Below are 239,417 nucleotides of genomic sequence, written 5' to 3'. Positions count from 1 at the left end.
TTAAACAAGGGAGATGTGGTTCTGACTGCAGACACTACGCATGATGACACAGTAGTGATCCGCTAATTATAAGGTAGCTCCACCTTAAAACGTGCTTTGCTTTATCATCTGCTTTACTCCAAATTGAACCATAATTTACTAAATGAGACATCATGCAGTACAGAAGGAGATTTCGATTTAGCGATTGAGACCATAAACTCATTAGGAAAATGTTTCCTGATGTCACAAATTAAGTGAGAAATAGGATAATTCCCTCATAGACTTTTATACAATCAGACCTCTTCTTGCAACCACAGGAGTCGCCCCCTGCTGGCTGTTAGAATAAAAGTTTAGTGCACTTTCACGTTGGTCTCAGTGTTTCAGGCCCAGAGGCTACATCCGTGTCTTAAATACAGGGTATGAGGAAAAGGCAGAAGTGAAGACCACGATGAGATTACATGATGAAACAGCATCCAGTAGTGAAGAATTACAATTTACATTAGCAAATAATGAAATGACCAAAAAACACCTGATACACAGCAAACCGGGGACTCTTGGGACTTTGAGTAGTTATTTAAAATGCCTGGTTGGTGAATACATAATAATTCAATACACTGCCAAAAATGTGTAATTTTACAGAATTTTTCATTTTTATTTTCTGCATTTCAAAAATACCCAAAAATATCAAATCTAAAAAAATACACTGAATTGTGAATTGTTCAGCTTTTTTCCTTTTTAAAAAGTGAATAACCAAAAATACCTTTTTTTTCTTTCGTTTTTTTTTTTTTTTAAAGCAAATACATATTTTTTGGACACAAAATTTCATGAATATTTCCTTTTTATTTAATACATAAAACTGTTCCATCAAGTTTATTGCTGTATATATTTCTAAAATTACATACAATTGGTAAAAATAGCCTTGGTTCTGTAATTCTACATAGATTTGTCTGGTACATTAGTACATTATTTTCACAACAAAAGCATTGAATGAATCTATTTTCATATCTATAAGCACTGGTTATCTGTTAAAAGCATTTTTTATCATTATATCTATCCATCCATCTATATTATAGATATATTTTATGATATAATTTCATTGTTTCCACACACATAAATATCTTTCTTTTAAAAAAAAGTCCCCTTCCCCAAAAATACACGATATAATTAAAATACACATTCTAGCCTTGAGTTTATGTGGTGCAAAATTAAGGCTAGAATGTTTATTTTAATTATGGAAAATAACTATCTTCATGAGATGGTTATATTCTGTTTTCTTTTTTTTGTTGTCTGCATTCATTCTCATTGTTTAACTCCACAAAAGAGGTGTCAACATTGTATGAGATTGATGCATATTTTAGTCTTGCAGCCAAATATTTTAATATTTAGTGCATGTGTGTGACCATCACCAGCACTCCCTGAAAGCTAAGCAGTTAGTTTTCAGTATTTCTTGGCATCCAGCTGCAGGAACATTACTGTTGATTCTACGTTAGTACAGCGTTTTCATAGGAACGGAGTCCAGAGATGCATAAGCATGAAACAGTATAATTTATTTTCAGTTCACAGTGCATACATTGTGTGCAGTTGTACCAAGTTACTCATCAATAGCACATTAGATTGACCTCAGTTGTTTAAGACAGTTGTTTCCTCTGTAATGAGAACATGCAAGTGTGCACAGTATCAGAAAATCAGTAAATGTCATACCAAAGAGTTAATCATCATTACAATACTCAAACAAGAGACTGAGAAAAAGATGCTCACTGTAACATTCAGCGTACTGATCCTGACACAGAGAAAGTCTGTTTTCAGGGGAAGTGATGTTTCTGTCTTTGTAAAGCAGAACCTGTGTTTTTATTTCATACCTCAGTAAAAGCTGCTACATAATCTGCCGCCTCCCTCTCACTACGAATTTGCAATTTCAGGACAGTTATATTAACTATATATTTACTGATAACTTTACACTCTATTGTAAGCAGAGTATCGGTATCCTTAGCTTTCATGAGCCTGCAGACATTGAAATGCAAATCCCCTTACAATTATTTCTTCTTTGTTGTATATCATTAGTGTGAAAGGAAACCAGAGTTACTAAAGCTTTTCAAATCGTCCTCAACAGCAGCTGGCTGTTCAAGTATTTCTCCCCACAATCTTCTACGATTAGATTTACAGTAGCTAGAAACAAAACTGAACAAAAAAGAAATGTTTTTCTTTTCCTACATAAAATGTATTGCAGATACATTTAACTCCACAATACTCAAAGCAAGGCAGAGCGAGTGTACCGATGTTAATGTAAACCATTCTCAATTTGATGGAAGAGCCAAATACTGAAATTATGTTAATACCAAAACAAAACCAACTAAATCATAGCACAAACAGGTACATACATGCAGATACAACAGTTGTACCATGTAGAGCAAGCGTTAGTCTCTGGGTATTTTGATTAGAAGTTGTCAAATGCTTCTGAACATAAATGGCTACATGGGGACATTTGTTAATATTCTCTTTTGTTCTTTTCAAAAATAAAATCTAACACATTCAAATATTAGGTGTCTTTTTTTTTTTTACAACATATAACACCAATCATATATTATCCATGTAAAATATACTCAAGCCAGCAAAAATACACGTCTATTCAATTGAAAATAATTTGTCATCATTATGAAATCAACTAGAGAAACTCCTCTGAGAGATTTTTTAAATACAGTTAGCTCAGAGTAAGTGTTCGAAGTTTAAAATAAAAAAGAAAGGAAAGCAAAAAAGAATAAAAAGAGCACAAACTATACAAGCAATCACCTAACAGTACAATCAAAGGAAGTACCTAATTTACAAAAACAAACCCAGAGATCCTGTCTTAAAGCAGGAAGAACCCACAGACCACCGCAGCAAAGAAAAACACTGAACCATCCAGCTGAGCAGCAGCCCAAACTCACAACCAAACAGCTACAACAACAATGCGAGTTTCTGAGGTCCAAGCAGGGCTTTTGCATCTGTTCATCAAATAAACTCCACTATGATCAGAGTGTTTCTTACTGCGGTGAAAAGTGGTCTGAAAACATTGCATACACCTCCATCCTATAATACTGGACTGTGCTGTGATCATACTGGGTGGTACTCTAACTGTATAAGGCACGCCATACACTCCATCATTACACACCTCAGCACCTCACACACATTATAATAGTCTTTTATTTATTTACTCTCATAGGGACACATGAGGCTCGCTTACATCAGAAAGTCATCTGTGTTTTTATTGAGTAGAATCCTGAATTATAGTTAGTAATTACTGGTAAAGAAAACTGACCTTTTTGAGGATTTTAAATATTTGCATAGTACAAAAGGTTTTTTTTTAAAGTGTTTACAATGAATAAGGCCAGTGCAGAGATTGTTCTGGAGTCAGGTTTTTTTCCTTTCTTTTTGGAATTACTAGGACTGATTTTCGGGCTTTTAGAAGCATGCCAAAGACTTTATGAGCAAATCGTTAACGCAGAGCAGCACTCAAAAAGTGGAGAAATAGCTGCTATTAAACTGCCACACCGACTGGCGTCTGGCATAAATCATAAGAACAACGAACCATAAATGTAATAATCCCAACACAAGCACAAGAAAAAAAGCGTTCCCCTTTTCTCCGGGTTTGTGGCGACGCAGAGAATGATGGGAAGCCACAATCTCTGGACGCAGCGTTTCTCTCCACAGGAGAGTCTGTTATAGAAATACTTTAGACTCTGCACATTACATCCCTGTAGCGACTCTGAGGGGAACTATATTGCTTCATTACAGTACAATCATCAACCACTGCATCATATTACAGTGTGCGACTCTAACCCAGACGGACAGATTGCATTTCCTCATGTGAGACAGAAAGAAACGAAGACAGATGAAAAGATAACGAGTTCTATGATAATCTGATCTTTTGGATCCTGTGGAAAACCCAAAACCAACAATGATTTTATCAGCAGTGAGTTCATCCTTCTTAATAATCTACAGCTGAAACAAACACACTATTTATTCCTGATATTTGTGGTCCATTTTAAAAGTTTCGTGGGAACAAACAGCTGCCACTCTGAGGCTGGGAGCCACAAACCGGCGAGGGAAGTCAGAAACCACTGAGAGATGGAATAATGGGAATAAATCACTGTTAGGTTTGGGTCCTTCCATGGGATTTGTTGATCATAAAAATGTGGAGTATTGCCAGCCATATCCTTTAAAGTTCACCTTTTCCAACTCCATGCCAAACCTCATGAGCTCGGCCATAACTGGCCCCAGTTTTTAAGGTGGACAGTGAGAGTTAGACGTGCTGAAAGTAGCAAAAAGCAGAGAATTTGATTTGATGAGACAACGGGAGGAAAAGAGTGGCGATGGTGGAAAAAGTGAAAGTAAAGGACGTGAGGCATGGACATGGGCTTTTACAGGTCATCTATTTTAAATTTTGACTGTACTTGCATCTTTATAGAGTGATGCAGATCCTGAGGAAGAGGAGGGAGACAGAGGAAGAGGGGTTCCTACATCCTATTACCTGGAATGCAATTAAAACAGCAGCTTAAAGCTCGTCATATATATATTAACTATTCTACTGATCCAGAGAAATACAGTGTGGTTTAGGAACTATGAACTGCTGCTGGATCTGACCGTATCAGTGACTCCGATTACAAAGTACCTGCTGCCGTATCTATCGATTAAGACATCAGAGTATCAAAATTAAATCACATACAATTAAGGTATAGTGACTAAAAAACATCGTATAACACAACATGTAATTAGTTTCAAAGGCCCGAGTGGATTGTCTGTCTGAACAATCCGGTCTTAATGTTTCTGATCAGAACATTTTAGTACCAAGTAGTAATAAGTGAGTAATATTTGTTAATTCACGAGTGCAAACTGATTATGTGAAATGTTTAAAACACCGAGTTAAAGAGCGACATGATGGTTAGTTGAGGAGATATCGTCCCTTCTTAATCAAGACAACGACTCAAACTTTTCTAAATTCCTTTCAGGCAAAGATGAAAAACTCCTCCACTGCCCGCCGCCTACTTATTTACCCAAAATGTAATTCATGCATCTTTTTGGGGGGTTCTGTAATGTGAATATATAATAAAATGAAAAATACAACATATGAAAATAGAAATGTTGTTCAGAAATTTAGAAGATTACAGACAGAAAGACTGAACTGAGTTCAAAACTCACTGCAAAAATGTCTTTCTTGTCAAGTAATTTGTTGTGAGAAAATTGAAATAATAAAACAAGTGAAATATGAATAAAGACTGTAATATGGCCTCTGATTGTGGTTATTGAGCACCACAATCACAGTTCACAAGACAATTCACTTGTTTTTAAAAAATGATGCTGTCATTTCAGCAGAATAACTAATTTACCTCAGCTACGGGCTGAGGAAAAGCACTTAAAAATGTCTAAATGCCTCAAAAATGATTATTTAAGTTTGTTTCCATTTTAAACCAAAATCTTTTAAGCCCCATTTTTTTCCTGATTTTAGGTAAATTACTTTATGTATGATAATTCCGATGTATTTTTCAAGAAAATTCTCCAAACGAGCCGTCTTTCTCACTTATTACATATAAGATCTTTAATCTAGAAACGTGGATATCGATGATAAATGGAGAACACCACAACGCATCATTTCATCCCCTTTTGTTCTCTGTTCTGAAACCATTTGTTAGTGGTGGCCTGCATTTGATTTGTTCAAAAGTTTATCTCATATCTGAGTTTTGAGATTAAAAAAAAAAAAAAAATGTCAGAACGGATCATGTTCTCTGAGACAGTTGTAATAGGAGATTTTATGGCATTTTACAGACACTGAATCCTTGACGCCACTTAGGACTCATCTGTAGCTTTTCCCTGGACCTGGTGGTGACTGTTGTTGCAGTGAACCTGTGAGAGCTGCAGGCTGGTGTGCAGAACTGGGCCGAGGCAACACATGGACTCGATCTCCTCGAGGAGGCCTTGATCCTGCACCACAGCTGCCCCTGAGCCTTTACCCTGACCCATACACAGGCCAAGTCCAAGGAGCCCGTCCTTGGACACGTCTTTCTCCCACTGGACCTGCATAGTTGACCGGCTGTTCCTCGACGGGCTCCTCTGACCCTCATGCTGACCCTTGCTGCCCTGCCTCTGGAGGGCCTTTTCCTGGTAGTTCCTCACCGTCTCCTTGGACAGCACCTTCCTCCTCAGGATGCTGGTGGAGGCAGTCTGGTTCTGAACCTGGCAAGGCTCAGAGCCGGCCTGAGGGTCTGAGATGGTCCGTGACCGGCCGGCTGGTAGAGGAGAATAGTTAGGGTGAAAAACAGGGGAACTGTAGGTGTGTGACAGAGTGGGCGACGGCGGCATGGGGGTGACTCTATGGGACATCGAGGGCGAGTAGGAGAAGCGGTTTTCTGGTTGTCGCCCTGGAGGTGGAGGATGAGGGTCTGGGCCTGACTTGGAGGGTGACGATTGATGCGGGTGTGACTTGGAGACATCAGCGTCCTGTGAAGGGGGCATAGCTGTGATGGTGGGAACGGCAGGAACTGTCGCCGGTGTTTTCGACACCTTCAGGCTGCTCTTGCTGGGCTGTCGGCGGGGGGACGGTGGAAGGTGTTTTCCGTGGACCGCGCTGTCATCCTGACCCATGTTCCACCCGCCCTGATCCCCACCGCTGCTCGCATCTGCAGGTTTAGAATCACTGCTGGGTGGAGGCTTTGCCTGGCAAGACAGGAATGAGGAAATACAATAAGTACCACAGACATCTTTATGAAGAGATGTCTTAAAATATCGGCCGTCTTTGGAGCAGGTTGGCACAAGAACCAATGGGTAAACTTTGCTAAAGGTCAACATATGAAACAAATTAAATCCCTGGTCCTTCAGAGCAAAAAAAATCCAGGGTGTAAACCCTCCTTGTGCTTTGTTATGGCTAACCTAGCAACATGTCAGCAGTCAAATGACTCTTACTCTACTTAAAGGTGGAGTTTATGATTCTGGGGAAAGATATTTATGTGCCAGATTTACTGTTTCTCCCGCTGCTCCCATTCTCTCACAAATTTAGACAAATTCATATGTGCACAGGACATGGTGTGTTCTAGTGTTTTAGGATCAGTCCAAGACACTTCATTACCCGAACATGATAATCTATTATCAGGATAAACAGCTAGCAGATCCAGAGAAAGTATTTGGTAGTGGATTAGAGTCATATACTCCACCTTTAATGGGAGAACAGTCTATAAAATGCTTACTTGATTTTATGTCTTTGTTCTTCATTGGTTATGATGCATTCATAAGTTACTGACGTTCTACAGTAGATGGAGACCTTTGAAGTCAGAGAGGTCAGCTTCAAACCAGAGTTGAATGAATGAAGCTGTTCAAAGCCCTTTGTAAATTTTTCACATCTTATTCTTCCTTTAAAAATGTATTCATGCTATACATCCACATTTGTAGAAGTGAGACTTTCAGGCAGACTTTAGTAGAATAATAGAAAAGCTGTTCACACACAGCAGTGAACACTGTGAATTGGGATTATTTAAATAAAAAGCTCACAATTTCTTTCCTTAGATTTTTAGGTGATTATTAATCTGTGCTCATCTCTTCTAAATACATGACTGTATCCTCTAATAGTTTTTATGTTAGATGTGTCTATTACAAATGACTGGTCCTTCCAAACATTTGGGCTGAATGAATAAATAGTTTCAAATCAAAATCACAACCTAAAAAATGCAATTAGCAAACCGTAACGCCTGCAGTTTAATCTATATTTGTCATGTGTCTGACGCAGAGTTAAATTTGTCATGTCTATGTTTTTACAAATTCATGGTGACCTCGATGTAGGACAGTCACATTTTTGATGGAATCTCATGGTAATGCTCCATCACATCATTTAAATCTACTACACACTGATATGTATGAGAAAAAAATGATATTGCAAAATAAATTGCAACATCTGTCAGAAAAATCATAAGTGGTCTTCCTTTCTTGCATACCGGGGCCGTGTAGTCTAAATCATCCATGGACCTGAAGAAGTCCAGGCTCTTGGCAGCGCTGAGTTTTCCTTGTTCTATTGTTGTGGTGTTCAGAGAGTCCAGGATTTCCTCGAGCAGGTTCATCTGGCCTGAGCGGGAGGAGTCGATGTCCAATTCTAGAGAGTAGGAGTCATCACTGTCCTCGGTGTATGAAGGGACGTCACCGCTGTCCTCTGAGGAGATCCTGCATTTAGAGGAGATACAGCAATGTTTAATCATCCCCATATATGATTAATAGGATTACTCTGAGAAGTGCAAATCTAATATTTAATCTCATTATACAATAATCCACTGTCTGCAATTTGAATCAGTTCATGCTGTTAGTAAATGTGTCCACTTGGGGGCAGTATTATCATGAGGAAAAAGAATGACGCCCTGCTTGGAAGAGCACTTTTCTATATGTAATCAACTTTTAAATTCATCAATACAATGTTTTCATATGTTGACATATATATATTTCAAATCAAATGAGATTAGCTTCAGGGACTTACTTGCTCGCACTGTCCAGCTCATCATCGTCGAGCCCGTAGCCCAGATCTCGAGGGCCCATGCTCATGGGAGACTTGTTGAAGTTCTGCTGTTAATGAGAACAACAAAGCAAGTGGATGCAGTTAGACACTTAGAATAACACAATAAAACAATAAAAGTGGACCCGAGGGGGTTTCAGCATCTCAGCTTAATAATATAAGACTCCTGATAAGCACGGACTCTGGAGGGAATATGGTGTTTTGCTGAGGTGTAGCTTTTCATAAAACTACAACTCAGGATTCAACAGAACAAAAAAAAAAAAAAAAAAGAAAAAGATGTGGGTCTGTGTCTGGTGGGTCCCCATAAGACAGGACTAATAGCTTGTTTTAATGAGCCTGGACCCTGAGGGTGGAGACTGAATTTGTCAAATTTGGGTCTCGGGATAAAAATCTTTAAGATCCCCTGCAGTATTTTATCAAACTCACCATTATTTGGGAACTGCGAGGTACTTGAGAGTTAAAATATGGATACCTACATTAATCATTTGCATACTTTGCACCAGCGCATGTGATTGTATTTGTCACTGCAGAGCGTTGAATGATCAGCGTGTACTGTAGCTGTCTGACACAGTGGGTTTAATAAGCCACCTGTGTACCGTGTTTAATGGGCGGGTTAAGGAAGAGACAGAAGCTTTACAGAGCAGGGCAGGACTCTCCCCATGGGAGCCCAAATCTGCCCCAGGCCACTTATTAACATGCCTTCCACTACCACGCACATGTTCCCCTCACTGTGTGTTCATGTTCACGGATGTTAACACTATCTGTCGTTTTCTAATTTACACTCTTTGCATTTACCTTTTTATATTTTAATGCTAACCTCCCGTGTCTATTTTTTGGGGCAATATCTCTAATTGTACTTCTGTCTCTGTGTTTTTAGACACAAACAAGCATTCGTGGGGCTCAGTAAACATGATCGTACTGCTAACAATCAGTGTGTGCTGCCATTAGTGGGCACTGCAATGTTTCCTCTGATTTTTTAACGCTGGCGTAGCTCCACCTGTTTTCTGCATGTTTCTCTGTAAAGTCACGTTAGCCACATTATCACAGCCGATCACTGGCAAAAAGAATCTTTACAACCTTACAAGGAAGGGAGTTTAATAAGTGAAAACAGTTTTGCGCGGTGGTTTTGGTAGAAAGAAAATACGAAAGGTGCACACAAGACCAAAGAATGAAAGAGGATGGTAATTAATGAAAAAAGGAAGGAAGGAAATGTAGAGAGGTGAGGAAAGATTCCTCAAAGCCCCAAAGAATGATGGGAATGGTGTGTGTGAGAGAGAGAGAGTGTGGTGAGGGGTGGGTTGGAGGGGGTCAGTATTGGAACCGTGAACCAAGCCGGTCTTGATTAGCCGACACAGTGCCAGCCAGACAGGCGGAATGTAACGTGTGGCTGGCCTGGCCTCATTTAGGGCCTGTGTTCGGCCACGAAACACACACACACACACACACCCACACACACTCAAATATACACACCCAGTCACATACGCACCCTATTACAAAAAAACACAAAGAGTTAAAGTGCCATTTTCTCCATAAAAGTCAGTGAAGGAGATGTGTGCAGTAGCCACTTAAGCCTCTCAGCCATCGGGCTAAACACGAACACATGTGGTGGCACTGCTGATTGGCCAAGCCGCTCCCCTTCCATGGTAGCTTGGAGCTATAATGAAAGAGATTTCAGAGGGGCTCAGGCCTGGGATCCCTAAACAGCCTTTAATGGATTCCTGTGTCAGGGTAGTAAATCTGGGGCCAGGCCGACATGCCAGCCAGCCAGAGCGGGCCAGCAGAGCGGAGATGCACCTGTGAGACACTTGGGGAGGGTCGGCTTTGGACAGAAATACTTGCACACAAACACTCAAGCATATGCGGTGTGTGTTCACGGCACATGCGGTTCTTTAGACTGTTCATTTGTGCAGCGGGGCTGTGTTTAGGAAGGCAGGGCCTCTCTCTGCGTCTAGGTGTTTATTAAAGCAAGGTGAACCCAAACACAACCAGACACAGGTCATGAAGCCTGGCCCTCTGATCTCAGTTACAGCTTTGGTGCAGTCTACTCAAAGGAAGTTCCACAGGGAGCAGTAAATGGATGGTACCTCACTTCACGGCTTTATCAATTTGTCATTCCCTCTCTTCACTGTGACCCTTTAGCGCAACAGTTAAGATTAAACTATTTACAACAACCGAGCATTTTACGATAGAAGCGCCAAATTTGGCGCAGGAGTCGGTTTATCGCACTTTTCAAAAACAGCCAACATACTGCATTCATTTTACTGGTAATCTGAGATACAAAGTGCGCCTTTGCCAGTTACTTATCATAATATTACTGCTTCTCCAGAGCTGTCAAAACCAACGACAGCAGTTAAATCTGAGATCTAAAATTAGTTGCACTGTATGTCAATGTAAACAACAACCACCACACAAATATAAAGATATTCACAATGAGATATTCTCAACCAGTGCAAACAGGTCTCCTGTTAAAGCTGTGACAGCTATGTCACCATCCCATATCTCCCCAGGCCTGACAGGACAGTGGAAAGCATGAAATCGGAGAACAACAGATTATCATACTGCTCCTTCATTAGCTTCTCGCTGTCGACTAATGGGAAGCTGAAAGGTGAAAATGAAAAAGTGATTCTCGCTCCATGCCTCCCCGTCTCTCATTTTCTGCCTCCATCAGTCTGCTGTCAGTGACAGATGTCACCATTTCTATCTGTCTGGCTCTCCATTCGTTCCTCTCCACCTCGTCGCCACGACTGAGACTGTTCAGAGTGCAGACAGCGAGAGAGTCGGGAGGAAACAGGAGTCATGAAAATAATAAAAATGGTCACGTTATTCCTGTAAAACTAACTCGATCCAGGATTTTGAAGATGCAGAGAAGCATCTTGTGTTTATTAAAAACAGAAAAGTTTTAACATCTCATGCAAACTGAAGAGGGGAACACATTTCATTATTTTTTATTTTTGGGGTTGTTTTGTTTTTTTATTAGTTTGATTTGTGTCTTTGAGCAGCTGGCTAAAGAAGAAAAAGAATGTTCCTTAATTCAGTTGAAACTTTAGATGTGTAAAAACATCAACTACAAGGGCAAATGATGGTAGAACTGTAAACATGACTAAGCTGTCCTTCACTTGAACCTTTTACACTCTGGCTCTCCTGATGTGAAAAGCAAAGGTGTGAAACATATGTTAGAAAACACATCTTCAGATTAGATTTGTTTTTTAAAAAATCATTGAATTTCTGTGGTTATGAGGGGAAAATAGTGATCACCATCCACTTTAGTAGCTGCATTTGGAGAAACAAACTTTCCGCCCCTCTTGCCTTCCTTCCCTGCATGACCAGTTATGTGGAACAACTATGCCTCTCTGTGACTGGGCCAAACGCTAGTGGACTTTAATAGCTGGTCTTACATTATACATTTCATATGGTATTTCTGAGTGGGCTCTGATCTCACAGCTTGGCAGGGAACGTAAAGAGATGCCGGTAAAATGCAAACAAACCTTGGGGAGAAGCAAAGCCTTTGCAGAAGTACGGCCAAGTCTGTGTCTGCCTGTTTAAGAGCTGCTCACTCAAAAGGAGGGGGAAAGTGTTTGAGGACAGATCTACTGCTCCTCCGTCCAACTGGCTGTTGCTGAAAGCCTGCTTCCTTTCCGCTTAAAACAGGAGCCATATAAAAGAAGGAGAATGTGCATTATGCTCATTCTGTCAGAGGAAACCAAACTCATCCAGGTGTCTTTCTGTGAATGAGTGGGGTGCAGTACTTTCAAGCTGCCAGGAGATGGCACTTTGGTTTCAGCCAAGAGGTCGGTTGATCTCTGAAGAGGGGAGAAACTAAGCGAAGTGGAGAGTACAAATGCATACAAATAACCATGAAAACACTCACGCAGCAATGGACAGAGCCAGCGCACTTAAAGTACCCTGTGATACATGCTAACTATTCACCTAACAACATTTATCCACAATATTATTCTTACTATGAACATTATTAGCATTATGAGCTATATTCTACTTAAATATGCATCAAAAATGTAATTGAGTTATGTCAAACGCACACTCTATAATCTACAGTTCATTGATATACTGTAAATGCTTACTAGCTTTTCGCTTTACCCACAAAGTATCCATATTGTCCATATTAAAGCATTTTAAATAATGTACTGAACATAATGCGCTCACAATGTCTATGTAATTTATTATGAGCAATACTTCAAGTTAAATGTCATCGCATTATAAATACATGTTAGTATAAAAATGTTCAGAGAGAAATGATTCATCTTGAATTTACCACAACATTAATGTGCATTTCTCACAATACACTTAGCAAGTTGTGTCAACAGCGTACATATGTCCGCTGGCCATGAATACATGAACTCCCTCCTACTGTTGCAGCACAAACACTCACCCAAACCGCAGCCTTGACTTAGGTATCCATGTGACTTTGTTCCTCTGTTTCATATCTGTGTTGTCTCCCTGTTTCCCCTCAACCCTGAGCTGTTTTCCAGGCTGGCAACTCTCCTGCCTCACCAGGTGAAGAGTCCAGAGCCTGGGGCTGAGCCTGCTGGCTGTCATTGTCCATAACACTGTCCCAACCTCTGCTCTCCTCTGTGCTCTTAACAGCTGTCATTCTGTTGCCTCCAACCTGAGGCAAACCGCTAAATGCATGCATGTTTGCGTGCACACTGAGTGCACACTCAAATCCACCTTTATGCACTAAAGGGCCGAGGTACAGACTTTCTTTTCTATTTTGCAGATGCTTACAGCACAATAACACAGAAAAACACACACACACACACACACACACACACACACACACACACACACACACACACACCAAAATGCTAAATCTTAAACAGAATCTGGTGCTCACACACAAAACCATACAGGAGCCAGAACAATGGTTGTTTGTCGTATCAGACAAGAAGTCAGCAGTCCAATTCAGTCTTGTTTTTGTCAAACGAAAGGATTACTCCTACATTCTTAATCAACACGCTCACCAAACACTACAAATCACCCACATCGCCGGATACAGCTGAAATATGAATGCATATGACAGCAGCATCTCCACTTTGGTACATGTGTTGGCTGATCAAATAGAATGTGAATTTCAAAACTCTGATTATTTTGCTATGATTAATTAAAGGAGCTTCTCCAGGATCATTCATTTCATTTCAAGGACAGACATAGAGATGTTTGCTTAAAAAAAAAAAAAAGGGATGAATGATAAAAATGTATCAGGCTTTTTCTTTCATACAGGAGTGTGGAATGTCTCTAATCAAATCACATTCTTGGAGTGTCTGATGACAGCATTTCTGGATTCATCCAGCAGATAAATGAGACTGTTGGTCACTTGGTTAAAGGTATTGACACAGGTAAAGATCTACATATTTCTATAGCTGAAGATACAATTAAAAATATGTAATTCAGTGGAGGTGCAAGTCTGATAAATAACTTAACAATACTACCTACATGATGAGTTTTTGTTGATCTTTTTCAGTGGCATGCTGATTCCACTTGTTGGTCAAAAAAGTAAATTAATGACATTGAGTGTAGCTGTTTCACAAAATCTACATGACCTTAAAAAATCTTCATTTGATTATATAGTTGCTAGATTTTTAGATTTCCATTATCAACAAAAAGCATCCTTCCTGAACCAAAAGTTTCTTTTTCTGTTGAATTTAGCTTCCTTTTTTTGAGTTTCTGAATACAACTGCCAGATTATCAGGTACATCAAACTAAAATTAATGCAGCACATCCCAACTTCATGATAGTCATAATGTTCATTTTTAAATGAAAAATATTTTAAAGCAGTTAAATCTGCTTATTGTGCTGCTGTGTGGAATTTTACTGCCTAACAATGAGAGGTGTCTCCAATATTTACTCTAGCCCAGCTGATTTAATTGGTGTGCAATATCAGCTCAAGAAAAGCAATACTCCCTTTCTTATTGTAGGCGAATTAGGTGAATAATATTTTTAATATTAAAAATTCAAGACTGTCATTGCAAGGTTGAGGCAAGTTTTGTACCTGTGGACTGAGACCAGATCTTGCAGGTTCGTCCACAGAGACAGAGGCTGGGACGTTTTATTTAAAAATGATGAGTTAAGAATAAGGTAGGGCAGCCAAGCAATAGGAAGCTGTGTGTGGGTGTAGGGGAGGTATGTGGATAAAGGTGCCTTTTGTATTTTTTTTTTCATTTTACTTAACCTTTACTTAACCGGTTAAGTCCCATTGAGATCAATTTCTCGTGCAAGGAACACCTGGTCAAGACAGTTGTAGGCAGAACAACAGTATCAACATTTTATAGGAAACAGGCTCAAAAAAAGGCACAAAGAATGAAAAGAGTAAAAACAACAGGTATGTTTTTCTCCAACTGAAATGTAAATGTGCTGTACAATAAGCAATCAGGTGAAAGTAAATATAGTGCTAGCATACAGAGCAGCTACTTCAAAAAACATCAGGAAGGAGTCGTTATTTCATTATGTATTTGCTAAATAGTCTTGCTGTGGTATTTTATAAACAAAAACATTCTTCCTGAAACAAGAATGCATATTTTGTGTGTGTCTGAATGATTTTTTTCCTCCTGTTTTGAGTTTCTAAGTCATTTCCCTTGGTTTGTGGGAGATTAAAAAAAAAGTTAACATGACTATCCTGAAAACCAAAAAAAACCACTGCAAGCATTTACAATTTCCGACACAATTTCCAAACGAATGTTTTGAAGAGCTTCAATCTTTTAGGGGCTGCTGCACACTGACAGGCCATACATTATCAAGACTTTCTTGGCTTCTGCATTTTCAGTCTCGGTTGTAGTTGACAGAGAAGAATCTTGGGTCATCAAACTTTAGACACTAAACCCAAGAGACTCTGCAAAGGGTTTCAATATGTACGGTTTAGAGTAATATACTGATAGGGTACTATGTGCTATGGCATAATTATATAATAAACTATCTCGGTCTGAATTATGAGCAATAATGAAAAACCAGAACAATGGCTAAAGAGAAGCTGATTGACTCTATATAAACACAAACACACACAAAAGCAGTGCTGTGGGACATGCTATCCTGTGTCCTGTGTGTCCCTCCTTCAGTGGTCTCCAGGGACCTGTTACTGTGGCAATGAGCAGGCCTCAATGGCATGAGCAGGGGTGTGAGTGTATGTATATCCTGCATAAAGTGTGTGTGTGTGTGTGTGTGTGCGCGGTGCACACCAGCTGCATGTTAACTGTTAATCTGTGTGTGCGCTGGCCCGTCTTTGTGTGTGCGCTGGGGGGAGGGTGTCCGAGGAGGCCTTTAGAAAAGCCCTAATTGCCGTTCCTCTCCTCTCCCCGGCCGTCACACCTTCCTCTGCGAGGAAGACTTTCCAGCCTCATCACACACACAGGGAACACAATGCTAATTAGAGACAGCACAACCTCTCCTAATCACACTCTTACATGACTGGGACCAAAATGTCACTGTGTGCATGCCGGCATGTATTTGTGTGTGTGTTTTTTTTTTTCTTATGCAGAATTGGAAGTCCACTTGCCATATATTCATTTTAGCAAGAGGTGGAAAGGCTCCAGCTGGGGCTGCAGAGGTTTACTGTATGTATGAGGTGGGAGATATAACTAGGAACCCTGAGGCTGTATGCATTTCCATTTACGCTACACAATGGTGTCTTATAATTAAACTAAAAAAACATTCTGAACTCTCCACAAATATTATTGATGAATGTGTATTTTATGAGCTTGCACATCACATGCCAGCTCTGCACACAACAAAGAAAAAGCCTGCTATCCACTTATGGTGCACAAGCAAATTCTTCAGAGGAAATGCTGACCAGCAGATGAGTTGCTTCGACTGTCCGTGCTGTTCAGAGGAAAACACTGAATGTACAACATGAGTGCGTTGAAAAGAAAAAATGCTTATCATTACATTTGGCACCCTGACAAACTACTGTACTTCCAAGAGCTTTTACAAGAGAAGAGAGAGGGAGAGAGATAGGGAGAGGTGGGGGAGAAAGAGGAGATGGGATGGAGATAAAAAGATCTGGGGATAGAAAAAGGAGGGGGGGAAAGAAGCAATGAGAACAAAAAGTGGACAGAAAAGAGTACAGAAGTGGAAGACTGAATCAGTGAATCAGTGTCGGTCAAGTGAAAAGTAGGCTCTGGTATGATCAGTCAGTGTAAATGTAGTTAACTCATTTACTGATGTGCATCTGTGGGTGTGTATCATACCCGTCTCATCTTCTGCAGTCTCCTTGGAGACAAGCTCTTGGTGCTGGTGGGAGACCCTGCACAGACCGTCATCCCCTCCTCCTCTTCTTCCTGAGAGAGAAGACGAACAGAAATCTTTGAGTTTCTGTGTTATAAATGACTCAACCTGACTAAAATATGTGTTATCTGAAGGATAACATTTATATCTACATTCATGGAAAAGAAACATACCACACATTCAATAACTTATACCAACGTCAAGGTTTTTGTCCAGTTTGTTGCCATTTTTCACGAACACATAACTACAGGGTAAAAGATCAGTCTCCTATAGGTCCATATTTTTTGTATTTTCAACAAATCTCATTATACTCTCTTATTTGTTCAGTCATAGCAGCTTATTCCTCAGTGTCATAGAGCTCCATTGTTAAAATGGTTCATAAAAGTGAGCCACACAGTTTGATGTGGTGACACTTTCATTAAAATGGAACATGGCTGCTGCAGTTAATCAGGAGTCAAACCTCCTACAGCAGAAAAAAATCACTAACCAAACCAGTAGCACAAAATAGTCACCAACAAATGCAGTATAGGTACCTATTTAAATACATTTGGATAAAAACTACAGCACACAGTGGCTTTTTTTTGTCCTCACCTCGCATCTCAGAGGCAAAAATGTGCTATTGAAGTTTGAACATACCCAGAGACAAAATATTGCATTCTGAGTTTTGTGAGATTTTTCAACAGTAAAATATATAGATACACCTTTAAAACATTTTTTCTATCAAGTTATGACAAAAGGAACCATGCTAGTCATCTCTGATCAGTTTGATTTCAATATTTTTGTGCCTTTATGTTTCTCAATTTATTAGTCTGCAGCTGGCAGCAACAAAAACGCACTGCAGATCGTGAGCTATCAGAGAATGATCTCTCATTTGAATGAACAGGAAATCTGTTTAACTTGAAAATCAAATAGATTTCTGCACCTCTGTTTGCCTCCTGTGTGTGTGTGTGTGTGTGTGTGTGTGTGTGTGTGTGTGTGTGTGTGTTTGTGCGCGGATACACAGTGCGTAACAGAGTGCATGCTTCTTGTTCATCATCAGTGCCCTCTCTGCTCAGTTTCCCACTGACAGATCAAACTGCTATTGCCTTTTCAAATCCATCAGGCTTATGGAAACATACACCTAGTTACATTAGCTTTGAGGAAATCACAGGCTCACTGATGAAATATGCAGACAATAAAAGAGAAAGAAGGGTCGGGGCTCGGATGACATGACAGGCCATAGCCAGAGGGGCGCTGGTTAAAAATGTACAGCCCTGAACAAAGCGCTAAGCAGGCTTCAACAGTCATTAAAAGGCCCCTACGTCAGAATCACACGCTACATGTAAAGCAGCCTTCCTGTCTGTTTCTATGAGGGAGGCATGTGTCTGTCTGTGAGCCTCAGAACCGAATTGTGTGTGTGTGTGTGTGTGTGTGTGTGTGTGTGTGTGTGTGTGTGTGTGTGTGTGTGTGTGTGTGTGTGTGTGTGTGTGTGTTTGCAAGCCTCTAAGAGCACGAGAGTCAGAGAGGTGTGAAGGTTCATGCAGCTCACCCTTGCTTTAAGTCTGCCCTTAATGTCCCGGATGCCCCTCTTGGCGTGAACCTTGGCCTAGGAGGGAAAATAACACACACAGACACACACACACAGACACACACACACACACACACACACACACACACACAGATTACTAATCAAAACATGTTGCATTAACATTCTGTTCTGGCTTCATGTAACATCAAGAAATGCTTTGATCCCTGTGGCAAAAACACGGAGACAAAAGGCTGGATAAGAGAGCCTTGCACACTAGCAGGAGGCGATAACATGAAAGGGCACCCTGACCACCTATTGTACGGCACATAACCACACGGCACTGCTCATCAAACATTCACTAGTCAGGAACAATCTCCCATTAGCTCAGCAGCCAATTACAACAGACAAGTTTTTAGGGGTAATTTTCATATATTCAATAAATTCAAGCAAAAATGATTAGCATTCTCCAAAGAAGCCACTAAATGTCATCTGAGGTCTACTTCTACATATTTTCTTTTTTTACCTCGAAAGAAAACAATGCATTAGGCTTTAAGCATTTTAAGGAGTTCTGTAATAGAAAATACCTTTGTCACAGCTGTGTTGAAGAGGGCTCCTCCTCTCTGGAACAGACACAGAACACTATTTGTTAGTCACTTAGAGGCATTTTGGGAAAGTACATTTCTTTGTAAACGTATTTTTGGGGCTTTTTGCCCTTTTTTTTTGATAGAACAATGGGTGGTCCGGTCAGTTGGGTTTCGGATTATGAATCCACTGCTCAGGAAGTAAGTGTCTTAAGCATTAAGCTACCGGGTTCCCCAAAGTTTCGACTAATATGCAAACATTCAAACAAATCTTTCTTCTAGGTTAAGTATTGCTTTACAGAAGAAAACAGCGCTGGGTAACGATGCTATTGTTACTGACATTTACTGCAATGCTCTCTTCAAATTGCCCTATTAACAGTTCAGAGCAAGCTAAAACTAAAATCTAACAAAAAGTGACATTTAACAGCATTTGAACAGACTGTTGTCTCATTTAAAGCATAGCAGGTGAGCACATGTATTGCTTTCCTGATCAGATTTTGCACCCATTTACACAACGATGTACAGAATCTTTATCGATACTTCATCAATCCCCACAGGAATCATTTTCAAAACACAACCACAGCTCTGCAGCTTGCTAATGGTTTTATAACACAATTTCAGTAAAAAGTGGTGACACCAGACAAAGTATCACATCACCAAGTCGTGATGAATTGCGCGATTCATAGCATTCAGGTTTTTATTTAGAAGCAGCCTAAAACAGTGATGGAAGGGAATGTATGTGATTGATTTCTACTTTGAGCTGTGCAGACTGACATTAAGGTGCCCAATATCTCTCTGTGCCTTTCTTCTTTTCTCTCTCCGAGTTGCCGCTTCTCTCCTTTGGCGTCTCACTCCTTTTCTCTCTGTTTGGTCTTTAGTGTAAGCACAAAGCATCAGCTAAACGGCTAAACAGAGTAAATGGCAGACAGCGTTTCAGAAGTTGGCAGAGGGAGAGGAGGAGAGGGGCCGAGGTGAAGGCCCCTCTTATAGATCCCTGTCAGTCAGGAAATGTGAACTTTAACAAACCTTTGAAGAGCACTCTAGAGAACTAATTCAGCCTTAGCTGACGGCGTGGGGAGAGAGGGGGGTGAGGGAGAGATACTCAGTGAGAGAGAGAGAGAGAGAGAGAGCGGTGGGGGCTGTGACAGAGATGAAGAAAAGGGAGAAAGATAAAGACAGATAGATAAGAGAAGAAAAGGAGAGGAGGAAAGAGCCGGAAAGAGATGAAGGAGGGAGAGACGTATGTTCTTGGGTTGGTTCACGCCTGTGTTTGCTGCCAGATCAACATGTCATGTCGGAGGACGTCTTGTCACGTCAAATCACTTCTGTCTCCCTCCCTGTCTGTCTCCACTGTCCTGCTGCACGCGCCGCTTCACACCAAACTGCACTCGAGCCGGATCTGTACATCCAGGCAGCGCCTTCATTCCAAAGGCAACACCAAGACTTCAAACACTGAGTCGTGTCAATCATGCTTTCAATTAAATATAACCCAAGAAAAAAAATGACTGGTAAATAAAACAAAAAAAAAAAGACCATTGATAAAAGCTGTGATAAACAAGACATCCTGTGAATACCTTTACAGTGTGCATCCATTGCTGGTAGGACCTTGAATTACCTGAAGGGATGTAGAAAAGATAGGAAATATGAATTAATCATTTTGCACTCAGTAGCTCAGTATTAACAATGTGATGCCAAGACAACTAAATATTACACTGTGATATTATATAGTCTCAGAACAAGACACACATTTGCACATTATTGCATTTATTTCAAGTTTTATGTTTTTATATATATATATATATATATATATATATATATATATATATATATATATATATATATATATATATATATATATATATATATAAAAGCTCAAATATAGTGACGATACAGACTGACTGAACTGTGGTTGATTTGAAGTATAAAACAGATAAAAATAAAGACCTACAATACTCATTGTCTTTGATATTATTTCCTCTCCAGCTACTTTTTAGCAAAAAGCTGCAAAGTACAATATGTTGCATTTTTATCCCCAGTGTCCTCAATAAGAGTATTTTACTGTTTGTGGTAAAATGTAATTCAAAGAAATGGATTTGTGAGGACAGATTGGAGGATTGTTTTACAGTGGAGATTTTTTTTGGGATTGCTATTAAATGTTTAAAGTTCAGGATGAACAAGCAAAATGATATGGTGGATATTTAGCTGCAACACTGGGATGACATCGCTTGTTTTCTTGCCAACTAAAACCTGAGGTGTTATGATCAAAACAACCTAATTTGTCTGAGCTCTCCTGTGGGATTCACACTTAAACTTCTGATGTCTCGTTTAGAAGAAGCTCAATTCCTTTGTCAAGTTTCTTTTGCTAAAATCAATCAGATTTACATCTGAAATAAGTTCCAATAAGGATTTGTGCTACAAATACCACGCAATATATTAACAGGATGCAGGTCAAATATGACAAATTTACTAACTGAACCGAAGAGGTTGAGCTTTACACTGATTTATGCAACTTTAAGTCATAGGAATAATCTTATTCATATAAATATGAACTAAATTCTACATACAATTTATTATATTAATATTTCAAGGTCTTTATGTTTATTGCAGCTGTGTGCTCAAACAGCATCCTTCAAGTCTTACTATAAAAATTAGTTAAAGAGAGAATTTTTTTTTTTAGTTGTTCAAGATCGCTGCAGTACACTAGAAAATCTAGAACCCGTTTAATCAATTTCTCATCAGTTTTGCACATTTACTGTTTTACAAGTTTAAGACAGAGCTGTATTTTATGGGGCCATTGAAGGGGCTTTAAAATCTCCTCTTTTTATTTTAACAACTTCAAAAGTTTCTCCTTGGTCTGTTCACTGTTTTTCACATTTATCACAGCACAACAGCTTCTGTGTGTTGCATTAAATATGCCAAGTAAATATAATGCAACTAATTGATAGACAAGACTAGCACTACTCACTTCCACAGAAGCCCCCCTCTGTGATCTCTTCTTCAAACACGTCGGTGAAGCCGCGGCCTGCGTTCAATTTGGCCAGCCGTCCGTCGATGAACTACAACCATAAATTACAACATGCTTATTAAAGAAGGGAGGAGGTGGGGGATGTGGACACACAGATACACGTACATACACACAGATTCAAACAGTCCAGCCGCAGAGGGGTGTTATTAATCCTACCTGACGGAAACTACATCCCAAGATTAGGTGGGCTGCAGGTAATAGGGATTTGGTAATGTGGAGCAGGTGAGGGATTAGAGCAGCAGACTACATGCTGCACACTGTCTGAGACATGAGGAAGTTTCATTTCCTCCCTTTATAACATGGAGCGCGTAAAACTCCGTCTCATAAATATGGACTTAACAGCCAAGACAGCTACACATTTCATGAGTGCAGTCACAAATGCACATAAATATGTTACGCAACCATAAGCAAGCACAAACATTGACAAACGCATAACTCAACATGTGAGATTAACAGAGAAAAAGTAACGGCATTCTTCAGATAAAAAGCGTGAGAAATAGCTTTTGACATGAGCGAATAAAAGCAGGGGCAAGATGGGGGGAAAAATTAAATTACATTTGTAATCAAAGGCCTTTGTTCTCATAGTTTTACTCAGAGCAGTTTACATGGTTTACATGTGACCCTTGTTTGTCATTTTTAGAGAGAAAAAAGCCATCTTTCTAAAACACTGATTATTAAGAAAATCCTTGAATTTCACCAAAACAATTATGGCATTGTAGATTACTCAGTCACACACATGGAGCACTGTTTTCCATTAAGGAAATCCAACCACAATGACCCCAAGCTGCTGTTAGTTTCCTGTCCCATTGCTTATAATATCAGCAAATCTCTCCATTGTGACATTATCAGGTTAATTTTGGTGAGTTTCTCCCTCTGTGCAACTGTAATAACCAAGTTTTGCAAAGGGCATAAAAGCTGACATTCTACAGGTTTGATTTTTCTTCCTTTTTTTTTTTGGTCTGGCAGTTTCTAATCATTTTCAGCCTTAGACTAAGATATTTTCAACACATTGAAAGTTTTTTTGTGTGAACTTAGGAGGAAAAAGTAGGCAACAATCTGCACTTGTGTAATTCAAAATAATTAGTGTCAATACATGGACATTTATTGACTGATGATTCCGTTAATTAGCGATCAACACCTCCTACTGTTCAAGCACTCTTTTACATTTTCTAACAGCAACAACAAAGCCAAACTATTTATTTGAATGCAAATACTTCAGTGCAACATACTGTCCGATATTTGTTTTTAAACTGCAACAGTCCTACTCACACCCCTGCAAGTGTGTCCAAAGTGTAACAACAATATATGTTGCTCTTGGGTGCAGGTCCTCGGGGACAGCCTGCTAACTAGCGACCGACACGGCCACTCGCTCCTCTGGTCAGAAGAGCTGGAAACTCATCATTAGATCATTTTAATGAGAGGTGAGACTGCAGGTTCCAGCCACTGCTCAGCTCCATGGCTGGCCCAATTAGTGCAGATAATCAACCCAAATCATCACCTAGCCAAAGCCTCCACTTATGCCCCCCTCAGCCCTCCCCCAGCTCCAGCCAGATTACCTGCCTCACTGTGGGCCTTAATTAGACATTACTCAACAATGGCAGACTGTGATCACCACACTCTGACACACACACAAACCAACCCTCAAAAAAAAAAATAAAAAAAGCTCACTCGGGTACACATGCGAGCTCATGAGCACGTACACAAACACATGAACAAAAGACAAGGGCTCATTTTCTTTGTTTTGAGAGTGAGACCACAAAAAATAAGGGAAAAAAAACTCCAAATCAGGGAAGCGTCATTTAAATGGAAAACTGGACAGAAATAAAAGAATGAAAAAGCATTAAAATTTTGTTGAAATTTGTAAATATAGTCATAGTATAGCTACTTATATCACTGTTAACTTTGACCAACAAACCCAAGCTAATCTACATTTGTGAACACTGCCAAGCCACACTTGGAGGTAATCCTGTTCTATTATTTTTGCATCTACATGTCTTCTTGTTTCTTGTTGTCAATGCAGCCAGTAGGGAGCAAGATTTTCCCCTTCTGGCCGCCAGCAGACTGACTCAAAGGTTGATCACAGTGGTTCAGGTTTAAACTCAGCAACTGTGGAGTCAGAAATTATTATATATATATATTAGGATTCTACTCATTTACTGACATATAGATGGAGAGGTCACAGGAAGTGCAATTAAATCCTTATTTGTGACTTCTACTCAACACACTTCTTATCTTCCTGCAGGGAGGCTTTCAAGGTTGGATTTAGGTTTAAAGCTTGCCACCATCTTTGAAGGTTACTCAAGCAAGGAAATCCAGATTTGGGTTGAATGTTGGGGCAACAATTATCACTGATTTACATGCTGGGATACATGTCAATCATGCACATGAAACACTATTCTCAAAATGTCCACAAAGACACATGTTGTGCTGTACAGTTAGAGCTTTTAACATCTAGTATCCATTTGTAGTGCAACATGTTCATCTATTACTCTTTATTGCTGCTACAACAACATTTAGATTCCAGTTTACTTCAAAAAGAATGGCGGATGGTTATTTATCAAATGGATGCATATATATATATATATATATATATATATATATATATATATATATATATATATATATATATATATATATATATATATTTTTTTTTTTTTTTTTTTTTTTAATTTATTTATTTATTTATTTATTTTTTTAATCTGGCAGTAAATAAAAGCATATAGCTTAGTTTTGTCAGTAAATGGAAGAGGGCTCCATTACCCAGTCTGTGCTAACAAGATCCACGCACGACAATGTGAGTGTACTTGTGAGTATGCACGAGTGTAGGAGCTGAGGATGGTTGATAAGAAGCAGGTTAATGTTGACAGACTTTCCCCCGCATTCTTTCAGGAGATTTCTCCCACTTGTTCTGTTCTGAACAGAGACAGGCTGCTGGACTGAGCAGAGAGGAAAAAGTCTGGGAACAGAAGCAAGTTAGAGGGTGAAACTGTGACATTTAAAAAGGTATGTAGCCTATGTGTCTATATATTATAGGGTTGGCTTAGTATCCGTTACTCATTGAGAGACACATTTGTTTCTGCTTTTGGTCACGTCACTCAAATACACTCATCTGGTTAGATATGTGTGGATTAGACAAATGCAAAAATTGAGCATCATCTATTAAAGGCCCTTTTATATTTAAGCAATTTAGTAGGTGTGATTATCCAAAACCGTAACTGTAAGATATTTCTTGTAATATAGTTATTAGAAGCCACTGTTGGCCCTGAATGTCATGTAACAGCACAAGGGTCTTTCTGTCCACTCAACCATTTAGCTGCTGTAGTTTTAATAATGTGCTGGTGAATTTGCATGAACAACTTCATGTTGCGCAACTTATGAACCTGTCAGTTGTGGCTGACTATGGAAAAAAAGAGGTGCTTTACTGGGAATGAAAACACCCAAATCACAAAATAAAGTGCATGTAGAAAAGCAATTTCCTGCTGAGATGGTAACACCTCAAACTCAGGTAACACCTTCACATTATGCACATGTGGTTCAGCACGTGTGCAGTATGTGTTGTGGTCTACAAAGTCTAATAATATGGTTTACATTTTGGACGTTTAACCTGGTATTGTTGACATAAAGCTGGCAGTGTAAAATCACACACTTTGGCCATTGTTTTCAAATGATTAAATACTATAGGCCTGATTTAAATATGTTCTATCATACTGTTTCATTCTAGCTGAGCACTGAGGACTGTTCCTTGATAATTGAGCAACCCAACCTGTTTGTTTACTCTAACCGAGCTCAAAAACGGTAGCTCTGATGCCCCGTGGTTCCCCTCTGTCAACAATCCCACTGGGACTTAAACATAAACTGTTCATTTCAACTGGAGAATAGGGAAAACAAACAAGAAAGGAAAATAATTAATTAAATTAAAGTTTTAAAAAGATTGTAATCCCTGCTCAATGCAACATTTGTGGATTTTATCTATTTTTTGGATAAGAACATATATAGCAGACCCAGTTGTAACCCTCAGCATATGTGGCTGTTTATGTTTTTTTAATTAGAGGAAATGCTAAGAAGTCATCATACACCTGATCAAGGTTTAATCATGTGACAAAATACACATATTGGATTAAGATGAGTAACGGGGCAAAGGTTTTAAATATAATAACAGTTGGTATATAAAACATTCAAAACAATGAGCAGCAGTACTGGAAAAAATCCAAGCCATCTCCAGTCCCAGGGCGCGTACTTATCCATATAAAAATTAATGTGTGCGTGTGTGTGGCCATGCAAGCCGAGCAGTGTTTGCGTGTTTGTGAGCGGATGTGGGTCATGGCCGGAGCAGCACTCGGGCGAACCACTGGCCTCGCTCACTTTAGTAGAGAGAGGAGTGGAGGAGATAAGCTCACCCCATCCCCTGTGCTGGAGAGGAGGAGGAGATAAGGGCCTGTTTCCCAATGCTACCACTGAGGCAGGAGCCAGCCGGGAGGATGCTTTGAACTGCTGCTCGCTATCTGCTCTTGCCTGGGAAAATTATAAACGGAGTGTCCAGAGAAACAAAAGGCTGATTGAGGGGCTGCTGTGTTGTACTCTCGGGGGTAAATCACACCACTATCATGGGTCAGAGAGCACAAAGAAAAATTCAAGGGGTGAGAGGAAATTTTCTTCGGAGCCAGAGGTGTCTCTCCACTCCGCTCTGGCTCTGCTAAGTTTAGTATTACTGAAGGGATTTGGGGGGGAAAACATATTAAGAATACATGAGTGATTTTTAAGGGAAACCACGCATGAATAAAGGATACCTGCTCGCGCTCAGACACAAACACACAGCACATAAATACACATATCACCGCAGCAGAGTTTACAATATCTGCTAGCGGTGAATATTCAATTTTTGCAGGAGCAAGTTAAAATTCTGGCTCCATTTTTTGCTTACAGATATGTTGAAGACAGAATCTAAAATTGATGTGGTCTTGCACAGTCAATAGAGAGTCAACATTTCTGACTTATCACAGTTTTGTTTGTAACCCAGATAAAATTGAACAAACAGAGAAAAATTAAGTTGTTCATTCAGAGATAAGCACAGTAAACTGTTTCTCGGGGTCAGTAACCATCTATAATCCCAGGCCCCTCGCTTCCACATTCCTCTGCACTCTGAACAACCACACTGTTGATACTAAATGCTAACTTTACCCCGATGACAGTTCACTGAGCGCAAGTGAAGCTGAGACAACTTTCATCTGTACAAAAAAAAAGAAGACTTTCACACTTCTGAATAAAAAACAGCTTTAAAAAAATCAACTGATGCTGATGGAAGAGCACTCAGGCAGCTTTTTCTGTTTGTGTTTGCCTCTAGTTTACCAATTAGAACTGTGCGTCAGTCAGGATGCTGATATGTGCCATATGGGCTGATGATTGTGGATCCTCTTTTTATATAGAAGACATAAACTTAATGTAATGTCAACAAGCATTTTTTACTGGTTATAACATGTAACATCAGTACTGGGTAACAGAAACACACATGCAGCTGTTTGTACCTGTTTGAAGAGCTGCAGGTTGACAGCCATGGACAAGAAGTTCTTCATGGTGCTCGAGCGATGGTTCACAAAGCTCTCTTCACAGAATGTGATCGGCTCTCCCTGTGGAGTCCACGGAGACATTATTGGCAAAAGAAAGAAAGTAAACAATTAATACAATTTCATTTTGGCTCACTTTAGCTCAGATATGAGTCACAGGAAGAAAGGCAGGTGCCTTGACATGCAGGGGGTCTACAGTAAACAATGTTGTTTATAAATTGATTCATGGGGCTGAGATCGTTACACACTGTAAAAAGTCTTCTCTAACCAAGGAGTATTTCATCTGATTTCTTCATTAGTGAGCAAAGACAAACAGAAAACGAGTCTAAAAGTGAGGCAGGAAGGAGAGAGGAAGGAAGAAGATATAAATGAGAAAAAAACTGAAAACAGTCTCGGTTAAAACAGATCCCCTGGCAGCGTGCACATGATCTCCCCCGGACCAGAAGACAGTGTCCCAGTAAACTCCCCGCTACTCCACATGAACGCATTATCACATTATTACTATTTCTTACATCATGTCTGTTGGCCTGTGAGCTATAGACATGGAGGATGGCAACAGAAACACTGCAGGCCAATCACACGCTGCCCCACGGTCATTTCCAATTCATGTTTTCTCATAATTAACATAATTCTCACATATTTCAATGATGCTCCAAATTCTTCTGAAGTAAAACAATGTGCTTTGTCTGTTCCAGGCCATGAGCGCAGTGTGGCACATAAAAACAACTTAACAACACTGGAGACTAACCCCATTTTTTCAGGGATGGGCGGATGATACCGGTGGCCCAAATTACATCACAGCAATGCAGCTCCACTTACATCACTAAAAGTTTTTAAGGCACATTCTCTTGTATAAAGTTGAGTTGAAAGCAGCCTCACTTGTTTAATCAGCTTTGGCTGCTCCAGCCTCGGACCACTCTGAGGCTAACAAAACCGAATAGCATACCGAATAGCTAACTGCTACTGAATAAACTTTCCAAGTATACAGTACTCTGTATCCTGCAAAATCCTTTGGTTCACACAGGCCTGCACTGAATGACAAACACAACTGCTAGGGGATCCTCACTACTATACTACTGAACAAAGTCTAAAGTGTATATAGACAAATAAAGCTGGCTGAAAACGTCGTATTTAGAGAAAAAAAAAACACTGGGCTGGACTGGTACTGTAACTGCATGAAAGGAAAAGGCCATCTTATTTCTCCACAGTATAAACATCTTATTATATTTTTTTTAAAAATGTAATAAGGGTTTAAGGATGAGTCATTTTACAGTAAATGCAGAACGATGAATGATGCGCTGCTTGTTAACGTCCTCCAAGGTTGCTGCAATTCATGTGGTTAAGTTCATTCATACATTCAGCACTAAAAATGTGTTTTTAAGGACTTCATTTTATCACATTATTTACACATGACACACACTGGACCATCCTCCATATACGGCATGTAAGCTGGAAACCAATCTTGTAGCAGATTGAACCACTTGTTGGGTTTAATAATTAAACTGAATATTACTGTTAGTTGTTTTTTTATTTAAATGGCAAGGATTGGTGTCTTTACATTCAAGAGTAGCTTTCATCGTGTGTCACGCTTAAATGCTTTACTTATATAGGATAATTGTTTCATGTGTCTGTATTTGGTGCTTGTGCACACTCTTGTTTCATGGTGGATTAAATCTGCTTTATTGTTGTTGGTAAAAATTTAGGTCACTTCCACAAAACAAACTGTACCTTTACATAGACCCAAAGATTCTTTGAAAAAACTGAATCTTTCTGCAATTAGAATTTGTACCGATAAAGGTTTTCGTGTCTAAAATAGTCTTTGCTACTTTGAAATCTGTGATGACACCTCAGCCACACTCACCCAGCGTTTTCACATCTGCTTGTATGGCCTGAACTGGTTTCAAGTCTACTAGGTAGAACTTTAGCTTCTAATTCTGCTCTCACATAGTTGAGAGCACAGAGCCATGAAATGAGCACACGCACCTATCCAACTTGGCTCCATCAGTGGTGGTAAAAATTAATTTGAAATGTTATTTCAGGTTCTTTTGTCAGACATGTGTCATATACTGAGCTGTTGAGAAACACCTGGGGGGAAAATCGAAGTGAGCCGAAACTGATGACCTAAGAAATGCCGGTATAATCAGCTGATTGCTTTTCAACTCATTATCATTTTCCAGTTTTGTTTCATTTACAACTCAGCAAGACTCCCTCTCAGTATCCACACCCCTCCTTCTGTCGAGGCATATGGGTCTGTGAACCACAGAGCGCAGCTCAGCTCTGTCGAGGAACATCTTTTCTTCAGCTTAGAACAATGAGTAGCTCAGTCATATTCCACAAACACTAGAACGCAGGGAATATCATCAGTATCTTCATTAAATCCCAAGCGCAGCTCGCGTATGTTTGTGTGTTAGCATGTATGTTAACTCCAAGGCTTTTATACAGACTCTGTCTAAGAGAAAACACGGTGAGAGCGTGAGTGAACTGAGAAATTACTGCGTGTTGTGCTCACACACACAAACACACCAAGTCTCAGTGCTTGTGTCAGAGGGGAGGCAGTTTGTTCATATACTGTCTGTATACAGAGAAAAGAGAGACAGCATCAATAATGTAGCATCTTGACTCCGGGAGTCCACAAAGTCCAATTAATCTCAAAGCCAAAGGAACAAAGGCTTCGCTATTTGACAAACAGGACATGGTGTAGTTTGCTCTGCTCTGACTCAGACTTGATAAGCAGAAAAGATCTAGAAATGAAATGTTAGGGGGGCTTAGTAAAGGAGAGTTAAACACCAAAGGTGGCTAAAAGGGATCTTCAAAGGGTACGTCCTGACTCTTTTCAGCTCCTCTGACATTTCACTGCCTCAGACAGGCCCACCTTAGCTCTGCGCTCCGACTCAAAACACACCTTTTACCTTCAGTCAAAACTGCCCCAGTCTAAACACACGCTCCATTCATCCAAACTAAGACTGCTACAATGTGCTGCACATTCAGAGGAGAAAATGCATGATATTAACAGCCGTGAATACTTCTGCTTACGAATACAGTCTGTGGCCTTACAGGTTTTAATAGAGGTTTTGTTGTTATTTATGCACAGTCAAAACAACTATAAGTCCATTTGGGACTTTTCCACTGTAATTACAAAAATTACCGATAACAAAACTTCTACAAGAAAATATACCCATTTGATGTGGCTCAATTGGAAACAAAGCTTCATCTCAGCTTTAATTTACATTAAAATGAATTCTTCCACAGGAAAGGGGCTGCAGTTTGGAACCCACTATGTCTGACAGTGAAGAACCTCTTCATGGTCAGTACTTGCTTATGTGAATTATGAGTGCCTTATTTTGGCACGCTATTGTTTTATATTATGAACTTCAACCTCAATTTTATAGCACCATGTATGTTTTATATATGTGAGCATGAAATCGATCATGCAGCACATGCGTAGAAAGAAACAGAACAGAAACAGTTTCTCCAAGGATGAATGTTCTGACCTAGAAGCAAATGAAGTATCAGCAAGTGAATATTTATTAATATAGCGTTATAATTATTGTACAGCTGTACACTGTACAATTTAATGGGCATGTGAACTCTGCAAGAACTACATACTATAATTACTTTAAACATTTGGCAAAGATATTCATTTTCTTTGGAATATCCAGTGAGTATTGTTGATTTTTAAAGATTCCCTTTGAACATCATTTGAATCCACTTCTCTTAAGGACTGAAAACAAATTTAGAGGAGAAGTTGAGCCTGGCTATAGTATATAAAAATAAATAATGAGTAATAATTTGCTATTTTTACCTGAGAAATTAATGCCAATAACTCAACCCTAAAGCAGGTGAAACTGAGACCTGTGGATATCTCAGAGATACATTTTAGAAGTTTAAATGCTCTAAGTAGCATGGCCAAAATTTCTTTCACCTCTTTTGTATTGACATGGTGATGATGGGAATTCTAGAGATTGGTATGTGAAGAAGAGAACATATAAAACCAAAACTACCTGGAAACTAGTAACTAAAGGAAAGTTATCAAAATGAATTATACTTTTAAAAATGAGTAGCCTAAACATTGTGCCTTACTCTGTTTTTGATTTTCAACAAGTTTATATTCCAAAAAATATCTTTTACAGTAACAAAGCTCTAATAGGACGATGATTGTTAGAGATTATTGGCACTGGATCCTTACAGGTTTGTATCTGAGGGCATCTCGGTAGGAACCAAACAGAGCGGCCTGCGCTCTCAGGAAGGCCCTGGCCACGCCACTCCCTGTTGCCGTTGACTGCTTCTTCAGCTTGCTCTTCAGAGAGGACACCTGGTGGAAAGCATAAAGAGAGAAAGAGATGGAGAGCAGAGAGGTGGGAAGGGGGGGGAAAGGGAGATATGGAGGGGTAAAAGTTAAATTATCACCTCTGAAATTGGTGGAGGAAACAGCTAGCCCATTCTGGGTGTGAAGTATCACATTTGCAGGTCATCTCAAAAATGGAAAGAAAAGAAAGGGAAAAGCTTCAGCCTTTCCTTCAAGCTTAACTGTTGTGCTGCTGGGAACACCTGCTGCTTTGCTAATTGAGCAGAGCACGGGGGCGGCAAGAGGGAGGGGACAGCAGAGAGGAAATAGAAACTCGCATCTTTGCTCTTCCTCTCTCACCCTCTCTCCTCTCCATGCTGCCCCCCCATCACCTTCATGCTTTTTTCATTTCTCTATCCATGCCGTGTTCTCCTTCTCCTTCTTTCCAGCCCTCCTGTTTTCCCCTCCCCTCTTGGCTCTCCCGGACTCCCTCTAGAAAGGGATTCTTGACATAAAACGTCTTTAATTATTTTCCCCTCTCCTGGCTCTGTCTCCAGGACTCCAGGCGAGACTGGAGGAGCAGCAGGCCCAAGCTTGTTTTAGGATGACAAAAGATTCACCCTGGCCACCGGGCCCTGGGGAGCCTGGGAAGGAAGTTGTCAAGAGGCTCTCCTCACCTGCTCAGCAGTAGTCTGACTGTGTTGTGGCAGCGCGAGGAGGAGGCAGCGATGGTGAGGGACTGCTGCTCTCTGTGTGGGCTGTGCCAGCTTTGCACAAAAGCAGAACATTTGATTGGGTTGCACAGCAAGTCGAGATAACTATAATGCAGCTTGGTGTGGGCTGTTGGCAGTAGCATGAGCTCGAATCACAGTCTTAAAAGAAAATAAGTTTAACTTTCAACTTTAATTAGTGAAAAATTTATCAATTGCAATTCCTAACTTTATACCGTTTCATTCCATATTATATACCGCATAAAAAATAAACTCAGAATCATATAAAAATTCTACAATCAGTGCTTAATCTCTCTCCATGTACTACTCTGTAGTTGAATTCAATGTTAACAGGACAAATGGAAGCAAAACTCTCCTTCTTTCTTCACCAGTCTGCTGCCTGAACATGGGGCAAGAACAGTGCCAGCACAGCTGACGTGTGAAAAGTGTGTGTAAAACAACCCCCGAACAGAGCAAATTAAGATTTCCGGTTAGCAGGTTAGCCCTCTTCGATACTAACACTGCATTGCATATTTCACCAGTTCGTTCAATCAGCTCCTAACACACTGCAACATGTGGACTGTGCGTTTTGAGTGTCTCAGGTGTTCGACTGTTAATTGTCTGACTTGTCCACCTCTTTAAAGCAACATTAAATATTTATCACATTCTTCTGTATTATTAGGATTTGCAATTGGTACTAGCAGTATTTTCAAGCTGGAAGATAATGATGAAGTGATGAAAGCAGCAAAAAAAAAAAAGTGAGCTTGAGTCTACCATTTAAATGACCCCCGTTCTTCTGCGATGTGATAAAATTTTGATGGGGTCTATTTCGATCAGAGGGGGCCAGATATGTCATGCTGTGAAGCTGCAGTGTTGGAGCGATATTGCGGTCTGGCATGTGCAATTAGCCTATGCGGAAAACTTCAGGGAGGAGAAGCCAAGTGTTAGCACAGCTCATACAGAGGACAGGCAGAGAGGAACAGAGAGGCAGAGAGAGAAAGAAAGAAGGCGAGACAGAGAGAGTGGCAGTCTTAAACTGGGACAAAGACAAAACGAACAGTGTTGATTCCTGTCCCCTGGGCTTTCTCACTCTCCACAACGTCCCCGTGCTGCCATTGCAAATGCTCCCAGGCATCAAACAGAAAGTTTATCACGGTTAAATTAACAAGTGTCATCTCCATATTCACTCATTGTGCTAAATGCTTTTATGTTTATGTAAAGCCCTTTCTGGAATTAATATTTCATGTTTATGTGCATTTTCACAGATTTTTTTCATCCTTGCAAATCATTAAATTGTCTTTTTTTTTGGTGGTGGGGTGGTGGAGAGAATCAAAGCGAACACAATGTCAGTCTAAGAGGGGGAGGCATACCCCAAAGACTGTCAGAGAAGATGGGATAGTGGAGTTTACTCTGCACACAGCTGAGTTCTGTACAACAGCTTTGAATGGGTGAGAGCACTGCAGTGGCAAACACTTTTTAATGAGGTGGGGACACAATCACTTGTGTTTTTCTTCCCTGTGTTAGAAAAATGGGTGATAAAGCGATAAGTCCAAAGTCTCACCTATATTTATGAGAGGGATAAAAAGTGAAGAAATGTGGTGATTAATTAAATTGTCACATATAAGAAATCAAATATAGTCGTAATGCATGAGGACAAATATAATTTTTGCTAATAGAAATCAAAGCACACGCCACAGTGTGTTCGTTCACATACCCGACACAAAAAATAAATGTGTATTTAGTAATTGGATTTTGAATATGGCGCCTACGCTACAATCACCAGGTATGCCTCCACGGTAATGGCTCTGTCAAACTAATTAACTTCTACAGTTTGAGTGAAGCTAACGAGATGCGTACAGGCATCAGAGGAAGGCCAGGCTCTACAGGTGATAACCCTATTTGGCAGTGACATTTTTTAGTGTAAAGTCACAGTGGCGGTGATGAGATCAAAGGCAGAGAGTCCCCCATTGGGTCCAATTAGAACTATAGCATTGTACAGGGAAGGGGTGGCAGGGGGGAAGAGAGGGGAGTGGGTGGTTGGGGGAGAGGAGGGAAAAAAAATGTTGAGTTATGATATTCATAATCTATGCAGAGAGGCCTTTCCAGTACAGGTCTTCTCCCCATAGCTGTGATCTTTTCAATTTACATCAAGGGAAGATGGTCGGGGATGAAAGCAGGGCATCCAAGGCGCACAGCCCACAGAGGGCAGACATGGGGCCTCATTAAGGCCCAGCCCAGCCAGCCCCAAACAGGGTTTGAAGTGCGTCACATAAAGAGCATGGGGTCAAAGGTCAGACATAGAACAGATCTCCATTTAACTCTCCAGCTGGAGATGGTAATTAGCAGGTGCAATGATGATCCCTGCCTGACTGTAAGGGATGATACCACTATAGGTGACACCAGGCATCTGTGTGAATGTGTGTGGGCACCCGTGAACGTCTTCGCACACATGCTGCCTCGACACGTCCATATATAACATCTATGAAGGATACCAACTCATTTCATGCATCCATGCATGTTTATACAAAATATGCTGGTAGCATTGTGTGTTTACTACATTTACACCTACACAAGCATTTAGAGAATATATATTCAAAAAAACTAAATTGTGAAGCGAGGTTGCTGCTACTGCTCTATTCTTATGCTCAAGCCCATGAACTGATCTTAGTTCTATCACTTCACATTGAGCAAGAACATACGTAATATTTCTAGAAAGTAATAATACAATCAGACCACAAGACATAAGAAACCTACAAACTCCCACTTTTAATTCACAAAAAAACCCAAAACAAAACAATGCATGATAAAATGTGGGAGCCTGGCTGACAATTTTATATTTACTGTTAACGAAATTCAAAAAATAAAAACAGCAAATAAAGGAAAAAGTTACTCATAAATTCTGAATATATATTTAGAATTTTACTCAAAATTTTCACTACAGCATAAAAAAAACTCTCCCAAATAATGACCCTGACGCTTGTCTGTTGTTTCTTTTTTAAAAAATGAATAAAAAGTTGGGTTTTCTTCTCACAAAAAAAGAGAATGTTTTGTTTAAGATTCTGTCCAGGGAAAGAAAGCCATGGGGATGCAATTAAAGAACTACAAAGAAAAAAAATAGTTATGAAAATCTCCCACTTTCTTTTGATGTGCTGCAGTCTGAACTGTACATACACACACACACACACACACAAATCTGAACAAAGACACACAAAGAACCGACATATACTCACACATGCACACACATACAAGTACACAAAGAGCATGCAACTTGGAATCTATGAAATTCATTCACTCAATTAAAAATAAATATTAGATAGCTTGTGATTTTTTTTTTAAATTAACCTCTATTTTCTAACCATGAAACTGCACAATGATAGGAATTATTACTTAAGCTGGTGGGGTGGAGTCGACTACAATTACTTATAACTAACCAAATAAGACTACTAGTCTTTAGGTGTTATTTCAAAAATAACTTCACTGAATATTAAAATAGCAATACAATGAGATGAAATAAATATGTAAAAATGAGGATTAACTAGAACAGATAGACTATTAAAGCACAAAGTGTATAATTCTTAGTCATTCGGTATGTTGATCTGTTGTTAAGTACATGCAATGCAACAATTTAGTCAGGCAAAATGAAAAAAGTGAGAAAGCAAAGGGTAGAAAAAAAGGGTGTGTGTGTGTTTTAATAGGGCTATCTCACTGCCATGAGATTCTCCCTGGTGTGGGGTTACTTTGTCAAGCTGACCTCTTATAGCAGCTGAGCGGCTGAGTTTTGCATACATAATTAACTACAGCTAAATGTCATCTCTCACTTCAATAACTAACGCAGTGGGTGATGCTGCTCTCCCTTTTTGACTTCTACTCCAGAGTGAACCGCCGGCACAACGACTATGTGAAAATGAAGTGCAGCTTTTAAACTCCACATGAGTAAATGAAGGGCTGCTAACACCGCAGAGAGCGTGTATGCACAGTTCAGCACCATTTAAAACAATCGTAACCTGTAAAATAAAGCTTCAAATGAGCAGATACTGACTTTTGCAGCTGCTAAAATACAGACGCAACAACAACAGCAACAGCAACAAAATCCAATACTTTGCTTGGAGCTTGTTATTTTATGGTGTAGATGCCAAGACCGTTTCTGGTAAAGTACAGTATGTAACTAAGGTGGAGCAACCGCCTTCCCAGCACTGAGCGACCATGTACTTAGTAAAGCATACGAGGGGCTTTACTGTAGGTGGCTCCGTTGCACTGGGAAGACATCAGTAAATTGAAACACAGTTGGCTTTATCTAAACAGAACAATTGGGGGAATCTGGTGGACAAACCAAAATATCTGTGAGTAGCAAAAGTTTCCTCCTGAACTAGATCTGAATGTCACTGACGAGCATTCCTGGCCGACGACGTGTAGGTGTCTCTGTGTGTGTCTGTGCATCTGTGTGTGAGTGTTGCCTGCTGTCGACTGTACTCTGCTGTAGATGATGATGTAGATGTTGTTTTCTGGAAGCGTCGGAAACTGAACACCAAATTAAAGCCGCGATGTTTGATTAAGTGTGCCAGGTGATCTCAGGAGAGGCATGCAGACACAACCTCAACCCCCTCATTCATTTGTAAACCTCCAAATGCAGGCTTGAAATACAGGAAGTAGGAGTGTATGCTGTAAATTCCCCCCTTGATTGGGAATACAAATGATCAAATGTACGAGGGCTAGGAATGTATGGGTACACGGTGTCAGCAAAGTAGCGAGCGGCAGAGAGGAGGAGAATAGAAGGAATTAGGCTGTGATGTGAGAGAGAGCATCTGAAAATAAAGATGTAAGCTGCATTGTAGCACCTCACCTTGAATATGTGGCACAGAAAGAATAATACATGAAAAAAATTCCTCTGTCATTGGTTTGAGATCAATTGCCAGGATCAAATAAAAGACCGATTCAGTCATACACTGTTTGTTTTCAGAATTAACAGAAGCCTAATTTGCTATTCTTGGATACTTTTAATGACTAGCGAGGTAAACAGCTTCACCAACCAAAAGCCAATTATAACTTTATCAGCACAATCGCTGTGTGGAAGAAGAACTGTGGATCTCAGAAAAGGAAACAAAAATACCTTGATCTTTCAGGGAAAAACTACCGTTTTTTTTTCCAATTTTTTTTTATTAAATCAAATATTCCTTTTCAGCGTGCTTGTCAACACATTGATTTTACTGACACAAGCATAGTCTCTCGGAGATTAACATTAATGTGTAAAACTATTGAAACTTTCACTTTAACTTGAGCAATCCTAAAATATGCGAATCCCTGCTAAGACACAATATGCAAAATTTAAAAAAAGGTTTTGTTTGTCTAACAATATCACTGTGTTTATTTAAAATAACAGCCAAAACAAAGTTTAAAAAAATAACTCCAATATAGCAACAAAAAAGTTTCTTGATCTGCACTGTTGTTCATACAAAGATACCAAGATATACTGAATAAAATACGATATATTTAAACTGACATTTAATAAATAATATATATGGTATAAATATAAAATGAATTAATTAAAAACAGTGATGGTATTAATTTATTTTCAATGTCAATGTATTTAGAAAGACAAATCCCGAACAAAACACAGTTAATTTTGGACCTTTGATTCATTTGACATTTCCAATTTAAAAAATGTCAAAAGTGACGCTGAAAAGATTGTGGCATCCTTTTGTGACCCGTTACTAATTACTCTCTTATACAGATCTATCCTTCTTTTGCGAAACGGAACCGCTACTGGCGTGGTAGCATTTGTAATTGTCAATAAATCTAAAATATTATGTGTGAAATTGCAGGCAGAGACTGTTAAGGGGCGGGCACTAGTGCAGTTGGAGTAGGGGTCCTGTCTGGAAGAGGACGGCTAATTCAGGACAACTGTGAACTCTGAACCTGCTAAAAGCACGGCCACTGGTCAGCCGAGCCCCGTAATAGAGTCCACATGTGCTCACAGTCTGCATTGCCATAATTAGATGGATCTCTAAAGGTTTGCTTAAATCAACATCAGAGTGCTTTGTTTTCCCTCTTAGTCAGACTTGAAATACGCACAAAAATTGCCTGTGGCCTTTACCTTTTAATCCACTTCATGCCTTATATATTCACACAAAGTGATGCTTGGCTTTTTAAGTGAGAATAATCACTACTTCATGGGTCTCAGGGCTTTGGTTTCACACTGAATAAAGCCTGAGTGTTAAGTATCCAGTGTTACAGCGAGAATTAGAGAGAAATGAAGAGTGGTTTTAATATCTCAGAAACAATGTGCGGCAGCTCAGCCCAGGCAGAGAATTGCTCAGCATTAATCAAGATTTCAGATCTCAGTTCGACAAACGGCACAATGCCTCAAACATCTTCTTGTGTGTAAACACAAACATCAAATGCCATGTGGCATGTCCTCATCACTAACAAGCAAACTAACAAGAGACCTGGAATTCCACTCAATTAGTACCTGCATGCTTTGTTATTAATCTGTTAGCCTCTGTGAAAAGATAAGAGGAGACAGGAGGGAAAAAATGAATAGGAATAAAAACAACAACAATTTGTTACAATAAATATATTAATGCCAGTGAAGTTTCTGTTTCAGGTGGTGTAATTTGACATGATATGCAGGCTATGTTCTGTCATTAGTCAGGAAAATGGTGAGTAGGGGATCAAAGCAAGAAGGCTCTGAGCCTGCCACTTAATTTATCACATAGCAAAGACAAAGGCTTTTCTCTCTACTTCTGTCGCTTTTCAAAAGCCCTGACTCTTTTTTATGACAAACTCCGTTTGCAATTTAATTTAGGGCTTCAGTCCCTAGGTGCAGAAAAGCAAGCAGGCAGGAAGTGAGAAGAAGGTACTGTAGCCAGACAGGCACGCAGGCAAAGCATGAGAAGCAAACAGCGGGTGCAAGAAACGTCCAGGCTGGTGGGAAGTGCTGCGAGAGAGAGACAAGAAGGCAGACAGGTGCCATGAAACTCGAGCAGTCAGGCAAGCAATGAGGCAGGCAGGCGGCAAACAGGCTAGAAAGTTGGCAGGAAATGGTATAAACTGTAGAAAGGATCGTACTATCGCACATAGTAAAGAGGCATTCATATACGCTTGCAGTCATCGCAGGATGATCAGCGCTAAATCAGGAGAACCAGAGAAGTGTGGGAGTGTGAGCAGGTCGGGAGTCTGCTGGGCAGTGGATTGAATTATGTACTGCTGGCGGGGCAGGAGTCCGGTAGGCGGTGGAACCTGAGTATATAGTGTTAGCAGTGTGGGTAATAGTGCGTCCACAGCCTCAGCGGGGCCTCGGTGCCTCACAGAGGAGCTTTAATACACACACCGTGAAGAATAGCTAAACAAACAGATTCCTGCTTCGACAAAGACAGGGAAGACAACCATGTGTGTTGTTCTCTATGTTTGTGGGGGTGTGTGTGCGAATGTGTGTAAATGTGTGAGTGACCCTGACGCCATGGTGATGCTTCCCGTAGCACTGACCGGCGTCAGTGCTCCATTAATTAAAGAGACGATGTGCTGGCAGGTGGCTTCACTGCCCACACTGGTAATTGGCCCCTTTCTTCCCACTCTCTCCCCCTACAAAATCACCCATCTCTGCCTTTTCTTTTCTTTTCTCTGCCTTGTTCCCTCCTCCTATCTCTCATCTCAGAAACGTGCCAGTGGGCAGGCAGAAATGCAAGACTTTGTGAAATAATGATTAGAATGGATGGAGATGAAGGGAAGGGAGTTTCACATTTTCCCACAAGCCTCTGATGGTCGGGGAATGCTGTTTGCCTTCAAGCGTCATACGACGCGACGGGAGTTTACTTTAGACAGCCACAATCTGAGGAGCCAGTACTGCAGTCATTAATGATGTGGGGAGGGGACAGAGCTATACTTTGACAAGTTTCTGGATGTGTATGTGCTTTTTTTCTCTCTCTCTCTCTGTGTGTGTGTGTGTGTGTGTGTGTGTGTGTGTGTGTGTGTGTGTGTGTGTGTGTGTGTGTGTGTGTGTGTGTGTGTGTGGGTGTGTGTGTGTGTGCACGTGTGTTGGTGCACGCATATGTGTGCTCAAATGTGAGTGTGAGATTATGTTGGAGGACAAGACTGAGAAAAAAGAAAAATTAACCTTGTGTGTGTTATGTGTAATGAGGAAAAAAAGGCTTAGAAGCTCTGAAAAGTGTGTGCGTGTGTCTCACCACATCACTGGGCAGGTTGTGCAGGTCATCAAAAGGACTCTCCAGGGTGTTTGTGTCCACATTCAGAATGACCACATCCTCCAGCGATCGACTGCGCACTCTCTAAAAGAGAAATTGTAAAGCCTTATTAAAAGCTGCACAGACACAGTCACTGAAATTCAAAACAATTCTGATCGCTACCTTAAAATACCGGAGAACTATGAATATGCCCAACGCAGATGAAGTTCTTATCATAAAAAAAAAAAAACAATTTTAAAAAAGTATTTTTGCATTATCAATTTATTCTTAATTAAATGTAAACAGGACCGATTTTATATAATTGCTTGTGACACCACAAAGCAATTCATTATTTTACTGTTTTATAATCATTATTGCACTGGTAATTTTTTCTGTATTTGATGTTTTTAAATATAATGAAGACTCAAGACACATCACTTGGTTTATTATTAAATCATGAAATCAAGATTTTAGAACCATGGTTTGGCCCAGGTGTGTTTCCTTGGAGACAAAGTCATTTCTTTCCTGAAGCTCCAGGAACAAGAAAATACAGCAGCCACATTTAAAGCCACACTGTTATCACATGCCTTTACGATTAAGGATGAAAAATGGCGCGTAGAAAAAAAAATTAGAACATCTTTACTGTAACACACACAGACACGCGCTCATAAAATGAAGAATGGCACTGAGAGGAAACATTTGGACTGCGCAAACATTTTCCACAGTACCAAAACCTCATGCATCAACAACAACACAGTGATGCTGTGCTGTGCTGTGTGCATCCTGATGGCGACAAATTCAACAATTATTTCAGTGTGCTGCAGGATGCAGGCAGGTGTGGGGGGGTGGGGGCAGCATAGTGTGTGAATTTCTAGTTTGTCACTTTTGTGACAGCCTGTGCAGTGGAGGCTCACATGCTGATCTGGACTAATTATGTAGTGGCGGAAAGAAGGTCTGTCACGGATGCAGAGTGTGATAAATACTGCCACTGCCGCAACTGTCAGACAAATATCACACACACACACACACACAAACACATATGTGCATTACAACATATGCATTTGCACAACTACACACACACACACAAACACTTACATACTAACACTTACACACAAGTGTAAATGTGTGCGTTCTTGTGACATGCATTCACACACAACAGCAGTGCTGGTGATGGGTTGCCCCCCAACCAACACAAGGTTTAACAAGGAAGTAGAAAAGCTCTTTGTCTGCAGATGCTTTTCCTGGCTTTCTCTGTGTCTTTTGTACTTCTGGTTAAGTATGCACACAGGCAATAGATGGAGTTAAAGAGGAAAAAGATTACACTCATTTTTGTGTCTGTTGCCTGTGTCAAAAAATTACTGAAATTCTTTTTTTTTGGTTTGTTTGTTTTAATTAAGAGCATAATTCACCAAACCGGGTGCAGCATTAGTGGACCATGTATTTAGAGGATAAATAGGAATTATAAATATATAGTGCAACGCAGCATCCTCCCTCAGTGTAAAGTACATGAACTAAAAGGTTTTACATTATGTATAATTATACACATTTATGATGTGCATTTATATGCATATACGTACCCGCAGACTTACTAACATACCTCTAGCAGACTAAGGTGAACTCCCACAAAGTATGGCATGGGGGCACTGTGGATGGAGAGAATAAAACAAAGCTGTGAGTAATGTCAGTATCACATGGTTACATGCAGTAAATAAATATTTATGAAAGCTACTGTAACGCTGACACATTCTTTAAAAAACAGATTTATCAATGTACAGAAATGTTTTTCATAACTATCTTGATATCCTAATCTTTCATGTTATTTAGCAAATGCAAGCTACCAAAATACTCAGATTTTTGAATGTGAGGATTCGTGGTTTTTCTCTGTATTGTACAATTTAAAATTGAAATAGTTTAACATTTATAATTGTTAGACCTAAAAAAATAGAAATTTCACAGAAAAACTGGTAAGAAAAAATTAAAATATTCATTGGATCATTACAAAATAAATGCCACTAAACCTAAAAATGATAAACAGCTTAAACTATTACAAATGATACAGCTGGAAATTACACAAAAACTATGGTAATGTAACAGATGTGGTCTGGATATACAGAAAAGGATCAGAAGTGTGTATTTTAATGTAGCTGTGCATGTCATAACATGATTAGAACATCCATATGTTGTAATGCAATTCAAAATGATTTTCTCAAGAACTCCCATGACTGTGAAACATTAGATTACCTGATGTGTGTTCCAAGGCAAGCAAACTGAGCTGCTGCTACTGGATTCATTTTTAAAACCAGGTACAAATGTGAACAAATGTTTTTTCCTGCCTCTAAGTAGTAGTTTTGCTGTCACTGATTATTGGCTTAAAAAGAGCTTTAAAAAAATTGGGACTATTGTAAGATGTGTAATTTTATTTACCAGAAAGACAGGTGAGTGATACAACACTATTACCTAGAATACTAACTCTAAAGCTTAATTGCAACTGCAATGTCCATTTAATAATAATTGAATAATATAATATTAACAACATCAAAGGCTTCCATTTTTTTTCTCTAACAAGATGTATATTCTGTGATCCTCCTGGTAGATTTGTAAAGAATTAAAATGTTTGGAACACTTTCTAAACAGCTTAAGAGCTGAAGTGTTAAAAGTTTTCTTTCTACTCTGAAAACTATGTTTTGCAGGGTTATTATCATGCCATTCTTATTTTATGTGATATTTATCTTCATTTCCAAAGTCAGTGGAAAGGAAAGATTGAATCATACAGTGTTTCCCATCCAGCAAGATGAATAAAATCAACAAGAACAGTCAAATAATAGAAACCATTTTTATGATGAGGTTTACAGAGGCAGTAATAATTGCATAGTTTTGGGTCAGTGTATTCCTGACCAGAATGATTCAGAAGCCACAGGCTTGTAATCAACTTAAAGTAACAGAAAAACAAACAGCAGGTCTGTAGCTCTGCACTGTAGCTGTTGTACTCTCTATTTTATGAATGCACAGCTCTGAATTTCATCACCATTTACACAAATACGTGCACATACAGCACACTCCAGCATGCTAGAAACTCAGATGTGCTGCACACACGCACACTTGCAGTGCATCTAATATAATTTAGTTATCTAATCGGTGCATGGAGGACACCCCTGTGATTAAATAAGATAATGATGAGTCTTCGCAGAGTGTTGAAAATCACATTTCACTGCCAGTGATGAATAGCTTCTGAAAGCTGATGTGTCTCTCATGGTGAAGCACTGTACTGTAAGAGCTATCCACATGGATTCAACAAAAAAAACTGCTCCTTTTACATAAGCTGACTTCCCCACTGTGTGTTTTTTCTATAAATGTACAGATCTAAAGTTGACCTGAACGCATGTAGATTTGTAGATGAGCAGTTACTTCTGCTCTCCATTCAGTTTCAATCAAGTCCATTCAGATTTGTTGGATTTGCGCTGGATGGCTGGTAATGAACCCCTGAGAGAGCTAAGATGATGAGAGCGTGGTGCTAGTACTGGCATGAAATATGGAGCAAGGTGATCCGGGCTGTTCATTACGTTGAGGAGCCACACAAGAGAAGGAGCACCATAAGAGGACTCGCAAGAACATGAAGAAGGGGTGGGAGAACGTGTGAACATGTGTGGCTGCACTTTTACACAAAGGTTTTAGTGGCACAGCTTGGTGCAGAGCGAGCACACCTGGCATGGTGTGTGTTTACATGTCTACATGTCACGCTTGTATGTGTGTGTTCAGAGGTGACTGGAAAACGAGAGAAAGTGACAGCAGAGGGAATGGGAGGGGGGGTGTAAACGTTCATTATGATGATATTGATGGTGCTCGTGTGTGTGTGTGTGTGTGTGTGTGTGTGTGTGTGTGCGTGTCCTTCAGAGGTGGTCGGCCTTACCAGCAGTAGTCCAGAAGATGCGGGGGCAGCACGGGGATGAAGATGTGCTGCCAGTACATCGGAAAGAGCAAAGCAGCTGCACCGTGGACACATGCAGTTAACTACACAGACAGGGAAAGAGATGAGAGGACAAACTCAACACAACTTTACACAACAACACAAAAACTAAGAAAACTGAAGGTAAAACACCCATTTATGAGCAGAGTTTGTTTGATTTCACCCAAGAAGAGTCCGCGAAATGGAACAGCAACAAGTTAAAAAATAATAATGTATTTGAGCTTAATACAGTGACTTCCTTCTGTTCTTGTTTCTAGTAAACGTCTCATTTAACTATGTTTCTATAGAGAACCACAGTTTTGTTTCCTTCTAAACAATATCCTGTTGAATAAAAAAAGTCTTAACAAGCCTTCTGCTGTGGTGATGCCTTGTGTTGATGTGTCAAAGTCCTACGTGTTTGATTTCATCGAGTTATCATTGCCAAACATGCAATTAGCCTTTTTCCTTGCTTACAAATAAAAGCTACAGAAAAAACATTGTACACTGACATGTCTGGTGCTACGGTTGTGATGAACATATGACCTGCAAGTTATTGTTGGAGGAAGAGAAGAACAAGCTGAAAGCTGAAGATCAAGCAGCTGACAGAAGCTTGTCTTCAACCTCGTGACAGAGAAACAACAGAGGAGAAAAATTGATGTGAAAGGAAAACTATAGAAAAGATCGACCTAAAGAAAGGTAACACTTGCTTTACACACAGAGAGGGTGTATGCAGTGTTGTCCTCTCCATTGATTTATTTGTGGTGGGTCAATACAGCAAAAATATTGCCACTATTGCATGTGATGTCACAAAATTTAATCATAAAATAATCTCAAGTACTGCCTCTGACTTGTTTAGAACATAGAAATGAGAGGAAATACTCAGGGTTCATAATTAACTGCTTTTTAAATCAATGTCAGTATGTAGGGATTGTGCTGTGACCTGCACAAAAGCAACAAAAGAAAGCCAAAACAGTACTGACAGTCGCCATGAAAATCAAAATTACCCCAACCACTGTGACTAAGGAATTAAAGGGAAAATATGGAATAATTAACCTCTTTTTTAACAAATAATGAGAAGCAATCACGTGTAGATGACATTGCTTTTCAAAGACGCTTTTTACATTGTCAAGCCAATATTACACACAGAATTAAAGTCAGTCTTCCATTGTCTTAAAGCAAGCATCCCCCTCTTGACATCCCATCTCATGAAAACCCAGCTATAGTAATGACCTGCTGCGTGCGCGCACACACACACACACACACACGCACGTACACACACACACACACACACACACACACACACACACACACACACACAGACACAGACATACACACACAGCAGGAGAAAGAGGCGTTAGCTCATCCCCCAGATTAAAATAACATGATTAAATATGGAAAGAGAACAGAGGTCTGAGGGGCTCCTGCGGGACTTCATTAGGGCAAATTGCCAAAGAATGAAACATGAGTTAGCCAAGAGAGACTGCGGGCTAGGCCAATACCGCCGGGACCCCGGAGCAGCAGCCGCTGTTATACTGCTGCAGCTTCACAGTCAATGTGTGAAGCGGACACACACTATCACACACACGCACAACTACCAGGAGACCCCCTGCTCACTGACACACACAGTGTCACAATTGACCGGCCAAAAGCGGGTGAGCTTGGTGGCTGAAAACCACCGCTGAAAGAAAAAGAGGCCCCCACCCCTCTGAATCCACCCAAAGATCAAGCCTGGACATCTGAATAAGCTCAAAATAAAAAGTGTGTGTGTTTGTGTTCATGTGCCTCCCTCCTTGCATGTTTGTTTTAACTGCATTCATTTTTCATATCGGCCAGTCAAAAAAAAAAAAAAAAGAAATGATCTTTTTATTGTCTTTGTGCAATCTCTCATACACTCAGTCCCACAATAGTTAGGACTTAATCAACATTTAATTGGTGTCTTGCTCTGTGTATCTGCATATGCATATTTCTGCTGCCTGCTGTCTTCAAATAAAACACAACAATGCCACGCTCCTGTCAGGATTAATTCCCTGGCAAAGAGTTTGTTTTTTTGTTAATTCTGAAAATAAATCAATGCTATGAATATTAATGTGTGAAAGTGAAGCACTTGGTGGAAAAGCGACTATCAAAACCATCACACCCTTCTCCCTCTTCCAAAGCGATGATAGTATGGGGCCATTAAATTGTGATGAAGAGAGGTCACCGATCTGACTGCGCTCAAACATACACACATATGTAGACGTGTCAGGCGTGCACGCACACACACACACACACACACACACTAAGTGGAGAGCCAACAGGCTAGTGTATTCCTCCTCTGGGAGTGCGAGACAAGCCCCAGCCATTCACTGGTACCAGGAGGTAATGGCACAGAACACCTCGCTAACCAACGCCAATTATCTCCACCAGGCCTCAAGGTGAGCCCCCCAACTGGCATGATTTACTCGCAGTTTGAAAGTGAAAACAGGAGTCTCTCTGCTTCTCTTCTTCTCGGGCTGGGTGGCTGGCTTGGGGGAGTTGGCCGAGAAGGGAGTCTGAAACTAAGATAATGATTTATAAAGCAAATCTAGATTTCAGTATTCTTTTATTTGCTATCTCCAAAGCGATGGAGGTGGCAGTTTGCCTTAGATAAGCTAACTTGGAGGGAACTCCAGAGGAATAGTTCACATATTTCCTTCTCTGCAAATCCCTGTGTCCTTGTCCAGGTTTTAGAACAAATGAGGCAAAAAGTAAAAGGAAGATAAATTGGGGGGAAAAAAAGAAATCATACCCCTCTTTTTTTCTTCATTTAGAGTGGGGGCTTCACATGAGAGTGGGTCATGAGAGGCTAAGGCTGATAAAATATTTGCCAGGCTGATAAATAATAGATGAGTGGAGCCAAATGGCTTACACGCTCCACAAAAGACCTGGGTGCTTAATATTCCATTCAATGGAGAATCACAGATACAGTCCCCAAGAACAAATACAGGATTAGGTGCTGGGTCCAGTCCTCAGGGACCAGGGCTCTGCCCGGTAATGAGGGGCTGCCTGCCTCTTATACTGTGTGTGTGCGCATATGTGTGTGTGGCTGTGTGTGTTGCCCCTTCCTCTGAGAGAAGCTAACCGATTATACAGCGACAGGCTGCTTCAAAAAGCAGTCAAGGTCTTTGGTTTTGCCCTGAGAGCTTTTTAGTGTGCTGTAGCTGAGACAGATAGTGTCCACACTAACACTGGTTTTCCCAGATCCATTCAATGAGACTAAAGGAAGGACAGACAGAACAGAGAGGGACAAAAAGACGTGAAGACATATGGAGGGGAGGAGGTGAAGGTTGGAGAAGAACGAAGAATGAAGCGAAGAGATAAATCTTGCAATACAACTTTGAAGTGGGTGGCACCAAACCTCAGCTAAGAGGTCACACAGCAGTTTGGTCAATAATGTGGTCTGAATGTGAGTCACTTGCTGTGTCCTTTTTCATACTAAATGGTAATAGTGCAGGCAAGGCACAACAAACTAAATGTCTTAGAATAGGGTTTTTGCAGTTAGTATAAACTTAAAACCTAATGTATAGATTATATATTAGCAGGAGATGGTAGAATTTGTGTGCTACTGAACGTAATCAAACTGAAACTTTGCAATGTCACAACCAACCAAACTTCACAGACAGACAGAATGGCTTTTAAACATTTAATAGTTGTTTTTTCTGTTGTCTTCACAAAGTTGTTTTACCACCATCAAGTGTTTTTAAGACTTTCCAGCTGCATGTAGCTCCCGCCCTTTCCCTTGGTGCTAGACAGTAATGAGAAAAAGTGTTTTTTGTGCATGCACACTTGTTCAGTGCACTGAACAGTGGCACTTCTGCACTGCAAAAACACTGCATACTTAAACTTTGTTTAGAATTCATATAGATGTAATGTAGATTGTTTTTTTTCTACAGCAAAGTAACTGAGGCGGAGACACATTGATTTGCAGAAATAACAAAAACATAAATACATGTTTCCCATGTCCCTCTGCATCCCTGAACATCAATATAAAATTTCAATTGTGAAGTTTCTTTAAACATATGGACGCACCAAGTCTGAGCTCTGCAGAGGTGGTAAGTAAATACAATATTTCCAGCCACAATGACCCTCTCACCTGAGTAACTGGACATGTTAAGGACACACCCAATACACCACACTTACATAGCATTTTACATATAACGGGGCTGTATGATGGTGAATGAGCCCTTCTACAAGATTTATATGATAAACAGTATTACATTGTGTTCTTACCTATTGCACATGTTAAACTGTACTGAGTGTAAAATGCGCAAAAAATAGCAGCTGCTGCAGGCAACGTAATTCAATTTGACAGGAGGAATGGTATCAACGGACTCGCTCTTGACCTCCTCACACCAGCCCTAAACACTCATTTCCCCTTCACTAGTGCTTCTTTCCAACTCTATCCCTATGCACTCTCCAAATTCAATCCTCTCTTCTCCTTTCCCAGCCTCATTTTCATCCCAAGTCTTCATTACTTATTCCGCTTTCCTCCTCTCCTCCTGCCATCCTTCTGTCCATTGCCACCTCTATCTCATTTCTCCTGTTATTTTTTTTACCGTGTTACCCTATCCGTCTCCCCTCCCGTGCACCGAGTAAGTCGCCAATTACCCACGCTCTGCTTTTCCTTGTGTTGACAAACACTGGTGTCAGGCCCACTACAATTGCGAGTGTGCCACAAACAGGTAGGTAGCACACGGAGAAAGAGAGAGCGAGGCCACAACACAGGACAACGCAGGCAACAGCTAATGCCAGGCCTCCCACTCATGCACACACAGCCGCTGACTCTCTCACAGAAAGACATAAGGCATAAGGTACAAACACCTGTGAGTGCAGACGACACACACAAACAGATGCATGTAGTAAAAAAAACAAAACAAAACAAAAACAGCCACTGCATGCCCATGTGCAGCGAAACAACACACACCTTAAGACACATGGCACAGGGCAGAGATAAGTCTATTGAGGACAAGCGGGAGAAGGTGGTGAAGGAGAGGCGGGGGGGGGAGGTTGGGCAGAGGGGAGGAGGGGAGGAGAGGAGGAGAGGAGGATGTCCTGATGTTCTGCAGTTGCCCAACAACAGAGAGACACATTAAGACTCCCAGGAAGAGGGAGGCAAAGTCAGAGAGAAAAGAGAGGTGTAGCCAGAGAGAATGAGAGACAGATGGACAGAAAATAATATGTCAGAGAGAAAGAATAACTAAGATAGAGAGAGAAGAGAGAGGCAGAGAGGAGTTAGGCAACGAGAGGAGAGGAACAACAGAGGAAAAGGCTGGAAACAGAGAGACAGCTGGCACTCTAGGGCACGGTGGATGGATAGCTCCTTGTTAGCATAGGCCTGACAGCCTGATGAGAGGGCTGCTGTCAGCCAGTGCTGGGGCCGGGCTGTGTGAGTTTGGGCGATAGGCAGGGCAGAGCCTGGGCTCGAGAGCTGGGGGGCCTCGGCAGATGAAAGACACAGAGGGTGGTGGGGCGATGGTGGTGGTGGTGGTGGTGGGGGTCCTCCCAACTGACTAGTTAGAGGAAGGGCCGATGCAGTCCTATTATACGGGCCTATGACAAGGCTGCACGCACGGCTGGCTCCCGCCCCTGCGCCACCGCCGACCGGCTTTTTAAAACAGTGGTACCGTTCACCTCTGGTCACGAAACAGCAATAAGTCAACTGACGCATTGTTGTAAGATCATGATTTATTCCTTTGCTTTTGGCTGCTTGCTAGACACGGAAGCCATGTACCGACAGACTGACACGCTGGGTTCACCGGGGGCTTTAACACAGGCAGCACCTAGAGCAGGCAGAATAAATGCAGTATATCGGGGTGTGTGTGTGTGTGTGTGTGTGTGTGTGTGTGTGTGTGTGTGTGTGTGTGTGTGTGTGTCTTTCCTCTTTCTATTCCCTGTTTCTCTCTGCTTGGCTGAAATGCTGGACAGGCGGAGGTGGTGGAAAGCAGCTGGATGGTACTAACGATGTTACTAACAATACCCTCCCTCATACATCTATCTGTGAAAAGCAGACTATAGAAATATTACCTGTCCATCCAGCGACTGCCAACACTCACTTTAACAAACATTTCTGACAAACGCTGACATAAATTACGAATCTCACATCCTTTAAGATATTTGATCACAAGACAGTGGTGGGGATAATGAGTGGGGGCTGCTTTCACTTAAGTATGTATACACTTAGATAGCTGAATTCAAGAATCATGGCAGCCATTTTCACTTGAGCTAGGAGGTCAATCTACCCAACAGCAAAAATAACGCATCACAGGAGCAGTAATAACACTAGGCCTGCTAGTAATCCCAGTGGAGATGTGAAAATACCTTTGTACTACAGTGCCTGACATATATCGCTACCAAACCAAAACACCTCTCCCTGAGGAAGATGGATGGATAGCTGAGTGGATGAAGAACTGCAGAGGATAAAAGGCTTACAGAGGTAAAGGTCTGACGTGGAGGCTCTTAAAATATCCTGTCGGCATATATTTGTTATAAAAACAAGCCGAGATTTGTTTTCGAGCTGGAGAAAACTGTAAATCACAGACAAAAAAAAAAAAAAAAAAAAAAAAAAAATCACCTCCACCCCCTCTTCCTTGTAAAAAGAAAAATACTCTCACCCTTTCGTCTGATAATTTACATCATGTACCGCTTGTGTCACAGCGCTGTGTGCTGCCGAGACCCCGAGCAGAGGTGCCGCTGGTCTGAGGAGCCGAGGGGAGACAGGTGAAATTCTCTAAGGGCTGGGTAATTTTTTTTACAGCTCCTCCCGATTATAGCTCCTGAGGGAGACCTTGGGAGCTGTTTCACCCCTCCAGCACCCAGCTCCACCACGGGCCCCTCCGGCTGTTAAGTGTTCTGCAGACTTGTAGATAGTACACCAGGCCCAGCTACACTACAGATACAGATAGGACGTGGATGACATCACTTCCCTCTCCCATGTCATCTGTCATAAACACTTGGCTCTGCCTCATCAGCTACAAAGATAACAGCGGGAGGATGGAATGAGGAACAGAGGGAGGAAGAGAGGGAGGACGACAGAGATTCCCTTCCTCATACAGGCAGACAGAAGCGACTTTAAATCATGCGAGTGAGTTAAGACATGTAATAACGGATAATTTAAGGCTTTTTTGGGGCATTAATATGTTGCCTTTATGAGACAAACAGTCACAAATAATCCATCTTAGTGTGGATTTCACAACTTGTCAGAGCTTGGCGATGGTGCTGTCTGACTGCAGGGATGGGTGGGGGGTCGGCAGCTCTCTCTGTACATGTAGCGCAGCCATGTCAGATGAATATTCTTATACAATTTAGGGTTTGATATCCCGCTGGAATATTGATGAACGGAATCATGTTCAATCTAGGAAGCGGCAGCCACACTTGGATAGATTTATAGTTTTTGGGGGGTTAATTTGAACTCTGAATTCAATATGAAATCAAAAAGAACAAACTCTGAAACATTTTCTCATATTCTGATTTACATCAACGGCATTTTGTGACAGACAGGTTCACCTCAAGTTGAAATAAATGTTAAAAACCATGTAACACATACATAGGAATCTTCCTTTAAGTAGGTGCAGTATCCCAACTGTTTTTGCATTTATTTTAAGCTTGTGCCTGACAAGTCCGACACAATCACTGACTGCAGCGGAGACAATGACTTGTGTGGAATGGACTCACAGTGCTAAGCTTGCTTGAGGTAATGATGATGCGCCGTTCGTGCAGCATACTGGCGTAGAGCTGGAGCATGTTGTTGATGTCCACAGCCACAAAGTACTCTGTCAGGTTCCTCTGGAGATAGACAGGAACAGAAGGATTTTCAGGTATATAACAAACTGTCCTTGCACAACTTGCTTGCAGTAAAGTGTCAATGCTACAGACTGAGAGTGCCAGAGAGTGCCACAGAGAGACATACAGTACTGACTGAAAAAGGACTTGGACTTCCATCTTTTGGCAGATATTGTTTTTGCAGTAAAAATAAATGGATGAGCATTATGAATTTACACTACATTCATGCTTTTGATCCTTCAATCGTAGACATCTTTAGACAACAGATAATACATCAATCTACGTAAAACTGTGAGGCTGGTGATTGTTTTCATCTGGTGTCCCTTGCCATAAAGATTTGAGCTAAGATTTGAATGCAAAAATCAACAAAGAACATGTGCTCAGTTTGAATCTTCTAATACCCATGCCAATCATTGAACTTCGACATTAAAAGTACAAGCACCACAGGAGATAACACTGAAACAAGAGAATGATGCAATAATTTCAAACGGTGGCAAGTGTATTTGATTAAAAACGATTAGAGGCAGAGATGTTTCCAGAAGAGGGGGATTTCTCTTCATCTCCTTCTGTGTCTTTTTCTTGTGTTTTCCGTGAATACTTACACTCTCAGGGATAGTTGGCAGACCATTGATATCCGGGGCGATGAAGTAGGAGTGCTGCAAAAACACAAACATGAGGGAGAAAGAAGAGGGAAGGTCACAAGTGAAGCATACCACTCACACAGAAGAGAATGAGGGGAAGAGGGGAGAAAAAGGCCGTTCACTTTGTTCTATGATTTATGGCTCATCTTCAGCTCTGTCTATATGAATTGCTGAGCTGGTGTCTGAACTGTGGCAATGCTTTTATCAGGCCTACAGAACAGAGAAAGCTCAATAGCAGCTCAGCTCCCCATAGACACAGACTGGGGTGATGTCTCCGGTGGAAAACGGAGTCTTTATTTAAGCATTAAAAAGGCTTGCGGAGCACCAACACACACACATAAAGGTATACATGCACGTGTGCGTCCACACACTCACACACACGGGTTGTTTAGAGGATCACAGGGCTGCCTGTCTCACTTTGGGAGAGCAGGGCAGGTTCAGTGTTCAGATCAAAGGGGCCTGAGAGAGGTGCTGTTTGGAGGTAGACAAACCACCAAGTGAAACACACTATTGTGTCTCTCACACACACTGCTGTATCCCGAGTACACCTGCGTTTCTCCAGGCCTTCACTCAACCATCTGTTGCAGGTCTCGTTTAAATCCGCTGTAGCAGAGATTCTCTCTCACTGCAAGCACAGTATTTAAAATGAAATGTTAAAATTCATTCACGCTTCTGTGATTTCGGTGTTGTGACAAATGACTCAATAAAATTCATTACATTAAATTCACATCATTAAACAAATCATGTTAGGCTAATACATAGTCAGTGTTTCCTCTAATAGCTGAGAATTTATTTGCGTTGTGGCTGCTGTAGCCGGAAGATTGACATCCAACACTTGAGAGTTGGTTATAAAACGGCACTACCTTAAAGACTTACTGTAAGACTTATTAGGAAACAACCTGCACTTCCAAAGGGTGAAATAATAAATCAGACAAATTAGATCTGCTAAATAAATGACAATAAAAGACAGGGGAACAGTAATACATTACCTAACAAAAGAAAATTATTAAAAACGTGCAAACATAAAAAGAGCCATTCAAAATCAGCAAACCAGTGAAAAGATCAGCACCACCAGGAAAATGTCTCTGATGATCGAGACATTACACCACAGAGAGGAGTTAAAAACCATGCAGAAAAAGGTAGAAGTCAGTTCACAACAGTGGAAAATTGTCTACCTTTATTTGTCAAGCAAGATAATGCAAATAGTTTAGCCATGAGCACATCTTACTGCAAAACATGTTGGTCAATATTTTTTTCAAAGACTAACTATTCAACTTTACTACATTTTACATTCATTCAGCAACAGAAAGTTTCTACCAAATACTAAAAATTCCATTACCAGGAGTGAAAAGACTGATGCTAGTTTCTAAAGTGACAATGTGAGTGAAAACAACATACTTAAGAAAAAAAAACAAACAATCACAGCACATGACAATTTCCTTGATTGGCACCACTGGAAGATTTAATGTGGTGTAAAACTAAAACATTTCACTCCCTAAGTGCATATGCATGAGGTGTGAAAAACGTAAGAACACTTATCATGAGTAAACAATAATTTTGCTCTCAGAGGATGGTCATTGTAGTAGTGAAGCAATGCTTAAACAAACAAGCACTAAACAGAAACCAACATCCAAGACTTTGCCTTTGAGGTTTACTTCCTGAGCAGAAGAAACACAAACACACGATTTGTCAACTCCTACGCGTCCCTCTTTACAGTAAGTGAATATATTTTACAGTTTAAATTATTATAGCCAAATATTTTGTGCATATGTTGTAGAGTTATCGATACTACAATAGAACTTCCAGCATGCTTACAAAAACAAATTTCTCATTTTTGATATGACAGTTAAAAAGATCCAAGTTTTTCTTTCTAATCTGGCTGCAATATTTACACTAAAAAGGTAGAAAAACTCATGAATACGCATACAGTGTAAGATTTTGCTAGAACTGACCAGAAGCTCTCTTCCCCATTTAAAACAACCACAGAAATATGATTTTTATTTGGTAGATCCTAAATACCAGCCAACCAATCGTTTTATTTACTGTGTGCTTGTGCCAATATATAAGAAAGAAACAAAATTGCCAGGTTTTTTTTTTTTTTTGCTCTTAGGTGATGTGCAATGAGAAAAGGCACAGTAATATTTATTTTTTTATGCACAAATTGTAATGAAAATTATTGTGTGCCGGATTGTGTGCCCATTTTTTTTCTATTTAAAGAAACACCATTGGTTAGTTTGTGATTATGCTGTAGCTGAGAAGCAGAAGTATCATACTGTAAAAAAATAAAGAAATAACTATACTGCTACTGCACACATAATTACATAAAATCATGACACTTAAATAATCATAAGTCAGAGAAGATGGCTAGACAGCTAGCTTGTATTAGTAATAAGCTTTCAACTTCATAAAACACAAATACATTGAATAGCTGTAGGTGAAATAACTCTGGTGAGAGGAATTTGAAAACTGAAATGAGCTTTTTACAGTAAACTTGACTTATGTTTGCCTCCTTTCTAGAATATGCACTCAAGCACCTTCCTGAAACATTATTTACTTTTTGGAATCAGCCCAAGTTGGCACTCGTTGGCCTTCCAAGTTTTGTCTTAAAATTAATCAGATGTGAAAATCTTTGCTTCTTAGTGATCTTTGATAAATAATAGGTGGAAAAGGAAACCTATTCAAGGACAACTAAAACAAAGACTGATATTAAAGTAAGTCAATTAAATAACAGAGTAAATGTAGATGAACACACTGTAATAAAAGATCAGGGACTTGAAGTAATACCTCTAAGGTTGAGGATACCCAGCCTTAACAGTATATAGTAGCTACAACATGGTGTATCTGTTTTTTCTTTTCTTATTCTCTGTGTGCTAAATAATGTTTCCCTGTTGGTCTACAAATTCATGGCATTGTGATAATCACAAGCCATGCTCCTCAACTCAACCCAGGCTTTCATTGGCTGTTTGCTTGCTTATCTGCTTTTTTCTTGTTCTTTCGAAGACTTGTTTATATAAAACCATTGAAAGTGGGTTAACTGGAAAGGCATCAAGGAGATTTTTTGAGCACAATTGCCTTTGCTTTAAACATAAAGAGAAGGGAAAAAAAACTTTTGATATTCAGAGAGAGAATATAGCAGTGTGGAAGGGCATTAATCATTTACAAAGTTTGATTGTTTTCCAGAGGAGAAGAAACATACACCAAGGCCCAGGATAGTTTGTTTTTGTTATATTTAAAAAGATAGCGCAGCTTATTTGGCCAAATTGGAAATCCGTGGCTCCCATGCGATTAGTATAGCAGCAGTTTCATATTTCACAGCAGCCTCCTTCCCTCCTCCCTTCTCTGCCGTTCACTCATTCCCCTCCACTCACCGGCTCCTTGCTTCGCCGATCTCTCAGTACTTGCCCAGTGGCAATATACAACTGCTCATTCTTGCACAATAAGAGAGGGAGAGAGAGAGCAAAACAGGGTTCACACATGAAAGGGGACAATGATTCTTCTTCTTGGCTGCCATGATAAAACAAAAAACACTCTTTAAGGGCATAATTCTGCTTCATCAATTAAATATCAAACTAGTGGCTTCTCCAGAAAAGAGATGAAGCTATCACCTCTGTTCTCCAGGGCTTCTTTTCCAATGAAGCTCTGAGATTCAGATGAAAAGGATTTGTTCACACATACAGCCGGTTTAAAAAAAATTAATAAAAAAAGACTGACAGGAAAAATAAATCACTCGGAATCTTAACTGACCTTGTTAACCTTCACAGAGATATATTGATTACCTCATATTAGTCTTGTTAAGTTGTAAATTCATCTGTGTAATTAGATGTGTATCCTTCTGAGACCTTTGCTGCAGAAACAGTTGCTTGTTTAATTGGTCCAAAAAAGGAGCGGTGGTCCTCAAGGACAAAGGCTAACACCGACACTCTTTTGATCCCCTTACTGGCTGGTGTGTCGACAACTAAAAAAATATTGCAATATTAGTGAACACAACACTACGAGCTTCGCCGGCCCACTAAAAACCATTACATTCCACTTAAATAGGCCAGGCTTAAGGAAGCGACAACTGTTTGAGAGTGAGTGTTTTATGTATGAGCTGGAGAGCAGAGATTGTGTCAGAGTTAACTCAAACACAGGCTGACTTTGAGGGACCTGGGCTCGTTAAGCCATTTCAGTTTTTGATAAGCAGGAGACATGACGAGTTGTGAAAGGACCCTTCAAGTTTAAACATGTCCAGCTTGGACTTATCACACGAAAACCTGTTAGCGCCACTTCTTGTTTCCAAACACGGTGTCAGTCCTGGGCCCTGTCTGTCTCTCTGTTCCTACCTACTGTGTCTTAACCTCTTCCTGCTCTGTACTTTCTGTCTCCTCTGCAAATCCCTCATTTATCTCCTCCATCTCAACCTCTACACTTTGTCAATCTCTCCCTGTTTCTGCCTGTCTGCCCTATTTCCTCTCTGTTTTATGCCATCTTTGTCTCCTCTGTGTCAGCTTCACTTCTTTCTCATTATTCCTCCCTTTTAGTCTCTACTTTTTCCTATTATAAATTTTGTCTTTACTGTCTCTAATTCTGCTTCAGCCAGCTGTTATCATCTCCTCTCCTTCTCTTCACTCTCTTTCTCGATGCAACACACTGCTACAGTAACCTACCTGTCCCCTTTTTCCTTCTTTCTGTCTCTATCTCAGCTGTCTGCCTCTGACAAGTGGGAATATAAGATCTATACCTACCACACTCAGGTTGACTGGCGTGAAGGGCTTTGGCACAGGAAGATCATAGAGAGAATTCAGCATGTCATTCAAGTCATTTTCCTAGGGGAGAGAAACAAACAAAAGGGGGGAGAAAAAAACCCATGACACATAAATTTTATTTACTTGTTTTTGTTGATGTCACAAGTTACGTGTCAATCTTAACAACAGTGCCGGGACAGGCGCTGCTGCAGACCAGAGGGCAATCCTGCAGCGAGGCCTGAAGGGCTCGACAACATCCGACTGACATATGTTTAACGAGAAATGGTGAGGTTAAAAGACGGCTGAGCGTAGGGTTGCAGACGCTTATTATCCTGCAGCTTTGATTTACGGTTGGAGAGCGGGCTGTCAGTAATTAAGCAGGGGTCCCCACTCCAAAGACAGGGGCTTTAGGAAGCCGTCGGAGAGCTGGTTTGACCACAGAACAGGCCATGAGATTATTCTTCCAGCATTTATGAGCACTTTGACAAGAGCGCCATTTACACACTCGGATCTCTCGCTGGAGAACTTGAGGCGGCAACTTGTACTTAAACTAAACTTAACTACTGTGAACATAAGAGGTTGGATATTGTTGTTTGTTTTAGCTTCTTTTCCTGCTGCCCTCTTGAAGAACTTTTTTTTGTTGTTGTTGCTGCTTGTGTGCGGAAATAAATGTGTGTTTTCTGTGTGTATGTATGCGCAAGACAGAGAGGGAGAAATGGAAGCAATGGGCGGTCATATAGAGTAAAGTGAAGCAGGGTGGGAGGGAGGGGTGTTAGGGTGTGTTCAATCGAACAGCCTCCTGTCATGAGAGGCTCAATGCTCACACGCATGGTCAGCAACATGGCCTGGGGAAACAGTTCATTTACCCCTCGCCTTAAACCCTCATCGCTCTTCTGTCTTCCCTCGTCTGTCAACATCTCCCTCTCGCCTGGAACGGACAGCGGGGTAAATAGAAACCAAATCATGCACACTAACACTTCAGTCACCCAGGATTTCCAGCAATCTTTCTGTCTCTCTCCTCCTCGCACACAAACCGTTTCTATTCTGTTTGTTTTTCCTCTCTCCCGCATCAGATTATTCTGCCGAGCTCCTTTCAATTGCAGAATTTTGTATATGTATGCCGAATATTCCTGTGATGTGTTCGTGACTGTCTACTTTGGCGAGACACTTTGTCCTGATCACTGTTCTCTGAGGATCGTGGAAGAAGCAGTGACTACATGACAATTGAAAATGGTCCCAAAGCTCCCTGCATCTCTCCCCTGCTCTGTTTCCCTCCCTCCCTCCTTCCTCCCCTCTCTGCAGTCTAAACAGTGGAACATCACCTACACCCTATGCACTAGACGCTGCACATCTCCCTCGTTTGTTGCATATTTTACATTTCCCCTCCCTTTGCTAGTACAATGCAGTGAATAGTCAGGGGAAAAGACTTTTGTGAAGTACAAGCATTTGTGTGTATGTTTGAGTGTGTATTTTTTTTTCTTAACGATTTGTTTTCCAGTAAATCATCAGGAATAACTTCCAGTGTCAGATCAGCGTTTGGTCTGTGAAATGTCAACATTGTTGCTGCTAACAACAGGAACCAAGTCGAGCCCAAGACGGTGAACAAAAACTTGCACACAAAAGACAACACATGCAGCATGCAGAAGAACAGAACGGAGGCAAATATCTTACCACAATACAGTTACACAAACTGTGTGCTTGTTACTCAGTCGAATCATACTACTTTTTTTGTTATTTTATACAATGTTCATACATGTGACCATATATAAATACATATATTTATACACAATTACAAATTACCTGTTGTTTTCCAAGGTAGTCTGCCAGTGTATTTAGCAGCTTGTAGTAGATTTCAAACCATGGTAGGTAACTGCAAGAGACAGACAGAAATGAATTAATGCAAGTTTGAATTCATTCTATCATCATCTACAATAAACAAACTAGATGTGATAAATCAAAGCAAATCAGTGTTTTGTGCATCAAAAATGCAAGAATTCAGTTTCCAGAAAACTTTACTCTGTGTTGCAACTCTATCGCTATGTGAGAGTGTCTAGAAATAATTTCACCACATGTCCTATCGCTTAAAGATCAAATGCATACAGGGCGCTGACGATAGATTCTGTTCCCAGTTACACCTATTCCAAAGCACAAAGTCACTGTTCACTCAGAAAAAGTAAATGCTATCTTGTCCTTATTATGACATTCTTTCATATCCAAAGCTCTCGCATGCTATGAATTCCTGTCATGTCTGCTCTTTAAACAAATAGTAAGAGAGAGTAGAAGAGAAAAAAAAACAATGGATTTTAGATTCTTTAAGAAAAGAAAAACACCATAGCTTTCATGTGATGCAGAGGGATGCTATGGTTTACAAGCATGCTGCTCCCAGATGCACAGGCTTAACAAAAATGCAGCCCAAGATGCCTCCTGCCCCCCTCCTCCTGCCCCCCTCCTCCTGCCCCCCTCCTCTCCACCTCCTCCTTCTGCCCCTCTCTCTGCTGCTTTTTATGTCCTTCACATTTTAAAAAAAAAGAAGTCTTAGCCTTATGTTATTAATGTAGAACAAAAAAAAATCATTAACAAGCTCAAAATAATTTATACTGCCATGTTTGTGTTAAAACTAATCACTAAGCACACCCACCATAAGCTAAAAGCATCTGCAGCATGGCTTTCTTTACCAAGCTGACATATTCTTGGCCAAGTCAACTTGCTTTCTCGGTGGAAGATGGCCAACATTTTCTTTTGGCATAAAAGCTGCGAGGGCTCAGTTCATTTAATGTTATGCAATCAAATAATAAAAACATGGTATCCTATCAACTTATTGAATTTTTATTAAGTTTAGGGTTTTAACATGCAGTTTTAAACACTGCATGTATAATGATGCTGGATAAAAACTTCTTAGCATTGCAATTAAATAAACAGAGACTCCCATTAATGCTTCATTAACTTGCCTGGATGCAGGGGTTGAAAAATAAATTAGTGGCCAAGTGAGCCAGTCAATCAAAAGTGGATTTTTCATTTGATTACCAAATTGAGGAGTGCTTCTTAATGTCAGTAAGTGTTACATGTAAGGCATGAAGACAATTATTTTATTCAAATTAAAAATCAGACAAATAGCTCTAATTTGCAGTTCCTCAATTACATGATAATAAATGTAGTAAAGTTTTGAGTGTGTGAGTTCATAAGCCAGTGAAGTCCTGCTTAAGCAGTTGGCTGGAGACGGAGGAGTTTCCAGGGCATGGGTCACTGGCTGCTCTGTAGACTGGAATTAACAGACAACAAGAAAACAATAAAGTGAACCAAATGCAAATTTTCATATCGCTAAATCCACAAGGGGCCAATGACAGGCCGGTTCCCGGAGAAGTGCAGCCAAGCGCACCAATCAGAGAGGCTGACTGACCATTAGTCTGAAACAATCAGTCTCTTAACATGCCAATATTTTGACATCTGCATGAAGATTTACCACAATCAGGTCACATTCGCAGGAGAGACTGAATCAAACATGCGCATGTTAATTTACATGCTGACCGGATATCAACCTGGAGACCTATTTCTGCCAACGTCAAACAGCATGCAACGTAAATATCTGCATATGGGGTCAGTTTATATTTTTTCCGCATTACACAAAAGTTCAGTCTGATATACAGACTAAGTGGGAGAACAAAGTCTTTGTATTATCTTCCTCCTCTATGCCTTGTGTTTAAAAAACAAGGCTTCTGGACATTAATCCTTCATTTTTCACCGTTGAAGGGGATGTAAATAAGACTCTCGCTGTCAGAGCAGCCGTCAGGCCTCACAGATCTCACAGTCATTACACTCCTACACCAAGGTGCTGTAAATCCTCTGTTTTAGAGGCAAACACATGATCACGGGTGAAGGCAGCCAACCACAAATTATCAATATTCTTCCAACATATTCCTATGATAGGTTATGTATTTTTTTCCATTATTTAAATGCAATCAAGTGAACATAACTTAAAGATGCATTGTTTTCTTCTCCTCCTCCCCTCCCCTCCCCTGCTCTCTGTACATGCAAAGTTAAAGTTTGGAAAGCTTAGAGAGATACTCCTACTCGTCACAGTTCATTGCTCAGATCTGTTTGTGCTTCGCAAATCCTCCGATAGAGAGGCATCTATCACTGGAGTGCTCAGTGCGTGGGGGCCCCACAATCTCTCCTGCCATTTCAAACACATGTCTTCTCAAAGTGCCATGTACTCAAAGGAGGAACCAGTTAATCTGAGACCCACTCACAGCCCGTCGTGCTCTCCAGCCCTGACTCAGACCACCTAACAGCATGGAAATATTCAACAGAAGACAGGACCACAGAAGTGCTTTCTGCACTCATAATTATGCTGTTATGGATAGAAGCACGCAATAGTGCAGCTGATATAAACATTTTAAAATGTCTTCTTCCGAGCACTCGACGTTAACCACAATAAAAAATTTAGACTGAAATACAACAAACCTACAAAAATCTCTAAATACGGTGGTACTTATAATCCTAGATTTTACTTTAAGCCTTAAGATGTTTTATTAAACATTTATACCGGAGCCCTTTCTGCTGCCATAAAGTACCTGTTGGGTGCTAAGCACGACATTTACTCCTGTTCCTTAGATGAGTCTTAAATCTTATTTAATGCACAAGCACCTGTAATCGTAAGTCATCGTACACTTTGTAGACGGCTCAGTGGAAGATTGCATTACACCTTTACTTTCTCGGGTCAGGGGTTAAGTACAGGGAAGGAAGTGCCGATCCACTAAGTGACCACTAACCAGAGCAATGCAGTCTCTAAAATGCATCAGCTGGTATATAAAACTAAGGAGATGCAAATTTCTCATCTCCAAATTACTAACATGACTAAAATAAAATCATTCAAATGTGAGGGACAAAGAAAGAGAGAAGATGGGAAATAACAATAGAAAATAGAGCCAGTTATACTTGTTTTTGCATGTGTTTTTTCTGTCGAAGGCTTTGCCTGAAGGGAGCGTGGTTCTTTTGGCCACGACTTAAGAAATGAGACTACAAAGGGCTGTCCACATAAAACTGTCCTACTCATTAAGGCACTTCCTCCTGTAAGCAGAGGTGACAATTTTACGGTCCCAGCACTTCAACAATCACAGACGCAAACTGTTTTAATTATTTTTACTTTATATTCTTGGGAAATGATAAATTAAATGAGTGTAAACCAGTGGGCCTGGGTCTTCTTTCATTAGATTTTAACCAGACAAATTTTAACTGATGTTGACTTGTTTAAGAGAAACAATTTACATTATCTGTTTTCTATCCATTTCTCTGTGGTTATAAATATTTTTAACAGAGGCAGCCTGTTGTCATTTCTTTAATACTGTCTTGCATAACTAATAAATGAGAAAAAACAGTTTAAAGAATAATAAACAAGGATAATAAACTTTTAACCAAGAACCCTGCACGAAGGAATTGAATTTACACAATTCTCCCATTTCAAATATTTTTTATCATTTTAATGTTTTCACTTATCTTTTCCCAATGCAGTGGGGCTATTTAAGATTTTAAAAAAGGAAAAAGATCAGGAAAGAAAAACATAACTGGGGAGCGCACAAACATTTTTTAAATGAAAAAAAAAAACTTTCCTATACATTATCTTATTATAAATGAAGCAAGCCATGCAAACTACTCAGAATGCGTAATGAATTTTATACATCATATGTCAAATGAATTAGCATGTCTAACTCAGCGAGAGGGACAGGGGAGCCTCTGCTAATTGGCAGCGAAGCTTCATGCATAATTATGGGCCAAGCGTCTTTGCTGTCGCACTGTGGCAGTAGCCAAATAACGAGGAGAAAAGAGAGGGAGAGACAGAGAGCAAGAGAGAGAAAGAGAAAGAGAGAGAGGAAAGAAAAACAAAGGCCATGGAAGCTGGCCGGGAAGGGTGGGTGGTGTGGGGAGGAGGGACACTGTTCTTCACAGCAGCTCATCAGGGCAGCGACAAACCCACGACTGTCCATCAACAGACACATACACACACACACACACACAAACAGCAACACACACACACACACACACACACACACACACACACACACACACACGGGCAAGAGCAGCACTTACAGGAGTGTTGTTTTACACCAACAGAGAAAAGGGAAAGGCTTTGTGCTCCTTTCCCAGTTTGTTGTTTGTTAAACTGCTTAATACATTCATTAAAAATTGATTTATTTCGTACTTTTTTTACTCGGTTTATATTAAAGTGCATAAGCCTGTCCACTGAGATTATCACTGGAGTGCTCTTTCTTTGTAATGGTAAAGTAATTACATCTGTAAAAACATTGTGTCAACATGCAATTACATGGGAATTAAATGATAATAGCCTTTGTTGGAGAGTAATTATGCGAAGAAAATGCAATTTTCCTGGGTTTGCTGTCCTCATTTATGTACGCTGTGATAGGAGAAATCCACCTATGAAATATCAAAAACTGCTAAACTTTTGGATAATTATAGGCACATCAGTAACATATTTGTGTGGGCAGATGAGAATATAAATTTGCTATTCTGGCATAGTGCAGCTTTGTGTGAAGTGTAAGAATGAGTGAAATTGCTGTCTAAAAAAATCTGTGTTCACTTCTAAGATTTGGTATATATATATATATATATATATATATATATATATATATATATATATATATATATATATATATATATATATATATATATATATATATATATATATTTGTCATCAAATTTGATAAATAAATGCAGACAATAAAAAACTCAGTTCTGAGAGTAATCCATAGATAATTTGAAAAAAGGACAGAACAGACTAAGTGTTGGTTTTGAACCAGTAAATACAGACAGTTGTGTCTGAACAGGTCTTTTCACACATATTCACTTGATTTTGATTCAAAAAGGAAAATGTGAAAGGATATGTTGGCATTTGTGAAGTGTAGGATGCCCTTTAGCACATTCCGTTGTTTCTATTTTGACATTTGTTAATTTATGGAAATTGAATATGCTGATTTTTTTTTTAAAAATAACAATTTAATGATAACCAGTGTTAAAGACTAAATTAAATAGGACACTATGAGTCAGAATGAAAAATTGAAAATCAGTACAACCTGTGCAGAAACAGAAAAACAACAAACTAAGGGAATGTGTGTGTTACCTGAGTAGACATATGCAGACCCGGCAGCCTTGGGTGAGTCGACAGAAACCAAACCTCTGTTTGCTGTCGATGTCCGTCAGCACAAAGGTGAAATTCTGCCCCACTTGATTCTGAGAAACCCTGAGAGAGGACATGAGGGACGCATGTTGTACACGCTCAAACATAACCAAACCACAATCGAGCAAATAAAATAAGTTGCAGTAAAACTATGGAATCATGCAAATTTAAATCAAAACATAATAAAATTGAATTTGACCTGGCTGGGTCAGAAACAAACTGTAGATCTTAGACAAAATCTCACCATGAGCTAAATCTCCAGTCAGGGTCCAAATCTGATGTCATATATTTCAAGTTTGACCGCTACAAAAACTGTAAAAAGCTTTTCTAACCCCAAAGAAAAATTCCAGCAAAGCTCAGTACAAGTCTGCACCACTAGATGGCAGCAGCTCAGCTTCAGTAAGAGACGGTTGAATCCTCCCCTCCCATCTATCTCTCTCCTCTGTCTCCACAATGCGAATTTTAACATGTCACTTTCCATGCTGAAAATAAGAGCCCAGTACTTTTCACAGACTACTGGCCTGATTGGACCTACACTATGTATGGAAACACACTTCTTTAGATTCTGGACCTTTTCCACACACCCATGAACACGTTGCTATGCACATCGCATCAAGTGGGTCTGTCACGGATGACCTCATCAGCATCATCATCATTAACGGAACTTGCTGGTATCATTATTATCATCATTAACATGTCATCACCATCACAGCATTAACATTTTTGGGGATTTTTTGCAAACAGCTGCTTTGTTTTTATAGCTATAGTAAAAAACTACGCAGGAAAATGTCAGCTTTGTTATATGGCTTAAGATTTGAAAGGCCACTTGCGATCACGCCAATGTGGACATGAGTATAATAACAAACACACTCATCATCATATTTTGAGAGTCAGTAAATTGGCAGGTGACAAAATCAGTGAGTGATGGTAATTTATAGTCCATCATAATAATGTGTGAAGCATAAAATCCCGATTTCATGTTCGTTTTAAAATTTCTCCTCAGGTGGGAGAAGACATCAGTGTGCACACTGTATGTGTTCTATACAAATGAGGTGAAAGTGAGCTGCACTGTTAAACAACAAGGAAGCAGCGAGGGAGAGGATCGTACCTTTCCACGTCAAAGGGAAAGCAGAACTTTGGTATCGTCTGAAGGACCTCCTGAGAAACCAGAACAGAGAAAGACACACATCGTTTTAGACAAACACACACATCAAGGATAAAACCAATAACAACTGTGTATTTCAATATGAAAATCTCTTGGGCTTCTGCTAAGTGGGTGCTATCAACTGGCTGAACAAAATGAGGATTAATGCTAAATGCTACTGATAGCAATCTGACAAATTCTTCTCATCCCAAACACAGAAGCCTAAATGCACTTAATCCAAATGAATGGGCAATATAAACCACTTCATTTGGCACAACGCAGAGGAAAGGTTCCCTTTTCCAAGGATGGGGAGGGATCCTCGATCCACAGCTTGAATAATTAGCAGTTAATAAGTTCATCGATTATCAGGTGCCAAAGGGAGATGAAAGGATGAAGGAAGAGAGAGAAAGAAAGAGAGAAAGAGGGTGAGAGAGGAGGGGGGAGTCACAACACCAAGGCTATGGTGGCAGATTGTAGTGACAATGGGCTAAGCAGCTCTGTGGGGTTAAGAGGTAGGAGGGGGGTGGGGGGTACAAGCCTTCAGGGCTTTACCTCCCAACACCTCCCTTGTGGGTTGGGGGAGTGTGGGGTGGGTGAGGCTCTGCATGCTCTTGAAGCGAGGTGGGAGAGGAGGGGGGGCACCTTTCCACCATCGGCATATGGATTTAGACAGGGAGCAGGAACAGAGCGGAGCACCATATGGGTGAGCCACTCCAGACCAGCCACACAGCCACCAAGCTCTGGGTCCCCGCTCTGTCTGTCGCTCTGTCTGCTCGTCTATCTGGCTGCTAACCTGGCCCAGAATAGGCGCCAGGCGCCAGGTCCTTTTTGCCGTCTGTCTTTCTGCTACCTCTCTCTCAGTTCTGGCCAGGCTCTGCCAAGCTCAGAGACTAATCCTAGGGACTGGGTGGCTCTTTGCTATGCTCTGGCCTCTCTCGCCGTCTCTCCGTTTCTCTTTCTTTTGCTTGCCAAGCTCGACCACTGAGCCCAAGGTCTGTGTCTTCTTTCTGATTGGACACGTCCGAGCTGTGAGTGATGCTGCTGCTGCTCCATTTCTCTGCCTCTCCATCTCTCTCTCTCTCTCTCTCTCCCTGCCTCCCCCAGAGACTGATCCGGACGACAGGTTGGGTGTCTTCTGCTGCTGCTGTCTACTGTTGCTAAGACCTCGCCGTGGGGAACAGTCACTGATCCCCCTTCCCTGCCCCTCCTTATCAAAACTTAAATCTGCCATCCCAACGCAACACAAAACATCGCCACAGACAAGCAAGCAACAGCAACAATGAGCTCCGACAGAAGGGGTGTGTGTCATATGTATTTGTGCATTTGAGTGTATGATGTATGTGAGTTCCTGCCTGCTTCAAGGACTTTATTCATTAAATGTGAGGGTGCTTAAGCCTGTACATTTATGTGTTTGTGCGTGTGTGGGTGGCTGGGTTTGACTGGGCTATATGCTTGTATGTGTGCATGCATGTGCCCACATATGGAGCGTAAGGGAGGGGCTGGAGGCGAGGCGGGGTGGGTGGGAGGGAAGTGGTTGTTTTTACTTATCAGGATCTGTGATAAAATTGAGAACTCAACAAAGACGGAGGGCTCGGTGGCAGAGGAGGTCTCCGTCTCTGTTGTGGGAGTGTGTGCGTGTGTGTGTGTGTGTACATGTGTGTGACTGTGTCTTGGCGTGTGCGGCTGTAAAACTGTCACACACATCAGAGCTGCCATCGCTGTATGCGTTTGCTACTATTATTAACCACTATGTACGCACACCAATATGTTCCAGAGAGCCCTCCCTGGCGCACCGCATATGGTGCACAAACCCAAACAGACACACACACGTGCGCACACGCATACACAAACACCCGCTTTCCCTGCAAATAAAAACATTTGACTTGCCAGATTTCTGAGTTGTCACAGCCCCGCCCACATCAGGTATCTGTGTTTGAGTGACAGACGCAGGGTTGAAGAGACTCTGATCTCATACAGGACCAGTAGGAAGTGATGCGTTTGTATGTGTGTATAATGTGACATGGAAACAGCAGACGTGTCTTTTTATATATATATATATATATATATATATATATATATATATATATATATATATATATATATATATATATATATATATATATATATATGGTCTAAGCACATCAGTCTGCGTACCTCAGGTATGCTGATGCCATATAGTACATAGACATCTTTAAACCGACTGGACAGCTGAGCTTTGTGAGACACATCCTGAGACACAGCTTCAGAAAAAAAACACCCCTTTTCTTCATCTTCCAAAATATTTACATGTTTAGCAGTGCATTTTACTGTTGCTACTTAACATTCATTATTGATAAATTTGTTGATTATTCTCTCAATTAGTCAGTTTATTATTTTAGTTCACCACAACTCTGAAAGCTTCTCTAAAAGATCTTAAAATTGTTTTGTCCGACTCAAAGTCTGAAACCTACACATATTCAATTTAGAAATGATATGGAGTACAGATAATTGAATAAATGTTTGTCATGTTTGCTAGAAAAATGTCTGAATAGTAGCTAATTTTACCTGTAAATAGATGGCTAATGAATATTCTGTCATTTCAGGTTTAATATATGTGCATAACTATGAGGATCACTCTTTTCTTACACTGAGAATGGTTATTGAGTCCATAAATGTAGTGGCTTTGGTATGTTGTACATAGTTGTTTGTATGCAATTTCAATAAAAAATCCAAAGGGAAACTATCCGTTAACCAAACTATTATTCGACACAACATAAGGCACCATTACCAGTCATATGTTGGTTGAAAATCTCTGTCAGTCTACAGACTACGGACAAAATGGTCAAAATACAGTAAAGATATATTAGCCAATATGCATCTATTCTTATATATTCATATAAAACCCTTAATGGACACCCTATGAACTGGAAAGATCAAGGTATGTTCTGAGAGGAACATTTCACAGTTGAAAAGCAAATTTATCAGTGCTCTCTTTTGGAAAACTATGTAATGGTAACAGGAATTCAAAATGACTACCTTGAAGTGCTGCCATGGCCGACTTTAGCATCCAGCTCTACTTAGTGGTAACCATCCAAACAGTTTTGGTAGAGATTTGTGATTGAAATCTGATAAAATGGATGTGAATGGATTTAATTTTAGTTGTTTATTTTTTAATGAAAAACAACATCTTAAAAGCAAAAACTTGAATTCAGGGTCAACTGACTGTCGGAGCCAACATTCAGCATTTTTCTGACTGTATCATTATTTAGTTTTTAACCAATTTATGAATGAAGTTTAGTGATGGAATGTGGGTTACTTTAAATTGTGACACCAAGATTTTCATTTTCACAAAAAATATGTATTTGTTCCAAAAATCTACTTATTCATGCCCTTAATTACTACTAATTATCCCAGATAAAAACATACCTGTCGACCCTATCTGGAATAAAAACCCCACTACTGTGGATAGTCCACAGACTTCATTGTCAGAAGTTTCCATTGGAACTATTTTTATTATATTAGAAAGTAGTTCCAGATGTGAAAGGATGTTACCATCTGCATATCTGCCTGGCTAGATACCAGCAGAAGTAACGGAGCATATATATATTTTTTGTACAACTGAATCGACCCTTTAAACTGAACTCGGTGTTGCTGTTCCAATATTCCTTTCTGTTTAAACCAAAGAAATAGACTGCTTGTGTGATTTTCCACTCTCAGTCGTTCTTTTCCTCATCTGTCAGTCTGTTTTCTGTTTCCTATTTCCTACATCATACCTGTATTACTGGTAACTCGGGCATCTGCAGCTCTCTTCCCATGACTGGGCTCTATACCATAGGGATATCTAAACACGCATGGCACAAAGGGGGTGTTCTTCCACAGTTTCTTAGTACAGTAAGCACACATGCACACACACAGACACATTCCCCCTGCTTGCCATTTTCCCAAGACAAAAGAAAAAGAGGCAGCTAATATATTTGCAGCTTTGCGAGGGGGTTGAGGGGTGGGGGAGGAATCTGCTGCTGGGCTGGGCTTGGCAGACACTCGTGCGTGTGTGTGTGTGTGTGTGTGTGTGTGTGTGTGTGTGTGTGTGTGTGTGTGTGTGTGTGTGTGTGTGTGTGTGTGTGCTGTTTATCGTGAGTGGAGACAGGGGTATCACTCAGTGAGACAGAATGCTCTGGGTTCCCCCAGTGGACGATCCTGCTATCACTGCACCACAACACTACAACAGTACACAGCAGCACTGTGCAGCTTTGCACTGTACCCCTGCAGAATAGCACAGTACAGCAGGGAAGAGCAACAAACTTTGCAGCACCGGGTGACACTCTTGCTTTTTTTTTTTTTTATTGTTAAAAAATAGGCCTAAACTTCACTTTTATTCCTGCTCTACCCTAATTCCTTTAGAAGTAATTGGGGTGGGATGCGCTATATATATGTCAGAGCATTACACCAGGTACCCGGGGAATTGGATATGTGACAGATCATACTGTGTGGGCTTGGCTTGACTGTCTCTAACACACATATGTATGCACCTCCTTTATTGGCCACTCACCGTGGCTAAAAAGGGGAAAACCAGCTTTCAAGATCACAGCAGGCAAGCAGGATGATCTTAACCAGTTAAAAAATGCGTCCTTTATAAACGTATTAAATGCTAAATTCTGCATCAGCCACGGTGTTTCATTTTGGGTGTGAACTTCATGAGCAATATTCACTTTGCCATATGCTTTTAAACAGAGAGAGGCAGAGAAGTGTGGCACAAAAATGTGTATAAAAGGAGGGCAGGGATGAGGATGTATTAAAGTGGAAAAAGTATTTTAAAAAACAGCAGAAGAGAAAGACAGAGGCACAGAGAGACTGACAAAAATGAATGTCACAGGGAAGGAATAGATGGAGAAGGATGGACACAGCAGCATAAGGAGGGAGGAAAGACAGGAGGAAATGAGAAGCAGCTCGGTTCATCCCTATCCAGCAAGGACTCCTCCCTGGGGGGGCTCGAGACTTTAAGCCCCTGGCCTGCTTTATATTCCCCTGGCTACTGCAGCCAGATCAATGTTGCTAGCTACCCAGTGTAACTCAGCCTACTTCTGTGCTGCCTGGCCCCTAGAGCCCTTGAGACAGGGTGTAGTTTTAGGAGGGATGGAGGCTGGTGGCAGGCAAATTTGTAAATGTAACACTGGTATGGCCATATTAGAAGCAGACTTTAAAGGAGAATATCAGTGCTTTTGCATGCGTTCGTCCATTACTGCTATTCAGACATACATTATATTACTGTCAGCTGTTTTCAAAGTATGTTGTGCCGTTTCACATTTCTGAACGAGTTTTTCGCTGTATAATCCATCACATGGAACATCGTGTCTGCTTTTATTTTTTTGTCAAAGTTAATTCATTATTTTCTGGTAATGCGATTGAAAGTGCAGACTGATTTGAAAAGTCTGTGCTGTATTACCACACAAAAATAACATAACTCAAAATAATCCAGACAAGATGTGCACTGTGACGGATTACCTAATTCAAGTTAGGTCTTTGCAAGAGTTTTTTTTTCTGGTACCACATGGAAATTAATGTAAATCAATTAAAGCTGGGGAGGAAGTAAACAACATGCTATGATGCAAAATCTGCGCATCTCTTTCACCAAACAACTGTGAACTACAAAAAGCTCTGGATCAGTTTATCACACATGATCAGCGAATGTGAACAAGTCATCAAGGGACCAGGGCATCAAAGCAATCTTGAGTTATTGTGTTCTTTTAAGAGGGTAACAGCCCTTTTTCAGGATATTAAACACTTTCAAATATCTGAATACTGACAACATTAACAAGAGCCTAAACAATAAATCAGTTGCTTGATTTTGGCCTGTCACAGATGTATCTGCATATATGTTGCCCAATATATACCAATATGAAAACTTCTACAGAACATGATACAGAAAAAGATTACACATGGTTTGTCCAGCAGAGCAGCTCTGACTCCACAGATGAGAAGACTCGTTGCACATGTAGCAGAGTATGTATCACAGCTAAGCAGACAGTGGTGTAGAGTCAAGCTTGGTCTTCGCACTGAGTTGCTAAAAGGTTTAGGAAATGCACAGCTGAAAGTGTAATAAGCAATGATTCTGTCATTTTCCCTTTTCAATACAACTCTATACAACTCTAAATTATATATAAACAATACTGGTCAATATATTCATATCAGAATTTCTTATTCCATACAGACAGTATCACTCCCAAAATTCCAACATCACTCATGCTTTACTATTGACATCACTGCACAGAATATTATAAACATGGAGCCAGCGCACTGTGCATTCAAAATAGAGAGGTTGATGCCCTTTACTGCATGCAAGGAAAGGGTCACAATATTTAAAATATAATAAATTAAATTTTAACTTCCATCTACTGCAACCAGACCAAACCCTGTTAAGAATTCATAACTTAACACAATAAGCATTCCATCGGGGTGCCAGTTTGTGTTGTTAGATATGTCACTTAGGCCAAATAATAAAATACCTGTTGAGCATAATTTTATCTCACATTTAAACAAAAGATGAAGCTTCGACAACTTAGCAAACCCAACCATTTCAGGAAGACTGAAAGTTGTGTGTGAAAGCACAATGACCTTAAAATTTTTTTAAAAATGTTCGTTTGCTTTCAGTCACGATGCACCTAAGTTGAAATCTATATAGGAATATGGAAATTCATAAACCGTATAACAGAAACACAAAATGTTTAAGGCTTCTGCTCCCAACTCCTCAACATTCACTAGCTTTAAATTGCATTAGGTCATTATTATGATCCAGTGGGTGGGTGACTTTATGAGTACTTCTTCTTAATAATGGCACTTCTTTGAACATTTGATCTCAAAACTGTGCATGTATATATGACAATATGTCTCAATGGATGTCTGCTTTGTTGGTATGACCAGCTCCTGTCTGAATGTTTAATAACTGCAATTAAAGCAGTTTGCGCCAGAGTATCTTGTGTGTCAAACGCATACTATAAGGCCACAGTGGTTGCAGCAGGCAGGGACTCTGGTTATCCAGCCAGCCCTCAACAGCATAATGACACAGTCAGCAGGGCTACTAACACATCAGCGCTGGAAACCACAGTGTCTAAACTCACCCTTCCTTCACCTCTTCCTCCCGCACACTCTTGTGCCCTCTTCCTCACCTCCTCTCCTTCTTCCTCACTCTCTCATTCCCTCCATCCCCCAGTCTCCATCCTCTTTCACCTCCCTCCTAAACCCCCTGTCGTCATCTTAGATTCCCCCCTTCCTGCATACCCCACCTTTCCCTCACCCTTACCAACACCCCTCGTCCCCTCACTCGCCCCCCTTTTCCCAATTAGTCTGTCTGTGTGCAGCTACCCAGCCGATCTCTGCCCATCCTGCCGGTGCTGGTTCGCTCACCCAGCCCCTCTGGCGAACATGACAAAGAGAGATCCTCAGTATTCAAACAGACACACTGCTTTCAAATGCCGAATGGCAGGGTCGACCTGGGTGCAGCTTTAAGCAAAATATTCAAATTCTCAGCCTTTCTTTTTTAAGAATTTGCATGGATATGCATTCATTTGCAATGTGTAAAGGCACAAGGACAGCTGAGCCTTGGTTTTAGAGTGAGAGAGAGGAAAAAATAAATAATGCAAAATGAAAATGTATGATGGTATGAAACCTTGATTGGGAGCCTGGTGCATTAAAACTAAGCTTAAAATTGATACAAACACAAAGTTACAAATGACTCAAGATGCCAAACAACCGCTCAACTGACGACTATCGTCAGTACTTTTAGTGCAAAAAATAAGGGAATCTGTCATTTAATCTACTGTAAATAAACATCCTGAGCAATTTCCTGTTTCTTCAATCATCTCCAAACTGCACCAGATACTGAGAGGTTACTTGATGTGACACTACTGAGAAAAAAAGTAAGAGACTGAGACACAGAGGCAAATATATGAAGACAGCAAGAGAGATAGAAAAAAAGAGTGGGACATTGATAGAGGCAAATGAAATGCTTAACGTTTTAATTGAAAATATGAAAATAATCTTAAAATAAAGGCCACATTAGATAGCACATGACGAACATTTTTTTTGCTTACTGTTGTGTAAAAAAAATCCCATTTCTTGATTTTTTTCTGGCCTCGCACACTAATGCTTTGTTGCATTCAAATACACAGAAATCAATGTTTGACTCAATACATATGGAAAAGGTACAAGAGATTAATCTACTGTCATGTTATAGACTGCAGCATATTAATTCTGTGCTTTACAAGGATCAAACAATCTATACTAGTAACTTCTTCCAATAATGTTTACCAGGCCACTGCATCTTCCTGAACAATACAATTATTTTCTAGCCTGAAAAAATGAATGCAGGTATGGTGGTCACTGCAAAGTGTTGCCTGAGTTATATTAGACCTATATTTGAGAATTGCTTGACCACTGACAGGCATGCATACTAATGTAAGTCATACATTAATTATGCACATTTCTTTTTGACAGTATGGCAGAAATGATGAGGGAAAATGTTAATATATGTGATGTTTGCTAGGAAGCTACAACAAGTCTTAAAAGAGCAACTGCAAAAAGACAGACGGAAACCATGAATGAATCCCTCATGTCAGAGCAAATCTGTGGTGGAGGAAGATAGGATCACACTTCTGTAGGTGACCCTAACTATTGACCTGTATGCTGAAGAGGCAAAATTAAGATAATGCTATTGTGAGAATCAGTGCAGCAAATGAATTTAATTCATTATTAGAGTAATTCCTGCAAAGACGACAATGTGGTCTCCTGGGACCATAGGTAAAATTATACTACTTTACTCTAGACAGGCAAACTTAAGCCTTTTATTATTGAAATAAACACTGTTTGTTAAACCCTGGGCTTATATGAGCCCATGGCAACATCTTATATGCAGCTCAAGAAATACATAGGAGTGAAAACAGCATCTGAAACAGATGTGATGCTAAAACAAGTACAGTGACACGTAAAGACGCAGAGTAAAGGAGGGAACAAGACAAAGGAAAAGACAAAAATGAGTGAGAGAGACAAAGACAGTGACAGACAGAAACAGGGGAGATGCCAGAGAAGCCAGATTTAGAGATGGAATAAAAAACCTACAGAGCAGTGAGGAGAGCAGCAGAAGAACAATGGGCAGAGGCAGAGTCTCCTCTGGCCGCTGCAGACCTCAGACCCTGCAGAGAATCCTTTCATTAGGCTTTAATAGTATGCTGCCGGCTTGCCATTCTGACCTGCGCTCTGTGCCGGTAATAAGAACGGCCTTCAGAGCCGGACCAAAGCAACAGAGCTGCTTGAGAGGGGGAAGTTGGAATGGGGGGTGGAGAGAGGTGGAGGGGCACAGGAGCCTATGAGGTGCACTTTCAAATTGACACGGGGGCGTTACATTTTCACATTCTTGCTCACTCTGCCCCGGCTGATTGGAGAGGGAGATGGGAGAAGAGGGAGTTTTGTCTTTCTGGATTTTTTTTTTTATATTCCCTTTCCAAGTTTCTGTTCCCACTGACCCCTGTGGTGCAGACTGTCTCTGGTGAAACAGGTTATTTTGATTAACAACAGCACCATGTTATCAGAGCTATTCTTCAGAAGGTGTTGAAGGTGGCAGATTGATCTTCTGGCCTTTTCCAGCACTTGCCAACACCTGGCAGGTATACTGTATGTGTATGTACCACATCTATAGGAAGAAAAAAATCTTGTTTCTACTTCAGGACCTTTAAGGATCATCACATAGCCGAAACCAAGGACAAAACGAAGGCCTGAGCTTGGGCCTCTTGTGAACCACTCAACAGCTTCCGCTGGCTTTAACACCTTATATTCATGTCTGCAAACATCACTGGGAAATTAGCAGCCCACAAGTCATTGCATTGACAAGTAGTTTTATCCTCACTCAAGTTTAACAAGGCAAACTAACACGTTTCCTCCATTTTTCCCCCTCTTTAGGCTATAACACATATAGGATGAATTCAGTACTTTGTGCATATAAGACGGATAACATCTCCTTAATGTCCCGCTGTCCAAACCCCAAACTGTCCCCGAACTTGTCCATCAGCTGTTAATGAGTCCAATATAACAACATTCCACTGGGGTAGCATACATGCCATCCATTGTATTGCACTCATTTATTTACTGCTTATTTCACAATGGATGTATTTATGTTACAGGGTGAGGGGGGCACACTGCTTGGAGAATAAGTATGTGGCGTCAACAATAACAGTGCACATTATTCCAGTGCTAATACCCTGTCCTGCTGATGTCCTTTCTACATATCACAGATGGGCTCAGACAGGGGAGAGCGGCAGTATTATGCCTCTGCTGAGATCTTCCACTGAATATATTACCATGTGATAGGGGGAGATGTCTCACTCCCTAACACACACACACACACACACACACACACTTGTAGTGTTGGGCCGAGAGAGCTGCATATGCCCCAAACATACAAGCATGGGTTTCATTAATGAAGTGCCAGGAGGAGAGGGAGAGGGATGTAGAGAGATAGCACATGTGTGTGTGTTTGTGTGTGTGTGTGTTTGTGAGTGTGTGTGAGTGTGTGTGTGTATACCAGGCAGCCGGGGGGGATTTCCTTCTTTAAGCTTTCAACTCCCACTGGGCTTAGCTCGACTGTATGAACCCTGATGTGGGCCTGCCTCTAACACATGGCGTCACACACTCACACACACACATATATGCACACACGCGCACACACACACACACACAAAAAGAATGTATACACTGAAGCTCAGCAGGGTAGCAGCAGTGCAACACTGGCTCCTAAACATTTGGCTGTGGACGTCTCACTGACAGATGTACATGGAATCTAGCAGAGAGGGTCAGGTCATCGCTGCGTCCTCCTCTTCCTCCTTCTCCTCCCTCTCTCCATCATTCTGCTCCTTTACCCAGCACCCTTTAAGTTTGTCACTTCTGCTATCTCCATCTCTGCCTGGCTGTGCCTTGCATGGGTTAGTTAAAGAAAAATGCACGCCAATTAAGCCACATGGTTGTATGTGTGATAGCTCTGTTGGCAGCAGTACGTGGCTGGGGTGAGTCTGGCATCTAACACCATAAATATGAGTTTTCTGGTTGACAAGAGCAACCTGTTTCCAAGTATAGAGCACTTTTTCTTGATCTGTGACTACAGCCATAAAGCTGGCACAGTTTGGCAGCACTCTCAAATATAATATACATTTTTGGAGAACATATTCAGCAGCATTCCACTCTAAGCCCAGCTTGCAATTGTTCAACTGAACAATGAGCTCTAACAGATGGAAGCAGAATGCAAATTTCATTATGAAACAAAACAAGGTGGAACAATGTTTTGTGACATTACTAAGAATCTCCCTGTTCCCCATTTTAAAATCTCTGTTCCCTTACTGTGGCCTTGTGTGCAAAACCTGTTTCAAAGAAATCACAGCAGTATAACCTGCATGTTTGTAAGTTCAAATCTAAAGCACGAGAAGTGCTTTGAATTAAATGTTGCCTTAAGATGTTTTTCTGAATGTTTATTTTGACCATCCCAACTCCACTGCACCAACACTAATACTCCAAATACGAAACAGAGAAAAACTTCAGTATATTGCATCATCAGCTGTTAACCTGTGCAGAAGACGATTCAATCCTCGTGATCGGCAACACAACCGCACTGACAGGATTATATTTGTGAAGCTTTTTGCAGCAGATTCTCATTTAAATGATCTCCTAATACTATGCATATCCACCGAGCCTTTTACCATATATGCACTAGTTCAGCTCAGATTTTCCCTTGTGGCCAAAATGCAAAAATCTTATAGAATGAGTGACATGTAGGATGGATGCATCTGTACATGTAGCTGAATCCACCGCTGTTCACCTGCAGCTTGGGAAACACAAGCAGCCAACAGTTCTTTACTCCACTGCCAAACCACACCACTGCTTTCTTTTCACCAGTCACTGGCCAATGTTGGAGAGATGTGAGCAACGGGGCGTAAAAACACTTCCCCTGCTCTCCTTTTCCCTATACCACCCTTCTTCTCCCAGGAAGCCGGCCCAGAGGTCAGTGCAATCAGGACCCATGAGCAACAAAGGGGCCTAGTTAGGCATCCAGCTCAGTGGCCGAGCCAAAGGCCAGCTTAGTGGGGCGAGACTGTCCATTAGGCAGGACCCTGGAACACCCCGGGGATCTGAGGTGAACAGGGTTAGAAAGAAGAATAAAAACAGTATCAACCAAGACACATACACACACATATTCTCAAAGACATACACAGATCATATGAGGCCTTGTTTGACACTGCTGTCAGGGTGCAGTGAAGGGGAAAGACAAGACCCTGTGACACACTGAGACATCACACACATACAACAAATACACACACACACACACACACACACAGAGACTATAACCTCTCCATATGCAAACACAAGCCATCGTTTTTATCTCTCAGTTTCTCACACTTTGTTGTTATAGCGTCAAATTACCGGGAGCAGCAGCACCCAAAGAGCTGACAAAATGATCAACATCGCTACATTTGAGTCTTGTCTTTTTTTTTCAGGATGGGGATGAAGTTGGTTTTGTTATTGTGTGAAGGCTCTGCTTTTCTGTCCAGTGCTGTCATCAGCTGTATTCATCCTATACAAACTTCGCTATGCAGTGCCTTCCTATGTCTGTAAGGGTATTACCTGCCAGTGGCGTTCACAAATAAACTTTCTGAATTTGGGAAATCAACTGTATCACTGGACTGTGAGCATTTTTTTTTACTCTAAAAGGAGATGTTGGGTTCTGTTTGTATGCCATGAAGCCGTGCAATTTACCCTTTGTCTAAAAAATACACCGATATTTTTGTATTCCTACAAACACGTTGCATTCCTATAACTTTCATGTGACCAACTTTTTTATCTATTAAACTGGCTAAGTGCCTCTCTGTTTTTCACCATCCTCCATCTTTTATCACTTTCTTTCCCATTTTATCATTCCACATGCCTCTCACCTCACCTTCATTTTTCTGTTTCCCTCACTCCATTCTGTTGACTTCTTCACCTCCTTCCCACTTTCCTTGTCACCCCTTCTTTTTGCCACAAATATCCTTTTAAACTCATCTATGCCCAATTCTCCATCTTCTTTTTTCTTATGTGTACCTCTTCTCCTATCAAGACTGCTTCTTCTCCGTTTCATGCCCTCCTTTGGGTGCTTTATAGGGTATCAATTGAGGGCCACCCATCATTGTCTTCAGGTTAGCATCTCTGGCCCCCTGTTATCAAACCTCTGCACACACATGGACTCCTCCACCACCACGTTCACCCACCATCTCCTCTCCTCCTCGGGGTCAACCCTCAGCTCCCTTAGGAATGAAGCCACCAATCACGTCCGCCGACTCCTCTCCTTCACCTCAATCCCTCAGACCACTGCTACCTCACCAACTCAATCGACCTCTCCTCCCTGCCTCCCCCACCCAGGGCCAGTCCACAGAGCTATGGCCACCAATCACAGCATGTCAGGCAGCCAGTCCTGATGGAGCATGGTGTCAGAGCAGCACTCAGAGCTGCCGAGGATGAAGCCTCGAGAGACCATTCGCCTCCCTTCTTCTCTTTTTCTTTGTCTGTCCCCCACCCTTTCTTGCTGTCTGGCTGACGACACAGTGAGCTTTTGAGCAGAGATAAGATATACAGGACTATGTGCAGAACAAACAAGTCCAGTTTAGCCTGAAGTCACAGCATCTCAAAAAAACTAAACGACCACAAAGACAAGAACATGGGAATAATACATATTTACAATTTTTACAAAATTCCCTCAAAAACCACAACCAAAGGTAGAATCATTGGTACATTATCAAGATTGGTGCTGTATTTGCCTTATTCCCATGGCACACGGCATTAAGTAAAGACACTGGATGCTCTGCTACAGTGACACAAACTAAAACACCTGCCATCAACATCATGTAATGGTGTCAGTCCAACTCAACCAAACGACAACAGCTTATTTTGGGTTTCTCCTGTTGGATCACTTTCTAACAATTACACAAGGAGACCTCTATGATAGAAAAAGCAAAGGTGACAATTACTTTGCCTCAGTTTGTTAGTGCATAATCCAATGTAGTAACAAAACAGTGCGTTTTGAATAAGGGATCTGAGTCTTTTGAGCTTTCGTTAACTTTCATTTCTAGAATGACTGCTCTCTTCACCATCGACTGTACATTTTCAAAATGCAATAAGCTCATTAAAACTTCATGTCAGGCAGTCACAAAAAACTGCTCTCACACAGTGCAGGGGAGAAGCACATTACTATATTATCTCACAGCATAAGAATGCATTACATATCACAAATTAATTACCAATAGCAATATACACTCCAACATTAAAACCACCTTCCCAATATTGTGTAAGACTCCCTACTGCTGCTATTGTCTGACTCACATGATGTAAACTTACACGTTATTACAAGCTGAAGTCTTCCATTTCTCCCCTTACACTATTCTACATGTTACTGTTTTCAAATTCCCCTTCACTACAGGGAACAACAACAACCTCCAAGTACCAACTTACATGCTGAAAACGGCAAGTTTCACAGAAGACTTGGATAGTGTAAGAAGGCCGCCCTGCTTCTTATTTTTCAGCAAATTAGTCATTTTTAATAGCAGCACTCACCACCCAGCATGCAAATGTTTTATCAAAACAATTTCCGTCACTATTTTGCAGGGGCATTGCCCAACAGAACTGTGATTGGTTTAAAGAAATTGGATGCTTTCAGTGCTATGAGTGGTGGGCTGGAGCCTTTGGTTCTTGGATTTGCTCTGGTACATCCAGTCGACGCCCGGATTGACACCTTGCTCCCAGAGCCATTTTTAAGCAGTTACTCCAATGTGGTCCTGCTGGGGGACATTGTTGCTGCTAGGTAGTGCTGATGCCATGAGAGGATTTGGTTGCTCTGCAACAATGATTAGATAGTGGTATGCAGCAAAGTAACATTCACATAAATGCCAGCAGACAAAGATCATCCAAAGAGGATTGCCTTGTAACGAGATGATCAATTGTACTTGCGTCACCTATCAGTGGTTTTAATGTTGTGGTAGATATGGTGTATGTGTCTGTACCCAAGCATAGATATTTCATTAGGTTCAAACCAAACCTAATGTAGCCTTGGCATAAATGAAAAAGGGCATGTTTTATGGTCAGTTCAATGCAGTATGTAGCAGAAAGATCAAAGGTTCTTATTACAGTAAAATGCGTGGACTAGCCATGGAGAGTTAACATCAAATCTATTTTATAGCTAAGAGAAGGCCTTGTAGTATAATCTATTCATAATTCAATACTTCCTTTATTTCTCTCTTGATAATAGGCTGCAACCAGACTGGCAGAAAAAATGCAGCTTATGTGTAATTTGCAATTTCTTGCAACAGTGGCTTGTGAGAGGAAATATGAGATAAGGTTTATGGAAACAAAAAGGTTGATGAACCAGCAAGAAGCAAAATATAAATATACATGGGTCAAAGAAATGATGGAGGGACACTGCAAAAAAATAAGATGGTCAGGAAGACAGTATTTAAGGAGAGAGGAAAAAAGTCAGAAATAAAAAAAGAGAATGAAAACTTGGTAAAAAGATTAATAGTTCCACCCTGATTTTGAACCAGAATGATGCACAATCTTTCAGTGTATGTGTGTCAGTGTTTCCCAAACTGGGGGAGGAAAGCTCATTTTAAAGAGTAAGGAAGGATTGTTCAAGAAAGCACAATCGAGAGAGAAAGAGATGAGGAGAACAATAAGAAGTAAAACTAAGCATAAACAGAAAATGGACTACACAATGAGCGTCTAAGCAGAAGATGGACAATTCTGTAGTTTTCCTGAAAGAAACAACCTCAGTTTCACCCAGTTACTTTTCCCTCATCATAGAGATCTTCAGCAGGTAAACAACAATTTTACACCAACTTCTAGGTATACATCAAAATGCAGAGAGAAATGTAACATCGATACAAAATCTCAATACTCTTGGCATTAAATCCTGCACTTTCTACCAAAAAAAAAAAAAATCAATGTATGGAACAACCACCCTCTCACCAGTGGGAAACTGGGTCTCGGTAATTTCTGTTCAAAAGTTATTCAAAAATAAATCCAATTTTGCCAACAAACCGCTCTCCAGGTAAGTGGATTGGTAGCGGTACAGTGACTTTTCTAGGCTTGCTGCCACACCTCCTTAGGTTTCCCCAGTAATCCCGCTCTTAAACTTTTTGTTCACTGAAATGATACCCTTGAATAATTTGCAGGTGAGTAATTTAGGCAAAACTTGCAGCTTGACTAAATGGCTAATAGTTTACATTATATTTAAACATTTGTTTCTTAAACCCATTCATGAAAACTCAGATGATAAACTGAATAAATATATGCACACGAAGACACAAATAAATGTATACAACATAAAGGTACTTGACCATAAAAAATAGTGTATGAATAAATAATAGTACCACTGGAGCATGCCACTCTTTAAAGATATCTTTTTGGCTGTAGTGTTGGGTGTGGAAGCACAGCAATTTTGCAGGAGGGTGTATCTGTGTGAGTAACTTAACATTTTTAAATGCTGTGGAGTTTCTGACAGTCTCTGTAAGTTTTCAAATGGGCCTCTGTTTGTGGAACTTGCTGTTTATCATATTATCCTCTGTTCTTTACAAAGAAATGGGCCTTCTATACACCACACTGTGGTTAGCTAGAATTAACTGGCAGACCATTTCTCTGTGTGTGCATGTGTGCATGTGTGTGTGTGTGTGCGTGTGTGTGTGTGTGTGTGTGTGTGTGTGTGTGTGTGTGCGCGTGTGTGTGTCTGTTCTGTCTTTACTGTGTTTTTTCCACAACTTTGGGATGAGATCTGAGTGGAAACGGACAGATTTCCATCTGTCTGCTTCATTTGCAAAAAAAAAAAAAAAAGCCCTTCTTACGATTCAAATATATGCTTTAGCCACCTCTCCCTTCCCCTCCCTCTCTCCGTCTCCCTTCCATCTCTCCCTCTCTATCCAAGTGGCTTCTGCAGATGACCAGGGCATCAAGAGTCTCGGGGGCTGAGGGAGGAACAGGGGGAGCAGCAGGGAAAAAGAAAAGGAGAAGAGAGAGAGAAAGAGGGAGCAAGCGCCTCTCACTTCATATTTCCCTAGCACCACCCCAGCGTGCCAGCCAGCCTGCAGTCTGTTCTCCTTTGAGCTTTCTATTCTACCACTGAACAGAAAAAAAATCAATTCATATTTCCATAATCCACACTCCTGTCTGTCTGCATGTCTTCGCCTCTCCCCCTCCTTCCGTCCCTCTCTTTCTCCTTCTTTCTGTCTTCCTCTCTCTCTCTCTCTGCTTCTCCCCTGGGGTAGGCTAACCCCTCCACCCCGATCCTACGGCCTACAAATGTCATTACGCTGAGCAACAATAACGGCCTAAACAAAAGGAGGCCTTGCTCTGAGCTCTGAGCCCCTCTGCAGAGACTGTTGGCTGCTGCTGCCATATGCTGGCCAGCTCGGGCCACAGAAAGCGACGGAGACTGTGGCTACAGAGGACTCCAGCCTTCAGCCCCACAAAGGAGGAAAGGAGCCTTAATCCTGGTAATGAGGCCCGTGAATACAGCCTTTATTTATACGGGGGAAAGGGCCAATCCCTCTGTACACAGCACGCTAACTAGCCATCTTAAGGGCCATCTTATCCACACAAACGATCTGGTCGACAACAGAATGAAAGAAAAGTAAGGTTGTGGGGGGCTAAAAAGGAGAGACACGTTGGAGAGGAGGGATGAGGCTTATGTCAACACAAACACTATGTTTACATTATTTATTTCATCTTTCTTGGTATCAGCAGTTTTTTTCCCCCATTCATTTCTGTTTCCTGGGCCTCTACCTACCTCTACCTCTCTACGTTTGTAATTTCTTGCTCACACTCTCACTCCCTCACCCCCTTTACCTCTTACTCTGATAGCATGCTCTGGTTCTTGTGGGGCAGGGAGACATCGCCTGAAGCATCTTTCTACAAGTCCGTTTATTCCTCAAAGTGGATCAGAGAGGCAGGAGAGTGGTTTACACTCAACAGCTAGGCTGCTGTGTTGAAACGTAGTAAGCCTACCCACATATTGTTGTCATTCTCTCCATTTTCTTTTTACCTGTCCGTTTATTCCCACCTCTCCGTTGATGGACTGCTGCCGTCATCTAGCTGGTCATTTACTTTTGGACCTGCTCTATGTTGTGGCCGCTGTTAAATTAACATACTGTATGTCATGTTTTTGTTCTGTCAGATCTGCCATTGTGAGACTAACAAACTGTCAAAAATCACACAAACACATCAGAAGCCAAGGTAGCAGAGAGCAGGACTCGTGACACGCTGGAGTACCAACAGGAGAATAATTCAACCTCATCTATTTAGACAGTTATGTACATGCAGATTACTACACATATTATTAAAGGATGTGTGATCGTTTTGATCAAGTTATCTCTAAACAGTTGTACTTTGAAGGTGAAGCCAGGGAGAAAAACCAAAGACACCCTGCTGGGGCAATATATTTTTCTGAGGGTAAAGAGCAGGCCTTTTAAATAAAAGCACACTAAATCAAGTGTAAACATTGTCCCCTTGAGACTGCTGGTAAAATCTGTGATTGGCATAAAGGATAATTCAGGTTTATGACAACTTGGGTCTTGTTTTGTAGTTTTGGCCGTCATTTTTATCAGTAATGATAACTTGGTACTCACCAAGTTACCCGCAGTGAAAACAAATCAAATGAGGCAATAAACACAAGTGTTCAAACAATAAAGTGGTTAAGCAAACACTCAGGTTGGAAACCAGGGAGGCACAACTTGTGCTTTTTGTCTCCTGATGCCAATTCTGATACATCCACCAATACCAAGCAGTCGACCAATACCACGGTATTATTTTTCTAAATTCAAAACGCTTACTGCTTGGAAATTATTGCAACCATTTTTATTTAAGGCAGCATGAGGTCAGGGATTGCTTTGGCACTGAAACTTGGGTTGGAAACCCATCACAACCGAATGAATGTAACAAAATTTTAACAAAGACACTGTATTTTATTTAGTGCAGTCATTTTAAGGCTGGCATCCAGTTCATGCAATGAGATCAGTTTTGGAGTTAAAACCAATCTGCCATATAGTTTTAGTGCATCCTTAGTGAAAATGAAACTAGACAATATTACCCAAACCGTCAGCTGTAAACATCAATTTAGATTATGGACGGACTTCTCATGTAATCCTTGACCTACTGTACTTACCATAGTTGTGCTCAACAAAACAAGGATTATAATGGGCTTTTGGCTAGACTTCAACATTCAACTATATCTCCAAATGATAATCTGGGTAGTTATAAAACCTTTGGCCTGTTTACAACCTGCTATCATTTGGTCAGATTTCATCGCAGGAATCTTTCTGTCTTCCCAAATTTCAGGTGTTACTGAAAAACTTTGTTGGTATACTCAAAAGAAATGACAGCAAAAATTCACAATATGACCTTATTTGTAATATATTAAAACCATCTATTAAATCATGTCGTCCTCAAAAATGTGACTTATCATCCACACCAACTAGTAAGACTTACCTCTAACGGATTTAGGAAGAACACAGTGTGCCGAAGAGCACAGAGTTCTTTCTTTCAGATTAAAAATGAACATAATATTCCACTAAATGTGAAACAAAAGGAAGAAGGCAGAGTAGGGCAATGAGAGAGTGAGTAAGAGAAAGAAATACAGAGAGAGAGAGAGGGAGGAAAAAACAGAGGTGTGCATTCCTGTCACGGTTGCATGATAATTACTGATTCGTCGGTTATTGAAGACCTGCTCACTGCTTTTCATTACCAACAACAGACGTACAGTGAGACAGAGAGAGACAGAGGAGGAGGAGGAGGAGAGAGAGGAGAGAGAGGAGAGGAAGCACCTTAGGAGAGTGGTGGTGATGGTGATAGGTGTTGGGGGAGGTTACCACAGGATGGCAGGGTGAGTGAGGGCATTAGGAAAGGAAGGGAGATGGGAGAGGAGGAGGTGGTAGAGGTTGTCTGTAACAGTGAACGAGAGCGAGATTTGGAGGGAGAGAGAGAGAGAGAGAGAGGAATGAAAAAGCAGAGTGTGTTCCAACCTGGTCTGTGTGGTCCTGGGGGAAGCTCCACAGCACGGTTGGATCTAGAGGTAATTGACAGACAGCATTAATCAGCGGGTGAGAAACACACCGTCTTCGCTAGCTGCCTCAGAACACATACATATTAATGAGAGGGGTGGGGGCAAGGGTGGCTGCTGCGAGTCTGTGCACGCACACACACACCTATACACTCACACACACACACTCATACACACACAGCAGCACACAGTGAAAGACAAGAGAGAGTGTCTAGGCTGTGTGTGCTGTAAATATGCAAATCTATATTCTCAGTGTAGATATGATAGCTTATATTATACACCAAATCATGCACATTTAAGAAAGTCGCAATAACATAGACTCTAGTTTATTTGCTTAATTATTCCTACACTGATACAAGCCTAGCTGCTTTGCAAAAGACATGTAAATCCCAAATAAAAAGGTTTATTATTATAACAGAAGAAAACATAATGCTGACAGTTTATCCAGGATGATTAATCGATTTGCACATTAAGGTAATTATTACTTATAACATTGTTTTAGTTAGTCATAGAGTGTGAATACAGGAAATTAGCTGGGTTCTACTTAAAGAACATTATTATAATCAAAATACTATGGGTGTACCTTGGCTGTTGATCACATAAAAATAAGAAATTTAACATAGAAGTTTGTACTTTTGTTCTGCTATGATGAGCACATCTCATCCTGTTGTACATTTTAAAGACCAGATACAAGTCGATGAATTATTAAAGAAAATTATAGATAAACCAACAGTCAAAAAATTCATTAGCCAGTCTGAAAAAAACAGAGGAAGATATTTAGAATTTAGCAGGTTATTAATGTTTGGATAAATAATGTGGACATATTACAACAAATAAACATCAATTTTTTAACACTAGTAGTAAAACAAGTACTAATAGTTTATTATAGCAGTCAAGATGCACATGGATCACAAAACATAAGTCTGGTAAATTCACAAATCACAAGTAGCTGCACAAAATACTCATTTAATTTGCTTTAATAAGCAGCTCAGCCGGTAACTGCCTTAGTGTCACTCTTGCAACATGTGTGTGTCTATCTTGAAGCTAGCTTCCAACCTTCGTACAGAGCCTGGTTTGTCTCAGGCTTAAGCCATGCGGTTGAAAAGAAGCAGTCACCCAGCCATAGTCTGAACACAGGGGTCTCTGGTAAACATGGCTTCCACAGCTCTAAGGTCACAATGTGACCCTGGCAGGAACAGCAAGGGTTGGAAGAGAAGAGCTCTCATATGCCAAGTCCACTGTCAGGGAGGAACAAAAGCCCTACAGGCTCGTAAACACGCCACCTACTCGGACACCAAACATTACAAGACACTATACATTAGTAGATGTGAGATCAACTGGTGTAAACTGTGATTCTGATTAAGTCTCCACTTGATAGATGTATCACCATTTTAACAAGTATTTGGCTATGATCCTGTCCTGAGCATGTGGCTCAAAAGCGATGTAGATATTTATAAAGGCCGAGGACATGATCACTACTTTGGTAAAAATGGCACACAATGTGAAAAGTAGCTTCATGGCTAACACACCAGGCTGTCTGTGAGAGACGGGAATACAACGGACACACGGATGACAGGACGCAGCAGAATCCATGATGCCTTACATAATCCTGTTGGATAATTTCATGGGCCCCATCCTGAAAAGAGCAGCACAGAAAAAACGGAGCAGAGCTCAAGTCTCTACACTTCAACTCTGACCACCCCCCTTCTTCCTACCCCATGATTTGCCACAGTTAGGGCTATTTTATGCTTATTTACTGGGTGACAGGATGGGAACTACTGCTGGAGAATGATACAGAACAGAGGAAGAAGGACAGGAGGTTAAGGGAAGGGAAGCCTGTTGTGTCCAGTGCGGTGGTTTGTCACTTTTGGCTCCCCACTGCCTATTTGTTGCAGTGTGTATGGGTGTCTGTGTAGGTACGAAAAGAGGGAAGGCTCAAATTGTAAAGAACAAATCTTTCTCTACAATCCACAAATCTTACTGTGAGTATCCATATTCATAGCTGAACCACTAGGCTCTCTGTAAGCTGTAAAAACAGAAGGACTGTGACAGAATTCAAAATCAAGTTCTGACAGCGTCTGCAACACATCTCAGCCAATAAATGGACTCAACACACACTAGACAAGGTAGGATGTAGCTTTACCCTCTGAATCCCAAGCAGTTTCTGGGCAAAGAAACCTGTTCAGGAAAAGAATATATGAAAGCTAAATGTCTTTAATTATTCAATTTTCAAAAATTGCAAAAAGCTGGAATTAAAATGCACAACATTTCCCACAAGTTCCTGCAGGTGGTACAAACACTGGGGAAAAAAACATGGCTCGACATACTATCATTAATTACATTTTTTAATTTGTTTGCATACTTGTCTTCTGTGTGCCTTGTGTAAACACAACCTGCAGTTCAGCCGAGAAGAATTAATGTTTTTCTTTTTCATGGGACTGCTGGTGCCAGTTGAGTTTATATTTTCAATTTTACTGAATCTGGTCACTGCACAGTCAATTTCAGAAAATTATTAAATGAGACATGTTTTTGCCAAAATCAGATTTTTAGCTTAGATTTAGTTGGTTTTCAAGACAGAACTGAAAGTCACATATGATTAGTTCCAGGATAGTTGAATTCGTGGAGATTTAAGGTCTTTTGCAGTGATGGATGGTGTAATTATGGCAATTTTTACAATATAACAACTTGCCTTTCAAAATTGCTGGCGGGTTTTGGTGTTCAGAGGGTCACTTCTAGTTATAAATGTAATTGGTTATTTATATATCCTTTAATTTATCGCTGGTACCAGTGCTTACAGTATTAATTTTAATAATCCACTCAGCATTGATGATTTGCTTAATGCCCCATGCTTAAGGGTAGTCATTCTAATAAAATATTTACTACTCAGTTTTTCTGATATGGGTGAAAGGCAGGGAAAAAAAAGGATGGAATGATCTGCTAACACGGTTAGATGCCAAGTCATAGCTGAACAACTGAAAAATAATAGATGATAATCTCACAACCAATTATCCCAAAAGCTGTCAATCAACATTTGCTGGTTAAACTGAAGACTTGTTGCTATACTGACTTTCTAAAGTTCTTAAACTAAATAGCATGTTTTACGACGTTTGGTTAAACTAAATGACAAAAAACAATGTTGGTTAAGATAACTTGAAATACCCAATTACCATACAATATGGATAGGCAGAGTTTTTAAAAAAAAAGAGAAAAACATTAGTTCTTCCTGTCTCTTCTTGTTAGCTCACAATGAAAGCTTCAGCCAGTTCAATACATTCTGCATCCTGATTACATGATAGGGTTTATATGATGTAAATTTAATCATGTCCTCAAGTCTGAGTCCTCACAGATCCTTCTGTGGATGTGCACATGCAGCACTAAATTTGTGTTCGTGCAGCGGCTACACTGCAAATGCACAGATAACATAAGATATATACTGTGCGTGTAAGGAAAGCAGTCCTCCCCGTGGCATCCCAGCAGACCATGAAACAGTATAACAACAACTACATGCCCATAGTGTCCGCAAAGGATGACAATCAAGGAGTGTATGAATGCATGAGCATGTCACTTGACCAAATAAACTTCAGATCAACATTTCTTTTCCAAAAAAATCGAATGCATGTTGAATAGACATGTTCAGTTTAATGTGGAGTCACACAGGGGGAGACCGGTTTAGAGCAAGAGAGGTGCATGAATAAAGTGATGCAGAACACAACAGTGAGCAGCAACAACACACAAAGACTTTTCCTTGTGCAGCTGGGGACACATGAGAACTTCAGAGCACAACCAAACACCTTCCTTTATCATTCATATGTCCTCTTTCTGCTCCAACCTGTATGCACCTTCCTTTCTTTCCTACAGGCGCTTATCCTATCTGCTGTATTCTTCCTCCACATCTGACTGCCAATCATTTTTCCTCCTGCCTCCCTTCTCTCTCCCTCTTCAACTGTTACTTTCACATATTCATCCCATTTCTGCCTCATTTCCGGAACTCCTCCTCTCCTCACTCTCCCGTGCTTACTTCTTTTTTCTACCACAACCTTTTTTCTCCTGCCCTCCCCTGCAGCTTTTTGTCCTCTTCTCTGCACCCCCCTTCTCTATTTTCTCACTTTCTTGCGTTCATATTCCCCTCCCTTTGGACGTGCTGGGCGTGTGGTGGACGCGAGAGGAGGCCTGAAGGGGGTTAAGGCTGAAAGTTGAAGGTTACGGAGGTGAAGAGGAACCCCGCTGCTCTGCCAGGGGACACAAATGTCACCATGACAGATCCTGCACCGGTTAATCCACCCTCCCCTCCATCAAAAACACACACACACACACACACACACACACACACAATCACACAAACAATAAGAGCTCCATAATACATTTCATTCTGAAAATTGCAATACCAAAGTCCACTGTAAAACATGCAGACAAAGCCTGTACAAATCCTTTTTCTTTTAGGCACTCTAAAATATCTGATGTGAAAATAGCATACTCATAGTTTTGTCATTTTCATAACTTGCTTTGCGAGGCAAGCAAGTCCATGTGCTGTAAATACATCCATGGGCATTCTGTCCATAGTCTCGGAGGATTTGGACTTTTGGAGGTGTTCCATTTTCAAAACACAGGCTGTGGATTTACACATGTCTTGTATAAATGTTCTGGCTTGCTCACAAGGTCATAAAACATTTTCGGCATTCAGCAGACAATGGTAGCTGTCAGTTGCAATAAAAAAAAAAAGACAAAATTGGAGACACAGAGGTTCTGGACAAGAGCAATGGCATATGCAGCCATGTGCAGTCAAAGTGTAAGCACGCACGCACGCACGCACGCACGCACGCACGCACGCGCGCGCACACACACACACACACACACACACAGTTAATGGCAACGTAACATCTATGCAAATACAGTGCTGCAAGTGGAAGACATGCAGTGCCTTGCTCCTGGACACCTCAGCAATATGTCAACCATTTCTGAGACCAATCAACCACTCCCTGCTCTTTCATACACCTCCTCACACAGCTTGCTACCTGTTCTTCAACACATCTTTCATGTGAATCATTCTGTTTTAGGCCTACTTGAATAATACATTGATCTGTTAGACATCTGCCACTCCCTCAGCTATTTCTACTGAAGGAAAAAAATCTGAATGACTCAAAATGTGTTTATTGCATTTCCCACAGTTGACAAAATTTAGAAAGAGCTACTGCATGCAGTATAAAAACAGTCCTTTTTATGTGACACCAGTGGCAGCTAGAGTGACAAGGTGAAAACAACCTATAGCATATTTTATTCTGGTGGAGTGTAAACGGATCCAATGGGTGCGAATTGAATTGAAATCACCTATTGGGAGTTAGATTCCTCCATTCACACCCGAGAAAATGGAGGTGGGCAAACGTGACGATGAGCCCTAGGAGTGACCACTGGTCTGTGTTTGCAAAGTGCACATGTGCTGTGTGCAAATGTGTACTGTGGTGGATGTGTGTTTACAGATAGATAGCAAGCTAAGGAGTGAATATTTACAGTAGAGTAGCTTGTCCATTGATCCCTGAGGGCTTCAAACATGGCTGACCTCCAACAGTCACAACAGGGGCAGCATGCAGGCAGCCCCTGAGCCGTGACACAGATACTGGTGAGAGGGGGGGCGGCGGTGGTTGATATGGTCAAAAATCAATGCTTCGGCTATTTCTGAGACACCTGTCTTTGAAAGTAAGAGAAGGGAGGGTTAATGGGTGAAGTAGCTGGGAACTGAGAGCGGGGGCAATAGGAAAGGAGTGGGAGGAGGAAGGATGAGGTGAGGGCAGAGATGGATGGATTGCCTAAGAGTGGGAGGTAGACATCAGCCTCTCACAACTGACACCACCTCTCTCCTACCTACTCAGGTGGATCATCAAACATGACGGGATTAAACAGAATAAAGTAGCAACACATACATGCCCTAAAAACATGGGAGAAGCAAGAAAATAAGCCTACTATTTTACCTCTCAGTTCTGTAATTCTCTGCATAAATGCATGTCTACTGGCACATCCAAGTAGGCTAAAAATGAAAAATGCTGGCATGTTCAGCTTGGCATATAAATCTATGCTTGGGATTTTCAAGTAGGCTAAAAGGAAGCTGTTGGCAAAGGATGTCATTCCTAATGCTGCTGGCTGGAGGAAAAAGTTGGCACGCAACGATAGTGTGTCAGAAACCTCACACTGGCCAGAGCTGCAAAGGAAGTTATTCAACTTTAAATCATTTTGCCACTAACTCAAAAAGTAAAACCCGTCGTACTTATGTTGAATGACATGTTTTTACAAAAATAGCCTTTTCAAAGTCCCAGGAAAAAGCATATGATAAACATAAATAACGCCCACAGTGCAGAGGTATGTTTGTGCACAGTGTTTCTATAGGATCACCTCAGCAGCTCAATAACGGTGGCCTGAATGCATGGTTCTGGCTTTAAAACTGAGAGAGACTTCAGTAAAACACAAAAAGGCCTAACCCTAAATCCAGGGTGAATACACATTTAGATGAAAGCCTCTAGTTTATAATTCTCTATACTATGTGAATCAAACAGACTTCGAGCCCTCATGGCCATCCAGTGTTCTAAAGGCATAAAAAAAAGCACTTTTTTCACCTTATTCCATGAACGACTGAATGTGTGTTGTGAGTGAATAGGGGGCCTGTTTGTTAAGAGAGGCCAAATCCCATATGGTGAACAGCAGCTCCTCTGGTGAGAAGAGAGGCTGTGAAAGCCACCGGCAGCCCCTCTCCTCCATCCGTGCTCCAGAGATGAAGGGATGTAGCGCCTGCCTCTCCTTGTTCCTCCTTTCTCCCACTCCCTTTGCCTCCTCTCCTCCCTCTTTCTTGGCCAGGGGTTAAACTGCTGCACTCTAACCTCCTTGGCAATGATTTCATTCACTCGGTTTCTCTCGCTCACTCTCATCTCAGAGAGAGATTTATTTCACAGTATGTAGTGGATTAGGCCCCCCTCGTATGCCCCTGGACAAAAGCATTGTTTTAGCACTAGCCTGTTCGCTGTAACTGGAGGAAGCTACCACTACTAAGCATCCACAATACGGCCATTGTGGACACAGGGCTAGGAGGACCCTGCCTCAGAGGCCGTCTAGACTTTGAGCCCGGGCCGATTGGAGAAACGGGGAGAAAATCCCATCAGGCAGTGGAGTGAAAGTTAACTAAGGTAACCTGCTGTGAACCTGATGAAGATGTCAAGCCAACATATGGCAAAAAATGTCTATTGTCAGAACAAGGAGCTTTCTTCCCTCTGAGGGAGGGGATGGTAGAGGAGGAGGAGATGAGGGGTGGCTAAAGAAAACTAGGGGGGTTGCACAACCTAAAGGAAGGAATAACTGCAGTGGTCATCGTTTTACTTCTGGATCAGTAGTCTTATTCTGGCCGGGAGGAGGCCCAACCCCTCCACTCACAATTAAAGGAGTAAGCAGATTAACTGGCATCTTTCAAAGGCCAGCAGAGAGAAAAACTCACTCACAGACGTTTAATACATTTTTTTTTTTCCTTTTGCCTATCAAGTCTCGCACTGCACACGGCAAATGGCATTACATTTCATGCTGATTTAGTGAGCAGAGGTTTGGAGAAAAGAGAAACTTCTTAAACTATGATATGCTCCTTAAGTTTACTAATACTGATTGGTCACACTGTGTTGTTACAAATGAGGACTTAGAACTGACAGAAGTAGTGACAGCCTCGGGTAACTCATAAAATTACCTGGATTAAATCAGAGCAAATTTATGTTTGATATTGGATTGGATAATTAATGGATGTAAATAGTGGTGAACAAAACTTTAAAGGCTATTTAACTTCTTGAAACAAGCATTATCAAATGCATCACAATGTTGATCTAGATTAGGTCTATAAATAGGTCTAAATTCGAAAAGGAGTAATAAAATTTAATTCCAAAGCTTGAAAAATTTGAATAAACAAAAAGAAAACAACCTCTAAGGTAGAGCCTGCTTTACTAGCCAAAAAACCCAACTGGCAGACTTCACATGTGAGAGATGTTGGCCTGGGGGATTTCTAAGCCATTTTTACAGCTACATCTGAAGAAGATAAACAACAGTCTCAGCTGGAAGGAGAAGAAAGAAAGAGCTGCATGGAGATGATGTGACCCTATTAATGCCACATTAGTTGTTCCGTCTTTCCAGCTATGTGAGAAAAATGCTTCAGTGGGATGAGCTGAAAGAGAGAGAGAGAAAGGGGGAGAGGAGGTGGAGAGAGATAGAGAGACAGAAAGAGAGAAGTGAAAGTGATACTGTCTCCAGGCTAGTTGGGATGCAACCCAATTTCACAGCTTCACGAATGAGTGGCACAGCATATGGATGCAACCTTTGTGACAGCCTCTGTGTATCACCACATATCAGCGTTGATATTCCCAGTCAGATTCCATACTGGTCCAACATTATGTCAAACACCGGCTCCGCATGACTGCATCTTCAACACAACACACACGCAGCATGTTTGTTGGGAGGAGGAGGGTGTTAGCCTCGTAAGCTACGGAAAAAACAAACTGGCATCTCCCAAGACAGACTCGTCTCCAACTTTCTCTTGACTATACTTGCTGCAGCACAACAAAATACAGCCTTTACATTAAGATAGGAATGTGCCCTAAAATCTGAGATGTAACCTGAAATCCAAGTTATGACCTACATTTTTATTTCCAAATACATGCGATATGGGAGTAGACCACAGAGTTTTGATTGCAGCAGCAGTGGTTGGGTGGGTGATGATTCCATCTCTGGCTGGAAAACCAACATATCTGCACATAATCACACAATTCTCTCCATATGGTCCAACCATCTGCCTTTGTCAAAAACAACATCTATAAAAGCTGAGTGACTTAATAACTCTATTACTAAATTAACATGCATAAAGCCAAGAATATACCCCCTGTACCAAGAGTGTCCCTTAATTAAAAACCTTGTTGAATGCATTGAGTAAACTACTGCTATGGTTGCTGTATGGTTTTTAAAAAAAAAGAAAAAAAAAGAAAAGAAAAAGCTTTGCTGCCAGATAGAACTTGTTTTGCTTGTTGGTGCCATGTCATGTGACAGATTTGGCACCGTAGTCTGATAAGTATGACAAAATTTAGTTTCTGGGTATACAGTTTGTAAAGTTTAGGAAAACCGATGATCCGGTCATTGTCAGTTCCTTTTCTAGTCTCTGAGGTGGTGGTTACAGCATCAGAGTAAACACTGTGTGTAGCACAGCAGCTCCTTGAGGTGTGGAGGGGATCGATCTCAGTTAATGTCATATGGCACAGCACCCAGAGGCGGCTGCGTGGTGCTGATGACAGTGTAAAGCCTTGCCTTTGGCGGCTACATGCTCGGTGCTGCTGAGCTGTGATTTGAAGTTCACATGCAAAGGCTGACAGACAGACAGCTCTCAGTCAGGCAGTCAAGTCAGTCAGGCAATCTTTGCACAGGAATGACAATATATCTGTACCTGTTAAAAGCGTACAATAGCGCCTAATCTCAAACACATTTACAGGGCTCTCAATGCTCTACAGGAATGATGGATGAAATACTGACAGAAAAATACAGACCAAACTCTATCCAGCCACCAAAATTCAGGCTTACACAGATACACACACACACACACTTCTCCAAAATGGAATTGGCCTTCACGGGAAACGGGGATGACTTTTGGAGAACGACAGCTTCCAGGGGGAAAACCTGTGTAGGTCACTTGGAGAAAAGTGGCCTCTGCCGTGCAGAAAATTCAACCATTGCCCCATTTCCTACTATTCCCATGTAATTCTCTAGTTTCACCTTTAACTGAGGTCAGGGTTGTAATTGACAAATTCACTTATACTTACTGTGTGATAATTAAACTATGTAAAGTTGGCCATATGATTTACTGCATACTGAGAACAAGGTGAAACAACTTCACATCAAAGATACTGGATGCTCCATTATTTTTGCTACTATCAAAGAGTTTAGCTTCATTCCACCACTGATCTTATCCAACACAGTGAGCAACTGTGCCTGTGACTCACCCATCACCGTTCCAATCTGCCCACATTTCTGAGTAAGCAAAAGTTAATTCTGGTCTTCACAATTAACAAAAGAAGAGAAATTTGCATTTTGTAGGACTAGCAAGGCATTATCATTTTACTGTGCTTCATCTATCATGTTTTCTGAATCACATGGTAATCATAAAAGTTATTACCTGGGAGACAGAAGACTATTTTTAGTTGTGTGCACAGGAAACACAGCTTGTTCATCTCACCACAAACCAAAACCTAAAAAGATATTTGACCTAAGATCATGCAAAGCACACAAAATACATAAGTATTAAAGATAAAACCAGAATGTTGGTACTTTCACTTGATAAAATACTTAAATAACTAATGAACTGTTAAAATTGTTGTTGATTAATTTTTTGCTGAGAGTAGCACAGCAAAATTGATTGAATATTAATCACCATCACAATCTTGGCTTCCTTCAATTGAATGACTGCGATCAACTGCAATAATGACATTAAAAATAACCTGCTCATAGAAAGCAGCACATCTTGGTTCAACTCAGGTAAATCTGACATCGGAAGTCTTTGTTTCACTCTTTTCAAAGTTAATTTCCATCACACACCTGTTTGAGTTGTAAGTATCTCAGTGGAAACTAGAGGTATCTCTGTGCACAGCTGCCTAGCCATCACAATGCCTATATGTGATGCAATTATGGAAATAATTCATATGTTGTTTCAATCAATAATCAGACTTTCAGCAAGTGAGGCATTTCGGGTATAATTTTATTTGTATTTGGCTTCCAGTAGAGGCACTGAATTCAAGTGAAGTAGAACCTTTTTAAGTTTTATTTTGACGCAGAGATTTGTACATTAGCAGGAATGTGGCCTAACTGGGAAGTGAAAGCAGGGTTGTTTTTTTTTGAAAGTGCACTAAATATATATTTTGTCCCTATAATCAATGAATAACTGAGATCAGAATGTATGTTCGTTTCACAGAGTTGAGCGCTCTGTGTTCAGTTCATTAAATACGATTGCTACAAGACTTAACATTGACTCACTTGGGCAGAGTGATGCAACTTAACGGCATTTCTTTATTTGCAAACTGCAGAATGAACAAATACATGTTAGTCACTTAGCCTCCACACTCATTCATCTTTTATTAGAGGAAGAGCAGATGAAGCTGGTGATGAGCAGGCCCTAAGACCCAACTGGATAATGTATCTTAATCTATTACAGCTGATGCAGGTTAATCCTACATCATTAGTCTGAATGGAGTTTTAGGTGTTCATACCACTTTTAGATTTATCTTATCCATGGAGTGAGGTAAGTAAGGAATATTCCACATTCAAAGAAAAAACCCCAACAACAGTGCACTGGACGGGAAGATTTAAAAGGTCGATGAAGTACCAGAAGGTGAGGATAGATGTGTGTACGTCTACATGAAAACAAAGACCTTTTGGGTGAATTACATGATTTGCTATGATAAATGGTCCCAGACATTCACAAAGGCATCAAGATTGACCTATATTTTCTGTCCTGAAAAAATAGGCCAGAACCCAAATTAAGGGCCAGTACGGCTACCACACGCATGTAAACGCCATGATCTTCACAGTAATTGTGTGGTGTTAGGCAACGTAGGAGCAGCCTTGAGTGGAGAGACATAGCCTAAGGGTATAGCTGTTGACATGTAAATAGTGAGGGTAGAAGCTGAAATGACAGCACAGACAGTAGGCTTGTACTAGCAGTTCTGCTTGACTTGGGTTTCGCCTTGGTCACAAAATTAAGGTCTAACGGACAACAGTCTAGATGTCAGGATACCAGAACTCAAATCACGTCAATAAGTAGGTTCATTCCCTTAATTGCCGGGGAAAACACATTTCTGTCTTTTACATCAGTCATCTACTAGATCAGTTTACATCAGTCCTTCTGGCAGGAGCCCAGCGAGGCCAGAATGCAACCTGAAACAGCATCCTTTGTAGCACTTGCTGCCTTTCTGTACTTTTTCTATTCATTTAAAGGAGGGATTTACAGAATGCTGAAGATGCAAAAGAAATAAAATGCTCAAGGTCACAAATCATGTCACTTGCTCGTGATACAGTACGAAAAAAGATGTATCTACGACATCCAGAGAACAGTCGATGAATGCATTCTTTTGTCATCAGTTCTAATTGAGATGAAAAACATTTGAGGAAAAGGTTCCAGGACAATCTCAGAGAAAGTGGCATCTTGTTTAATATGGTTGGTAACCTGGATGAAAAGCTTTATGAGCCTCTGGTACTGACTATCACTCCCACTGCACACGACAAGAGAGGAGGGCTGGCTGATGTCGTCATGAAAAGTGAGTCAACCCCAAATCCTGATAAAATCCTGTCATCATAAAATGTGCTTTACATGACAGTCACAAAAGTCAACATATTTCTGAGCACAGCTTTTTTATGAAATCCAATTTGCCAGACTAGGGCAGATTAACATCACCAAAGCTAAATTAAAGCAGAGGCTGTACTAATCCTGTTCATTTGTGGGCTAAACTAGGCCACACTGGTATTACATGCATAAGAACCAGCCAATCATTGTTCTTTAACTCAAAATAATTGGTTTTGTGTGTTTGTGGGTGTGTAACTGTGTGTGTTTGGTCGTACAGGCTTGTGCCATCTGCTGAGCTGAACATATATACTCCTGGCCATCAATTGTCATCCTCTGACATGATTCATGTGAAGAAAAGCTGAGCATCAAGATAACACACGCAGCTTTTGGAAGCTAAATTCAGCTGGACATTATCCTAGCCTTTACTTGGTGTTTTTTATTTTTAAACACATAAAATTCCCACTGCTTTTTTGAGCAAAGCTTGAGAGTGGTCACAAGGGAATAAATTCCTCTGCCATCACATAAAGATGCATTGCGCATGCACACGGGCGTGCACAAACAAAAAAACAAGCCACCAACAAACCTGCTGCGAGACTGCAAGTGGGGGTAATGTGATGAAACTCTTCGCCATTCATCAGGATCATCTCATTTTAAATTATTGATCGGGTCCCTACTTTTCCCCACTTTTTTTTTTTTTTTTTTTGCCGTGGAAAGGGGAAGTCTAAAAATAGCCTGTGAGTGTCAGTGCCTAGAAGTCTTTCCATGTTCTCCCAGTCTGGCAGCATTAGTGAATTCAGATGAGCCTCCTGCAGCTCTCACACCTTGGTTGTCTCCATCTCATGCACAGCCTCACACATCCATGCTGCCGCGCATACGCATGCACAGCCATACATGCACAACACGCGCCTCAACGTGTACCTGCTACCACACAGTCACACAAAAAAACTGTTTGCCCCTGGAGTTTCAGTGCTGTGTCAGTGAGTGGGAGAGCTCAGCCAGCAACCCCCACATGTATCTCACCTCTCCGTTCATAGACTACTGCCATCAGCATATTCCTTCATTTCGTTCCTCCCTTCCCCACCCTGTCTCATTTTACCCCACTTCTTCATGCTTTGGCCAATAGCTCTCTTTATTTTGAGGTAACGACAGAAAAGTCCACTAGCAGCTATGATGAAGGGTGTGTGTGTATATCCTATATGTGCCAAAGTGTATAGAGGTCACATGGCACCACCTGAAAAGCCCCAGTTTCCACTTTCTACTCCCTGTAGGGTTCGTCTGTCCCTGTCATAACGAGTGATAATCAGAAAGTGGCAGAGAAGGATTGCGCCTTGTGTGTGACTGTGGAAACAACGGTGTGATCACAAAGAAAAGGTTGATATGCAAGAGAAAGAACGAGTAGAGACAGGAGACATGAGCAGAACAAGATCGCATGAGGAAAAATAAAAAGTTTAAATTTCTGGACAGAATCAATGAGCAGAGAATTTTAACAGTGATTTTTGTCTCCATACAAACAGAGCTCTCTAACCTGCTGCCAGACCAACAACATCAGATTAACAAGTTTGTTTTTTTCAGGTAATTTTAAATGTTCCTGCATTAAGAAATCATAAAAATGCCTTGTACTGTTTTGAGGTTATCATTACTACCAAAGAATCATCCAATAGTCTATTCTTCTTACTTGGGAATTCATTGGTGTTTTGACCTGAGTAGCAATTCACAAACCGTGCATTTGCACTGGGCAAAAAGTAACGTAAACAATTGCAAAAGTTAAATGTTCTCCATATAATCTGAAATACAACAGGCCAGGGAGAAATATGAGGACAACAGTTGCCTCCATCTCTTTTAAATACGAAAAGAGTTGGAATTAGACCCAGTCAGCAGCAGGCCACTACATAGTAACTGAATGGATGAGTGACTGTGAGTGGGGAGCTACAAATGACTCCAGGCACGAACAAAAGAGCAAAGCTGGAGAGCACTGAGCAGAGCACTAGCTGGCCAACTCTGCCATCTCGAAAAGAAATTTAAATATAAATGAGTCTTATATTATAGCCTGCTGTGCAGCAGTGAAGCAGTGTACAGATGAAAAGCTGGATGATACTATGACGTCACAACATTTATTCAACCATGTTTAAGTTTCTTATTCTGATCAAAACTTGTAAATTGGACATTCTATCAGCTGCATCCAGCTACATAATTAATCCAGCTGAAGCCCTTTTATATGGTTCTGTTCTTTATACATGTGATGCACCTCCCTACTATTGGTTCAAATCAACTCACAAAGTCCACAAGTGTTGTACTTTCCACATCTGTGAGTGTGTTCCAGTCCGCTAGGGTCTGCGTGACAAATTTTGGCCAGCACAGGGACGTCCCTGGAAGGATCTGTGCAGACTGTTGCAGACTTAGAAAGATGATAAAAAATTATGTCATGTGGATCTTTGCTAGGACTTTTGCTAGGGTCTGCATGACATAGATTTCAGGCCGCAACAGTTGCAGATCCTTTCCTGGATTGTCCCAGTGCGACCCAAAAACTGCATCTGCATGGATAGTCTGTGTGGTGACTATGCTACAACAGCAGTACTGTGCACATTCAGTGTAATATGCATGTGCAGAATACATAGATGCCAAACAACTGCACATATAAGCATTGGAGTCCCCCCAACAGACTCCAAGTGGACTAGGAAATATTACAGCAACAACTGTGGTCGGTGTTGTGTGCAACTTTCTGTCTGAAAAGGAGTGTAATCAATCAGGTACGAGGCAAGGAAAAGTCAGCCCATGAAGGACCATTTTTCTTACACTTACATTTATTTACACTCTGCTTTCATTCGATTTTTAATTGTTCAGTTAGATTTAAATACAAAAACTAGGTACTTAGGTTTAGGAAAATAGCACAGTTAGGGCTAAAATGCAGCCCTTCTACAACACATTTGAAGCTCATCCTCCATTTTCTAGGTTACCAGGGTGACAAGTCCCTCTCGTCTAATGACAAATGTCTATATTTTCAGTTTGTCAAGTCATTAGAAATGCTCACAAAAGAATAGAAAATCAGTATAACTCAAACAGCCCTCAATACCCACTTCCACCCTGAATGCAGACAAAAAATGAGGTCTGTGGGTTGAAAATGACCCTACACACACTTACTCTCGACACAGAGTGGTAGGGGATTTTCAAAGTTCACTCACACTGAGATCATTACCATAGCAGGGAAGTTGAGAGACTTCCTCAATTCTGTTCAGAGGAAACAGATTAAAAGATAACAAACACTTGGATGATATCTGTTTCTGCGTCACAGAGCCAATTTAGCAAAGTCATATGGGTGAGACAAAAGTAAAAGGCAGAAGGGTTGTGATACAAACAAAGTGTGAAACCCTGGGGTCCTCCCAGGAGTGTGAGTGGAGGAGTGTGGCCTCTCTAATGACCAATCAACACCCTCCTTGCTGCCATGGCATCTGTTAGTACTCCAATGGCCTCCCGTCTTAGTGTGAGCCCACCGTGACCTCAACACACAGCTGGTATCCAATCAGACTTCAGAACCAGCAACGCTTGGGTCAAGGAGCAATTCTGACATTTTGCAGAATGTCAGTGTTCAACCTTTTCTAAAAGTTCTGCCACACAGGAGTTTTGCTCTTCGAATATGAAGGGTGGAAATGGGAAGGGGTGAAAGCCAAAGGAAAAAAATGAACATCACAGTGCTGCTTGAGGGGGCTACGGCAGAGAGGGAAGAAGGCTGATAACTAACTAGCGAACAGTGGGTGACACCGTGAGACCTCCGGGTCTCAGCAAAAATGTTCTTAGAATACAGAACAAAAGTAACTTTTCATAATTGGACAAAGTAAAGCTTTATGTGAATGAAAGGGTGAAATATGTCTGCTCTGTGCTTTTTCTTTCTGGTTTTCCTTAAAAAAAAAAAAAAAAATCTATGCAAGAGCACTTATATATTTTAAACAGTTAAACCTCCTGCAGCATATTTTATTACGAGTGAGAAGCTATGTTGAGATACTGACAGATAACAGACGATAAATTTGTCATTTATCTCAGACAAAAAAAAAGGCACATGCTCAAAAGTGTAAAACTGACAGGTACAAACATGAGCTGGAGACAAGATAAAAAGTGCTTTCATCCATCCTCTAAGGGTAAAGGATATGATTTGTTGCACAGATTCTAAAGAACGCATTCTATTGTAAGGCTTGGAAAAACATTCACATTCATTCATTCATTCAAATGCTAATTCAGACAATTTAGTGCTCAAAATTCATATGACCTGAATGTCTGAACTGTGGAAGAAAATGCATAAAAAGGAAATGTAAGCATAAACAGAAAATAGTATGTACAGAGTAGAACTATGACCAGGTTTCAAACCCAAGACCTTCTTCTATGAGGTATCAGTGCTAACAAAACAGTCATCATTGAGCCATTTGTTTTTTTTAAATAGTAAATCATTCCCCTAATTGCGGCATGAGTGTTGCTGTAAAATTGATATGCCGATCTATTAAGTTTATTGCTTTGTTAGTGGGAACAATCTGGCTGGAGGGAGCGGGCGAGGACAGGTAGCATCTGTCCCCACCTACTGCCTTGGCAGCAATAGCGTCATCTGCTAGCTTTGGCAGCATCTTGGAAGCACATCAATATGGCTTTATGTAGCCAGGGCCGCTAGTAGGTAGCATGCCAGTCACGCTCTCAGGCAACGCTTGCTCACAGCCTGAGCATCCACAAAGCACTGAGCCAACAGAGCTAAGCGGAACTGAGCTCGGGCTGAACAGGGAGGCCAGGTCTCCATGGACCTGCATGGGGAAAAAGGGCCAGTGTCTGTTATCTATCCACACATCCATGGTTAGAAGTGTCGGGCCAAGTCCACATATGAACACTGCCACTATTGTAGCTGCAAGCTTTATTTTCTTGTTGGGCTTTTTTTCCCCTCCATCAACACGTCTGTTGTGGAATGCTGATGCTCTTTGGAATTACTGACACATTTTCAGTGAAGACTTCAAGGAGACTGCTGATTGAAACAACTCGGAAAATGTTACTTTGCTATAATCTCATAGCACATATTTTACAATCAAATCTGTTAGGGAGATGGACTACCTCCACCACCGATGTTATGTTGCTAACAGTGTTTGCCAAAAGGCAGGGAAAATGAAACCTTCCCATGGGAGTAATAATTGGGAGCTTGTCCAGCAGGAACACACTCAGAACACTGGCAGAGTTAATTATTCTAAATGACAAGCCTATAGCCCCACACTTACAATTTAGCTGTATTCTCCTCAGCCAGAGCAAGACATAAACTTGGTCAGGATGCCTGTGAGTCAGACTTGACTTTATGGCATGCATCAACAGCTTAGGTCATGTATCAACAGTAACAAAGCCCATGTCATTCAGAGTGACAGCATGGCTGTGTTGTCAGAACATCACATGTCCCTACAGTCATATCTGTAATGTGTGAGCACGACACAACAGTGAAATAAGCACACAATTTATCTTAGATTGGCCGAATCCCAGGTGAAATACTAAGTAACAAAATGTACTGAAAGAGCTGCCTTTGGACTATCAACTGCAAAATTAAATGTTACTGACATGAAACATGCCATTTTTCAGAACACATTTGGTAAATAATACATTTTGACAAACCGCTGTCAATCGAAACTGTCATTCCTGCTCTGTTGCTCATCATTTAGCAAATGGACACACAATACACAAAAAATAACACACTATTTTCAGGGCACTTAAACAAATCCTACTTTATTCACTCAACAAAAAAGTCAATACTGAAGAAATGCCCATAAAAACACATGCAGCACACTTCATTGTAACATTACAAGGGTGCCTTGGTTACAGAGGAGGCTGCCACGGTGAACAGATCAGATGAAAATGTGCAGGTTGGTGACGACTTAAGGCTGGGTGAAGTCAAGGTAAATAACACCTTTTATTTTTCCTTTATGGTGCTCCTGTTGCCACACCATGCTACTATTACTGGTTCAGAGAGCAGCAATATTGCACATTACACAATTATCCAAACTGTATGGAAAGTAAGCATATGTCCAGCCATTGAAATCACCTGCACAGCCAGATTCCTGTGTGTTGGGCCACTCTTGCTCTGTCAAGAAATACAGATCAAAGCTTCACTGATTAATTACTTATTGATAGTTATTGACACTAGTAGTACTGACTTCATACAGTTACAGTTCGTGAAATATTTAGTTGTCAACAAAAATGATAACTTTAGCACTATATTCTGAGACCACTGGTTTAAAAAGGTCAGCATGAAACAACTTATTAAAATGCAGTCGTATTGCAGGCCTGTCTGCAAATATGTGGGTGTTGTCTGCAAGCACACTGCTGCCTAGAGAAGGTGTGAAACCCAGTTAACACAGGAAGCTGAGGGATAGGCGGTACACTGACCATCTATAAAGGACAAAGGTATGCTTGTCTGATTGTTGTACATATTTTTAAACTCTGCAGTCTGATCATGACAAATCTTAACAAAGGAAACTACCATCTGCACTACAATGGCATCATTTTAAGCTGCTGCAAATGGATCTAGTTTCAAACCTGTAGTACCAGGATGTGGTGAGAGTGGCAAAACAGCCATGCAGCATCAGCAAAACTCTGCACACACACCAAGCTTTCCATCCACTCAAGCAGGACACCTCTTCAGTCACTTAAAAGCATTTCAGGCTAAACTACACTGCTGGTAGACGGAGTGCACAGTAACAGAAACGAAGCCAAAATCAATCTAAAATTAAACTTGAGTTCCCTTAACTGCAAAGAGGAGATGTGAGAGCTTAACCCTTCCACCACTTCTCCAAATGCTCCACATCACGTTGCTATGACAATTTAATTATAGTCCACCATGGTTGCATTATTGTTTGTTTGCCTCCACGAAGCAGTGGGAAGATAATGTGTGAATGTGAAGTGCCACTTTTTGGCAAAGCACCTAATGTTTGGCTGTAAGAAAAACAGCTCTAGATTGTGGTGAGGTTTCACAGCATGGCCAAAGCCTGCCTGTTATGACTCACAACATTAACCCATTCAGCTCACAATAAAAGTTCACACCGCAGCATTGAGACAAATGCAAACAGAGCTATGGAGTAGGCCGTATTTTAGGGCCCGACACACACATATATATTTGTAATATTCACACACAATCTATTCATTCAGACCTCGGACAACGATAACAATTCCTTCTGCACAGTTCTGACATTCAAGAAGCATTTCATTTCATCCAGACTTCAGCTAAAGCCAAGTCAAAGAAAGGGAAATTGATCAGATTCAGGGAGAAGTGACTCATTCCTCATATGGTTATCTGAAACTGCTTCTTTTAAAAAACAAACCACCACAATCATAAGCTCCACCTGGCAGGCAGCATATACCCACATTATAGCAACTTCCTCAGCAGACATGTTTTTACATCCAATCAGAAGTCAGAGCAGCGAGAGCACTTTGGTAGAATGACTGAGCAGAATGTGTATGTCCCATTTGACCTGAGGTGTGCAAATGTTGCTCTGTAGCTTTGCTCCAGGGAGCAGGAGTCCGGATATGAGTCTGACCCAAGATCATACATGGAGGAAGTCAGTTATTACAGCCCAGGCTGGTGGTTTATGAGTTTGGTTTAAAATCCAATATGAGGACTATATCCAAGGACAACTTTCAGTCTACTCTGGTCAGCTCAGCAGCTGCACGAGTGAACCCTCCAATAACACCTCTTTAAAGTCAACACTGAGTGGGCAAAATAGGACAGCTGGTGTAATATGCAGCGAAAATGTTTTCACATGATATTTGACTTATGAACGACACTGGATATTGATGTGAAGTTTGCCGTGCTTTATTTCCCATATTCATAAAGGGTAGAATGTGGTGTTGTTCTACATCGGCCACAGTCATTTCCCAGGCTAGTCGCGGTCACCACTGCTGGAATGTTTGACCACTGCAAACAACAGAACAATTAATGCCGCTTGCTGACCCAAGCATGATCTTTCTAAAACAATCTTTGTGGGGTCACAGTTGCAAGAAAAATGCCTACAATGGTGAGCCTCTGGTCAGGCAACTCTGTCAAATAAATGAAGAATGTATAACACTAACTAAGATATTCAAGCTGCTAGCATCTCTGACATTGCAAATTTACAGATGAACTCAGTCTTGACCTTCCCTTGTACTTAAAATCTTGACAGAGTAAACACTGAATCACATACACACACATAATAACACCACAGCTATAATGATTACTCTCATTGTGTAAGACTGGACTCAGCCATGCGTTTTAGCTCTGTGACACTTGCTGCCGTACTTAAAATAATGTGCAAGTGCATGCGGCAACTGCTACCAACTTCACATGGCATCCTGACTGTGCTGTCTTACAATTACTGTAATTACAAACTGGGGGAAAACAGTCATTTTTGCAAACACTTCGCACACAAAAAGAAACAACTGGCAAACACCCATGAATATCTTTATCAAGTGGGATGTGAGGGCCACAAGTAGTCCAAATTCTTAGTTTTTTTTATTGAATTATCATTGATATAGTCCATAAAATGTCAACTATTGTGAAAAATATCTAAATCCCACAGCACACTGTGACATTTTCATTTGCACTGTTTTGCATCATCAACAGCCAAAATCCTAACTTTTCCAATGTTTATAGCCAAGAATGCTTGGTAACTTTCCTTGACAAAAGACTTAGTTGAATAAGCAGCGATTACAACTGCTAATGATTAATTTCATGCTAATCAACTAGTCATTTCGGACTGATAGATTTAAAAATAAATTAAAAACAAGTACGCCCTATTATATGTGAGAACTTACAGTTATGCAGATTGTCAGTAAATCTTTCAGTTAGTTTCTTAATTATTCTGTTAATCTTTTAGTCTATGAGCTGTCACCTATCAAAATTTCCCTGACTTCAAAACGGCATATCACATATATTAAGATATGTCACACATACATAAATATGCAATACAGAAAGGCAGCAAAATGGGCAAATGTAACTTCAAAATATTAACTTTCTATTCTTCAAACAGCCAATCAACAAACATGTCATTCAGGGGTTCAGAAAGTGTATATGTCTGTACATCAAGGAGACTATAGACAGACTGAACATTGTTAATAGAAACAATAATTCACCTACCCTCATTTTCAGATGCTGGACATGCCACTTGTACAACCAGATCAAATGTTCTTTCTGGATTCTCCCTGGAAAGAATTGCACGCTGTTTACTCAAGAGAATTAATTACAGGTGTTGCTACACATAATCACAAGCATGGGCAACAAGTGTGCACTCAGCATTAGCACTCACAGCAACTGGGCTGCTATTAAATTCCACTGCATATGCACTCATAAAGTAGACCTGTGCTCTCCTGTCCTACTTTCCATCAGTCAATAGCAGTCAATAACAGTAGGTTAGCTAATGCTGAGTGTGCTTTAATCTCTATGTAAGACACAGAAGTTCTCCTATCGGTGACAACATAGCGTTATCTGCACTGAGTTGTGTCACAGGAGCTGCTCTCTCGGCGTCGTGTCCACATGTTACCTATTTAAAGCTGTGTGCCTGGCTAGCGGAGCTGCTAATTGGTGGTCAGCTAGTAGACACAGCAACAGACTGACCCAAATGCTGTCGAGCCAGCTGGCCTGGCTGTTAAATCCACGGCTGGAGATGGCTCGAATTACGCCAAACATTCCTTCGCATTTCACATGCAGCTCCGAGTTAACGCTACGAGCCTGAACCGCGTATTAACTCGACAGTTGTATGTCTAAAAGCGACAAAGGAGAGGGGATAAACACAAAACTCGGAGGTCTTACTTTATCCTGCTGTCCATGGCTTAGTTACAACATCGCGACAGCTCCGTGCTGTCGGCGGCTCTGCTCTGTCCGGGGATATTTCCAGCTCGTCCTTCCTCGGTCTCGTCTCTCTTATCTGATACCGGTCGAAAGCTGCCGCGACCACATGCTTGGAGGTGGTGTAGCCCGGTAGTTTGTGCCGTCTCTCCCACCGTGTCTGTGGCCTAAATCCTCAGCTGAGCAGCACCGTGGACATTTCCCACAACAAACACCACTCCAGGAAGTGCTGTCAAAGACTTGGTGACGTCAGCGCGTCAGATGAGCACCTTGCTGCCTGCAGCGTCCTCCTCCACGGTCACAGTCTGTGTTCCCATAGACAGTCTGTGTCCTCATATACAGTCTGTGTCCTCCTCCACGGTCACAGTCTGTGTTCCCATAGACAGTCTGTGTCCTCATATACATTCTGTGTCCTCCTCCACGGTCACAGTCTGTGTTCCCATAGACAGTCTGTGTCCTCCTCCACGGTCACAGCCTGTGTCCTCATATACAGTCTCTGGTCCTTACATACTGTCTGTGATCCTCATATACAGTTTGTAGTCCTTATATACGGTCTATGGTCCTCATTTGAAACCATTTCTGCTCATTTCCTCAGACCAGTAAAGTCGTTTCAATGCTATTTAAAGATTACCAAGAGACCTGAATTGAACATTGACTATATTATGAAGGCTGACTATATTATGGTGGGAATTGTAGTGGGTGAATTTCGTACCTGAGGTTTTCTCTACTAGTTCATTTTGGACCTGTAAACAAATCATAACACAGCAAATTGTGCAATAAATGTTTCATGGTGAACATAAACAGTTATGGCTATGTACACATCAGACATGGGGCAACGTTTGCATTTTGGCCACCTGACAAATGTCAAACACCTAGTCATCCTGTAGCCCTGTTGGGCTCCACCAACCCTGAAGAAAATGTGTTTTGATTACAAGCTGCTAAATTCTCATGCTCATTTAACTTCTTTACTTTTTCTTTTTTTTACTACACCCTACCAAAGTGTATACACCGATCAGGCAAAACTTTATGACCACCTGCCTAATATTTTGTTGGTCATCTATATGCTGTGAAAACTCCTATGACCCAGTGGGGCATGGACACAGGACCTCTGGGGATGTCCTGTGGCACCAGGATGGCAGCAGTGAATTCTGTGGGTCCTGTGGGTTGCAGGGTGGGACCTGCCTAGATCAGGCTTATCCTGGTACATTCCACAGATGCTCAATAAGATTTGGATCTTTAGAGTGTGGAACCCGGGTGAACACTTTAGCTCTGTCTTGTTCCCCGGGCAATTTTTGCAGTATATCATTGTGCATTGTCCTGCTGAAGGTGGCAACTTGCGTCAAGGACAGCTTTTGTCATGGGGGGTGTGGTGTTGCTTGACCTGCAGTGTTTAGGTGGGTGGTACATGTCAAACATCTACATGAGTGTCAGGACTCAAGGTTTCCCAGCAGAACATTGCATTATAACAAGATTTCTATATCTAATAATATATATGCACAGAATCAGTTATCATGAATAAAGGATCAGTAGCATCCAGCAAACAGCGTGTGCTTTGTGAATCCAGTTTTGATGTCTGTCCGAGATTGCAGTGAGTGCAATACTATGGATATGGAAAGAATTTTATTTGAGGTGCTCAGGGCATCTAAACACTACATTGAAAGTTCTTCACCAGTAATTGATTTAACATCTAAAAATTCATATCTGTGTATCAAAGTTGCACATTTAAAAGTTTTTTTCCCAAAACTGTCCTTGTTTCCATTAGAATGTGTAGATCTATGAACTCCTCTCGCTCTCTCCACTCATCCTGAACCATTTGTTGCAGCTCAACAAGAACTCACCAACACTCTGCTCCAACACTGTAAAACTACTTGGTACGAACCAAAAAATTACAGTTAACATTAGAACAACATTTACTACTCTCTTGAAACTTTGAGGAAAAATGCAATACAGTTTTAGCAATATATATTGTCAGCAACTGGATTACCTGTTTCCTGTTTCCTTCTTGCATGTTTTATCCAACTCTAAAAAATGACTATTTGTCAACACAGTACAATGTGTACAATATAATTGTTAACATTCTTAAAAATGTTTCAGTTTTAATCATAACAGCTGTAAGCTTTGGGTCCTTTCAAAAAAATTCTGAGAATTTTTGATTAGGAACTGACAATATGTTGTCAAGTAAAACAAGTGTTTACAAAAATATCCCTCTTCTCAGTTGCATTTTCAACATAGTTGTATTTTGAGTCTCGAACTATGTTGTTAAGCAGAGTCTGTACAGTATGCGTAACAGCTGCTGGCTACATACACCAAAACAGTATATTACCAAACCACAAAAACCAAAACAATTAGCTGAAAGACACTAAAACACTAAGTAGGGGTGAGGGGATAATTCTCTGTGGGTTTGTTACATGCATGCAACCCTGATCACAACATACTCTAAAAAAAAGTTATTTGGTCCATTGGTGGAACAAAACGTTGAGCAGAGAAATATTTAGTTTCAGAGAAATTAGCTGAGTGAATATAAAGACTGTAGCAATTTCAAACGTAATCCAGCACAATGTTGTTAGTTTACTGACCTGCAAAGCAAGCAAATGCCCCCAAATTTCAGATATGTCCTTCAATGATGATCAGACGAGATTGGTTTGGGTCATTTTGATAAATAGCACATGGAATTTGCTCTGTTGGAGTACAGTATTAGTAGAGGTGGTCTGCACATTAGCTGATTTTGCAGCCCTGTCTTGTCATTTTTCTTCATCTTTTTGGGGGGTTTTGTTTTAGTATTAAATTTTGCAATGTAATGTTGGCAGCATTTCAAAAAATTAAAGTGTGTTAAATGGAATAATCACAAACACATAGAAAACCTGGTCCTTCTACTGTAGCACAGGTGTTGCTTGATACACACATGCACAATGTACAGAGCTGGTAGGTTTGGAGGCAATGCACAGAAGTAGCAATAATATGGTGGTAATAATGTAATCCATGCCCACAGCACATAAAAAGCAATATACGTTTTAGCAATGCTTTTTTAGGGGGGAATATTGGGATATATAACAGTCGGGAACTATTTAGTAAAGCAAAAATGTTGGTTGCCGGTTTGATCTGAGCAATGAAAATCAAAGATCAGCATTTCCCTTCCCCTCATTACCACCAATGAAATGTCCTTTAGCAAGGCCATTTACCCTCAACAGAAGATCTGCTTGGTGGCCAACAGATCCAACTGTGGTGCGCAGTAGAGGTCAAAGCTGACATGATCACTTGACTTTCCCCTTCATAATCACAGTGTGTCATGAGTATACGCTACTTACAGAAACCGTGTTAGAAAACTGCAGTGCATGCATGAAATAAATGTTAAAGTCATAGCGCACAACTCAGTTACAAGCTTTTAAAAGATCAAAAACTGTGTGATACACTCAAACCATGTAGTCATTCTCCTTGTATAACACTATTAGTAGCTGCTACAGGACTCTGCATTAAACACTTTGCCCAAGAATCAGCTGAGTCACCGGCCTCTGAAAGAGAAAATGCACCCTAAAATGAATTTGTCACTGGACCACCTCCCTGAACTGGCACCTGATGATGCAGCAAATTAATAATTTGACACTCTCAGTTCCTTGAAAATCTTGAGGGGGATATTTGTCTTTTTGTGGATGTTGACACCATTGGTCAAAACCACTTTATCATGCAATTCTATTTTAGAGTGGACTTTCCTTTTTATGTTTGCATTGAATCTCATGTTTAAGTAATACTTTGTCCCTTGGTAAATTGAAACCAATGGCTTAGAAGCACTTCTCTCGCCTCTCCAGAGAGTCTGTCTGGATGAGAGCCAGATTTCTTCAGGCTGACTGGAAGGTAATTAAGTGGCAGCAGACTGGGGCATGCTGTTTCAGGCATCCGTACGAAATGATAATGGCAGGGCTGTTGCCTTTACATAGGAGAAAAAAAGCAATATGACGCACATACAAACACACACACACACACACACACACACACACACACACACACACACACACACACACACACACACACACACACACACACACACAAAGAGACAAATACATGAAGTGCTTATCAGCTGGGAGTACTGGGAACCAGTGAGGTTTCATATTTCAAGTAAGTGAAAGAGTAAACAGGTCCAGATAATATTCATCTAAGAGAACGTAGCACTGAAAAAAGGGCCATACATCATCCCATTGTCCTTCAGAGGCCCTAAAAATGTAATATATAATGGCTTCAAACATTTTTCTTACCTGAGGTGCACACAATGTGTCTTGCAGAATTGAAATGGCACTTAAAAGAAAACACACAACAAGGGTTCATGTTGGGAAAATGCAGCTGAGAGTAAGTGCAGCCTGCGGCAGAGTTAACACAAGCTCTTTCATTGATTCTGGAGTCGATGCAGTGTAAATCTACAAAACATCTGTTTTACCTTACCTTAATCAGGTTGTTTTCGCAATATACAATGATCATGTGGGTTGCAAAACTGCCAAATACAGAAAGGTTAAGAAACATACTTACAATGGAAAATAACTTAGCTGGGAAAATATATACATCTACTGTTTTTTTTTTCTGTCTTTCATGCTAATGTGCATGCAAATGTTTTACCAGTGTTGTGCAATTTGTCTGAGGGTAATTTGACCTCACAATGTCAGTCAAAAGACACTTGTCAGGTTTCATTACCCATAATTCCAGAGTAGACACATCATCAGTAGTGGCTTAAAGCAGTGGATAACCTTGAGAGGACTCATTAATGTCCACTCATCAACCTTGCAGTGCTTAGTCCAAGTCACCATTTTACTTTAACACTGTGGGAAGCACTCTTTGTTTGCACTGTATTGCAGTCAAGAAGAGACAAGAAAGAAGGCGTTCCTTGACAGGGGAGGTTTACGTGTCGGTTTGTTGGAAAGTAATATTCTTGAAAACTATTTATGGTGTAATCTGTGCAAAAATATGGGTGCTGCTTTTGTTCTGAATCATGTTGCTCCTGGTCTTTATAAAAAGCCATTTTTGATGCTCTGAGCACCTCTAATAAAATTCTCCTCACTCCCATAGTATTGCAGTTCCTAAATCTGAGATACAGGCATCTAAAAATTAGATGAATAAAACTAACACTACCAGCATGGAGGCTCCTCATTCTTTAAAGGCCCCCTCTTGTTTTTTTTTTTTTTTTTACCTTGTTAACACGTCCATATGGTGTTTTTAATATGCTTGAAGACACATCATGAGTGTTATAAGCCAGCAGCATCATGGTTGATGCTTGCAGTCTAGTGATGACAGCATAAAAAAAACACAGATTCAGACTTTTGGGGAACTGTTTTGGTAAACTTGCAGGGTGTAGCTCTCTGTGTTATTATTCTTAATCATTATTCCTGGACAGAATTGGTTTCTGGTTGGAGCACATATGGCCGAATTAGTCCAATATCATAACTTGCCGTTGTGTAACATAGTGTTACAGTGTTTGAGTAGAATTGCAGGTGAGCTGGTGTGCTTGAGCGACAGTAGATGGGAGTGGTGGGTGGAGAAAGAGATGGGAACGTTTGATACGCAGACATGAGCCTTTAAGGGTTAAATTAATGATCACCGACGGACTTGAATCAATGAATTTATCTGTGTGTGCTTTTCATTGTTGTGTTACCATGGAAGTTATTACCTGCATACCTTGATAAATATGCTAAAATTGTTAACTTGAAATTAAGATTGTGAGCTTTGGCACATTCTCAGGCGAATAATTTGTACATTCCTACACAATCTATATAGCTGTCTCACTTAAATAACATTGCAAGCATATCTGTTACTTTATTACTTTATGATAGCTTAGATTTCTGCACTCTCTTCACTTGTAGCATTTACTGTTGATTTTACGTACAACAATTGCTTTCGTTTTATCAATTTAAATTTTCTGCTTGTTCATGTTTACTGGTGTTAAGTCATATGTGAAAACCTACTTGGGAATGAAACAGATCCTGATTCTGATTGAGCTTTATGTTCTCTTGGTCTTTGTTAAACATACAGTAGGTCATTAGAAATCTGCCCTAACTATATTTTTCTTATTTTTTGTCTCTATAAGCACAGATTTCATTTAAACCATTTTTTTTTCTCTCACGCTGTATAATCTGTTTAAATATCCAACACATTTTCTGTTTTTTTCTCTGATTCTCTTTCATTTTGGGGGGGCTTTTTATAGCTTAGCTCCAGCTGCATGTCCAAAAACAACAACAAAAAAACAGTCCAGACAACCATTTGCCTACATCAGCATATCACGGCTCCAACTGCCTCTGTAATATGTCAGAATGTGTATCATGGATCTGTTAGGACCTTGGATGAAACAAACAAAAAAAGACTTTCAGAATTGATTGTACTGGGATGAATGTTGCTTTCTCCCCTTGCATCCATAAGACACTATGTGGACGTGGGATAGTCACACACACATGGCCCTATATCATGCCGTTACTTCATTAACAATAACATCTGAGGGGTCGATCTGAGGTTGAGTGAGATCACTCCTTTTAGCAAAATGATCAAAATGCATCCCCTTGTTAACCTGTAATCACCTTTATACAGGGATGTGCGTGTTGGTTGGTGCTGAGGGAGCAGGGAGGACATTCTAATTAAAAAAAAGTAACAAATCACATCCTGCCTGTAACAATACAGTGAGTTTAAAAAAATCTATTATCATTTTCCCTATTTTCTGTTTAGTTTTTTGGTGATTGTAGCCATCTATCTCTCAGCAAAGTGCACTTCTCCTCACATGGGAGACTTGAGCAGCAGCTTTGAACAGTAGAGGCGCTGTGTGAAGTGGTGGATCAGCGTTAGATGGTCACATGTCACCAGTGTGACGAGGGGCAGATGAGGAAGTGGATTACATTTCTGTGAAGGCAAAACAAGGAGGAGGCGGCAGAAAGTAAACATGCAGCATAGACAATCTTTGATGATACAAACAGAGAAAGGCGCGTTCATTGTATTTAAGTATCGCTGGACGTTCATTCCTCAGAAGTTCTGTCTTTTTTGTTTTGTTTTACGTAACTCCAAGTGGGGAAACAATGTCAAAGTAGTGAACCACGTTCCTCTTTGGTTTTAAATGACACAAAGTGTTTTTAACAGGAGTATGTTTCACCAGAATTACCCAGCTACTATCAGCAGACTGACTCTCCTCCGTGTCCAGTTTAATAAACAACTTGTAACTATGTCAATACCGAAGCTCTCGGAAGAAAGCAGGAAGCGACAGGCAGACGGCGGTGTGTTGCAGATCGATGCCGTCAGGAGGAGGGAGGCGGGCGGCGGTGACGCGGCGACACGCAGCGTGGGGGGCGAGCACGGTGCTGCTGCAGAGTTCACGGAGGAGGACGTGGCCATCCACGCAATCCATAGAGAGGCATGTGAGGTAAGATGCATCACTTGAACGACTTCAAATCCAATTGTGTCATGTCGCACAGTCAGATTACCACGACTTGGTATGATGAATGAAAAGTCTCCACGTGCTGTTTTTCTTGAACTGTAGAACTAATGTATGACTTAGGAGGTGAACTAATCAGCCATTTGCTCGTGGGACTTCCTGGATCGTTCCTCTTCTTCATCATCAGTTTCCCATTCAAGCACATCTGACTGAAATACCACAATAATACCATTTGCCATTTGTTTGGGAAGAGTTGTAGGTGAGCTGGTGTGCTGGAGCTGCAGTGAGTGGGGTTGTCAGTCACCTTGAGTACTAATAATCAGTATCAGTATAAGATCTCAAAAGAACATATCAGTCAACCCCGAATAACCAGTATTTGAAATGTTTGCTGTGAAAATTAAGAACAACAAAAAATCCAACACAAAATTTTGTCGAAAAGTCTTTACTTAACTATGTTTTAAATATGTTTATTTAGCACAATTTTTTTTTTTTAAAAAAGAAGACAAAAAGCAGAGTATATGATCCAATAATTGGCTAGGCCAGTAATCGGTTGACCCCTAGTCATAACCTTCGCATTTAAAATCTGAAACTAAAACGTATCTATTAGTGTCAAATAACTGTATTCGAGCCAAAACCTATATTTCTCTCTTAAATGTAGCAGACTAAAATATGGTAGGAAATCTCATCTCGGCTCTGTTTTAGTGCAGAACTTTAGTAAATATACATTACATTTAAGTTAAATTAGATTATTAGATTAGAGCTGAGCACAGTTTAGCCATATGAATGAAGTAATACTGACACATTTGTGAACATTATTGCAGAAGAACTGTAGTGCTACAATGAAAATATAATACAGGTCTGTAAACTCTACAAGCTGAATCAGTTTGTGAAAACTGAAAAACTCTATTCAGTTGAAGTGTTTTTTTTTTAAATTTTCTTAACTACAATGTCCAAAATGTCTGTGTAAATGTGACTTTTGAGATGTTTAGTACAAAATCAATGATGATGTCCAATATAGGCACTTAATGTAGATTGGGTAGTAAGTGTTGTTTTTAGATGTAATTAGTCACAACCAAATGTCAAATCTGCTGAAAATCAGTGCAAATAACGCTGGACCAGCACCAACATCATGAACTAAAGCAGGTTCTGGGGCAGTGATAGTATGATAACGTGCCACCTGTGATGCATCTGTACTCTCCCCAGGGCAGTATTCAGCGAAAATTAATGTTACTTTAATTTTAATCACGAGAAGAGAATATACTGATTGACCATTTCAGACTCAGTATTTTCATTCTTATCGCCCTAATTATTGTATAATTAAATTTCAGCATTATTTAACAAGCAGTCCTGACATTTTTTTAAAAGATATTGGTCCTAAAAGTGTAAATCTCTGTACATGATATTGTCCAAACATGTCAGGTTTGAGCGTTTTGTCTCAGAGTACCTACCGAGTTCAAAATACACAGTTCGTGTCTTAAAGTAATGATGATAATTGTTTCTGCCAGATGCATGATATTCACCAAGTCCTACTTGCTCTTCCATCAAACACAACCAGTGAGCTCTGTGCTGATGACGATAGTGAATAGGTGTCATCTGCATGCCTTTGGGCTGATCTGCTGTAAATATTGTGCTTCTGAGTGTGGATGAAGTTGAGGCAAGTTGGCCGCGACCTGAGGAGACTGCTAGGGCCTGGGTGGGAAAAGCACAATACAGCGGGGGCTCTAGCTATGCCAGCTTCACTATGTGGCCTTGCAATGCCATGTGAAATGACAGGCCGTGTCACTAAAGGGCCTAGGGCCTTTTTCCCTTTGTGGCCTGTCAAAGCTCACCAACTAGTGGGCTCTCAGTTTGAAACAGACTGAGAGATGACATTTTCTAACTTCCTAAGGGATGGCAGAGGAGTTCAGTGTTTTTCACTTACAGAAGGTGTATGTGTGGCTGCGCACAATGAATGAGTGGTCCCAATAAAAGACTGATTGTGTCTAAAATATGTTTTACTGACAATTTTTGGTGGATGAAGTTATTGCAGAGCTGCCAGTTGATTTGTAATTGTAGATTTTTCACCCACTGAATTGCACTGAAAAGCGCAAGTAATAGCGCTAATTAATTAACATCATAAGAGTTCGACTGTCTTACATCTGTTTCAATGCATAGAGGTCGTCATTCCCTCTTCTCCTTGACCCAAAGCAATCTGTCTGTATAAGCTCATATTCTGTATTGTTCCTACATCATTTGGGTGAGTATATGTGCTGTATATGGTTATGTATGCAGAGGTCACATTCCAGCATACGTGCTTGTATGTCATACTAATTAAATAATAATATCTTCATTATGTTCAGGCAAAGAAGCAGATGTATGTCGACCCTTCCAGCGGGTATAAGGTGTTCACAGAATATGCCCACCGTCAGAGAGGGAAATGCTGTGGCAGCGCGTGCAGACATGTGAGCTCTTTGTTTTCTCTTTTACCAGGTTGTGTCTTCTTCCAGTTCGCTCTGTGTTTTTTTTTCTTCCTTTTTTTTATGTGTGTGTTTGTGTGTGCAGTGTTTTCCTCTTGATCTTTCCTCAGCTGTTATGTTCTGGTGCGTTTTGTCCTGTTGTGTTCTGCTCTGTCCTGTGATCTTTTGTGCTCCCAATGTTAATTAACCTTAGATGTAGGCTGCGCTTTCCAAGACTGTTTGGACAAATGCTCGGAATTTTTTACGCGCAAAACATCACATAACAACTAATTTATGTGAGTGGCCGTTGAGAGTGTCTCAACATTAGCTGCCCATGGTGTTAAAAAGAACAGTAAATGAATTTAATTAGGCAAAAGGGCCAACAACACAAATTACATTAAAACAAACGCAAGACTTCAAGCTCTTAATGCTGACTCAACACTCTGAGATTCCAGCTTGCTGTATTGTATGTGTGTTTCTATATGTATATATATCATGTAATTCAGTGGAAGTAAGTATAAGAAAAGGAACTTTTAGTACTTGGATTGATTTGCCTGCTGCTGAGGACAGATGGTGCACATAAACAGATTACAAAATAATCAGGAGAAGTGGTGCTTTGTTCAGATAATTCCAAATACCGTATATAATAGTCAATGTATTGTTAAATGTAAGCAAAAAAAATCTGCATATTTACTTAAAGGGCACACTGACAAATTCTCTGGCTCTTTGGTTCTATGTTAAAGTCTGAGCGTTGCTGCTTTAGTGATTAAAAGCTAACACGGCTGACACAAGGAAAAGGTGAAGGACGGTGAAACATCAGCGGTTGCAAAGCAGAGAAAGTTTTTTTTTTTTCCCTTCCTAAAATGTTAATTTATTTAGTATTTGGGCTATGTGTAGAATATGTTGTAAGCATGGTTTCTGTCTCACCGAACGCTACATTCACTGACAGACTTTTACTGATAAAGATCTATAGAGAAAAAAAAAAGCTTTTATGAATCTCACAGTTCACAGGCAATCCCACAGGTGTGCAGACTTCATAGGATGTTGACGGGAATTGAACTTTAGTTTTAACATCTTTAGTTTCAAGTGTTTTTTTAAAAACACTCTATAAATGGAATTAGATATAGATACACGCCCAGCGGGTCACATTAGCCCTAACACACACCACACGAGTCTTGTTCTGGCTCGTCCAGTTCCCATCCTGTCCTACCTGGTCTCCTCTCATCCTCGGTGTTGCTGCTTCCCGTCCCGCTCTTCCTCCCCGGTTCGGCCCTGATTTGCCTCTGCCTGATCCTGTTGTGCTCTGTGTTTTGCTTTGCTCCTCTGTTCTTTGTACATGTTCACGTCTTGTTCTCTGTGTGACTTAAGATCTACTCCGCATGTAGCCGCCGAACACCCTTTATTTATTTCATTCTCTCCTCCAGTGTCCATATGGCCAAGTCAACGTGAAGGACCCTGAGAAGAAGAAAACATTCAATTCTCTGTTTTATGTATAGACTTCATGCCAAAGGTAAAATGCCTGTTTGGAATGGAACCCACCACACATTGCCTGTCTTCTGCCTGTCGTTATTTAGACTACTTGAGAGTCATTTTTTAGCCGTGTAATAAATGATGAAATATGGGTAGTGTCTCTGCAATACCTACCTCTTATGAATCACAACTATTCTTGGGATTATTTTCATTCTCACAAAACAGGGAAGGAGGAGAAAGGATTTGTTCACTAGACCCTCATGTAAAATAGTCTTTTATCACATTTTTGTTTTTGTTATATTTTTTAGATATTTTTTCTCGAATGTCCAATGAAATGCCTTGAGCTTCATTTTTCATTTCTCTTCAAGAGTATTTAATATTTTGTAGTATTCCGCTCCTCTGATGCATTTACAAGGGGTTGTGGGAGTATGGAGATGAAAACTGAAAGTGCATTGTAGATCTTCGCCCTCCAGATAAAGGGCATATAAGCGAAAGTAGCTGTAGATAGTCAGATGGAGTCTTGTGCACTTTTGCTTTGCATGTCTTGTTATTTTTCGGTCCCAAATGTACGGCTGCATGAATATTAGCATCATTTACACTCCACAAGTGCTCGACTGAACTGTCTACCTTTGACTGAAATAGCCTACTGTGCTGTTAAAAATAGGAAGGGGCCAAGGGTCAGCCCTCACACTTGGCTGCGCTGCGTTTACACCACTTGATGGAATCAGGCTGTTAGCAAACATGCCATGGACATCAACAGCAGCTCTCCCCACCGGACCTGCAACTCAGCCTCCTGGCAACACTTGGCTCCAGCACAGCTCCCTGCGGCTGCTCTCCTGAGCTGCAGCCTAATGAACTCCTGGGCCCCCTCATCCCAGGACTGCAATAGATCGGCTCATGTTCACCAGCATGCTCAGACGCACACATGCATAGGCAGGCTCGCTCCATCACAACACCCTGTGGCTCCTAATAGGCCAATATAGAATAAAGGTTGCACTTAACACCGCACTCTGCAGCCCACAGTAATAGCGCTAGGTAAGGTCAGGCGCTCATGCAGCACTGCTACCTGTGCGTGCTGGAGATGTTGGGGAAAGATGTGCCACTTGATTTGTTGAGCGCATGTGGGCAGGCGGCGCGATGCCTTCAGGCGCTGCTCTGAACCTGCCACACACACTCGGCTGTCTCCGCCTGATTGGGCAAACAGCGCCGTGATGAGAGGATGTGTCTGCCGCGGAATTCTGTCGCAGCCGCCTACTGGCGCGGCCACAATTTTCCTCGGCAGGTGGGTCCCAAAGGCAAGTGCTTAGTGATCGGAGCAAAGCCCTGTGAGCGGCTACAAGGAGATTCATGATCCCAACAGTGCTGGGGAGGACAGGTTCTGGGGACGCGTCGTCAGGCGGGATGAGAGGCGAATTTATTTGGTGTTATTCTAAACCGAGGCAGCGGAGCGTGCGGCAGCAACATTTCTGCAGCGGGACGGTGAAGGTGTCACACTCATCAAGTACCTGGGCCCGCTTGCCTGCCGCGCCTCTGCGGGTTTTGCCTAGGGACTTGTCTGTCACATTAAAGTAGATGCATTGCCATTCAGGGCCTCGGCGGTCCCGCAGCCTGACCATGAAATAGGCCAACTTTCATGTCTGCCTCATCCCTCCACGTCTTCCCAATCCAGTGATGGCACAGTTTGAAATGGGTTTTTTTCCTTCTTCTTCCTCATCATGTTCTAACCTAGCAGTTGGTGACTGAGACACAAACAGCACAGCCACCTCTTCCACAGATTTCTGGAGAAATTTACTTAATTTGCTCTTTCTTCCACCACACTAGTAAATCCTGATGTTAAAGCAGGAAGTGGAAATAAGCATTTTCTAGAATTGAGCCTTAAATGTAGGATTTGTAGTGTATGCCATGCAGGTCCATAGAGAGAGAGAGCATTATCTTTCACTGTAAAAAACAAAAAAAACAAAAAACGTTTTTTAAAGTTTTATCTGTATGTTTTGATTAATTTACTCATATTTTACATATTTTGTTGAATTACTAATAATAACTAGTAAAATCACAGAAAAAAATATTGATTTACACGATTGCAAAAATAAGAACTCAAGAACACAATATCCACACAAAACAACTTTTTTCTTTGCACTCTATAATGCAATACCGGTAGAATCATTAAAAATTAATGTATTTGAGACATTTCGTTTCTCACTATAAGCAAATATATATAAACATAGCCCACTCACACAATGAAAATGAATCCTTTTTGAGTTGTGACAACTTCTAATAAAATTAAACTTGATGGAGTTAGAAAAACTTGCTTTTCTACTACATTTGAAGGTATTTTTAAAGACTAGTGTTTAGGAACTGAAATTGTCTGAACATGTTAAGAGAAGGAAGGACTTGAAATCCTGAAATAAACATTAAGAAAAATAAAGTGATCAAATCAATTTTATTATAGTACCTCAACTTGAATTTAGTTTTAAATATAGTAGTACATAAATTAGAGTTTAAATCGTTCACATTGTTAAGTTGATACAACTACCGACATTCCAATCCATCAAACTAATGCCTGCAACTTGCAACTAAATTAGCAGATAAAATGTTTATCTTACACATGCGTTTGATTGGGAATAGGTCCCTTGCAATGCTTTTTAGAGTGCAGACCTCAGTGCTCCCTCAGTGCAGATGTACTCCCCAGTTACAACCAGCCAGACGTGAGGTGTTTATTTCAGGCATTTTTGGACTGAACATCTCTGACCCTCAGCTGGAGCATATGTTGCACTGGAGCAGAGTGGCAGCTATATACCGTGTGCCTTTCTACAGGATGATGGCAGTAGCCGCAGAGAAGAGCTGTCCAGTTTGGATGTGTGACCAGACAGGCTCTAGTCACAACCAGCTGACAGGCCAGGCAGTCCTCCCCCTCTCCTTTTCCATCTCAAACAGGCACAGCAGCCCTGCGGCCAATGGCCCCAACCACAGTCAGTTACAGTGTCTCCATCACTGTTGGCCAGACCAGCCAGGAACTGACACAGGGTTGGCGGGGGGAAAAAAAACTTGAGTGTCAGTCGTATGATGACTGAAAGGAACATCAGTCTCAGCAATTGGCCAAGCACAGCTTTGTTCATCTGTGTGTGTGTGTGTGTGTGTGTGTGTGTTTATGTATGTGTGCACGTATGGCTCCGTGCGTGCGTGTGTCTTGATATTCAAGCAGCATTTGAGCAGCCCCTACATCAACGTCTGGTCGCTCTACACAGACAATGTCAGCTCGCCTCGGGGCAGCAGCCTCCACAGTGGTCATATGGACAACCACATCCCTGTGGTAGAATTAGTGATAAAAAACACACATGGCCGCTGAGTGACAGTCAGCGCACCAGATTCCTTTGGACAGACAGGGCTGCAAATAGCACAGAGGAGCAGTTTCTCCCTCAGACCGCAACTGGTGGTCAGGCTCATGCCAGGCCAAGTTGTGGCCGCCAGATGAGCCCAGATAAAAGGAGAGTCAGGGGCAGTCAAAGGCAAGTAAGTGCCCAAGGAGCACTTTGGCCTGTTTATCTCCCTCCTGGTTTTACAGATGCACTCGTATCTGTGATTTCTCGGCCACACTTAGCAAACAAGTGATGTCACTGCCTTCTTTTACACCATCTAACTTACTTCACACTACGCTGCCCTCCGACTTTCTGTCATCAGTGAATGTTTGAAGTAGAAAGGAGTCTGCTTGTCAACTTAACATGTACAAGCATCACCTAAACCGGCGTGTCTCTGCAGAAAAAAGGCTGCTTTGCCCCATAAGGTTATATAGTGATAAAGAACATCCATCTATTATGTTTCCATGTCCTTTCTCGTGTGGCCAGATATGGACTAATACGCGCAGCGTTCCCCAGGAGGATACTGCGTTCCCCAGAGGAGTTGGAGAGGGAGGAGGAGGAGGTGGTGGTGGTGGTGGTGTGCTGTTGGAGCTGGTTCTGGAGGCAGGGAGGGGAGGCAGGCAGCAGTTGGTGTGCAGAGAGAGCAGAGGCTCAGGCTGGCTAGTTAAGAGCTTCTCTCTCCTATCCTCCATCTGCCAGGGACCGGGGTTGTGATTTGAGCTCCAGCAGAGCAGAGCAGGGAGGAGATCGAAGGAGGGGTGGAGGTAGTGAGGGAGGGAGGAAGGGGATGTGGTGGTGGTGAAGTAGGAGGAGGAGGAGGAGGGTGGCGAGAGGTAGTGAGGGGGGTGATGGGGGAAGCGTTGGTTGGAAGAGACAGGAGAAAGTGGAAGGAGCAGGGAGTCGGAGTAGAAATGACAAACAGGACGCATGGGGATTGAAAAGAAACCTATTTATAGGCTCCTTATTGTCTGTGTTATTATTTCTAAACTGCTGCGTTTGGAGACATCGCCGTGGCTGCACTTCATCCCCATTTGTGCGTTTAATATTTGGTTTCCCCCAATAATTATGAAGCCATGTCCACTGTGTGTTTGTAAATATTTCCAGGATGTCTCACCCACCTAGCCAGCCAGCCAGCCAGCCAGCCAGCCAGCCAGCCAGCCAGCCAGCCAGGCTCATGTGACTGGGATACATGTGACTAGGATACAGCTTTACAGTGCTTCACTCCTCCCTCTGTTCCTCCTCCCCCAAAACACCCTCCTCTCCCTTCCCCTTTCCTTCATTCTGTCAGTGTTTAGCCTGTGGTTCCCCTGCACCACGGTGGACCCTGGGAGAGCCTCCTCCTTCCTACCCCCCTCCTCCTCCTCATTGCCTCCTTGCCTCCTCGCCTCCCACCTCTCCTTCGCTCCCTTTTCCCGGCCACGCTTTGGGAGAGACTGAGAGCTCCCTCCGCGAGACTGAGTGTCACTTGAGGTGACCCAGAAATGATAACTCCAGATGAACCCTGGATGTGTGGTAATCTAACCACCATGCCCTACAGCAGAGAGGAGCCAGGCATTCAGGGAGGCAGGCGGGCCGAAGCAAGGCAAGGCAAGGCAAGGCAAGGCAGGGAGGCATCCCCGCGGTTGGTGGTGTATCAGTGGTTTCACCGTTGAACCACTGCAGAGCCTGTGTCTGGGTATCATGCTCGGAGAACGCTGTGTGTGCGTTCTGTGTTGTGGTACACTGTGAAATGGATCTCAGCGTTTGTTGCATTATTGATGAGATACACTGTGATGTCAACCCAGGCTGAAGGAGCACAGCAAAATGACTGTTAGCAGTATGGCACATGATCATTTATGCAAGCAGTACAGAGGTGTAATTAATTGTCACCCTTTGCTCCCAGCCCCGGTTCTCGCTCACAGTGTTCTGTTCACTTGTTGTCAATTGAAATCAGTCCATCTCTGCCTCGGTGTGTCGCTCTCCAAGTGGTGCTTAGTGTGGGACGGTCCAGGACATCCTCTCTTCTGCGTGGCCTCCCTTTCCTCATGTTGACAAGAAATATACAGTTCAGGTGGAGCCAGTGTGCACTTTAAACTGTTTTCTGTTGTCTTCTCATGGGTCATTGTCACACTGTTTAGCCCGCAAGTGAATAACAACCCAATAAACAACAATTAAAAAAAGAAACAGAAGGTTCGGAGTATTTGCTTTACCTCTTAAACAGAGAAAAGAGAGTCTCATTAAGGGGTCAGGCACCATCAAACCATCTTCAAAACATAAACAGTATTAATATTTACTAAAATATCTTGATGTGATTAAATATTGGTGTGTTTTTCATCATTTCTTTTTTTTTCATGAGATGTTGCAACACCAGGCCACATGTGTGTAGAAGGGTTCCTGGCTGAATACACTCATTATGGCTCTGAATTTATATGAAGTTTGTCAGCTGCAGGAGGAATGAATGGAGGGACATATGTAGCAGCTCAGGGGGTGGAAATAGAATGCAGCTATGTTATGATTGTCGCTGTTAATGGAGGTTTCATTCAGTTTAAAAAACAGAAAAATAAACTAGAGGTTGCTAGTTAATCTTAAATGTATTTTTCTGTTGCATCTGAACCACAATTTAATCATTCGTTTGTCATTAAAAAATAAAGAAGAAAAAAAACGACCATCTTTGGTAATAATTACCCCTGTGCAGCTTTGTTTAGTCTCGCAAAATTCATAAATGACTGATTTCGAAAATACCTTCGATTTGGCATTTGGTGATTCAATACCAACACGTTTTTTTTTTCTGCAGGCGTGCGTTGCTGTGCTCCATATCTTTGTCAGATTGATTGATCCACTTTGACTATACACCCAGCTAATTATTTATTCACACAAACCTCTCCAGCCAGTGAAATTAGAGCTGTAAAACGCGCTCAGCTCCCTGGGATCCCTTTACAGTAAACTTGTGCATAAACGGTGAGAGATGATTATTGTTTAGAGCCAGATGTGCCTTGAAGTCACCCAGAATTTGGATTGCAAGATGCGTTTTTTTGAGGGGCTGAAATAAAAATGTAGGAGCTGAATTCATATCCAGCTGATTGGAGTTTTTTTTTTTTAAAAAGAAGAAAAATACAACTCACATCCCTGCAATAATCCTACATCTTATTATATATAACGGTAGTTGTTTTTTGTGCTATTTGGCGACTCCAGATCTTGTAGTTTGTCTTTCCTTTCATTTAAAAATGCATCACAGATTATAACCTACATGCTGAGTAGACCATTGGCTCGTGGCTTCTCATTTTCTGTGGCGCTGTGGTGTGTTGAGGGCTGTCTGCATACGAGAGAGGAATATTTAAATGTCTTGTGTTTTAATTGACGCTCCAACTCGAAGTGGAAGCTCAGAAACGAGGAACAGCCCCCATCTACCGGCAGCGTCTCCTCCGTCTCCTCTGCACGCTGTAGTGCGCACAGTCCGGAGCTGCTCAGGCTGCGCGCCGCACAGGGATCTCACACACCGCAACAGCCTCAGGTAAGACCTTTTCTATTTGCTATTTATTCTTGGGGCGATAATAATAATAGAGTCGGATTTGTTTTAAGAAAAAAGAGAAAAAGCTAAACGACAGGGGAGAGAGCGTGTGAAGCAATGCGCGACAGATCTGATGCATGATAAATGCACTGATATGGGTTTTATTCTCCGGGATAAACAGGGAAGGTGAGACCACTGGAGCTATAGATTTTTTTTTTTTTTTTTTTTTTTTGCTTTTAAAAAGAACGAAATGCTCTAAATTATTTCTTTTTTATGCCTGATATAATCCAAATTATACAAATATAAAACACTGGAGTTTGCAAAATCGTGCAAACTTAACGGCAGAATACAGCTTTCATGAAAATAGAGGCCAAGTAATTTTATTTCTATTTGTGATTATTGTAGGAAATTTTATTTTTTTATTGGATAAAAGTCAGTGGCCCACTGAGCCATTCTCTATTCTCATGCCATTTTAGACATGATACGTTTTCTATATTTTTTTATACTTATTTAGAATCGTCATGTTTTTTTAACCGAGCAAACGTTAATTAGTTTGTGTTTTTTAAGCTTTAATTTAATCAAACAAGATCACAAATCTGAAATTAGGGCACATCAGTCTCCTTAACTCAAGTAAAAATGACACACAATAAGTCAGCTTCATTTTAAACACTTTATTTAAAGCCAGTAATGAGACATGATGGGTAGCACACACAACTAAATTGCTTAATTAATATGATGGTTTTAATAAAAACGTTTCAAAATAAAAGTGTTATTTATTTTCCGCATTTTCTTTGGTTTTTCGCAAATGCGTAATTACGCATTTTGGATTTGGTTTAAATCTAGACTGATGCATAATAATAATAACACAAACGAACAAAACGGAATCGATAAGTAATATTTAGTGTCAGGCATAATCTTCTAATTAGACGCACAGAAAAGGAAACAAAACGACAGCACAAAAGACATTATTCCCTCAACCCCTTGGTGTTCACTGACACATTGTTAAACCGTCTTCAGTCAAATGAAATGTCACTGCTGGAGGCAACGGGTCAAAACAGTACTCTTTATCGACGTGATGGATGTTTTCATAAAAACAGAAACTTGCAAATATTAGAATTACGCTGCGAGAATGAGTCCAAATCAGAATTTCCAGAGACGAGGCACAAGAAAAAGAAGCAGAAGACGAAAAGAAGAAAAAAAAACTGCAGTTAGATTAAATATCACACAGAGCTGAGTTGATCACTCCTCTTAGGGTGTCTTTGTCCAGGTGAAATGAAATCCGTGTGTCCTTTTTGAGTCCCTTTTCAGCGCTCTGTGCCTGATGCTGAGACACTGACAGAGCGCAAATTATGCTTTTTAGAACAGCTGCAGGTCCAACTCGTCCAGGAGGGTTCAAGCCATAGCGCTGTTCCTGGGCCTCCAATTAAAGGCAGCACAACTCCAGTGTGTGTGTGTGTGTGTGTGTGTGTGTGTGTGTGTGTGTGTGTGTGTGTGTGTGTGTGTGTGTGTGTGTGTGTGTGTGTGTGTGGTGGGGGGGTTCACATGATAATGTAACACGTCTTGAGAGGAAGCATCTACACCTGCAAACCCCCCCTGAGCCTTCAGTAAATCTATTAATGTGACTAAAGCCGATTCTCAGACTCACTCAGTCTATTTGTTGTTTTTTGACAACTTTTTTTGGACTCATTGATTTCCCTCAGACCACAGCTCATTATCCTGATTTTTTAGCTGGAAAGGCCTGCGTTGTGTTTGTCACAGTACAGACAGTGAGCTGTCTCATTTTTGGTTTGTTGTCACCATGTTTGGCCTGCACGCTGACCAGTAAAACTGTCCCATCTTTCCCCTTTCTTCCTTTTTTATTTGCATGGAGGAATTTTAACACTCTTTAAAATTGACACTGATCTTTATTGAAGCCCTGAATAACTCAGATTGTATTGCTTGTCATTACACAAAGCATACATTTCTAAAAATATGCAAGAATTAGTGGTGGTTTCCCTGTGGCGAGCACCACATGGAGCTCTCTTTTATCTCGTTTTCACATCGCTGCTTGCTGCAAAACATATAAGACAAATAAATGAGTTTCATCAGGTAAACAAGGCTTTGGCCTAATTGAAGAGATACAGACAAGACAAGGATTGTGTTAATAAATCTGCGACGGTGAATAAGTCCTGCTTGAAATGAGCGTTTAAAGCACAGAGAGATGATTTTGCGCGTAAGACTGGAAACATTTACACATATAAAAATAGTTTAGACAGATTCTATCTGCAGAGCATCGTGCCCAGAAAAACGCAAGTAGGCGTATTATTTGCGTGAAAATATAATCATAAGGTGGAATGGATGTTTATTTTTTAAACCAAATCTGATTAATTTGTATTTTTTCTAAAAATAAAAAATCCTATTATTTCAAATTGTTTAATGCAACGTGTCCCCGCCCTCTAGCCTATCACTGATCACTGCCCCGCCCCAGACAATATATTTATACCACACACAGTTATCATGGTATTCTGGGACACCCAAACATCTGATTAGGACTAATTAAACTCCCAAAACTGTGAGGTTTAAATCATAGAATTTCATAAAACTCAATTTTAGACCTACTAAACTCGCATTAAATGGCAAATAACATAAGAAGTTATTTATTTCTATTTCTAACCCTTTCACAATGAGCCGTTTATTAGACTTTACCGCACCTCATTTGCTTTGGAAATCAATAGAATACGCGCACTGAAATTACTTTAAGTCCATTTCAGTTTATACAACTTACACTCCGGCCTCCTCTGCTTTAAATTGGGGAATAAAAGTAATGAAAATGTCAATACCATAAAGTGGTGGTCCTGCGCGCAGCCCGAATCGGGAGTTTTTGAGGGAAGAGTGACAGCTCTTTGTTGGTGAATAGAAATCAGCAGCGATGCAGGGAGAGAGAGAGAGAGAGAGGGAGAGAGAGGGAGGGAGAGAGAGAGAGAGAGAGGAACTCCTCCTACCAAATTATTCAGACTGGGCCGGCTTTGCTCTCTTCACAAATAGGACACGGTTCTCAAATCCAGGCAGTCCCAACCTGACCTCCAAGCACCGAGGAACCCCTGACTGGGAAACCGGGAGAGAGAAATCACCAAGAAAAAAAAAAAAAGAGAAACAACAAAAACTTTGTGTCATTATTTTTGGCCAGTGTTACACACTGCAAGCCCCCCTTCCCCTCCTCCCTCCCCTCCACCACCACCAACAACTTCCACCGCATCATTTGGACTATATATTTTTCTTCTGGAGGAGAAACATTGACGGGAAGAAGGAGAAAAAAAAGCTGGTGCATCACCACCATTGCTCCTCCTGTCCCACCCATGCTGTAGTTTCTTCCTTTTTTCTTCCACTTGCTTTTGCACGCTGCCGAGGAGCTGATCTGAGCCTGTGGGGTCGGTGTGGTTGTTTTGTGTGCCTCTCTTAGAGCCTCAGAGCCCAGTTGGATGCGCTGAGAGAGCGGGGCGCAGCGCTGCGGTACAGTATATGGAAGTTGTGAGCTGCAAGACAGAGGCAGGCAGTTGCACGTTGCGTCCAGGACCGGGAGCCATGCTTTTCCACGGGATCTCCGGGGATCACATCCAAGGGATCATGGAGGAGATGGAGAGAAGGTCGAAAACGGAGTCGCGCCTGGCGAAGGGCATGCAGCTCAACGGAAGAGAGTCGGTAAGAGCCGGGCCGAGCTGTGTTGCAATTCATGTTAAAACTGGCCTTTTAAAGCTCCTTACTGCGGACCATAGTGGCACAGTTACCGTGCCAGGAAATGTGCAGGTTTTTCAGGGGGTAAGTAGGAGAGAATGGAGGATTTCCACTGTAGTCAAATTTTTTTTTCTCTTAGAAGGAGAATTGAGCTGAATATTTTTTTAAACAGCGGCGATTTTACAGACAGATGTCTCTAAATATGTTTACAACACGCTGCCTTAATTTAGTCACCAAATTAAACACTGAAAATAAGAGTAAACATATTTTGTTGTCTGTCAGAAAAAAATGCAATTGTATGTCTACAAGTAATCTGATGAAATAAAAACATGGTGAATTATTATTATTTTCACATATTTAAAATATTCTGCTCCAAATGGTTACAGTTAGTTTGTTTTGAATTTCGTGTCTACAAATAAAGGAGAGATTAAAATAATAACCAATAATAAGAAAACGCTAGGTCAGCGGCACAAATGTATTTCCTGCTCTCCATATTTAATTAATTTAAAAACATCTGTTTTATAAATGGTGTTTTTCCTTCAGTTGGGTCTGAACACTTCAAGCCTGTACATGTTTAACTATTCAAAACTATTACTCAGGCAGCTTTATAGATTTTTTTAAGGGGCCAAAAGAACCACTAAAGGCCTGCTGTTATTGTTTTTTTGCATCATGTATTTTGCATTAGAGTTTCCCAGCAGTGTTTGGAGGGAGGTGGTTGCCCTGAGCTTTGTTCTCCTCTCTGTCCCAGACTATGCCTTCTATGAGCCCGGAGAAACCTGCCCTGTGTGCCGGCTGTGGCGGCAAGATTTCGGATAGATACTACCTCCTGGCCGTGGACAAACAGTGGCACCTGCGGTGTCTCAAATGCTGTGAATGTAAACTAGCGCTGGAGTCGGAGCTAACGTGTTTTGCCAAGGATGGGAGTATCTATTGCAAGGAGGATTACTACAGGTAAGAAAAATTAAGGTCAATCATTACATAATTTTACACTTGAGCCAAAAAAATATCTGCTCACTGTCATGTAAAGCCACTCAGTGACCTATTCATTTAAGCTGACTTTATAGGTAAATGTATATAGTTTAACTCGTACATGCTGCATATTTGGGCAATTATTAATGCAGCTACTTTTGGCCCTGATTCCACACACTGTGGCAGGGCCTCTTTCCTGCCTGAATAACATAACAGCCACCCAGGGGGGCTGCATGGTGTCTGCTGGGAATAAGTTATGATGCTGAAATTGTATTTCATTCACTAGTGGCTCAGGTGTAAGGTTTTCTATAGCTCTGAGTGTAAGGTAAACCACAAGAATGCATGAGTCACTCACTCTGTGAACCAAATAAATAAATAAATAAATAAAAATAGTGGGCCCACACCTTGTGCATTTGTGCTGTTTTTGTTTGTTTAAAAAGCAGAGCAAAAATGATCTATTTGTGGCTCTTATCTGCATGTACAGTGGGCTAACATGTCTGAACTGCTGTGGGTGATGAAATATTTAACTCACATTTATACAGGCCTGGATGTTATTCAGAAAAATAGTAAATAACTCACGAGAGAAAAAATGTAATATCAGAATGTGAACTGTGTAAGTTGACTCATTCTTGTAACAAGCTGCTGAAGCTGAGCCTTTAGCCTACCTGAGCTCTTTTTGTTTAGTGTCAGATGCAGGCTCATAGGTTTTATTATTAAGGTTGCACATTGACTTATTTTACGTGTTTAAGCGAGAAAGCATTTTTTATGCACAGGCTCAGTTGTGGGCCAGATGTGGCAGAAGCTTAAAGTAAAGGCCTGCTGTGGTGTCACATACACACCTTTGTTTGTGTGGCATCCCAGGTCCACGTTGGCTCACTTCTGCAGCCTGTGAGCTTGTGTTCTGCCGTCTTGTCGTTTGTCCGTACGAGGAGTCTTGACGGTGTGTCTGTTCCAGAAGGTTCTCCGTGCAGAGGTGCGCGCGCTGCCACCTCGGGATATCAGCTTCGGAGATGGTGATGCGAGCTCGCGACTCCGTGTACCACCTGAGCTGCTTCACGTGCACCACCTGCAACAAGACCCTGACCACCGGAGACCACTTCGGCATGAAGGACAGCCTGGTGTACTGCCGGCTGCACTTCGAGACGCTGGTGCAGGGACCGGACTACCACCCTCAGCTCAACTTCGCCGAGCTGGCAGCGAAGGGCGGCGGCCTCACTCTGCCCTACTTCAACGGCACCGGCACCGCGCAGAAGGGGAGGCCCCGCAAGAGGAAGAGCCCGGCCATGGGGATAGATATACCCAGCTACAACACAGGTGAGGCGGCATGATGCTGCTGCTGCTGCTGCTGCACAAAGCCTCACACCTAGACAGCAACATACAAACACGATCATGTTGGAAAATCATTTTGGAGTGAGTCGAGATCTTCTTTTGTTTTTTTTTTTTTTTTTTTAAAGTTTTGGTGCAAATGTGTCTCTTTGACCTTTATGGCGTATGGAAAGGCCCAGCAGCAGAGGACAGTGAAGACACATAGCTTATAAATCCCCACAAAATTACAGTACAATTAAACATTAAGCTCTGCGTCATGTAGGTTAAAGCCTTCACGGACCCACTAGTTTTGGAGCATTGGTGGATTCTTCACTAAAATCGAATTGTCCGTCATATATATATATATATATATATATATATATATATATATATATATATATATATATATATATATATATATATATATATATATATATATATATATATATATAAACATTGAGTGGAAATCCCACACTTATTAAACTATTATATATTTTTCTTGACTTTTTGGATACGTTTTGCTTCCATTACGCACGAAGACCTTAGCGCTTTTTATTTTTTCTTTTTTAAAAAAAAAAAACAGGCAGTTCCTTCAGTGGCCTTGTTGTAACATTTCTGCCTTCCGTGTCTAAAATTCATACATTTGTAATCTAGGCCTTGCAAATGTAGGTGAATATAGGTGCACTGCGGGAGCTGAGGGGTAAATTGATCTGCAGCTTTTTATCCATGCGTCTTCTACGCACGGTTCCTATGGCGTGTATTGCGCAGAGAATTATCAAAATTTGACCTCGCCGTCAACCTGCTCATCGACTTTTATAATTAGGTGGAAATTAGGTCATAATAAATGTGTGTGAATTGGGTAAATATGCAGCTGCGTAAAATCGTGGTCAAAATTAACATCTGAAATGATGTTTTACTTTTGCTGAGAAGAACAAAAGCAACAATCACAGCGCGCATGAAGTTACTGTTAAACGCAGGTTTCATCTTTAACAAAAAAATAATCTTGAATTGAATCGCTGCATGCTATAACCCGACCCCCAACCCTCCCTGCAGCGTCCCCATTTTGTTTTCGCTTTCTGCGAATTAGTGCGCGGTTGACAAAGTTTGTCATTGTGCGCCAAGTTTCCTGTGTTCCTGCTGAATAGGGAGGAATAGGGGTAATCTGCGCGTTAATTGTTCTTCGTTAATTGAAGGTGACGTTGGAATCCCTGGCCTCCTGTGCGGCGGTCAGCGCAGTTCTCAGGGACTGTGCGGCTCCGCACTGAGGGGCCTGCAGCAGGGAGAGGCCAGGGGCTGCAAACACAACACTGTACACTGCGCTGCGCTTGAAAGAGCTTCGGTTTGTTATGCGTAAACACAATTCCGAGGAATTATGCAAATGCTACAGTTCACATGATGCCTTCATAGAGAAATAGCCATTGTAGTCCTGGTATTTTTGTAAAAAAAATCTATAATAAAGAGAATATGCTCCCACCACCAAAACGCTTAAATATAATGCAGTCACAACAGGTAAAAAAAAACAAACCAAAAGAACAAAACAAAAAACACACACACAAAAGAAAATCCCATAGTGAACTGTGAACTCATTATTAAGCACCACTGACACAGTAAAGGTCCCTGTGGGAATATTAGATTTTTCATTTGGGACATTTAAATAGAATGGAAGACAATGAAACTGTATGGAGTGCTTTTTAATTTAAGAGGAGGATTAATGGCAGTTTTTTAGGCGTTTGTGATTTTTAAATGTTCTTATTATGCTACGAATTTAATTTGACCGACAATATTCAAATTAACTCATAAATTTAATTTAAAAAATCTATCGAAATAATAAATATGTACAATTTAAATAGGAACAACTAAAATATATTTTATTTCTTCCAAAGTGCTTTATTCCCTGTATCAGGCTCTGACGTTACTGACTGCACATTTCTCATTACCGTATCAAACTGTTCATGTTAATCGTTCTGCAGATCAGGAGGCTCGTGTTCATGACAAATAGGAAGAGGCTTTGTTTGAGGTTATGTTTCTGCTTTAGCGAGTACACTCAGGTTTGTTTTCACCAGGGAAAGGTGCGAGTCTGCTGTGGATTCCACACAACTCAGTAGTTTGCTCTTGTTTGGATATAGAGACCCCTAGTGGGTAATACAAGCGAAACACAATCCAGAGAAGACTGAGGCAGAAAAACACAGATGTCAGTGATTTTTACATTAATAGTGAAAATACTGTCACAAGAAGAGGCTTCATATAAGGAAAAAAAATAGAACTGATGCCACAATAGAACAGCACACATTTAATACTTGCTTCTTACCATTTCTGATCTCTGTCTCTGTCTTGTTCAAACCGATTTGTAATTCAGCCCAATAATTAATTTGTGGGAGTGTTTTTCACTCCATCCTCAAGATGAAGTGTTAGTATATTTCATTTAATATTTTATTTGCCACTGAAAAATGTAGCTGGTCAGCATTTCAGTTACAAGGAGAATTGAAAATCAATACAACATACCATTTAATTTAGAAATCCCGTGGCTTTTTTCCCTTGTTAAAGCAGCAAAGTAAGAGCGAAAATCATTTAAAACATGTTCTAATATAAATACAAAATCTATAAGAAAAAAATATGCTAATTAAAAATCAGCTATGATTTGGCATTAATTGTATTTTCACTGGTTGAATTTGCATAAAGAAATTTTCTGTGTTGCAAAAAACTAATTTTATTTAAAAATCATTTAAAAAGAACACTATACTGAAATGTATGTTAAGAATATTTCTCTTGCACTGTTCAGCCATGCATGCATTTAATTTAGTGGGTCCATTTTAAGTGTTTTACACACTAAGCTACTGACAAATGAGACCCATTAGGCCTATTAGTCTTTGCAAACACAAGCAGAAATAATTTAACCCAGTCCCAGCGTATGGTTAGCATCCAGCATTGCTTCTTGTTGTAATTGCACCGACATGTATTATATAAAAACACAGCTTGCAGTGTGTTGTGTATGTGTAGAGGTCCTATTAATTTGTCAGTTTAATCAGCTTCTTGACTGTCACTGTCACATTTTTTAATTGCATGTTATAAATTCACAAAATCTTCATGACTTACCGCCTGTCATTTGTAATCTATAGACTTCCCACAGTTTGACAGACTTAGTTTTGTTTTTTCAAATCCTGACCGTAAAACAGCATATTTTATTTAATATTAAACCTTAAAACTAGTGCAACATTTCATCAGTAACAAATACTTAGATGTATTTTTCTTCTTCTTCTTCTTATTATTATTATTAGAATAACAATATCTGGACAGTACTGAAGTGCTGCATAATTATCAGCTAGCTGTCTGACTTCTTCGACGCAGTGAGGTTGAATTTGGACACAGAAGGCCAGTTTTCCAAAACACTAAACTGCTTGCAGAGCTGGATTTATTCTGCAGTTGTTCCTTTTAGACGCTGAGCCAACCCTGTGCTCTGCTCTCTGCCCTCTCTGCAGGCTGCAACGAGAACGACACCGATCACTTGGACCGGGACCAGCAGGCCTACCCTCCAACACAGAAGACCAAACGCATGCGGACCTCCTTCAAGCACCATCAGCTGCGGACAATGAAATCCTACTTTGCCATCAACCACAACCCAGATGCCAAGGACTTAAAGCAGCTGGCCCAGAAAACAGGCCTCACTAAGAGAGTTCTACAGGTAAGCACAGAGCCATTCTTCTTACTAATGTGATCACCCCACATCTGTGTCTGCACCCCCACTCCTCCTCCACGTCCCTCTCATTTCACACCAACAGTTACCATTAATGCCATCTTTTTAGTTTCCGTTTGTTTTGTTGGTCCATTTAGTCATTAGATGTATATCCAGGGGTTTTATCTGAAATTTGCAGATTGTTAAATGTTTTTTTTTTTTTTTTTTTTTTGGGAAAGAAAGGAGGAAAGCAGTTCTTCAGCATACAAACTTACATTTAAAACTGTTGCTAATATTATAAATAATGAGAGTGCACATGTCCTCTTTATCTTTAGAGCGGGAAAAAGGTGTAATTTAACTCTCGCAGTTAAAAAAAAAAATTAAGAAGATTTTGTTTTGATTTGCTATTAAAATCCACATTCTTTTATTGAGTGCTCAGGAGTTAACTGGTTCATTGTCACCTGCCCCTTGAGATACTCAAAATACTGTATGAAAGTCATCAGATAAAGATTTCTATATATAAGACAAGGGCAAGTTGATACAGTAACAGCTGTGATAAGTTGATATGTAAGCTACTGTACAAATGATTTCTTTTTAAAAATTAATCCTACTTAAACATAAAAAGTAAAAGCCACACTGGGATTGGTTTGCAGGTTTGGTTCCAAAACGCAAGAGCCAAATTCAGAAGGAACGTTTTGCGACAGGAGAATGGAGGTGTTGATAAGGCTGATGGCACCTCACTCCCTCCACCCTCATCCGACAGTGGGGCCCTGACCCCCCCCTCCAGCGCGGCCACACTAACAGACCTGACAAACCCCTCTATCACTGTAGTGACCTCCGTCACCTCTAGTTTGGACAGCCATGATTCGGGGAGCCCTTCGCAAACTACCTTGACAAACCTTTTCTAACAAGCTATCTCTAGCAGACTGATTTATTTTTTTTTTATTTTACCTGAATTTATTTGTTTTGTTTTTCTTCTGATTTCCTTTTGATTTTCTTTCCTCGATTTACATTTTATTTTTTTAAGTGACACCTTTAAATCAACCAGAGACAGCTCCTTGGAACAGAAAGTGCTGTACCGTGTACACAAACAAGAACAACAAGAGCAACAACAGCAGCGACCACATTAAAACACGAGGAAATCATTTTAATGTGTAGCATTTGAAACTGCATGCCAAATGCAGGGATTGATTTTGGACGGGACATTTTGGGAGTTGAAGGCATTAGAAAATTGTCAAGGATTCCACAATTTATTGGAGAAAAAAAAACTAAACTTGAACCTTGTCTGGAAAACTAGATTTCTTTCTTGATTTGATTTTATTTGTACATTTGTATTGAATTATGCTAAAAAAAAAAAAAGAGCCCTTCCTAATTTATGCTTAATTGGTAATCTTTAAAACAATATGAATATTTTGCCCTCAGAAACCTGTATATGTATGCACTGTGTTCGCACTATCCAATTTAAAGATTTTTTTTTCTGTTTTGGAATAATTTGGGAAATAAACTTGTAGAATGTTCTGTATAAGGGTAACTCCAGAAAACAGGCTTTAATTATTTCCGAATGTTTCAGTCTCTAAGACTGAGTTGGATGGAATCAGACATTGGGATCTCACAGAGCTACATGTAAAATGTCTAAATTACATTGTAAGCGCCTGACCATTGCAGCTTATATGGCCGATAGATGCTGAAACCACACACATCTCTGTCTTGATTCACAACTCTACTGTGATAAAGAGCAAGAAGCAAAATCCCACAATCTGTACAGTGGTAACTGTTCAACATGTAATGCAGTCACATTGATAGTTATTGTTTGATAATTAGAAATCAGCAAGAGAAACTCAAATTGGAGAGCAGTTTATGGGCACTGTTGTTATCAACTGTTTTCATGACAGAGCACTTTTATTTTGGACTCGTTGGCCTCATAGATCAAACAGTCAAATGGATCAAGCCTAGCAAACATATCCACAGATCCACAGCTAAACTCAATTGCACAGTGACAATATACTGCCCAGTGAAAAGTGCATTATTGTTTTTATCATGTTGCTCAGGGTAACGATGTGATTTTAAAAAGGGAAAAAGAGCAGGAGTGAGAAATTAAGTGGTTGCGACGTTGCAGACTAGATTTTTAGAGCTGACATGAACATTCAAATGACCTCAGATAGGTGGAGTCGTAATAGGCAGCCAGTGGGAAATCATTGTCCATGTGTTCTCCTTTTTGGCCATATTTATACTTTCTTTAATGACACTTGCCACTGAACAGACCAAAAACATGTTTCTTCTGGCTGAAAGATAGAGAGAAAAGGAAGAAAGAAAGAAAGAAAGAAAGAAAGAAAGAAAGAAAGAAAGAGCAAATCTTCAATGGAGTTGATACATTTCATTGTGAGCGTCACAACTTGTTCTATTGTAGAACAAAGTGGTACTCTTGATCTACTTAATGAAGTAGATGCCTAACTCAGTTCTACTATGTGCCTTATGCTATAACTTGGGAGAAAGTTTGTGAAATTCAGGATATATGTGTTCTTTGTTAACTGATTCACATCCTTTTGGCGCCTCACTAGTTTTGTACTGTTTTGCATCTTATTTCCGAAGATCTTTTTATGGTGTATCCTGTTAAAAAGGGGGCAGCGATGTCATAGAAAGCATTTGTGCACTCTTTCAGATATAGTTGGGTAATCCAAGAACCTTATATATTGATCTTCGTGTTAATAGTTGAGTACAGTAAGTGTTCTATCAAGATTGTCCATGTTTCCCTGTTTCTTGATAAAGATGGTGTATAGAAACTATTTCCCCTTAAATATTTATGGACCAAACGGTTGTTATATATCTTATTAAATTTGTGTGAATAAAAATACTTTGCTTTAAATGGGTTTTATTTTTCATTACACTTGCCATTTTTTGTGTTCTTTCTTGAATACGATTTTTGTTTATCACATCAACAAATGAGAAAGCATTCAGTTATTAATGACCAGTTAAACGTCTTCATTTTTGCCTCCATTTTTAATTTCTATTTCCTATTTTATGATGTTTATGGTTTTTAACGTAATGCCCCATGGATTTGCATCTAAACCCTGCAGTCAAAAATATGAAATTGCTTTTTAATGCATGAACATGGCTTTAAAATTTAAATAAAAGGAATGCTGCAAAGCATATATTGATTTCTATCTCTATACATATATAGTATATTTATGCATAACATATTGGTAAACCTAAAATGAAGTAAGAGTAAATGCAGACCCCATAAAGCCAGGTTGCTCTGTAGTTAATATATTCTTACTCTATCGTTTCTTTCAGGGAGAACAAATCTTGGGGCATTACAGCCATACATCCCGACGTTTGAAAATTCCCTAAAGTATTAACAGAAGGGGAAAACTTTGATGGGAATTCCTCACCATTGAAGACAAAGACAATATTAGGATAAGATGATAGCATATTGAGAACAAATAAACAACCAACATAAAACCTGTTGCAGTTGCAAATGTACAACAGATGATTTTTTTTTTTTAGAAAAAAAAACAACTAAAGTTTGTCCTGAATGTTTGAATCCATCAACGGAGGAGACCACACAATGTATGATATTATGATATCAATGTGAAAAAAAAAAATCTGTATTGGAATGGTAAATGCACAAAAATGATAATGAAATGTACTGTAACATAGTTTAAAAAAAAAAAGAGAAGCTCAAAGTAAAGGCAGGATGTGACTGAAAAACAGCAGGCATCCGACATGATAACAGTGTGAAACAGAGACGGTATGGATGGTATGAACACAAACACACACTCACACAGACACACACACGCCACACAGTCCTTCTCCCACTGCCTTGCTCCTATTGTAAGCACAATATATACATTCCCACAAGCCTTGTTCTCCACCACACACTGCTACACAAACACAAGTGCACACAGACACACACATACGCTGCTGCCCCCATGCACCCCACCCAAGGATCCGCTTGCTAAATAGAAGTTTTCTTTTGTCACAAGTGTCATTTCGTAAACACATGGCCTCCTTGAAACTCGGCAGCAGGATGCCCATCAAATATGATGAGTGTATGAAGAGGACTGCAGAGCTGGAGCTTTGCCATCTGGCTGTGCCGAGGGAAGGAAGTGAAAAAACAAAGCCGATAAAGAAGAGATTCTCATTTTGCATGCGCCTCATCATCTTGTTAACCTTTTCCTTGAGATGTATATTATTTCCTTTGATTCACTGTATGATTTATTGTCAGCTGCAAAATAAAGCATATGAAAATTATGTCCTTGATGCCCATAGAATACCTCACGTGGCAACAAAAAAAACATATATGCTAAATGTCACAGTGAGGACATGGATAGTACAGCTTCGAGCTTATTTGTTCTCGACATTCAGCTTACTGTAAAGGGTAGAGCGCTGCTGGTTTCTTACCTCGTTACTGTGGATATTTGTGAAAGCAGTATATCTCTAGTGCGTCTCAGAACATTCCTAAATACTTGGCCTCTATACTTCAGATTCCTGCTCCTCTGTGTTAGAGCACATCTGGCTGTTTTGTTTTTAGAAACAACAATTTCACTCGAAAAGTGATTTTAAATTAGTCATGCATCTGCACTCATAATTGTTTCTGTAATAAAGGCTAAAAACAAACAAGCAACCTTCCAACCACCTTGATTCCAGTCATACACTGTATGTATCATAATGGGGCACTGTGTAATACAGAAAGTGCACTATAGGCCAGAACACAGTTTCTTCGTAGGTGTACTGTTTTGATATTTAGTGTGAATGCTGGGTGTGCATACCATATAAAGGAGGTGTGTTGTGGAAAGAGAAAAAAAAGAGAAAGGAAAGAAGAGAGGAAGGGAGCGAGCGAGAGAGACTGAAGCCACATGGGGACCAGTAAACAGGCTGGTGTTGAATTCCAACAATGTGGGAAACAGCAAACACTTCAGTCAGTCCAAGAGGAAACCTCAGTCGCTGGGGTGCCTGAGCGCTGTGGCAGCAGGGCTGTGTTCCACGGGTCTGACGGGAGGACGGTGGGCGGGTTGACACCACAGAGCTACAGGAAGCGGGGTTGGAGCAAAAAACACAAACAAACACAGCCAGCCGCTGCTCAGTTTGGGGAGCTGTGGGATGAGAGTTCTGGACAACATCATGACCCCGTGTTGACAAGAATTTCAGGGGTTTGCTGCTGGGCTGCTGGTGACTGGAATGCATCTTATCGGTAACATTTGTGTGTGCATATATGTGTGTGTGTGTGTGTGTGTGTGTGCTTGTGTAAGCGATGCCGGAACAGCCTCCTCCTTGCCAATGGAGTTGCTTCACCACAGAACAGGTATTTTATATTTAAAGATATGCGTGAAGAAAGAATTGTTACGTTAAAAAAAGAAAGCAGTACAATGATGCATCAAATATGTTTTGCTCAATTAACTCTGTATATGATTTGGGCTCTTCTGAACCTGTATCAGTAAGATAAATCTACATGCATTAATCATATAAAAAAATCAGAACAAGGTTGTCTGTGAAGCGACCTCAGCAGGTGAGAAAGGTGGCCTTCTGCCAGCTCACATCCTCTACCTCTCTTCCTCTTGTTAACTGACAGCTGCGCACTATGACTACACAGAGACGCTGTATGTTTTCTGTCACACAAGGAGTTTGTTGATGAAACTTGGCTGATCTCGACATATGTGGCACTCAAAAAAGGAAAAAAAAGCTCTGAAATACTAAATAAATGCCTTTCCAGCTTGAATAAGTTTATGCTTAAAGTAGAAGTTGGCCAGTTACCAAAAATATACACTGTTGCGTTTACAGATGAAGCAGGTGGGCATTTAATTAAAGATACAGCCTGTCTGAGATACAAACACACAAGCATTTTCAATATTGCAAATGTATCGACAAGGACCAAGTAGATTAGACTCATAAGAGATTCAACGAGAGCGAACGCTCTCCAGTTGAACAGCATTTAAGGCCACAGAGGGCAAAATAATTTGAGCTGCAAAGAGCAGCTGCAGCGCTGCAGAAATTTTCGTGGTTTGGCCAGGTTGGTGCAATCAGGGTTTATGACCCAGATTCATGCTAATTTATCAGGTTTAGGTTTTACGTCTGCTTAAACCTGTGACATTTGCAGCAGAGGCCTGATATTTGGTGAGGTCTGTCTGAACAAAACACGCTACATATAAAGGTCAAATGAGAAACCAAGTACGAGGATAAGCACCCTGCCTGTCAGCACAGAAAATAACAAGCTAAATCTACGGTCTTCATGCTGACATCAGATTTTGCTTTGCAACAACTACAGAAATCAAATCAGTGAAAATCAGCTGTGTGCAGGAAGTTGCACACGGTGAACTGAGCGCACAGCAACAAGTGTGTGTTGTTTTGACGATATGTCGGCGTGCTTGGCAGCACCTGTAATTCACACTGCCTTCGACAACAAAATGGAGAATGAGCTCCCTGCTGACTGATCAGTAAACTCCAGAAAAGTGTGTTTCCGCAAGCACACCCACACGAGGTCACACATACATTACCACACATTATACACACACAGTGACAGGCGACAGGGTCAAAACAAAGTATGGAATAATCACTGAGGCATGGGGCACACCTGCAGTTTACATGTTGCTCTGATAGTGTTGTTTCTATTGTCACTGCTCGTGTGTGTGCATGTGTGTGTGTGTATGTGCGATATTCTGCCAGTTCCGCCTCAGCACCCTCCTCTCATTGCTAGGCGCCTATTTAACCTCCTCTGGCACACCAACCACCCTGCTAACTCAAATACACACCGGCACCGGGACACACACACTGACAGATGTCAGAGGGGTGACGATGTGAATGAGACACAGCTCCACTGCTGTGTGTGCGTGTGTGTGTGTGTGTGTGTGTGTGTGTGTGTGTGCGTGTGTGTGTGTGTGTGTGTGCGTGTGTATTCACTGTGCATGTGAGACGGAGGCCTGCCCCTCTGGTTGTTGCAGAGCAGGTGGAGGAGATTCACTGCGCTGGGCGTTTGCCAAGAGAAAGAACACACTAACAAACACATTCGCGCACACGCAGGTACACATTCGCTGAGCGCAGACACACAAAAGCTGCCAATGAAAAGCAGATCTCATAAAGTGATCTAGACAGAAATAATATGCCAGTTTTGTCCTTCACATTATCACAGACTATCTCTCTTGTGCCTCATTTGTGCAGTGCTCTCCACATGCCATAAATCCTTTATTTCTCTGTTGTGCTGTTATTCTATATTTACACCTATTTGTTATGTGACGGCTCACATCTAGACAACCTTGAAAACGCTGCGATCAAGGCTGATAACTACAGGTTGCAATTGCACTTTGAAGACAAAGCAACATTAATTAGCGAATAAAATGGAAATGCGGGCATCACATGTATGCTGCCTCCAAGTTTCCCTGGCTATATGAGGAGAGAGACAACATTTCATACATATTTCCATCTGTAATCCCTTTCTCTTTGCCTGTGATAGCTGTGCTCTGTGAGGTACATAAACAGGTGCACTGATACGGCATGTTTCGGCGGGTGACAGGTCATCTTTGTACTGGTGGAGTGTAACCTCTCAGTTCTTGCTAAACCTTCAGGATGCACGCAGCTCCTCTCCCCTCCATCTGCTGGTCTCTATGAAGTCTGCACCCGATCACAGGAGCTTTGACTGCAGTTTCTGTCTCTACCACACCGCAGTCATACCTAACCCCTGAGCCAGATCAACAACACACAGGAAAGTAAAAAAGACATGAGTGAAAACACCAACATTTTTTTTTCTCTTTTTAAGTGTTTAAAATGTGCCTTCAGCCTCTGGGTGCAAAAAAAATATTCTGCATATTTAGCAACGAGAAGCCCGAGTAGATTCCAACTGAAATTTGAATGTGTAAGACAAACAAAAACTGAGTTAGTGTGCATGTGTTGTAAGAATATTACATCTTATAGCTGTTTAGTTGTTTTAATTATCCAAATGCATTGTTTTTATTGGATTTATTTTTTGTAGTTCGAATTTGGCTTCAAGTGTTTCTACATGTTCATGTTCAGAAAGAAAAAGAGAAACATTAATGGCCACATTCTAGTAAATGCTATTTTACTGTCGTCAAATTACATTGTACAGGACATTTTGTTTAACAAAGGTCAAAAATATGAACAAAAGTTAGTTGTAACACATCAGAGTTAAATCTCACGTTTACAGTAAAATGTCTGTAAACTCTGCGATTCAACCTTCGTTTCCCCTGGAGGAAGAACCTTTTCCACTCTGGTTACCTGCAAGCAACACCAGAAAGTTGGAAAAGGAACAGAGTGGAATAGATGACAATACTCTTCATGCTAAAAAAATATCCTCAAATCAAAAGGAAATCCTCTCTGTTAAATAAACAATATCGGCAAAAAGAACACAAAAAGTTTGCCATTGGTTTAAAGCACCAGATCAGTGCAGGGAGCCACTTTTAGAACAATGGAAATCCAACACGATTATTAAACAGTTTTCTACCAAACAGACGTGGAGGCATGCGTGTTGAACTAGAGGATCTCTGGGTGCAGCTCCCCTTGCAGACTGATGCATTACTTTTCATCCATCCATCTAATTATTCCCTTAGAAACCTGAAATTTGAAGATACAAAAGACCGTCCCTATCTGTCACTGAGCTGCATTGATCTTATTGAAAGAAAATGTGGGTGTAGAGGAAACCCAATATAACTCATGCCATTAAATTCCACACAGCATTATTCACATACAGAATTGACAGATTTCTGTGAGACGTTTCTTTTAATCTTCAACTGTTGTTGAAGAAAAAGGGGGAAAAATCCCACACTCCAGGCATCTCTCCCTTCTCCATATTTGCAGTGAGGTTAACAAAAAAGGCTATTGAAGTAGGGAGAAAAAACACAACCCCACCTAACTTGTTGATTATTAACAATGGGGATGGGAAGAAGACAGATGTGTTTCCTGTGTATCAGCAGTGTTTGAATTGTCAGTCTGAAATCAGCACAGAAGCTTTTATCAAAGCAAAGTAAGCTGATCAGTTCCAGATGCTCTCGCTGTCCATGCGAGTCAATCTGCAGCACCATTTTTGTCAATAAATTCTCTTAATATTCCCAATTACAGACTGTGTGCGTGTCATGGGATGTGTGGGTACTCTGCATGCATGTGTATAATGATAGCAAGCAAGACTGCGTGCATATTACTGAGTGTGCTCAGGAGAATCCATTAAGCCTCAGCTGCCTTCAGCTCCTGCACACATAGACACTCACTCACACAGACTTACACATCCTCAACAGATCACCGAGCACATTCTAAACAAACTTAGTTTGGTTGCAACTTAAGAACGCGTCTCTGACAGTGGTGGGGAAAATGTGTTTAAAGTACGTTAACTGTGATTTAAGCACATTCTGGAGATAAAGTACGTCTATCTATTGTATGCCAATGTATAGTTCTGCCTCAGGACATTTCAGACAGAAATACTGTACTTTCCACTATACTACAGTCATGCAACATCTTTACTTATTTACTTTTGTCATTTTCTCTCCAGAAAGATGACCTTTTCGTTTCATATAAAGCAGGTGGAATTTTCTCAGTATCTCAACTATTTGTACTAAAATCTACACAACCTGGAAAAAAACTACTAAGTGAACACTGACTCATGACTAATATTATTTAAGATGAGGAATGAAGCAACATGCTCAAGCATATTATTATAATATAATAGAATATCCTTTTTCAGTCCCACGAGGGCAAATTTGCAATGTCACAGCAGCGAAGTGACAGTAAGAAAAGCAAGAAAACACAACTATAAATTACAGAGGTGACGTATACACACTATATATACAATATAAATAAGAAAAACAGAAGAACGCAAGGATAATAAGAACACAAAAAAGAGGAAACTACTCAAAACTGAGTAGGAACTGCTGTAACAGGCTGCCACTCACGTGGAGCCAGCAAGTAAATGCTTTATATGAGATGCACTTCAACAGCCAAGAAAATGGTAGAAAAACAATATACCTATTAACGCATTAGTAGTAATATTAATTGACAAGGCTGGGTTACCCAAACTCCCCTCAATCCACTAAATCCTCAGATTCAAATTAAAATATCTCTTGGCAATTTGAATAATTAAGAATTTCATCAGGGAAGTGTGCACCACAAAGGCAGACTATGTGAGGTGGGTAATGCATTACCATGGTGTACTATGGGCACAGCAATCCCTGGCTACAAAGACATAAAGAGGAGCATGGCCATGGCAAACAGGATCATGGATGACCCCCGACACCCCATCAACAGACTGTTTGAGTGGCTGCACTCGGGCCACCAGACACGCAACATCAAGGTGAACATAGAGGAACAGACCCCTCTGACCTCAGGTATAAATCCAAATATATATATATATATATATATATATATATATATATATATATATATATATATATATATATATATATATATATATATATATATATATATATATGAATGATTTTTAAAAAAAATGAACACACTTCTATGCATACACACAAACATGACTGCAACTCTTGCACAACGTACACTGCATTCTAGTTTCACAGTTCCCCTTTTCTCATTATTTATGACTATTTTTAAGGAAGATTTTTTAAATCATGTCTTGTTGATATCGCACAGCCTTGTGGAACAGTAACTTTGTATTTCACTGCCTGTACTGCAGAGCATGTGACATAAAATCTTTAATCTGATTTAGAACATTTTAACAATTTTTAGGAGTAATTATTTTTGTGTATATTGTACTCAAACAGAGCATATTTGGGGGAGAGAAGAATAGTTGAATCAAATTATCTAATTTGTACAAAACACATAAGTCTAAAATATCAAACGGCCATTTGCTGCTAAGACTTCCATTATATTTAAGAAAAAGACCACATAAATCCTTACTTCTAAGCCTTCCACTTAGCATAGGTAGGCTAAAGACTTCAGACTGTGAGATGCAGCTGCAGGGAAAACCGAGTGAGTGCACTGTGAGTTAAAATGCTTCTCAGCTGTTTGTGAGTAACTTTCGCGCCTTACCTCAGAGAAAACACCGTGGTAAATGCAGACGTCAATATAAACTTCACGGGGACAACAAAGTGAGGGTCGGGTGTGGGTTTGAGTTTCTCTGTTGAATCTCGCGGTATTTGACAGCTTCCCTCTACTGTTTGACACTCGCCCCTCCCCTTGCGCTCCGGGAATGCTGGGTTGTTTACATTACTGGCACACGGGTCAGTAGTGTGGTGCTGAGGGGGGCCTAGCAGCGCAGAGGCTGTCTGAAAACACGTACACATCCCGACTGGCTCCACGGCACAGGCGCTCTCAGCGTGAAAACTTTGTAGCGCACAGGCAAAGTGCCACGCAACGAGAGAGGCCCACCGAGTCGACTTTTTTGCAGCGACCTTGGAAAGAAAGGGAAAGTCAAAACAAAGACAACCGCCATAACCAGCAGGAGAAACTCTCAACGTGAAGAAGGAATAGCTTAGCAACAGAGTCCCACTTCCTGGTAAGAGCTGAGGCAACGCTAGCTGACAATGAACTTATGAAACTGAACCACAACTAATTAACCTCCTGTAAACCATTTACCTCAGTATTTTGACTTGTTTGGGTGCTGTCAGACTTGTAAAGCTCACGACAGTCACTTGTTGCTGTTAAAACACGAGTTTGGCACTCAGGTGAAAAAGTTTCTACGAAGTTCGCTAGCTAGCTTAGCCTGTTAGCCAACTAGCATGCCGCTGTGCTAACTTTAACTGGCTGTAAATTACACAGTCGACGCTGTCAGTGAACAGGCAGAAATGGCACTTCAACGGAATGATTACAGAGAACGAAAGAACAACTTTCTCCAAACTTAGCTTTTGTGTGTCGTATCACAGCTATGCGTTTAAACTGTGGTGGAAACATGACAACACAGTTTTGATGCCATGTTACAGCGTTACAATCGTATTACAGTAACTTTACACATACTGACTGATTATTTCCACCTAAAAACACGTCTCAAAAGTTCAAAATGCTACTCCTAAAGATGAGACAACTTCAGTGATGTTGAGTAACTTCCTGTTTGTACTCAGTTTTCTGACGATTGTAGTGGTCCATGTTTGTTTTTGATGTGGAGGCACGCTTGTGTGAATGAGTTGTAATTGTCATGTGTAGAAGTAGTAAAAGCTGTCAAAATTTATATATTTTCAACAGCAAACATCAGTTCAGTCCAACACATGTATTCTACATGGTTTACTAAATTGTTACTGTCAACAGGAGCGTTCTTACAGAAACCCCATTCAGAGTTAAGGTGAATCACATGCTGCCATGCAGATGAATACAGGAAAAATGAGAGTCACAAAGTCAATGAACTTATTAAATGGATACCTCTTATGAGTTATATGGTGAGTCTTCACTGTATAACTTAATATTTCATCCACACTTGGATAATTGATCTGGCAAAACAGGACATTTCATGACATTGACTAGTAATTGAGGAAATTAGATTTTTGTTTTGTTCAGTTTTCTGATGTTTTAAAGACCTAATGATGTATTTAATCATCAGTAAAATGTGTCACAGATTAATTGATAATGAACACAATTGTTAGTTGCTTTTTAAAAAAATTAAATCATGACTCAATCATTAATATAATTTAAAAAAGCAAAAATTTAAGACCAAATGTATAAATACATTTATACTCTACTCAGTTTACTTACATTTTCACAGATGTGTGAAAATATATTATTAGAATACAACCAAATGTAGTATAATTATTCAAAACACAAAGCCACCTCTTCATTTCTTTTAAAACCTTTGACAATGTGTACAAGTTTTACAGCAAACAGTTTCGTAGCCTTTTGGCCGTTGTGGAAAAGACTTGACCCAAGTGCTGCTTGCAGCTGTCTGCTTCACGCTGTTTAACACAGCAAGAGTTATACTCATGAAAGCAGAGTTTATTGAGAAGAGAACTGCTTGTGGTTATAAGGAGATAAATCAAGAAGTCAAGGTTTTCTCAGTGTGACTTGCTTTTTGTGAGTCACAGTGGTTATTGCAAAACATTTACAAACCGATTGCATCCACAGTTTAGTTTGAAGCAAAATGGGCCATTTTGTAATTTTTTGGCTTTAATAATTATTTTGATAATAATAATAACAATAATAATAATAATAATAATAATGTTGATGATAAAAATAAAGGTCCAAAAACAAATGAAACAGCAAAAGCAAAAATGCAGACAACAGACAAGAAGACAAAACTCCTTTTAGGTTTGTAGGCTGTCTCATCTTTACTAATCCTAACCGTTTTGGAGGTACCTACGTGAAGGTTGAAAGCATTATCCCATGCCTTTCTGCTGTCACTGCCTATCGCAGCCAAATATTTCAGGCATCATACTATCACATTTGGCTACACTGCAGAGAGATGATTCAAACGAGAGTTAGTGGGAGCTGACATACCTTGTTGACCCAATTATTACTCACTTCTGTGTTGCCACATTCGATCATTGTCAGAGACAACAGGCTTGAGTCTGCCAGCATCATCAGGTGATTGAGATGAACAGTGGCTGGCTCTGTGAAGTTGACTATCAAGGAATGTGTCGTGAACCGGATGATCAGAAAATGGCTGCCAAATGTTTGCATCAGTCTCTGTGGTGAGGGATTTCTGCCAGTATATCCCACTTTGAATTTCAGCTGATGAGAGGTGGATTACTTTTGACAGGCTTTGGCAAAATTCAGTGATTTAGCCTTGTTCTGTTGTTTGGATTTAATAATGATAGCCAGACTGGTGGTGATCAGTTACGTTCAGTCTGATTGAATGACAACTCCTGAAGACAGAAGTTGAAAATTCTACACAACGTTTTTCTTTATTATTAAATGAGACGTTGATAATTCCATTACTTTATGAAATAAAACAGACCCTTTAGAAGCGCAAATATATACATTTGTCAGTCCTAAATGGAGCCTGGGGTCAGACACGCATGGCCATACACATCCCCTCTGTCAGCGCAGCTTTAATAGCAGTGAGGCTTACTATTGCTAAGACATTCAGAGTGAGAGCTAAAATGCCATTCATTGGTGTGGAGAAATCCGCTGCACTCACAGCAATGATTTAGCGCAGTGGAATTTACCAAATCGCTCAATCCTGTGAGAGTTTCCTGTTTTAGCCCTGAAGCTGGCCCCTCTGCTGGATTAAAGATCAGATGAGACATTTGTCATCTGACCACTTTAACAGTCATATTGCCTTTGGGTTTTCACAAAGAACAAAAAAAAAATATTGGCTCTTTTTTTTCTTTCATAAAGCATATTTGTGGGAAGATGCTTCCTGAGGCCATTTTGAGCTACATTAAACACTGTCTTTTGCATGATGTCAAAGACCTTGGCCAGGCTTTGTACAGAAACAATGCTGGCAAAGGTAGTAGATCACGATATAGGCTACTTTGCTGTTCCGCTTTTTTTGATTATTTGCTACATTATGAGATGATAAAAAGCAAGAAAATATAAAAGAAAGAAAATACAAGCTTAATGCCTTCCCTAGAAAAAATTAGAAGTGAGTTTTTCCCTACCAGGCTCAGTTTGGTTAGAGTTTAGAGTAAGGTCTTTGGCAATGAGAGTGGGCTGTCTAAGCAGCTTCTTAGACTCCTTTCAAACAGCCAGCCTGTCAATATTTTTCATATCCATCTTCCCGCTATCTTATGAAGGGTCACTGATGTTTCAAGCATTCAGATATCCTTGGAGGATGCCTTCCAGCTCCTCATGTCACGTGAAAGTTCTCAATTTCATTGTGGCATTGATGCTTTTTCTCATTGGACTCTGTAGTGCTCTGGGGGAAGCAGACTACAAAGACATGTAAACACAAAAATTACTGACCTAAGACCTTGCTTAAAGTTGATGAAATGCTTTCAGTGCCCCTGGGTCATCTTATGCCGTGACCATACAGTATTGGTGGTTTATTTCACAGCAAAGGGTGTTGGGAAATAAAGGGTTTATTCGTGCCTTTTTTTTTTTTTAACAACCTTGATCTTATCTATTCCTCTGAAATCCTGCTCTATATGAAACCCTGCTCATATGTAATAGAGCTATGAACCTATTAAAGTAATAGAGTAATTAAAGCAATGACATTAAAGGCACATTTTTAGACATACACTAAAAGAGCCTTCAAGCAAAAGATAATTATTAAATAAAGATAAAGAAATAAACAGCTTCATTACGACTGTTTTTTTTCTCGTGCACACTGTGAAGGTTAAAACAAGACCTACTTAGAAATAACATTGTTAATCTACACAAAGTGGGCAGACATTTCAATAAAGACTATAACTACAGAATAATTTTTATATGTTGGTACAGTGTGGTTAGCAGAATGATTTGAAAATCTCAGGGTAATATAGCTGTTGCTTGTTTGTTTGAGTGCACTGACTCTACTATTTTACTGCTTTGTTGAAGAACCAGGGTTTTAATCTTTTACATTAGCAATAGGTTACACAGAAGTGCTTTAGTTGATATATTTATGTACTAAGCGCACCAGCATTATTCTGCCGAAATCTAACACCTATAGTATATGAACTGTGTGTGTAGGTTACTACATGTGGAGGAATAAGATGATGCATGTTGTGATATAAACAACGCTACCAAAGTCATGTTGGCATATTGTGAACTGTGCTGAAAAGATGGCTCTCAAGCAGAATATTCGTTTCATTCATTTATTTTTTTTTATTGCTGATCACTCTCCAGTCCCTCTCCCTCTCTATCTCTTTTGATTATCCACACGCAAAAATACAAATCCCCCAGGATATAAATTCACTTTCACAGAATAATTACAAGATGCTGTATGCCACTGTAAACACCACATCAGTGACAGTGACAGTATGCATTTGTCATGAGATGAGACAAAAGCAGAATGAATTCGCACTCATGAGCAGAAAGACAGAGGGAGAATTTTTTTGTGTTGCTTGCTGACTGTGCTATGGGCATTTGTTCCAGCCTCACCACAAATAAGCCTTAATGTTTCACACGGGATTTGCTGCCGAAGAGAGCAAATTTGTATGAGAGCATCTTGTTCTGACAGATTGTCTGTTTTACCCTCCCCCTTTCAGTGTAAAAAGCTAGGGACATTTCATTGTGTCTCTTGCAGTCTTTTTTTTCGATTGCATTCTGTTTCTTTTTTAATTCTCGTGACATCACAAGTTTATCTGCACAGTAAAAATCAGTGCCAATTTAACCATTGTAAAATTGATCAGTATTACCAATATTCTTCTGTATTACTGTTACCCATCACTCTATGGGAACACCAGCTGTTAAAAATGCTGCAGTGCATTCTGTTAAAGCACTGGAAACAGTGGCTAATGCCCAGTGTTTCTAACGAGTGAACTGTGATAAATAGTGCAAACAAAATGCAAGTAGTTTGAAGTGCAAGTATTTACTTTGTCATTGTGCGACGGGTGGTTCAGATACAGCATACCATGTATTTTTTGATTTTAAAAAAAAATGCATTTGCACTTGTTTATGTGGGTAATTCTTAAACATTTTCCCCCATTTTTATGCTGACTGTCTCTCTTTTGGATATTATGCAAAATGCTAGATTGTAGACCTACCTGATAATGGGCAGCTCTATGTTTAAAATGTAAATACCACATTGGTCTTGGTGTAGGGAAATATCACTTGGATCACAGGAATAAAAAAGTTAATTGCAAAATCTGTATGCTTTCATTTTCAGTCCCTTGTTTCATGTTGCTTCATTTGGTTGTGGGAGACATCTTTCTTCTGCACCTCTCCCCTCCCTCTGTATTTGTACCCTGACTCACAGCAGTCTACCATAGTCTTCCTGGTCCCTTAGTTTGGCCAAGGGCTTTGAGGTTGTGGTCAAGGCCTGGGGGCATGAGGAAGGAAGAGGAGTCATAATGAGAGGCTCCCCTTAACTCCTGCTCCCCAACCTGCCCTACAGCCCCTTTGTCTTACTCTCCTTCCACCTCCACGCCACTCATCTTTTCTCCATTTTACTGATTCTCATCCTAGACCCTTCCATCTTGTTGCTCACCAGCCCCCATTTTCCATATGTAGATTCTTCACTTCTTCCCTCTTTATACCCTTAGCCGCTGTTACCCCTAGTCTGTCCCCCCATTCCTGCTTCTGCTCTCCTGGGGGTCCTTTCTACCTGGGGCCTCCCCTCAGCCTCCTCCTTCCTGCCCAGCCTGGCCCACCGAGCAGGGAGGCAGGCAGCCCGACTCCCTCGGAGCAGCAGGAAGCTGCAACAGCAGCGGTTAGGCCTGTATGGCGCTGCCGGCTGGCTCTGTCAGAAGTCCTGCCAAGCCAAGGATGAGAGACCTTTGCCAGTGCGGTATTGGGGCACCAAATAAAAATATTTTACAGATGTCTGATGGCAGGCACCAGGAGTCAGCAGAGGCTTACTCAGACCTAGATTAGTGGTGTCTTTTAAGTACAAACAATGTGTGTGTTAATATATTTCTGTGTAGTATTTATGATAAAGAAAATGTGGTTTAACTATGACTTAAGGAAGGGGCTTATTAAAGTTGTCCTTGTAGTCTAGGCTGTGAGGAAGTGGGCTTGGTGCAGGAGGAGGGAAGTAGGCTGGTCTGATTCTGGATTGGCTGCAAACAGAGTGATTGATTTTGTTGAGTTGCATTTGAAGAAGGGGGGAATCTGATGCTACTGTACTGTGAATGCCTGGCTGGGTTCCCAACCAGTTCTGGCTTGACAGTTTAACAGTGAATATTTAACATTGCGCCACACTGCGAGGCTTGGCTGTAAACAGCAGTCAGCAAGCAGCATAGCAGCAAAAGCTTGCATGATGCTGGGCCTTGGTTGTGAAGCCCACCTAAAAACAACACACAAGCAGGAAGCACATCTTGGAGTTCTGATTTTAGAAGAAGGCAGATGGCATGGGCTGGTGGTGTCACACTGTAAAAAAAAAAAAAAAAAACACACCAGGATCCCCTGATGAAAGCAGCTCCCGCTTGCTTTGAACAGCGAGTCTGTCATGGTTGGTGTCTGCTGTGTGGCTCCAGGTCAAACTGTGATACGCAACTCCTGGAATTTGCGCTTTTTAAGTTTTTCATGTTCAAATCGTCTGAGGGAAAAAAAACAGAGGGAGGGAAAAACAGGAAGTCTCATTAATATTAATATTCTAATGTGTGAAAGAGGCAGGGAAGACCTCTCTGGTTTAGCTGCTTTCAACCCCTGTTGGGGAGCGTTTCTCTCTTTCTGTCTCTCTTGCTCTCTTTTCTTGCAAATGTCTTCCTTTGCAGTTTTGCTAACTGACGTTTTCATTTTCTGAATATTGCCTCCTCTGATATAAATTCCGATATAAATAAGGCTATACATAGATTCCTGTATGGTATAAAATATAAGTGACGTGTGAGATTGTGTCTTAGACTTTACACTGAAAATGGAATTCTGGTTTAGTGTCAGTATGTTGCCACTTAGGTTATTTATTTTTATCATAAACAGCAAACCATGTACATACTCTGAGCAAATGTGCACTGTACATGGAATATTGCTTAAAATCTAAGTATCCATTTAAACAAATCACTCTCTAGCTTGTAGATGCATTTTAGTTGGCAAAAAATACAATGTGTTTAAAGCAGGAATGTTAGTGATGCTGTGTGCAGTTATTTGTAAGCTGGTATAACTGAGTCTTAGAGTGACTGCTGTCCATAGTTGCCTTATACTGGGTGAAAGGCTTGCTTCTCGTGTCAGTTGTTCTTTACAGTCATGTGAAGGCGTCAGGGCAGACATGTTGGTAAATCTGCACCCTTTTATTTTGCAAGTTCCCTGCAAGGCCTCAGTAGCATTATCTGTCTGGTCCTTTGTGACGCAGTATACTGTTGTTTATGCAAGAGAAGTTTGAATACAACAGCTCATCTATTGCATGTATCAGTGCCTCCTTTCTAAAACTAAGCTTTCCTTTATTATTCTTAAATAATTTGCATTAGGATGGGTCTATAAATGGCTTCATCGACATTTTTCATTATTAATTTCTGTTATCATTGTTCAAGTTAATAAAAATCGACATTACCTGGCTCTGGATGCAGATGTGAGGTGTGTTCTTGTTATGATCGTGCCTCTCCTAAAGTATGATATTTTGGAGAAGCCTTTTTCATTTATTTCAGCTTGTCATGCTCATCACTGTGATTGATACAGGTGTTTCAGAACGATTAGACTTGTTGACTAATATTACATTTGTCAGTCACTTAAGCTAAAACTTTTTCACGTCGCAGTACTTTACCTAAATGAAACAAAACAGCAGTTGCATTTGGAGATGCCAATACCCACCATGTGCCCAAGATCTACTGCCTTGTGATTATTGTTGTGCTTGTGCCAATAAAATGGGCCCTTCCATGTCTCTGAATTAATATTATATCCAGCTGATGTTACATCCCCACTGGGGCAACTAGGTTCACAGTAATCACATGCTTTTGTATATTATCTCAAGACGAGTTGAGGACATTTTGATTCAGCTGTCACCCTGTTAAGCCCTTCTTGGTCCTGATATCTAGAAATGAGGCTGATTTGTGGAGTTTTACAGATGTTAGTTGAATATAGGGCAGAGTCCAGCCTATGTGTGAGGGATGGTGGAACAGGTCTGACATCTCTCCTGAACTGAAAAGGGAAATCCCTGCAGACATAGAGTGGAGAGGAGGGAGAGAATGGAGAGAGGTGCGACCCCTTAGGGGTAACGTTATTCTCTGATCGTCAGCTCCTTACACACACACTCGCACACATACTGGGATGCTGTGTCGGTGTGCCGGGTAATGCACTCATGCAAAGAAGGATGAGTGCCTGAGGAATAAAAATAAACATTGAACTTTTTGTGTGTGCGTTTTTGTATCTCTCTGTGCGTGTGCTGTGCTCACATGCATGTTAGTTTATGTTTCTATATTAATTTATGTCTAAATGTACATGTTTGGGGGTTTTTGGTCATACTCTTGGCTATTTCACAGGAGTTATAAGTGACTAAAAATGGTAGAATAAGCTTAATTTTACACTTCATTGCTGTGCCTGGAAAATAGAGAAAACAAATATTTCTTTCCCTAGAATATTGATGTGGAATAGAGAAAGCCAACAGATTTTTATTCTCAAGTACACACTCCAAAAATGTTCACTGGCTTTTATATAGTTACATTGTTCCTGATTTATTTCCAGGACCAAATTTTTCCTCAAAGCTACACCTACTCTTCAAGATGGAGACATATGTCTAGCCATGAACAATGCATCCCTGCCTGCAACCTTGTTGTTAATTATCACAGTTTGTATTTTTCAGTTTCCAAATTCAAAACCTTGGGAAAAAAAACTTACTTGAGCTATCAATTTGATTTTACTTTGTACATTTACATATGTGGTCAAGCAGAATAATTTCGGTCTGATGTGATCCTATGCCAAGATAAATTATACTGCTGGAAACAAGTGAACTAGTTGCGTTATTGTCGGTTTCATAGCTAGAAGTCATCCTCCTTGGCAGTATGACAACAACGTGGATGGATACATATGCTCGTATGTAGCAACAGTACGGGGTTTGACCTCTGATTGAGTCGCAGTGCTCTGGATCTGGTTAGAACATTGTGTGTGCGTGCATGTGTATGTGGCAGCCAGCACGGCCCACCACAGAAGCCACAGCAGGCTGAAACCAAACCAGAGCCAGACCCAACCTTGATTTTTGTGGAGCCACGTTCCCATGGGCCCACTATTAGTATATACTCAGTATAGGCTTCCAGTTTTACCTTCATTTCGATGTGCATGCGTGTCTGCCTTTGTTTGCATGTGAGTTCGTGTATTACATTAACGTGTGGACCACAGTTTGCCTTTTGGTATCTCTTTCTCTCCTCATTGTGTTCCAGGGTTAAGCTAAGGTTATTTTGGGTTCAGGGTCTTAGATGTTTCCATTACTAACTGTGGAGATGCTGAAAGGTTGTGATCGGCTTCCTCATCCTTCAGAAAGCATATAGGAAAAGCCAGAAAAGCCCCAATACAAGCCCTTAGCCCTCACGTTAGCAGTCAACTATGTAACGAGACATGCCTGGGAACGGCTCCTCTCACATTACTAATGATTTGGACATCTTGTGCTTGTCATTTCCTCTTAGACAATCTTCTTTGCTAACACAGGGTAACTGCTTCAAACTATCCAAGTAGAAGGGGAAAACCTGCTTTATGGGAGTATGAGAGACTGCTGGTTTTGTGTGAAGGGAAAGTAGACTCTTCACCAGACGTTGTTTTAATAGTTGTTTCATAGATGAAAAGCTGAAACGATAAGCCTCGTCATAGCTAAACAACAGAGAGATGGGTCAACTGTTACTGTTTTGTCATTGCTGTCCCAGAACCCAGTCATATCTAGAAGTGCATGCATAGTGGAAAGCATCAAGTCTGACATTGAGTGAAAATGGATTTGCATCTGATGTTGGAGCTGTATAATGATCCCCCTCTACTTTTGTTGCTTGAGTAACAAACAAATGTCTCTCAAAGTCTACTTTCTAATCGTCTTTAGCCAGTTTGTGTCATTGCTCTTTTTCTTTTCAGTTTATATGAGCAACATCAAGCTTCCTCCTTCTTGCAGCTTCATCTCCACCTTTACAGATACTGCTAGATAGCAAAGAAGGGTAATGCAATTTTATTATTTGGCCACTGTCTGGAAAATGATGCTGTCATCCATGGACTCCTGTTAGCTTGATTACAAAATTAAGTTTCAGAAAACAATGTTGTACTGATGAAGACCAGACTCTGCCAAACTGTTTTTTATTTACAATGCAGCAAAAACTGAGTACGGTATTCCCTCATTTTATTTTTGTGTGTGAAGTTCCCTCATTTTTCCATTTTTATTTTTTTTTTTTTTAAATATATGAGCCCCCTAGCCTTGCAGACAAACAGAGCCACAGCCCTGTGGCAGAGAATGTCACATCCAATATCCTGGTGCCAGAGGTGATGAAGCTAATTTGGTGGTCAGTCAGTGACATGGCTAACAAAGAAAGCCCTTGTTTGTCCTGGAGGGCTGGAAGCTTTGGTCTACTGTGCAATGCTCTGTTCTGCATTGTGAAAGATCATGAGTTGTTGCCACAGGGCATTAATGCAGTCCAAAGCCTTGGGATCTTCATCATACTGTGGTGTGCAACTCTGGGTGTGGATATTTGGTTCACATGTATAAATGAACTGAGGAATGTGCTCCTTAAAAATACCCCCAAGAATCTCCTTTAACAACCAAATGATCAACAGAACATATGTTTGGACATTTTTTGCTCTACCTTTTGTTTGTGTTTAAATAAATACCATGTTACAACAAATTAAAAGCATTCCAGGTAGGACTGCAACAATTAGTTGAGTAAATTATTAGTTCATTGATGAAAATTTTTTAAAGCATACATGGGCTGTGTCGGAAATCATTCCCTATTCACTACACAATGCACTTTATTGACTGTCTGACATTTTATTTTAATGTCTAAATTCAGTGTTTAGAGTGTATATATTTATCCAATATATTATACACTTAGTCATAGCCATAGTTTATTCTGTAATTCCTACTAACAGTTCCACAGGGCATTGTGCTACATTTTACATTTTGCACATGTCAACATTGTAAGTTTGAAGTTTTGATAATTATTGAGTGTCCATTACATTAGATGCCTTGAATGTGTAAACAACTAGCCATAGTTTCAGAGTATTTTGTTTACTTGGCTTTCATGTTTTAGTGCATTCAATGTTAGAAACGGAACAGTGATAGTATGCTTTCACCTTGGTGCTGGATGCCACCTGCCATAAAGCCAAAAACAGAAGATGATTCTCAATACAGGCATTGTGTCAGAGGCTGAGAGGACAATAACGTAGGAAACTGAGAAGATTAAAATAATCTTCCAAGCAAGAGACTTGACAAGACTGGCTCAGACTGGCTTTCCAAACTTAAAACCCAGAAGACAGATGCCAAGGTGGCCTTTTAGCTTTTAGACTAGCTGGTAATGTTAGCTGATTTGCTGTCTCTTTTGTTGTAATGTTTGCTTTACGTTTGACTGTGTTAGCAAGGTTGTTGACTCCGGAGTCTTTGCTTATAAATCAAATCTTGATCGAAAGAGATGGCATCTGCTTTACACAACTGGTAATACAATGTCTAACAGTGACACCCACAATTTATTGTAAAACTGTGTTAAAATAGCATTTTGGTGCCAGAATTACATTTTTCTTTTGTTGCTGTGGCCGCAATTCAGCATCCTAATCTCAGGATGGTGCATAACACAAAGCAAACTAGTGTATAAACAATAAGTTTCATTCAGCTGAAGAACACGCCATTTTCAGTTGCTCAAGTTGTGCACTGTGAATGTGGTGGTTTGTATAGAGATGATGATTTTGCGTTTGTTGCATGAGCAGTCGATGGACGGTGCTTCAACCCTTCACCTTGTGAACTGTGAACCCTGCAAAATTAAGTGCATCAGACACCTGTAATTACCACCTGTGGCCATAGAGGCTGCTGTTGCCACTGCTCAGCAAAAGTTGCGAATTGTAGCTTTAACTGTGGTGTGATGGTGATGTGGCATTTTGAAGGGCTGTGAATGTAGAGAGGGTGTGCAAGCACAGCCCAAACCCCCAGGGTCCCCTCTACTGAACGCCTGGGGGGTTCTCTCCTTTACACAGCCTGCTCCTTGACACACTAAACTGGTTTCTGAGGGATCACACAGCTGTCTTAAATGCAGCTCTGTTTTTGCATACTTTGCCCACACAGTTGTGTCTTCTTTACACAGTCAGCAATTTGTCATTTACCTTGTTTATTCTTAGTGATTGACAGTATGATTTGGATTCACCTAGGAGTGGGGTGGGGGGGTGGTGAGAAAAAAAGACAGGGGGTAGTGTGGCTGACGGTCTTTTTTCAACTGGTACCATGGCTGTCTGTCACTCTTCTTTTATCATTGAAATTGGAGTTTATCTTTTACAAGCTTGAGTGGAATGTTTTTGTTTTTCAAGTGATTATTAGCATCCTCCTTGGCTCCGTCTCTGGCTGATGAAATGAGCACATCAAACAGTGCTCTGCACTAACGAAGCAGTGCAGCCTGGCTGGCTGGCTGGCTCCTGCCTTTTACTGTAAGGCACCTGCTGAAGTGACAGACTGGCAACAAAAGGCCCCTCACCACAAGAGAGTTGTCAGTGCCGCTGTAGTGTGGGTAGGACAATAGAGTGGAGAGGTGGCCTGGGCTTTTAGCCACGTGCCAGCTTGTGTCGAAAACACATGGGAGCAACAGAGCACAGTGGAGCACGAAGGGGAGGAGGTGGGGAGGACGAGAGCAAGGGAGATACAGAAAGGGGAGGAGAGTGCCTGACACCTGCTTGTGCTTGAGCTCTTTTCTCAATGGTGGACATCTTCACTATACACAGTAGCGGAGAATGCAAAATAGAAACGGAGATACGAGGGGATACAAATGTGCAGGTGTGCATGCAGAGGCAGACACACAGAGGAAGACAGAGGAGACCCCAGTGTGGTTAATGAGATTACTGGGTCATGGAAGGTCAGGTGATAGTGCAGATGTGTTTAATTGCGGTTGTAGTGGGTGAAATGTATACACAAAAGCAGAGCACTGTGCTACTTTATTTGGATTGTGGGGGAATAAATCAGTTTAGGCCTCACATGAAGCCCAGGCTATTTGTGCTGTGCTATTTACTTCTGCAGTAAAATAATCATGAGCCTATAAAAATCTGAAAATGAAAAATGTAAAGGAAGACTATAAATAGTTAGCAAACAGGATTATGGATCACTGGCCTTGTAGTGTCCCAGTGGACCGTTGTGGATTTCTTTGTCTTAATTTCCTTTTTTATCATTTTGCTGTGCTCTCTCCACTAGGGAGAGGGTGAAGGTCGGAAACAGTATCACACACAAATATACATTTGTGCATGTACAGAGCTGAAACATCAAGGTCATTTTGTGGTTTGTTTTTGTTTTTAACAAACTCTTTATTGAAAACTTGACTTGGATACGCACGCACACAGATTTAGAAGTGCCTGAGAAGCCACACTGAGTTTGATCAGATGAATTAAATTTGTATTTTCCACCTTAAGCATACACAGACATGAACACAGTTTGTACGGCCTCAAAGAGACCTTGCCATTATTCCGGCAATGCTGCCTATTCTTGAATAGCGAATCCCGTTTGATGTCACTGTCATTGTTTAGGTCTTTTGTCTGACTGTTAGAGATTCTGTAATATTCTCATGCTGAGTTGGTCCCTGATTAACTTTATGCTTTTGTAGCCAGATTTGAGGAAATGGAAAAGTCTGAATAGTTGGACTGCTGTATGCAGTGTGTTTGGCTGGCTTTGCAAAGCTTATTTCAAAGGTTTCCCCTTTATCGCTGTGTTGTGTTTTTATTTCTTTTAGATTGAGAGACAATAAAATGTGCTCTCTTCATTTTTTATTCTGTCAAATCTTGGACCATCTTACTCAAAGACCTCAAAGACTGGCTCACATGCTGAGGTGTAATTGGTCCGCTACCCCTCTCTGTCTCTCTCTCAGCTCATGGTCCAATGAACATGAGTGCTTGCGCATTTGGGCTAATGATTTTGAATAGTGATTAAAATGAATTGGAGAGTGTGCTGCTTCTGTAGTATCAGGACCCCTCCATCATTAGTGACTCTCTTCCTCTCTCTTCCTCTTTTTCTTTTTCTGTATCATCAGTGTTAGTCGAGCAGGGGTTTGAGAAGGGGCCTGGGGTGGGCTTTCATGAGCACAGACTCAAAGGTTTCTCCATTTCTTGTAATCATGGACACCACTCTTCTAGCACTTTCACTGTCATCTTCTGGCTCCTCAAAGGTGCCTTTGATTCTCTCACATCGTACACCCAGGCCGGATAGTGTCACATTATATTTTTCCTCTCCCCTCTTCAACCCCTTTCTTGCCATTCTCTTTTTTCACTCCTCCTTAAACCTAAGCTCATCAGCCTGTGTTCATATATATTGTCCTCAGACTGAGAGCTGATTTAGCACTCTTCTCTTTGGGACCGCTTAACTCCAGGACCCTTCCCCTTCATTTCTTCATTCATCCTCTCTCTTTCTCAGGTTGCCTTGATCCACCTTTTTATAATCATCTCTCACTCTTTGTTTTTTCTGCTCCTCTGTTTTAAATGAATTATGCAGAAGAGAGGAAACTGGGATTAAAGAGGAGCTAAAGCCAGTGCCAACTTCTGTGGTACACAGTTCCACACCGTGTCTCTCAGGACCATGAACACATCAGGGCTAACAAGCTTCTTTTTTCTCTCTGTTGGCATTTTACTCAGTTCTGCATCTGTCCCACTCTGTCCTGCACCATCCCTGCTGTGCCCTACTCAGTTTTCCTTCTCTCACTCAGTTTTGCCTCAGCTACATAAAGATGTGCTCTTTTATGTCAGCGTAAGACAATTTGTTGTCTACCATGTTGCAAAAGCCAACTTGTGCATCATTTTTAAAGTCTTTCTCTCTGCCTTTTGTAGTTTGTGGGTCTAGATCCCTTTCACCATCAGTACTTCTAGAAGCCTGTGTCTCACATTTATCAGTTACAGTGAGCATAAATGATGGCACAATGCTGTTGGCCAAAGGGCTTTAATGATTTTTGCAGACAGCACATGCTATCAATAAGGAGTTTTTGTCTAACAATTGACTAACAATTAGTCTTTATGTTAAAGAAAAATTAAACAAGTTTTCAGTAAATTCATGGGTTCACAATACTACTCATGGACTGTTTAAAATTGGCCCACATCTTTGTGCGTGGTCCATATTCAGGAGCCATCACTGTATAGCCTATTTCAGGGCCGTATTTGGAGTGCAAAAAAGTACCTACCCTGATGTCGGCACTTCTAGACAGCTTTGAAAAAAGGTGCTAATTGATGATTGGTTTAATTTGGAGCAGCATTTTTTAAAAACTGTTTTAAACATCATCAGCAAAGCATAATTCTTTGTATAGGCTAGCATATAAACAGTTGCTATCCCAGTTGCCTCTATTGTTGTTTTTGCTCTCTTTGAATTAATTTTAGGATCAACATCTTATGAGTGTGATGGATCTGGGATGGAAACAGAAAGGCTGAAAAATACAGTTAGGGGACAGTCCCTTTAAATGTTTGTACCACCCCTCACCTGTCCAGAGTTTCTGCAGTGAAAAGGTACCTCACCATTCCCCACAGACTACATTTGCAGAGAGATATTGTGCAGTGATAAGTAAATATTATCCATCCTTCAGTCAGAGTCTGCAAGTGGATGCTGGGGTGGAAATGAGACTCAATGATCAAACATGCAATAATGTGGCGCATACAGCAGCAAGGCAGTGTAAATAGACCGTCAAAACTTAAAACTGAGAGAGGAGTTACCTTAGCTGAATTATCTCACAGTTTTGTTCCATTTATTTCCCTCTTTACACTTTTGCATTTGTATCATCAGTAATAGCAGTTGTCATATTAGTATTGGCGGCAACAAACAGATAATTTGACGGTATTGTTTCCAACCCTGAAATCTCATCTGAATACATCTCTAAAAATATTGTCAGTGCAGGTTGCACAGCTTTTCTTGGTTTTGAATGTTTAATGCAAACTTTCAAGTCTAGTTTACACATTTTAAGTAATATTGCTGAGAAAATCTGTTTATTGGCGCATAACTACTTTGGAAACTTGGATATGCTGCTGAGAAGCTACACAGAGTATACGTGTGGGATTTATCAGCAACGTGGGCAGTGGTTAAAGTAGAAAAGTAAGGAGTGCTGGGGAAATCCCATATTTTTGTCCATGTGCACACCTGCGCACACTGAAACTACTATTAAAGAAAGCAGCTGTGGCTATCCACCAGCTTCTGAGAGGTGCAAAATTTTGCCAATGCAGACCTCCCCAATCATACTGTCCAAACATAGCGTTTCACCTTCCCCAAAGGCTCAAGCCTGTTTTTTTACACCAAGGATGCATAGTGCTCAAGTATCTCAGTAGATGAATTGTTCATCAAATAAAATTCACAATGCATTTCTTCATGAGCATAGATATTATCTTGATCAACAAAGTAAAATTAATTGCATCAGTATAGTTGTTAACCTCATTTGAAATGTAAGTGGTCTCTTTCAAAAGCAGATGGCTAGATGTTGTGACCAGTGGTTTGGTTGGCACAGTGGGTTGTATAGAAATGGTCTATGTACAAGTCATAGGTGTCACATTAGATGCTCTAAATATGCAAAAATCCAAAAGCAGATATTGTGATTTGATTTGCAATCTATTTTTTTCAGGCCAAGCTTCAGTTGAATCTTCACTGTGTAATAGATTTACAAGATGTAGTAGGGCTTTAATGCATGCAATACCATCTAAAGTATGACTGTCACACAAGAAAGAGGGCACAAATTTTTAAAACCATTAACATAACAGTTTAAACCCTGGATCAGGTGTGTTGCAAAATGTACAGGGTGTGGTTTTAAATTACTGAGGCTTGCTTTATGCAAATCAAACTACATGCCTGAACTGCGTATTATATATTGATCAATTGGAAAGCATGACAAATCCCTGAAGGTTTTCTTTTAATAAAGCATATTTAAAACACAGGTAAACAAAGTCATTTCAATCAAGTTTTTTGTTGGAATTTTTGTTCTTCTAAATTCTGATACTAAGATTTTCATTTTTACTGTAAATTTATATCAGCTCCAAGAAACAGTTAACAGTCTTCTTGATTAATGATAATTAATATCATATCAGCCCTGTGAAAAACATTGGTAATTGCCTGAATGAAATAAAATGGTATTCTAGAAGTAGTCCTATTAATTAATAGCCACACAAACTCTTTCCTAAATTGCGGCATTAGAGAGTTTCTAATTACATTGTATCAAGTTGTTCTTTTCATTCAAAATGTATTCATTGTTCAGCCCTGCCGAATAGCCTTGTTAATATCCTTTTCTTCCTCACTCTGTTTTGCCTTTTGTTGCACTATCATATAATTGCCTATGTGTGATTGGGCCTGCTGTGAGAATGTCGGGCAGGAGTCTCACGTTAGATGGAGCACAGTCAGAAAACAGTGTTTGTTTACATTGAGTGGTTGGTGGTCTGGAAGGGAATTTTTTTTTTCATTTTCCTCAGCAGAAACACACTATCAGTTTGTCAGAGAGAAAAACAGTGTTTTTACATGCTAACTTCCCAATGTACCATAGGTCTCCCCAATTTTTTATCTGCCAAGAAATCATAGTCAAATCTGACAGCCAAACTGTGATGAAATGTTGGGAGTGCTTGTGGATAATTTGCAGATTAAAAAAACAAAAAAAACAAAAACCTTTTACCCATCATAATACTATTGCGAGACAGTCTGCATGGTTGTCATTTTACAGTTCCAAAGGAACAATGAAATGAATCTAAACCTGGGAAAACAAGTAACAAACTTAATAAAAATAAACTAAATCTTAAAGACACAAATTGTTTCATAATGTGCATCTGTGTATTTAGCATTCATAGATTCTCTACTGCAGACTAAGCCTGGGTTTGTCCTGCTGTATATTTGCAGCTGTCTCACACCAAAGGTCCAAATTAGGCTCTGACATGCATCTATGAATAGTTAGAGGATTTATCCTTTAACTGTTGCCGGCCAGCGAGCCACCATTTCTCACACACATGGCAGAAATGCAGGCAGACTGGTTCATTGAATTTCTGCTGCTGTTTGTTCCATGGGCTGCACAGTGGCGTAGTGGTTAGCACTTTCGCCTTGCAGCAAGAAGGTCCCTGGTTCGCGTCCCGGCTTTCCCGGGATCTTTCTGCATGGAGTTTGCATGTTCTCCCTGTGCATGCGTGGGTTTTCTCCGGGTACTCCGGCTTCCTCCCACAGTCCAAAAATATGCTGAGGTTAATTGATTACTCTAAATTGCCCGTAGGTGTGAATGTGAGAGTGATTGTTTGTCTATATATGTAGCCCTGCGACAGACTGGTGACCTGTCTAGGGTGTCCCCTGCCTTCGCCCGAGTCAGCTGGGATAGGCTCCAGCCCCCCCGCGACCCTAGTGAGGATTAAGCGGTGTATAGATAATGGATGGATGGATGTTTGTTCCATCGTGTGTTTTGGAAGTCGAAAATTCCTTTCTGTGGTCAGGAAGACCTTTTGGGATGCAAGATAAGAGAAACAGTGGAAACATTGAAGTGGGAACTGTGAAAAAAGGCTTTAGCAGATTTAAGGTTAATTTGATGAAACTTTATATGAGGTTGGTGTTGCTTTCCATTTGTTGCCCGTTACTTGAGCTGTGTGTGAATAAGAGGCGTAAGAGTGTGACTGTACCTTGTTTAGTGCTCTTGATTGAGCTAGTGTTGTTAATTGTGTTGTTTCCTGGCGTGTGTTAATCTAACATGGCAGTCTTAATTGATCTCGTTAATGTGGGATGAAGGAGGCGAAAGAACATCAGGGAGCTCAGACGCCCCCTGGTTATTTTGACACTCAGTCAGAAACGCAAGAAGGTTAGGGAGAGGAGTAAGGGTGCCAGCCCTAATCTAGCAAAACACAAGGCTGAAGTGCAAAGAATAAAGACATAAGGCACAAAGGCTGACTGGGTGGATGACTTGTATGTCCGTGTGACACTGAAATCCAAATGCCATGACACACAGCCAGTCTTGACCCTAATTTCACCTAGTATTGAAATTTCCATGTATATTCAGAGTGTTTACAGATTTTGTTATTTGGATCTGATGCAAAATTCAAGCTGAATTACAAAAATAAAAGACAGAAGTAATGCTTATTTGCTGCTGCTAAGGCAGCCTAACCAGAATCACGGCTTCACTACAAAGACAACTGGCATTGAATAATGATTTTTCTTTAGTAGGCTTACTCGGTCAAAAACAAGAAGGAAAGGAATCAAGCTCAGACATTTAACAATGTTTCTCTAGTTTACCTTTTTTGCCTCAAGCAGTGGGTGCTTTTTAAAATCTTTATTATTTGTAAACCTTTTTTTTTTTCTCTGAATTGATTTTAGACTTGTTTGAAACAAGCATTTAATGTAAATTTCAGAAAATATTATTCTTAATATAGTCAATGCAATCCCAAGAGAAATGGTGTGCAAACACTTGCATTATCTTCAAAGCTTACATGAAAACCAATGAACCCCAAGAAAGAAAAGCTGGAGTACTCTAAATAATTAACTACAGTATTGGTAAAATATGTATCTGCTCACATGCACACACAGACATGCTTTCTTACGTCATAAACATATTAAACCCCCAACACACAAAAGCATGCATCTGTCTTTTGCTCTGTTATGTTGATCGATAGACTGATAATATATATGTAGTCATATTATATATACATATTAACCTTTGGTGAGGGGGATTTATGTCCTCAACACAGAGACTACTCTTCATTGCCATTTTCATCTCCATTATACCAGGGGATTTTTAATTGGCCAAGGGAGGTTTTCAACAACAGAGAGGAGAGACAGTTACTAATACGCAAATGACAGGCTGACAGATCTGCAGACAGGCTGCTTTCACTCCAGTGGAAAAACATGGAAATGTCCCACTGTGAAGTGCGTTGTGTCTTCTTTCCTTTGTATAGAACTTTTCTATGTGCATGTCTATTTGTGCTTGCATGCGTGGACAGCATTTATGTAAATATGACACTGAAAAAAGAAAACCATGGCAGAATCATAAATCCAAATACTAGAATCTAGATAAGTTGACTAAGTATATTCTTGTAGTGGCTCAATTTCTTTGTTTCTTAGCTAAAGTTTGGCCTCTGTTGTTAGCTTTTTCTTTTAAATACTGTCCAACGTTTCCATTTTGTCCTCAGGTACCCAGTGTTCACATGCCTGCATGTACACATGCACTCAAGCGACACAGCAAATGTGTGCACATATTTCCAATGCTTAACTTTGTATGTTGAATATATGCAGACATCTCACCTCCTATAGGTGTTGCACTTGTGTATGTGACATTTTTGCAGTTATGCATGCATTGTGTCCTGCGTAAATGGTAAGTAAACCAGTGTTAATTGTTAGATTATATCGCCATATTACATGTTATACAGTATGCACTGGAAATTATCCTTGCGCATCTGTCAAAGGTTTTTCCTCTCAGTCTTTCCTACATACATAAGTTATGGTGCTGTCTGTTTTAAATGTGGTGATAAGCCAAGCAACTGGTGTCACTGTTTCTTATGCAATTAGCTTCCATCTGGGCTGCATGCCAGAACATGTAATTAAACAGCACCCTGGTATACACCCATAGATAAATTCTTCACCTATGTGTGACCTATACTTTCTCAGTAAATTAAGTAGAATTACCAAAACCAGTTTAACCAGTAATTTCTGTGAAGGGTTCCTCTAAAGAATACCAAGGAAATAGAGTAGCTTTATCTCTGTATTGTTCAGATTAGTATTACTGCCTGCTGTAGCTCTGTCAAAGCTGCAACTTGAGAGGAACCCAGACAAAGAGTGTCAAGTCCATCGGCATGACGTAGGTTCCAGTTCTGCTGAAACTGGACACCGTGACGGCAACCATCATTTATTAGTTTGGTACTGAACAACAGCGAACATATTTGTGTAGCCTTCTGTGGTATTTCCTAAGGAACTGATAGCTGAGGGTTTTGTTTCATAGTCAACATTGAATCTTGTAACCAAAAGTACTATTCTGGATGTTTGTTTTCCAGAGGTGTACAGGATCGAGCTCCTAACACCATGGATATGGACACGCAGCCACAAGGACAGCAAGCAGCCGTGCCAGTGTTTCAACCCCAGGTAACCCCACACACAGACACACACAAGGCCAAATGTTGACTAAGGTTGTCAAGTAGAAAGATATTAATAATGAAATAAATATCTTGACAGGTGACAAATAAAGGAAAAACCAACCTAGTGTCTTAGTAAGGTGTTGGAGCTTGTGTCACCAGAACAGCTTCATTGTTCCTTGGCATTGATTCTACAAGTCTCTGAAACTCTATGAGAGGGATGGAATATCATTGTTCTGAAAGATATTCTCTCATTTGGTCATAAGAGAGTTCTGTCTAACATGTCAGTCAAAACTTGGTTGAGATCTGGTGACTGTAAAGCCCATAGTATATGATTCTCATCATTACAATTTTCATCAGACTCTTCAATGACCCTTTATGCTCTATAGTTAAAGGTATTTTCATGCTGGAAGAAACCACTACCATAACAATAGAAGTGTTTTATCACAGGATGAATGTGATCACTCAGAACAACCGTGTATTAACTTACAGTGATCCTTTCGTCTAAGGGGACATGCGTACTCTACCCATGCAAAGTGCCCCACAGAACTTATCGGAGCCACCATATCGCCTTACCGTAGGGTCAAGGGTTCAGTTTTTTCTTTAATATGTTTTTTCATATCTTACATACTGAAATATTTATCTTTTTTTCTGTCATTGAGCACAGTGTTTATAGGTATGACATATATAGTATTAGATTCACAGGATTATGAAGCATGACTGTGATGAAGTATCTAGAAAACTCCCTTTATGGTAATTATGATTGGAATAGTTGATTTGTTTCAAGGTCCACAGTCAGTGATTTTGTTAAATTTAACAACAGTGGTATTACAGATTCTTTACCTGTATATACATTGACAGGAGGGTGTATTTATTAGTCTATGTTGACACTTCCAGCATCCATTTATTTAAAGTGTAGTATCCTGCCTTGTACACATTGTGAACTCTATATATTCTATGTTACCCTTTTCTCTCTGTGTCAATCACGATGTGCCTTTCAGTCCAATCATCCTTCAGACCACTGTAGCCTGTGTATAAGATAGACGGCAGTGGATGAATGTTGAGTTGTTACTATTGATCAGAGCTCTGGAGGCTGGCAGAGCTTGGCCTCCCAGCATGCCTTTTTTGGTTCAATACAGCTCAAGTTTGCTCTGTGCAGATCTGGTCATTGTTGGATTTTAATACCGCCCTCCAACATCAGGCACATTGATTTCTTTGCAGAAGGATGTTTTTGCCTCCATAAGTATTGAATAGATTTTAAACAAAGAGGATCATCCATATGCCCCAGAGTAAATGTGGATTCTTGTTGCGAAAGAAACAATACTAAAAATAGGCCGTACTCGTTGTTTTTCATGTGTATGCAAGGGCACGGCAACATTAACACTGGAATTGCCAAGGGGGTTAATTTATTCTAAGGTTTGTAATTGCAAAATTAAGGATAATTGGGTTGCACACAGATGAAAGTCAGATAAAAGCTCTAATAATTAATTTGACTTAGGCAGCACTCCCCCACACATACACACACAGACAGTAGATCTACTGATCTCCCAACAGTTGATTATGTGTTATTGTTCAGGCTTAATGAACTCCTTCTCTCTCTGTTTTTCAATCTATTTCTAGCATTTTGCATCAGTGTTAATTCCAGCTTTACTTTTTGTGCTTAGTTTATTGGTAGCACAGTGAACTTTCTCTGTTGCATCATGTTTTTTCACTCTCACAGAGCATGTTTGAGCTGATTTCACATTTAATGGGAGACGGAGAGAGAGAGAGAAAGAGAGTCGGTTAGATTATGCAGATGACTGTCTAACCAGCATCCAGATGGGTGTCTTTCAACAAGTCCTGAATCTGTTTCAGACTTTCCTAAGGTTCAGTCTTCTCTGCAGCAAGGGGAAAAAAAACACCAGCCTTCTCCTGGAGAAATCTGAATTGTATATGTGATGAAGGATATTCTGTATCGCTTGCGATATAATTTCTCTTGGTCCCGGAGGTATGATGCATATGCATAAGTTAAACGAGATGAGCTGGTAAGATGTGCATTTTTAATGGCGCATTTGCTCTTGTATGAGTGGGAGGGTTAGTGTGGAGGCCCCGTCAGATCAGATTTTGATCGTCACTGCAGAGTTTGACAGACACAGATCTGTCTGTAAGCGCCAAGACAAGGCGGTGTAGTTGTGGTGCCAATTCAGAGGAGAAGAATGAGAAGCACCTTTGGGGTGAATCCTGCTGGTTTGACTGCCTGCCTGCCTGGCTCACTGGCTGAAGATGAATATTGCATGGTGCCTGCTCAAGGGGGCTGGTGACTGCTGAGGGTGTGAGTCCCACCCCCCACCTGCCAGTTGCTGTCTCTGTCTCTTCTTGTATCCCTCTCAGTCTCTCGTGGACTGCATCTAAGCTAATTCAACAGATTTTGTAAACATTGTTTGCATGTGACAAATACGAATGTCCACATTTTAAGTTTGTTTTTGTCAAGATTTTTGTCCATTGTGTAAAGCGTGAAATGTCAGAAAAGTGAAAAAAAAGTTTCTGCTTCTTCCTGCTTTGGCTGGTAAATGACAGAGGTGTGCCTTACAACCAACATTTTGTCGGTAGTGAGAAAGACACAGTCCAGCCATGTATTCTCAGGTGAATAGACATCTGTTCTGGGTTCTAATCAATCCAAAGTCAAATTTTAATTGTTCTCATGTTCTCTGTTTTTTTTTTTTTGTTGTTGTCTATCAATGGGCAAAAAATGTGTTTTCTTGCTGGATGTAAATATTATGTTAAGGAGGTGAAAACATTTTAGAGTACTAGGATGAATGTTTGTTCCTGCCATGTATTTGTGAACTTAAATACAAAAAAACATAAATACAACCCCTGTGTATTCAGCTATATTAACTTTTAAAAGGACCTACAGGTTAATGTCTGTGGCTCAGCTAGGGGTCTGTGTTGTGTGTCATATCCCATCTTTCTCTCCTTCTCATTTTTTTCTTTATTTTTTGTACAGTTACTGATTCATACCAAAATGCATGGCTGCAATCTACAGATGTATTCACTTTAGAAAAAAATGGAAAAGTTCAATTTTATGGAGTTTAAAGTGCTGGTTCAGTGTCAACAGCATTCCAGACTGTATAGATGTGCTTTCAAGTTTAGCACTCTTTAATGTGCCCTGAGTTTTTGTGGGGCAATGGTACACAAAATTTACATTTTCATATGTTCCTTTGATTTTTGCTCTGTATGTGGTATACAGCATACAACACAAACACAGAAAATCATATTATGTCCACATGGCTAATTACCATAAGCAACTAAGCATGTGACTAATTAACATATCAATACATATGCATGTTATTGAAGCATTTTTTTGCCTATTTCTTGACCTATATTTGTAAACTTGCTGTTTATGCCAACAGAAAATTGATTCTTCATAAAATAATGCCAAATAGACCTTCAGCTAAATTGCGTATTTCACCAAAAATCTTGCTGACAAACTTGTAACAGCCCTGCAGGTAGCTATAGTGATGAGTTGTGTTTTTGTTTCATGCACAGTGCATGTTGCTTTACTAACGTCTCTTTCGCGACAGTGCCATTGACCACTGATGCTTCACAATATTTTCATGGACTAGAACCAGGTTTTCAAATGCTGTACAGCTGTTGGTATACAATGTCTTGCTACAACCTTCCTTCTGCTTGCATAGAAACCAGCGTTACTTTGACAATGTCAGCCAGTAATTGGCTCTTAACTCTTTCTTGTGTAGCTCTGACCTCTGTTGAGGTTGTCATTCTAATGGCAGCGGTACCCATACTACATGAACGTAGTAAACGCGTATAACCCTACTAGTATGCAAGCTGTAGTTGACCTATAGACACTCACAGAACAATCTAGGTGGAACTCGCATTCTGAAATTTCCGTTCCAGGAGAGTGAGTATGTAGAAAAATAGACCATTTCTCACTGTAATTGTTTGTCTCACAAGGCGTACCAAACAGCGGAATTTTACACTGAACTGAAGATCGTATACCAAAAAGTTCAGGGTGAATTCGCATACCGTTGCACTCCTAGTCTCTGCATGCCTCCTGGTCTCTCTCCATGCGAGACAGCACCTCTCTGCTGCTGCTGGCCTTTCTGTGGCAGCCGTTGGCACTACTAGGCTGTCACATCACACCCTCTCCCCTCTGCTGCTTGTCCCCCTCCACCCCCCAGCCTTCCTCCGTTTCCCTGTCTTCTGCGTTCCTTCTTCCACTCTCCATGTGTCTTGTCAGTTGTGTTTGGCAATGGTGTCATTATTGGGCAGCCCGTATCACACTTCCTCCGATGAACTGTCTGTCTGCTCCCTCTCCGTCTCTCGCTCTACTTTTCTCTCTCTTTCAATCTCCCTGCTAGTGACTTGCCCATGGCGGTTGTGTGTCACCTTTATACCCAAGACATGCTGTCCCTCACAGACGTTACCCATAATGCCTTGCACAACTGCCACTTAATCTCTATCCCCTGCAGCTTGTCCCCATCACAAACCAGAATGATGTGTGTGAGAAGAGTAAGCACACCACATGGTACAGAACAGAAATACAAGTCAAGAAGAAAGCCTGCATTATGATGATTAACATTTTGAATGAGATGGTAATTAATTTGCCTTACTAGAATCTTTTTTTGTCTCAGTCTTAAAACATTGTCTAGGCCTGGAGTAATTGATCATTTTGACAACTGACATATGGATCTGGATTGCTATATTAATCTTCCAATTTTTAGTGACTATCATATTGGTCAGTGTTGTTTTTTTCGTAACATTGATAAGAGACATTTGTGATAACAAAATTTTTAAAAAGTTGAGTAATTGAATTAGGGTAAATATGCAGTTTTGTTTTCAAGTCACAAAAAAGAATATGAATGTGTTGCCTTGGCAGCATTTGCATCATATTTTAAGATATACAGTAAAGGCACATTCTTCTAAAAGAAAATCCAGGCATCCCATCAACTTTAAGTTCTACCATCATTTAACAAATACAAGAACATTCAAGTTTAGGTCCTTACAAGTGACAGCGTGTAAAACGCTCTCATCTTAGTTTTGTCCAGACTGACCCCGGCCTCATTCAGGGTCGTTTCTCTGCGACTTCCTCGTGTTTGTGTGTCTCTGTGTATGTCTGTGTGTGTTTGCGGGGGCCTAGTCTTTCTGCTGGGAGCTCCTGATTGTGTGACACCCATGTGCGGCAGATGAGACGGCCTGTCAGTCAGCTCTGGCCTGGCTGCCCTTTGAAGGCCAGGCCAGGGGGCGAAGAGGTGCCGCAAATGGCCTGTGAAGTTTACATACACTGCCCACTGCTAAACAGATTAGCTCTAATGAAGTGTCTAATGTCGGGGCCGCTGGCTGACATAATCCTGCCTGGCAGCCCGGCCCCTTGGCTGCCAGAAAAGCCGCCCTCCCTCCAGCCCTCTCTTCCGCCCTCGCATGGCCTCTGCTGCCACCCAGGGCGACTCCACACGGGGAGGTGCCCACTGTTAATCATGCTGGACAGTGTGCGATCTGACATGCAAATGTAGGTCATTGCATATGTAAATGTGTGATTACGAGGCTGGCATGCCAGGACACATTAGCAAGACTGTGCTCTCAGCAGGCGGTTGTCACAGCGCTTTAGAGGCTCATGCTAACATTTGTCAAGCTACCATGCAGCGAATGAAAGCAATGCCCTCTTGTCCTCTCTGCTCTCTCTTTTGCTCTCTCTCTTTCTCTATCTCTCTCTGAATCTCAAACTGTTTGTCCTGCATCCTTGTACAAGTGCGTTTGGATTCTGAAAATGCCCAATATGGTTGCACTTTCTGTGCGACACACTTTGTTTATCTTTGTGTTCGCTTTAATTTTTGCTTTTCTTCCAAGCAGCTTTCAGTGAAACAAAATGTCAGAATTGTTAAAAGATTTGGCGGTAACTATTAGTGAAGCATAGTAGCTGCTGTTTGGATCTAAGATAGCGTTGAACAATGGCCTGCCTGTGGAGCATCATGTCATGCCCGCTGTCAGTGACTCCCACACAGCTTGGGATGATGGTGATGTCATGCTGAAAAATGCACACACCTCGGTGGTGTTAATTGGACAAGGCATCTCATTGGTTCACGCCTATTCCTTTTGCTGTCAACTTTAGAAAAACAATGAAATGCCTAAATTAGCACCCCTCTTTAGTCCTCCTTCCTCATATGACAGTCCTGTTTTGAGGTATGTTTCCCCTCACTGTCTTTTTGTCTGTATTTGCTACTTCAGTTGTTGGTTAATTTGTGGTTGATATTTTTAGTTTTGCCATTGTACAAACTGAGTGATGATGTTGCTCTGCTTCATTGTAATCAGCAGTGAATAGATAAGCTATTGCTGTCCATAATGCTTCATGAGGCATGATCTTATAGTTATCTACTAAATATAAGTAAGTATTGTGAACCAGTTAAGTTTTTTTTATCAAGCAAATACCCAAAACATTTGCCTATCTCAATCGCTTGAAATTGTTTGTGTTTAAGTTTTGTTTGTTGACACACACACACACACATGACAGGCAATTTGAAGATTTCAGCTTAACAGAGACTTAACAAAAGTGAGTGCATGCAGCAGTTGTGCAACATAGAGAAAAGATGGACAACATGGACAGTATGAGATTGCTGGACAATAGGATAAACAAGCTAACAGCCCTGGTGAGGAATGTAAGGACTTCTGTAAGTGTACTGTTGTGGGTTGACAAAGACAACACTACAGGAATTATTCCAGATCCCATTAATACTGAGGATCCACCAATATATTTTTTTACAGGGTCGATGTCGATATATAAGACCGATAACCAACATTTCGCACAAATATACATTAAAACTTATTTATTAACACATGATAGCAGGGAACCTGTCATTCATAACTCGGTTTGTTTATCAACAAGTATTACTATTACAGAATTTATACATTAAATATTATATATTAGTAGCTCTCATTCATAACTAGACTATTTGATTATTAAAGATTACTATAACTGAATTTGTGTAATAGAAATAGGAGTGGTGATGTTTGAGCATCACGTAACACTACGATGCTCTCTTTGATTACCTTGAGATCAATTGATTGACATGAATAATATTTTGTCTCCTGCAGTTCCGTCTGCTGTTCTTCTCTGTTTAGTTAAATCTTTTGCTGTTCTATCATGTTATTTTTTCTAAACACTGATTCAAGGTGATTTATTATTACCTCCTAACTTAGCCATGTAGCCTCAGCCACTATGAGATCAGCTAATGTTCTGATATGTGACGATGGCTATGCTTCTTGTTCAGTTTTTGCAGTTTGTGTCTTTGCTATAGAGACGTGTTTGTCAGTTAGAACAGGGTATTGAAGTAAATCTTACTTTAGGGAGATGTCACACAATGCTCAAGACAGTGGTAGCCACAGATTAAGAGCCACAGCAAGCCTCGTAACAATAGCTGTAGCCTACCGGCATATGCAAAATAAGTTTGAGCCATACCACTTGTGAACATGTAGAAGTGAATTATTGAGGCCTTTTCTTTATGCCAGGCATACTAGGCATGCTTGTGGAAGACTGCAGCGTTATTAGAAGTTCAGCAGTGCCTGCTGACAAATGGCTCTGCTCATTCACTGGAGCTGCTCCTATCTGCAAATGCATTCATGAGTCCCAATCTGTAAACAGAGGCTTTCAGTGGCTGGCTGTTACTCGTGACGTGTAACAACCAATGAGATAATATGACGACAGAGTGACTGCATATATATATATATATATATATATATATATAGAGAGAGAGAGAGAGAGAGAGAGAGAGAGAGATGGTTGCATCAGAGCGAAAGTCGTGCATTTATCTTATTTTGTGGTAATCGTTCAATGGTAAGAATACCAATAATCTTTAAAAAGTCAAATATCAGTCTTATTAATCATTCAAGCCATTAATCTGTCCATCTCTAAACATTGCCACTGACAGCTTTCTGATGAGTCTGATTGTTCTGAGAGTGGCAAGAAAAGAGGCAGATGGCTTGCTGCAGCAAATGGTGCCATCCTGATCACATCAAGGTTTCTGCAGCCCACATATTGAACTGTTAGCGTGGGGTAGTCCACTCTATGTAGGAGCAGCCTGCCATCTTAGTTGGTGTCTTCAAGCCTGCCTCCGCTAAGCTGGAAACAGCACGTGACGTCTGTCATTACCTTATGTGAGTTGCTGAGCAACCTAAACAGTTAATTTGATGTTCCCTGCATGATCCCAGGAAGTTGGGATTGACCACTTTAAGGTGCCCTTGGAGCAGATAGGGTTAAGGGCCTTGCTCAGGGGCCCAGCAGTGGCAGCATGGGGATGCAGCTGCATGAACCCACGACCTTCCGATCAGTATCCCAAAGCCTTTCCCACTGAGCGACCACGACCCCAGGATGTGCTGAAAGCTGTTTACATTTGTGCAATTCAGATTCATCCCTAATAAAAATAGTCATTTGTTGTACTTGTTTCTTTTTTAATATTGTAGTTGGGTTAGATTTAAACATCTTGACAGAATTACAAATATTGTCTTTCCTGGTAGTGAGTCAGCTGAGGGGATCCTGTATATCCTCCACTCTGTGCTCATGGTACCACTGTCAAAAGGTGAAAATGAAGCATACAAATGTGATGACACTTTCTTCTTGTATGTTTTAGTGATTAGGAGATTAATTTTTGACCTTCTCCCCCTCTTCATCCTTCTTCCCTCTCCTAAGTTGCTTGCCCCTGAGCTGCTCCCACAACCACGCTGGCAGAAGCACTGGTGACATGTGGCATTCTGATATCTGTCACCTTCTGTTTGCTCCCGCCAACGCCTTTTACAAGTTTACCAAAGGGCTGGAAAGGTCACGCTGCCTGCTCTGTGTATTTTTCACACATTATATCAAGGGGCTCATTCTGGTTTATTTTTGAGTGTGTGTGTGTGTTTTTTTTTATTTTAGAAGGTGAGTGTCTCAGCCTGCACAACAAATCGTGGTGAGGAGGGGTGAGGAGTCCTTTAGTCTGTGGCCCATTGCCAGATTGTTGGTGATATAACTTGGCAGACGAAAAAAGAGAACTCTGTATCCCTGTGAACTTAAAAACCTTAGACTGAATGATTAGAAGAATGCATTTATGTTAATAAGATATTTTATGCCTCTGTGCCAGCGAAAGCCCTGGCTGGAGGCATTATGTTTTTGGGTTATTCGTCCCTCTGTCCCTCCATCCGTCCCATTCTCATGAATGCAGTATCTCAAGAATGCCTTGAGGGAACATCTCTGGCACAAATGTTCACGTGGTCAGTGTCAATGGGATCTCAAAAGACGTGTTTGTCCGTAACTCAAGAATTCAAATATAATTTCACACAATGTATAGTAGAATGAAATGATGAAGCAATGACATTTCATATCTAAAAGGTCAAAGGCCAACTTCATGACAACATAATATTCTACAAAAACGTCTTTCAGGAACAGGAGGAGAGATTCTGAGCATATTTTAAATTATGGTTGGCTATTAAATTAGTGATGCTAATTTTGGGTGCCCACATTAAAATTAAAGTAAATGTATTGATGTTCTGTGTTGCTGGGTTGAAGATATGTCTGAAGAATCCTCATTTGAATGTTTGAAGCTTCTCTGCAGCAAGACCCATATTTGAAGCACTGTCTTCTGCATGGCCACAGCCTTTTGCTGAATCACCCTTATTGTTCAAGCATGTGAACACATACAAAGAATTTCACTGGTTTTCATCTTCAAAGTCTTCAGTACCTATATTATGTACTGGACAAGGATGAATGTGAACTTCAACTTGACTGGCCAGTGGAGGTTTACAATTGGGAGGTGACAGTTTATTGTTTTGCTGTCTTGCTTTAACCAGAGAACATCTCATGAAGCCAAGGGGTATTTATTAGCCTGCAAAGAAGATGTAAGGCATCATTGCGAGGTTCAATAATGCTAATTATTACTAATTTAAACTTGATGTCTAGTGTCAGTTGGCAACCACTTTTGTTGAAAAATATGTTCCCAGGCCTTGCATGATACTGTTTTGCTGTTTTAAAAAAACTAATAAGTTAGATTAGGCAATATTTTAACTTTCTACTTGTGAGTTCACACTTTTTAAATTGATTAGGAAAAACATTTCAGTCCAATCCTCGAGGTTTTCTTTGAATATCTAAGTAAATAACAGGAAGTACAGATATTTTCTCATCTATAGTCTTTAGTAAGGTAGGTGCTCAAGTTAAGTGAATGCACATTCCTTAAGACATTTCACAGTGTGAAACATCATCCTAATCATCAGTCAGATCATCAGCAGCCTAGAGCAGCCTCTCAGCAAAACAAACTACAGAAGCTGGGCTTTACCATAGTTTTACCCACATTCTTCAGCCCTCATCTTTTCCTCTTTCACTAATGTGGAGATAGTTGCACTTCAATGACAAATACAGCGTTACAGCAAAATGTCTGTAAATTATATGCAGTTTTCCCTTGTGCAGAGAGTGAGGGCCCATGTACACAGGCTTTGTGAAGATGAATGTGTGTGTGCATGAATGTTAATAGTCATCTGCTCTGGTGACAACTATGGCCAGAGCCATTATGTTTTGGGTCATCTGTCTGTCTGTCTGTCTGTTTGTCCATCCGTCGGCCCATTTCTAAGTAAACATGATTGAGTTCACTGTGACTACACTGAACACCTTTTTACGCCGTAACTCAACTTGTGAACATGTTGTTTCAGAAGCTTTCAAATATGGCATAAATGTTGATTTAAACTTAAGATGTATGTAAACTGCAACCTGACTGCCATACAACCACAAGCTGGTAATTCTTGTTTCTTTCCTTTCAGAAACCATTGCAGCCAGATATGGGCCACAATTCACTGGCTAACTTCCAGATCGAAAAGAAGATTGGACGTGGCCAATTCAGTGAGGTTTATCGAGCAAGATACCTGTTAGACAACACATCAGTGGCCCTGAAGAAAGTTCAGGTAAGATACAGTAAATGTAAAACTTTAGATACTAAGTATATTGAATATGTTTTCCCAAAGTTAAATTTGTCACAAGGTCATCACAAATACGCTCACACTTATGGGTATTTTGGCACTTCAGAATTCACCTCATCAGCATGTAGGATGTAATAAAATATAGTAAATAATGAATCCACCTGTTGTATCTGTGGCTAATAGAGCTGAATTGTTGGGGTAAATTCTCTAATTGTGATTTTTCTGATAGATATAGCGACTTAATGTGTGGTATAATTTCAGAAATCAAGCTTTAGTTCAGTATTTACTAATGGATTTAAAATATATAATTGAGCATTACCACAAGAGAAAACCTGAAAAGTCTGAGGATGGCCAGTAAGGAGAGTTTAAACCCTGAGTCAGACATGCTGTAATATGAATATGCTAAATTGCAGCCTTTGTGATTTGCTAAATGCATTGTTTTAGACTACAATTTCATTTTGAAATTGATTAATCATTCAGACCTTTTTGCTACACAAACACAAATTGCTCAGTACGTAATAGTAAATTGGACTCAGTTGGATGAGAAATGAAAGAAAATGTAAATTCTAAATCTGTTCACCATTTTGTTAGTGAAGAACTACAACCATTTCCATACACTTAAACATACATGTGAATTATTTTTGTGTAAATTAGGCTAATCTACCTTCACAATATTGACTCTCCAGTTCTCTTGGTGAATTTACTCATAGATAGATACATGGTCATACATGCAGTATTCACTGATATATACACATTCAGACTGGTAAAAGGATAAGCAGCTGTGATTGAGCGTCTATACATGTAGATACACCTTACACAAGGGTATGTGTGTGTTACTCAGTTGTGAAACACCTGTAGTTACTCCTGCGCCGCCCTCTAGATAACAGCAACCATGTTCTCTGTTTAGTGTTTTTTTTCATAGTTTCTCTACATCTCTCCATCTTACAATTTTTTGAATATGTCATAACACCCTTCTCTGTCCTCTCTATCTCTCTCTCTCTCCCCTTTTGATCTCTTGATAGATATTCGACTTGATGGATGCCAAAGCTCGGCAAGATTGCATCAAAGAGATAGATCTCCTTAAGGTAAAGAACCAGAGAAGAGGGAGACAGCGCCATGCGCTGTGCTCTGTTCTCTTAAGGTGCCTCAGCTGAGACCTTCCACCACAGGAAAACAATTGATCTGCACCAGACGGCATGGATTTGTGTGTTGTGTGTGCGTGTATATCCTTCGATGGTTGCAAATGCAGAGGGTGTTTGTGTACGCAAGTGAGAATCTGAATGAGTGTGTTTGTGTGTGTGTGACTGTACAGTATCTGTGTATTACGGTGTGTGTGTGTGTATGTGTGTGTTTTTCAGGGTACAACAGTGTTACATCCCTTCAGGCTCACATTGGCTCTTTTTTTTAATGCCAAAACTATTGTTTTTTTTTTTTTTTTTTTTTACATCCTTTTGAAATGTTTAAAGCCAGGCAACAGTGCATCTGCATGGAAATTTAGCAGCTTCTCTCTTGTGTCTCTTCCCTTTCTTCATTCTAGCTTTCCTTTTTTTCCCCCAGTGAAGTAGTTTAATTTATTAAACTACCTTAAACGTGTCAGCTGAACTGCTCTCAAATACTAATGAACAAACTAATGACAGCTTCAATATCTCTGCCTGTCTGAAAGATCCTAGATGTGTGTCAGAGTTCTGTGTTTGTTGTTTGACTGTGTGTGTGCGCGCATTTGTGCAATTCTGGTAGTGTTCCTCTCCACATATGCAGCCTTTCTGCATGTGAATGTGTGCACTGCAGGCAGTTTGTGCACATATGCATGCTCACACGTACACATTAGGGAGAACAAGAAAACAAAACCAATTAGTTTGTGCCACTCAAACACTTCATTGAAGCTCCTGGGGCTCTTTGGGCCAATCAAAGACAGCCATGCTCAGATGCAGACGAGTCCCTGCAGAGAGATGTAATCTGAGTAGCAGATCATTGACTTGACGCATGAGACAGCAGGGTTTGCCTGATTTGTACTTCTGACCTCCTAAGAGGGGTCAGTGCAGGGTTAAATGTCACAGTCTACCAAGTGACTGTTTCTCATTTCCTTTATACATCTCCTACATTTCCTTTTTTCCTCCTATCAATATGTGGATCCTTTTTCCTGTGTTCTATTCCCCTTGTTCTTCTCTGTTCTGTCTATACCTTTTTGGCCAATTGCTATGTTTTTCCATCCATCGCTCCGCTGTCGCCTCCCCTTGCTTCATTTTTCCTACTCAGAGTTTTTTATTCCTTTTTTTCATCCTCCAAGCTGATTGTCTGTGAACATGGAAGTTATGCCTGGCCCTGTGCTGCCCAGCCAGCACGATAATAAAAGACTGAATGTGAGAGAGACAGTCCTTCTGCCTTATCCCCCACTAGACAGGCCAACAGGAGACACAGCCAAATCAGAATAATGAGAGGCACACTGGCATGGGCCGACTGGAATGACACACATAGTCGCACATGATCATGCACACACATGCGCACATACACACATGTACTCAGTCATGGCCTTTCAACAGTATGCCTATTTATTTGTTTGTCTGTCTGTGTTTGTGTCTGCTCATTCATCTGTATTTTCTTGCTCTGGCATGATCATTTCAACTTGAGAATCTCACTTCTCTCTTCATCCTTTCGTCTAAATCCTCGTTGATAGGGATGTTGGTTTGCAGAAATGGCCTGCTCCCTGCCAGTCTGCTAATTTTACCGTTCTTGAAATCCCACAGCTGCGTATACCTCTTGCTTGTGGTTACCATCAAGCCTGAATTGTTTTTTGACTAATGATCTGCCCTAATCAGGAGTGAAAAGCTGTGATAATGTCTTCTTACTTTTCTGTGTTTTTGTGTGCTATGTGTTTGTGTAAAAATGTGTGATATGTGTGTGTGTTTGGGTTCTGCTCCTGATTAGATTATGCAGTAGTTCACTGACAAGACAGGGAACTGGCAGCAACTGGCTTCATTTAACCTGATACACACACTATGAATTTCATTTCATTGTTAGAATTCTTTGTGAGCAATATATATATATTTTTTTTTCAGTTTTCAATATATCTTTCGCAGGTTTAGTACAAATTTAGGTCCTATTGCTATTGACAAACAACCCCAAATTGTGTTTTCTTGTTCCGTGAAGTGAAAAATATTTCACCAACTTTATGTGCCGTGAAAGCCGAGACTTTCAGATGTACACATTATGATTGAGTCACATTGGTGCTGCATCATCATAATGATTTGTGACATATTTTTGCAATTTTATGATGCTGTAATGCATTCTTAATCGTCATCTAAACCTAATTTAAATTGTTATAAATTTGTATGTCTGAAGCTCTTATTGAAGAGATACCTAATCTCCTTGAGCCTTCTACTGGTTAAATAAAGACAAAATAAATAAAAATACATTTTAATACTCTTCACAATGCATTCACTTCAGCTGTGGATGGGCAATAGTAGCTGCTTTTGCACCATCTTCCATAAATAGCATTCACTGGAATCTTTTACATTCATTGCTGTTCATATTTTTACCAGCTGCAGAACCAAAAGACTTGTCTTGCCTTGTAATTTGCTTTTTAATTACACTATAACCTAATTTACTAGCATGCTTCATTTTGTGCCGTCAGATTCCATTAGTCAGTACCTTGTTCTTCTTTGAAACACATCACCAGCTCAACAAATGTATCACATAGGGTCTTGCATGATTAAGTAATTATACACGCTGGTAGGTCTCAGCCAGCATGTGTAATTACATAATCATGCAAGACTGTGTGTGATATTTCCCAATGAATGATTGTTGTATTGCAGTAGGGTCCCATCCATCATTAGCATAAACATCTGCATGTGAACATATCTCTTCATTTCTCTGTATCCTCCGCCTGAGGTTCAAGTTGTGGAAGAGCAGTGGGTTGTGGCGGGCGAATGGGGGGGACTTGTCATCACTCCTTGGCTGTGCTACAGTGTTGAGCTGTGCAGAACTGCCACTCTGAGCCAAAAATACATCTGGCAAGAAAGGACAAGGGAGGGAGAAGAAAAGATGGAGACATGAGGAAGAGAAAGAGAGAACGAATGAGAAAGAGGATTGTGGAAGGATGCAGAGATGGAGTGGAGAGTGTAGTGTAGCGTAGTGTACTGTACTGCGCTCTCCTTTCCCCTCTTCTCGGCATCATCCAGAGCATGAACATTTCTTTAATCACAGCAGAGAAAGCAGAGCGGAGCCGAGCGGAGGACGCGTGTCACACCGCTCCGTCTGCTCACATCACGGTTCCAACTCTCCACATATCACCATTGCTCCTCTTTCCCTCCCCCCTTTCTCTAACTCAGCTTACCTTATCCATCTCCTTCTTTTTTCCTTCCTCACCTTTGTACTTTTCCCCCAGCTCTTCACCTTGCCCTGTCTCTATCATTCTTTGAGCTTGTCTGTGTCACTGTGTCATTTGTTTCTTTCCGTTCATCGCTCCTCTCTCCCTCCCCCCTTTTTCTCTTCTTGCTCTGGATGGATAGAAAGTTTTTGTTTACTACGGGGAATGCTGTTCCTGCCTTATTGACCAACCAACAGGAAGGAATCTCAGCTAGAGATGAGCCTGGGATGCTTGTTTTTCTGACTGCCAGCCATGTCAGCCTGTCAGGCGTGTGTGTGTCTGTGTGTGTCTCACACATGGGTTGTTGTCATCATAGACAGGGGGTTGTTGTGACATGTCACCCAGCTTTGTCACACTTGAGGACAAAACCGTCTCATTAGGTTCACACGTGCCAAATATGGATTCCATGTCTGGTTTCAACAGTTTTGTTTTAATTGGTTGTTAAAGTACAGTGAATTGCACATGATATAAATCTGTTCTTTGTGATGAAGTTGTTTTGATATAAAAAGTATAATAAGTTTGCAAGAAGCTGGGGAATGTGACCACGGACCCTCATACTGTGACAAGTGCCACTGCCATGTCTACTGTTTTTTTTTTCTTTCTTTTCCAATGACATGACTTCTTTTTTCTCCAACAGCAATTGAACCACCCCAATGTGATAAAGTACCATGCTTCTTTTATTGAGGACAATGAACTGAACATAGTACTGGAGCTAGCAGATGCTGGGGACCTCTCTCGTATGATCAAGGTAAGGAACTTGCCACCAAACTCACCACCGCAGCTGCACTTGTAGCTCAAATGCTTGCCCAGACAGCAGAAAAAGCAGCTGAATTGTGGTCACGAAATACTTTGAACACTCAACCCCAGAGCCTATAAGGATACAGACTCAAAGCAAAAGTATATAGTTTCTTGGTTTATCAGATAATCCAAAAATGTTGTAGTTTTATTGAGGGGGGAATTCTGGTACCAACATTAATGGTAATTATTTGTGGTTTACCAGTTGTCATTGTGTTTTGTTATTTGGTTTACTTTGTTTTTATTTGCCCTGCTTCACTTTAAATCTGACACAGCAATCAGAGAATTTAGTCATCACCAAAAGCATAACTTGCTGAGTGAATAATGGTTTGTCCAGTTTGAAGAACTTCCATGAATTGTCTTAGCAATGTGTTAGCATCACGGTAATTTTCATAAAAGTCTCGACCATGAGGGATATTATATGACAAAATCCATGACCAGTCCAACACCATATCTTACATTTAGCATCAACAGGAATGCTTTTATGGAAGCAACAAAGTGCTGACGAGGCCTTTCATAACTAAAGGAATGACAGCAGGAGGTCTGTGGTTTGTGGCAGTTACAGAACTTTGACTACCTTGACACTGAGTCAATCTGAATCATCCATTCATTGCCGAAACCAGTGCCTAACTAATATAAGGCTTCCTGCAACCTCCTTTCATCCCAGCAGTATGTGTTGACATCTGCGGACACTGAAAAGGGCATTGTTAAAGATCAAGCAATGATTAATGGTCATAAAGCTCCAGCATGTGTTAGCAAACATGTAGCATTGTCTGGATTTAATCTTAAGTTGTCCTCATGTCCTTTACACTTTAGGTGAGGTAAGTTAGTTGCAATAAAAGCTGTCATTTTTGGCAATATTTTTCTGTGGGACACAATATTTTTCTATTATTTTTTTGTCTCATGTATATTGTTATTTTTTCTTCAATGGCCACAGGTCACTCAAAACATCTGCCTCAATTTTCACCTTGTCTAAATCCTTCAATGGTCAGTAAAAATCTAACTAAATTTATAGTAGCATTAAGTACGTAATGTGTTGCTTTAAACCACCAAAATGCACCAACTTGATCATGTATGTATGTAACTCAAGCACTTTCAATGTCTTGAAAAGTGGTCTGTTATGGGCTGGCTACACCGTTAGCCGTTAGCAGGACTGTCATAGCCAACGTTAGCTCTGGTGCTAACAGCAACACGTTTTGCATTGAGGTGATACGGTCGGCTTGAAGTGCTGCAGTGATCAGAAAACTCATAGATGCACAATTTGCACATAATCACACTTTTATCCAAGCTGCCTTTGGAAAGTTTTTTAAAAGAAAACTTTCTGCCCAAAAAGCTCAATGCAGTCTCGTCCTGCTTCACTGTTCACCAAATTTTCTTGTGTGCTGACGTGACTCAGTGCGTCCTATGCATCTTCTTTGCGGCTGGCAAACAGACTTTAGGTGCATTACCGCTACCTACCGGGCTGGAGTGTGCATTAGTGTTACCGCTTTTCCAGAAATGAGAGAACTGAGAAAAGTGCGAGTAAATACGTTATTTTTTCTAATGTGTTATTTTTTCAAAATTTACAAAATTAAAGTTATTGAAGTCCCAAACATAGTTTTTGAGTGTCCATATGTCCATCCTATTCTCATGAACTTGACATCACAGGAAGGTTCACATGAACTCAGCAATAAACTAATAAAATTTTGGTGGTCAAAAGTCAAGGTATCTGTGACCTTATATCCATCCCATTTTATTGAATACGATATATCATTACACACTGAGGATATTTCATTATATCTGGTGCCATCGTCCACTTGGACTCAAGTAGGAACTGATTAGAAAGTTGTGCTCAAAGATCAAGGTCACTGTGACCTCACAAAACAGGCTTTTGGCCATAACTCAAGAATTCCTACACTAATTATTACAGAATTTCATACAAATGTCTAATTAAGACAAATTGGTGAAGTAATGGCTTTCTATATTCAGAAATGTTAAAGGTCAAGGTCCCTTTGACCTCACATCCATCCCATTCCATTCTTGTGAACACTATATGAGGAACACCAGGGGGAAATTTCATTACAGCTGCTACAAATGTCCGTTTGGATGAACTGTGTAGATTTTGGTAGTCAAAGGTCAAGGTTAGTGTAACTTTACTGTAATGGTACTAAATTCCATCCATCCATTATCTATACACCGCTTAATCCTCACTAGGGTCGCGGGGGGGCTGGAGCCTATTCCAGCTGACTCAGGTGAAGGCAGGGGACACCCTGGACAGGTCACCAGTCTGTCGCAGGGCTACATATAGAGACAAACAAGCACTCTCACATTCACACCTACGGGCAATTTAGAATGATCAATTAACCTCAGCATATTTTTGGACTGTGGGAGGAAGCCGGAGTACCCGGAGAAAACCCACGCATGCACAGGGAGAACATGCAAACTCCATGCAGAAAGATCCCGGGAAAGCCGGGACGTGAACCAGGGATCTTCTTGCTGCAAGGCGAAAGTGCTAACCACTACACACTGTGCAGCCCATGGTACTAAATTCTTCAGCGTATTCTTTACATATATATGTCTAGACAGACGTGGATGTGAACTGCAATTTGACTGGTCGACAGAGGCATGCAATTGGGAAGCAGTAATTTTAGTTTAACACAAAATTTTTTGAAGCAGAAGACAGGACAGGGTTGTTCAAAAGTGTCAGCGATTATATCCCAGTCTCAGCCTGTTTTCTGTCTTTGAGTTAGACCAAACCCCCAGTTATTATAAAAACCTGCCAGTATAGCAAATTAGTGGTGTGCATGTAAAAAGCCTGGTCTTCTCCCATGCATAAATGATGCTGCAGCGTTGTATCAGCACAGCTCGACAAGCTGTTTGCAGTCATACTCAGCAGCTCCACATCCGCACAGTTCAACACAGCAAATTAGGAGAGGCGAGGATTAGTGGTACAAGAGAGTGAACATGGCAGGCTCAGCACACACATACACACAGTGATATCCAGTACACTCACACCCTTATCCACTTAATACATACATATGGTGTACTGTGTAAGCAAAGAATGTGGAGACACACATTCACGCAAATGTTCGGGGATGCACTTTACAAAGACGTTACATGGCAGCCTGAAGAGGTAAGATAGAATGCCACTGAGCGTCACCACTATCTTAGCTAAGCTACCGAAGATGCTGGGAGCATTCAGACTGTGTCATATCCTTATGGCTGCTGACAACACCCACTCACACATACACGCCTTTTCTCTGCACCATTTGTCTTCTGCATCGTTCTAAATTATTTGTTTTTCCCCATGTATCAGTGGCAGTCCAGAGGTGCTCCTTGGGCCGTAATGTGAAGTAAACACATTCGTACAGTGTGCCGTAAAGCAGAACCCCCTCGATGCATGAATTCAACATTTTTTATTCTTTTTGATTTCTTGTCCTCCTTGCCGCTCTCTCTCTCTCCCTCTCCCTCACTTCTCTATTACTGTCTCTCTGACCATCTCAGAATTCAAATGAAATCAAATGGTCCTTGATTTGCATGCACTTACAGAATATTGCATGTGCAGTGTTTGCTGTTAAAGGCATGGAGAAGAGGGTGGTGGTGGTGGTGTTGGTGGGTGTCTGTGTGCTCCCCCATTGACATCAAACAGTCCTCTGATATGGAAATGGGAGGGCAAGCGAAGAATGGCTTCTCACTGAGGCTTTGTTTGGATGTAGGCCAAGGTCTATCCCTCCCTCTCTCCATCTATCTCTATCCCTCTTTTTCTCACACCTTCCTTCATTTTCTGTATTTCATATGCTCACCTACATCATATATTTTACTGCCGCCGATTGTTTCCCTTTTTGCTCTTTTCTCTCATTATGTCCTTTTGGCCATATTGTTTAGAGAACCCATAGAGCAGTTATTCTAACAATCCTGTCCTTTATCATCCTTGCCCCCTAACCTCACCAGACACCATCCTAGTAGTAGAAAAGGCTGTTTCTTATGAGACACACAAAAATGTTATTCCTTAATAAATAGCAATTTGTCGAAGCTAGTACTGTTGTTGCATTGTTGGAAGTGTCAAAGGTCCTGATTGAGCTTGATAGCCATGTTTGAGATTGTAATTTGTAGTGATGGTTTGCCAGTATCTGTGCCAAGAACCTGTTTGTGACCACTGTTCTTTGCTAGTGTAACTTTCCTGTTTGTGGCATATTTGAATATTAGAGCTGGCACGTATTGATGGGACTGACCCTGAAAATATGTTGCAAACAATGTCATGCTGTATATATATGTGATTAGATTAGATTAGATTAAACCTTTATTGATCCCACAGCGGGGAAATTTACATGTATCACATGTATATACATGTGTATGTATATTAGACACACACACACACACACACACACACACACACACACACACACACACACACACACACACACTTAAGTTGATTATAAGAAATGTTTTCCTTTAGTATCACTATGTAAGGTGTCATGATGTCCGTCATTTTTGGCTGCAGTCACTGCTAAGTCTTAGACAATTGTGGTGAAAATTCAGGTTCAGATCAGTCTAAAAATTTCCAGGGCTTTGGAAATATGGTAATACTTAAAATCATCACAGAACAAGGCGATTTGTACATTCTGCAGAGTTTGGGTTGCAGACTACAGCAGCACTAATGCAATGGCACATGAGCAGAAAACACACAGGCTCTTCTTGGCGGGGAGAAACTTTACATCTGTTTGCTTCTCTCCTGCTCTCTTTGCTCACACATACTGTGTTTTAATACAGCCCGATTCCAAATAAAGCTCTTCTGTATTTTTCTTTAATGTTTGTGTTGCACAAGAGGACATGTTGACTCAAACGCAGCTCAGTATAACTACATCTTGACCAGTAATTACTTCCAAACTGCGGTTCTGCAATGCTAAAGTATTGATTTTATAACCGTGACGTGGTCTGACAAACTCACCATTCACATAAGTTAAAAGCTATGACTGTGCTGTGCATTTGGCTGTATTTTTATAGAAATCAAAGCCAGCAATTGCACAACAGGAAGAAAAGGAGTTCCTTTACCTGCTCCGTGCTTGTAAATGTATCAACCATGTCCATGTAACATGTTGTTTAATAGACAGGCCTAATATTTTTTACTTTAAAGGGTTCAAACTTTGATTTATTTACCAACTTAAATATTAAACCTTGGTTTTTATTTGTTTTTATCATGCTGAAGTTGCCAAGTTAACCCTACAGTTTGATATCTAAACCTGCTTTATTATTTTGTACTGTGCTGCATTATGAAATGACACACAGTGTGTCAAAGTTTGCTTGACTTCTTGGTGGAAAATGAATCATGTAGATTTATTGATTAATTGGTAAAATGAACTCGATAGGTTAATCGTTAGGAAAAATAGCCATTAGTGCCACCTCCATGACATATGATAACATCATTTAGTAGAGTTAGTGACTGTTGCACCAGCATTTCAGGCAGGCCATTGTAAGCCAGGTCTCTTGTCAATTTATACATATAAATCGGTGGTATGCTCACAATACTTGCAGTATATACAGTGCAAACATGCAGTGTATCTGAGAATTACCCTTAATACATTCTAAATTGCTGTCATGGGTGTTCCTTTACTTGATCCAGGTTGCAGCAGTTGTTGCATTCCTAGGTCTGATTTATACAGCTGCTGATGCTTTAGGAATGTTAAGTTACGGTAATGTACTTAAAGTTGTTCTAGGTAAGAGTCTCAGCTAAGTGTTTGAATTGTAATTGTCATGTGCAGGGCAATTATCCAAGCTGGCTCAAGCCCAGGCTTTTCTTTCCTGAAAACGGAACCACAAGAACACTCCATAAAATCTGATGGTAGCCATACTTCTTATCCTGCACTGCTGCTGCCCTGCTGTGTGAGGAGAAGTTCCTATCATCAGTTGTTGATTTTAGTCATTGTGGATCAATAAGTCTCACTTGAAGCTTTGTCATCACTGTGGTGTTTCTGAAGAGGGAGCACAGTCTTGATTAGCAAGAACAACTCACTCAGCCCTCCACAGTAGATATAGAAGTACACTTTAAATACAACATGAACCACTATGCCACTGAAAGCTGTATCTGAGAAAAGAGCTGTGAGCCAGATGGGAGAGTTTTGGATGGTACCACAAATTTCTTCTCTCGGTTCCTGAGAATGCATGTGCTTTCCATTGTAGGCTGTAGAGAAAATGAGACGGTGCTTGGTTAGGCAAGGGGCAGACCTAAGAGAGTGGTCTGGATTGCATTAGGAGTGGAGTCACTGAGAATGGCGAAGGATACTGTACAAATACACACATGCACGTATACATACACACTTTTCTACCATCTTAAAATTGTTTTCTGTGCCACACAAGAATTTTTCCCATTTATAGTAAAATGTTTTATTTGTATTCCCTTTGAGTTGCATGCCACTGTTACTTCGATTCTCTGATTTGGTGTGTGTGTGTGTGTATGTGTGTGTGTGTGTGTGTATGTGTGTGTATGTGTGTGCACGCCCATCTGTATGTGCATGCTTGCTTTTACTTTACAGCACTTTAAGAAGCAGAGGAGGCTTATCCCAGAACGAACAGTGTGGAAGTACTTTGTCCAACTCTGCAGTGCGCTTGAACACATGCACTCCCGGAGAGTCATGCACAGAGGTAGCATTGACACACACACACACACACACACACACACACACACACACACACACACACACACACACACACACACATACAGGTACGTATAATACAAATAATCAAATGACTTTTTCATTCATTCCAAGTGTATGCAAATTGAATCTAATATATCATGACCATTTTGTGGTAACACCAGTTAAATTTTGATTGTAACTCTGTGAATGAATGAGTAGAGACATAGACTGCCCCAGAGATACCTTGCATGCAATGTTTTACAAAAAAAACAAAAAAACGACAAACTGAATAGTTCTCTGTGATAAAGTATCTCTCAGTAGTCTCTGCAAGTTCATTTTTGTAGCATACTAAACTGAACCAAAACCAGTGGATGGCTGAAATGTTGTAATTTAGTCTAAAAAAAGACACATTATACTTCAAAATTATTTTCCCATTATTTAAATTATGCACATTTTGTAGTTTACAGAACAAAACACAACTCTTTTATTAAGGTCTATGTCATAAAATGAAGAAAAAAAACATGAATAAGCCAGTGAATTTTCTTTAGTGTGAATGGCCGTGTTTCATATGACAGGAGGCTTAAGTGTAGGTGTTAAACAATACATAGACCAGAGAACACAGTGTTTATGGGCCCACATGCTTTCAATAGGGCGCAGTCAAATCAAGTCCTGGATTCATGTGCATAGACTGCTGCATACATAGAGACACACTCTTAGCTACAGGTGATGCACTTCCGTTTGGACTGACTTTGATTAGGGCACAGGGACACTAATGAACCTTGAGCCTGAGCTTTAACGACCACTTAGCAGAGACCGCCTATTCAAAAGCCACTTATAATTATACGGGAGCAATAAATTTCAAAGGCTGATGCAGGTCACATTAACATTACTTCAGAAAATGGCTTGCTAACCCCACATTAACTGAAATTATATTTTCGCTAATACACTTATTGCCTGCAGTCCAGTTATGTTTAATGAATAAAGACGAAGATTTTGATTTGAATAATTTTGAGTCAATAACTGTTCCTCTCCTGTCTTCTTTTCTTCTCTGACAGATATCAAGCCAGCCAATGTATTCATCACAGCTACTGGCGTAGTGAAACTGGGAGACTTGGGGCTGGGACGATTCTTCAGCTCCAAAACAACTGCTGCTCACTCACTAGGTAACTTACAACACTCAGTGCATATGTGGATACACATACAGCAACCCCCAGTGATCTCCCAGTGTTGGATGTGTTTCATTAGGCATAGTGAGCCCAAAGCCATGTGTCATGTAGTCATTCTGCCCGGCCAGTGCTGTGCCCAGCCCCTTCACAGGCCACTTAGCCGCTTCCTGTTGCCTTGACCTCTAACCCTAACACAGATGAAGACTGAGGCCGGCGTCACACAGCTCCGATTGTGACTGCGTGCTATAAAACAAGCCCGCCAGCTTTACAATCAGGGTTATTGTTCGCGTTGATGGGTGTGTTTGTCACTTGTAGGAAATTAAATCATATAACACGTATTTTTGTTCAAAGGAGTGAGAATTGTTGCTCCAAACTGCTGTAGTAATTAAAGCTTGTCCACTTGACAAAAAAATAGGCATGCTGAACCTGAGCTTGTATGAACTGACAAGCAGAATGATACCATATGTTTAAATACATTATTTAATGTGCAGGGTATTTAATCACTATGGGTTTTGTACTGTAAATCTCTAGGAGTCAAGGCCATAACTCTAAGAAGAGAGTGAGGGTTGCTGTAGCTTGCCTTTTTTTTTTTTTTTTTACAGGAGGCATGGAGTTTACCACAAACACACAGTCATATACACACACATCTACCTTACTTCAAGTGTTACTTATTGGTTAATATACAAGCTTACCGCTTAAGAACTTTTTTAACCACTTGCTCCTACCAGCCTTCTTCACTGTACTTGCCTGTCACAGTTTCTCCACTACTGTATCTTTCCATATTTCAGTGTAATATTGGATGCTATAAAGTCAAGAAACAGTCAGAGCATGTTGGATATATTGTTAAGAACGGAAAGTTTGGGATGACCGGATGTCCGAGTGGTTAGGATTTGTACCAGATGGGGTGAAATCGTTTTTTCAACTCCCGGGTGGCTGGACTCTCCCTGCATGTCATTCTTCTGCTGTGTCCCTTCTATTTCCTGTCTGTCTCTACTGTAAAGATTGAACATAGGCAAAAATACAAAACAGTAATCTTTTTTTTTTTAAAGTTGCTATCCATCATCCCCTTGACAATTTCTTCAACTTCATCGATTAAAAATGTGGAAAAACGACTTCTATTGACACAATATAAGCAGTGCCGTTCAGACTGTCTCACTTCCCTATGTCAAACTGTTTATTAGGAAAAACACTGTGCTATTCTCAGCCCATGTATAGCAGCAGCAGCAGCAGCAGCCCACCTTTTAAGAAAGTGTGAATCACATGATCAACTCAACAGAAGCCCTATCAGCTAAGTATCCTGCAGTGCCAGCAGAGCGGGGTGAAAGCGTCTGTGATTGCTCATTAAACACTGAGTCCACAGCACCCTCTTTAGGCTAACAGAGGACAGGCAGCCTCACAAGCAGAGGGGTCAACCCCAATATGCTCATCATTAATATTAATGAGTCAAGGTACTGCTTCAGATTAAATATACAAACAAGTATTATTTCTTTTCAAGGTTCATCTCCACGGAAATTTGTTTTTTTTCTTGAGCACAGAGCGAATACAGTCATGTACAGAGGTTTGAAAAAGCCGATACTCTCAAAAATAATACAGTAAATAGTAATTTTTCAACTAATTTCTTTCAAAGTATAGCAAATCTAAATTAAATCAAAACTTGGTGTAGCTGAATTTTTCCTTTAAAACAGCATCAGTTCTCTTACATGTACTTGGATTGATTATCCTGAGGTTGAATGCTCTAGCCATCTTGCCTTGTTTTTTCTGTGGATTTTGGCTGTCTCAGTGTCTCTCTGAATATGAATAAGCATGTGAAGTTTGAATGTAAGTTGTCTGTAAATTTCCTAACATTATGCAGATACCTGTGCATTATCTTGTACTGTGGAAGCAGATGATGTCTGTAGGTTAGCGTGACCTTTCGACACAGGGGACTGAGTGTGCCATGCTTTCACCCTCCCACTGTCTCACCCGTTGACATTTCCTATTGTGTGTTTCAAATAGCAGATCTACTCTGTCTCTCTCTGTCACTCCTTCCTTCTGTCCTGCTGCTGTTTCTGTATCTTTCTTATCCTCACCTCTCCTCCGTTCTGTCCCTCCCCATGGTGTTTTGACGTAGTCAGAGAAAGGTGAAAGTGTGGGTGAAGCAGAGGGATGAGGAAGGTGTGAGACAACTATAATTACACAACAGAACACAACAAAGTGAGAAAGTGAAGTAAGTAAGAGAGGACAAAGAAATGGGTGACAAATCAATGCAAAGTTGTTTTGAGTTTATCCTGTGATGAAACCTGGGGGCATTTTGATGCATCATTTGGTCCATGTTTTCTCTTTTTCCCTACATTTTTCAAGTTTAAAAAGATCCCCTTTTTCACAGTGCAAGCTCAGATGGACATTTTGATGCATCAAAATGCCCCTGATGTTAGTGGTTTCTTCCAGGATAATAATCCCCCCATCTAAAGGGCACGAGGGGTCACTGAATGGCTTGACAATGAAAACAATGTATATCATATAATATGGCCTTTCCAGTCGTACCCCTAAGGGATATTTTAGACCGATATGTTAAACAATGCTGTCTACCACCATCATCAAAACACCAAATGAGGAAATACCTTTTGGAAAAATGTTTCTTGCCCCTCCAGTAATGTTCCAGAGGCTTGGAGAATCAATGCCAAGGTGCACTGAAGCTGTTCTGGTTGCACGTGGTGGCCCACCACCTTACTAAAATACTTATGTTGATGTTTCCTTTAATTTGTCAGCTGTCTGTATGTCAGAAAAAGAACGATGTCTAAGAAACAGAAGAATGGGTGGCAAGAAAACAGAAAAGTAGACTGCAGCAAGTGCGACAGAAGAGTGACATCGTGACAGAAATAAAAGAGGAGAAAAAAGAAAGCAGAGAAAGAAAAAAGTTTGAGGTAGCAGAGTAAGAGAGAATATGACAATGTGACAGAGAAAAATGGAGGTGAAAAAGAAAAGTAAGAGTGAGAGAGAAGGATAGAAAGAAAGACGGTGAGAAAGAGCTGTGTATGTGTGTGTGCTTGCAGTCTCGTGGATATGTAATGAGCCCAGCTGAACAGTAGAGCAGGATGGTGGAGCTGAGATGGAGGTCCAAGCACACAGCCTGTCAGCTCCCATGCTTTCAACTCAGCTGCTCAGCAGTCTGCAGACCCACACACACACACACACACACACACACACACACACACGCACACACACACACACACACACACACACACACACACACACACACACACACACACGCACACACACACACACACACAAACACAGTTGCGTACCCATGACTTTAGAGGACATTGCAGTAACTTAAGTTAATGTAAGTTAATTTCGTGGATACATACTCTGTTAGCCATAACTAGTATTCGCCTAACCCTAACCCTTGAACAATGTTTTCACCTTAAGATTTAATGATTTGTATTTGGGCAAGTTCTGATTTGTCTCCATCCCAACAATGGTTTTGTGTTTACAGATTTTGGACCCCACAACATGACTAGTACCTGGACCACCCTCATATCGCACACAGCCATGTTTTTACGGCTATATTTGCGAGAACATTCATGGACTTATTGCATTCCCAAGCCTCAAACCCTAACTCTCACCTAAACTTGATTTTAACCGTTAAACCTAAAACCACATCCTAACTCCCAGTGAGTACCAGCCAAAATGTCCCAACTTCCCCAAAATGTCCACACGTCAATGCTCTAATACACAAACTGGTCCTCCTAAAGATAATTGTACAAGTACACATTTTATGGCACATATACATAGACCCTCTCAGACACAAGACTGACAAAAATGCACACAAGCACGCAGAAGACGCTACACAATTTGAGCGTTTCACTGCCGAGGATGGATACGAGGGGTTGGCTTAAAGAGAAAAAGAACAACAACAACAAAACAAATGTAGCAAGAGGAAAGCTGATGCAGTCATAAGAGAAATGAGTCACTTACTACTTATTACTGCCAATTGGCTTTAGCAAGTAATATAATATACCTGCAATTAACACCTGTAATGCGGAAGGTGTTAACGATGAGTACAGGGGGAAAGGGAGGAAAAGGAAAAAAGAGAGGAGGAGGGCATCGAAGCAGAAAGATTTTGTTTGGTTGATGTTGGAAATAATTATGACTAAATGTGTGTATATACGGAACTGGTACAGAGAGTGGTGTTTTGAGAGCCAAATCAAGGGTGAGGACTCAGCAAGACATATAGAAGTTTTAAATAAAACATATTAGAAATACGGAGGAAATACAGTGAACGTGTATGTGGGTTCAGTCCAGTCTGGTTGTGCTGCTCTGCTAGAATTGTATGTCTTGTTTGTTAAAAACACGATGGGAGCAGAGGTTTTCAAACTCCTACTCTGGTTCTGAATGAGAAATTCACTCTTGCTTGCCATTCAAAATGTGGAAATGTAAAACTGGCGATGGAGGGAAGATCAGAGAAGGCTTAGACCTTTAACAGTAACTCCCTTGGAAGTGTTTTGCAGCGTTTAAATGGTCATGTAAAAGCTTTAGGTTTAACATGTTAATAAGGAAATAGCAGCGTATCTTTGCAATCAAATCAATAAATGTATTTAAAATGACACAAGGTTTGGCTCACAGTACATTCAGCAGGGGTTTAGAACTGTGATGTTCTTTATAGTGGATGGCATCTCACCTCCTATACAACAATGCTTATCCTGTTATGCCGAGAATACAGTGTTGTCGTTGCTATTCACAATAATGGAAATCAATCCCAACATGACTTTCAATTTATTTGCATGAATAAGTAATGTGCCCTTAATTCAGCATGCTGAAGGAGCCTGAGCCTAGTGCTGCTGCCTTTTTTTTATGCAACTATTAGCATAAGAGAGGCTGATTCTTTTTAATCAACTAATAATGAATGTTAGGGGAGCCTGTTCAGACTGCACCAGGAGACCTCACAGCTCACGCACACACAAATGCAAAACCCACACATACCACAATATCAACCTGATGACCAATTAAAAACAGCAATCCCCTGTACCCTGTTTATTCTTCCACTTGCTCTCTCTTGCATCTCTGCTTGTGCTGATGCTGATTATTTTTGGAATGACAGGTAACACTTCATTATTCAAAATCACCCATTTAAGATAAAAGCAAGTTTTCTCAACCCAATTAGATCTGCACCAAAATTAAAAATGCTAGCTTTCAGTTCAGTTCCCATAGACTTCAAATACAATGCCCCCCTCTGTAATAGTTTTATTAATTGCATTTACATTAGTTGAGTTTCCTCAGACCTGCTAATGTGCAGAATGGCTCTGGAGAGTTGGTGTGTGTGTACACATGTGAGTACTGTAAGTGAGTGTACAGTTATGGCTTTTTCCTTCCATTTTTGTGCAAGCTGACTTTTCTCCCGAGTTCTTTCCACTTGAGAGTTGTTCACACCTACCTAGCTCACTTCAGCTGTTTGTGCGTGTTGTATACTCAACCACTACCAGTTACTGTCTATAAAAACTCTTCGTCTTAGCCCTGTCTGCCTATTTCCCAATGCACATTTTGTATATATGCCAGAGGCAAGACTGTTTAGGTTTGGGTTATTTGAAAAAAACAGCACAACAACACAAAAAAACATTTAATTTAATTCAGCTCTTAGAATAGTTTTTTTTCATTTGACAAATGCTTTTGTCTAAAATAACATACAAATAAGTTAGAGCAGCTTTTTCAACTTTTTTTTTTCAGTCTCACATGTATGAATGTATGAAGCAATGGGCTGGTGTTATGTTTGATTGGTCAAATAACCTGTTAACTTTCACTGGTGTAGTACTGGATGCTTCTAGCTTTGGCTGCACAGTATATTGTTTCGACATTGTGATGTTTGCATGCAAAATGGTCAAACTGCAGGAAATTCTCTGACAATTAAGGCAAATTAACACAAACCTGCCACGCTGCACTTTTTTTTTGCTGCTTGACAGAAAAAACATGATCACGGTTTTCATTTTCCCAAGACAAATGTACAAGAACAATCTGTCATAAAAATTCAGTCATAGAGCATCATTTACTGGGGATGGAAGGGTTTGTCGACATGCAGGCTCCACATGTGTATAGCACAGCACAAATGAGAGTGGAACAGGAGCACAACACTGAGAAGAAAGATTTGATTGCTCAAAGAAACACAACATAAGTATGTCTGAAAATACTTCAGCTATAGAAAGGATGATGTTGACTAAAATCAATTATTTTTAGGCAGGGCCTTGCAGTAGTTGCCACTACAAGAGGCAACACCATGTTGTTTGATGAGTTAAGTCAACATCCCAAAGCGACCATAAAAAATTATTCAATTCATCTGGTAAAAGATGCCTATATAGTTTCACATTGCAATAAATACATCACTGAAAAATTAAATTATATATAGTGCGTCTTCACTCCTGCCTTTCTAACTAGTTGAAATTTAGAGTTTTAAGGCATCAATAGGGAAAAATAAGAGTCAATAGCACAAGCTCTGTAGTGTAGCCTGCACATATTGTGATGTGCAGAGATGCAGCTGATGTTGTACACCAACTTAGCAGAGCCTGCTGTGGCTGTTATTTCCACATTTTAGTAAGCTTCCATTCGCGTGTACTCAAGAGGAAGTTAAATATGTACAGCCTGAGAGCTTCTCAGTACAGGTTAGAGTGCTGGTGAAATTTCCATCTTTTAACCATATGTGATTAATAAAAAACCTCTGCTGGATGTGCTTGATAGACTTTTACATGGGAAATCACAATAAACAGAAAGCAGATGAAAAAGGCACCCGTCAAATTCGGCTAAGAAAACAGCAAATCACCAAAGCTTCCTGCCGTGTGTTAAGGATGTGATGTTGAGCTGTGGCTCCTCTTTGTGTCCACTTGGGTGATAGTCTGATTTTCTGGAGCTCTGCCATTCGCCATGGCAGTTTGGGATTCTTGAGTTTCAAAACCAGAACCAGAAACGGGACAGCTTTTAAGGCTCCACCGCTGCTCCCTGGGCACATGACTCTGACTACTGTTTCAGATCATTACTGAGTCCCAGTAATCAAAACTGATTTATGTATATTTTGCGTGATCGGGTATGTTTTCTGTCCAGATGTACGCAACTTTGTGGTACTTTTACAATTGCGTGTACATTATGGGTATGTCTGATGGTATCTGACCTTATTAAATACCATCTTATTCAAAATTTAAAAAGGCAGTGTACTTTAAAGCCACTCCTTTTATGGTGCTCTTGCTAAAATATGATAGACATCCAACCTCTTAGTGTGTTACAGTTTTGAATCTACTCCTCCACTTCCTGTAGTGCGTGAGCTGTGTCAGTGATGTTGTTGAATTGGGGGAAGCATGGGTTTGCAGTACAAAATGTTAATGCTCAATCTCTGTCCTGTTGTCCTTCCCTACCTCTGTCTATGTCTTTTTGTCCATTTCTTATCCTTCCTTCCTTCCTCCCTCCCCTCTCCCTCCCACTCCCCCCTGTCTTCCAGTGGGTACTCCTTACTACATGTCACCAGAGAGGATACATGAAAATGGCTACAACTTCAAATCTGACATCTGGTCACTAGGATGCCTGCTCTATGAGGTAAACTGTGAATATGTGCACACACTGTCACCTTGCAGTCGAAGGTAGGACTGATATGAGAACACACTGGCTCGGACAAACATATGAACGAACAATTCACAATCCCACATATTAGAGTACTATAAAAATATATACATATATGCCTTCAGGATGTGTACTTTCTCACATAGTTGCTCTTTATTTGCATTTACATTTGCTATTAGTAATGTGAAAAATCAAAAAGCACTTTTACAGTAGTAATAAATAAAAATTTTCTGTCACATTTCTTGATCTCTCTTCTTTCTCTGTGGTCTGTCTAACTTTGAGTTAAAGTTCTTTAGGCTGGGAACCTGCTAAACATTGAAAAGCTGGTGAGTGAAGGGAACTGACATGACCATGTGTTTTAGATAAGGCTGCCCAGTGACACTGACTAGTTTGATTAGTCAGGAGCAAAACACCACAGGGCTCTGCGGTAGACCACACTGAGTGGAGACAAGCCCTGGAGGAGCACACACAGCAGAGGGAACAAAGAAAAAAGAGTGACGGGCAGAACAATAATAGACATGGATGATAGCAGTCAATCTGACGTCGAACCTTGCCAACTTTCACGTGCACCGAATACACACAGGCAGGCACAAAACTTAGAAACACACTGTTGGCTAAGGAAATGCCCACATTTTCCTCCCCTCGTCTCTCCTAACTCCCCCGAGTTCCTGATCATTTGGGCTGCATTTCAACGCACCAGTGACTACACCTTCTCTACAGCGCCTCAGGCATAGAGGTAGAGAACGCGCAAGGAAGAAGTTCGAGCTCAGCTTGCAGGTCATGGTTGCTCAGAGACCACAGTCCTTCATGCTAATTAGTTCCCCACAATGCACTGCGGCAGTGCATGTCTGTGGTTGGCTGAAAACGGTGGGTGCTGTGGGTCACATTCTGTTTTTGTGCTTCTTTATATGTGTGCAGTGTGTGCGTTTACATGGAGGATGCTACTTTTACTGTTAATACAAAACAGATTGCTGGGTTATATTACTCTTGTTGCATAGTCTCTGCAGGTATTGTTATTGCATAATTACAGCAGCCATGAATTGTTCTGTTCAGTTAAGGGAATTTTGATGCAGTGCTTTTTGTTATAATGAGTTGTTTAGTTCTTACTGAGCAAAGTTTAGGTATTTTGATTTAGTTTTACTAAAATTTAAAAAAAAAAAAAAAAAAAAAACTATAACCAATATTGTTTGCCTCACATTTGGACAGTTTTTTTGTCTTTCACACAGTCTCTACGTTGGGATTTGTTTGATTAAAATTGAAGATTCTGTTCATAGTGTCTTTTTTCTTGTTGTTGTTGATCAAGCTGTCCATTTTGAAATTTTCATCGTACTGCGTTTGCAATCTAAGCACTGGTTGTTTCAGTTAGCACACAATGCATTGATCTTTGTACATTCCATGGTTAAGAGAACTGTTAGGCCATCACAGTCTGGACTACATATTGAGAAAGTAAGATAGAGGCAAGGCAAGAGCTAGAGAGGAAAAAAAATAGATGAGACTTGTTGCTCCCTGAGGTGGTCAGAAGGCAAGGAATAAAGATGCAAGGTGAAAAAGTTTAGGAATCTATATAGAAGCAACACAGGAAGCCAGAGAATGGTGAGGGCATGGGCTGTAAAGTCATAAGAGAGAATGAAAAAAAAGATGAGATATAAGTCTAGAGAGATAGTTGGGGCAGAGGGGAACAGTTGGAAGGGAAAAATTACAAATAGTAAAGAAGGGTTATAGATTGCTGGAGCTAAGAGAAAGATGGGAGGTGTTGATTCGGAGAGAAAGTATTATAGGTACAAGAGCAGAGACGGGACTCCAGCCATCAGGTCAAGGTGAGCCATGCAAGGAGCCTGTGGAGATAAAGATTTTACAACCTTATTGTTATCAGAGCAGTGCTCACTACGCCATGCATATTCTCTTTGAAGAACAGACTCTTGCTTTCCACTTCTTGGTAAGAGGGCTCCACAGTGCATTCAGTGTCAGGAAACTTATCTCTTTCTCTCCAAAACTCTCTCCTCCATTCCTCTTTGCTCTATTCTCCCGCCTTCTGCTATGTTATCCTCCATATGCCTTCCTTTCCTCACTTAACCTTCAGGCATAAGGAATTCACATAGAATTCCACGCCTGATCCCTTCGGTACTCATTGATTTCGCTCTGAACATACAGTACGGGCTGAGCATTGTGCTGGTTTTTGTGTGTGTGCGAGTCCTCAAATGTGTGTGCGTTTGTATCCCAGGGAGTTTGGTTCCTTGTGTGTGAAACGGCTCCATTTGAGAGAGCTTGCATTTTTCATTCTTTTGCCCGGGGGTTGAGTAAGGGTCTGAAGGGTCCACCCGTCAATACCTGATCATTGTATCTGCGTCTATCTTCATCTCCCATTCTGTTTGATCCCTTTCTCCCTGTGTCCAACCTCATTACATCATCTGACCCTGCCCTGTGCCCTTCACCCAAACCCCCTATGCTGTAGAAAACAGGGATGCTCATTCGGGTTTTCTCCCAAGGTGACCAGGAAGCTAAGGAACGGGTTTGATCGCATGCCAGTCAAAGAGATTTCAGTCTCCTTGTGCCCTTTTATCGTGTTCACCGTCAGAACCGCGTCATAGGCTGAATGTGTTTCCTGTAAAGGAGATGCATTTTACACACACACACACACACACACACACACACACACACACACACACACACACACACACACACACACACACACACACACACACACACACACACACACACACACACTGCAGGTCTCCCGCTTGTTCAGACATGTGGTTGCAGTGTTTGGTAGAGGAGGAGAATATCTTGAAAAGCTTTCCTGGAACGTGTCTCCTTCCTGTATGGAGCTCAGCCATCCATACTTCTGACTTTGCCCATGTCTCATGCCTCTTGCCTCATTCCACTCCCTCCCGCCTTGTTTTGCTGTTGGTTTTATGAGACCCCAAAATGCTGGGTTCTCAGCAGCTGGTGTTTGCATGCGATGAGCTGCCCCTGTGGCTAGCTCTCTGTATGGTATTGAAAGGGAGTGTTTTTTTGTTTTTTAAACAAAGCCTGGGTATTTGTATTTGTCAACTTGTACACTGCTAGTATCTCCAACAAATGTACAGTATCTGAATCTCAGTTACCCATGTGTACATTTGTTGATCCCTTAATCTCTTACACATCTTGCTTATGCATGCTCTCACTCAGGCCTGAAAAAATGCTGCTTTCAGGTCCAAATAGCGACTATATTTGGTAAACTCAGTTGAAGATTTGTACAGCCATTTTATGACCATGATTAGACTAGAATAGATTATTTAAAGGTATAATTTCACATTTTGACAAATCTTCCAATGTGCAGTCTTCTTAAGACTTGGATGAAAAGCCAAAGACCACTCTCATATCTGTCTATCAGATAATTAAAAAAACTAATTTTCGTTACTTATTAACTGAGGGGGGAAAACAGCGTATTTCACAACAAGAAAGTTAAAAAGAAATGTGCATTCAGAAATGTTTAGCTGTTCCTTTAAAATTTGTATTTCAAGTAAAATCGGTCAGTGTAGCTGCAGTGAAATTGGGACATGACAATGCATTCTTAATCAATTTTCTTCAAAAGTTCAGCCCACTGGAACAATCTGATGCTTTCAACTCACCCATCCATTTTTTTTCTCTTAGCTTTCTTTCCTCCTTCCCTGTTCCTTTTTAAATGTGTTGAAGTAGAGTAGTGATGACTCCACTGGGTGTAGGTATATGTCTAATGACTGTCCCTACATTGTGACTTATTGCCTTGATTAATATATCATCATAAAACCACATGAAGAACCAACGAGCACATAAAAAAGTCATGTGTTCCTCACTTGCACAGTAGGGCTTTTGCGTGTATGTGTTAGACAAAAGGCAGAGAGAAGAAATGTATGAAATGTACATGCATTTGGCACGTGCATGTTAACATTTAGGTGTTTATTTTGATGTGACATGTGCCGTAATTATAAATGTGTTTTTAAATGAGTAAGTGAGAACTTGTGAGAAGCCCGTCGATCCCAGGCTGTAAAGGCTCTGGGGATAAAGGGGGTTGGAGGGAGAAGACGGGAGCCTCTCGCAGCTCCTTTTAATTGGCATGCGGGGAGAGAAGCTGGAGAGAGAGAGTGGGATAAATGTTAATTAAACTGGAAGGCCCCATCCAGACCTTTTACACGTGCAGTGATGCTAGCTTTACATGCTTGGGCTGGGGCAAGCACAACCTGGCTAAATGAAGAGCTGAAAAAAGAAGAGAGTGTATCTTTTTGAGCACCGACTGGAGCTGTAGACTTTGAGAATGAAAACATTTTTGGACGGTGTGGCCATTTTGCCAATTCTCACTTTGGGAACTCTCAGAAGGCTGTTTGAGGCTGTAGACTTAGTTTTAGAGTTAAGGTTAAATTGGTGAAAACGTTCGGTTCGGTGTTCTGGATGAGGCATTTAGTGTGTGAAGGTGAAGATAAGGGGCTAGCAACTGTTGTGTCAGTGAGGGTCCTCACAAAAATAGAAGTGCAAACGTACTTGTGTGTGAGGATGTGCGTGTGCTCTGCCACCAGCAGCTCACACCCCTTAGACAGACAGCAGGCATGCGTGTGCTTTGTATGTCTCTCGAATATCAATGAACCATACACGCACATGCACACACACGCACACACACACAGATTCACACTCACACACCGGGGCCTCAGAGGTCAGAGAGTGAGTCAATCATCTAAACCGTTGCGACGACACAGTCTCAGAAAAAGAAGTAAGTGTGTGCTTGTGTGTGTGTGTGTGTGTGTGTGTGTGTGTGTGTGTGTGTGTGTGTGTGTGTGTGTGCTTGTGTGTGTGCGCTTGTGTGTGTGCGTGTGGGGGTATGCATCTTTGCGTGTGTGTGCGTGTGTGTGTACATGCTGAGAGCAGGGGGCCGGCAGCTGTCAGAGGCTAGGAGCAGCAGGCACTAATGAAGCAGATGAATAGTGCAAAAACTCCCAAATACAAACAGGACAGTTGACATTTTTCATCTGTCAAAAGCAGAAGATGCATGAAAATACGATGGGGTCTTGTTTAACCCTTTGCCTCCTGGTGTCAAAAGCTGGCTGTTTTTTTTCCTTTTCTCTGTCTGCTTCTGTCTCACCTTCTTTTCCTCTCTCACTTATTGAGAATTTTTTTAAAATTTTTTTTTTTGGAAAGCACCATCTAACCCTTACATAGATATGTGCACGCTGTGCCCTGTAGAGTACTAAGAGGTGTATGTATATTTGATATGAAGCAATTAAGTCTTTCCAAGACAATGAAATTAGCTTTCTTTTTTGCAAACTTGGGCATGAACAAACTCGTACTTTTGTGAAAGAAAGCCAGCTGAGGCGGAGTTTGCTTGTCACTGTCCTGTTAGTTGTTGCATTTTAGTGCGTTCAGCATGATTATTGGAAAGCGATTAGATTCTAAAACGAAAGTGCAAGATGTCCATTGACTTGGAGGCAGATGATGCATAACAGATCTAAAGTTTTGTGGCCTTGCTGTGCAGGTGATGTATTTAGAGGCTGCAGTGAATGTCCGATTGGTTGGTGCTTTAATTGTAGGGAGTGTGGTATTATCTGTGGTACTGCATCTAATGTGGTTGTTATGCAAATGTCATGTTGGTAGTGTTGCAGCTGGCTTAACTTAAGGCAAATCAATCCAAAAATGCAACATAACATATTTGACGAAAGACTTGGAAGTGATTTCACCTCTATGGCTTACTGTGTTGTCATCTGTGTTCATTGCTTTTAAATTTAAGTATCATATGTGTCTTGTGCTTAGTGTCAAAAATTCACTTCAAATTCCTTTCCAAAAGTAGGTTATGTACATCACAGAATCCTTATGTATTATACCATTATACCATAGCCAGACTGCTTACTGTAGCAGTGTTCTTCTGAAAATGCAATTCGTTTTCTCCAGTGAATGTGCATTTTCAAGGATGTACTCCTGTGTTCAAGCTTTGCTGTATGTGCATATGTCCATATCTGATTAACTTAACCACTACTGAATCATCGTGAAAATGTTAGGCCACAAGTATGAAGCTTTCTTACTAATGCTAGTGTATCCTTGCTGACAAACAGCAATATGCATTTCCACACACTTCCCATCACTGTCAACCACCTGCTGTGCCAGCTTCAGCAGTAATGCTCAGTAGAGGGAGAGAGGTGTCCGAGGAGAGACAGATCGAAGGAGATCCACTATACTTAATATTGTTGTGTATTTTGGTGAGACCATGCTGTATTAATCTGTCTGTTTGATTAAGAGTGCACAAGAATGCACAAAGATAAATTGTGTCCTGAGGAGAGATAGCCCACTGAGATTCTGCTGCCGTCATCTTGACTTCCCACTGGAAGCTGTGACAAAGACTCTGTCAAAATCTGTCCGATAGGAAACAAGGACTTTTCTGTCTCTGCACCGTCAATGTTTGACACATCTTTCACTGAAGACTGAAATGATGAAGCTGTGTAGCAGTTGTTGATGTGCGAAGGGACTCTCTGGCCAAAGTCAGTAGGTTACTCTTGTAACTGCATGCAATGTGAGACAATGTCACTTAGCAATTTCTTTGGAATCTTAGCAGTAGTCCTGGATGTTATAGGTGTGTAAATCAGTGGAGGAGTAATAGGTTTTTTTGTGTTCTGCAAGAAAAATAGAAGGATCCAATGAGTTTCTTTCCAAGTAAGAGGAAGGCAAGAAGTGTTGCAAGTGCAGTGCAAATTTATGTGCATTCAGCGGCACAACTTTGTCTCTTCCTGTTCTTGCTAAAACACATCGTCTGTAATTCAGCTCTCTTTTCCTTATTGGTCTTATTCATACTGAAATATTTTGTCTCTGTTGTTCCCGATATTGTGGAAGCTGGCACATTCACACTAACCTGCTGTGTTCTGTATGGAAGAATTCCATTTGGATTCATATGTGGAGACTTTGTTCTCATCTGCTTTCACACTACCAATTAGCAGGCTGTCAAATACGTACTGTACTTTCTCTAACAATAAGGCAGAGACACCTGAAAATGTTTGAAATAATAATGTGTAAAATTTCATCTGCCCACAGACAAACCTGTGATGTTTTTTCTTTATCCTGTCCTTTTATAGCAAAGCATGTTCCCAATTCCAGTTTGCCGTCATTCCCTTGTTATGAACACATCCAAAGTTTCGAAACAAAACCATGCAACCATCGCCAGCCTGCAGATAGAACATGTAGGGGAAACATACAGAAAGCTATGAGCAGTGAGTGTCCATTAGTGGCCTTAAGTCTGGTTTCCACATTGGTCCAGAAGACACTCACTCTCTCCAGGAAGTCATTGAGATGTGCAGCAACATGTCAAGGTTCTCTGCCAAAAAACAGTTGCAGGGCACTGGATTGAAATATGGATTTCACTCAAGATGTACGTATACATATTAAACAGTACAACTTTTTGCATATGATTTCCAAGGAATACCTGATAAAACCCTCGTTTGATATCGTATTGGTTGTACACTTAATGCACACCATCTTTTCCTATATAACATTCTTTTGTAAATTCATTAAAAGAGAATACCAAGCCAGTACCCCCAAGCAGTCAGTTACCTTCAGTGATAAATGTTGATGGTAATGGCCAAGTATTTAAGTGAGGGAAAAATTTATATTAAATGTATTTGTTACGCAAGTTTGCTGTGGGCTTCACCTTGCACATGCACCTTTAAAAAATAGGAAGTGAGTCAGTCACTAAGCCTGGCAAATACGGCATGCTAGTTTACTAATCTTAGAAAGACAGGAAGGATTCTTCACCAGCAAAGGTTTCCTTATGCTTTCAATTCTTCCTTCCCATTCCCATTTGCCCTACCTCTGCTCTGCTCTGCTTGCTTGCATTTGTTTTTCTTGAGAATATGGTTTTCTTACTGCTCCAACAAACAGAAATTCCCTCCTCGTATCCCTACACCCCTTTCCTCGCATGCCTCTCTTCTTCCCTCACCCCTGTCTTTCCTCTCATTTTCATGAGAGGAAAGACAAATTTTCAAGTTTTCAAAGCAGGATCACAGAAAAGGCCAGCAAACTGGAGTGGAAAAAAAACATAAGTTAAGGGAAGCTTTCATGGATTTTTATTTTGCTTTGGTTCACTTGTATTTTATACCACTGCTCATTCAAAAAATGATGGTGTACTGATTTGATATGAACCAAAACTTTAGATATATTGACATTATGCCTTTCCCTATTTGTTTCACATACCCAACTCCTACTTTAATCAATAAGATAAACCCCAATAACAATAAACTGTACAGACTCTGCTTATGCAGTGTCTTTTGTCTGTTTTACTTGTGATTTTAACTTGATTCTCTCACCCTTTGCTCTTGTCCTTCCCTCTCTTCTCTCTATGTGTCCCTTCCCTGTTTCTTCATATGTCTACGCTTTAGATGGCAGCCTTGCAGAGTCCGTTCTATGGGGATAAGATGAACCTCTACTCGCTTTGTAAGAAGATAGAACAATGTGACTACCCCCCTCTTCCCTCAGATCACTACTCAGAGGAGGTAAGTGCTAGTAGTCGTATCAGTTATCTTTTACTGCTCTGGCACAGAATAGATATGGACGTGCTCAGTGTTTCGAAACGACCCACGGTAGTCTGGACTCCTAAACACCTTAAAAATAATTGACAAAGTCCCTTAATGAACTACCATTTTATGAAGAGGTCATTCTCTTCCTTTTCTTTATACCAGTTGCCTGATTTTTACTTCTATAGACTATTGAAGTTATTTTTTAATATGAAATCCACCCATCTGTCGGCGCTATACTACAGTATGATATTACTCTGTGATCAAAAGACTGGCTATGATTTTAGCCGTTTGGAAAATGAAATGCACATATCAAAAGCATCTGGTCATGCTTGAGAGCGGGGTGAAAGTAAATGGGCTAGAGTGTCATGTTTCCCGAACTAAACATTAAATCATCTGCTGCAATTCTGTGAAGACTTATCCGTGCACAAAAATGTAATGTAGTCAGGCTGTGGTTAAAGATCGCCTTATTGCTGATTACCGGTGACATGTGTATGAATCTGCATGGCTTTGTATTTGCATGCCCTCTTTGTGTGGGTGGCATTTTTTTCTGTCTCTTTCCTCTTAAATGCATTTAGTCGAATGCACATACACGCATAACCTGAGACATTGATTCATAGTCACATATGTGGATACAGTGCAGGTATTAGACCCATTTTGCAATGATGCTGTGCTTTGTTATTGACTCACTAAAGCATTGTGAGTTATAATTGCTTAATATCTACTAATTATTAGACAGCAGACATTACACAGCAGATCGTATTGCTTGATAACAATCTAATCTTGAAGGACCGTTCCAGTGATTCCTGACATAACCCATCTTTCAGCTCTTATCCTACAAATGATGCTGTGTATTTGATTAAAACTGATTTTAGTTATCGATTAATATATCCGCTACTTTTTGATAAACTGTTGCGTTGTTTAAAATGCCCAAGGTACCAGCTTCAAGCCAGTGCCAATCTCATCAAATATAACTTTTGTCCGATTACGAGTTCAAAACTGATATACTACTAAATTCACCATGATATTAAAAAAAATAGAAAAACTGTTCTACCTTTTGTTTGAAAACCTGAAACCAGAAGCTCTTGCACATTTGCTCCTTTATTAATACTCCACTGATTTTTTTATAGCCCTTAATTAAATATGCTTTCCATCACAGTTGACCATGCTGCTGAGTTTTATGAACTTCTTGCATCGTAGGCATTTTTGAGAAACCCAGTAAGAAGATCCATCAGTGCGTTACTAAGACAGTAAACATCAAGTATGTTTTTTCGTGCAAAAGTTAAGTTTTTGGTTTTATTGGATGTTTCTTTTATTGCCATATGGAAACGATTGAAAACAAATGGCTGCCTGGAACATTACAACCTAACAAAAACTATAAAGGTTTAGCAGAAATGTAAAGCATGCATGTTATGTACTTTTGGGGCTGAACCCTGAAAACATACAGGTATGGTCCTTAAAGCAAGCTCTTCCTGTTTTATCTTTTCATCACATCCCTTCCACCACAGTCAATGTATCTGCATACACAAATCCACAGTGGCTAATTTTAAAGGGCTAGCCTTATTCGTATCTCTCTTGTCAAATGGTAAACCCTGCAGAGCGAGGCTTTTATTACACTGTGCTATTTACTTCATTAGGCTGATAAAGGCTAATTGCAAGGTGCTTAAGCCTCTGTGGTATCTATGTGAATGTGTGTGTGTGTGTGTGTGTGTTTGCACTTGCAGAAGATATTGTGTAAGTGGAGGCTATATTTGTTACAAGAGCTCTCTTTACACACACACACACGCACACACACACGCACACACACACACACACACACACCAGCCACGCTGAGCTTCTGCGTTGCCCCACATGTCACCCCCATCCAGGAGAAAGGAAGACAAAGCGAAAGAGAGAGGGAATGATAGAGCGAGAGACAGGGCGATGGAGAGATGGAGATGAGGGGGGTGCCTGCAGCGCCTGTCTGGATGTAAACAATGCTCCTGAAGGATCGGCAGCAAACTGTCAGCTGCTCATCTTTGTTGTGTCATTTAACCATCTCCGTCTATGCTTCCCCCCCACGCCTCCCTTCACTAGCTCCCACCCCCCACCCCCTCCACCTGACACTCCCCCACCCCACTCGCCATGCAAAGAAGCGCATGAATATTTTACATATCTGCATCTCTGCACCCCCCCCACCACCACCATCTCCATTCTGTGCGACTAATTCTCAGACTGTCTGAATTTGCATCTTTCTCTCACTTTTCTCCCTCACTCACGCACACACACATGCACATCTATACACAACGGCGGATGAGGACTCGTCCAAGCCGGAGCCACGCAACAACGGCCAGGAAGTCGGCAGACGGTTACCATAGCGACCCCATGTAGATGTTTTTTTTTCCCCCTTTCCTCTCCATCTTTTATTATCTTCTTTTTTTAATGATGGCGGTGGCTGTACCGCCTGCGAGCCTGTCTGTCTATCTGCTCCAATCAACCGCTGCGCTCAGCTTCAAGTGTAAGTGCTGTCTCCGGATGGCAGTGGAGTGGCAGCAGCGTGCGTATGTGCATGTGTGTGGGTGTGCATGTGTGGGCTCTGGTAAAAGTGGATTCAGCAGACCAGTAAGCGATTAGTGCAGTAACCTAGCCTTGCGTCTTCGTCTCAGCTTGGTTACTTGTTGCATCATTTTTGGTATGATTGGTCATCTAGAGGGCGTTACCAGAGGTTTGTTCATTTCTCTTTACAGCTATTTTAAAATCTGCAGTTCTGTCATTGACTGTATTATTTATCCTTTTTCCTCCCAACTATCACCCCCACCCCTATCACCAGCTGAGGAACTTGGTAGATATGTGCATCAACCCCGACCCGGAGAAGAGGCCGGACATCACCTATGTGTACGACATTGCCAAACACATGCAGAACATGACACAGGGCAGTTAAGCCCAGAGTTAGACACACTATGCCTTGCAGAACTCCTCCCAACATCCCCTCTTGCTTTTCATGCTGGACTCATAATAAACCTTTCAGCTTATTTTCAGAGCATAGCTCTGGAGTAAGTAGTACATGTACATGTAACAGATTTTTATTGTCATGGAGATGGTATAGTCTATAACATGACTGACACCCTAACCTTTTCTGCCCTAGGATAAAGATTATAGAGATTATACTTTTTTTGTCCATGAATCTCCCATTCCTTAGACTTCAGTAATGTTATTACACTGAAAATCAGTGTATTGTAGCTCACTGATGTGTTGCTATGGCTTTAAAAAGCATGTCATTTTTTCATGTAGTGAAGTAAAACTGTCCTTCAGCAGCTGCTACTAGCAGATATACTGATAGAAAGCAGGTATACTGGAGACAGATAAAATTTGGAAAATTATAACGTTCAGTGTTTTTTAGTTAAACAGTTAGTCGTTGCAACTATGACAAAATATCACCTTGTAAGCTTATGGTGTGTCATATTAGACCTGTAGTTATCAAATGGCACAGGGAAAGACCATGAAAACTTTTAGCTAAAATTGGAGTGAAAAGACTTTCACTCAATAACAGCAAATCTGAGACGCAACAGAGTGTAACTGATGGTAGAAGTGTTGTTGTGTTGCACTTTTTACGCTGGTACTGGAAGGCTAGCAGGGTGATCATGTCTAATGAATGTATTAGAAAAGGAAGGATCATTGTAGATGGTAGACTAGAGACGTGCTAGGGGGAGAACATGGGCAAATGTCTCCACAACACTTTGAATGTAAGTCATTTTGACACCTATGTATTGTCTTTGAAAAATTCAAAATGCGTCTTTTTTGACAGCCTAGAAGGCATGGGAGCTTGTAACAAAAGCAGTTTTACATTCTCTGTTTACCGTAGTCACTGACACCAAAATATTTCATCCTTAGTTCAACTTAGGCAAGGTATACTGTTATTGCATAATGTGAGGTTTTGTAGAGCTGGTAAAATCACATAAATCAAAGTTGAACCACATAGTTCTCCATCGTGGTTCAATGGATGCATTTGACCCACCAGAAATGTGGTCTAACTAGACAAAATGGTTTTATAACGGTGTGTTAATAAGCCATTTACAATGTATTACCAAATGGTTAATTTGACATTTAAAGGCCTTAAAAGATGTTGGATAACATTAGTAGGTTGCACACAAATATTTAGAAATGTGGTAATAAACCATTTACAATGTATTACCAAGTAGCATTGTAAATGCTGAATTTATGCATAACACACATTTATTTATGGTAAACCTACCATCAAAAACAGTAAAAAGGCAAATAAACTTGTGAACGTAGAAGGGATTATTTACAAAAGCAATAATGATCTGTGTATTAACAGTGAAATGATCAACAACTAATGCATTTATTACATCTATTTTATCAATTTGATAATTGATAAATGAAAACAGTCTTCATTCTTTCATTTATTCATCTAGATATTTAGATATATATGTATAGATATATAGACATAGATTTAGAGAGATGGATAGAGATGGAAATAAATGGCTACATAGGCAGTATTTCCAGACTTGAGATCAGAAATTGTCTCTTCAAACCTGTAGTCTTGTATCCACTATTTTGTGATAAAGAAGGTTACATTTTCAAGTTTAATACATTGTATTGTTACTTAGATTACTTTTACACTTGGAGGATATGCAGTACTTGCTTTCAAATATAGAGCTGCAAAATAACTCAAGCTGATAAAATAGGTGTAGTAAATGAATCGATTAAGCATTTACAAGATTTTTCAAGTGTCTTACAAACATAAATAATCTACTCATGTTATATAATTGCTTTTAAGGGTTTGTGCATGTAAACGTAACCGTTGTGTAAATGATTTATTAACATACCTTATTATAAAGCGTTACCACCTGTGCAAGTTGCAGTTTGTGTCTTTTTAAGAAACAAATATCAGATAATAGATCCTTTCCTTATGTAGCCGTCTATGCTAGGAAACCAGAGTGTGCCTAACTTATGTCCTCAGTTGAGAGGAAATAAGACAAAAATCAACATCCAGAGCAACTTATATATACAGAAAAGTGTATGAAAAGTATATCAAAGACTTGGTCTAAAAAAAAAGGAAAAAAAAATCAATGGGACTAATTTAGTTTTACTGTACATAGCGAAGAATAAAACCCTCCCTGAATGAATAAAGGGTTCCAGTGACCTGTTATGCATTCAGAAGGGTTTTTGTTTGTTTGTTTGTTGTTTTTCATTTTTACAGTGAATAGGTTTACACCAGTGGGTCACAAGTGGTCAGCGCTGACTATCACTGGTTTACATAATAACAATGACACAACATCGAAGGTATAGTAGGTAAACAATGATTGCTTTCTTTCAGTGTCTTATGAATTCTCTTTAACATTGTCAAGTAGCCTGTTAGCCCTTCATTGAAATTGTATGCCCACTGTTTTTACAGATTTCTTTTTTTTAATTAACATTTGATGTCATTAACATGTTATATACAACATCAAAGCTTATAGGTGTAGGAAAATGTAAGTTATTTTGTTTTGGTTAACAGAATATTTTGATAGTATGTTGGTAGCTACTTGTCAGAAACTTGCAGAGACAGTGTTGGCAATTTTTGTTAGTAATTGTACACCTTGTCCTAGATTTACTTTTTTTCTTTTGCTTTTCATTCCCACAGTGACAAAACCGTTTTTCCCCATTTCAGTAATTATCTTAATTTTTCATCATCTTCGCCCCCAGTAGTAATCTTCTATCTTTATGTTCTCTGAACGACAACATCTGTATAGCACCAAAACGTTTCAGTATTTTGTTGGATTTACAGTGAAGCGATTGCTTTAAAGCACTTTTTAGATATTTTAGTTTTGATGCTATACAGAATTCCCTGCTAGTTTTAAGCAGAAACATACCAAAAATAGATTCTTAAATGGTTTAAGGGAAACAGATTCTAATGTTTCAGATTTTCTTTTAAGCATATTTAAATATAGCACATGATGCAATGATAATGGCTTTAAAATGCATTCACATCATGGCCTTTGGCTTTAAAATGCATTCACATCATGGCCTTTGGCTTTAAAATGCATTCACATCATGGCCTTTGGCTTTAAAATGCATTCACATCATGGCCTTTCGCAACACCAAAGTACCACAGTTACAAGGATTATGGCTGTATCTGTGCAGGAATGGTTGTGTTTTCTGTTTTTGACAAAAGTGTAGATCCTCACTCGGGGGTTGTTTAATACACACAAGTGCTACGTCACTTTAACAAATATGACTTTCTTGATTTTATTATTTTTTTTCCAATGTATGACAGTGCTCCAGTGTGTCCCAGCCCTTCTAGCGTAGCCCAGTTTGCTTTTATGCATGCCCTTCGAAATCGGTAGCAAAGAGTCCAGGTGTTGTCCAGAAAGTGAAATATCGACAAGTCATATTTATTGTCTTGGTAGTTTAGCTGTTGTCTGAACATTTCATGTCAAAATAAATACCCACATCACAAACACCTTGTATGCAAACTAAATGTAATAAAGCTTTGAAATTGCTTTTGGACAGAATGAGTGAGTGTTTGAAGCTCTTATCTGGTTTTAATGGATTTCACTTCTCATCCAGCTATCAAACATTTCTGAGCTACAACAGGCTTTGATTGTACACATTTCCTACAGGGCATCACTTGTTTTTCCCAAATAAACCACAGCAACGACACATGAATAAAAAATTAAAATGGTAAGATTTATGCAAACTGCCAATCATAAAGCTCAGCCAACACCATCCAGTTGCAGAGCTACATCTCCTGTCAGGTAGTTCATGATCATGTGGGTCATTTTGCAAGGGAAGACCAAGCTGCTGGTTCAGAGTTGGGGTATTTCATTGTGATGGACCAAAGACAAACTATACCAGCACATTGGTGAGTGTATTTATGCCACTTCCATTTAGTGGCTTCTTGGGATGGACTGCATCCTCCAAACTCGAGGAAAACACAACTGCATGTGGGACGGTGGTGTATTTGAACTACAGGCTTAGAGTTGAAGTCAAATTTATTTATTAAACACAGGAGTTACACCAAAGTGTTGTACGAGTATAAATAGCAACTCATAAGACAGACACACTGACTGAAACACAAATCTGAATAAAAACACAATAAAGAAAAAAAACATGAAGCTCTACTTTCATCGAATGCTAAAAGGAAGACGTGAGTCAATCGTAGTGAGTTAAAAGTTTCTAAAGTCCCAGAAGTTCTTGAACAGGCAAACTGTTTCACAGTTCAGGACCAGCTACTGCAGAAGCTCCATTTCCTTTTGTCTGTATATCTTGAAACATTTAAGAGCATCAGGTTAGTTGACCTCAGTGCTCTAACTGGCGTATGTAAGTGCAAATAAGGTGGTTCCATTCTATTTAAAACCTTGAAAACAAATAATTTATTCTTTGAACAGACAGGAAGACAGTGGAGGGAAGCAATACTGTTACTACTACATAGTGTGGTGGAAGAAAGTTTTCGGACATCTCATGTATTTGTGAAATATTGCATAAAGAATCACCTTTAGGTCTTCAAATGCAGTTTATGTTAGTACAGTCACAGCCATAATACTAAACAAATCCTTAAAAAAGCCATTAAAAGCTTAAAGTTAATTAGTTCACTGAAAATGAGAAATTTTGAGAATTGGGTCATTTTGGTAGAATTTAGTTGTGTTGATTTTTCTTGTAAATAATAATAAAAAATCATATAATTTGTATTTGTGTCTGTCTAATGCAGCCACACCTTTTGAAACACAAAAAAGATTTTTCCACAAAAATGTCTTGACAACATTAGAGATTGTGTAAAATTTTAAAGGTGTCCGGAAGCTTTTTTCCACTACTGGACTGGGTTAAGTGGTTACCTTTCCTTTCTACTGTTAAAAGTCGACAGTTCTACATCCTCATACAGAGAATCAGTCGTCCCTTTGAGTGGTGATAAAGGCGTGAAAAACTTTTTCCAAGTCTTGAAGAAGCAGCTAGAAGTCTTAACTGGTGAAAGCTGGTTTTGGCCACTGAGCCCGTCTGTCTGTCGAATCTGAAGAAGCTGTTGAGGATTTTTCTTTGTTTTGTTTTTTATAGAAGATCAACTGTGTGATGCCAAATGGCCGTGAGGATCATCCAAAGAGCCTGCTAAACCAAACGGAACAGCCAAAATCGCTTAAAATGGAGCCGATGGTTTCATTTGTTTCGATTTCGAAGAGAGAGAATTGAAACTTGGGTTCACATGTGTGGTACTTGTTTCTGCAGGCTGCACGTTAGGCACAGGTTAAAAATGTCTAGAATTAAATTGAAAATCCAATTTTCTAGTAAAGATTAAGTACTTGTCTCGTTGTAGGTACTGTATGATTATTTAAATCCCAGCAAAGTTCACTTTGAGACAATAGACCGTTTTCCATTAATTTTCATATGGTAAGCAAAAACATGACATACAAACATAAATATGACATCTCAAAACTGTTAAAAACACGAGACAATACAGTGCAGAAACACACATGCAAACTTGTTTGTTGACTTTAATTTCCTGCAGGTGGCAAAAGTATCATTTTTGCGGCAGCAGTTGCTTCACTTGCCTGAAAAGGTTGACATCTATATAACGTCATCCACAGGACAGCTGCTGCTATTATTTTCCTTTTGTTTACATGGCGTTGTTTGTCATGCACACAATTATAAATAAACAATATGCAAAAATCACAAAAGGCCATTCAAACATATTTAACCACATTAAAGCAATGCAACAGTACACAGAGCAATTTCTAAGCCTAATATCATAATACTCTTTTATTCAGCCAGTCTGACACTGCACTACTTAGTGAAGCTTTACAAGGCTGTTACAACACATAAGTATGGCCAGGATGTAAGACGTAATCTATTACCTTATTTTATGACATTTAAATCATCCGTCCTTACCAACTTTTTCTTATTGTTTCCCATGGTATCGGCATTGAATTCAGTTCTCTCAGAAAGGCCTTGCCAGGTATTCAAATCAGTACTAAACGTAAATTAAAAGTGGGAGTGTTGCAACAGTGAATTGTGTCCACTGGAGGCTGTCTAATCTTATTTTATGGAGTCTCAATCAGACCCGTACACATAAATTAATTTTAATTTGGTCTAACCTCCCATTTTATCCTGTTCATTTAGGTTGCATTTCAAGGAATTTCAGGAAAAATTTGATGTCAGATTAAATATTACTAAACCATATTCTCCCAATCAGTACTCCTTTTGGCATAATTATATGCCTTAGTTCTGTATAATCATAAAACAAGTGTTAAGATCTTAAAAAACCTGTCATCAAGATTGAAACAAAATGGCCAGTTCCACCTGCCACATAGTACACATTCAAACAAGAGAAAAAAAAATGTGTAACCAAAACTATATGCCAGTGTAAAGTGTGGTGATAATCAAGACCTGAACACCAACCAGAGCTTTGTCAGGGTCCGTCAAATGACCGTTCAAACGCTAGTGTCTTATGTTGTGTTCTGTTGATCATGATCTAAAATATTCCTTTGAAAGCCATCACCTACAAAGAAAAAATACATTTATCAGGAATTGTGGCACTCACTGAAGCATTATACCAGCCTCCACTGTGTAGTGGAGCCTGAGTGAACTGAGACGGCCACGCTAACATCTCTGGGCCGTACCATTTCCTGTCACAGTACCCGCCATATCCTTCATTATGCATAACTTGAAGCCTTAATATGTTTCAATTGTTAAATTAGATCTTTTTTTTTTTTTTTTTTTTAAATCTTCTTTTTAAAAAACTCTTAAAAAACTAAGCAAAAACATTTTGTGAATAATTTTTTTAAAAAACACTATTAGAAAACCACAATAACACAAGCTGAAAAAACCACGGGGGTGAGGGAAGGAGGGAGGGAGGGAGGCAGAAAAGGAGGGAAGGAGTCCAGGGAAGTCACCCTTTTTTTCCACCCTGTTGAGGGCGTGAGTGAGTGAGTGAGTGAGTGAGTGAGTGAGTGAGTGAGTGAGTGAGTGAGTGAGTGAGTGAGTGAGTGAGTGAGTGAGTGAGTGAGTGAGTGAGTGGGTGGTTCGGTTTTATGACTGACTCACTTTTGGAGTCTGCCTCCAGTGGCTGTTTGAGGAACTGCAGTTTCTCATTGGCCTCATTTCTCATCTTCAGTGGTTACTACCCGCTCAAGCTCCTCTTTTAAATTAGGCCTTTTAGATCCAATATGATCCAATATCAACTGGACTGTTTTGGTAAAAACATTTTGATGGCTTGCTAAGATAAAATAAGTGAGAGTTTTCGTAGCCTACATGGGCCTCAGATCATGGGTCTGCAATTGAACCTTTTGTGTTTATTCTTTGTTTTCAGGCGTGCCAAACTATCCACTATGCAAGTATTTTACACGGTGATGTAGGCAAGTTGCAGAACAAAAGCCCGAACTTCAAATGAAGCATTTCAGGCTGTTGATGAGCAGTGTTTTCTGTATGAGAACATAAATCAATTTGTACGTTTGCAGACCTTTTACATGCTCACAAAGCTGTAACACGCTGAGGAAAGGGGACAATCCAAAAAGCACCATGTGGGCTCTTTAAGTCAACAGTGAAGGTTGTTGCTTATATTTGCCCAAACCAATGATCCGAGCAAAGAGCAGCAGGTTTTTTTTTTTGACTAGGCCTAGAAAGAGGACTGCTACCTTCACTTTGGTAGAGGAAGCCTCATCTCTGCTGCTTCAAACAGGAAACCACACGTCTTTCTGCTCATATTTCTATTAGTCAGTCTGTCCATATGTACGCACAGGTATATTTGGATCCAGTTTTCAGCGCTTGGTTTGTGTATATGTACAAATGTGTATCCAGGCTGCTGAGCTATCTGTTTTCTAAACCCTGCAGTGTTTTTATTGCTTGATCTATTTTGTGATGCTGCATATTTACCAGTGAAAGATAAGCATTTGAATGCAGTCACTGTGTCTCACACTGTACGTGATACTGTCACATGTTTCTCAACTTTACATGTTGATGAAGCTTTCCTGAATCCACCGTTGAACAATTCATTGCTGTAGCTATTCCACAGATTTTTAGCAAAGCTACACTGTTGACTTCTGGATAACTAAAGGTTTGTCTAATAATCAGCAACACCTCTGTGCATCATTGTGATTAAGTTGGATTTTGTTTATTTAACCAGACTTGGTTCAAAACATTAGCAACAAAATGGACACATTCTAACATGGGAAAATATGCACACCAAAGCATCAAAAGCATTGAAATTCCAAAATGCAACAAAGGGATGAAGACACCACAGAATTTACTTTGTTAAACAATATTTCAGAGTACAATATTGGAGCTCTTGGCTAATGACAGTCATACAACTTTAAAAATAGCCTCTAAAATGGGATAAAATATCTACTGCAAGCTGAATAACTTGAAAACTTATCATAAAGAGTAAATGGTGATTTGATGTGAAGCTCCATCAGGCCTTCCTTCATCAGCGAGCTGCTTTATGACGCCATCCAGGAGGTCGTGTATTCATATAGACTATGACAACAAAGAGGAAACATGACACAAAGTACAACTGCAGCACAACATCACACCACAGTACACTTCTGAAACTTCTCTTGGCTCAGTTCTTTTACAGATTTACAGATACAAATTATTATCATGTTCCACAGTTTTTGGAGAATAACATATGTCAATATAGTGTTAAAATAAATTACCAAATGCTAAAACATCAGTCATTTGTAGCTGATGTTAATATTCTACTCACTTGCTGTTGAATCAAGCATCATGTCGTCATTCACACCACTGTGGAGAAAACAGTACATTAAATCAAAATGAATGTATGTTATGTGGCTTTGTATGTAAACTGAAACAAATTAGTGACAGTCAGACTTATTCAGGAGGTTAGATATGTGGACTTTACCTTCTGGACTCTCTGTGCTTCTTAATGTAGCGCTTATAGATCGCCACAAACACCACAACTACTATGATGATGACGCACAGAAAAACAATGAGAGCTTTGTCGTCTGTAAATGAGGATTACAGCAGAAGATTATCAAAACAGTTGCATTCAAGATACAATTAAGAGAAACTGAGTTAAACATCACAGTAAAATTATTTATGTTTGGTGGCATCAATGAAAACAGAACGTACACTTGGTGGAAATGTGTATAATCTTGGGTTTGCTCTCCAGCTTTCCATTGAAAACAGTCACCTGTAAAGACAGAACATCATTAAGAATTACAGCATCCAGCAATATATAAGCAGTAAAATAGGAATATTCTGAAGAATTACAAAACAGGATTATACAAACCACCACTGTGTAGCTCGTAGAGTAGCTCAGATCTCTGAATTCAAATTCACAATTCTTGTTCTCATGTACTTCCTCATTATTAAGACGTGCTCTGTGTATCTTCTGAGGTCCAAAAAGATGACCTTTATAGTCACAGCTTACTGTAATCACATTATTCTCTGGGAGAGTCACGGTCACATGTTTAATATCTTCTGGTGCTGTGAGAGAATGAAAAAAGATGAAATATTTGACGTTAGATACAACATTTACTCAGCTAAAGAGATGTTGTGGTATCAGTACTTTAGCGTTATTGGTGTGTTTGTGCATTGGTGTATTGGTTGCAAAAAATATTATTTATTAATTTTTTTGTTTAAAGAATGAGACAGGCATTATTTTTTTAATTTAAGTTTCTTTAAATGCTGAATGATGAGGCTTTTAAATTGTGCTTTTGTTTTCCTGGTACTGTTTTGTAGTTTGGACTTGATTTAAATATATTTCAATAAAATTAAAAACTATCAATAAATAATTGTGAGATGAAAAATGACAAGCAGACACATTTTAACTGAACTGACTGAAGCTGGTAAATTTCTACACAGTCACAGATCACAGAGAAAAACATTAAGAAGAAGTAAGAACTTCAATGAGAAAATATATGATTCTGGTGCGTTTTGAACACTGATCTGTTTACTAATGATTAGACAATATTTTAAATGTTGATTATAATGTTTGTCACTGTTGGTGTCAGGTTCAGGGCCTGCTGTGCTCTGAGTGTCAGGATTTACCTTCATCAACTTTCTATAATAAAGAGTAGAAATATCTTGCATTTAGAATTAAATTTTAAATAATTACCTGAGATAATTATCAATTTATTCATTAAAGCAAAGTACTGAGTTAATTCAACATTGTTTTGGTACAAGACAGAATGGAGTTTTATTTCTGTGACTCACAAGATTCTAAAATATTTGCACTGTTTGTACATTGAAAGGTTCCAAGTGTTGCAAAAAGATAATTTTTACATCAACAAATTGATCTTAACTAGATGGTAAACAACAGAAATGCAGCAAAACAAAGTTTAAGTGTGATGAGTGAATACTAGACATTTGTGTTCTGTGTTTTGAATACTGTGATCTTATGCTGTCTTGGTCACTTACTTCCAGCATCAGTTCTTTGGTAAACTCTTCGTCGGTGCTCAACTCTGTCCTTTTTGTAGGTGGGATCAATGTCACAGGTGTGTTCAGTGTACGGTGAGAGTCCAGTAAAGCTACATTTACCTCCATCAGGACGGGGCATCAGTTTGCCTGTAGTAACTGTAACAGAATCTTAATTAACTGTTTTAGTAACAGCAGGTCAATCTAAAGACACTTAAATGACTGAATCTCATGTTAAAGTTGTAGAAATAGATACAAACACTCTGGTCTGTTTGTCTGGTTACACATCAAGGATCTCCAGCTCTGATTGAGGTCCTGTGAGCTAAAACCTCAGTATTCACTGTTTACACACTGAGAAACTGCTACTTTATCACTCTTTCTGCAGAAAACTGTTTCAAATCAATTAATCTTCTGCACAGTAACATTTTTAAACTGTGAACACGTCAATGTTTCTGTGTTTCTGTCTTCTGTAGAAAACTGTCATCAAAGTCTGACGTTTCAATGCTTGTTCTGTATATTACTGTATATGTGTATTTTAATAACAATGTAAACCACAACATGACGCAGCATCATTTACATTTATTTTAATGGACTGAAATGTTGGAACAAAGAAACATCTGAATGCAAGAGGCTCACTGAAGATTTAAACATATTTCATTTCTAAAAAAATCCTAAAAATGCACAGCTGTGAATAGGACACATAAATACAGTGACTCCAAACTATTTTACTTACTTGTACTTTTATGCGTCCCACAGCTGCAGTTATAAGAAAGCTTCTGAAGTCCAGGAAGGGCCTTTTGGCAGTTATCACTGGTTGTTGTCCAGGTCAGCTCAATGGAAGTGTTGGTTATCTTTCTATTTGTGATGTCTAATGTGAAACCTGTTGGAACACAGTTGATGTCAGCAGCGATAAATCTTCTACCTGTTACTGTGATTTACTCCTCTGAGGAAACAAACTTTCACTCCACTGAGTTAAAGTAAATATCAAACTTACGACAGTCGATCCTGACGTGGATCGGTGGAGTTCTTTTATCTAAGGAGACGTTGTTGTCTTTAATCAGACCAGTACAGTTGTAGTCTGTGAAAGGCTCCAGGTCAGACGGTTCCTTGGAATCATTGACGTTTCCATTTTCTGAGGAGACACAAATATGACAGGATTTCTACAAGAACTGGTGTTTGTATCTCAGTGTGGATGAGCAGTTATCTTCTAGGTTCAGATTCAACTTTGGACACTTTCAGGGAAACAATATTCAGAACAGATTCACAAAGAGCACAAAGCAGCAGCTCAGTCTTCTCTCACCACAACTGATTTTTATTGTTCACTGTTTTAATGCTGTGTTAGTGTTTAAACTGCACATCCTCCATGTACATGTTCTGATAATGTTGCTGAAAGGCTCCACTTCTGGTCTTTCCACTTACCTGAACAGGTGTAATCAACGGAGAGATTTTTGCATTTTGAAGGTAGCATTGGTTCGATAGTTGCAGGAAGTCCAGTGGAAACAATCGGTTTTATTTCACTTGGATCTAAGAAATCTGAGTATTTAAAAAGAACAAACATAAAACCTGAATATTTGAGGTCTGAAGGACATGAATTTCTAATTGAAGGTTCATCCATTCCTACATACCAACAGTGATGCTTTTGGTGACATTAATAGAGGAGTTCCCACAGTTTCCTGAAGTGAAGGTTGCTGTAAAATCTGAGCAAATGTCCTCAAAATCCAGTTTGAGATGGCAGCTTTTATTGATGCATTGCAGAGGTTTATTTGGTGTTGATAGAGAGGAGCTGATGTTCCAATCACTTTGGAAAGAAATAAATCCAGGAGTGGAGCCGCCATCTTTAATGTCACCTTTACCTGAAATACACAAGAGATGCACAAATGTGTTTCTGTTTTATACACAGTTTCATTTGTTAAATTCAGAGAACATCAGATGGATTAAACAGTGTTAGTTATTTGGACTCACGCATTTCTTCTGTTGTTACAGTTGGAATCATTGGATCAGTTGTTCCGTTTTTATCTTCAGTGTGGTTACAGAAGGTTTCACTGCCATCATTGTTGATAAATGCAACTTCATACTGATATTTGGTGCAGGGCTTCAGGTGTTTGATTTCATGTGCTGGGTTTGGATTCAAGGACTGAAGGTTGAAGGTTTCAGTCTTTAGTCTGCCTTCTTCAATGAGATTTATTCTGTAGTTACCAGCAGTAGAGTTCAATCTCATGTCAATCCGGAGGCCAAAGGGGATGGATGTCACAGTGTAAAAACCTGCACACAAAATCAACAAGATTATTAAATCTTAGTTTATATAAACCAACAGGTGGCCATCTTAAATCTCAGACATTTTGTTCATGCTGAACATGTTCCTATGTAGGGTGAGAAATAAAATACATTCAGAACACTGACAATAAAAATATACTTTCACTGTATTCATTGTAAAGTCAGAGAGAAACACAGACACTGGACACAGTTAGTTTAAATGTGAAACACAAGATGGATTATCTTTTAAACTGATACTCACACTGTGCAGGTGGTTGGGCTGGTTGGAGAGCAGCAGACATTTGAATAAGATGAGGAGAGAATAAAACAAAACATTAATATATAAATATGCAGCACGCACCTTAAATGACAACAACTATTTATGATCTATGAGCAACTTGTAACACAAACCTCAGCAGTGCTAATGTCCATTATAGAAACTCATAGAAAACATGACTTTATCACAATCCTACATAATGAATGAGAAAATCCAGCCTTTGGTAGTAGTTTTCTCTGTGGTGACTGGAGGACAACAGTCTTACATGATGCTTCAGTAACATTTCAGTAATTTAAAATGCTAAATACACCAGTGATTCTTCTAAAACTATCAACTGTACATTACCAGACATGGAGTTCATTCAAACTCAGCTTTTTACACATACAAATACCTAGTTCAAATAGATTTTTTTATATTAGTGATAGCTGCAATGACCCCCATATTAGAAAATAGGACATAAGGCTTTATGTTTCATTGGCTTAACAATCAAGAAATGATCTCCTAACCCAAACTGACGTCACAAATTATAGGCAAATTGCAGGAAGCAAAAACACACACAAATCCATTTAACTGGGTGAACGAACTCTGGATCATTATAGAATTTGATCATTTAAATATGCATCAACGCTGTAATATTTTCCTAAGGTCTGATTTTAGTTGTCGCCGTGGTGGAGAGATGTGGTCTGGTTTTGAGTTCAGTTTTTTTGACAGTCAGATTGCATGCTGGGTAAGGCGGTTGTGGTTCATTTGAGGAGGAACAGTAGCTGCAGTATAGAGTGTGCTGCCCACATTTTCACCTGATATGATGCTAAACTAACATTTCATGCTACCTACATCATCACAGACGCTACATCAAGCATTTATTCTGCATGATAAAACCAATTCATGCTAGTTTTGTTATAAACAGGATGTTTCTGTGTTTCTAAACCTTTCCTCATGCGTGTTGATCTGATTTTTATTTTTTTTAAAAAGCTGGAATTTGGTTTTGAATTTGTTGTCTTGCAGACCTTGTACTGGATAATCAGATACCAACAATGGACGGACGAAAAGATGCACTGTTGTGAGGACAAATGTGCCCTGTTTTTTGGGGAGTTTCTTTTGCGTAGTTCAAAAGCTACTTTAAAATCGTCTTATTCATTATTATTTTAGGTTCTAAAATCCCAGAAAGTATGTTTTAGCAATTAAATGTTACACTGTAAGTGAAGGTATTAGAAAATTCACTCAAATTTTTGGAGGTTTAAAAATAAACTTTACAATTTTTAAAACCCCTTACAAATACGTCACGTAATCCCTTAATTACAGTAGTTTCAGTAATTCTTTTTCTTTAACCACTAACTGCTGAACAAAAGTTTACAATATCCACACAAGTGTGGCTGCTTACTGCACAAAGTGACGCTTTAATGAAAAACCGCTGTCTGAAGCATGAACAGCTTCACACTTATATGGTACTAAATGTAGCTTTAGGTGTTTTTTGAGGTTTTAGTTACAGAGAAGGTTTTGTGAGTTTCTTATCTTTTTCTAACTCAGGTCAAAATAAACGTGTTGCTTTGAGGAGCATAAAATGTACATCTAGAGGAGATGAGACACAGCAAGTAATCACTTTTACTGTTAGACTTTTAAATTCTATAATTTGCATTGCCTTATCCTATTAATTGCAGTAAAGTTATATAATTGACTCATATGAGTTAAAGTTAAAATAGTGGTTACATTTTAAAGTAAAATACAGTTCCTCACAAGTACTCATGCAGTATTTTGCAAAATGTTGTAATGTGATGCGTATTAACACAAGTGTGCTGTTTTGAATTTTTCCTATCAGCGCACAACTTGGTCCTGACAGAGGCTCAGTTTTAGTTATGTATTAAATTAATTATTAACTCTATATTTAGGTTTCAGAAATTCTCATTTTTAAAATAATTGAGAGTAGACCTCAGTACAGATGTTGGATAAAGTAATATTTCATACAGACTGGAAATGTTCTATCAGTAATCTTTTGCTGACGTGAAAATCCTGAATTATCAAAGTCTTAATAAAAATTCTAAAAAACTATGTGTTATTATTTGTAATTAATGAAAACTTATTTTTTTAAATAAGCCACTTCAAAGTTGTAACATAAAGTTTCAGGAAAGGTGTTTTTGTTATTTGTTTTTTTATTTTTGAGATATAATCTCACTCATTTCACAGGTTTCATCATCAAGGTGTGGTGGTCTCAGAAAAGCGATTTTAACCAACAAAAACAAGCAATAGTCACCTGAAAAAACAACTAAATATAATAGTAATAATAAAGTATAACAATGACATTCATTTTTCAATTTTCACACATTTTTATGTGCATGATAAAGCGCTTCTTTCAAAAACGGTGATTTTAATGAATTGTAAAAATAAGATGTCAAAGCCTTAAGCTGGCTATTAGTTTATTGTTTTATTTAGTTTTTTCTTTATATGCAAAACCTGAAAAAATATTTTACTCTAAGGGATGAGAAAAACAAAGACCCAACTTCAAAAAACACTTTGGTTACTTACTCCAGAATTTAGCCAAAGCGATGTTCGCAGCACAGAGCAGCAGGATGGCGAGAGCCCAGAGAGCTGCCATATCCAGCAGTCACTTTGTGTTCAGCCACATACATACAGTACATACAGTCCGACTGGAAAATACTGACACAAGAAGCTGTTTTTAAAGTCTTTTCTTCACTGCTCTGAGAAGGAGGACCGCTATGTTCACGTTGGAGGAGGAAGCCTCATTTCTGCTTTGCTGCTGCTAACAGGAAACCACACATCTTTCTTTTAATATTTCTTTTAGTCAGTCTGTTAATATGCATGAACACACAATGGTATTTGGATCCAGCTTTCAGCCCTTTGTTTGTGTACATGTACAAACGCGTGGTTTGACAAAAGCGTATCCAGGATGCTAAGATACGTATTGAAACACAACTTTCTGTTTGGCCTCCATTTTCTCAAGCCGGCAGTGTTTTTGTTCATTCGTCTAGTTTGTGATACTGGATATTTACCAGTGAAAGATGAACATTTCAGTACAGTTATTGTATCTCATACTGTACTTGACAGTGTCACATGTTGATGAAGTTTCCCTGAAGTCACAATTGAACATTTCATCGCACAACGGATTGTGGAAAAGCTGCCTTTTACTGGATCAGCCAGAAAAGCAAACGAATCCATTAATTTGACTTTATGACAAATTAATTGTAAAAATGCAAACTTTAGACAAACTAAACTCAGACTGAACACAGCAGTTCACATGCTGATGTAGGAATATATTAGCGGCTGCTGTTTGGACACTTTTATCAGGAAGAGCTGCATCTGCTAAGCCGCTGTTATTCGTAGATGTGTTTGTTTTGTGATTTTAGATTTTAATTGAAATCTTTTTAAACCTGCAAAATGTAGGTTTTATTTATTGTAGCAGCTGTATCTTCTGTAGGACACAGTCAGCTTTGTGCACAGCAATATGTTTACTGTCCTCCTGTTTACGTTGCAGTTAAAAGAAATGAGGCGTAATATGTGGGGGCTTCGAAAAGTAAACAATAAAAAAAGGCAATTTTGAGCTGATGTACAGTGATATACAATCGTTTACATATCTGTTGTTTATTCATGGAATAGTTAAAACTGTGGACTCCAGAAAAGTAAGGGGAAAGGCCACTCATATGTAATGTTGCCACATTTGTTCTCATCTTCTACGGGTGGAGTTTGCGAGAGAATGCCAAGGCAGTTTACAAGCATCTGAGAATGTGTGTTTAATAAACTGTAATATTGTTTTTAGCCAGTGTACACTCACATTCGGTACACTCTGTACAAACTGCACATTCACAGTAAAAATTAAGGACACATTTAAAGGAGATTAGAAAAGAGTAAAACAGCAGCACAAGTACTAAAATTCTTTTTCAGAACATTTTATAAGTACAGCAAATATCTGTAACATGTAACTCAATCCTCAGCAGTGCTAATGTTCATAGATAACACAATCATATCTAACACAGTCACCCTATATAATAAAAGTTTCAGTCTTGACATCACTAGCCTAGTTGTCTCTGTGGTGTTGGCTGGATGACTGGAGGGGAAGTGTGGCTTTAAGTTCTATTCTATTCATGAACTGTGACTGGTTGAGCCTTATTTGCAGGACAAACAGTGGCTACAGGATGGAAACCGTCTATGATACTTAACTAACATTTCACGCTACTTTCATCATTAGAGGATGCTACATTGAGCATTTTCCTGCATGATACAACTGATCCATATTACTCCTCATTACAAAATGATGTTCCAGTGTTTCTAACCTGTTCTTCATTCATGCTGATTTGAAAAAACAAAAATATGAACAAGAAAAAAAATGGTAGCAGCCCTTGCACACAGCCAAACAGAGGAGGTAAGACAGAGCAGAACAGTTTTCAGACAGTTGTTGGTCACAGCTGGAGTAGAGGAGATAGAATTTGGTTGTGAATTGGACTCCAGCTCCTGAAACCCTGTACAGGAGAAGCAGTCAGTAATGCTTGGACAGATGCATCATCAGGAGGTTAAATGTGTCCATGACCAAGCATGTGGTTTTCCATTTTGCTGTCCGTTTCAGGTCAGTGTTAAATGTGTCCTACATTCTGCTGATCACAGAGGAGGAGGCTGTGTGATTTTAGGGAGAGCAGGGCAGGATTTCCTCCTCACCCATGTCCTGTCAACACGTACTTTAAAGGTCTTGAGGTCATCCACCGTCTGGTAAATGCCGTCTATTGTATGCTGGATAGGCGTGACACTAGCAGGCCACTAGGTGGTGTGACAACAGGTGCTTACCTTCATCAGAATCCAGTCCTGTGCAGGCGTTGGAGCAACATGGCGTCTCGCTCAAAACTTAAGTATTTCTGAACACATCGGAGTTGAGAAATACTCCATGCAGTTGCTACATCTGTCCTCATTTCAGTTTAATCACGGCTAGTCTAGAAGTTTTACAAATGTTTCATGAATCGTCGGACCTCTGGTCAATGCTCCTCATTTGTATAAAGTAGACAAGAATTTGCTTAGTTATTTATAAAATAGGTTGTCTTAGAGATCTTACTCTTCTCCAACTTTGTGCGTCTGCTAAACAAATAATTGTACATTTGTGCAGTTATTTTTAATTCTTTTTAAAAAATAAATATATTTTTGCATTCATTTTTTTAAGGATTGGATTTAATTTTGAAAAACTACTTTAAGACTGGGCTGCATAGTGGTTCGGTGGTTAGCACTGTTACCTCATACCTAGAAGATCTCTGGTTCACATCCCAGCCTGGGCCTGGGATCTTTCTGCATGGAGTTTGCATGTTCTCCCCGTACATACATGGGTTTTTTCTGGGTATTCCAGCTTCCTCCCACAGTTCAAAAATATGCTGAGGTTAACTGATTATCCTAAATTGTCTGTAGGTGTGAATGTGAGTGTGATTGTTTGTCTCTAAAAGCACTTTTCCACCAGCACCTACTCAGCTCAGCTCGACTCAACTCCGTTTAGGTCGTTTTCCATTACAACTGAGTACCACCTCATCGTGGGTAGAGTTGTCATAGCACGGTGGCCCGGAAGTCCCTAAATGCCATTTGTGTGCGACACAAACGCAACACAACAATGGAGGACATCAGGGCGATGGTTTACCTGCTGCTCAGTCTATGGCTTTTTGTCAGATTCAAAGTAAAAGAAGAGAGTCAGAGAAAGTGTCGCTGTTGCCAGTTTTTTTAAAAAAATGACGGATTTGGTTTTCGTGAAGGAGTCGCTCTCATGTGTCGTTACTTCCTGTCCAATCGGTGGCCTGCACTCTGTAGACGTCACATTATTGGCTCGACTCAGCTCGCTTGGAAGCCCAGCTGAGTAGGTACTAAAATAGTACCCGGTACCTGGTACTAAGTCCTAATGGAAAACCTCACAAACCGAGTAGAGTTGAGCCGAGTAGGTGCTAGTAGAAAAACTCCATATGTGTAGCTGTGTGATAGATTGTTGACCTGTCCAAAGTGTCCCCTGTCTTCACCCTCAGTCAGCTGGGATAGACTCCAGCCCCCCGTGACCCTAATGAGGAGTAAGTGGTGCATAGATAATGGATGGATGGATTTTGAGGTTTTTAATAAAAACTTAAAATCTCAACAAATCATGTTTTAGCCCTAATATACTACAAATAAGTCTGAATATGAAAACGAAAAATTTGGATAATTATTGTTTGAAAGTAGGGAAGCTGGAAAATGCAATTACATGACTGCTATGTATATAAAGCATATGAAAGATATATAAACCTGTACCTCATTCTGCATCTGATCTGACTTTAGAACAAATTAAACAAGAAAAGCACTCACAGAGCACAATACTCCACCAAGGCTGCTCAGTCATTGTATGATTTCCGGCTTATAAGTCCGCAGTGCTTTATTTGTAGTAGGATCGCAATCATGTGATCGTCAGCAGGCAGCTGACATAGTGTTCACTTGTTGTCATAGTTACAGTGACGCCATGCTGCTATCTCACAATGATACAGAAATCTGTAACAAGTCCGTGGATCCAGACTATAAGCCGCATCACTGCCAAAATCTAATGAGGTGATTCTTGTGTCACTTCTGACCTTCCCTGAAAATTTCATCCAAATCTCTCAGTCTGTTTTTTTGAGAAATGTTTCACATAGAAAGACAGACAAACATACGCTGATTGTTGCATAACTCTGCCATGTTCCTTAGCGGAGTGATAACTAATAATTTCTGACATTTGACCAAACTAGTGATTCCAGTCCGGAGAAGCAGCACTCTGAGACTGCAGAGAGTTTGGGTGCATATGTATAAATGTACTGTTAAGTCAAAATAAAGATCCGATATTCACACACCCAAAAAGAAGTTGTATTTCCTCTTACTGTGAAATGCTAAAAGACAGATTTTTTTCCCTTTTTTTTAAGATACTTTGAGTTTCACCTCACATAACAGGAGGAATTCTCTTTTCCAAACCTCAGATTTCATTTGTGCATGTGACCTGTCAAAAACAGTAAATGCTAACAGCAACAAGAGGAAGATGGCATATGGAAGCATTACAGTCTACTCTCAGCTGATTACCTCACTCAGTCGTGTCTTAAATATGAGGCTTTGAAACACATGCTCAGTGCACTGCCAGTCAATGTTTAGTCTCAAATTAACCGGCACAGTAAAGAGAAGGTTATGTGTCCTGGCAGGATGGTATTCCTCTGGCACAGGACTTAAGATTTCAGATGCAAATCTTTTTTTTTTTTTCTAACTCTCTCCTGTTCTTAGGCTTGCAGTACTTTAAAACACAGCAGTAGCTCCCTTTCACAAACGCACACAGCCGCTTTTTTTCTCAAAGTGTGTGGAAAGGAGTTATTCAGCCATTTGCCCCAGAAGTGAGTTTCTTCGTTTGTGCCGTTCTGTTAATTTCTGCTGTCTTGTTTGTGTGTTTGAGGTCATTAGCTGAGTGTTTATGGTCTCCTTCCTCCGTGCGTCCCATGGGTGCCCCCCTCCTGCCACACCCTCACTCCATTCTGTAAGTTCCCTCCACCACCACCCCCCACCCAGCTAACCCATCCCTCTGGGTCCACCAAATCCCTCTTGGCCGGGGAGCAGTGGGGGTGGGCACTGGCTCTCTCCCCGTAATGAACTCCACAGAGACTGCTGTTCAGTTTCATCACAGCAAAAATTGCTCCCATGGAGCCCCGAACACAGTGAAAACAAACAAAAGTAAATATCTGGAATTAATACACAAGTTGTTTGGCGTTTCCCAGCATCAGTGGCCCCACCCTCGCAGGCTCCTGCTTCAAAGTATAGAGATATTTATACATTGCTAGAAACTGGCTCTGCATTCCGTGTGTAACGTTAAAAAACATTTTTTTTTTGGAAAAGGTTACACAGCATGCAGCGTTTTTTCCCTGTTGTTTGCCATGCGTCCTAGATCCACGCATCCCTAAGTCCATCTTGTGGTGAAACGTCCTCACTGCACTTGTGTTCCACTAGTGTGTCGCTTTAACTAAATGTGTGTAAACCTTGTAGCAGATAGAGGCTTTGTCAAACATATACTCAGATCTTTTATTTGAATTAAAAGTAATCAATAACCAGTATCTAAATATACTTAGGGGAAGAAAATTGAATGTGCTGTCGCTTTTTTATTAATAAGGAGATAAAATATAAATAATCAAATGTCAAACTTGCAAACAAAACGTTCATATTTTCTAATCTCATATATTTTTTTTAACTGTAAATGATTCAAAGTGTCAGTGTGAAGATTGTGACAAAATGTTAAACTAAACTTCTGCTGGCGGAAACCTTTGACATCTCTGTGAAATTGCAGGTAACCAGACATGAACTCCGTGAGAACAAGAATTCAGAAAAAGAGGAAGGCCTGCACTTATTCCATAAATAGCGTGTGAGCCTGAACACATCATGGTTTCAAGCTACTTTATAAGCAGCGCTGTACGTGTTGTGTCTATGTGTACATTAAAGAAAGAGCGCAGAAGAAATAAAATAATCTCTCAGCTCATCATTTGTCCCAGGTGATATCTGAGTGTTCTGAGGCATAAAAATGGGGCCGTTCCAGGGGACATTGACTTGGATTTTTTCCCCCCTGTTTGTTTGTTTTGTTTTTAGAAGCTCGGAATATCAATATTTTTTGCACATTTGAAATAGCTTGTGGCGCATGCTTGGCAATGGCAGCCCGAGCTTCAAACATATTAGTTTGCTGGGAGAGAAGAATCACCAGGGACAGTCTCCAAACACAAGCGGGAACAGCAGCACAGTCCTGTTCATCATTTGAAAGCTGCTATTGTTTGAACTTCAGTAACTTTAAGCAGGTTAAACTCATATTTAGAATGAAACAGTTGTCTTGTACGCCCGCTCGGTTTTCAGGTTAGAATATTTGTCAGCGGCTGCTCTCCAGGGAAAATGTTGTGAGGTTCAGGTAAAGAAAGACAGTCCCTGCAGTCATTTATCAGTTGGAAGCTGCACCCAGCAGGCCGCAACTGGCGTCACTCATCAGCACAGCTCCTGACACGCTAACATATGTGAAGGCAGACACACACACACACACACACACACACACAGTAAACGCCGCACATAATAAGCATGTGTACACGCACAAACACTGGTGTAATGAGTGACTCTTGCTCTGCACGTCCTTAATCTGCAACCACCAGGCCAGCACAGAGGGGGCACAGTAAAGTACAAGCAGCCTGCAGTGAGCTGAGCCAAAATAAAAAGCCAAGTGGCTCACTAAACCCGTCAGGGGCTCTTAAAAGGCACGCACTGCTTCTCCCTCGTCCATCCAGCAGGCCTACAGGAGCTTTATAAAATGCTGCCCCGCAAAACTTAACTCGGAAGCATCGGTCCAGCCTTCCGGAACAGGCGTTTTCACAAACTGTAAACTATTGGGAACAAATGTCGTCTTAAACATGTTCAAAAGAAACCCGATCCTCAGAGAGACGCTTTACAGGTGGCCGGGGGTGTGTCAGATGTAGAGAGTCCTCCCCGACGTACACACACACACACACACACACACACACACACAACACACACTGCTGGTTCTTTACTTCCTGTATGACTCCATCGCTGCATCTCCTCCCCCTCTGTGTTGACCAGACTTCAGCCTGTAAACAGACAAAGATGTCAGCTCAGTGCACGGCATGTGTGTGTGTGTCTCCATGTATTTGAACACATGGAAACAAGGAACGTAACAGTCCCAAAATCACGCACACTCGTATTTTACACAGTAGGATAGTATGTAAACATACTGTACTGTGCAACACTCTTAAGCACGTCAGATGTTTGCATACATATCCATTGCACAAAACCAGCAATGAGGCATGTGACCGATCAGTCTGCAGTGTGACAACCACCCAAACACACAACCACAACTGTACAGAAGTATTTTAAGTGGCAAAAAGAACAGAGTCCTGCCGCAGATGGATCAGGATCACAATGGATTCCTGATCGCAGCATTAAGGAGTCAGTCTGGGATCACAAAAAGAGAAAGAAGACACTGAGGCAGCCTGAATCCACAGAGGAGCTGAGGCAAGTTCTCCAAGATGCTGGAACAACCTACATGTTCATGTACCTAAAAGAACCGTGTGTAAGCTTACCATGAAGTTAACTGAAAGAAGCTGATGTCATTATTTTTATGTTTCGTGCCTAAAAGTTTTGCAGTGCATTGTCTGGTCTTGTTGCAAAGCATAACACAATATAATGGCAGTTTAAACTCTTATATAGTGAATTTGTTGGATCACTCCACTAGCATCCATTTGCAGCTTTCAACCTACTAATCCATTAATTCAACGCTGCAGGTGGAGTGATTTTGCATAATGCGAATGTGATCATCGAGACATTTAAGAGCATATGCAAGTCAAATTAGCATAGTAACATAATAATTAACATTAGTAATTTTGTTCAGAAGAATTAAAACCATATTTTGGTTTTACGTGCACGTTGTTCAAGTGAAGCTTCATCATGTGGTGTTGTTGGATAAAGCTCCCAGAGTTTTTTTAAATTTGTTTTTGGTGATAAATATCAGGCAGGGTTTTATGTCCTCTTAAGTCTCCTATATTTCAACCGTATGCCAGACTTCCAAAAGGATTTCCCTCACTGTCACAAGGACATGTGCTGGGCTCTAGTAAAATAAGCACTCTGGCCATAAACTTGCCAATGAGCTGTCCCCAAATAACCACATCTGTCAGCTCAACTTAAACAGGCCCTTAAGAGTCACTTTTAAAGATGAAGGGACTTTGTCGGCCGTATACACACTCCGTCAGACAGAGTCCTTATATCTGCTGCGAAATAAAGAAAAGTGTGTGTCAAGAGATGTGCTGCAACGATTCTTCCGAGGTTTAAAACATAATTCAGAAAGCACTTCACTTCAAAACACAACAATATTACTTCAATCTTCTAAAGAAAACACAAGCTTGAGGTGTTGATCTGTCATTCGTTAAAACTCAGCATTATGTAACACTGCAGCTACTCTCTAATTAAAGACTGACTTGTTTTTTATTTTATTTTATCACCAGCAAAGTTAAATTCAAACCGTCACGCATTTAAGCTCACAGGCTGTTCTGCGTCTCACCTTCCAACAGTAAAACCCGGGACGATAAACCGATCGCCTGTCTCAGATTTAGGCCGAGCAGTTTGCGTCTGATTTAAATGCAGTGAGATGAGCTGAGAGCAGCTGTTGTGCGGCTGCATGGAAGGAATGGAAAAGGGGGGGTGTTGTACCTGGCCGAGCCGTGCTTCCATGTTCCCACGGTCCTCTCCCTCCACCCCTGCACCCGGTCCCCCTGCCTCCCGAGTACACCCACTGTACCGCCTCTGAAGTTATGGAAGCAAAACGTCCTCCTAAAACTCGGGTTTAAAGGTTGCCGAGGCGGGAGGAGAGGACGGATGAAAGAGCACACGGGGAAGTGTCGGAGAGGGGGGGAGGTTTCTGTCAGCACATCCCAGATAAGTTTTGGATGTCAACTTCAAGAAGCAGTTCAAGAATGAGACTTAAGACAAGGCATTGTCTGGTAAAATAAGGCTAGTCAGTGTATTACGAGCTGCACCTGAAAGACAGCCAAGGAGCCAGACACACTTTTTCATGGTTCAGGAAAAAACAAAAAAGAGGATAAAATAAAAACTTGGATCATCGTGAAATGCCGTCTGTTCTGGATATAATCAATAGCTAAAGAAGAATCCAGTTCAGGGTTGTCTCTCATATTTCAATCCCTGCTCTTCTGTGATCAATAAAAGTGAGCTGAAATCAAAGCGGGCCCTCTTTACTATTGTCTATTCAACGTTAGCAGACAAAGACTGAGGAGCCTTTGATCGCCCTGTCTGCAGGGCCCACAGCTAAACACAGACCCCATCCTCCCACTCCCACCCACCACCTCCAGGTGAGCTGTGTGTGTGTGTGTGTCAGTGTGTGTGTGTGGAGGCTCACTAAAATGTGTTTTTGTACACATATATGAGCGCACACACCAAAACAAAAGCACTTTTAAATAGATTTCACACAGAGAAGATGTGTGGGGAGGTTGTGCAGTCAGCTGGCAGGTCATCACAGGAGGACGTCCGCCGTCCTCACCTGTCTCCTTATGTCCTGCTCACCTCATGACTTCACTGTTTGACTGGATTCAGTGGACATCTGTGTCCTCATCCAACGTCTTCTGTCCTCTTTGTATTCATTTTGTTAAGCTCCGCTCTGTGTTGTTGTCATGTCCTCTGTCTTTTTATTCCATTTTGTCCTTTTCTCTCATCTTCAGTTGTGTCTACTTGTCTCTATCTCTCTCTTATTTTCTTCTCAGTTTGTCCTTTTCCGTCCATATTTTCCTCCTTCTTCTTGCTACGTCCTGGTATGCATTCCCTGGAATTCTTTTCTTCTCTTTCAATATTTAGTTTCTTGTCTTCTTCCTTGTCTTTCCTCCTTGTTTCTGTCCCTTTCTGTCTTTTCTCTCTTAATTTTGTTCTTTCATCTTTTGATTTAACCTCTTCTTCTGCTTTGTCTTTCTTTGTTCTGTTCAGTCCTGTTTGTTCTCCTCCATCATGTCCTCTTCTGACTTGTCTTCTGATCTTTTCTTTCCTTTTCTGTTTTCTTACCTTCACTTCAAACTGTCCGTTGCTCTTTCCTGTTTTTTTCTTTTTGTCCACTCCTGCTATTTTTTGTCACCTTGTTCTTGTCATGTTTTCCTCTGTTTTGACTTCTTTTGTCCTGCCCACTACTGATTTGTCTTCTGTCCTGTCTTGTATCCCTGAGTTCAGTTCTATGCATCATGTCCTTTTTGTCTTTTTTTGTCTTTATTCTGTTCTTTTGGATTTGTTTTTCAGCATTTTTGGTTTTCTTTTGTCCTCTGTGTGTTTTTTTTACTCCGTTTCATCCTCTCTCACATGTCCTCTTGTTTAGTTGTCTTCTCTGTCTGCCCTCTTATTGTCCCTTGTCTTTTTCTGCCCCATCTTTCTGTCTCCTTTTACTTCTACTTTTCATTTTCGCTTTCTTCTATCCTGGCCTTTTTTTGCCCCATCCTGCCCCTTGTTTTGTGTCTCCTTCTGCCCTGTCCTGTTCTCTTTTCTGTCCTCTTCTCTATTCCTCTGTCACTCAGGGAATTGTGATGGACATTTTCAAGATGTGACATCTTATAGACCGAGAGATTACTTGATTTATTGAAAGTCATTATTCACGGCCCTGTTCTTATCCCCCTGTCCTTGCTTCTGTCATGTCCTTGTCTGTTTGTTCTTTTATGTCCTCTAAGGATTTACTGTCTCATGTTTGATTCTGTCCTCTTCCAATTTGTTGCCTGTCATTCTGTTTTGTCCTGTTCTCCATTTGTCCTGTTCTCTCTCCTTCTTTTCGGTTTCCTCGTCTCTTTCGTCTCCTTGTTCCTGTCATTCCCTCCTCTGTCTTGTTCTCCTCCTCTCCTCATATGTCTCCTTCCGTCTCGTCCTCTTCCGTCTTTTCCCATCTTGTCCTCGTGTGCCGCTCAACTGTGTTGCATGTTCTCTGACAGCAGACAGGAGACACCGAAGCAGCAGGACCCTTCCACTCTCAACATGCACCTTGTTTACGAGTCCTAAACGACAGACAGCCTCCTGTGTCAGAGGAGGGGAGCCGAGGATCTGCTCTGGTTCAACACAAACACAATCTCATGATGACAGCCTACACGAACACACCGGAGACAGCTTATTATATCAGGGTGCTCCAATGCACGCAGGTGCAGATTAAAACTGATGCTTTCTCCATCTGGCCACATGAGTGCATCACCGCAGCGTGGAAGTATGCTGTACATGTTGACATAAACACTGTCTGGGTGATTCAAATCCCACTGACGCTGTTCATTTAGAGGTGAGACACAGAGGAAACTCAGACCACATAAACGCTCTGCATTCTAATGAAGCAAAGGGACAGAGGAGTTATCAGCTTATGATACTGAACGTAATTAAAGAATCTATTCTGCAGAGCAGTGATGTCTGTGATGTGGTATTATTTGACATGTTTAGATTGTTAGCACTGATGCACAAATACGTGAGCAGCATTTTACCACAGCAGCTTGTGGAAATGTTGCAAGATTAAACTGTTTTGTATACAGTTTGGTAGTTTAGGCCAACACATTCTCATTCCCAGGGCATCAAACGCTGCTGTGTTATGGCACAAGATTTGCACACATTTTGTGTTGTGTTTGGTGTCGGTGCCTCCCGTGGTAATATTCAGTGCTAATGGATGTGTGGTTTTGTTACATAAAAAGACCCTCACAAAGAGGTTTGGGGGTGTAAACTGCAGAGCTACAGAAAACTTAGGTTTCTGTCTTGTGTGGGACTATTATTTATGTGTAAGACCAGCAAAAGGTCATGGTTTGGTTGAAATGCACTCTTTCACAACATTAGCCATGTTACAATACAAACATCTTGATAACCAAAAAGCAGCGACAGTGGCAACACCAGTAGAGAACATGTGGCTATGGACTCATCCTCTATTAAACTAGTACCACTACTAAGGTCTATCAGACTAACCTCTGCATTAAAAAGTGATGCTAAAGTGTACCCAGTGCATTTAAAGGTTACTCCAGTGGTGCATGACGAAATGTTTGTGACAAGTTGGGAGTGAGACTGAGCTGTTTACTCCAACATACAGTAGGAGTCAGAACCCTCCAAAGGTTAGGGTCTTGTTCTTAAGAAATGTTAGACAAGTGGACTTCATTGGGCCTAAAACAATTATTTAAAATGCAACTGAGAGGTCTGTGGGGGACGTCTGGTGAGCACTGCCAAAAAAACTCATAGATATCTGAACCATGACAAGGGGCCCCAACCAGACACTTCTGTCTGTAACAAAGAAAAAACATCAGGCTCTGCTGGTTCAATCAGAAGTACTGTGTTTTATTTTATTAACTTACAGTGTTTTTTCATGCAGAATATCACTATGGAAAGCTACTAATAACTACTGCAGTTAACTATAGTGGAGTAAATGTATGAAGTGGCCTACAATTTAAATATTCACATATAGTGAGCAATAGCACCAGTTATATCGTAA

The 239,417-nt window shown here is 40.4% G+C and overlaps 5 protein-coding genes and 1 long non-coding RNA gene across 12 annotated transcripts; 3 read left to right on the top strand and 3 right to left on the bottom strand.

Annotated features, from left to right (window-relative positions):
* Positions 1-1,505: 1,505 nt before the first annotated feature.
* Positions 1,506-108,498, bottom strand: dennd1b (DENN/MADD domain containing 1B). Of its 3 annotated transcripts, none has more exons than XM_023269876.3 (23): positions 108,221-108,498; positions 107,549-107,613; positions 86,065-86,108; positions 65,981-66,030; positions 64,816-64,935; positions 59,484-59,553; positions 57,684-57,764; positions 56,328-56,387; positions 52,921-52,974; positions 52,211-52,321; positions 44,486-44,586; positions 42,176-42,221; positions 40,582-40,683; positions 31,593-31,718; positions 27,368-27,469; positions 21,786-21,876; positions 20,395-20,435; positions 18,824-18,859; positions 18,261-18,317; positions 16,696-16,785; positions 8,465-8,550; positions 7,935-8,157; positions 1,506-6,666 (listed from the first exon to the last, which is right to left on the bottom strand). In XM_023269876.3, exons 1-23 carry the CDS (start codon positions 108,235-108,237, stop codon positions 5,800-5,802), a joined length of 2,640 nt encoding a protein of 879 aa, XP_023125644.2. In that variant the 5' UTR covers positions 108,238-108,498; the 3' UTR covers positions 1,506-5,799. The 3 variants fall into 3 exon arrangements, with proteins under 3 accessions (XP_023125644.2, XP_035803871.2, XP_023125646.2); XM_035947978.2 differs by having other exon boundaries at positions 8,465-8,547; XM_023269878.3 differs by lacking the exon at positions 56,328-56,387 and having other exon boundaries at positions 108,221-108,497.
* A 6,595-nt stretch (positions 108,499-115,093) lies between these two features.
* On the top strand, positions 115,094-119,735 carry c2h1orf53 (chromosome 2 C1orf53 homolog). The gene is made up of 3 exons (XM_055017187.1): positions 115,094-115,634; positions 117,986-118,087; positions 119,506-119,735. The coding sequence occupies exons 1-3, from the start codon at positions 115,332-115,334 to the stop codon at positions 119,575-119,577; spliced, it is 477 nt and encodes a 158-aa protein (XP_054873162.1). The 5' UTR covers positions 115,094-115,331; the 3' UTR covers positions 119,578-119,735.
* A 6,524-nt stretch (positions 119,736-126,259) lies between these two features.
* lhx9 (LIM homeobox 9) lies at positions 126,260-140,300 on the top strand. Of its 5 annotated transcripts, none has more exons than XM_023269929.3 (6): positions 126,260-126,397; positions 129,834-130,072; positions 130,854-131,056; positions 132,030-132,388; positions 135,856-136,058; positions 136,703-138,912. In XM_023269929.3, exons 2-6 carry the CDS (start codon positions 129,893-129,895, stop codon positions 136,955-136,957), a joined length of 1,200 nt encoding a protein of 399 aa, XP_023125697.1. In that variant the 5' UTR covers positions 126,260-126,397; positions 129,834-129,892; the 3' UTR covers positions 136,958-138,912. The 5 variants fall into 5 exon arrangements, with proteins under 5 accessions (XP_023125697.1, XP_035803868.1, XP_023125698.1 ...); XM_035947975.2 differs by having other exon boundaries at positions 126,279-126,397; positions 129,419-130,072; XM_023269930.3 differs by lacking the exon at positions 126,260-126,397 and having other exon boundaries at positions 127,929-130,072; positions 132,033-132,388.
* Positions 140,301-147,215: 6,915 nt separating this feature from the next.
* nek7 (NIMA-related kinase 7) lies at positions 147,216-215,054 on the top strand. The gene is made up of 10 exons (XM_023269890.3): positions 147,216-147,504; positions 168,552-168,639; positions 179,403-179,543; positions 180,581-180,643; positions 184,562-184,672; positions 191,229-191,337; positions 192,386-192,493; positions 199,953-200,047; positions 208,438-208,551; positions 211,382-215,054. The coding sequence occupies exons 2-10, from the start codon at positions 168,580-168,582 to the stop codon at positions 211,490-211,492; spliced, it is 912 nt and encodes a 303-aa protein (XP_023125658.1). The 5' UTR covers positions 147,216-147,504; positions 168,552-168,579; the 3' UTR covers positions 211,493-215,054.
* A 4,599-nt stretch (positions 215,055-219,653) lies between these two features.
* On the bottom strand, positions 219,654-220,502 carry LOC129350034 (uncharacterized). The gene is made up of 3 exons (XR_008603237.1): positions 220,400-220,502; positions 220,244-220,281; positions 219,654-220,014 (listed from the first exon to the last, which is right to left on the bottom strand). It is a non-coding gene; the product is annotated as an uncharacterized LOC129350034 (long non-coding RNA).
* Positions 220,503-220,594: 92 nt separating this feature from the next.
* Positions 220,595-227,098, bottom strand: LOC111568302 (uncharacterized). Its single transcript, XM_055015216.1, has 10 exons — positions 226,967-227,098; positions 224,432-224,449; positions 223,879-224,178; positions 223,542-223,769; positions 223,336-223,449; positions 222,911-223,048; positions 222,650-222,796; positions 221,920-222,075; positions 220,790-220,986; positions 220,595-220,690 (listed from the first exon to the last, which is right to left on the bottom strand). The coding sequence occupies exons 1-10, from the start codon at positions 227,034-227,036 to the stop codon at positions 220,610-220,612; spliced, it is 1,449 nt and encodes a 482-aa protein (XP_054871191.1). The 5' UTR covers positions 227,037-227,098; the 3' UTR covers positions 220,595-220,609.
* Between the last annotated feature and the right edge of the window lie 12,319 nt (positions 227,099-239,417).

The sequence above is a fragment of the Amphiprion ocellaris genome, chromosome 2 (assembly GCF_022539595.1).
Source record: "Amphiprion ocellaris isolate individual 3 ecotype Okinawa chromosome 2, ASM2253959v1, whole genome shotgun sequence".
In the NCBI taxonomy this organism is placed as follows: domain Eukaryota; kingdom Metazoa; phylum Chordata; class Actinopteri; family Pomacentridae; genus Amphiprion; species Amphiprion ocellaris.
The sequence above is the reverse complement of the archived record's forward strand: the minus strand, read 5'-3'. Positions and strand labels throughout refer to the sequence as shown.

Coding starts and splice junctions, on each gene's coding strand:
- dennd1b (XM_023269876.3), bottom strand. Junction 21,877..27,367: donor ACCTGCAGCTCTTCAAACAG/GTACAAACAGCT, acceptor TTATGGTTGTAG/TTCATCGACGGACGGCTGGC. Junction 20,436..21,785: donor AGAGGGGGGCTTCTGTGGAA/GTGAGTAGTGCT, acceptor ACATCCCTTCAG/GTAATTCAAGGTCCTACCAG.
- c2h1orf53 (XM_055017187.1), top strand. CDS start 115,332: ATGACACAAAGTGTTTTTAACAGGAGTATGTTTCACCAGAATTACCCA. Junction 115,635..117,985: donor TCCATAGAGAGGCATGTGAG/GTAAGATGCATC, acceptor CATTATGTTCAG/GCAAAGAAGCAGATGTATGT. Junction 118,088..119,505: donor GTGGCAGCGCGTGCAGACAT/GTGAGCTCTTTG, acceptor TCTCTCCTCCAG/TGTCCATATGGCCAAGTCAA.
- lhx9 (XM_023269929.3), top strand. CDS start 129,893: ATGGAAGTTGTGAGCTGCAAGACAGAGGCAGGCAGTTGCACGTTGCGT. Junction 131,057..132,029: donor TGCAAGGAGGATTACTACAG/GTAAGAAAAATT, acceptor TGTCTGTTCCAG/AAGGTTCTCCGTGCAGAGGT. Junction 136,059..136,702: donor TCACTAAGAGAGTTCTACAG/GTAAGCACAGAG, acceptor ATTGGTTTGCAG/GTTTGGTTCCAAAACGCAAG.
- nek7 (XM_023269890.3), top strand. CDS start 168,580: ATGGATATGGACACGCAGCCACAAGGACAGCAAGCAGCCGTGCCAGTG. Junction 184,673..191,228: donor ACCTCTCTCGTATGATCAAG/GTAAGGAACTTG, acceptor TTTACTTTACAG/CACTTTAAGAAGCAGAGGAG. Junction 191,338..192,385: donor CCGGAGAGTCATGCACAGAG/GTAGCATTGACA, acceptor CTTCTCTGACAG/ATATCAAGCCAGCCAATGTA.
- LOC111568302 (XM_055015216.1), bottom strand. CDS start 227,036: ATGGCAGCTCTCTGGGCTCTCGCCATCCTGCTGCTCTGTGCTGCGAAC. Junction 222,797..222,910: donor CCACGTCAGGATCGACTGTC/GTAAGTTTGATA, acceptor GTGTTCCAACAG/GTTTCACATTAGACATCACA. Junction 220,691..220,789: donor CTACGAGCTACACAGTGGTG/GTTTGTATAATC, acceptor CTGTCTTTACAG/GTGACTGTTTTCAATGGAAA.